The sequence below is a fragment of the Notamacropus eugenii genome, chromosome 4, assembly GCF_028372415.1.
Source record: "Notamacropus eugenii isolate mMacEug1 chromosome 4, mMacEug1.pri_v2, whole genome shotgun sequence".
Lineage (NCBI taxonomy): Eukaryota > Metazoa > Chordata > Mammalia > Diprotodontia > Macropodidae > Notamacropus > Notamacropus eugenii.
Genome location: NC_092875.1, coordinates 182,559,031 through 182,796,521, shown reverse-complemented (window position 1 = coordinate 182,796,521; position 237,491 = coordinate 182,559,031). Strand labels below are relative to the sequence as shown.

General features: G+C 39.2%; 1 protein-coding gene, 3 long non-coding RNA genes and 1 pseudogene across 6 annotated transcripts; 1 reads left to right on the top strand and 4 right to left on the bottom strand.

Annotated features, from left to right (window-relative positions):
* Positions 1-15,977: 15,977 nt before the first annotated feature.
* Positions 15,978-16,730, bottom strand: LOC140498304 (small ribosomal subunit protein uS13-like; annotated as a pseudogene).
* Positions 16,731-57,000: 40,270 nt separating this feature from the next.
* Positions 57,001-76,934, bottom strand: LOC140500836 (uncharacterized). Of its 2 annotated transcripts, XR_011965905.1 has the most exons (3): positions 76,740-76,911; positions 57,511-60,100; positions 57,001-57,386 (listed from the first exon to the last, which is right to left on the bottom strand). It is a non-coding gene; the product is annotated as an uncharacterized lncRNA (long non-coding RNA). The 2 variants fall into 2 exon arrangements; XR_011965904.1 differs by having other exon boundaries at positions 57,001-60,100; positions 76,740-76,934.
* Positions 58,641-205,010, top strand: NEDD9 (neural precursor cell expressed, developmentally down-regulated 9). 2 transcript variants are annotated; one of them, XM_072603822.1, is made up of 7 exons: positions 58,641-58,730; positions 177,250-177,696; positions 195,261-195,362; positions 196,087-196,188; positions 197,211-198,452; positions 200,511-200,600; positions 202,557-205,010. In XM_072603822.1, exons 1-7 carry the CDS (start codon positions 58,719-58,721, stop codon positions 203,064-203,066), a joined length of 2,505 nt encoding a protein of 834 aa, XP_072459923.1. In that variant the 5' UTR covers positions 58,641-58,718; the 3' UTR covers positions 203,067-205,010. The 2 variants fall into 2 exon arrangements, with proteins under 2 accessions (XP_072459923.1, XP_072459922.1); XM_072603821.1 differs by lacking the exon at positions 58,641-58,730 and adding an exon at positions 152,582-152,776.
* On the bottom strand, positions 182,356-195,288 carry LOC140500837 (uncharacterized). Its single transcript, XR_011965906.1, has 2 exons — positions 193,733-195,288; positions 182,356-191,094 (listed from the first exon to the last, which is right to left on the bottom strand). It is a non-coding gene; the product is annotated as an uncharacterized lncRNA (long non-coding RNA).
* A 12,861-nt stretch (positions 205,011-217,871) lies between the features above and the next one.
* LOC140500838 (uncharacterized) lies at positions 217,872-231,661 on the bottom strand. Its single transcript, XR_011965907.1, has 3 exons — positions 231,045-231,661; positions 229,216-229,273; positions 217,872-217,901 (listed from the first exon to the last, which is right to left on the bottom strand). It is a non-coding gene; the product is annotated as an uncharacterized lncRNA (long non-coding RNA).
* Positions 231,662-237,491: the final 5,830 nt, after the last annotated feature.

The following is a 237,491-nucleotide window of genomic DNA, read 5'->3' as shown; positions in this document are numbered from 1 at the left end:
CAAAGATAATTGTATCCTGTGTAGATTTGGTGGTAGATTGTCAGCCATGGAAATGCCCACCTGGCCCCTGATGTAGCTAACTCTACCCAAATAGCTGTCAACAAAATCACACTATCTTGTTTATGATCTGATCTAGCACATTCATTCATCAGCTATATGAGAAAGTGGATAGCAGAATCATGAGCTTAGGGAATACATTACCAAGGCAGGTCCAGGAGGGTAAAGCCTTGAACCAGAGAGGGTGATGCCCTCAAAGGCATGCATACTTTCTCATCACTCTGTATTATCTCACTATTAAAGCCAGTAATAGTCCTAGTGCATCTATGGCTGTGCAGTATCCACCTGATAATAAAAGTCTAAAATTTCTTCCTTTATTGTTTTCCTCTCAGAGGGAGTCTGCTTGTGATTGGAAGGGAGGATAAGGACCCTGTTACTCACTCCTGCGGATCTAACCACGAGATATTACCAGTTTTATTGCAAGACCAATTTAGAAATGATTGTTTGTTCATAATTATAGGCTCAGACAAAAACCACACTGCCTTTCGAGAGGCAATGGCTATGATCTGTGTTTCCATCAGGGTTGGCGCAGAGGGGGGTTGTTTTGTGTTTTGTTTTGTTTCAGTTTTAGATGGATTCCTTTGATTGGTTGAACTTCTATTTGCATTATCTTCTGTGAGAGAGGGATATAAAACAAAGAGTTTATTTCAAAAGGAGTTGGTGTTATTTGAGGTGCTTTTTTCTTTTCCATTATCTTTCCTTTTGGGGACGGCATGGGGGCAAGGATTACTGTTTCTTAATTCAAGTTACGTAAAAGTTGCAAAGCCACCAAACCAAGATCTGAATGTTCCGCCAGAATTCAGGATGGAGAACGGTCCTCTTTGGTGGCTAATAATGGTCAGTGGTTTTCTTTTCCTTTCTAACTTAGTACGGGGTGTGCCTGGTTTGGGGTCTGGCTGATGGCCATATGTGCTGTCCATAATCCAAGAAATTTTCTTGTTGGTTTGTGGATAGGTTGGAGAAACATTCCAAGGAGCCATGGCACTGCCAAAAGGGAAGGAAAATAAAGCCCATAGACTTGACAGCAAGAAGGCAAAGTGGAGATTAAGAAGCAGGTAGGAAGGCCAGGCAGACACTGAAATTGTCATCTCTATGTTTCCAGATTGAAAGGATAAATAGGTCCAGAAGAATGAAGAGTGAAATCAACCAAGAAATATCTCTGTATAAAGTTTCAGTAACTAGATTTAGAGTCTTAAAGGTGACAGTAAGCCCAGGAGAAGAATAGAAAAAGGGATGAAAAGCAAACTTTCCTGATGACACAACCTTATAAAAAACTGAAAATGAAACTGTTTTTTTTTAAAATTCTTCTTCCTTCCCTTCTCTCTGCTGCAAATGATTCTGTACCATAAGAAAGAGTATATTGGGGGTTGGCTAAAGTAGCTTCCATGATTGAATTCTGGGTTTGTCCCATTTTTTTCAGCACAAAATCAGCTAGAAAAGTAGTCTGTTATCCACACCCATGTCCTCCAAGTCCTCCTGGGTCATTATTTTATTTTTATTTTTATTTCTTTAGCCACCACATGAAAGAAATCTTACCGTGAAATTTTTGACATATTGATTGAGAAGTGACAGAGACAGGTTTGTGTTTTCTGATATTAGTATCAACATGATCATTACTGATATCAGTCAGCGGAGTTTAAGTACCACCCCCCCCCCAACTAGGTGTCCAATAACTCAGTACAATGCTTGGCAATAGTACGTACCCAATAAATGTCTGTGGAATGAATGACACCATTAATTATGTTTTAAGGGGTTCTAACAGGGAGAAAAAATATATATACTATATATTACATATATAGTATGTATATAATACATGTTATATGTGTGTGTGTGCTCCTCATCTGGAAAAGAAGAGTATTAAACTCTTTGTAAGGTCCCTTTCACCTCCAAATCTATGATCCAGTGAACCTATAATGACACAGATATGTCTTTTGACATTCCTGTTGTGTTAGGGGCAGCTAAGTAGTTCAGTGGATAGAGTACAGGGCCTGGAACCAGAAAGTTGTCCTCACTGGTGTTCAGTCATTTCAGTCACTCATTCTTTGTGACCCCATTTGGGGCTTTCTTGGCAAACAGACTAGAGTGGTTTGTCAAAGAAATGAGTTCAAATCTGTCCTCAGACCCTGTGTGACCCTGGGCAAGTTACTTAACCCTGCTTGCCTCAGGTCCTCTTCTGTAAAATGAGCTGGAGAAGGAAATGGCAAAGCACTCCAGTCTCTTTGCCAAGAAAATCCCAAAATGGGGTCATAAAGAATTAGTTGGACATAACTGAAGTGACTGAACAACAACAAATTCCAAGTTATCCAAGATCAAAACCTAAAAAAAAATTTTGATGTTCCCTCTCCCCCAATTTCCAAACCTAATTGTCACCAAGGTTTATAGTCTTCCTCCAAAATGTTTCCCATTGATCCCTTCCCTTATCTTCCCACTGTTACCGCTCAAATTCAGACCTTTAATAATTCACAGTGAAATGACTTCTATGACCTCTTAACTGGTCCCCCACCTCCAGTTTCTCCTGCATCCTATAACCCTATACTCATTCAAATTAATGTTGTTAAAACATTGTTTTTATCACAGAATCCTAGAAGTTTTAGGCCAGGAAGATACCTTGAAGATTATTGAACTTCTTTATTTTGCACACACTAAAATGAAGACCTAGAAAAGAAGTGACTTTCTTAAGGTCACACAACTCTGTCACAGTGATAAAATGAGGAATAATTTTGCTCAAAAACCTCTAAGGTTTCTCCACTGACCACAGGATAAAGTTCCAATTTCTTACTCTAGCGTCCAAAACTTTCCCCATATGGGCACCAACCCACACTCCCAGCTTTGTTTGCGCTGCCTACCTCCATAGTCCTACATTGCACTCAAACTGATCTACTAACTACCTAATACAACTAACTTGCTCACTTGCAATTGTACCATTTCTGTGCCTTTGTTCACATCAGTCCCAATGCCTGAAGTGCCCTTTGTTTGCCTGATTACCTATCCAAATCCTAAATATTTTTTAAAGCTAAATTTAAGTCCAACTTCCTCTAAGAAGCTTTCTCAAATCTATACAAGCCCAAAATGACCACACTTCATCTGAATTCATAATGTTCTTCATCCATTCCACTCATTTGACAATTAATTGTCCCCATTTTAGATTGTAGAGCTAAAAGGAGTCTTATGCAATATTCTAACCCATCTCCCTCATTTTTACACCTGAAAAATCACCTCTTGGGTTATTGTTACTTTGCTTTTCGTGTTTTTATAGTTTATGTTCCCAACTAGAGTAAAAGCTCCTTGAAGGCAAGGAATACCATGTATACATAAATTAATGCCCCACCATACCTTGCACCAGGAAGGTAATCAACAAATGTTTGCTAATTCTTGAAGTAAAATACCTTGGCTTCTTTCTCTTCCTCTGGGAATCCTTATGCAAATTAGCATTTTTTTTAAAAAGGCTTCATTTCTTTAACTTTATATATATTGTCATCCTTTTATGGCCTTGTGGTATCAAAATATATTGTCTGTCTCACTTCTAACCATACATCTAGTTTTCATTTGTAGCTTCATCCTACACCAAACACAAGAGTTTGATTAGATTTGGGACTTATATCAAGAAGCTTGATCTCATTCATTCCATGACTTCTATCATGGACAGTGAGAAGTGCAGCTCTCCCTCTGTCTTCACATGACTGAGACTTAAGTTCTTTCAACCCTGAAACATTTTAAGCAACTGTACCAAGCTATGACCCTGAGAGGTTCAAAGCCAGTCATTGGATCTATTCTATTGGGGCAGTTTCTTTTGCTGTTTCTCAGTGGATCTAGAACCAATAGTTCTTTCCCTCAGAACAAATAAAGATTTTGAGGTCCCCCCTCCCTTATAAGGAGCTTTTGGGTATTAGGGGCCAGTGACTTGGATTATCCCTATTTTTACTGCTGAATCTGCAGCCTATTATGACTCAGTCTTGTCTCGATATGCACCATAGAATAGGAATAAAGCACTTTCTTTTTTCTTCCTTCCTTTCTTCCTGTAATTCATACTCAATGCAACTTTACTTTGTTTCAACCACAACATTTCACATTAGCCTGCAAGCTTGGACACAGCTGCCTGTTTTATTCTTTTGGCCCTTTGTTAAGCCAGGGTAAAGTTATATCTTATGGCTAATTTTTAAAGTCTGTAAACCTGATACCTTGTTAAACTGAAATTTTAGATTAAATCAGCATGAAAATGCCTATTCCCCTGAGACCTCTAAATTATAGGCACCATATTGCTCGCATCTCATTCTCCCCTCCCCACATTCCTTTTAAGGAGTTCTTTCTCAGCCACTGTGGCATGTTACTTCCCCTTTCTCACTAATAAAATGATTTGGTTTTGTAAAGAAATGTTTTCCCATTTTTCATTATCTGTTGTATTTAATCCCTAAATCTTATAAGTGAATTGGTTAAAGCTTTACTATAGAAATGGTTATTTCGTGATTGGTTGATGCACTATCTGTAGGAGTTGTTGCTGGAGTTGGCGGAGGGGTAGAAAGAGTGGGCAGAGCATCCCTGTTTAGAAAAACTGGGACCAGAAAGTAAATTGACTTGAGTCAGGTTATAGTAACTGCAGAGAATTCTCAGAAAGAAGTCCATTCACTGACCAAAGTTAGGTCAGTTAGAAAACTCATGGAAGTGAGAAGCAATCTCTGAGGGGAATGTCTCTAAGCAGCCTGAAAGAATGGGGGAAAAAAAGGGAAAGGACCCTTATAAGGCCATAACACTAATAGCTGATAGTATTTGATGCTTTAAAATTTGTGAGATGTTTTTCCCACATTCTCCCATTTGATATTCATATCTCAAATTCTCTCCTAATGATGCTTTGTGAGGTGAAGGTATTCTTACACTCATTCATTTTATAGATGAAGAAATTGCAGTAGAGCTATGTAAAATGACGAATCAGTAAGTGTTGGAGGTGACATCTGAACCTTAGTGTTCCTGATTTCAAGTCCAGTATAGTATTCACTGTGGTTGACTGGCAAAGAGGAGGCTCCAGAAAAGTTCAGGAGAAGATAGAAGGACGGGTCAAGCTTCCTATTACTGAGAAATGAACAGTCGCAACCTGGTGTTGAGAAGTTGTCCCCAGGGAATCACAGTTTAATTCAATACATCTTTATTAAGTTCCTACTACAAACAAGGCACTGGAATGACAAAGAAAAACAAAACAAAAAAGCCCTCAAGAAACATTTCTGAGAAGAAGATGTGTAACAAGAAAGGGCAGAATCTTCTTAAGCCGACAATGAAGACTGAGTAGATCAGTTTTGAGATAAAACAGAAGCAACTGTAATGGATCATTATGTTAAGTCTTGGCAAGATAAACTTAGTGACCAAACTATCTGCAGTATCTGAAAAAAGCCTACTCCTATGTCTTTGAAACTCCAAGATTTTCTTTTACCGGCATAGAAGCTGTGCGTCCCAAATGGTTAAATGTGTGAATCATCCACTTTGCAGAAATTTTCAGAGAAAAATAAAAGGTAATGGGTGTGGTCTCAAGATCAAAGGAGGAAAATTCCTTTATTACCTTGGGTGGTAATTACCAAAGCCTTGGGCTAGGAAAGCTTTTGTTTGGGGTACTCCCATCTGTTGTGCTTCATTAGCCTTATAGTGTGTACACACAAACACACACACACAGGCACACATACACGTATGTATGCATGTATATATGTATATACATATGCACATATGCATCTATCTGTGTATAGATATATATGTATATATATTTACATATGTATGTATGACCACCCCCTGTAAGGGGGTGCGTTGGCCAAAAAACCCTCTGGAATTTGTAGTTCTTTCCTACTTAGAAAGAGAAAAAACTAATGTAAGATCCACTTTTGGGGGGATCTCAGAGGTTTTCTTGAACTATGGGGCCTTGAAGAAAACAAGGAGGAAAGAAGGGAGAAATGAGAGTTGTCCCACAGCAATGGGATCAGGCAACAGTTGGTGCCTAACACATCTTCATTTCCTTTCTGTAAAGAAAAGACAACCTTCTTCTAAATGAGGTCTGCACAACCTGTGGCTTACAGCCCATGGGCTGCTTGTGGACCACCAGCAGATTTCAGGCAGCCCATGAAAAATGTAGAGGATTGTTCAGGCCTGATCTAAATGGACAAGCAAGGTCAGTGGAGAAAAACAAGTGTGGCTTAGAGAGAAATGATGGACAGGCCATACCCTGCCCAAACCTTGCTTCCATTTGTGTTTTTCTTAAATATATTCTGTTAATGAATACATTTGCCAGATTTAATGTTATTTCTCATGAGCTCCTGTGGTCAGCCTTGTCCTTATGTTACTGGGTATTCTTTGGTTTGAGAGTAAGAGGGCACAATATGAGCGACCAATCAGTCAGAGTTGGACTCAATAAACATACACTAAGCACTGGAGATACAAAGGAAGTCACCAGCCAGTCCCTCCCTGCCTTCAAGGACCTCACACCTAGTGAAGAAAAGACAACACTTAAAATGTCAAAAAGCCAAGGGACACAAGAGGAGGAAAAGGTACCAGGTTGGGGGTTTGATGAAGGCCTGAAGCTGGATGGGAAATAAACTGGGCAGGTGAGAGTTATAGAGTTCATGTCCTCTTGCAGAATGAAGAGTTTCCAGAGATTAAGAAGCCCAAGAGAGTGTGAGAAATGATGGGGTGAATTCCTTAAGTGCTCTCCTTAAAAATGGTCGAGGATCTGGGAGGAGATCTCCAATGTCCACCCTCTACCCTCTCTAATCAGAGGGAGGAATCTGAGAGTGGGAGAGATGAGTTTCAGAGCTGATATAATAATAATGGTAATAATAACTAACATTTATATAGCACTTACTATGTGCCAGGCATTGTACCAATGATTTATTATATTTATCATAATAATATATATAAAACAATATATAAATAATATCATATTAAATATATATTCTAATATAAATATATTACATATTATAATTATTAACTCATTTGACCCTCACAACAACCCTAGGAGGTAGGTGCTATGGTTTTCCCCATTTTACAAATGAGGAAACTAAGGCAAACAGAGGTTAAATGACTTGCCCACGGTTACACAGTCACTTAAGTGTTTGCAGCCAGATTTGCACTCAGATTTTCCTGAGTTTCCAGTGCTCTCTTCACTGTGCCATCTAACTGCCTTAAGTTTCTGGAGATAATGAAGTCTAGGAGAACAGTTAGATGAAAATGAAGGAAATAAGACTCTTTCCTAAGGAAGGGCTATGAGTTCTCCCATGCCCCCAGCCCATTGTTAGAGAGTTTTGGACTCTAGTGAAGGATATAAGCAAGAACCATTTCATAAACACCCTTCTAAGTATAGAACACTATGAGTTTGGGTCCTATTGCATAAATCTACTTCTACAGGTGGGTTAGGTGGCACAGCAAGATAGAGCGTCAGGTCTGGGCTCAGAAAGATTCGTCTTCCTGAGTCCAGATCTGGCCTCAGACAGCTGTGTAACCCTGGGCAAGTCACTGAACTTTGTTTGCCTCAGTTTCCTCATCTGTAAAATGAGCTGGAGAAGGAAACAACAAACCACTCCAGTATCTTTGCCAAGAAAACCCCAAATGGGGTCACAGAGTCAGACACAATAGGAAAAAAAATGACAGAACAACAAAAACAAGGAAAACAACCTCTTAGACACATATCAGGTTACATATGTATTAAATATAAGCAGAGATGTTTGAAACAAAAGTGACAATTAGTCTAAGTGTACTCTGTCTAAACTTCACCAAAGTTCAAAGTGGTAAGGGGTGGAGATTGTGACAGAGAAATAGAAGGTTGGCTCCCCTTCGGGTATAAAGGAAGCAGGCTCTGCTCAGAAAAGATTCTTAGACTTTGACCAATTTTATTGTGTACGAAAAGATAAGTAGAGGCAATGAACTTGCCCTAGGGAACAAATTTCTCAGTAGTTTGTCTTAAATCATTCATTTGCCTAAGAGCCATCTGGAATTTAGGAAATGTAGGGGGGATAAGTTAGGGTGAGGTCTTTCACTAATGGAACTCAGCTCTAAACCAGAAAGAACATCTTTATCCCAGGGCCTTCTCCATCATGCCAGTAGAGGGATAGGCTTGAACGTTCTAATTAGTTACCTCCTTCAATGAACCTCTCTTCAGCAACTGATACTCTTCCTGGATAATATTCCTCTGTATTCACAAGGTCCCACCCCTAATATTCTCCATACGGATTCTGATCTGCAAGCTGCCAATATACAAATCCCATTATTCCCTATCACTAAATGTTTTTTTTTCCTTTACTCCCATCTACCTCAACCCTACCCTCATGCCTCATGTTCTACTGCAGATCTAGCTACCCTTTCTACTGTGCCCTCTGGAATTCCTCTTCCATAAGTAACAAACTTACTTAAATCTTAAATCTTAAATCTTTTCCTTTCTTACGACTTCCATCTGCTATCATTCACTGAAACCTGGTTCCTTCCTAATGACATTGCATCCCTGTCTAACCCTTCTAGTACTGGTCACTTATATCCTTAATTCACTGGTCAGGATAGGGGAATCAGAATACTCCTGCTTCTCCAATGCCACTTTCAGATTCTTCTTCTACTACCATCACTCAGCTACATCTTTTCCTTTGAAATTTGGGCTACTTAAATTTGTCACTCAATTCAAATCCTAGTGGTCATTGTCTATCAACCCCCCCCCCCATGACATTTGCCTTCTTTCCTCAATAAGTTCAGTGCCTGAGAACTTTTCTTTCCACTCTAACTCCTGCTCTCAACAAACATATTGTCACTACAATGTAAGTGCATATCAGGAATTAAATGCAGAGAGGATGCTGCATTAGAAAAGAAAAACTTTTTGCTGGGGATGGAAGTTCAATTCCATGTGGACAGTCTCGGGCGGGTAAAGGTGGGAACTTCTAAATCTTAGAGTTCTCACGAGGCCCCCCAGGAAACGGCTGGGAATCGAGGTGAACTGAGCTATCTCGTGTATTTCCGCCTCTTCCCATGAGAAACGTGATGGGAGAGAGCTCTCCCCGCCCTCGAGATTGTCCCGGATCTGGGCACACCTATTGTTATCTAACAGCACAGTATTCAGGTGCAAACTATGTGGCTGGAGAGCTTAATTAGGATCAGGAAAGCCTGAAAGCGCTCTTAGCGCAGGAGGGGCGCGGACAGGACAGAAGGCTCCGCTTTCCCTCTCTTCGCTCTTCCCTCCCCCTCTCTCCCCACTTACACTTCTACTTCCAATCTCTTATTGTAAGATCTTTGCCTCCTTGGGAGATTCTTCGCTCCCTCCTAAGGAAGAATTCCCCTGCACTTGTAACCAGAACCCTGAATAAAGCTCAACCCTTGTTCGACTCTGATAGGTCTCTTCTCTCATACGAGTATCCAGTTTGGCCAGCCGAAGACCTGCGAGGAGTAAGGTAAGAAGACTAGGGTAGCCCACAGGCCTCTAGGCCTGGCAACTTTTTAAAGAGGTCACATGTAACAGTGAAGGTATTATCAGGGAACAACTTCACATCAATATACACAGAGATATACCCTCAAGTACCTTAATTTTCCAGTTCCTCATTCTGCTCAATTCCCATGAGTTACTTCTCCATTCTACCTCAGCTATACTCATAGGTGGTCATACCCTTGACCTTGCCACCACCCACAAATGTTATGATTCCAACATTCTTGGACTCCAAATTCCTCTCTCTGATCATAATCTTATAATTCCAAACCCTTCCTTTATTCTACTGCCTTCCTCTTTCTCCAATAGCTTCTTTCTCCATCATCACTCTTCTCTCCCTTCAGTTTCTCTCTCTATCTACTGGTTCTTCCCCTATTGTTTACAAACACAGCCTTAAAAAAAAACTTTTGCCTGATTTGGCCATCCCTGCTAGCTATCAGAAATGTTTCCTCTCCTTTGCTGCAAAACTCCTTGAGAAAGTCATCTATGCTAGGTGTCTCCATTTTGTCTCTTCTCACTCCTTTCTAATAATAGCTAATATTTATATAGCATTTACTATGTTCCAGATATTGTGCTAAGCATTTTACAATTAATATCTCATTTGATCCTTACAATAGCCTTGTGAGATAGGTACTATTATCCCCATCTTACAGATGAAAAAAATGAGGCAAATAGGGGTTATATGACTTTCCCAGAGCCACACAGCTAGTAAATGTCAGATTTGAATATAGATCTTCCTGACTTTTAGCCCTATGTTCTATCCACTGTACCACCTAGGTGCCTTCTAACTTACTCCCTAGCACTCTGGCTTCTGACTTCATCCTTCAACTGAAACTGTCTTCTCCAAAGTTACTAATTATCTCTTAATTACTCAGTCTAATAGTCTTTTCCTCAATCTTCATCCTTCCTGACCTCTGCAGCTTTCAGTTCTGATGATCATCTCTTCATGGATAATCTCTCTTTAAATCTTACTGATGAACAGGACAAGCCATACCTCTCCCATCCCTGGCCTGAGAGGTAACAAATCTCAGAGCTGGAGCAACACTGGAGAAGCTGCTGCCAACCCTAGACTAAGTGGCTGCCCATTCTGAATGGACCATGATACATCCAACTGAAAGAACACAGTAATATCCAGCCTAGACTGTGGCCAGAGATAGTGGGGATGGCAGCTGACCAGCAAAAAAAAAAATGAGCCCTGAGACTTTAAGTGATTCAACTATCCAACACAGGTGCTGCGCTCTATATGTAACTGGCCCACTGATTCAAGCTATCCTCCCAGCCCTACCAGCAAATTGACCTCATTATGCCTTTTAAGAAAAGAAGCCAGTGAGCCACCTGTTCCACTGAGATGCTGTGGTCTGTGAGGAACCAGCCCAGCCTAGCAGTGGATTGACTTGTCTGTAACTAAAGCCAACATCTCATTTCACAGTCCATTTTGCAAAGACTGTCCAGAGAAAGAAAGGATGTTGAGGTCCTCCAGTTCCAGAGATGTCAATTACTTTGGCCATGTGTTCCCTACATTGTGCTTTAAATTTGTACCCACTCTTCCTCCTATAGATTGTGTGCTTTTGTAGGCAATCACATCCCAGCCAGAGTTTAGGGTGGTAATGTGTGGCAACTGTTTTTGGTAGTGCATTTGACTTGAGTAGTTACCTTCTCTGAGCATATTGGCTGATTCTTGAACTATAATTGTAGAAACAGTTTCCCACCGGGTTACCCTGACAACTTGGGGGTAACAGTCACCCCTCTAGGGACCCCAAGACATCAATGTAACTACTTCTGAGGATAGAGCCCAGAGGGGGTGCTTCATTAGAAAAGGTAGGCATTTTTTAAGAGTCAATGTTTACCTGTGAAGGTATTTTCAGGGAGCAATTTCTATCATATCCATCAGCCAACCAACTAGAATTTATTAAGTAACTGCTATGCTCCAGGCACTGTGCTAAATGCTTCAGAAACAAAATCAGAAAAGGAAACAGTCCCTATTCCCAAAAAGCTTACATGCTATCCAGGGAGAAAAAACACATATGTGTACACACATAGACATACATACTTATTTTATATATTATCTATATGTGGATATGTATATACACACACACATATATATATACATATATGCTCACCCATATATATGTAAAGATAGATATTGGGAGAGAGAGACAGAGACAGACAGAGAGAGAAAGAGATACACACAAGAGAAAGCACTGGCATCTGAGGGGATCAAGAATGACTTCATGCCAAAGTTGGTGAACACAGTTCATCTAATCAGTAGAGTGGGGGAAGTTAAGTCATCTGCAAAGCCTTGAAGAAAGAGTGTCACACTGTTGGGTTTTATGAAGTGAAAAAAAAAATGCAAGAAAGTTTGGAATAGGAGGGGAGTAACTGGGAAAAGAAGTCCTGGTAAAATGACCCAGTAGGGGCTACTGGGCAGAAAGAAGGGATCATGTGAGGAGGCAAGTAGACATTTAGGACTGGAGGAGGGCAGAGCTGGATAGAGCTCAAGGTCAACCAGAGTTTCTTCCTTCATTTATTCAAGAAGTATTTATTAAGTGTCCATGATGAGGCAGGCAATACCAAGCTAAAATGAAAAGCAGTCCTTCCTCTCAAGGAGGTAACATTATTCTGGGGGAAAGAAGTGCTTACTATGTACCAGGCACTATGCTAAGTGCTTTACAAATATTATCTCATTTGACCTTCACAACAACCCTGAGAGGTAGGTGCATCTCCATTTTGCATTTCAAGAAACTGAGGCAGAGAGTGGTTAAGTGGCTTGTCCAGAATCACAAAGCTAATAAATGTCTTCAGGTGAATTTGACCTTAGGTCTTCCTGAATCCAAGCTTTGCTATCTTACCATCCAACTGCCTAGGTACCAATAGGTATACAGGTAAGTAAGGAAACCTTCCTCTATAAAGCTAACCGCTTCTTGGGGTGGAGCTGTTCCTAATAACATTCTGTCCTCTCTGTACAATTTCCCTTTCATTTTTTGTACCGTCCGTTTAGCTGTGTAGCATAGGGCAGGAAAGAAGCTATGCTCCTAGTACTCAGAATATAATAATCAAAGCTAGGTAAGAAGGAGGAGAATGCGAAGACTGGGTTTGGAAATAGGTGGTCAGGTCTGTACTTTGTCTGGGTCGAAAGAATATGCTTTTATTTAGTTATTTTAGTTTTAATAAGTTTAATTTAATAGCTTTAGTTATGAAAATACGATTTTGATTTGCACATCTTTTCACAATAGTTAATAATAGCTAGCATTTATATAGCACTTTAAGGGTTCCACAGCACTACACACACACACACACACACACACACACACACACACACACACACACCCTCACACATATACACACAAAGTATGTGTGCATATGTATATATGTGTGTATGTGTATGTGTGTGCGTGCATATAGGCACACATATACATATATACACATATGCCTGTGTGTGTATACACACACGTATACACCTGGACAGGTGGCTCACTGGTTTCTTTTCTTGAAGGGCATAATGAGGTCAATTTGCTAGTGGGCTGGGAGGAAAATAAATTTGAAAATAAATGAAGTTTTTTACTATAATAGACTGAATGTGCATGAAAAATAGGAGAACATTTCAAATTCTTTTCCACCTCCACAAAGGAGATGGCAGGGCCTCCCTAAGTGTTTGGGTGGACTATCCATAGCAGGCCATTTCCAAACCCTGTGCTCCAGGCTTTGGGAACCACAGGATGAATGATCAAAGCCAGTCGGGGAGTCATATTGGGCTGAAGGATGATGCTCACCTGGAACCATGCATCCCTAACCATGTGAGTACAGCAGTCAGTGTGCCTCCTCTTGCCTCCTCCCCCAGAGTAGACTCCTAGAGAAGAGATAAATTCAAACAGAAACTCTTGATGATAAGGGCAGGTCAGTGCCCTGTTTCAACTCTGGCAAACCTCCTTTACACAGTAAACAACAGGAACTTTGAACTTATCAGGGTCATATCTGCTGAGCAAGATGGCACTTTGCGAATGTTCTGATGACCACCCACTAAAGTGAAAAAAATTATCCCCTAGTCTTACTTCCTCTATAAAGTTAACACTTCTTGGGGTGGAGTGTTTCTGATAGCATGCTGTCCTCTCTCTGCAATTTCCCTTTTGTTTTTTGGATGGTCCGTTTAGTTGTGTAGTATAGGACAGGAAAGAAGTTATGCTCCCAGTACTCAGAATACAATAATCAAAGTTAGGTAAGAAGGAAGAGGATGCAAAGACTTGGTTTGGAAGTGGATGATCAGGTCTGTACTTTGTCTGGGTCAAAACTATATGACTCTTTAGTTGTTAAAATATGATTTTGATTTGAAAATCTTTTCGCATTAGTTAATAATAGCTAGCATTTATACAGCACTTTAAGGTTTCCACAGCACTACACACACACACACACACACACACATACAATGTGTGTGTATATATATATGTGTGTGTGTGTGTGTGTGTGTGTATGTGTGCATAGGCATATATACATGTATATATGTGTATATGTATGTGTGTATATAGGCATATGTGTATATATGTGTATGTGTGTATATGTATGTGTACATGTATATACATACATGTGTATATGTATGTGTGTGTAAAATTTGAGCTTTTCAACAGCCTTAAGAGGTAGTTACCATTGTTACCTCTTTTTTACAGACAAGGAAACTGAGTCTGTGAGAGCTTAAGTAATGTATCCAGAGTCATATAGCTAGTAAGTGTCTGAGATAAGAGTTGAACTCAGGTCTTACTAATTACAAGTCTGTAGTACTACTGTACTACCTAGCTGTTTAGGTAAGCCATCATAGCCTGACTGTGACCAAGTAGTTCAAGACCATTTAAATCTAGGCATTCTTAACCTTTTCTGCATGATGGACCTCTTTAGCAATCTGATGAAACCTATGGGCCCCTTCTCAGAAAAAATATTTTTAAATGTATAAAATAAAATACATAGGAATACAAAGAAAACCAATTATATTGAAATATAATTATTGATTTTTAAGAACAGGTTCCTTAACCTCAAGTTAAGAAGAATCTAGTCTAAGCCATTCTTTTTATAAGAATCCATACCCTATCTGGCAAGTCATCCTCTAATGTACAATCTAGTTGCCTAGATAAAGAGTTAAATCACTTTTTAGTCTTGTATGACTCGTTGTGACCCCATCGCAGTTTTCTAGGCAAAGATATTGGAGTGGTTGGCCATTTCCTTCTCCAGCTCATTTTACAGAGGAGAAACTCAAGCAAACAGGGTTGCATGACTTGCCCAGGTTCACATAGCTAGTAAGTATCTGAGACTGGATTTGAACTCAGGTCTTCCTGACTTCCTGCCCATAGATAAAGATTATTACATACAAACATTTAGAGAGCAATATGAGAAGTCTTCTTCTCCAATCCAATCCCTTCCTTTGTTTAGGGACTTTCATATATCTGTTGAAGCACTCCTCTCTCCCAACACTGCCTCCCTATTCCTAATCTGCACTTTCACTCTACTTTAATCCCATATAAGGACAATTAATTATCCCTTTGATTGTATCATCAGCAGTGTCAATAGTAACTATAACCACTTCCATTATTCAACACTGAAATTCTCATCTTGAATTATAAGCATCTTTTTTTCCATTTCTCCTCCCGCCTTACTCCTCTTAAAACTCTTCTTTGTGTTCAATATGACATGTAGTAGTAATTTACCCCTCCCTGCTTTCCTAGGTTACCATTGGTCTTCTGGTTTCCTTTGAAATCTTGACTCCAACAAATTCAACTTTACCTCTCCCCTCCCCTGACATCCCTAATCCTAATGTCCTGTTATCTCTCATACTTTTCTAAATCCTAGGCCAGGGTTACTTCCACCATCCTTTTTCTCCATTATTAATATTGACTAGTTCAGTGCCTTTGGAGGAAATCACACACTTTGCTTACTGCATCCATTACAAGTTGATGGCTAACTTCACCTGGGCCTTCACACTCTACAGCAATTCCATGATTTCAATGATCATCTTTATATAGATGACTCCTAAAACTACATATCCAGTTCTAATCGTTCCTGAGCACCATTTGCATATTTCCACTTGACTGTGGAATATCTCCACCTGACTGTCTCATAGGTGGTTCGAACTCAAAACGTGTAAAATAGAACTCATGATCTTTCCCCAAAAATCCTGTACTTCCTTTAGACTTTCTTATTTCTACCCAAGGCACTGTCATCTTTTTGGTCAACTAGGTTAGCAACCTTGGAGACATTGTCAATTCTTCTCTCTCCATTATGTTCCCTTGTACACATGCAATCAGTTGTCAGCTCTAGTCAATTCTATCCTCACAACATCTTTCTACTCACACATCTACAACTCTAATTCAGACTTTCATCATCTTTCACCATTCTATTGTAGTAATTGGTAGTGATTAGTAGATTACTAATTGGTATCCCTGTCTCCAGTTTCTTCTTTCTCCAATCAATCCTCCATGCAGCTATCAAACTGATATTCTTGAGTCTAGCCATGTCAAAATCCTGCTCAAGAAGCTTCAGCAACTCCTTACTGTCTGTAAGATAAAATACGAATTCCTCATCTTGACATTTAAGTCTGGTTATAACCTATATCTCCAGAAGTTTCTCATTACTATATGTTCCTGCTACACTGGCTTATTTATTTCTCCCTATACACGAGTCCATCTTCCACCTCCATCTCTTTCTTTTTTTTGTCAAAACTATTTATTAGTGGACAAGGCCAGTGAATTTTTTTGCTTCTTGGACACTCCAGCAATGTGATCCCTGTGGCCTGTAGTGTTGGTGTGCTGGCCTCGAACCTGGAGTCCCCAGAAGTGCCAAAGCCCACAGCCAGTGACTTTTGCAGTCACTCAGATCTTCGCGCAACTTATTGTCCAGATAGTTGGACAGAAGCTGGCTATATTTTCCATCCTTCTGCCTATTAAGGAACCAGTCTGGAATCCTGTATTGAAAGGGATTCTGCATGAGGTTGATCACACACTCCACCTCATCTTCAGGGAGCTCACCAGCCCTCTTGGTGAGGTCAATGTCTGCTTTCCTCAGTGGTACGTGGGCATGTCTTCGACACACACCCTTCATAGCTGTGATGGCAAAAGCTATTTTCTGCCTTCCGTCAATGTTGGTGTTAAGCACTCTCAAAATGTGCTGGAACTTCTCTAGGATTGCAAGAGACATGGCTGCGATGGCAGCAGGAGAGCCTTCTCTGAAAGCCATCTCTTTCTTTTTAAAAAAATGTATTTTGTTTTTAATTTATGGATTTCCATAATGTACAAAAAAGATTATTGCACATGAAACTGCGAATCTACTATGCACAACTTGCTATTCCTTTGAAATATAGAACAAAATTATGATGTAAATTTCTTTTTTTCTTTTCTTTCTTCCCTACCTCCCCATCCTAAAGATGGCTACCATTAGACACAAATATGTGTATATATGCATGTGTATGTAAAATTATTCCACACATACATCTATTGATCAGCATGGGAGACAAGGGCAGATCAGGCATATCCAACTTCCGCCCTTGTCTCCCACACTATAGTTTTGCCCAAAGCAAATTAATTACTAATACCTTATATTTACATAAATTTTTATTAGTCACAAAATGTTTTCATATCCATTCTTTCATTTGATCATTATTAGGAAGCTAGTAATTGCTCAAGATCACACAGCCAGAAAAGGAAGATTCGGGATGAAAACTCAGGTCTTCTGATTGTACATTTACTATTCTCTCCACTACAGTGCACTGTTCATTTGAAAACCTAGTTAGTAAAAGCTGCTGGATGGAATTCTGCTGAAGGCTTTGTCACCAGATGGTGAAAGCACAGAAAATATTTTATACTGTCTGTTCTGACTACTACTCATTTTCTGTCTAAAACAGGGATCTTAATTTGGGATTTGTGAACTGTTTTCTTTTGACAACTGTTTTTTAATATAATTGCATTCCTTTGCCATCCTACACATTTTATTTTGTGCATTTAAAAACATGATTCTGAGATGGAGTCCACAGATTTCAGCAAACCACCAAAGGGGCCCATCACACAAAAAAGGTTAAGAACCTCTGGTGTAAAGAAGAAAGAGTTTTACAGGATAGATTCTCTGGAAATCCTTGTCATTGCTGATCTAAATGTTATTCTTTGGTGCCAGAACTAGGGACTACAGACTGAAAGAATACTTGAGTGCAGTTGGTCCTCTGTGTACAATTCAAGGTTACCTAGAATTGGCCCTAGATCAAGATCACCCACCATTCCCATTATGATGAAAGACATTAGCTTGCTACCCTTCCTAAATTACAAGTTAGTGTCCGCAAATGACCCTAGATCTGTGAGCACCTTGCCTATTCACCAAGTTTGAAAAATTCTCATTTGCTAACAACATTCAGGATATAATGGAAGACATTTATTTTACCTTCCTCCCCAACACACACCTGTGTGTTTATTGGAGTAGGGAAATACTAGTAAGCAAATTCCTTCTGCCAATGGAGATCTGCGATTTATAGCCATAGAGGATTGCCAAGGGCTCCTTTGAGTTTAAACAATTTACTCAGGTTGACAAATGTAGGATGTGTGAGGGGTAAAACCTGAACCCAGATTTTCCTGGCTCCAAGTCCAGGTACTTGTTTAAACTATATTTTTATTTAAAAAAAGACTCTTCTGGTGAGTGTGGCTTTCAAAAGTCAATTTAAATATACACGTGTGTGTATGTGTGAAATTTAATTTGTTGCTATTTTAATAATGTCTGGCACATGTTTTATGTAGTTAAATTGATATTTTTAGCTTGCACTGTACTCTTGAAAGTCAAGAGGTTAGTGCTCATGTTACAAAGAATAATTAGAAAGTTCATTAAGGAGGCCCTCTTCATTCTTTGGTGATGACGAGGAAGTCATTTACATTTTCATGTGTCAAATAACTGAGATCGCCTAGAAGCTGGGAATAGTGACAGAGTCACTCTGGATTCTTGAAAACTATGCCAGTAAGGTGCAAGCTCTGGCCAATTCTCTGGAGCTGAAAAATTGAGTGTGGACCCAGGGGTGGCAAATAAGTCTGTCGTGCAAAGATGTACCTGGCTAAGTAGAGAGGGGCCTGTTTACAGGGCTGTCTCAGAGTGATGAATTTTTTGGCCACAGTAATTTTTGAAAATCATCTATTAAGTTGGGGTGGAAATACCAATACCAAGAAAATCACACTTTCCTGAAGTGTGTATATATATCAAGACTCTCTCTCTCTCTCGCTTTCCCTCTCTCTCCCTCTCTGTCTCTTTCTCTCTCATACACACACATGTGCATATATATGTATATATATATATATACATATATATGTGTATATATATATATATATGAATCCCTTATATAGAGATGTAGATATAAATACGCAGACATATATATACATGTCTATATGTATACATATATATAAATGCATGTTTATGTATATATTACTAGAAGCAAAAGAGAATAGAGATTCATGGTACTTTTTGAGTAAGGGAGTAACATAGCCAGATGTGTTTTAGAAATGTTACTTTGACAGCTATAGGATAGATAGACAGACATAGATAAATAGAGTGAGTGGGTGAGTATTTATTAATTACTTCCTATGTACCAGGCACTGGGCAAAGCACAGCACAGTGGGAATACCAGCACAAGCCCACAAGACCTTCCCTACTCTCAAGAAGTTTACATTTTAATGAGGATGGCCCACAAATATATAAAAACAACTGGAAAGCCGTAGAGAGCGGGGTATTATCTCTCTGAAGAAAGGTACCTAGAAAGGAGGTGGGGAAGAAATGCAAAGAATAAGTTTAGTTGGAAATGAATTGAGTATAGCTAGAGCCTTTCCTGAAATGTTGGGTCCAACTAAGGGTCACCAATCAAGAAAGTGGAAATTCAAGGTAAAGGTTTCTCGAAGATAACAAGGCAACTGGTAAAGGGTAAAGAAGTCTAGAAAGCAAGCTGATCAGGGAGTGAAGTATACATTGGAAAAGAGAGAGACAAAGTAGGGAGACTAGTTAAGAAACTGTAGAGTCTGAATTAGAGTGGTATCCATGGGATTGAATATAGTGGTAGGAAAGGTCTAGGAAGAGTGAAGTCAAAAATTATTTTGAGATTATGTAACTGGGCAACTGGAAAGATAGTGATGCCCTTAATAGAAATAAGGAAATTAGGAAGAGATATGGGTTTGGAGAGAAAGATGAGTTCTATTTGGGACATGTGTTTGAGATGCCTCTAGGACATTCAGTTGTGAATATCCATCATATCTGCAGATTACTCCTAGATAAAGGTTCTTAGACAAGTGGTGATATGAGACTGGAGCTCAGGAGAGACACTAGGGCTGGTTGTATAAATCTAGGCCAGGGATTCATTCTTATCCTTTTTTGTGTCATAGACCCCTTTGGCAATCTGGTGAAGCTTGCTAGTACTGAGGATTATAACCTACATTCATAATTGAAGAAAATGCCAAAATTTAATTAAAGTGAAAATAAAAATGTATATCCCCCATCCAAGCTCATGAATCCCTTGAAATCTTTCCATGAGAACCTTATTAGAACTCCTGATCTGGGTGTAACCTGCTAAGAAATAATTGAACCCATGGAACTTAATGAGATCACTTAGATATTCAGTGTAGATAGAGGATAACACCCAGGAAAGAGCCTCGAGTACAGCCAAAATTAGGATAGTAATCCAACAAAGGAAAAGGAAAAGGAAACATAAGACAGATATAGGGAGAACCTAATGAAAAGAGTCACAAAAACCCAGAGAAGAGTTTCAGGTGGTTAATAGTCAGATGCTGCAGAGGGGTCAAGAAAGAGGACTTAAAAAAGAAGTTATTGTATTTGGGAATTTGGCAAGCTAATTGACTTCTTAGAAACTTCCTTTAAATCAATGTAAATTAAATCAAGAATATGAGAGTGTAAAGAGATCATTTAGTTCAAGCCTTTCATTTCATAGATGAGGAAGCTGAAATCCAGAGAGGTTCATGATCACACAGTAGCTTGCAAGAGGAACCACAATTTCCTCCCTTTCCTCACTTTGCTTTGCTGTAAGCTCAGGTCAGCTCTATTTCCTGAAATGAATCTCAGTGAACTTCAAACAAGGTTCCAGGAACATATTGAATGGCATCAGTCTCCTTGGACTCATGAGCTAAGTCAACGATTGTAATTATGATGCATTTGTTTGGAGAGTGAATGTCTACATTTGTTTCCTTTTGGTAAATGCGATTAATTCAAGGGTTATCCTCCTAGATACATGGCAGCCTTTCCTTTCTGCTCCTACAAGGGTTTGGAAAAGCAGTAAAACACTAAGTCTTTGGGATATGCCTGCAGAACAAACTCAGGTGAACTCTGTTGTCCAGATGGAATAGCTTTAAGGAAATGAATGATTGCTTACAGGCCACAGGAAAGTAATTGATATACTCCTCAAGTGCGTTTGACTAATGTCCTTTGTCTAACATTTCATCTGGTCTACAATGTGTCCAATTTATCATATTGGGTCTATTTCCATTGAAGGACAAAAGAGCAATGAAATAGGACCCTAGGAGACAAGATGGCCTGATCCATGTCATGTTAGCAATAAAACTAAGGGTGGTCAGGTTGGCCCTGGTCTTAAAGCACCATTGATGACCCTGGAGTATAAAGAGGACTTGGTCAACTGATCTCAGCGAGGAAGGGCAGAAGTCAATTAACTATTGCCTACACAACATGAGGAACATTGGGTTTTAGGAATTAATTTGGGGATTGAATGGAGCCTTTAAAGAAAAAAGCGAGAATGAGTTAAGCTGCATTCATTAAATGAAACAAGACTCAAGCCCCTCCCCTCTCTGAAGAGAGCACCTTCTCTGTGCCAATCAATCAATCAACTGGTAACATTGATAGGCAGAGATAATGGAGGCCACCTTACCCTGATTACACTGTATTGTATTGTATTGTACATATGTATTGTATTGTACATGTGCAAAGAGATGGATTTTCATAAAGGGCACCAGTTTATGAATCAAAGAAAAAGATTAGAGAATCCTGAACTGGCAAAGAAAGGACAACCTATAAACCAAATATGAAAAGGAATTATCTTTTCTAATCTGAATAGGTTTCAAGAATGAAAAGGCAGCAGTGGATGTCAACTCTTGGCATGAAATATACAAAAAGACTTAGTCTCTCTGTCTTACTTGACTTCTCAGCCTTCCAAGGACATAGGAATTGCATGGTCAGATTATTCCGACCAGTATTTTCGTGTGTGTGTGTGTGTGTGTGTGTGTGTGTGTGTGTGTGTGTGTGTGTGTGTGTGAAATAGAGTTGACTTTTTAGCTGGAACAAATAAGCAGTGATGTCATGACTATTCTTCTAGAGAAACAGTCAGAGAAAATGCTTATACTAAGGAGGAAGAAAATGAAATTCAATACAAACATTAGCAACTTCTCTACATAAGGCATCAAGGATACAAAGACAATGGAAATAGTTGCTACCCTCCAGGAACTCATATTCAACTGAGGGAGAAACAGCATGCACATAGATAAGAACAAAGTAATTTTTTTTGAGGGAGGGGTTGTTGGAGCACTGATGAAAGGGGAGGATCAGAAAAGAGCTCATGTAGGAGAAGAATCTAAGATGAGCCTTAAATGGAGTTAGAGATTCTAAGAGGCAGAGGTGAGGAGGAAGAACATTCTAGACAGAGGTGATAAAGGGAGAAGATGGAATACCACGCACAGGGCACCCTTAGGGAGCCAGCGTGGTTGGGATGTAGCATGCCTGAGACGGAAAGAAAAATCGGGTGCAATGTGACAATAAAGGCTGAGATCCCCAAAGGGAAATGTGTAGACTCAGCACTTCACAAGTACAAGCACATCTAGCACACGTATTATTATCCCCATTTCACTGATAGGGAAAGTGAAGCTCAGAAAGGAGAAGCAAATTGCCCAAAGTCAGTAAAAGTTAGAGTCAGGTCTTCTACTTTCAAGTCCAGTGAACTTTCCACTAACCTATGCTGCCTTGGGTCTGACCATTCTGGTTGCCTTAATCATTGAAGAAGATAATGGCATGATGAATCTGGCCTCAGTTGGGGGTGCAAATGATTCTAGTGCTGAGCTTGTCGGCACAGAGCCACATGCAAAAACTGCCAGAGAGCTCATTAAAGTGGATAAAGAAGACCTACACTAAAGAGTCCTCAAAGGATACGGTACATAGAACAAATGCTCTCCCAAACACAGCTGCAGGCTGTCAAAATCCCCAGCCACACTTGATGAACAATCGCAGGGAGCAGCAAGTAGAGACAGCCTTCGGGGCCACGAGGGGAAAGCTAGCCCCAGCTGCATGGCCCTGCGCCACTGCCCTGCCGCCTGCACCTGCTGCTCACTCAGCCCTGCACACTCACCTGATGTCTTCCCCACATCCTGGGAGGCTGTGTTTGCTTCAGTATGCCCCAGGAGAGGAGGAGGGCAGGTTCTTTCCAGAAAGACCATTGATACCTGGAAGGCATAGTAAGCCTTACATTGTGGTTAATAATAAATCTCTCCTCTTAAAAAAAAAACAAATTCAAAATGGACAGTCTTTGAGGAGCTATTAGGAAATGAGCTTATTAATCAATCAGGCATTTAGTTGGGGAGATTCTTATTATCTGATTCCTACTGAGAATATAAACACATTACCCAATGCAACTTTCCTGGCTTTTCTTAAGTCTCAGTCAGCAGCCAAATAAAAGCCCCTCTTTAATCTTATAGATGATGTTCAATACACCAAAGCAATCAGTTTCTTTGCTGCTGTCCAAGAACTAATCCTCACAAAGAGACCCTCTGAATGGGCCCTCCTCTTCCATCCATCCTCTAGCATCCCTTTCTTTTCTTTTTTCTGAAAACCATAGACTGTTTCCATCCCCATCCTCTCTTTTACATTAGTCTCTCTACTAAGCTTAAGAAAGTGGAATAGTTAGGGGTCACATCCATTCCCCTTAAAGATTCTTTCAAAGAAGATATGTGTTCCTTCCAGAAAGCATCCTTTACTTGGTGTAGTGGTGGGAGATTAGTAAACAAGTGAAGTGATGGAGCAGGTACCCCCATCATTATTGATCACACCAGCATTCTATATATAATTTGGAGAGCTGGAATGGGGATGTTCCAGGAGACTCCTTTTTTTAATGAGTTCTTTACAAGAATTCTGTGATTCTTGGAAAAGAGGCATGAAGAGAATGAGGGACCTGTGGCAAAGCAAGTTTGCATAAAGAATGGGGATTTTTGGTTCACAGTAATGTTTAGGATCACAGGGTCATAAAATCAGAGCTGAAGGAGACCTCAGAAGTCATCTAGTCCAACCCCCTCATTTTAAAGATGAGGAAACTGAGGTCCAGAGAGGCCAAGCAACTTGTCCAAGATTACACAGCAGAGGGAGAATTCAAAGAAACACCCTCTGATTCCAGGCTCATGGTACCTCCCCTTTTCTCTTATCTCAATAAAAAATAAAAAATATCCCTTATATATTGCTTCATGGAGATAGTATCTTTTCATTGAACATTTTTCATCTTTCATACTGAAGGTTCATGAAAGACATGTTGCTTCTGGCTCAAACTAAGGCAGAGAACAGAGCTTTGAATATTTGTTGACCCAATTATCAGCCATTATACTTAAACACTTACAGGGGATGAGTTTAAAATCAACCATCAGTACATTTGACCTATAGCCCTCCACAATGGGTCTAGGGTTGCTTCTGCTACATGTAAGCTCCCTCCTTACCCAGGTGGAGGCCTTATATTTCTCAATCTATTTGTTTTAGAAGTAAAAGCCAATTATGCTGAATGTCAAGAAATAGAAACAGAACATAATGGAAAATTGGATTTAGAATCAAGGGATTTGGATCCAAATCTCAGCTCTTACTAGATATTCAACCTTGGACAACTAGCTTCCCTCTTAAAGCCTCAGCTTTCCCATCTTTAAAATGAAGACAATGACACCTAGACTATCTATCTCATGGAGCTATTATAAGGAAAACACCTTATGAAGCTTAACACTTTAGTATCCCATTAGCTTTCTTTTTCCAAAGTAAAAACTTAAGACTTGCCATACTAGACCAGATTAAGTAAAGTTAAATTGAATCAAGATACTTAGATTGAAAAAATCAATTCCACAATTAAAAGATGGGGGAAACTCAATGACTCCTAGATTTACAGCTAAAAAGAAACTTTGAGGTCACCTGTCCAGGCCTAGAGAACAGAGGCAATAAACAGAATCTGGGGGGGCGGGAATCAATCAATCAATAAGTCTTTATTGAATGCCTAGGCACTGTGCAGAGACCTGAAAGATCAGGATGAGTCACAAAAATCTCATTATCTCAGAGTTGGAAGGGATCTCATAGGCCAATTATTCTAACCTATACTTGAGCAAGAATACCCTTCACAAACCACCTGCAAATGGTCATCCAAGCTTTGCTGGAGTACCTCCAGTGGAGAATCCACTCCCTACTAAAGCAGCCTGAATATTCCATTCTTGCATAATTCTCTTTAAGGAGAATTTTTTTTTACATTCAGTTTAAATTTAGTGCTTTGGGGCCACAAAGAACAAAATTGAATCTCTCAGTGGCATGACTTTGGCAGCTAAAAAAGCAAATGTCAATCTAGGTTGCATTAAGAAAAACATAAGGCCCAAAAGATGAGTTTGACAGCCCTACTACATCCTGCTCTTCTCCAGCCACATCTGGAGAGTTTTGGGGTACCCCATCTTGAGAAATACATAGACAAACTAGAGTATATACAGAAGGTAACTAGGATAGCGGAAGGATTGGAGAACACTCCATCACAGGATCAATTAAAGGAGATAGAGATTTTTAGCCTAGAGAAAAAAGACTGGTTAAGAGGGAAGGGGAAGAGATGAAAATTTTTTTTTCAAGTATTTGAAGGATTGTCACATGCAAGATAGATAAGTCCTGATTATTCTTTGAGAACAGACTGAAGAGCAATGAGCAGAAGTTATCAAGGGACAGCTCCAGGTTTGACATAAGGAAAAACTGCCTCATAATTCAAGCTGCCCCAGAAGTGGAACGGACTATCTGGGAAGGTAGTAAAATAAGGCAAGCACTTGCTAGGAATATTATCAAAAGGATTCTTCTTCAGATACAGGCTGTACAAGATGACTTCCAAGGTCCCTTATAATGCTAAGATTCTGTGATTCTGTGATCCAGGAGCTATCTTCAGGCCGTATTCTAGCTCTGAAATGGTAGTTCTCTGACGGAACACATTGTTTTGTATTTTCATATCCCTGGTGGTGGGGACTCCCATCTGTGACATAGTAAACATTTAAGAAGTGCTTATTGAATTAGATTTAATTGTGGAAGAAATATATACCCTCCTTGATCAAGGAGTAAGAAAGAATGACCTTTCTGGGGTGCCCCTTCTATATGCTGAGTGCTCTTAAAACAGCACAAGAATTGCTGGGTGGAATTTATAATAGAGAAATTCCTCTCTTTGTGGCTCCCTTAGCATTCAAAGGTTATGCTCCTTGAAGCTCTTAAACACTTGATCTCAAGATCAAGTTTAACCATGGAAACACTTTTGCCTTGTGTATATGATACTTGAGCCAGTGAATGAAATAATTCACCCATTTTTCTTCTTTCCTGCCTTTGTTTCATTGACCTGCAATTTTCCTTCCACTCCTATGTTGACATCTTAACTATTCAAGACCCAGTTCAAATGTCCCTCCTCTGTGAAGCCTTCCTTGATCTTTCCCAGTTTGGTGTGATGTCTCTTTCACTTATAATATAAGGTGCTCCATACTCTTTTTATATATCTACCATATTCTATTTTGTTTTTTATTTATCTGAGTATCTTATCTTCCTTTCTAGATTATAAGTACTTCAAGGGAAAGGATAGTTTTAAAGTTAGATTTTTATTAATATCTTTTTTTCACATCATCCAGATTTCCCCCTGCCTTCCTCCTCCTCCCCTCCTCTCTCATCTGTTATAACAAAGACTTTTTAATAAAAAGAAAAGAGAAAAAAATCAGCAAAACCAATCAATACATTGAAGAAATTGATATTATAAGTAGTGTTCTGGACCATGACCTCCACAAGGAATTAGAGGGAGATATCTTCTCCTATCTCATCTTTGGGGCCAAAAGTATTCTTTAAAATTTCGCAATATTCAGTTTCAATTTTCTTGTGATCTTTGTTCTTTCCATTTACATTACTGTAGTCATGGTCTACAGTATACTGTTGTCCTGGCTCTGCTGACTTCACTTTGCATCAGTTCATATAACCCTTTCACTCCTTCTTTGTAAATCCATTACATTTGTTATTTGTCATTTCAGTACAATAACATTCCATTGCCTTCATGTTCCACAATTTTGGGGGCCATTTATCAATTTATAAACATATATTTTGATTCCAGTTCTTAAAAAGTGGTCCATAAATATTTTGGTGTATATGGATCCTGTGGGGTGGTAATACATTTTTAGCAAAACAAATGATAGGGGCAATTAGAAAATATAAAATTGTTAGTTTCAATCACATGAAATTTTCATAAATTTAGGATAAGAAAGGAAGTGGTAAACTGGGGGGAATTCTTTGCATCAGTGATCTCTGATAAGAGGGCAGCTAGATGGCACAGTGGACCGAGTGCCACATCTGAAGTCAGGAAGAGCAAGTTCAAAACTGGCTTCAGGCACTTACTAATTGTGACTCTGGGCTAGTCACTTAGCCCTATCTGCCTCAGTTTCCTCATCTATAAAATGAGCTGAAGAAGGAAATGGCAAACTGCTCCAGTATCTCTGCCAAGAAAACCATTAAGGGGATCACAAAGAGTTGAACAAGACTGCAAACGCCTAAATAACAATTAACATCTAAGGAATGTAGACAACTATAGAAATTACAGCAGACCAAAAGACCTCAGGAGAGAAACAGTGAAGTCATATAAACAAACAGTCCAAAAAAAGTTTTTAAAGAATGACAAACCGTTAACAACCATATGAAAGAATGCTCCAGACCTCTATTACTACTACTACTAACAGCATTTATATAGTGCTTGACGTTTGCAAAGCATTTTACATTATCTTATGTGATCCTCATAACAATGGTGTTATTTCCCCACTTTACAGATAAGGTAATCGAAGCTGGGGAATGCCTCTGTCTTGAGAATTACAGTTAAATCTCAATAACAGGAAACAGAGGCAGAAAGGACAACAGAGAGATGTCGGATATCTGAGATTGAGGAAAGAGCATCATTGGAATGGGAAAAGAGACAAAGGGAGACTGGGCATACTAAAGAAAAAACTTTATGTTATAATATTCCCTATATATTTCCTGCTATAATTATTTTTTAAAAATCCCACTGTGGGTGATAAAAGTGTAGCAAGATCCCTGAACAATCTAAAAAAGAAGATACTTCCCAAAGGTGGCAATAAAGGGAGGCGACTTGCATCCATACGTGTAGACCTCAAGAGAAGCTGAGACAGACATAAATGGGAACCAGTACCAAATGTGATGATATGCCTGGTTTCTTCTTTCTATTCCTTCTAGCTTTGGTTTTCATGAGAGTCTGGTACCATGTAGGAACTCTGAGTAGATTCATATGTTAGCTCCTCAGGGGCAAGAACCATGTTTTGGCTCTCCTTTGTGTCTTCTTGTCTATCACAAGACCTGGAACGTAAGAAGTGACCAATAAGTATTGGTTGACTGCCCGACTAACTTGCTTCAGGAGGATGCTTATAAGTGTCCCTAACAGAGCTAGATGTAGGAAAAATTATACTATAGATAGAACTTCTCCTTCAGTAAGGATCTCCAGGCTCCCCTCTGTCTTTCCCATCCCAGTGATGTCCTTTCCTGAATCTCAGACATCCAGAACCCACCTGTGGGTTCTGCCCCTGTGAAAACCTACTCTTCATTCTCAAATCATTCTTTCTTACTAAGGTATGCATGACTAATACCAACTTAAAACCTCCTCTTTCCCAGAAGAGTTTATGTGGTACCACACATACTCGAATGGGCGGGAAAGGAGGGGAGCCAGCCCTAAGAAATCACACTAGATAAGGCCACAACTAATCCAGTTATGCGTAATGCCAGTTCTTCTCTTAGCACTGAAAAGAGATGGGAAGTAACTATGTGGGGAAATAACTATGTGAATGGACACAGATATGTGAATGAAATGGAGCTCAGATTTAGAGCAGGAAGGGACATTAGAGGTGACCTACTCTAACTCTCTCATTTTACAGAAGAGGAAAATGAAGCCCAAAGAGTGCCAACGGGAGTTATTGCTATGTGTCATTTGGGTGTGTTGCCTTAGAACACAAACTCATAGAGGTCCAGGTCTTTCTGGGGTGCTCCTTCTACATACTAGGTGCTCTTGAAACACCATAAGAATTTCTGAGTGGAATTTGTAACAGAGAAAGAGATTTCTCTCTTTGTGGTTCCCTTGGCGTTCAAAGGTTACGCTCCTAAATGTTCTTAAGTGCAGCAGTAAGAGCTATAAATACAAACTAATACAGACACAGCCATGAGGTACCGATGTTAATGCTAACGATGAATTAACTTGCTCCAAGAAAGGCAAAGGACCCCAGTTTTCTCTACAGCAGGCTTCCTGCTTGGTTTGCCAATCCTCACGTTCCCACAGAGGCTCTTTCGTCGAGTGGACATAGCTGTCTCAGCAGCTTGTCATCTACCAGCCCTTATCCCAGAAAAGTCTTCTTATCCCCTAGCAGACCAAAGGTAAAATTGAGTTTGCCCTGCCTGCCCTGGTACTAAGTTTTTGACTGGCACCTTTCAGCGAACCATTCAAACAGTCCAGTTTGGTACAGTTGTCCTGGGGAACCCAGGGCTTGTCTCTGACCGAAAGAAGGACATTTTTTGGTTTGCATTCCTCCTAAACATGATGTCATTCTTGTCCTATGCCCTGGATTTCCGAAGGGAAGCCACTGGGGTTGGGTTGCAAAGGTTGAAGGACTTAAAAGGCTTAAACAAACAAATGGTCTTCATTACTGGAGAATTTAAGGAAACCAGTTTCCGAAACTTTTATAGGTATAGCCCTCCTTTCTCAGAGGCCTGGGACTTGTTCCAGTTTATGAGGAATCTTTGGGAGATTGAGGCCACTAGTGGTCTGCTCCTCATGGCATTAATTTTTAAGCATAACTGTGCTGAGTTGAGTTTTTTTTTAGTTGACTATTTAATGAGAGCACTATGTATTGAAATGCTCCTTTTAGTTGGGAGATGGGTAGTCAATCTTCACATTTATTATGGAAAATAAAGTAGGAAGAGGGCTGTTCTTACAGAAGGAAACTTAAATTGAGCTGGGAGCATTCTCTCTGTACCCTGAATTGTTTTAGGATGATGAAGAAACCAGGTCATCAAATATAAAGGCAGTGATTCACCAGCTTAATGGATAGAAAGCGAGGAGAATAAATGAATCACAGAATATTTCTATTTTCTGTAGAATAGAACAGGGCTGGACTGCTCAGTGACTTGGGCAAAACACATCATCATTTTTCCAAAGAGAAGAGAAGTAACGTGTGATATCTAGAAACTCTGCCTAGCAGCTTGAAATTATAGAAATTAGCTTGATCCGATCAAAACAATCATCCCGCCTCTAAGCTTCATTGTTCCAAGCTTTTAACTCTAGCCTCTTATGACATTTCCTATAGAAGGACTTTTCAGCTTCTTTTCTAGTCTTCATTTATAGTTTAGCTTCATTCTCTAAGACTTGGGTTCAAGAGCATCTTTCATAATTCTGTAGAAGGGATAATTAGATAACCCTGAGTTGCCAGGAGAGTTTTTGCCTCTTGACATGACTTTTCTGATCCCTATAGGTCTCAGAATGGGAGAAGTAGTGTGATTCAAGGAGCAGAGTTTGTAATCAGAAAACCTGAGTTCCACCACTTATCAACTGTGTCATTTGGGACACGCCTCTGCACCTCAGTTTATTTATCTATAAAATGATAATAATAATGCCTTCACAAGAAAATTTCTTTGTGTGCATTGAGACACTATATAAGCTATTACTGTATGCCCCAAGAATTATTTTAGAGATTAGAGAACAGTTTGGGATCATTTCAACTTGTGTTTGGTGTCCTGGCCACTGAGAGTTCTGGGAACTTAGAGCCTTTATCAGACCCAAGGAAAGGGTTTGTTTGTATGACTTTTTGGGGGGAGAAGGGGAAGATGCTTTTCTTTTGAGTACATTATAGAATTCTGAAGTGGGTACGCTAGTTCTGAGTCCCAAAGGTTGAAAGATTCAAAGCCATGGGATATTTGGAAGAGTAAAAGCATATTCCTTTCCTCCTGCCCCGTCATCCCATAGCCTGTCTTCCTCAGCACCAAATATTCATGCCAATCCCAGCTCCAGAATGGCATTCATGGTTAGCAACAGGATTGAGCGGAAAGAGTCCCAGGACCTAAGGTCAACATCCCAGCAACATTGTATAGCTTTTGTGGTCTCACATAAGTCACTTAACCTAACAGCCTCAGTTTCCTCATCTGCAAAATGAGAGCACTGTACTAGATAACATCTAAGGTCCCTTCCAGTTTTAGAGACATGAATCTATGATCATGTCTTCCTCCTCCAGACCACTCACTGGTCTTTTCCTATCTTCTGAACCTGATTGTAGCCTACTCACTACACGCTACAAGAGGCGTGTATAATGTAAAATTTAAAATGTAATAGAGTATATAATGTATATAGACTATATACTAGTCTATAAATTACAAAGAAGTGCTCATCTACACCAATAGATAAAATTCCTCACTAAGAGCTCTCTATACAGATGATAGTCGGCCTGATTTTTTTAAAGAAATAAACAATCTGTCAATAGTGAATTTACAATATTGTCAATGTTTAAACCTTGAAGAGATTTTAGAAATAGAGGAAGGGTAGGAGGAGTGGAATGGAAGGGAATAAGCATTTTTATAGCCCCTACTATGTTGCAGGTCCTTTTTACAGATATCTCATTTGAGCCTCACAACAATGCTATCAGGTAGGTGTTATTATTAACCTCATTTTTACAGATGAGGAAACTGAGGCAGAAAATGATTAAGTGACTTGCCCAGGGTCACACATCTAGTAAATGTCTGAGCTCAGCTTTGAACTCAGATCTTCCTGTTTCTCCTCCACCCTGTCCTTTTTTCCATGTTTGCCTCTCACAATTCTCTCTCTCTTTCTTTTTTTTTTTGATTCATTTGTTTCTTAAAGACTTTCTACCCCTGAAAGCCTATTCTCTTTTCCTTGTGTTACTCTAAACTATTTTTTACTTCAGAGTCTGAAGGTAGCATCAAATAAGTCTAAAGACGGATCCATTCCCTCCTCTTATTGAGCTAAAGGCCTTCAACTCCTTAAGAGAGCTGAGGAACAAAGTTAAGTTCATGTCATAAAAGTTGTACCCTTCCCCTGACAACAGCATCACTCCTTGTAAAAATAACTTTTACCTTTCTATAGTACTTTAAAGTTTGCAAAGTGCTTTACACGTTGATCCTCACAGCAACCCTTTGATGTGGTTGCTATTTTTGCCCCATCTTACAGATGAGGAAAGAGAGGTTGGTTTGTCCAGAATCGCACAGCTAGTGTAGGAGGCAGTATTCAATAACAAGTGTTCCTGACTCCACTTCCAGTTCTCTTTCTGGTACTCCATGCTGCCTTCTATTCTAGCGATGTGCCCTTTTGTTAATATCAGTTCATTCATGTCTATAATATTTTGGGGGGTGGAAGGGAGGAGGGGAAGAATGTAATGAATTCACGTTAGACTGAAAATAGTCTAATGCACTGTGTATTGCCTTTCACCATTAGACTATAAGCACCTTGAGATCAAGGGCTGTCTTTTTTATTATTATTATTTGTATCATGAGTGCTCAGCACAGTGTCTAGAACACAGTGGACACTTAATATATGTTTACTGAGTGTGGAAAATGCATACAAATATGAAAGGTCACTGGTCAAGTGATGGAGAGTCTCAAAGACTCCACTATCTTGTTCACATTCTGCTTTGACAATCTTGGATTGTGATTCTTCAGTAAAAATGTAAGATGTCTGTGTGTATATTTGTGTGTAAGAGAGCTGATGTTTTCTGTAATACAGTAAAATCTGTTTCAGTAATTCCTTTTTACTTACCTACTCTCCCACCCCCCACGGGACTGAAATACCAGCGCCTTTATGAGCACATCAACACCACCACCAAGAATTTCTTGTATATCATAAACACCAAGAGTGATATTCGTAGAGTCACTCTGCAAGTGGTAATCACAGGATAAAAGGCCCTTGGGAGGAATGAGATTCTGCAGCTGGCTTTAACTTTTTTTTATTACATTTCATTTTCACCAGAACTAAATCTACCTGTGCAGCAAAAACTTTCTGACCATAAAGCACAGGGATGTGAGGTAGGTGCAAGGGGAGGGAAGGGAGAGACGGAGGAACAAATTGGTTAAAAACAGAATTGATCTGAAAAAAGTCAAAGAACCTTATCAGCATCTAGCCAGTCTTATTGGACATTGTGGCAGATGGGCTGTTGTGGTTAAGAAATAATATACATATTTTATATGTATATGTAACTACATATATAATATTAATATGTATATAAATTACATACATATAATATATATTTATATATATAAGGCTTTAAGAAACAAATGAACCAAAAAAAGAACAATATACATTCTTTTTCTCTATGTAAAGAGTATTCCTTTTCTTTGTGACAGCCTTAGAAAGAATCATTCACCTGTTTATTCAGGTTGAATAAACATCCTGGAAAGCTAGAAAAATCCAAGGACCTGGGTTCCAATCCCACTTTTTCCATTTACTAGCTTTGTTTAATATCACAAGGCCTGGGTCTGGGATTTCATTAATTTACTAGGGTACTTTAGGATGACAAAGCCCTCTGAGCCAGCATAGATCAGGCACCTTCTCTACAGCTGATGGAGTAGCCTAAAGCACTGAGAGGTTAAGTCACACAGCCAAATGAGTCAGAAGTGAGACTTGAACCACCCTCTTCCTTGCTCTCTAGCCAACTCTCTATCCATTATACCATACTGCCTGTCCCCAGCTTTGTGACAATGGGGAAATGTGAATCCAAATCAAACCTCTTCTGCCTACTACCTATGTGAGATTGAAGTTTCTCCTCTCTAGTCTTCCATTTCCTTGTCTCTTAAATGATAGGGTTGGATTAAATGGTGCCTACATTGTTTCTAGTAGGATTTTCTTTTGGGAGACAGGATAGTCAAAGAAAACATATATGTGTGGGATTAACATATTAACAAGTTTACTACACTAATTCTTTTTTTGGAAGAAGAGTCTTGTGGCATTGTGTGACCTGTGAGGTAAGTGAAAAACAAAACTTCAGAAAGGCTGTTTTAGATAACATTTTGCTAGACCCTTCCTTGCCAAAATGAATTGTTCAGAGGCAAGCTCCCTTATGATGGATCATCTTTCCAAGGTGCTATTCAGAATGTCTGAGTCTTATGGAAGAATTATCTAATAGTAGTTTGGGTATAACACTTCAACACCAGTTGTCTTTCCATGCTTCCCTCTAACCTCCCACAACACACTCAAGGATTCCTTGAGGACCTTTCTCAACATCTGGGTTCCCTTCACACAAGCCATTCTTAATGCATTCTGAAATCCACACTCACGTACTCATGGAAATCTCTCTAGTGCAGTGTTGGAAGTGATCTGTGATCTTTGGAAGTGTCTAGGCTCTTCTCCTCCAAAGGACTATTGCAGCAAAGTATCCTTGGCCAACAGCTCCTTCTCAACATCCACCCTCCCACCCCCAATATATGCCCCTTTTTTATCTTTTAATGACACAGAAAATACCACTTCCAGTAATGAGAAATCCTCATCCTTCCCCCATATAATCTCTCCAGATTTCCAAGGGACCTTTTCCTGACCTTACATGGCCTGGAACCAAGCAGAGCCCTTGCTAAATTGAACTTGTGACAGAGGAATGTGGTTGATAGGGGGTCTGTGGGCTCATGGGGCACCTGGGACCCTTTGCAGGTCTGAGGGACTTTGTGAACTAGCAGCAGGAGTCAGGGGCTACAGGAGGTGTTTCACCTCCCCAGGCTCAGGTCTGTCACCCATGACTAATTCTTCGGTTGTTAAGTTAGAACATGTGGATTCCTGCAGGGGAGCACTTCAGGAGAACACCACCAATCCGTATATTTTTCCTCTGCCTTCAGTGACACTTAGCTTGTGTAACTTTTATACTAGGCAATGCCTGCCTGTTTTTCCTAAAGCAGACTTGGCTTCTTTATTGCTTCCTGTTCTTTATGAAACAGCAGGCACCTACTTTCCCTGGGGTATGCATCGGGGGCTTTAGTGCATGCACAGTAAGGCAATTATATGACAATCCTTGAAGAAGGGGTAAAAAACAATGGGAGGGGTGAGACAGAATTACAACCCACAACATGTTCATGATCTTCTCATTGTTTCTGCTGGTCACAGTGCGGAGGAAGTCGTACAAGTTAACCAGTGTGGGTAAAGGATGACCATGAGGAGAATGAGAAGAAAGAATAGGGAAGAGAAAATTAGGCTGGGAGGGTAGGAAGAGGACATTATTTTCTTGTTTCCTCTAGGGTATACAGGCTAGATATTTCAGAGGGACTAGATTTTGGATGGGGAAAAAAAAAACCATCTTTATTTTCACTGACCTCTAACTGAATTTGTGTATTTTTTTCACTTATTTAAGAACATGATTCTAAGAAGAGGTCCATAGAATTCTCCAGTATTGTCAAAGTGATCCACAACATGCAAAAAAGTTTAAAGGATAAAAATCTTACTTATTATCTACATTCCTCTACTACAAAGCATGTAGATTGAAAGATACTTCCTTTCATTTGCTCTGGACCTGAGTTTCCTCATCTGTGCATGGACAGACTACTGGCTTGGAGTCAGGAGGACTTGAGTTCAAATCCCACCTCACACTACCAAATATAAGACCCCTGAGCAAGTCACTTATTCTCTGAGTCTTTTGCCTCATCTGAAAAATGGGGACAATAATAATTGTAGCACTTGTCTCACAAGGCTGTTGTGAAGCTCAAATATTAGCGTGTATTACTTTTGTCATCGTTGTTTAGTTGTTTCAGTCATGTCTGACTCTGTGTGACCTTGTTCGGGGCTTTCTTGGCAAAGATACTGGAGGGGTCTGACATTTCCTTCTTCAGCTCATTTTATAGATGAGGAAACTGAAGCAAACAAGGTTAAGTGACTTGCCCAGGGTCACACAGCTAGTGAGTGTCTGAAGTCAGATAGGCCTGGAGCTCTAGCTGCCCCTGTATTGTTACTTACTACTACTACTAAAATTAAAAAGATAGTTGATCTCTAAGGTCCCTTCCAATTTCAAATCCTATAGTCTAGTTTTCTCTAACTAGGGCTCTGGGCCCCAGGGCTAAGCAGTCATTTGGGAGGTACACTCATAAGCTTAACTTCACTGTGGTAATACAAACCAAGGGAGAACATTTCACAGTTAGTCTATAGCTTCATGGAAGAACACCTTGGCCTCCCAGAAACACTTGCCTGGAACTTTTTCTGGGACATCTGCCCACTTACCCTGAATAGGTCATCAGACACCAGTAGCTTCCTGGGGAGAATGGGATGTCTGGTCACTTTAACGATTAAGTGATTTGGCATGTTCCAGAAGGACAGGAGATCCTAGTTTGATCTGCTTCCCAGTGGAAAATATTAGCAAATATTTTGGAGGGCTCTGTTCTCATTTGGGTTCAACAAAAACTTCAACAGAAATGTTCAGGTTGAGATGAAATATAAAGGAAAACAATAAATGAGGAGGGACTGAGGTACAGATTCACATTTCTCTCAAATTTCTTCAGAGACCAGGAAGATAAACACAAATTATTGTTAATTGTACATGGCATTTATTTGCAAGCAATAGCTCAGTCTGCCTGACAAACTTTGGTTTGTGATTTTTTTAAGGTGTAATGTTTCATACCCCAAATATATCCCATATGCACAAACACATTCTGCAAGGCTCTCAGGCATTGGAGTCATCACTTCTTTGTTTCTGTGTTACTCAGATCACTAATGCCAGTGAGTAGGGTTTTTTTGGGTCAATTTCAGTCTCAGATGAAGGCTTTGCTTCCTGCTCACCTGTGACACTAACCTGTAACACAGACTCTAGCGGCTATTGGCCCTGAACCCAAAGGAACCTTTCCAAAATAGTGTTGAGGGCACTGTCCCCAAGAGCTAAGAACTGGGAACTATTCTCCCAAGGCTACGGGGCATCTACATACTTCTAACCTCAGGAGCTGGGCTACTCCAGAGAAAAGCAATCTCTTATTATGTCTCTGTGTTGTTATGCTTATTTTAATCTCAGAGCTGGCTGCACACATGGGCCTCCATTTAGCTGAAGAGTGTATTTTCTAGGAATTGACATGTATAATTCCCCCACTTTGACGGAGGGCACATAGGCAGGATTTCATACACATAATCCAGAGAAGCCCAAAAGATTGCATCTGGGTGGGAAATGAAGCCAGTGTTACCTCATCCATTTAGCACACACAATGGGTGAAGCTCCCATTACCTCCCTCTTAAGAGGTTTCTCATTGCAGGCTCTCTCCATCTTGCTTTAGGCTGTATCGTGTCCACCTTAGCTGCCAGCATAGGGTACCCAACATCTTCCTTTGCTCCTCGACCTTGTTTCCAAGAAGTCAGTAGCTTCAATTTAACATCATAGTACACAGAGTTGGAAGAAATCTTAGAAATCATCTAATCGATATCCTCCATCTTACAGAAGAACATACTGAGGCCCAGAGAGACAAAACCCAAGGTCACACAGGTAATGAATGAGTAGCAGGGCTTAGATTCAAATCAAGGACTTCTGACTCCAAAACTGGTGCTCTTTTTAGTGTACTGTTGCTTCTCTTATATAATTACTTTCATTTATGTTTAACTTAGAGGAGTGAGGTCGGGTCATGTAGCCAGTGGAATGACCTGCACATTTAGGGATATCAAAGTGGAAAACAGGAAGAAAGTAGCAGCATTTTGTTACCCCTGGAAACCACCTCATGACTTGACCTTGTGGAAATGTACTGGGCTGCTTTGGGGGGTGCCTTCAAATCTTGTTGTGGAAACTTCTTCTTTACCCTGCTAGAATGGGCACAGACAGAGGTTTGCAGCCAATGAGCAGAACTTAGTAGCAAAATCCTCCTTGCAGGCAAGTTCAGAAGACCCCCAGTTTATCTTCAGTTCCCCCATGTCATTCCTTTTCTCTAAGAAAATGTCTTTCTAGAAAAGGCTTTGTATTAGTAATTTATATTTTGGCATGAATTTAAGTCAATATGTCAGGCTCATAAGGGTGCTTGCCTTTTAAAGTTTATATTTAACTGGGGTGAACTGTTTTGTTCCCGGTAAAAGAATTCCAGTCATTAGCCAGGAAATACAGGAGGTTTTTTTGTTTGTTTGTTTTTATTTTTGGCCAGGCAGCCCTTCCTCAAAGTCCTTGAAATCCCACCAGATATTTATCCTTAATCTGACAGTCACAGGCTGCCAATCCTCCCAGAATCCTGAGGGGTCCTGATCTGACCCTCAGAATGAAAATTATTGGAGCAGAAAATCCAAACCTCTGTAGACAACGCTGAACCCAAAAACCTGGATATGAACTAATTACTTTACTTCATGACTTTTTCCTCAGAAAGGTCTCTGCATCTCATATTCTCATTTATAAATAATAATCATGACAATAATGTCATTATAATCTTGGCATTTAACTAGATGATCTCTTGAGTTCTCTTTGGTTTTAAACCGTCTAAACCTATCATCTTTATCCATGCTATCTGTTTGTTCTAGGGCAGTTAGATGGCACAGTGGATCAGGAAAGTCTGAGTTCAAATCTGACTTCAGACACTTCCTAGCTATGTGAACCTGGGCAAGTCATTTAACCTTGTTTGCCTCAGTTTCCTCTGAGCTGGAGAAAGAAATGGCAAACCACTCCAAGATCTTTGCCAAGAAAACTTCAAATGGGGTCATGGAAAGTCAGACACAACTGAAATGATTGAACAACAACAAAAATCTGTTTGTTCTAACTTGACAGTTTCATAGTGAGAGTTAACATGGCATGATGGATAGAGCAAGGGTCTTGGAATCAGGAGGTTCTGGATCTGAATCCTTCCTCTGAAATTTACTAGCTGTGTGACTGACCATACATAAATCTCCTAACCCTTCTGATCCTCCATTACCCTTTTGGGTGATATTCAATTTTAATTTTCTGAAGGATATAGTGTTCTAGTATTTGGAACCACAGAGGCAGCTAGGTGGTGCAGTGGATAGAGTGCCAGTGCAGGAGTCAGGAGGACCTGACTTCAAATCTCATCTCAGACACTTGACACTCACTAGCTGTGTGACATTGGGCAAGTCACAAGTTGCCTCATTCTGGGTCATCTCCACTCATCCTGATGAATATCTGGTCACTGGATTCAGATGGCTCTGGAGGAGAAATGAGGCTGGTGACCTGCACAGCCCTCCCTCACTCAAAACAAAGTCAAGTGCAAGTCATGTCATTATTTCTCTGATGGCATGGTCTTCTTTGGCAACAAAGGACAAACACACATTTGTAACCACAGAACCCCAGGAAAATACTGGGATTAAAAAGATAGGTTTTTGTTTTAGGAAAAATCTTGGTATCATTAAAAGAACTTTGTAATTCACTAGAAAGAATTCAACCTACTCTCCTTCTTCTGCTCAGTTCTGGCTCCACTCATTGTCCATTTGCATTGTCTGTCTCTCTACTGACGGACAAACTCTACAGGTTGCCTTTTGGAGGTAAAAAGGCATTGGTGTGTGTGAGCATGCTGCAATATATTACAGACCAGGAATTATGAAGAAGTAAAATACTTTTTACTTTATACTTGTGTGTGTATTATATCTAATCAAAGAAATGTATATGAGAAAAAGAAAATAGATAAGTCACCTGATGAGAGCAAAGGAAAACCAGTGGATAGCCTGTATGTCCCATCGGCATTCTTCTGAGGTCAAGAAAAAGCAAAAAAGGCCTATAATATCCCTTCCCTGTGTAAAATTGTGGAAGAAAATGGACAGGAGTCTTCTGAGATAAGCTAGGATGGTTGAGTTGTAATCTGCATCACTAGTGGTAATGTTGACATCAACGAAATCCCAGTTTCATTTGAGTAGTGAAACATTTTCATCAATGACTTGGATAACAGTATGAATGGTACACTCAGAGAATGTGCATTTGCCTTAAAGCTGAGAGATATAGAGGTAGCATTCTGAATGATGGAATCTGGATTTAAATCTGACAGGCTAAAACCTTGGGCTGAATCTAATAATATGAAATTTAATAAGAAAAAATGTAACATATTACACTTCAAAAACTGAACTTCACAGACACAAAATGGACAAAATATAGGATCATCAGATTTAGAGCTTTAAGGGGCCTGAGGGACCATATATTCCAATCCCTTCATTTTATAGATAAGGAACTGAGAGACTTGCCTAGGATTGGTCAGACAACAATGCATTTGGAAATATTTACAATCTGATTCAACAGTGAGATGTGGTAGCCCAGAAAACTATTGTAATTTGCATTAAGAAAGGCAAACTGTTCTGGCTGAGGGAAGGGACAGGCCCATCACATATTACCCTACCTGGTACACATTTGAGTATTATAGACATACTAGATGTTCCATTTAGAAATGACCTTTATAACTTGGAAAGCATAGAGGGAAATTAGGATAAGAAAAGTCCTCAACTTCTTGCCATATAAAAATTGATCATCGGAAATATATAAGGGAAAAGAGAACAAGGTGATAATGATGCAGAACATCATGTAACACAAATATCCTTAAAGGGAATTTTGATGTTTACTTGGAGAGGGAGGGACATTTAGGGGAGATATATGACTTCAATCATTTGAAGAACTATCTTTTAGAAGAGGGATTTTACTTGTTTAATGTACACCTAGAGAGCAGAAATAGAACCAAAGGCTTCCTAGTAACCTGAAGGCATATTTCAGCCTAATACTAGTAGAACTTCCCAATAATTTAAAGATAGTCAAGTGTATTGCCTAGAGTAACCTTAAAATATTGCCCCTAGAAAGCTACGACAGGTTCAAAGTACTACATAGATCAACATCAACTTAAAAAGGAAAAAAATAACAAAAAAATTCATATATAATTCATGAGCCCCCATCAGTGTATTTTCTTTTTCTAGGCCAACCAAAAGATGCATTAATTCAAAACAAAAGATGTTTAATTAAAGAGCATAGCAAAATGAGTAAAGAGAATGATTCTCCCATATGCACAAGGTACACTCTACCACCAGTTGCCACTCTACTACCAAAAAAGAAAAAGGATTGCACATTCATAGGATCATAGATTCAGAGCTGGATCTAGTCCAACAATTTATCTTACAAATGAGGTTTTTAGTGAACATGGAATATGTATAACCAAAGAACATAGATAGAAGGGTACATACATAGTGAATGGGCATACATGTGGCAAATGTGGAAATGGAATATACAAAGCAGGGGCAATTCCCACCTCTGACCCCAAAGAGTCACTGATACTCCCTAGTGACACTGTCACGTTGCTCTCTGTTGACCATCTCTGCTGATCTTTCTGAAGCTCTCTTCTGACAGTCTCTGCTCTCCTTGAGTTGTTGACTTCTGTGGGTTGTCATCTGTAATAGGACTTCCTTGCTAAGTTGCTGCCATATTCAAGTCTTCAACTACAATATGGCATTTTCCCCTTGGCAATGAGGGAATTTTTTAGCAATTCAGCTTGATAACATCAGGGGATACCATTAGATAGAACCACTACCTAGGCAGATATGGAAGCCCTTGGACAAATATCTGTCTTTCGAACTCCACTTTTTACTGTTAGAGTTCCTTAGCCTAAACTTTTATCTGAGTTAATTATTTCCTTGTATCACTTATCATATCCCTGAGTCACTAGAGTAGGACCCTTTCAAATGATCCTGGTAGCCTCTACTTAGCAAAACTGAAAAGAAGCTGGATGTAGCTGGAGCATGATTTCCATACCAATCAATTTAGTAGCAAGATTGAAAAGGATCAGATGGAACTAACCAATGGAGAAGGCCCTGATTCCCAGCAACAACTCAGATCTTTGTACTTCCTTCACAAAAATGGAATACATTACCTCAAAAGATTATGAGTTTCCACATCCCTGAGCGGTCTGGCTGGCCACTTGTCAAAGGTTTTGTAGAGTAGATTCATGCTTTGGGTAAAGGAGAGACTAGATGATCCCTGAGATGCCATCCAATTCTGTAATTATATAATTCTACTGGACCCTGTTCTCTGAAGATGTGGCTTCCCATAACATTCAGCAGCTGGTACTGCTACTTAATGTCTTAACATGTAAATTGTTGATCTGAATGCTGTTATAAAACAACACACAGGATGGAAGAAATATTAGGGTTATTAATAAGATAAATCTCTTTTATCTTTTCTTACATTTATTATTATAATAGTTATTTTATATAATAGCATGGAGGTAGAAGAAAATAAAACCTAACCATGAGTGTTCAACAAAGTTCTCGTTTAAATAACTACTGTGGTTTCTGAGGTTTTCACATTGTTAACATCAGAGATGAATGGAATGCTGCATCAATTCACACCTCTGCTAAATTTCTTTGCAGTAGATGATTTTCTCAAAACTGGGCTCAAAAGAGATAGCTTTGTGATAAAAAAAAGAAAGAAAGAAAAATATATTTTGTATTTTAAAGTAGAAAGCTCTCATTATAGGAAACCTTTAGGAAAGGAAAGAGGAAGAGAGGTGAGATGAAATTACAGGAGAAGAATGGAGAGGAGGAGAGGGAAGAGGAAATGAGGAGAAAGGGAAGAAAGGATGGGAGGGGAAGAAGGGAAGGAGAAAGTTAGAGATAGAAGAAAAAGATGAAAGGGAAGAAAGAGAAAGAAGAAAGGAAGGTTCTCAGGAAGAGAGGGAAAGGGGAAGACAAAAACAAAATCCCATAGGCTAATGGGCAATGTATAGGTATGTTTATATTGAAAAGTGATCTATTGAGATTTTGACCTACAGAACAAATGACTAGGCCAAAAGCAGACAAATTTCAGAGTAATTTTAGCCAGGGTATTACTGTGAGCATGCATGACTTTATGCTAGCAACAGCTTCTGGGCTACAAGAAAGCAAACCAAGCCAAGAAGCTCTTTTTACATATGATATGAAACTTTCACAAAGCAAACTATGAAAAATAATACCAATTGCTCATTATAAGTGAGTCATTGGTGTTATTAAGAGGTCATAGTCATCAGACATTTAAACCCCTTTTTCCCCATATTTAAGTAGCACTGAGACTCAGCATACTCATTCCTCCCACAAATTATTCTTTACCTTTCCTTTCTTTCACACCTGTTCTGTCGTTCTCATATTTAGGGTGATTAATTGTCCACTACCACATGTGCCTCTTATGCTGAAGTGTTTGTATATATATAGATAGATATACATATATATACATAGCATATGTACATATATATACATAGCATACGTACATATATACACACATATGTATATATGTACTGACAAATATATGTTATATGATATTTTGTTATAACTTAATTATCTTGGATCAATTGCTAATAAGTAAATTAGATGTTCTTCTCATTCTTCCAGAATAAATGAAAGGCAAGTCTGGGTGTTAGAAAGTTCAGTTAGAAAAAAGAAAAGAAAATTTTTTGATTAGTTGTTTTTGTTTTTCTTGAGCAGAAGTTCAAAAGCAGGAGAGACACGCTTGTTGGGCAGCCAAAGGACCTATGTTGGTGTCTCAGTTTGAATAGAAGGTAGGAAAAATGATTGTCAGAGGATTGATGTTTTTCTGGTAATAAGGAAAGTGAACCTTGACATGAATTAGAAATAGAAGTTGGTTGGAGCTAAAAAGAGAACACAGGTTTCTCAATGAGTCAGGTCAAAATTCCTTTTAACAAGGAATGGGCTGGATTTGTTGCTTGGACTGAGGTCTAACTCTAGACCCAAGGAAGTTCAATGCTTTCTGTCACTAAACAAAACTTGACTTGGTGTCTATTCCATGTGACTTTCAATATTCACCTTTATACATACATACATACAAATCTATATATGTGTATGTATGTATATGTTGTGTGTTTATAAAAGTGTGATTATATATATGTGTATGTGTTGCTTTCATTATTCAAGTTTATACATTATATATAAATATATATACACACATATATACATATACACATATATAAAGCCATCTGTAAAATAAGGGAGTTGGAGTAACTGGTCTCTAAGGTCTTTTCCAGTTCTGAATGCATGTATGTATATATGTACATATATATGTCTGTATGTATACATATACATGTATGTACATATATAACTTCATTTACCTTCAATACTTATAGGAAAGTAGTTTTTGCTGAATTTTGTAAGATTGGTCTGAGACTACATTACTAGCTACAACTCACAAGAACACTGAATATTAAAACTGAAAAGCACCTGAGATATCCAAAGATGTCAAATGGGATTAACAACTCTATCTTACCTAACTCAAAGGATTGTTATAGACATTTTGATTGGGCCTATAGGTTTCCTGTGCCCAGACCCTAAATTACTCAACATTAGGGAACTTCAGAAAATGTTACCATCTGAAATATAAAGTAATAAAAATTAATATAGGATGGATAAGACTAGCCATCTGTAGCAGTATTATCCTAAGAGATAATGTACTATTCAAACAAGTGAAAAGATTCTAAAATCTCAGCAATGAGGGTCCCTCTCCAAAAAAGAACAGATTAGTTTAAAACATAAGTCGTGACATCTTTATTAAGAGAAAATGTTAGAATTGGGAACTGATACAGAAATCTAGTGTAGTAGAAAGAACATTGAACTTGAAGCCTCAGGACCTAGGTTTGAATCCTTATTCATCTAGCAATTTCTGGTCCTCAGTTTCCTTATTTGTAAAATAAAGGGGTTGTAGTAACTGGTCTCTAAGATCCTTTCCAGGTTTGTATATTGAAAAAAGATAATAGGAGGAAAAAATTCATATCTATTTAGTACTATCTGTGAGAGTGTGCCTCATTGTTCATCCCAAAACAATATTACCTTTTGCTCACCCTAGAGTGGAAAAGAGTTTAAAATTTAGCCTCAAGATTTTATCTAGGGAAAATTTACTTAAGGTAACCCAAATCATTATATCTTGGTGCTGTGTATGATTGCTAAACAATTTATTATTTATTTGATTTTCCAAGTAAATTTTGCTACTGCAAAAGGAATGAACTGACCAGATTGAATGAGCAACCCAGAGACTTTAACAGTAATAATCGTCATTATAAATAAATAAATTGATCATCTCATTCATAAACCAGCTTCTGGTGATTTTGGTTCCCTTTTAGCCCAATAATCTCTGAATCAATAGGTAAAATTGATTACATAGAGCTGTGGATCAGACCCATGCCCTGAAGTGATTCTGCTGGAATATTCCTATCCTCTGAGGCCTGAGCAGCCAGAGAGACTCTCTTGAACACCATCTACTTATAAGATATGTTGTTAGTGGTCTTTTTCACATTATTATTTTTTAGTAGCACCTCCCACCAACAAAAGCTTCTCTTATAAGATTTGTTCAGTCATTTTCAGTTGCGTCAAATTCTTTTGAGATTTTCTCGGCAAAGATACTGGAGTGGTTGGTCATTTCCTTCTCTAGTTCATTTTACAGATGAAGAAACTGAGGCAAACAGTATGAAGTGACTTGTCCAGGATCACACAGCTAAGTGTTTGACACCAGATTTGAGCTCAGGAAGATGAGTCTTTCTGACTCTCAGAAAGACTGTGCCATCTAGCTATCCCATAATGGGTAATTACAAGTAAGCAAAGCAAAGACCCATAGATCATATCTGACAGCACATACCTCATTCTATACCTGTAGTCTACCACCTCTAAAGAGAAGCCAGAAACATTCTTCATCATGGATCTTCTGGAATAGGGACTGATCAGTGCCTTAATTTGAGTTCTGCTATCTTAATGTGGTTTTCCTTACAGCATATAATTTGAAATATGGTAATACCAAGCAGCTTTTGTTCCTACTTCTTTTTTCATTTCCCTTGAGATTCTTGGCCTTTTTTCCTCCCAATTGAATTTCATCTTTTTTTATCGAGTTATTTAAAGTAACTCCTTGGCAACCTGATACAGCTAAATTAATTCAGTTAATACCATTCTTTTTATTATATTGACAAAAGCAATCCAATAATAATAAATATCTCTCTTATTATTTAAATATTCTCTTGTTTCTGAAAAGATTATTTTATCTTTGGATTTATATAAGTCTTGAATGTTTCTCAGTAAGTTAACTCATAGATATTGTATGTATTTTGTAGTTATTTTGAATGAACTTTTCCTTGTTGGATTTTATAAATACACAGAAAAGTAGGTAGCTTTTGTAGTTTCATTTTGTATCCTGCTATTGATATAGCTATTAACATTTTGATTAAATTATTCATTGAATCATTGAGATTCTACAAGTAAATGATCATATTGTCTGCAAGTATAAATCATTTTTCTTGGCTTCCTGTCCCAGCCTAGTCTCCTGTATACTTATCATGTTTCTACCATTATATGATTTTTCAAACAAGTTAAGAATGAAGTTCATAAAAGTGTCTCTTTCCCCCACCCATATCTTTAAGTATGAATAATCTTCTCCTATGGCACGAGAAAATAACCTACCCCCTTCTTTTTCTCATCCCTCCCTTAAGGTAAGCCTTTTTTTGAACACTTATGCCCTTAACTTGCACCCAGTTATTTCATTACTGATCCTGAGAAGCAATGGAATTCGAAAGGGACTTTAAAATTCTCTTTTCCCACTTCAGGATATTAGCACTTGACCAACACTTTAGCCTTTCAACTTATTTAAACATGTTTACTTTTTTTTAGCTTGCTTCTGTCTGCTGTCTTTTACCTTTTTGAACAGGAATACTTGAATATCACAAATTCTATTAAAACTAAGTAAAGGCTCAAGCTCAGCATTTTGTAGGATAAGTTATCCTGGAGTATAGGTCTCCTTCCTTTGTCTTTTGGTGTGATGCTTTTCTTTCCTTTCTCAGATACATAATTCTATGGGTTACTTACTCCTTAATATATGATCTGTTCTTCCCTATTTGTCTTACAGATCTTTTTGACCTAGTAGCTTTGGAGTTTAGTGATTACATCCCTGACGATGTTAAATTTATGGTTTCTTTTTTGGGGGTGATGTGTGGGTTCTATTTTCACTTTGCCCTCTGGTTCATACTCTCAGGAAATTCCCATTTATGATTTCTGGAACTATAGTATCCAAGCTATTTTGTTTTGTCATGCTTTTCTTGAAGCCTGATGATTCTTATATAATCTCAGCAAATCCCATTTTCCAGTTCATTTGTTTTTGATAGTAGATGTTTTGTGTATTGTTTTCCAATTTTCTGACATTTCTTATTATATCATTGAATTTTTGAAATCTGTTTGCTATGTTCTTTTTTTTAATGTTTGCTACTTTACTAAGGTTTTCTAACTTCCCTTCTAACATGTTCTTTGAAGTTATTTTTTCATCAATAGTAGCCATTTCATGCTTTCTTCCTTTGTTTCTTTTATTAAACCATTCTTCATGGACAACCCACTACTAAGAGTTGTTGCAAGATAATCGGAAATCTCTTAAATCATAGTCTTTCTTCATTGTATTGGGAGATTATCTATGCTTGCTCAGTTTCTCAGTTTCTTCTCTGTTTTTTCTTCCTCCTCTACCTACTCTCAATGTAATCTTAAATTCTTAGTTTTCCCCTGTTGAAGGCTGAAGGGTTCTGATTAAATTTTGGCAGAGGGAAAAATCTAGCAGGGATGACTAGTGAAGGTTCTCCCTTCCTGCTGTGGTTACCAAACTTCTCTCTCTTCTATAATTGCTAAAGTTACAGTCATGTGAAACCCTCAGTCTTCAGACAGACCTTAGGGCCAGAAGTGGGCAGTGAATAAGGATCCAATAGATGCCATTCAGAACCCGCTATCTTCAACATGGAGTCCATATCCTTTAGAGGCTCCCAACTTTTTAGAGTCCTCCAACTTCAGCATGAACCACTGAGTTCTTAACACTCAGCTTTTAGTGTAGTAGTAGTAGGGTAGTAGGGTAGGAGTGGGGTAAATGCAATGTTATGGTCAATAATGTAGCCTTTGATGTGGAGGTGAAAAGTGGGGAGGTTTGGGGTTTTTTTATCTCTTTAGTTATTGACCTATTGCTTCATTTGGCCCATTTTTTCTATTTTGGAGGGCTATTACTAGAGAAAACTAGAACTTTTACTATACCATCTTGACCTGGATTGACACTATCTTTTGGCTACAGCATTTGTGGTAGAAAGTACTTTTAAAGTATCATGTGTTATATAGGGGAACAGTGAATATATCAACCCAGCTGGAGTGAAGGTTTTGCATAAAGGAAAGAGTTGGAGACAAAGATGGAAAAGTAAATTGGAGCCAGATTGTGAAAATCAGGTTAACAAGTTTGGACCGTATATTCTATGTACACTCTGAGACTGGTAATACCCAATGTTGCAACTCATACTGCTACTTCTTACTTTTCTCCTCCTACTCCTCCTCCTCCTTCTAGCAAAAAAAATGCAGGGAAAACTTCTGGAAGAAAGTTCACACTTAAGGAGAGACCACAAGTATTGGGTTTCTCATGAAAAAGTTAGGGTTTGAGTACCAAGGACCCTCTGCCAAGCAGAAGAGCCAAAAGGCAGCAGGCTACATCCACATCAGAAAAATAAGTCAATATCAGAGTATCATAGCATTCAAAGGACAGGCAGATCTCAATCAACAACTCTTTATTAAGTACCCACATTAACAATATGGTAGAGTTAGGCAATAAAGTTCAAAAACAAAACAATCTCACACAATAAGTTTATAATAAATGTTTGTTGACTCACTTACTGCCCTCAAAGAACTTACATTTGATCAAGGACAACAACATGTACACATATAAATTAATATAAAATTTGTTACCAAAAACAATTTTTTTGGTAAGAACAATTTTACTGTCAAAGTGAACCAATGATATCAAGGAAGTACTGTCATTTTCATTAAGAAAATTCTGTTTCTTGAAAGACCCATCCACAGGTGATCTCAGAATCTATATCAGCACCTTATCTGGAAACAGTTTATCATACCAAATATCATGGGTTTTGTCCTTCTAGTTGCTGTATTCTTGGAGAACCTGAGCCATGAAGAGTTAAATGATTCAGTTCATGTTCAGATTCATGTTAGAAGCCAAATGGCAAAGGATTCAAAAGAGCATGAAAGTGGAGGGACTGTGTAGAAGACTCTCTCAAGAAATTCAGCCACAAAGGTTTCCTCCCTAAGAGCGCCCTTGTTCTGTATGGGCCCTGGTTTGCTCTCATTGACCAGTGCTTCTCATTCACAGAGGCTTTAACAAGAATTTGTCCTAAGTTCAAACGAGATTCAACATGAACAAAAAGAATAATTGCTTGACTCTCAGGATAGTGGAGGTATTGGATAATTGTAGACTATTCATCCCTGGAAATATTTCAGGGTCACAGCAAGATCCCAAGGGATCATAAAATCATAGATTTAGAAGTGTAAGAGATGCTCAAGGCCATCAAACTCAATGCCCTTAGGAGAGTTTCAGAGGAGTTAAGTGACTTACCCAAGGTCACATAGTAAATGTTGAAGACAGAATTCAAACCCAAGTCTTATGTCCAGAGAGGGCACATATAAAATACAAAGCAGGACATCAAAGGTGACCCTAAAAAGATAGGGTCATAAAAGGGTAGATAATGAACCCATTTTAAGAGTATATAAATGCAAGCAAGGTCAAGATGGAATGTTCCAAGTCCATGCAAACATCAGGAGTCAGGAGATGCTCAGGCATTTGGGGAACTATAAACTGAATGAGCTCTCCCACTGAAAGATCCTCAAATAGCCCTAGGGAGAGCCATAAGGATAAAAGACTAACAACACACCATGCCTACCAAGAGATTTTCAAGTATAAGAATTATTTGTCATTTAGAGGAATGGGAGTCTATCTTTGGTGTTTCTTCCCCTTGCCATGTTTCTTTCCCACCAGAAACACAGCCATCCTTTTGGGTCAAGTTTTGGACAAAGTTTTGGAGAGTCTCACTGTTTATATTGAAACAAGGGTTGGTTTGTTGCTATGCCCCCAGGGAGCCTTAGGCCTGAGTACACTTTCAGGGCTGAAGTAATAAACAGTCTTTTATAGTTCCAACTCTTTCCCTGTTCTCACCTGTTTTTTCCACATAGTGAATAGAGGTTGCTTGTTAGACATGATGACTGTTCAATCTGATGAGGTCCAACTTCGAAGGAGGCCAACCCCCTCCAGGCCTCCTTCTGAAGGGACCAAGACTATTTGAAATTTTTCCCCTAAAACTTGAGCCTCTGAAATAAGCCAAGAAATTGTATTGGGTCCGTCAGCTTGAGAAATAAAATGATTCTAAATGAGTAAAGTGTCAAATCCCCAACAAAGCTTTTTTTCAGTGTGAACTGAAGCGACCAAGGGTATTTATTGTTTTCCCAAATGCTAAGAAAATCCACAACCAAGAATTAATACTCATGGGAGACCTGGATAAATTATAAGCTCCTAGAGGCGGCATCTTTTCTTCCTCCTTCAGGGTACAAAACCAAGAGTCAGCCAGCCCACGATGAAGAGGAAGGCCAACCCAGAGCTTCCCTGAGGGGGAGTTGCAAGATTTCAGGCTTTTTATTTTCCAAGCTGGTAGCTGATGGATTGTTTTGTTACGAGTTTAATTAACTCATTACTTAGGAACCTACCACAGTAAACTAGGTATATGACAAAGAGGTAGATCTCCATCACCATTTGGCAAGAGGAACATAAATTGTGTTAGCCCAGCTTGGGAAAATATGATTACCGAGGAAGATGAAAGGAATTTTCCACATGCAATTATTTAAAAGACCTCTACTTTGTTGAAGCTCAGGGCCTTGATGCTGGTAGAACTGCACCTTAAAATTATAGAATGTTAACAGGTAAGAAAGAGACTTTAAGTTAGTCGAGTCAACTAATAAACATTTATTAACATTCCTACTACACGCCAGAGAGGCAAAAGACAGCCCCTGCTTTCACAGTCCAATAGGGAAGACAACACAAAAATCATTGTGTACAAATTATGTACAGGTCAAAAGGAAATAATCAATGAAGGGAAGACAGTAGAATACAAAGGAATTGGGCAAGGCTTTTTGTAGAAGGTTGAGTTTTATCTGAGACTATATCCAAACTCATCATTTCACAGGTAAAGAAAGGAAAACTCAGGAAAGTTAGGTGAGTTCTGTGGATTGTACAGATCCATGGGAAATATTTCAACTCCCCAGCAACTCTGAGGGCTTCTACTTACAAAGAAGCATCACCCTTAGGATAGTAATATAAGTCTAAGGAACTGTATAGTTGTCTGGGCAAATTAGAACTCACTAGAGGGAGGGGGTTGGGTAATAGGAAGTGCTTTGCTTTGACCCTAAGGCAGTGCTCTAAGTCCAGAGAATTGTTGTTATTTATCCTTCATTTTCTGAAAGAGGACCATGACATTAGGGAGGTGACGCTGTGACATGCAAGTGAATTGGATTTAAGCGAGGCATAACTGTGCAAAGTCACCAGCCTCACTTTGTCCTCCCGAAGCATCTGGGTACAGTGGGAAGACATAGATCAGGACAATTGGAGATGGTCCAGGATGCAGAGGGAGACCTTGGCCTTTTTAAGCTAAGGTCTTTGGCAGGTCGCAGTGTGACTGAGGCAATGCCCATTATCAACAGGGAATATGGAAGTCTCCTGGAAAGGTAAGAAGAGTTGTTTTGACTTCTTATAGGTTTTGGTCTGAGTCCTTTATTTTTTGCAATTTTGATAGGTTAAACAAAACCTATTCTTTATTTAATGAATGATTAATCCACATGTTTGCATGAGAGTTGAGGGAAATTCTAATGTTCCCCAGAAGAAACCTTTTTTTAAAACAAATTTTGTTGGAGTCATTTTAGAACCTTAGGTGGAAACAAAATAAACCAAAATCTGATGTTCCCAGGAGAACATTAACCAAAAAAAAATTTTGTTTTTGTTTTTTGAGAAACACCCTCAAGATTGAAACTGGTTCATGCAAGTAAAATACTTTACTTCTAGGACATGGTTTATATCTAGAGAAGAGATTAGATGTAGTCTGTCTTTAGAGAACATATAAGTCTGGAATCCACACCTGGAAGGAACTTCAGACATCCTGTTTATCTGATCCTCTGTATAAGCCCACAGAAGCTCCCATGGCTTGCCCAGTGTCTTGCAGTTCATGGTAGAGCTATGGCAAGATTTTAGGTCATCATTTCTTAATTTAATGATCTTTCCAATAGCTAAGTACAGTGTATAAAGCACTAGACATGGAGTCAGGAAGACATGAGTTCAAATCTGATCTCAGACACTTACTTGTTGTGTGACTTCTGAGCAAGTCACTCTGTCTACCCCAATCACCTCAGCTGTAAATGGGAATTAAAAATACCTTCTTCCCAGGATCGTTCTGAGAATCAGATGAGATAATAATTGAAAGCAGTACAATGCCTGGCTCTTAGTAGGCATTTAGTAAATGCTTAATTCCTCGCTTTCTCCTCATCCTGCTACATTCTGACTGAGAGCTAGGTCAGTATAACTGATGGGCAGTAAAACAGTAGAATTTACATTGACTTCAAAGGTCTTTCCCCACTAAGAACCTTAAAGATTAGAGTTGGAACTTTCCCAGTCATCTGCACATCACCAAGCCTTCATTGTGCTCTCAGGCCATCATCTTCCTCTCCTTCTTCCTCCCCCGCAGAAACTTGGACTCCACCCCTGGGACCCCAGGTAAACTTTGCCTTTACCTCACTGAGTCCCAGGCTTCTGCTCTACTTTCTCAGAGAAATATCACTGGCATTTTTTGCTTGTTACCCTTACTTATTTCTCCCACCCTTTGATGTGTCGTCTTTTCCATTAGAATGCAAGATCTCTGAAGACAGACATTGTCTTACTTGCTTGAATTTGTACCCCCAGGTTGTGATCAAAGAGGACCAAGATGTCAGGGAGATGAGGACATGACTTGCAATTGACTTTGATTTGAATGAGGGAGGGCTGTGCAAGGTCACCAGCCTCATGTTCTCCTCTAGAACCATTTGGGTCCACTGGCTAGATATCAGTCAGGATGACTGGAGATGGCCCAGGATGCAAGGGAGACCTTGGCCCTTTTAAGCTTAGGTCTTTTCAAGTTCTCACTTTGAGAAAGATAACACCCATTTAGTGAATAAGCCTCTTTAAGAAGTGAGTCAAGGGATGGCCCCTTTAATCAAAAAAGAAAAAAATCAAACTGGGAGGTTACTGCTCAAAATAACCAATAAGTGGTAGTTGGACACCTATTGTGTCCAGTCCCTGAAATGGAGTGAAATGGGTTTAAGGCTTGGTCTTTGAGAAAGAAATCTAGCCAGTAAACCCAAGTTAACTAGGTAGGTCTTGGCCATTAAAATTTATCTTCCTTGGGCAGAACACCCTCAGGTAAGGGGGAAAAGACAGGACAGGAGGGAGAAGACAGGACAGGAGGGAAAAGAAGAAGAGAGGAAAAGAAGGGAGAGGAAAGGAAAGGGGAGGGGAGGGGAGGGGGGCACTGGCTGAGTTTGAATTTGTATCCCTCGTGCCTAGCTGAATGGTCAGCACATAGAAAGCCCTTAATAAATGTGCCAGCTATCTATCTGTCTATCATCTCTCTATATGTAGGTAGCTGCATATTTGAAGGAGGGAGTGTGACATGATCAGACCTGTGCTTTAGGGAAATCACTTTGGTGGCTGAATGGAAGATGGAATGGAGTCAAAAGAGACTTAAAGCAGGTAGACACACTAATAGGCTATCTGTAATAACCAGACATGGGGTGGTGAGGGCCTGCACCAGAGTTCTGGTGATGCCAGAAGAGGGAAAGTGAGCATATTCTAGAGATGTGGCAAAGGTGAAATCAGCAGGCCTTGGTTTTAACTGCAAACAGGAGTTTATGTTTGATTTTAGAGGTATTAGGGAGCCACTGAGGTTTATTGAGTATGGAGGCAGATGGCCAGACCAGCACCTTGCTTATACACTAACTTCTGAATCAAAATTTTCCAGTCTTGGCAGGACAGAAGTACAATTAACTAGTAATAGCTGTGGAATATCAAGATACTGTATTAACCAGGATACCCTCTGATGCAAGTAATAAAGATATAAATCTTATGAGTCCCTCAGAGAAATCTAATTGTGTATTCCTAGGCTCTAGGATATGAAACTCATGTGGAAACATTGGATGTGAGTGATTCATTGGGAGGCTCAGACAGAACACTGTGCTTTCTGGGGGCGGGTGAAAGGGATTGGGGGGGAAGGTAAGAATGCCTTTAGGGTACATACTTAGAGGGCCTATGTGACTGAATACCAGAACCACATAAATACCTCACTGCTGCTACCCACTGTTGGGCTCCTCTCCTCATCCATGGAGATTTTTGGGTAACCACTGGTGAGTTTAACAGGACGAATGAGTCACCAAGACAGCATTCACTTAGGTAGCCATTGTAAGTGCCTCAGAGAATTCTTGTCTTTTTTCCCTCCACCCAAAGGAATAAACACTGCTAGACAAAACAAATGACAAAAGACCGCCTGCTCCCCTTCTAGTGAGAGACAAGAGTGAAAAAGTCAGGCCTCCCCTCTATCTGGGGAGCGATTATTGGGATACCTCCCTGCTCTTCAGTGTGGCTGACTGCTCCCAGGGATCAGAGGAGAAGATTAAGATCTACACAGTGCCAGAAAGAGTGGATGGCTACACCCCAGGCTCAAACACATCCTGCTGGGTTCAGTTTGTTATTTTGCATGCCCTTGGAAAGAATACTTTTCTTTTCCAAAGGTCCAAATTCCTAGTTCTCAATAAGTTTGCCATGTGCCACACATGGTTTAAATATCAGAGCTTTTCTGACTATTTGTTTGGTGGATTTCAACAAGGGTCTGTGCCATTTCCCTCCCTACCCAACCATTCCTTCCCCCCTCCTCCTTTCCCCTCCTTCCTCTCTGACAAAAAGAAAAGAAAACCTGAAGCACAATGCTAAAGGGAAATGAAACCTTGGCCAGCACCCATCCACCAAAAGCTCCGTCAATTTTTCTTCCCCAGGAAAAAGCAACTTCTGTACTTTGCATCTAAGCTGTCTGAAGAAACTTTTGCCAAAGCATCAGTTTTACTCATTTGTAGGAAACACGGAAAGCAGACAGCCATGTGTGACCTTCACTGACTGCCGTGCAAGACAGACTGCTCAGCTGGGGCTTGGGGGCTTCAAGCCAACAGGAGCGAACACTTCAAGGCATCCCTCTAAATGAGGAAGAATGAGAAGGGAATGGGGTAAATCATCCTCGGGACTGAGTCCTCCAGTTTATAGGATGTTCAGCATATGGTGATGGAAAGAGCTCTGGACAAGAGAATCAGGAGATCTGGGTTCAAGTATGGGTGGTGCTGTTTCCTAAGCATCTAACCTTGGACCATTCGTTTCACTTACTCACCTCAATTTCCTCACTTCTAAAATAAAGGAGTTAGACTAGTTGACTTCAAAGTTCCCTTAGACCTCATATACTCTAAGACCCAATCTTTTCTAATCTGCTCTAATAAAATGAGCCATTGCAGTAGGATAGATAATAAAAACAGCTAGGTGGCTCAGTGATTAGAGCACTGAGATTACAGTCATGAGACATGAGTTCGAATGTGGCCTCAGACACTCATCAGCTATGTGATCTTGGATCAGTCACTTAGCCATGTTTGACTTAGTGAATCAAATGAGCCGAAGAAGAAAATGGCAAAGCACTGTAGTATCTTTGCCAAGAAAACCCCAAATGGGCTCACAATGCATCAGACACAATTGAAAACAACTAAGTAACAATAGAAGATAAAGGAAGAAACACTAGATTCTGTATAAACACTGATACACAGTAGGGAGATAATCAGGAAGACCTGATTAAATTCTGTCTCTGACACATAGTGTAATCCCTCTGAGGTTCCTTCCCCAATTCCAACTTGCACCTAGAGGGTGGCTGCTACTATGCTCAGAGCCCTAAGGGTAATTCTGAATGGCTGGACTTCTACTACTGTTGTTCACCCACTCCACAACTGTGTTTCCCATTGACATCAGCCATCGAAATTCAATTAGCTTTGAGGAAAGGGTATTTATAGAGGGAAGGAAGGAAGGAAGGAAGGAAGGAAGGAAGGAAGGAAGGAAGGAAGGAAGGAAGGAAGGAAGGAAGGAAGGAAGGAAGGAAGGAAGGAAGAGGAGGGCGTGAGGGAGGATTTATTAAGCACCTACTGTATGTCTGGCACTATGATAAGCACTGCAGATTTCTCATTTGATCCTCACAACATCCGTGGAAGATGTTCACTCAATGGAGTAAAGGGAAATAGAAGTGAAGGGAATTGCCTAAGGTCATACAACTAGCAAGTATCTAAGGGTGGATTTGAACTCAGGTTCTCCTGACTTCAGGTCCAGCACTCTATCCACTCTGCCACCTAACTAGTGGTACATTCTCTCACAAATACACAGAGACCAGGGGAAGAGTAGGATGATGGTAAGCCACACATGTAGAGAACACGTGGATTAAGAGCAAACTTGTAATTCTCAATTACTGGAAGTCCTTCCTTGAGTCCATAGTCAGCATTCTTCTCCAGTACAAGAGGTCATGTTCCCTGGAACTGCTTCATCCTTCTGCTGGCTGGCTAGTTCTCTATATACATGTGGCCATGTTTGCCTCCAGTGTGTGCTCTAGATGCTACTATCCCATCTAGCTATTAACATGGTCATTGAGAGAGAGAGGGAGAGGGAGGGAGAGAGAGAGAGAGAGAGAGAGAGAGAGAGAGAGAGAGAGAGAGAGAGAGTGTAGGGGATGGGGAAGAGAGAAAGAGAAGAGCCTGGCTGGAATCCTCTGAAATGAAATCCTCTACCACTAGACCAGTCCACTATTTTAATGGACAAGTGCTAAAATTTTTCCAGCTACTTAAAGACCCCCAGGGGTATGGTTAGATTGTTCTGGTTAATTACACATACTGTATACTTCTCCACCCAATTACAAAAGAGTTCTCACATGGATAAAGTAATCACACAGTGCAGACAATCCTGTTCACATGCCTTTAAAACCTAATCATGTCTCTGAGGTGGAGAGTTTCCCTTCCTTACAAGCATAACGACTATATGGCCTTGGGCATGGCACTTAACTTCATAGGTAATTTTCCATGATTACACATTTCAGAGCAGAGGCTGGCCTGTATTAGTAGAGAGGCTTTCTTTCTCTGGAGTTCATTACACTAATGAAATCACAGGTCTGATTAAAAACAAAACAAACAAACACAACATTTGATTTTGTTTCTCCAAGGAAATGAACTATGGTCCCATACAACAAATGTAAGATCCCCAAGTGTTGGAAAATGTGTCAATACAGGCAAGTATACTTTTCTCCCTGAGCTTGTTTCCTCATCTTTAAATGGATATGAGAAATCTTGCAATGACCTACTTCAATTCTACTCTACTCAACATGCATTTACTATGTTTCCCCCTGTAATGCCAATCAATGCAACACACCCGAGGGCAGGTGCTGTGAATATATTTGTATATTTATTTAGGGTTGAATTGCAAAGTAATAAGCTCTCTATTTACTCAAAACCAAATCCTATTCAAGAAACCAAAGCGTTATACAATCAGGAGATCCCAAGCCAAGGTCTTCCCTTACACAGCACATCCCCAGTGGTAGCAGAAAATATAACACCATCTACCCCTAGGTCACAATAGGTTATGATCCCCTCAATTCAGAACAAAATGTACAAGTCCTCTGGGGGGTATGTCTTTCTCTCCACACTGCTGTTGCAGGCTCCCACCTGGCATTCTCGGGTGCACACATGCTTTGATGAGCCCAGAGAGTCCAAGTCCAAATCCTAACACTGTTCCAGTCTCCGCTTCAAAGTCCTGAGGGGCAGCTGGGAGAAAGCCAACAGGGTGGGTCCCAGGGGACCACAGCACTTCCCCCATCCCACCATAGACAACTCCGCTTCCCTGGGTCCCAAGTCAACCCAGGGGCACACGGCAGGAAAGCATACTCACTGCTCCTGTCCTGTTGTAAAGTCACCATCTTGACACAGGGCTAATTTGTGAACAGAGGAGTTTCTCCTCCTTCAGGGTCCGACCACTCCTGGATCCTGCCTGGGTTCACATGCAGACAGCTCCCTGCTCCTGCTCCATATCCCACCTCATGGGAAAAAGGACTGCTCCATTCCAAGCTCTACCTGCTCTTGCCTGGGTCCAGGTACTCTGGCCTGTACCACCCCAACTCCATGACAGCTTATCTTCCTCCAGCACATGGGGAGAGGGTTACTCCAGTCTGGGCTCTGGGCACAGCAAAATAATACATTAACCAGAAAACAACAGATAACTAATCCAGTCTCACTAAGCCCACACTCTCCTTTGGTACTTTATTCCAGTCCAGTGTTTCAGTGTTCTCACAAGGGTTGGTATCAGAGGTGTCTTCTCTCTATCAGAGGTCTCCTCTTCAAGCCTTGATAAGTGATTCACATTCACAGCTGGGGGGGCTCCTTAATAATGGCTAAACATCCTTATATGAGCAAGCCCCCCCAAGGTAGTATCTTGCCTCAGAACATATATATGTGTGTGTGTGTATACATACATGTACATATACATATATATGTATAAAAGGGTGTGTATATATATATATATATATATGTATATATATACCCTTTTAACTAATAAGCTCAGAGCAAGAAGGCACCAAACCTTTGTTACTCAGCACAGCTATGAATTACCAGGGTTCAAAGGAGATTGATCCTTCAGATATTTACAATTTAGTATAAGCCTGGGAAACTGAACTCCAAGAAAAAAAGAATCCCACCTTGCTTACACTTTTCCTCCCCCTGCCCAATGTGCCAAGTATTCTACAGGTGTATCTGTGATATATTTTGGGAGTTCAAAGAAGAAAGTCTTACCTTTACGGAGCTTACATTCTATTAGAGAAAGAGGGGAGAAGGAAGCACTTTGAAAACTCCCAAATTCTATGGAAAAACAAACTATTATTTTCATTATTATTTCCCACTTTCAAGCTTTCAATCTTTCTTTTCAGGAGCCATCGATGATCATTTCTATGACCCCACACCCCAACATGAGACCTGCTTTTGGAAGCTTTTTGAGGAGCTATGAAAAAGAAGAAATCTGTAATTGAATTGAAACCCTGGAGTCACTAGCTTCCTACTCCAGAGCCCCATCATTCCCTGATTTAACAAAGAGAAGAACTGAGAAAAATGTGGGAAACAGTAAGTTGTGATTGGACAGACATATTTTATTTAAGTACTACTTATCTATGTTGACTCAACAGGTGTACTAATATCAGTGAAATGATAATGCAAACTACTTTCTCAATTCCACCAAGGCTTTTAGGTAATATTGGAATAAAAGGACTAATTTTGATCTAGGCAGTGAGACTTTGTTGTGATGAGTCTTTAACACGGACAACAAATCTGAGAATTCTCTGGATGGTCAAGGCAATGCCAGGAGAAATGCCTCTTCCATTCTAAAATCTGACAGGGAATAATCTGAAATATTTCAAGAATAATCCATGAACTAGGGCTAGTGGCTAAAAACATCTAAATATTGCAGCCTTATTCAGGGAACAATTTCCCCAGGTTGGGAATGATTTGGATCTCTGATGTCTCCCCTACTTTTTATTCTTCTATTTTTCCTTGGGGATGAACACAAGATTTCATTGCTGATCATTAAACAAAGTCCTGGAGAAGAAGGGGTCATATCTTACAAAAATCATTCTCAATCACTTTTCCTACTTAGGACAGACAGTGTTGTGTCAGTAATGCTTAATGGTTTGGTGAGAAATGAGATTGACTGACTGTGATGGGATTTGTAGACTCTTTGTTAAGGTCTGTTATATGAGCTTTCTGCCTTATGGATAATTGAAAGTTAATTGCCTTTGATGTATGGATTGGTTTTGCAGATTTTTTTCTACTCTTTTTCTTTTTATTAAAATTCTTTGGTATAAGGGATAACTCTCTAGATGGAGAAGATATACAAGAGGAAGGCTATTGCTGTTCAGTCATTTCAGCTGTGTCTGACTCTTGCTGACCCTATCTAGGGTTTGTTGGGTTTTGTTATGTTTTTTGGCAGAGATACTGGAGTAGTTTGCCATTTCCTTCTCTAATTCATTTTACAGATAAGGAAACTGAGGCAAACAGGGCGAAGGGACTTACTCTGGGTCACACAGTTAGTAAGTGTTTGAAGCCAAATTTGAAGACAAATCTTCAAACAAATCTTCCTGACTCTAGGCCTGGCACTCTATCTACTCTGTCACCTAGCTACCTAAGAGGAAGCCTAGGAGATGTAAAAAAGGAAAGATGTCAGTAAAAATTTATTTTCAAAAAAGAAAACTAACTTCCTAGTACTAAAATATATATTATACTATTCAAGCAGTAGTGGTAATGGTAGTATATGTTAGGCTGAGCTAATGGGGTGTGGGGGCAGCGTTGTCATTCCCTGTCACTGACCTTTCACCTTTGTATGAATCTGATTTCCCCTTTTCCAGCCATTCCCTGGGTTCTTCTCAGAAATTACTTTCTCAGGCTATTCCCTTGGCTTCACCCCATTGGCATGACTTGGTTTTCTTTATAAGCCATACCTACAGGGGGAAAAAACAGTGGAAAAGGAAGGAGTCAAGATATACCTCCCATACCAGAATTTTATCTTAGCCTCCCCCAACCAAAGCTGCTGACGAGTTTACCTATAATGATTCAGGTTTAAGTTTCTCTCTCTGCATCAGTTAAGTTATAAAATTGAATCAACAATTCTCTTTTGTTCATTCTGAGCCTATAGGCCAGGAAATAGCCCTGTAATTGTAAAATTTATCTCCCTCATTCTCACCTGCCTCCAACACCCCACCCCCAACCCCTGGTCTTTTGCTCTCTCTGATACATTTTAGTGAAGAAAAACAAGTCCCTAATGATATGGTTAACAATGTTGTGACAGTTTTTTTTTTTAAAAGACAATTGAAGACATGGTGAGGAGGAAGGAAAATCAGGTTTATAGAATCAAACATAAGCTTCAGGAACAGATTCCAGGTTTCCTGAAAATGGAGAGGCAGGGGAAAGGAGAAGGTTTCAATAATCCTTAAACATTTCAGAGCAGAAAACATTTTAAAATATCACAAAATGTCAATTGTAGATCAATGTCTTCTTCATTCCGCTTATTCATTACTGAAGGAGTTTCTTCAGAATAAGCAGGTCTATTTAGAATTCACTGGATTTCAGATTCAACGTGGACCTCAATTACTGCAAATGGCTCTATTGATGCCCAATTTTTCTAAGGCCAATCTTGGTGTCAGGATATTTTGAGGCATTTTGATGCCTCAAGCTCACTTGTCAGTAAAAGCGCTGTGCTGAGCTTGGCAGAAGACTTTCCTCTCACTCAAAGTCACAGTGAATGCAAGATGAACATTCCAACAGAAGACACTGGTGAGCTGGGGGGGGCCATTTAAGTCTAGTGGCAAGTAATCACCACCAGTTATGACTGCCCCTGCGGCACAGTCCAGTAAAATAGGATTTGCCTAGATCTGCTTCATGGCACCTGGATCCTGCCTTTGAGGCCTGTATTGGTGCTGGCCACTTCCCATTATTACAACCCTGGCTCCCATTTCCATGATGGTTTTTCTTCAAACCACTATTTTTCCATTCAACAACTCGTCCTCATCCTTAGGGGCAGTTTCTCTCAAGTTAGCCTCTTGCTAACTTGAAATATACTTTCTACTCCCTGGTTTCCTCTTTTCCTTTCCCTTAGTTTTAGAGGGCTGACGTCCATCAAAGCCTAGCTCTAAGTACTCACAGGGTCAAGATAGCTCCCTTGGGGAAGAAGGAGAACTTAGATTTCTACTCACCAATGGGATCCAGAATCTTGTCATTGTATATATACACAGAAAAGAGTTATGACAGCACTGATGGAGGGCTAACCTTGGAGTCAGGAAAACCTGTGTTCAAATCCTATATCTGAAACATACCAGCCATTTGACCATGGGAAATTGTTTAACCTCTTAATGACCCAGGCAGCTCAGTACAATTACAGATAAACTGTCAACCTGCGAGAGTAAAGGGAGTTTCTTCAATGGGAATTCCCTATATAGATAAAATTACAGATCCAGTTCCTTCCCCTTACTTAAAAAAAACTCTAAAACCTCAATTTAGATATTAGTTGATTCTTTTAAAGTAGAACATGGTTACCATTTTGAAAGGATCCTACTTCAATGTAGATGGAAAAATTTAAGTTAGATTAAAAAGGAAAAGTCTTACTAAAATGTGAAATGTTGTTACACACTATAAGGTATCTAAAAAAGGTAAGAATTCATATTATCTCCTTCTCTGGATATGTTTGAAAAATGAAATGAACTTTTATTTGACTCGGATGACTTAGGATACTGTTTCCCAACCTTTTGCAGTATGTTGTTGTCGTTTTTCAGTCATGTCCAACTCTTCATGACTCCATTTGAGGTTTTCTTGGCAGAGATAGTGGACTGGTTTGCCATTTCCTTCTTCAGCTCATTTTACAGATGAGGAAACTGAGGCAAACAGGGTTAAGTGATTTGCTCAGGGTCACATAGCTGGTGAGTGTCTGAAGCCAGATTTGAACTCAAGATGAATTTTTGTGACTCCAGGCCTGGCACTCTATCTACTGGGCGACCTAACACCTTTTAAGTGTGAGAACACTTTTTAATATTAAAAATAGCACCTCCTTTATCTCTTTTCCCTACACTCCTAAATATTAATTTATAAACCTTTCTAAATGTTTCTCCTTGACCCTGTCCCCCAGTTTTCTCACCTTTCTACAAGTTCAGAAGATTTCTACACCCATTCAGATGCACACATTGTTTCCTCTTCAACCCAGATGAGAATAAGCTTCTGACATCATCAACCCTCCACCCCCACCTCCTTCCTCTGTATTAGCTCTTCCTTTCACACCCCATTTTATGAGACCATTGTTCCTTTTTACCTTTTCCTACCCAGTTTTGTTTTTTAGAACCACTTCATTATACACAACTAAACCTCAACCTTTCTTTCAAACTCTCTTAGTAATGATGACAGTTTTTAAAATGCTGGTAACATTTTCATATATAATAAGTAAACCGTTTGACTTAGTAACTGCTTTATAATTAGGCTTCAATGTTTTCAAGATAAGGGATGGACTCTTAAAGGGGTGGGTAAAATAAAGAATAGGAAGTTAAGGGAAGAAGATAAGGTAACAGGAATAGGGAAAAAAGAAAGGCTGAGAAAGAAAATAGTGAGTAAAAATAAGATGGAGGAAAATTCACAAATAATAATTTTAACTTTGAATATGAATGGGATGAACACACCCATAAAACAGAAATGGATAGCAGAATGGATTTAAAATCAGAATTCAACATTATGTTGTTTACAGGAAACACATTTAAGAAGGAAAGATACACACAGAGTTAAAATGAAGGGTTAGAGTAGAATTTATTATGCTTCAGCTTAATTAAAATTTTAATTAATTTAATATGCCTGAACAAGTTGTGGTATACAATTATGATGGAATACTACTGTGCTATAAGATATGATGAACTCAGTGATCTTCGAAAAACATGGAAAGACACAAAATGAGCAAAACCAAGAGAACATTATATGTATTATTTTAAGCATGAGTTTGAATAAGTCATTTTGACTATTATAAATACCCAAATTATTTATAAAGGATATATGAGGAAAAATACTACCTGCCTCTGGAGAAAGAACTGACAAATAGAAATATGTATAGAATCATTTCACATGTATATGCCTATTTGTGTCTAATGGTAGCCATCCCTAGGGTTGGGGGGGTGAGAAAAAAGAAATTTACATGATAACTTTATTACATATTTAAAAGGAATAGCAAGTTGTACATAATATACATAATAGAAATGCAGTTTCATGTGCAATCATCTTTTTATTATATGGAAATGTTCATTTTATTCCATAAATTTAAAAAATAATAATAATAAATATTAAAAATAGAAGTAATTCGATTTTTCAAGATCTTCTTCTCCCTCCCTCCCTCACTCCCACCACCTTCCAATTGCCTTTCTCTGTCTCTGTCCCTTGCTCTCTCTCTTTCTCCCTCTCTGTCTCTTTCTATTCCTCTGCCTCATTCTGTTCTACTCTAAAGCATCAGTGAGGAATAGCTGTATCATTCCTCTTTTCTGCCTCTTGCTCCCATGTCATTACTATTGCTGATTGTAAAGGTAGAAAATGACAAGAGGTTACTGTGGATTCAGTCAGGCATCTAAATACGCTTTATTCATCATAACTATATATATATATATATTCATACATATGTATATTTGAAAAACAGTAATAGGCATATTTGCAAAATATTTTATTTACTCAGTCTAGGGAAGTCATGTTTGTTTACATTAGGATTCCTGTATGGATTTGCTGATGAGAAATGAATCCTGACCCATCCCATAACTGGTTTGTATTGTATGCATGCTTGCAGACACACACACGTTCAGACCTAAGTAATGCCTTTGTAACATCCCTTCCAGTTGTCTGATTGAATAATATCTTCCAACCCAAGGAAATTCAAACTAAATGTTTATTAAACACCTACTATGTACACTATTGTGCTATGTGCCAGGGTTTTAAAGATAGAAACTTTAAAAAGTTCTATTCACCAAGGACTAAAGCTAAATCAAACCCTAAACCCAAATTGAGGCAATCCACAATAATTCACTGAATCCCAAGCTCATTCAACCCAACTCTGAGACATGAATTAAACCCAAGTTTAGAATAGGATTGTTTTTAAACTTAGTGAACCATCTAAAATTGACCCCAAACTGTTATTGTTCAGTCATGTCTGACTCTTCATGACTCCATTTGAGGTTACCTTGGCAAAGATCCTGGAATGGTTTGCCATTTCCTTCTCCAGCTCATTTTACAGATAAGGAAACTGAGACAAACAAGTTTAAATGACTTGCCCAGGGCCACACAACTAGGAAGTGTCTGAACTCAGGTCTTCCTGACTCCAGGTGTGGTACTCCATCCACTGAGCCACCTAGCTGCCCCTTAAAACTGTTAAGACTGGAAAATTCTAGATCAGCATATTTTCTCCTTATCATAAGTATATAAAGTCACAGCCTTGGATTCAGGAAGAACTGAGTTCAGTTCCTCCTTCTAGTCACCCTAGATGTGTGGTGTGATCAATTAATTCATTTGATTTCTCTGAGTCTCAAACAGCTAAGTTGCCAAAATTGTGTTGTTCCTACCTCCACACCATCTTTGAAATCTCTCCCCTTGTCTCCATTCACAACATTTCCCTACAACAACCCTGTAAGATGGAACGTGCAAGTCCTGGTATTTTTAAGGGTCAGGATAATGAAGTTCCGAGGGATTATAACTTGCCCATACCCACACAGCTAGCAAGTCAGGGCTGGAATTTGACCCTATCTTTCCTGAGTCTACATCTCATGGTCTTCCTGCTACACTACATTGCCTCTGAAAGATGCTTCCTTTTCAGCACTTTGTGGCCTTTGGGTTTGGCCCAGGTAGTTAGCTACTCAAGAAAACTGAGTGATTGATAAAATATTTTAAATCTCTCCTTCAGTTCTCCTCTCTCCCCAGACAACGGGGCTGCAAACTTGTCTGCCGGATATTGTCCTTACTTTATATATATCTTCAGACAAAAACAAACTGAATTCATTGCCTCTTGTGGGGACAAGGAATGTTGACAGTATAAAGACTGAAATTATTTAAGGTCCTTTGTAGTTTTTCTCATCAGACAGAGACTCCCTAGAATTCCAAAGTGGTTGACCACATAGTTTATTCAAGGGCCTTTGTGGGAAGGTGCTAAATCCCCTAGGACTTGAGAATCGATGGTATGAGGTGTCTTTATCTCTCTCTCTCTCTCTCTCTCTCTCTCTCTCTCTCTCTCTCTCTCTCTCTCTCTCTCTTTCTCTCTGTTTCTCTCACTGTCTCTGTCTCTCTGTCTCTTTCTGTCTCTGTCTCTGTCTCTGTCTCTCCTTGTTTTGCAAAACCATCTTTGGTAGTATGGGTGTCCATTAGGAAACCTACTTTGAACTAATTTTCTAAACAGGTAATTACAAAGAGCTAGATTCTTCCAGAGCTCTGGCTTTCCCTCTATTTGTAACTAGGAAGCAGAGTAATACAAGGAAACGTGCTGGATTCAGAGCTAGAGCACCTGGCTTTGAATGCCAAGGCATGCACTTACCATCTATGACATGGATAAGGCATTTTGGCTTAATGAGCTTCAGTTTCCTCATTTGTAAAATGAAGAGACTAAATTACTTGATCTCCAATACACCTTCTAGCTCTAAAACTATCAGCTTACCTCTTATAGATCACTAGGTTAATATCAAGTGAAACAGAGAAAAGATAAAGCCTAAGAGATTTAGCGAACCTACCAATGGCCTAATTCTCAAGGGTCAGAGGCAGAGGGAAAATAGGGGCTTCGTACAGGGTATTTAGTATTATTTTCATCACTTAGGAGCTCTGTGACTTCTTGTTCCTTAAGAAACCAAGGTAATAAATAGACTTTATGATTTAGGTAACAGCTGGACTCAGACCTATCTCAGTGATGTACTTTCTGTGTGAGTGGGATAAATGAAAGCTTTAGTTTCCTCATTTGTAAAATGAGAGGGTTGGATTCAATGGCTTCTAAGATCCCTTCTATCTCTAAATCTTGGATCTCCTCATCCTACGAACTTTGGAGGATCCTCCAAATCTAAGAGTCTGATTCTCCAAATAGCACAAAAGATTTTGCTGACATTATATACTATGTAAAATCCTCCCCATAACTCCCTCTTGGTAGATCAGAAGGGAGAGAAGTTATTATTACCTCCTATTATCTTTCAAGCAGAGAAATAAGGAAACAGATATGCACATAGTTTTCTTAAAGTTACACAGTATTTCATGGAAACCTCATACCATAATTACAATAGCCTCCTGGTCTATCTTTCTGACTCCTGATTTTCCCTTTCTCCACCCATCCCTCATAGTCCTTCCCCTTATTTTGTCATTCCCTATCTCAAAAACCCTTACTGGATCCCTGTTTTCTTCTGGAGCAGATATAGTTCCAAAATCAGACTTCACCCCACCAATCCTATTTTCTCTTTCACTGCTTCTTAATGTGCAAATGTGCTTTGATCTCTGTGCCAAACGAGCCTTCCTTACTATCTCCCATGTACACCATACTCACAACTCACTTTCAGATCTCTGCTGGGGCTTTCTCCTCATTTTCCCCCAACCTTGGAAAGCCTTTCTTAATTTTTTCCTGTTTTATATCTGACTAATTGATCAAGTGCCATCTTTTTCCTGGTCTGGCAAAATGAACCCACATTGATCTTTCCTTTATCTTCTTACTTTTATTATTCTTATCTATACTATACAATCTGTGCCTTATCCTATATGGTCCTGTCTTCTAATATATTACATAATTTGTATAGCATAATTTATCATGTCCATATATCAGCATGTGGTTTTGTTATGTACAATGCTACCTACAATTAAATCAGGGAGCAAGAAGGGGAAGGGATCTCAGAACCAATCTAATCCAACCCTTTCATCTTATAGATGAGAAAAATGGAAGCCCAGGCAGCCTAAACTGCTAAACGTCACATAGTCCAATCAAGTCAACAAGCATTTATTAAGTACCTACTATGTGCCAGACATTGCGCAATGTGCTGGGTACACAAAGAAAAGCAAAAGGCAATCCGTCTTCCAGAAGCTCTCTATCTAATGGACAAGTAGGTGACACAGTGGATAGAGTGCCAAACCTGGAGTTAGGAAGGCCTTAGTGAAGTCAAATCTGACCTCAGACACTTGCCCAGTGATCCTAGGCAAGTCACTTGATTCTGTTTGCCTCAGTTTCCTCATCTATAAAATGGGGATAATAATAGCTCCTACCACCTAGGATTTTTTTTATAAGATCAAATGAGATATTTATAAAGTACTTAGCAAAGTATCTGATACATAGTAACTGATATAGAAATGCTAGCTATTAGTATTAACAGAGGAGACACCTTACTATATCCTCAAGGACCCCAGCATACGCAGGAGGGGCTGCTGTACAACTTCTAAGATCTGCTTTTCTAAAAGGAAAACAACTTTTGAGGGGTCAACAATCACTTTAATCAAACACATATATCATTCACTTAGTTCAGGGGGAAAAGTCAGCACCCTGAGCTTCAGAGAAAATACAAACAGAGAAATAAAAGCCAGCAGACAGAGCTTCCACCTGTCTGACTATAAGCAATACATAGATTATAGATCAACACACAGATCCAACTGTCTGACCGTTACATACATACATAGTTACCAGAGAGAGAAGCACCAACTTCTGGGTTTGTAAAGCCCGGGAGTTCTTTCGTGGCTCCCCAGAGTCTCCTCTGGCCAAACAAACACTTCCGATGAGTAAGTCTCAAAATAAAACCTCACCTCAGAATATTTATACACTTTTTTTCAGAGTAGGGTGCACAACCCTCTGACCCTGCCTCAGTAGAAATTAACAAAAGGTATTGAGGCCTATTAACGGGAGGGGAAGATCTTTAACTCTTCTTCCCACCCACCATTAAACTCACATTAACATTCCGTTTACAAGTAACTATGTACAAACAAGATAAAGGATAAATTGAAAATGATCAAGAGAGGGAAGGCACTAGCATTAAGGGGGACCAGGAAAAGCTTCTTACAGAAGGTAGGATTATAACTTGGCTTTGACGGTAGAAGGAGAGTAGGGAGAATTTCAGTCTTAGGGTTCAGCCAATGAAAACACATGTTGTCAGGAGATGGAATGTCTTATTCAAGGAACAGAAAGGAGGCCATTATCACTGGATTGCAGACATAAGAGGGAGTAAGATATAAGTAAACTAGTAAGGCAGGATAAGGCAAGTTACAAAGGCCTTTGAAGGCCAAATGGAGGATTTTATATTTGATCCTGGAGGTGCCATTGGAGAAAGCCCAAGAGAAAAGATTTGAACCTTGGTCTCCTGGGTCTAGAACTAATGCTTGATCCACTGTAGCACACCCCAACTTCATGTATATATGTGTGGTCTCCTCAGCTACATTATGTGTTCCTTTTGAACAGAGACTAGGGGCATCTTCATAACTATTTTGTAGCCCACAGAGTGAGCTCCTAGTCTTGAGTGCTCAATATAAATGCTTGAGCCTGAATAAGAACCCGGGACAGAAATCTAATCCATGACTCCTAGGTCAAGGCACTGTTCCACAAGGGTGGTCTCTATGAAATCTTTTGCCCTGTCATCTGCATAGTGGTCCTGGGCTCCACAGAAGCCCCTGATTGTTTTCCTTGTCATTGGTTCCACCATTGCAAATGCCTGTGACTTCACCAAGCCCTGCCCTATCCCCTTTGCAGAGATAAGCTTAATAACTCATCCCTGCATAAGTCATGTCAGTTATACAATTAAACACTCTCTCTCCCCATGATGGAGGTTTATGGAGGTATAAATCACCACCAAAAGGCAATTTAGTGCAGACAGGAATTTTATTGAGGGATGCAGATCCCCTGGGCTTGTCTGGAAAATGAGAAACATATTCAAAGACCAAGTGTCCTGCAGGGTGTAAGATTCGTTGGGGCTACAAAGAGGCACGTCTAGACTGAGATTTAACTTTCTCATTTAAATCAAGTAAAATGGAATTCCCTTGGATATGATTACCTAAGACTTTCTGCCTTTGATTATGGATGACAGAGCCCAGTGGCTTGAACTGCAGAAATTATACTGTTGTAAAGGACCCTGTCCAATGTCCAGGAAGTAAACAGGAGCTGAGGTATGGCAAATGACCCCTGAACTTAGCAGCATTTTCACATCCTGACCAGACACTTTCCCTGACTGGAGAACAGAGACTGTGGTTTTGCAGAGTCTTCTGTGGCTTTTTTTTTTTTCCCCTCAGAGGGCCTTTGCATTTTTCCCCCTAAAATATGAAGAAACCCTTCGGGTTTCCTTCTAATGGTACTTTCACTCAGTAAAAATGAGTCAAGCTAAAAAGGCAATTTATGGGAATTCATTCTGAAAGGAAAAGCACACATATGTATATACTTACATACATGCATATATATACACACACATATATGTGTGCATATGTGTGTGTATATATTTATGTGTATCTATATATGCCTGAATCAAAGTTATAGAAAGAAATGGGCAGGGGCAGGGAGAGGGAGGCTCAGCTGATCTAATTGGGGTTAGTTTTTGTTTTTGTTCATATCTTTTTTATTCTGCCTTTAACAAACACCAAATTTAAAAAAAAAGCATTTCCTTATACATTGTAGAAAAAGAAAGAGAATATTATACATTAAACAAAAAATCTCTATTACGTAGATCTTGCTTTTCTTTTAAAATTTACGAGGTCTGTATTCCAAAGAGATTTAATAAGCAGGGGGAGGGGGAGGACATACTTATATAAAAATATTTAAAGCAGTTCTTTTTGTGGTGGCAAAGAAATGAAAATTGAGGGGATGCCCATCAATCAGGAAAGGGCTAAATAAGTTGTGGCATATGGTTGTGGAATACTATTGTGCTATAAGAAATGATGAGCAGGATAATTTTAGAAAAAGCTGAGAAGACTTATATGAACTGATGCAAAGTGAACAGAACCAGGAGAGTATTGTACATAGTAACAGTAACATTGTTCCTTGAAGAACTGTGAATGACTTAGCTATATTCTCAGCAATATGATAATCTAAAATATTCCCAAATAACTAATGATGAAGCATACTATCCACCTCCAGAGAAAGAACTGTTATTGTTTGAATACAGATGGAGGTATGCTATTTTCACTTTCTTTCATTTCTTTTCTTTTATTGAATCTTCTTGTATAAAATGAAGAATATGGAAGTGTTTTACATGACTGCACATGTATAACCTATATCTGATTGCTTATTTTCTCAGGGAGGGAGGAGGAAAAGGAGGGTTGCATTTGGAACTCTAAACTTAAAAAAAATAAGATGTTAAAAATTGTTTAACATGAAAAATAAAATATATATTAAAAAGAAAAAAATGACAAGCAGGGTGCTTTCAGAAAAACCTGGGAAGACTTATATGAACTCACACAAAGTGAAGTGAACAGAACCAGGAGAACATTATTTATCTTTCCTTCCTAAGTTGCAAAAACAAGAATATGCTAGGTAGATTTATAGAATGCTAGAACTGGAGAGGCATCAGGGGTCATTTGGTCCAAGTGCTTCATTTTCCAGATAAGGAAACTGAAGTCTGGAAGTGACAGACATCCTGTCAACCCTAATGCCTCTGTTTAGATCCTCCCACCTGCATCCAATTCATTCATCCTTACCACATCTCTGCTAAGTCTTGGGTAGGGCAGATCCCTCTCCCAGAATTGCCGATGTCTGTTTGACTTCTGAGTCATACTTCACTGAGTTTCCTTGTGAAAGTATGGGACTTTTGCTAAGTGTTGTCATACTTTCCCATACACACACTATACATCAGCTTTGAAGATCTATTCCCTGTTCTAGTCCATAGGGAACCCTCCTCCCTTGACCAAGTTCCTGATATCTGGAATATTGTTTATAAGGAGACAGATGGGTCTCACAATGGCAGTGTGATGGTCCTTCTATTATGCTTACTTCCATGAGCATTTCCTGCCTTATGAACCTGATCTGGTGAATGCTGCAAAAATTCTGGTCCTGAGGATAGAGACTGCACCTGTGATTTCATCAATATGGAGAACTCCCAGATGAGAAAACTCTGTCTATCAAGGCTGGATGGCAACTACTTGACAACTTATAGTCTAAGAGGACTGCCGAGAGCAGGATTTTTTAAACTTTTTCCTCTAGGGAATCCCTTTTCTGTGTGGCCTGAGGGCATGTGCATTGCAAATTGTACATGCTTTGTGTTCAGAACCAAGACTGCAGTGAAGTTATGAGATGCAAAAAGGCAAGCTCTGCCAGCTTCCTCACCTATAAAATGAGGGGACTAGATTGAATGACCTCTCAGTTTCCTTCTCTCTCTAAATCTATCTCCATATCTCTGAGAACATATAGTGACAGGGTAGTGATATCACTACATCAGCTTGGGATGTCATATATCTATGCTATGTTTACATCGATGTTCTTACTGGTAAGAGTACGTGTGAGGAGATGGATAGCATGTTTGACTTGGAGTTCAATTGCCACAAATTCAAATCACACCTCTAATACTTAATAACTATATGGCCATAGCCAGATCACTTAGCCTCAGTTTACTCATTTGCAACATGGGGATAAAATCTGTACCGACAACTTTCAAGGGTTGTTATGAGGTTCATTTATAAAACTCTGTTCTCTTTGACCACATTTTTCCTAGAGTCATGGATGCTTAAGTTGGAAGAGACCTTTGACATCATTTTTGCCCAGTCCCATCATTTGAGAAATAGGGAAACTCACACAAAGAAATCATGTAACTTGTTCAGGATCACACAGGTAGTTAATAGTGAGACCAAGACACAAAGTCATGTGCTTCAAGTTAGAAAAGGTCTTATTCATTTAGTACATCCCAACCATTTTAACAGATAGGAAACTGAGGCGCAGTTAAACTCACACAGTTAATAAAGTGGCAAAATCTGGATTCAAAGCTAGGTCTCCTGACTCTAGAGACAGTGTTCTTTCCAAAACACCATGTCGTCTGCTCCAGATGTCTCTTTGTCTCTGGGGAGTAACATAAGCTCTGACATCTACCATCTGCAACGTGTCCCTGAAATGCCTCAGTCTGAGAGTTGGACTGCTCATTGCTCCAAGTGGCAACTGCCCAGCATCATGTCAATTCCTAATTAGCAGGAATAGTGCTTGGTTTCCCAGGTGAGATGAAGTTACGATGGAAAAGGTCAAGAAAAGCAGGAAAAATAGAAACAAGATACTGTATGATGTGTTATCCTGAGGCAAAGGGCCACCTGTTGAGGGTTGTGTTTTGTGTTTGCCTTTTGACATCACAACTTAGGGGTTGGAGACATTCTGCTCTGGTCTACCAGCTACTTGGGTTGAGGAATCAAGGTTGCTAGTGTGGCTTAGAACTTCAGGTTGTCTCAAGAAAGAGAAATTCTGAAAGACTGTCCTTGAAACGCAAAGCCTGGTAGGAGAAAAAACAGAACCCCTGGCTGATAAAGAGGAGACTGAAAAATAGGAGGTTATGTGCGAGGTTCTCCGGTGCAAAAGCTGTGAGCACAGTCCTAATAGGATAGGCTAGTGGAAAGAAACTGTTTCATGCATGAAAAAGACCTGGTTTCAAGTTCAGTCTATAGTACATGATGCTGAACATCTGTATGAAAAGTAATTTTAAAAGCTTGATTTTCTAGATGCTTCTAAAGCTCTAATATTTATCTAAAATAACATCTAACATAAAAACATGTCTAAATATTTCTAAAATCTGGTTGGCCTACATATTTGGATATTTGACTGAAAATTCCATTTCCAACCAGATGTTTGGCATCATGTCGGTCCAGACTAAGTGTTGGATCTGCCAGTGAATGATGTAGGAGCCTTGGACAAATCATTTAACTTTTTGTTATCCATATTTCCCCAGCTATAATATGGGAGTAGGGGACGAAGGTTTAGAAAAAGCTCCTATTTATCGAACTATCATCATCACTTCAGATTTTTTATGTCTCATGAACAACAAACGTTGATTTTAAAATTAATGAAGTATTAATACCCACCCCACCTTTATATTTCTAATTCATCTTTTTTTGAAGTACACTTTTCCCTCCCTAAACCTTACATTTGCTAAATCAGTACATCAAGAAATGGAAGTAAGATCGTACATAAATTAATCAAGTATCTATCAATGGTTCCATCTAATGACCTTTAAATTCCGTACTCCAATTCCTTTTTTTGTTTGTTTTATTCTCATAATATCCTACTAAGGTAATATCCTGGTATTACTATATCTATTTTAGTATATGAGTAGGGAAAGTGAAGGGCAGCTAGGTGGCACCAGGAAGATCTAAGTTCAAATCTGACCTCAGACACTTACCAGCTATGTGATCTTAGTCAAGTCATTTAACAGTTTGCCTGTAAAATGCGCTGGAGAAGAAAATGGCAAAGTACCCCAGTATCTTTCCCAAGAAAACCCCCAAATGACGTCATGAAGATTCAGCCACAACTGAAATAAATGAACAACAATAACCAAAAGGGGATTGAGACTAAGAAAGAATCACACTTTTAGTCAGTCTTGGAAGCAGTTTCTTGATTCCTGGCCAGAGCCACATTCAAGAAATTTTATACTACTTGAACTTCAGATCTAGTTATAGGACACATAAATATATGCATAAGTGTGTGTCTATATGTAGGTGTGAGTATCCATACCTAGGAAAAAGTAATAGCTGATTTGTTTTGTATGAGCTTTAGTGATACATGAGGTATGGGTTGAAATTATTCTGTTTTCTAGATGATGGGAAAAGTTGATATTTGTGAGAGAGATAATTAGTTAGGCAATAATTAAGTGAGAATGTAGGTGAATGCCAAATGCCTGTTAACAGTTAGGAAGCACATAAATGTTAGAGTTGGACAAGATCCTGGAGACAGTCTAAACCAATTCCTTCATTTTAAGAATAAGAAAACTACATGCCTCATCTCAAGTGACACAGGTAGTTAGCAGTGGGGCATGGTTTAGAACCTGTAGGTTTTCCCTTTAAATGCAGTATTCTTTCTTGATTGCCTGAAAGGAAGCCTGGGATTATAAAATGGGCAAATGAGATCTGTCTAGAGCACTTTGATCAGTATATCACAGATGGGGATTAGGCTGTTCTAGTGCATATGACATTATTTTTGTAGGGAGAACAGCAAACTATGATATGGGCTTTGGCCAGAAACTTTAGCTCAAAAATAAATCAGCCTTGGTAGTTTGAGAATTATTCTATCTATGCTAGAGACTCCTATTAAATATACTTTCCATAATCTGCAGCCCCATTTCTTATATTTCTGTATATTTCACTTTTCCCTTATGAATAAAGCTAAGAGAATGTTTTCTTGTGATGCAGAGATAAGAGGGAAAACATGGAACAGGTGCTCGAATCAGTCACCAAGACATGTATGGTAGCCATGAAAGAAAAAAGGAGAAAGGCAATTAAGAATCAGTTATTGGGCATCTGTGAAGCCAACTAGCCAGGGTGAGGGACAAAGGAGTTTGGGAGACTTGGGGAATCAAGTTAGTTTTTAGAAATCAATGGAGTTAAGAACATAATAAGGAGAAAAAGAGTACCCATACTTAGGCGAGTATATGTTGGATCAATTCTGAGATGAGGACCCAGGAAACCCGCACAGTCAGCACTGCCTATAGTGTCATCCGAATAAAAGCAGCTCCTTTGCCTCACCCATCTAGAACATTACTCTCTATAATCAAGGGCTTTAGTGAAATCATTTATACAAATCAGCCAGAAGCAAAAGGCATCTCAGAATTCAGTTTCTTAGAAGGGGCCTCAGAGGCCATATAATCTAATATAAACCTGAAAAAAATTCTCTTCTAAAATCCACAACTTTTTATCTGACTTTTACTTAAAGGCTTCTAGACTCATGGCTTCCTGGGATAAGACACTCTACTTTTTTCTGTCTTCATCTCTATTTTGCTGTCTCTTAAGCAACTTGGTGGCACAGTAGAAAGGCTTAGAGTCAGGAAGATGACTTCAGATCTATCCTCAGACACTAGTTGTGTGAACCTGGGAAAATAACAATCTCTGTCTACCTCAGTTTCCTTCTCTGTAAAATGGGGATAATCATAGCACCTATCTCCCAAGGCTGTTGTGAGAATAAAATATTTGGAAAGTGCATAGCACAGTACCTGGCACATAGTAGGAACTTAATAAATGTTTATTCCCTTCCCTTCCCCTCTGTGCCACTGCCTCTCTCTCTTTCCTGAATTATGATTTTATCATTGCAGGGAGCTCTTTGTGTGAAAATTCCCTGCACTCTTACAGGTTAGCAATTTGTCTATACTACATAGTTTCAGAGACTTGCCTTGGGCCATCAAAATGTTAAGAGATTTGTCCATGGTATCTAGCTAGTATATGTCAAAGGAGGAACTTGAACCCAGGTCTTTCTGATTCCAAGGATGCCCCCTGCATTCAATACTTAATGTTGCCTTTCTGCTTGTATTATGATTTGTTCCTTACATTGTGCCTAAATCAGCCTCTATGTAATTTCCACTCGTTCCTAGTTGAACGCCAATCTTCAGTAAAGAGTATACCAGGGGTGGGGAACCTACAACCTCGAGGCCACATGTGGCCCTCTAGGTCATCAAGAATGATCTTTTGACAAATCCCAAAGGATTTGTTCTGTGAAGTTCAGATTCAGTCAAAGGGCTGTACTTGAGAACCTAGAGGGCCACATGTGGCCTTGAAACCATAGGTTTCCCAACCCTGGCCTATATTATACTATATTATACTCCCTGACTCTCTCTTTACCTGTGCACATCCCATTAGGATCCTAGAACCCCAAGAAGGTCTATGCTAGGAGTGTGAACCTGAGACATAATCACCATTTCCTAAGTGACATAATCAGAGCAACATTGGGCAGCTGCTGGGAGGTAGGAGGTAACTAGGAGACTAGGAGACTAGGGAAGTAGGGCCATTTGTTTAACAGAAGCCCTTGGTTTAGAATAGCCATTGTTCAAATACCTATTGGTCAGTTTCCTGGCATTGGAGCCAACTGGAAGAAAAGAGCAGAGTTGGCTGTTTGCTCTAGTCTATACAAATGCAAGCCCTCCTCTGTAGTTTACAAGTCATTATCACGTCATACCATCGGCTTGACTCAGGCAAGCATGTAAACAAAATGACCTACTCTGAAGAAACAGTGAAAGAGAAGAGTTGTTTGGTCTGCTGTCAGGAACACATCGTTGGAATATTTTAACCCCAGTCCAAAAGGCACAACAACAACAAAGATGGTGTTAGATAAACTATTAGGCTTGCTTTTCCTTTGCCCCACATGATTTTCAAAGGAATGAGACTTTGACACAACTGTTTGTTTGGCCAGCATAGAATTCCTAACGTTGTTCAGCTACCTATGTTATAATAATAATAGCTCATATTTAGAAAGGAACTGGAGAAAGCCTATGGGTCTGTTCTCTGAGAATCAGCCTCACAGCCTACGAGGAGGCTTTATCACCAAAAGACTGGCCCCAAGATAACTAAATTGGTGATTCAAGAAATAGAGGAGATGCCTTTTCTTCAGTGACAGTGGTAGAGAATCAGAAAGAAGGGGAGAGGGCACAGTCGCTCCTGAGAATCACACAGTGCTTTAATTGTCTCCAAATGTTCACCTACCTCTTGGTCTCCTTTATTTGTCATCTTTGTCCTCTGATCAATGAACTGAGCTACACCTCATCCGTCAAGGGAGGATGAAAAAGTCCAGAGACCACGGAAGCCAGCATACGGTCAATCTCCTTCCTGAACAGAGAAATGAAAGCCAATGACAATTTGAGTACACACTCATTTCTAAAACATTACAGTAAATTTACTTTACAAAAAAGCAAAAAAAGCAGATAAAAAAATGCTGACAGGAAGCTATTCAAACCTCCAGCTAAGGGAAGCTATGCTTGGACTCCTTAGCCCAGTATATACAACTAAGAGAAATACCATTAGGTCATTTCTATGGGATGAACACCCTAGAGACGCAAGACTATTTGTTTAATAAAAACAGTTGGTTTAGAATAGTCATTATTCAAATACCCCTGGGCTATGGTATGTAGTTATGTGGGCAACCTGGTGTTTCTTTTGTTTTTAATTAGCCAATCAACAAGCATTTACTAAACACCTACTATGTACCTGGTACTAAGCTAGGTGCTGGGATACAAAGACACAAGTGAAACAGTCCCTGCCCCCAAGGAGATTATGGACAGTCTCAAATTATTCTTTTCATGAGATCAGTCAATCCTTCTACCTATCTACAAATGTGGGTGTGTACACACATACACATGCAAACGCACATATACACATACACGTTTATATTATCTAGGATTTGTAGTAGAGAGCTCCCTATGAGGAACTTCTTTTACCAATGCAAATTGTTCCCTTCTTTGTAATTTATAGCCTTGAAGGGGCGCCTGGGGCTCTGAGAGATTAAGTGCCTACAGCAGAGATTCAAGGTCAGTGTGTATTAGAGGTGAGATTAGAACTCAGGCTTTACTCACTCCAAGGCCAGCTCTCTGCATTACACAGTGCTGCCTCATACCTGTGTAAGTGTTTTAAAAAGAAAAGCAAGCTGTACATAAGAGTAATCTGAAGTTTCATGTCCAATCCTCTTTTTCTCTTATTATGTATATGGAAATGTTCATTTTATTTGTTCTCTCTTAAATTCAGAATAAAAACTAAAAGCTTTTAAATATTAGGGAGTTCCACAAACAATACATGTATTATGCATATGTATGTCTACATGTATATATAATGTGTGCATGTTTGTGTGTATATACGTACATATATAACATATGCATGTAATGTGTATGTGTATGTATTATGTATATATATACTGTATTGTGTATATGTGTATATATATAAATCATATATATATATATATATACACAATATAAAATGCATTTTTTCTCTCAGATCTACAATTTCCTAAATATATAGAACTCCTAGTAAAGAAAATAACTCCTTTTGCCAATGTAAATTGATAGATGTTCTGCAACTTACAGGCTTAAAGAATTGCTTGAAGCACTGAGTGATTACTTGTCTGGTAATTTACCTGGGTCACACATACAGTATGTGTCAGCAGTAGGATTTAAGTCCAGGTCTTTATGACACCTAGGCCAGATGTCTATCCATTATGCCATACGGTTTTTCACATATGAAAAAATGGACAATGCTTTCAGTCATCCCAAATTATTACTATAAAAGCCTTTCTTTTTAACATATTCTCCTACCGTTGCTAAATGGCTAAAAAGTAAGGACCATGATTTCAGAAGAATCAAAATTATAAATAACCCAAATGGGAGTGGAAAGAGTATTGCAGTGATGCAAAATATTATCAATGATAGCTGGCAAATGAAAAGTAGAGTAAAAGACATCCCTAAGGATGCATATTGGCCAAAAAAGGAAGTGAGCTGGTCATGTAAAGAATGGGAGACAAGTAGATAACCCCGTAATACATTGATGATTCTAGGATAGTAAAAGAACCAAAGGACAATCTCATGCTACATTGGTTATCTTCCATAAACAGTTTATGGAAATATATTGACAAAAAAATTGTACAGGATGAGAAGTTATGGGAGACAGAGAGGGTTATGTTTTGCACTGATGGAGAATTAAAAAAAGATATTGATGGAGATCTCACGCCAATGAGATCGCTGACCCATTGAAATGTCAGAGTATCTTGACTCATCTTGACCTCGCAGTTCACAGGAACCTCTAGACTCACATACTTTCTGTTTTCCATCTGATCCAATAACTCCAGATTGGTGGGCTTTTTGGTTCCTATTTTTTCTTCCTACAACTCTTCTGTCTTCTCCTACTGCATCGGGGGTCATCATCAGTCATCTTGACCTATGTCTTGCCATTGGACTTCAGTGTCTCTGGAGGATAGAATGAGGCTGACAATTTTGCACATCTCTGCCTCACTGAAATCCAGTTCACTTGCAAGTCAAGACATTGGCCTTCTGATGTCATGGTCCTCTTCAAGAGTGAAGTACAAACAATGATGTAGACAACAATCTTCTTCCTCAGTGTCATTTTTTTTTTTAACTCTTACTGTGTTCTGTTAGAAAAAGAAGCCAGTTTTGCTTTTATGCCAGGACATGTTTCTTAACAATCAGAACTGTTCAATCACGCAATTGGACTGCCAGGAATGCCCTCCCGCCTCCACTGGAGATTTTCAATAACCACTCTGAATAAGCACTTGTCAGTACAATAGAGAGTATTCTTGTCCAGCTTCAAGTTTGGCTAGATGACTTTGGAGTTCCCTTCCAGTTTAGATTCTGTGACTATTGGCCTGTATCTAGCCTACTTTCCTTCTAATTCTTTACTTCTTATCTTCACAGATCATTGATTTGGAGGTCGAAGTGATCATAGAGATCATTATTTCAAGAGCCCCACTTTATAGTTGAGGAATGCAGAAAACCATGTCTGAAACAAGAGGAAAGAAGAGGGAATGTCTAAGTAGTACTTCAGCAAGTTGGTCAGCGAGCCGGCATTTATTATGAGCTTAACTGTGTGCCAGACACTGTGTTAAGAGCTAGGGATACAAAGAAAAGCCAAACTAAAAACCAAAAAGCTATTGTATAAATAAAGTACATAAAATTTAGTTCAAGGGCATTGTGGCATTGATTTTGTCTACGCAAGAGCCTTGTTGGCTTTTCTAAGTATTTCCTAAGTATTCTAAGTATCCTAATAATCTATCCCAGTATTTTTCCAGGAACTGACATAAAGCTAAGAAACCTAAAGTTTGTGGAATCTACCTCCTTCCCCTTTATTTATTTTTATGTATTTTCCCCCCAATTCCTCCTTCCCCTTTAAAAAAATGGGGATATATTTGCTTGTGTCCAGTTGTGAAGACCCTCTCTAATTCTTCATGATTTCTCAGAAACCATCAGTACATACCCAAGTTCTTTTCTCTAAGCCCAATAAATCGCTACTGAGTCCACTGTAAGATAGCACAGTCAGAAACAACTAACTCATCCAATGTCTTCACTATACTGTGAGAGAGTTGGAGGGGACACAAATGATAATTGATGGTGGCAAATTCCAATCATAAGTTCTTCAGTGGCCTGCTATAAGTTTAAGGCATTAGAAAGTACATTCTAGGCACAAACTTTTGTCACTCCTGTTTTTTTTTTTTCCCATGTTAGAGGCTCTCTTTCTGTATTGGCCCCTAAACTTTAAGAATTCTGAATTTACCTTATTTCTAGCACATAATGCCCAGATGGAGACTGATTTCTCTTTTTCAGTCACTTAGGCCCCTAGAGAAGAAGAATCTGGGGTTTCCCCCTCCCTGTGTAAGTGCCTTGTCTGCTTCATTTAAAATTTAGGTAAACACCTTGCCTAGTTATCTAATATCCTCCAGACTGGATTCTGTCCTTTGAGATTTGATTACTAGAGTCCAACTGCAAGCCTTTGCCCAGTCTTCATCCACACAGTCTGGGTTCCATTCATCCCAGCTCTATTATTCCTGTTTTTTTTTCATATTTCTTCTCCTCCTTTTCTAGCTGGCTGCTTTCCCCCAAAGCTCCCACTCTGCATTTAGTTATTCCAAAGCCTCCTCATTGGTTTCCATTACCCAGGTCTCTCCACTCCAATCCATCCCCCACACAGTTTCCAAAGTCTTATTACTAAAGCACAGGTCTGACTGTGTCACTCCCCTGTTCAAAAAGTTCCATTTTGCCTCTGGATAAAATGCTCACTCCCCCATGTGGCATTAAAGGCCTTCATAACCTGGTTCCAGTCTCCCTTTCCAGGCTCATTACAAATTAATCCCTTGCATTCAATCTATGCTCCAGTCAAACTAATCTGTTTACTATTCTTCCCCCTAAATCCATCTCCCATCCCCATGCCTTTGTACATGCTGTGACCCCCAAGACTAGAATGCATTCCCTTCTCACTTCCATCTCTTGCAGTCTCTATTTCTCTTGAAGCTTTTCCAGATCCTTTGCTCATGCTGCCTCCCTTTAGAGGATGTAAGCTCCCCGAGGACAGATACAGTTTTGTTTTGTCTTTCTCTCCAGGGTGTGCTACACAGTAACCACTTAATACATACTTTTTAATGAATTAAGATTTCCTTTTCAGTCTCTGAACAAGGTTCATTCAAAAGCCTCTTCCTTCTCTGAAACTCTGTTCCTACCCATTGCCAACACCATAAACCCACCTGGCCCACTAGTGCAACAGGTCAATCCAGGTTGGGGTGAGGGGATGGGGATGTTTCTGTCACACACTCTTAGCACCAAACTGATATTATAAAACAGAACACTGAAACTTATCTATAAAAAATACTGATAGGTCCCTCATGCACTTTGGAACTTAATATAAAATTGTCTCCTCTACAGAATGCTCCATCTCTCCTCTCTGATATTTTTTTTTCATTGCTTAGCCCTATATCTGTTCCTTTGACTCAACTTTTCTTTGCCACATTTTCCCCAAATCCTTTGTCTGTGCAGCAGACAGCAGAATTCCTCAAGATCTACTTTTACTAACTGAAACACATTCCTGAGCCTGATTCCAAGGACTCTGGAAATATTTTCCTCCAACTCTTTCTCCCTCCCCTCCCCCCCTTATACATGAATGTTGACCTTTTCTCCAGTAAAGATGTAGACTCCAAACTCCTACTTTCTTTCTATTAGTTCATTTCAGCATCTCAGACTCTCTTGTGAAATATTGGTCACCATCACGAGATACCCACTATACAGAGGCATCAGAGAAAGCACCACCTTACTTGCCTTCTGTATGTTTATATACCAAGGATAGAAAAGGTACCCTGAGCTGTTAAATCTCTTTCCTGAGAGGTATTAGCCCTATTCAGTAGCTTCCTCCACATATTTCACCCCTACACTGGGGCTGAAAATGGAAATGCTTCTCTCTGGGATCTCTGGCGGCAGGACCACCAGACTATTTTCCTCCTGTCAAATGATTTACATGCCGATGGGTTTGGGAGATCCTGAAGTGTCATTAGTCTCCCACCCTTCATTTCCATCACTGCTGCTAATATACTTTTTCCAGATCCCATGCCTGATTCCCCTTTACTGGACATAATTCTCTCACTCTTCATTATTACTCCCTGAACGCACACCACAAGCAATTCTGGATTCGTGCCTTCTATCCTGCAGCCATGATGTTATCATTATTATAATTCAGCTGAGTTCTCTCTTCGGGGCAGAGAGGAGTGCTAGCAATCTGTTCTTCTGGTCTGAAAGTAGAGGTGAAACCTCTCTCTTCCTCTCCCTATCCTGATGCAGCTGGACATAGGCTGAAGGGGCTGGGAATGGGGGCTTAACCCAAAACCTTCACTAGGAAAGTAAGTACGGCAAGGCTTTGACTTTGTTCACCATAAGTTTGTGTACACTCTACATGTGGACTTCATCATCATCAGTATAATTACCAAGAAACACTTCTAGGATTCCAAGCGTCTACAGCTGAGTTGGGCATGATCTTTCAGGAAATGACAGTCTACTTAAGAAGATAGAATGTATTTAAATGAATTAAATTAATTATGGGTCAGGAATTGTGCTAGGTAATAAGACATAATACAAAAATGAGATAATCTTTGCTCCGAAAGAACTTATATTCTAATGGAGGAGATTATATATAACATACATGCACACATTCATATGAGCATATATATCTGTATTATATAGATGTATATATGTTGTGTGTATATATGCATATGTATGTGATACATACATATGTATATACATATATCTGTATATATGTGTACATATGTATACATATGTGTACATGTGTGCATATCTCTATCTGTCTATCTATCTGTCTATCCACATTTAGGGATAGCCAGAGGAAAAGAGTTTTGTCTGAGAGGCCACAAGGATTTTAAGTAGTTTATCAGCACACTCTTTCTAGAAGCAATGGCAGTATAGATTTGATTACTGGTCTAACGCAGTTATAATAATTACCTTGGTTAAGCCTAGGAATGGTATAATGATCCTGCAGGCCTATGAGTTCCTTCATCTGCTGTTTTAGGAAGTTTATGTTAAATGAAAAGGTACAATCACATTGCTCTGAACCCCCAGTTAGGAAAATTCTTAATATTTTAGTCAAGGGTTTGGCTCTCTCATTTATGTCTATCTCTAATTAATTTCTTTGTGGTTAAAGCAAATTTGGGTTACCAGAAGCATTGGAGTAAAGAAGCTACTATAGATAGGCACTAGGAAGGGAAGCTGGAGGAAGAACAAAACTTTTCTTGGAACCTCCCTCATCCTTGAGGAGATGAGTACAGCTGGTGGAATCAGCCCTACTTCTACCCATTGCCCCTAGGGCTGATGGCCCTCCTTGATATCTATCTCCCTTGTCTGTCACATTTGAATCCTATCTTTGTTTCACTGATTGCCCCTGGACTGCTAGATCTTTCCTTCTGGGCTCTGGATATCCCCATCTCCTGCCTCTCTGGCTACCAGACCCTGGAAATCTCTCCTCCTATAGCTTTTTTTTTTTAATGACTGGTTCTAAACTGGTCTTCTACTTTACAGATAACTCACAAGGTGTGACTCACTTTCCTAAACCAATCTGAACACTCTTCTTTTTAATATCACTATAGTTCATCCAAAGACTTTTCAAACCATCTGAAATAGTTAACTGATTGAGATTTATTTTCGCCTGATAAATGTATCAGAGCATAGCATCTCATCATTTACTTTAAGTAGAGGTAAGATAATTAAAAATCCTCCATCCTTACATTGGTAGTAGAATTAGAGATGGAAAGCAAAAGTGGGGGAGTCTGCAGATAATTAGGTGCCCACAAAAGCCCTGGTTCCATAACGGTAGATGGGTTGTAAAGTGTGTTCTGCTAGATCACAACTATACGTAATGGGTAGATGAGTTGGTACTCATTTAGTTACTAATCAGGACAGATTCTAAATATTAGGGAATTAATTCCCACAGAGAGGTAAAGCATGATCTCTAGATGTTTTGTCTGAAGGGTACTTTTGCAAGTAGACAGTGCATGTGGTAAGATGTCAGGGTAGATGCTGGCTTTCTAGTGAGAATAAATAAATATGAGAAAATAAATAGCCAGAAGGTCTTGTGAGATAAGTACCACCTGAGAACCTAAAAGTAACATATGCCAAAATGTGTGCTTCAAGACTCTAGTATTCCACCTGATGCAAATTAGGAGGTTGAAAAGAAAAAGAACAAAAATAATGCTATCAGAATTGTTCACTTTAAAGCATCAAATATTGACTTTTATACATTTAAAAAAAAAATACTTGCTGTGTGGTAATTTTTCAATATGAAAATAGGCTTAATTTATCAACTTTGCCTCCAAATTTTCCTAAGACTCCTTGCTAAACTATTGGTTGATAATCCATAACCTCAGACATCCTAAATAGCGTTCATGGATTCCATCTATATATTTCAAACCCAAAAGTATTATCTGGACAGATTCACTTCAGAAAAGCTATTTTTTAAATTTTATTTTTAATTTATGGAATAAAACAAGCATTCCCATAACATAGTATGATTGTACATAAAGCTGCGAATCTACTATTTTTTACATGTAAGTACTTATTATTTTCTATATAAGTACTTACAATATATACCTATTGTGTGCCAAGCAACGCGCTAAGTGCTGTTGATACAATAAGAGGTGAAAGACATAGATGCTTCCTAAATTGTAAGCCTTTTCATAATCAACATCTGAAGTCATTCATATCATGAGAGCTTTTGCTAAGGCCAGAGCCACTGACAAGTCTATTAGCATGTTGATCATTCAATAGTAGTAACATTATCCTATAGTTTTGCCATAAAGATTTCTGGAGTGAAGCATTTACATTTTTGCTACAGTGTAGTGGTAAAAATATGTAAAGAAAACTAGGAAAGGGTCCAGTCTGAACTCTTTATCTAATCTACAAGCGTGAGAATGCAGAACCCAGGTGGGGTAGTCCCTCTTCTAATGTCTACACAAGTTGTCTACACAATGTAGGCACTAAATATTTACTAATAAACTGATGGAGATGCCAAAAGGTACTTCTGGAACACCCTGACGACTGTATTTATGGTGTGTGTGTGTGTGTGTGTGTGTGTGTGTGTGTGTGTGTGTTTGTAGATTTATATATGTGTGTATGCATACATATACACCATATATATGGCACATATAATGTATATGACTGTAATGGAATATTTTGCAGTAAGAAACTGAATATGAGGAACTCAGAAAGGCTTGGGAAGAGTTGTACGAACTGATGCAAAGTGAAACAAGTTGAACCAAAAGATCAACAAATAAAATGATTACAACAATGTAAATGGAAAAAAAATCCCTAAAAGGAAGTCAAATTCTGAATTTTTTTTTAATGGAAGACCTCGAAAATAGATAATGAAGCATACCTCTCTCCTCACAGCAGAGAGTTGGGGGAATTCTGTTCATATGGTCATAGTCAACGTATTGGAAATTTTTGGTTTGCTTTGCATCATAGGAAGATTCAATCTAAAGATATGATTTCCTTTTTAAATTTATTTATTCCTAGAATGAGACTATGATATGAAGGCAAAAAGCATCAGTAGAGCTTTTTTTTAAAGAAAAACAAAAAGTCATATCCATTAATATGGCACTTCCTGAGGATGTTGCCAACTGTGATCCTCACAGGTATCAGTTGCTTCAGCCCCACCAAACACAATCTGCAGAGGGTAATATCAATAATTTAGCTTTCTCTGATGCTGAAACACAAAAATCACCACAGATCAATGGCATATACCACTGTTATAATATGTGCCTCAACCTTGGAGCAGCTTGAGAACACAAATATAAACATAGGAGACAATACAAGTGTGGGGAAACTCACATACCTCAGAGGCACGACCATAGGATATATAGACACTCATAGAAGAAACGATACCCAAGTACCAACCCAACCACTGAAACTATAAAGTGAAATGGCTGGGGTGGGGGGAGAATATGGCAAAGGGCAAATGAAGGGAGAGAGGCTTTTTTTAACAGCCGCAATAGTTTATTTACAATCACATTTTAATAAGATATTTACAAATAAAAGATTTTATAAATAAATTATTAATTTTTGCTAGCATAGACCAACTAACTGGGCATAATTCTAAAATGGGTATATTTTTTAAACCCTTCTTAAAAGCTACCAGGAAGGGGTCTGATTAATTCGGTCACATTGAGCTGCAGGTGACAGATAAAGTTTCATTGTATTGCCCCTCCAAAGAGTATTTGCACATTAAACAGGGTAAGATTAAGGATTTATAACTAGAAGGGCTCTTGAAAGGGAATCTAGCCCTCTTATTTCCTAGCCTTAATCCAAAGGAATGAAGTAGTAAAGGTGGAATCTCAATCACCAACGATTGCCTAGTTGGAGAGGTTGTAGAATTTGGGGGGAAAATGATTCCAGCACCTTTCACATTGTACTAGACTCCTATATATTCTGCTTAAGTTCTACAAAAGATAATACCAAACTTCTTGGAGGAGAATAATATGACCAAAGAGTAGTTTCATCAGAAGGTCCAGGGTCATCTCCTGATCCCTTATACCTTTGTAATGTGAGCTTGGGCAACACCTTTACCTCTCTGGGCCTCAGTTTCCAATCAATAAAATGAAGGAGACAGACAAAATCATCTCCTAATATCCCACCTAATTCTCTTATGTTCCTATGGATTACCTCAGAAACCTAGACCATTTTACAAGTCAACTCACCAAGTATTGATTAAATGCTAACCATGTGTGAAGTACAGAGGCAGGTACTGAGAAGGCAATCACAAAGACAGAATCTGTCTCCACCATTTTCAGAACCCTTTGTTGTTCAGTTTTGTCTTATTCTTCATGACTCTGTGGACTGTGGTTCCACATGTCAATACCATACTGGGGTTTTCTTGACAAAGATAATGGGATAATGGATTAATCTAATGGATTAAGACAGACAGGGTTAAGTGACTTACCTGGGGTCATGCACCTAGTTAGTATTGGTTTAGATTGGAGCTTAGGTCTTTTTTGCTCTAGGCCCAGCTCTCTATTCACTGAGCCACTGAACTGCCTCCTTTCACAACCCTACCTGGGTCATTTTTCTTACATTACAAAATGCTATGTAGTATTGATTTTGCAAAACTTTGTGAAGACTAAACTTATATAAATTTATTCAGAAGTAATCTCCCAAGAATCCATTGAAATTGTTCTTAGATTCAGAATCAGGGCCAGTGTCAGAGAGATTTGGTACCATAACAACTCTGAACTTTCCATAGGGAAAAATATTTTTTTAATTGTCCAAGTGTAATAGAGTCCCCTGCCTTTTCAGATTTAATTGGGGCATATGGCTGAAATCCATCATTAGAAGGAAACAAAATGTGTATTGGGAGACAGAACACAGATAATGTATTAATCATCTCTTGGCATAGCAAGGGAGAAAGGCTAATTAAGAAGGAATTCAGTCTCTAGGAGGTCATGGCACTCCAATGTCCAGAAAGTGGTAGGAAAGAATGAAGGTAGGTGCATGACGGGATTCTCCCCTCCTTTATTTCTGAGTCAGTCAGGTATTGTAGAGGCAAAGGTATTTGAGTAACACAGCATGTTTCTCCGGAAAAAAAAAGTTATTATTGGATGACGTGTCATTTTTACTACCCAAAGATACACCCCAAATTTCAGGGCTTCAAATCCTGCCTTCAGTTAAGTGAGATCAACCTATGCACAGATTGTAAAAAGATAACATTTAATCATAGCTTTAAATAAATAAGGATGTATGGAGTCATCGACAGGGTGGAGACTTTGGATAAGTAAGAAAGTTGTGGAGTATGGTCCAAAGTACAGCCCTACATACAGGACAGCACAGCATTGTGTGGATAACAGAACTGTGATCATGGAACACTCCCCCACACATACACACTTTTTGACGATGTCACAGGAAACTGACCGCTTGCAGTTTTACCTGACTTTAAGTAGACTAAGTAGGTAGGAAGTACCTGTTTTTAAACAGAAGGTAAATACAATTTGATTACTCACTTTATAGAAGAATTTTTCACATTACCAAGGCTGGAGTTTTTTGTTTTTATTTTTTACTTTGCAAAAGTATTTATTTACTATAGAGTCTATTAAATAAGAGGCTCCAGTGGTGAATTTTAAATGTGTTTTACTGACAAAAATTCCATCCACTTGTTAGCTTTTAAGAATAGATTTATTGGGAATAGCAATGTATACACTATGTAAAAATGTACTTACAAGGCTATTTATAAACTCCAAGTCAGAGTCTGGAGTTTTATGAAAGCACAGGCAGTGGTAAGGTTAAAGGTCAAGTAAGATAGGTAGTTACTTAGAGTACAACTATTGTGGCAAAGAGATGGGGTTGGGGATGGGAAATATGCAACAGTCAGGAATTCTTTACTTGTTATGAATGCACATATTTTTAAGGCCAGAGAATTTTGTTCTCTTTTCCTGGTGATATTTACTTTCTGATGACTTGTATACTGTATACTATAAAGAGTACTTTGTATTCCTGCGTGACCTTGAGAAAGGCTTTAGCTTCCCTGGGCCTCAGTTTCCTCAACTATAAAATGAAGAAGTTGAGTTAAATGATCTCTAAGGTGCTTTCCAGCTCTAAGTGTATAATTTTATAATTCCACAGGAGAGACAACTTGGCATTGTGGATAGAGACCTGGCCTTGAAATCAGGAAGACCCAAGGTCAAGTTCCACCCCTGACCCTAGCCAAATCACTTAACTTGTTGGTGTTCTAGGCATTTCTTTAAAGACTGTATGTAAGCTGTAGAGAAGGTTACCAACCTGAACTGGTAAAAAGAGACTTCCTTATCTGGGAGTTTGCATTACCAATGAAGTCAGAGATTCAGTCCCTATCTGTGTATTACATAGGAAAATAATTTTTATGCTTTATCTACAATTTGAAAATGCCTTGCCTCCAAAATGCCTTACTCCCTTTTGTTTTATTTTTATCTATCTTTCTCAGCTATCTCTCTGAATTAAATTTCTTTAAAATATAGTTAATTCAGATGGAATTCCATTTTATCAAATACCCTAATAACATATAACTGTATGCTTTTCTTTGTTAAGAAGGAGGGCTTAATTTCAGTGGGACATGGGAAGTAGGGGTAGAAGGTGGTATTTCTAGAAATAACTGATGTGGAAAAAGCATTAATAAAACACATTACTATTACTAGTACTACTACTACTAATAACAATATTAATCAATCTGTCAATAAGCAATTACGAAGTGACTACTATGTGCCAGGCTCAGTGCTAAACTCTGGGGATACAAAGAAAGGCAAAAGACAGTCCCTGACTTGAGAAGCTCACAATCTGATGGGAGAGAGACAAGAGGCAAACAACTATGTATGAATATGTTACACATAGGATAAATAGGAAATAATCAACAAAAGGAAGGCATTAGAATTAAGAGACTGGAAATGGCTTCCTGTAGAAGGTAGCATTTTAGCTGAGACTTGGAGGAAGCCAGGAGGTGAAGAGAGGAGGCATATCATTTGAGGCCAGGGGGACAACCAGAAAAAATTGTCTGAAGCTTAGAGATGGCATCAATTCTTTAAAGAATAGTAAGAAGGTCAATAACACTGGATCAAAGAGTCCTTGGGGGAGGAAGTGTAAGTGTAAAGTGTGAGAAGCGTAAGGTGTAAGAAGGCAGAAAATACAAGGGAGGAGGAGAGGGGCTAGGTTGTGAAGGATTAGTATTGAAAGCTAAGCAGAGGATTTTGGATTTGATCCTGGAGATGATACAGAGTTGCCGGAGTTTATTGAGAGGGTGAGGAGAGTAGGGGGACTCACATGGTGGGAAAATCATTTTGGCAGCTGACTGGATGGTGGGTTGGAGTGGGGAGAAGCTTGTAGCAGACACACCTACCAACTAACTATTTCGAGTCTAGGTGTGAGGATATGAAGACCAACACTAGAGTGGTGGCATGTAAGAGGAGAGAAGGGAGTGTAAGAATAATAACGATAAACAGTTGTGTCCAGTGAGGTGGTTCTATAGAATAATAACTGACATTTATGTAATGTTTTAAGATTGATGAGTATTTTAGCTAAATATCTCACTTGAGATATAGAAGGTGAACCAAAGGCAAGTATCAGATGCTGAATTTGAAGGAGTAGTCAATCCTGGGAGGACTGAATCCTGGCAGCTAAAGTTCAGAAAGGCTGAACTCTGGCATTGAAGGCTAAGGACTACAAAACAAAACACGCAACAAACAAACAAAAACATTTTGAAAGAAAATTTTTGGTAAAAATAATTTCTTAGAAAGGATGGGATGATGATAATGAAAGATGTTGAGAGGGCTGAATTACTGCAATTCTTCTTTTTTATCCTTTTTTTGTGTGTGTTCTCTTCCAAAGAGAATAATTTTCAGAATGGGAACGATGGAATAAAAACTGTTAGTAGGGAGTGGAATCCTGAGACAAGTGAGGAGACGGTCAGGTAGCATCTAATTGCTCTCAGTGAGTTCAAGTCATCAGATCTAGAGGAATTATATCCCAGGATATTAAAAGAACTGGTACATATGATTGATGAGCTGTTGTCAATGATCTTGTAAAATCTGGATAATCAAAGAGGTACCATAAGATTGGAGAAGGTTATCCCAATTTTCATAAGAAAAAAAGTGAGGTAGTTGAGTCTACAAATTATATACCAGGAAACTTGACTTTTATTTCTATCTAAATTAGGGAACATATTGTTAAAAGGATGACTTGAGAGTGCTTAGAAAGGGAAGGATCACTAAAATTCAACATAGTTTCATCAAGATGAGGTTATGCCAGATGAACTTCATTTCCATTTCTGACAGGGTTACTAAAGAATGCTACAAAAATTATCTGTCAGTCTTAATGCTTTGCTTAGATTTCAGCAAAGTATTTGAAAAAGCATACTATGCTTAAGAATATGAAAGGTAAATGTGGCCTAGTTTAATACAGTTAGGTGGATTTAAAACTGGATCCAAAGAATGGTCATTAATAGGTCAATATCAGCTTAGAAGAAGGTCTCTGGTAGAGTGCCCAAATATCTGTAATTGGCCTTTGCTATTCAATAGTTTGATCAATGAATTGACTGAAGTCAAAGACGGAATGATTGTCAACTTTCCTGATGACAAAAAAACTTGGAGGGGTATCTAATAATTTTTGAATCTGGACTCAAAAAATGATTTGGATCCAGAAATTTGGAAAACAAATTAGAATAATGGACCTAATCAAATAGGATGAAAATTAAAAGGGATAAATATTAAGCCCTACATCGGGGTTAAAAAAATAAACTTCACAAGTACAGCAAGAAGGTACAGCTAGACTCACTAATGAATATTTATTGCATCAAGTTCCAAATCCACTTAACTGTACTAAACTAGCTTGTATTTCTCTATTATGTGCATAAACACAGCATACTTTGTCAAATACTTTCTTGAAATCTAAGTAAAGCTTCTATTCTGATGAAAAAAGGACCTGAGCATTTTGGAGATCTACCATCTCAACAGGACCAGGAGTGTAGCATGGCAACCAATAAATAGATATTAAGCAACATTAAGAGAGATACAGTTTATGAAATTAGGAAGGCAAGATTTTCACTTGTCAGAGCATATCTGAAGTATTGTTTTCAAAAGTTCTGGGAATCAAATTGTAGGGAAGATCTAGAGAAGCTTCAATGCTTAGAAAAGGATGATTAGTATGACAAGGTGGGGCAGCTAGGTGGCACAGTAGATAGAGTACTGGCTCTAGAGTTAGGAGGTCCTGAGTTCAAATGTGACTTCAGACTCTTATTAGCTATGTGACCCTGGGCAAGTCACTTAACCCTATTTGCCTCATCTTTAAAAGAGTCAGAGATGGGCATGGCAAACCACTCTAGTATTTTTGCCAAGAAAACCCCAGATGGGGTCAGGGAGAGCTGAACATGACTGAAATGACACAATAATAGCCAAAGAATGACAAGAGGTCTGGAGAACCCATCATGTAAGGATTGTTGGAAGAAACTGAGGATGTAAGAAAATTTCGGGGAAGTGTGATAACTATTTTCAAGAACTGAGAAGATTGTTATGTGACGGAGGGGTTCAGTTTATGTTGCTGGCCCCAAGAGAGAAGAAATAAGGAGCCATGGGGAGAAGTTCCTTGCAGTTAATGGGCAGTTAATTAATTTTCTGTTGTTGAGTTATAGGGAGGCAGACTTAGGAAAGTTTTCTGGCAAATAGTTTCCAAACAGCAGAATAGGCTATCTCAAGAGGCTGTCTTCAGACAGAAGCTAGACAGCTCCTTGTGGATTTTATAAAAGTGATCCTTGCTCAGGTACAGATCAAGACTATATGTTCTCTGAAGCCTTTTCTAACTCTTAGCTTCAATGATTTGTGTGGTCTCCTTGACAACAATCCTATGAGGAAAATAATCATGTTATTATCACCATTATCCCCATTTTACAGACAAGGAAACTGAGGCTTAGAGATATTGAAGGATTTACCAATGATAATACAGCTAATAAGCGTCAGAGACAGGACTTGAACTCATCTTCCTTTACTCCAAGTCTGTGTATATAGTAAATGGTGTCTTTTTTTTTTTTTTAACATTTCCATGGCTTTCTACTGTGTGAGGAAAGTTGTAAAGGAATTTACCCAAGAGGAAAATAAATGCACAAATGTAGAAACACAAAGAGTCATGTATGATGAAGTCATACAAATCTGTTATTTTCTCAATGAAACTGTTTCATTTAGTATTAGTTTAGTTTAGTATTGGTTGAGAGCAAACTGTAATAGCCTGGGTATTATATGGTTAAATTAAAATACTAATGACACATCACTAGTGAGAAACAAAGCCCCCAACTCTACAAACAGATGAGCCTTCCTCTTTTGTTCACGTTTAGTTTCAAATAGGAGTTTAGTTACTGTGTACAGCAAATAACCTTGATGCCTCTGAGCATCCTAGATTTGGTGGAAAAATAACAATAACACTGGTAGACACAAATGGACAGAGCAGCATTTCCTGATCTGAATGGTCAGCCATCCCTCATGGTCTTCCTCACTGGGAGTTCGATTATCTGAGCTCTGTGTTCTGTGGTAGGGCCACCTAAGAAGGGCCTGGAAGGAATATCATCCTGATACAAGAACCAGACAGAAAAATGATGTAAAGGGATGGAACACGTGCTGTTGTTCATTATGGTTTGTGTGTGTGTGTGTGTGTGTGTGTTTTTTAATGTGAGACTGGTTTACATAGCAGCAAATTACCATTCTGTGCAATGGTGTCATGTATATGCTATGTATGTGTTTATTATTTCCTTATAAACAACAGCTGGATAAATACTAGGAAGAGTAAGGGTCTGAGGATGGGCAGGGAACATGAAGAAGGATGAATTGGAGTGGAAATGTGATAATGGTAAACCTAAAACTTCCCTTATGAATCAAACTACAGATTCTATCAGCTGAAATTGGTGTCAAAGAGTCACAGTCCGGCTTTTTTTTTCTTCAAAAACCAAAAGGATGAGAAAAGGATATAAAACAGAAATACTAAGAATCTTTCATGGGAGACTTTAAACAAATACCTTGATTATTTGTGGCCATCAGAAGTTGTATTTTCCACCTCTCTACCCTTCCTTACCTCTTTGCAGGTGCCATTTTTTGAACTGTATACAATGTGTCTGCCCTTCCCCTTTGGGAGGTAGAGGGAAAGGAGGGAAGGTATAGTTCATTTCCCACTGGGCTGCACTCCTCTGGAATTCTCTATCATACCCCGGGAGCCTCTTCATCTTGAATCATATATTCAGGACAGAGTGAGAAGGAGACCTGGGTGACCAACAATTGAATTAAAAATTAGAAAAAGAAGTGAGAACATGGAAGAAAGAATTGCAAAGGGAACTAACAGCTTTACATAAGAGAAATAAAACCGTGTCCAAACAACAAACTCCCTGAACATTGGAATGCACCAAATAGAAACTAATGACTCAATGGGGCAAGAAGAAATATTAGAACAAAGCCAAAGAAAATTTAAGGTATCTCAAAGCAAAACAACTGATTGTCAAATGGATCAAGGAGAGAAAATTTAAGGATCATTGGACTACCTGAAAGAAAAAAAAAGCCTTGACTTCTAATTGCATGGAATCATAAAAGAAAATTGCCCAGACTTCTTAGAACCAGAGGACAAAGTAAAAATGGAAAGAATCCGACTGATCTCTTTCTGAAAGAAAGCTTCAAATGGAAACAACACATAATAGCTATAAATATTTATCACCTAACCAATACTTAGCAAGACATGATTTACTGGCTAGAATTATTCATTAGAAGCTCAATTTTTCATGAACTGACAGATGACACATTCCCATACTATAAAAACAAACCTCAAAATGTCCTTGAGGACTCAATCAATAAAGTGTACTGGAACCAAACCAGACCATTATCATAGATCAAACTTTTGCCCAAAGAGAAATTAATCCCTAAAAACTCAAATAACATTTTAAATGCCACCATACAAGTAATACCACCAATGCTAAATATTCATAACCCTCAGGATGCATAAAAAATAAGGCTTTCAAAATGTAGAGACCTTGCAAAAGAAATTAAAATTATATTGCAACAGGATGATGTAGACATCATTGTTATCCTATGTGCTACTAGAGGTGTATTAAGGGTGTTTTTGGTGAGCCTACTAGAGCTGAGCTTACAGTCTAATACTTTTATCCAACTATAGAAAGTAATTATTTTATAAACCTTCATAATAGACTATAGAAGATTAATTGCTATAGAATCATTGTATGATAACTATTTATTCTAGGATTATATCTGAGTCTATCAAACAATATGAGAACAATTTTTCTACAGTAGTATTAGTCATAATCATTGTTGGTAAGAAGAAGGAGGAGGAGAAGGAAGAGGAACAGAAAAAGTGGGAGGGGAAGAAGGAGAAGAAGAGGTAACCTCTCAGCAGGCTGCAAAAATATAGCACCTAGTAAATATCTAGAAAGACAGAATTCAAGTGACACAATCCAAATGAACCAGAAGTTCATTATTTGCATAAATAAATACAAAAAAAGTTCATCACTACAAATACAAGCCCCCAAATATACTTGAGAATTAAACAAATAAATTCCAAATGTACCCAGAGCATTATCAAAGACAAAAGTGTTACCCACAATTATCTAAACCCACAAAAATTTAAGAAGAATATCTTTATAGATGTGCTATATCAAATATACAATCTCCAAATTACATGGAATAAAAAGCTCCCTAATTGTAGAGACCTGGTGGAAGAAATCAAAACCATCATGGAACAGTAACGTAATCCTTTCTATTACTAGAGTTGTCCCAAAGATGCTTTCACTGAGTCTACTCCAAATTAACCTATATCCCAACACTTTCATTCAATTGCCAAAAAAATATATATTTTTTTCTACCTGTTTAATCCTCCATCAAACATTAAACACAGAAGAGCAATCATAGAACAGTAACTTGCCTTAGGTCCATTTCTGTTTGAATCCCCACTAAATATAAAGAGACAGACTAAATTATCATAATAACTGAAAATTATATAGTGATTTAAAGTTTTCAAAGTGTTTTTCATTCATTATCTTATTGGACCCTAACATCAGCCCTATAAGACAGATCATGAGTCAACTAGGAAGTGTGTTGGACTTGGAGTCAGGAAGACCTTAATTTGATTTCTACCTCAGACATTTACTAATTGTATGACCCTGGTCAAGCAATTTAACTTCTTTCAGGCTCAGTTTCCTCATCTGTAAAATGAGGATAATTATGGCACCAACAGAGTTCTTAGAAGGATCAAATGTGATGATGTCTATAAAGCACTTGGCAACCCTTGAAGTGCTGTATAAATGCTAGCTAGCTAGCTTGGTGAGGATGGTGGTGGAAGAAGAAGGAGGAGGGGGAGAAGGAGAAAAAGGAGAAAGAGAAGAAGAAGGAAGAGAAAGAGAAGAAAGAGAAGATTTTGATGATGTATGGTAGATGTATCCAAATATTAGAGAATTTTCTTGTAAAAGTATGATGAATCAAATAGGAGTAATGGAAGGAGAATTTAAGGAATTCAAGACCCTGCACAATTTAACAAATGTAACCTATCCTTCCAGTCTGCTTTCATATCATTCCTTTTCAAATTCTGTACATTCCAGACAAAATAAACTACAGGCATGCCTCAGAGATATTGAGGGTTCAGTTCCAGATCACAACAATAAAGTGAATATTTCAACAAAGTGAGTCACATGATTTTTTGGTTTCCCAGTGCATACACAACTTACTTGTCTATTAAGTGTGCAATAGTATCATGTCCACAAAAAATCAATGTACATATCTTAATGAAAAATACATTTTTTGCTAAAAAAAAAAATGCCATCCATCATCTGAGATTTCAGTGAGTCACAATCTTTTTGTCTGTGGAAGTCTTGTCTCAATGTTGATGACTGCTGATTGAGCAGGGTAGTGGTTGTTAAAGGTTGGGGTGGTTGTGACAATTTCTTAATTTTAATTTTCTTAATTTCTTAAAATAAGAGAACATTGAAGTTTGCTACATCTTTCATGAAAAATTTCTCTGTAGCATCAATACTGTTTGATAGAATGTAATGCTAGTGAGAGTTAAAGATCTTCCCCACCTATTGATGGGCTGCCCTTTGGGGAAGCTCAATTAGTATGAGGCCCACACCTTTTCTTAATTTCTAATGAGGCACTGGTTCTCAAGGGTTGTGATGCCCTCTGGCTATGAAAAGTGTATAAATACTCTGAGGCGAGGTTTTACTGTGGAGCTTACTCACTGAAGTAAGTTTGTTTGGGGCCAGAGGAGATTCTGGGCAGCTTCTAAGAAGCCCCCCTCCCCACTTTGAAAACCAAGATGTTAGTGCTTCTCTCTCTGGTAACTATGTATGTATGTATGTATGTATGTATGTATGTATGTATGTATGTAATGGTCAGACAGTTGGATCTGTCTGTTGATCTGTGATGTATGCATTGCTTATGGTCAGACAGTTGGAAGTGCTATCTGTTGATTATTTCTTTGTATTTTCTTTGAAATTTTTCTCTGTATTTTTCCTTTTTCCCTGTACTAAGTGAATGATACATGTACTTGATTAAAGTGATTGCTGACCCCTCAAAAGCTGCTTTCCTTTTAGAAAAGCAGATCTATGAACCTGTACAGCAGGCCCTCCTCTGTATGTCAGGGTCCTTGCTAATACATAGCATTTTACTCATAAGACAATATCCTTCAGAACTGGAGTCAATCCTCTCAAACTCTGCCACTACTTTATCAATGAAGCTTATGCAATATTTTTCAATAGGAGCGAGGGGGAAGGAAGGAAGGAGGTAAACTGCTGGTTTGGTGGAACAGTCAGAATACTTGCAACATTTATTGATTAAGTTCACAGTCTTATATGGGGATGGTTTGTGGCACCCCAAAATAATTACAATGGTAACATCCAAGATCTCTATAACGGATATAATAATAATGGAAAAGTTTGAGATATTGTGAGAATTACAATGACAATGAGACATGATGTGGGCACATACTATTGGGAAAATGGTTCCAATAGACTTGTTGCACACAGGATTGACACAAACCTTCAATTAGAAAACAACAACAACACAGACAAACAAAAAAAAAACTCTTTGAAAGGTGATAAAAGTGAGGTATGCCTGTACTTTGTCTCCGATTCTTGTCCAGCCCTCTTCCACCTTTGTCCATTTTCTCAATCCATTCCCCGTGTCTGTAGTGGGTTTTCCCTCGCTTTCATTTCTTCTCTCATTCTTCACAACCTAAATCATGTGTCACTTTCTCTGCAAAGACTTCCTTGACTCTAAGTGAAAACATTTTGTCCATCCTCCAATTTCTCATAGCACTTTGCCCAGACATTTCAGTTATGTCTGCTTCTCTTGTATCACAATAATTCATGTGCAAGTGTTTCCTTTGTATTAGATTGTAAGCTATTTGTGAATACACTGCATCCTCTCTGTCTTCATATCCCCAGCTGAATTCTAAATGCCCTTGCTTATGTCCTGACTTTTCCTGACCCCCTTCAAGGCTCAGTTCAAATTCTGTCTTTTGCCCAAGGCATTCCTGGTCCCCATTGATATTAGACATTGAGGATCACAGAGATTAAGTGACTTGCCCATGATCACATAGATGGTGAGTTTACGGCCCATTTACACTGTATACATAATCTTGTAGTTACATAGTTATTTACATGTTGTCTCTTTTATCAGAATGTGAACTCAAAGATCAAAGCTTTTTTGTCTTTCTGGCTTCTCCAGTGAGCTGTGTGACCCGGGTCAAGTCACTTAACTCTGTTTGCCTCAATTTCCTCATCCGGAAAATGAACTAGAGAAGGAAATGGCAAACTACTTCAATTTGCCAAGAAACCTGCAGTCAGACACAACTAAAAATAACTGAACAACAGAATTCCCCAGTGCCTGGCACATAGTAAATTCCTAATACATGCTTGTTGACTGACTATATTTGTAGTACAGGGATTGGTTGTGTTAGTTTATGACCAAGAGTGACCTTCTGCTATGAAATTCTAGCTATTTGATTGCATCATTCTGGACATTTAATAGTACTAAGTTTTAGTAGTGCTATGTGATATGTTGTCATTTATAGCATGGTACCTTGTAAATACAAAGCACTTATTAAATTATTATTCAATTAATTATCATACATAATACACATTCACAAATGTGCATGTGCCTTTCAAGACTGAGACATGATGGAAGAATAGGTTCTGGTAAAACAAGAACAAAACAGCACCTGTCCATGAGGGCTCACATTGCACTGGGATAAAGGAATAGATACCTATCTAAACCTGGGCATTTAGGTGGCTCAGTGTAGAGAGTAGTGTGCCTGGAATCAGGAAGACTCATCTTCCTGAGTTCAAGTCCAGCTTTAGACACTTATTCTTTGTGTGATCCTGGGCAAGCTGATTAACCTTGTTTTGCCTCAGTTTCCTCACCTGTAAAAGGAGCTGGAGAAGGAAATGGCAAGCCACTCCAGTATCTCTGCCAAGAAAACCCCAATGGGGTCACAAAGTGTCTGACATGAATGAAAACGACTGAACAACACCTATCTAAATAAAGACACCCTTAGAAGTCCTCTAGTCTAATGTAGACCTTTCTATGACATACCCTATAAGTAGTCATCCAACTTCCCCTCCAAGATCTCCAGTTTGGAGGAACCCAAGGCTACAAGAAACAGTCCATTCTAACTAGGAAGTCACTGTAATTATTAGGTGATTCCTTCTTCCATCAAACCTGAATCTGTCTCACTGCCTTCTACCCTCTGCACTCTGGGGACAAAGCAGAACTAATCTTCACCATGAGATCCTTCCAGTATTGGATGACAGCTATGACCCTCATCCTAATTCTTTTCTTCATAGGCTAAACATCCCCAGTTCTTACAACCAACTTTCAGGTGGCATGATCTTGAGGCCTTTAATTACACTCTTTGTGTTCATTTGGACACTTGATGTTTTTCCTAAAATGTGATACCCAGGATTTGCCAAATACTCCAGATATGGCATGCCCGGGGTAAACTGAGTCTTCCTACCTGGGTTTTGGTTTCCCCATCTGTAAAATGGCGCAGTAAGATTAGATAATTTCTAAGGAGATTTCTTGCTCTAAAAATCAACCATTCTATGTTTGCAGGCAACACTAAAGCCATGGGATGCAATGGAAAGAATGCTAGGCTTGGGGTTCAAGTCTCTCCTCTCTTACTATCTGTGTGACTGTGGGCAAGTCATATAACCTCTGTGATCCCTGGGCCTAAAACTGGAATTATGATGCTTGCCCAATTCACTTCAAGAAGTTATTGCGAGCATCACCTATATAGTCAGCCACCCTAGCACTAGAATACAAATAAAAACAAAGACACTACCTGTCCTCAAGGAGCTTATATTCTAATGAGTGAAGGCAACCCTTAAATAGAAGCTGAAAAGGTTTGGGGTAGAGTGGGAAGCTAGGTGGTGCAGTGGGTAGAGTACCAGCCGTGGAGTCAGGAAGATGAGTTCAAATCTATCCTCCAAAGCTTACTCTCTATGTGACCCTGGGCAAGTCACTTAACCCTTTCTGTCTCAGTTTTCTCATCTGTAAGATGAACTGAAGAAGAAAATGGTGAACCACTCCAGTGTCTTTGCCAAGAAAACTCCAAATGGGGTCATGAAGAGTTGAACAAGACTGAAAATGATTGAAGAGCAGAGGGGAAAGAGGAAAGGAAAGGAGAAGGTACAGAGCCTGGAGACATGATAGAAGAGTCCAGAATGCAGCCAGTAACTAAAAAATTGTATAGCTATAGAAGCTATCATCATCATCACCATTAAAACAAGAGCAACAGAAAGCTTGCTGAGTTTGGAGTCCAAGGACCTGAGTTCAAATTCCAACTTAACTGTATAACCTTGTATGACTGGGTGAAAATCACTTCTCTTAGTTTCTTCATCTGTAAAATGCAGAGGATAGACTAAATGACCTTTGAGGTCACTTCCAGGGCTAGCTCTAACATCTTAGGATCCTAGGAACCAAATCTTTCCTTGCTTTATAAGCTACCCCTATGTCTCCAGAAATTCACCAGCTGCCACCAAGACAGTTCAAGGCCTCCCAGGGAAGGAAGTCATTGTCATCTAGGTCTTTGGAAGGGAAGTCTATCCTGGCAGGGTCTCTCTGTTTAGTTTGGGTGGATAAGGAAACCTATTATTCCTGGGTGGATAGGAAAAGCTGGGGGGCTGGAGATTAATAGGCCCTTTTCTAATTAAAACAGCGTGAAAATATGTTGGAATCTCTTGCACATTAAAAAAAAAGGAGACCACATACTCTGCGTCTGATAGTGCTGTAATTATAACTCCTCTTAATAACAGTTAATAACTACTTACTATTTTGTAATCTAAGGGTAATGAATACTGTGGAGTCTTAGCAGTTTTGTTTAAGCTGACACAACTTTAGGGAACAGCCTCAAGGCTACAACTCATGCATTAAGGGATTGTGGCCTTAGTATCTCAAGGAGGGAGTATTTGTTTATTTTTAATATTATTCTCCAGCTTAGCCTCAGGAAACATGCAGATCCCATTTTCTTCAGGGAGATCCTGAGGGAGAGACCTAGGAGATATCATGCCCCAGTGCTTTGGGAGGACACAAACTGATCAAAAGTGGACATACATTTGGTAAGAGCCAATAAAACTTTCATTTTGTGGATTACAATGCTATCCAAGCAATGGTATGGCCATTATTCTTTCTTTGAGTCTAAAATCAATATTTTCAGAATCATGGAATATTAGAACTAGAAGGAACTTTTTACATCAATTAGCTAGTCCCTTCCTCATTTTACAGAGGGAAAAACCCAGTCCCAGAAAAGGGACCTGGCTTGTCTGAGGTCACATATGACAGAGTCCAGACTTGGATTCAAGTTTTCTGTTTTAAAATAATAACAATAATAGATAACATTTATATAGCACTTACTATGTGCCAAGCTCTGCGCTAGGCACTATATTATCTCATCCGATGGAGAGAAATGATTATTTCTCTCTTATATTAATAATCAATTATTGAATTACATTGAACTGAAGGACATTGTTAATGAATGATGAGATTACCCAAATCCCCAGGATACATGCCTTTTGATCCTGGGTGGAAGACCCTTCCCAACTAGAGAACCTTACAAAGAATGAATCTAAAGTGAAATCCAGCCCATAACATAGTACTAAGGCTTGGGTAGAGGTAGATCCTTTGTCTAGATTTCTGAAGGTTGAGAATGGTCTGGGAGCAAGAGTGATCAAAGTCACATCCCCCAACCCCTCATTAAAATAGGACCACCTCTCATTATAATATTCTTCTCATTAATTGTTTTTTTTTCCACTTAGTAGTATTTTATTTTTCCAGTGACATGTAAGGATAGTTTTTAACATCCACTTTTATAAGATTTTGAGTTCCAAATTTCTTCTCCCTCTCTTCCCTCCTCCCATCCCAAGATGGCAAGCAATCTGATATGGCTATACACGTATAATCATATTAAACATATTTCCACATTAGTCAGAATCAGGACAAAAGGAAAAACCACAAGAAAGGGAAAAAAACAGAGACAAAATAGTATGCTTTGATCTACATTCAGACTCCACCATTTCTTTCCCTGGATGTAGAAAGTACTTTCCATCATAAGTCGTTTGGAATTGTCATAGATCACTATATTACTGAGAAGAACTAAGTCTATCAAAGTTGGTCATCACATAATGTTGCTGTTACTCTGTACAGTGTTCTTCTGGTTCTGCTTACTTCACTCAGAATCAGTTTATGTGTCTCCAAGTTTTTCTGAAATCTACCTTCTCATCATTTCTTATAGCACAATAGTATTCCATTACATTCATATACCACAGCTTGTTCAATCATTCCCCAGTTGATGGGCATGCTCTCCGAATCCAATTTTTTTGTCACCACAAAAAGAGCTGCCATAAATATTTTTGTACATGTGGATCCTTTTCCACTTTTTATGATTTCTATGGGATACAGACCTAGTACCACTGTATCAAAGGGTATGCACAGTTTATGCCCTTTGGATGTAGTTCCAAACTTCTCTCCAGAATGGTTGGATCAATTCACAACTCCACCAACAATGCATTAATGTTCCAATTTTCCCATACCTTCTCCAACATTTATCATTTTCCTTTTCTGTCTTATTAGCCAATTGAATGGGTATGAGATGGTACCTGAGAGTTGTTTTAATTTGCATTTCTCCAGTCAATAGTGATTTAGGGCATTTTTATATGACTATAGATAGCTTTAGTTTCTTCTTCTGAAAACTGCCTATTCATATCCTTTGACCATTTATCAATCAGGGATTCTCATTAATTGTTAACTGATCAGAGTTGATTTCCACCCACTCTTCCAAAGGCATATAAGTGTTGAATGGGTTACCATGCTTTTATTAATTATCTCCTAGCATGATTAATTACCAGAAACTATGTCTCTCAAACTTTTTATATGTCATAGATCCCCTGGGAAGTAGATTCTATCATTATCATCCCCATTTTACAGATGAGAAAATTGAAGTTAAGAGACTTGCCCAGAGTCACTTACCTAGTAAGTGTCCAAGGTCAGATTCAATTGAAGTCCTCCTAATTCCAGACCCAACATACTATTCACTGAGCTTCCCAGGTGACCTGGGACTAGTCTTCTCTCCACTACATCCACATTGCTTCGCCTCTGATCATTTTGAATTGGCTTCTAGAATCCTTCAGGGCATGTGGGAAAATAAAAATCCACAGTCAGCCATGTTCATTTCAGGGAGAAAAATATACCGACCAGAGTGGACTATGAAGAATCTCTAGGAACAGTAGAAAAAGGGGGTGTGGGAAAGAATAAGATTGATCCTGAATTCCCAGCCACTAATGTCCCTCCAAATCCTAAAACTGTAAACATATATTCATTATATAGCAAATGTATTTGATAAAGGCAATGTGGTATAGTAGATAGTGGAATTGCAATTAAGAAGACCTGGATTCAAAACATGGGTTGGACACTTACTAGCTATGTGACCCTGGCCAAGTCATTTGATTTCTATGTGCCTCTGGAATTATTTGCTAAATCCTAGACAAGTTTTCATCTTCTAAGTTCCCACACCCTGGGATGCTCACTCAGTCACAGAATCCATCCTGGTCTATTCAGTTCACTGAGTTATGGCAATACCCCAACATTCAACTTTGTCATACTTAGAAACCAATCTGATCTAATGTACTAGAGACTTCAGACCCATCGGAACCTTTTCTCTCTAACCTTACATGCCTGAGAATTAGCTGAAGCTGCTTGACAAGTAAAGTATTTGTCTCTAGTAGAATAGTGATTTTTTTGTTCATTCTCCAGGTCCTGAGCAGCTTTAATTTCCCACAAATTATCCCAAGTGACCAAGATGCCACTCCCACAATGGCTTCCACTTCTATTACTTGAAATAGGTATATTCACCTCCTTATTTTAGCACTATATAAGCCCAGCAATTTGAAGCTTATTTTCTAATTTTTTTAATTGTAAACTTATTCTTAACAAATAAAAAAATCAAGGATACAAACAAAAACATATAATAACGTAATTTTTATTAAAACCAGAACTATTTATATTACATGTTTTCCCGCAAAAAGCTTACTGTCCCCTTCCAATCATTTTTTTAATGTACGAATGAACAAATAAAGTTACATTGATGACCCTTACCAATTTATATCTTGTCCTAATTTTGCTTTCTTTGCTTTACCTAATTTCACATGCATTTTCGCATGTTTCTTTATACTTCTCATATTTGCTATTTTGGATGATGCAACATCTGGCAAGGGGTGGGGGCTGAGGAGCTGAGAGTGAAAGGCAGAGATAGTTCCCTTTGAACAGAAAGGTCTCCTTCCCAAATCTTCTAGGGTTGTTGCAAAAAGGAGAAAGTGATTGACTTCAGTTCCATGCAGAGGCTTCACAAGTGTCAGGAAGTTGCCAGAGAGGTGTTATTATGAGAGGTGGTTACTTGACTGATCTCAGTGTGTAAATGCAAAAGGATAAAAAGATGCATTGGTTGTGGTGAACAAAAGGGTGAATATGGAACTTGGGATTCTGGAGCTGCATGTTTTGAGTTGGTATCAAGCAGGGAAAATGTGTGTTGACTGGAAGCTCTCTCATGGTAGTGCCTTTGGGGGGCTTTGTGAAAATAGAGAGGAAAAAGATGTGCTTGGGAGCTAGTTTTTTTTTTTTTCAATATTATGGAGTACAGAATGAGGTGTTGAATGAGGATGGTGCCTAGGACCTCTGAGCACATATTCAGAGACTAGTATCTCCATAAGCTTCAGAATTCTCTGTAAATCAATCCACAGGCACAGCAAACTCTCTCAGTCAAAATAAGGTGGTAGAAATCTCAACGCCACAAACTGACTGTCCTCCAGAGAAGAAATCACTGTATCATTCTTTGTATGTTCAATGCAAACTCTTTCACAATGCTATTTTAAAGCAGCAAATTGTAACCACAACCCTACTACCAAGGTCCTGTTGACATTCTAGTACGAAGATTTATGACCATGCCAAGGATTTCAGATCTCTTAAGAGTTCATCTTGTCAGGATTCTGGAATCAAAAAAGAGTGAGTCCTTTGCATAATAAGATCAGATGCTTGGGTTAATCGCCAGGGCTTACATAAAATAATTGACATCAGTGGACCCTGCTCTCAAAAAAACAAAAACAAAAACAAAAACCCACTGCTGAAAGCAGCAGCAGCAACTGGCAATGCTAGTGTTTTTCATGTTTGTAACCACAGACCAGGAGGGTAATTTCAGCTCATTCAGGTTTTCTTTGGCACATTTGCTGTGAAACTATTGGTCCAACAATTTCTTAAATTTGCATCTTCTGCTCAACAGGCAGAAAACTAACTTCCAATTTGACATTATATTTGATGTCCGACTCTTCATGACCCCACTTGGGATTTTCTTGGCAAAGATATTGTAGTTGCTTGCCATTTATTTCTCTAGCTCACTTTATAGATGTGGAAACTGAGGCAAACAGGGTTAAGTGACTTGCCCAGGGTCACACAGCTAGTAAATAAGACTAGATTTGAACTCAGATCTTCCTGACTCTAGGCATGACATTCTATCCACTGAGCCACTTAGCTGCCCAGTAATGGTTCTGTATTCCTAATACAGAAGAATGGCCATGAACACTGAATAAAGGCTGCATGGTTCATTCCCTATGTAAATATGCATACATACATATATACATACATATATGTGTGTGTGCATATGTATACATATGTGTGTACCCCCACATATATGTGTGTGTATTATAAATACAAATATATATATACACAGATTAAGACTTGTCCATCAGATTGTGAACTCCTTGAGGAAAGGGACTATCTTTTGCCTCTTTTTATATCCCCAGCATTTAGCACAGCGCCTGGCACATAGTAGATGCTGAATAATTGTTTGTTGAATGATTGATCTTGCATTAAAAAGCCTGTTCCAAGGATTAAACCCAGACTATCAATTAATTTATCAGTGGATTTTAAGTAGGTCTGAGGAGATTGCCCAGGCAGTATGGACTGAAACCAGAGACAGGCTCAGTCAAGGTTATTCAACATATGTCACTGAAATTCCCATCTGTCCTTGTTTAGATGTGTAGCAGCCAATTGCATTTATCCAAGGCTTACTTTACCACACTGCGCTGTCCCTTGGTGATGAATATGAATTTATACCGCAGCTGGAAATTGACCAGAAGACAGTTCAAAGATGCTAATTTTAATGAATCAGGACATTTACTGCCTAAATAATCATGTTGTGACTTGAAATAGTTAACATAGCCTCCAAAGGGTTTACTTTACCCCCAGGTCATAGTTTATACAATGGAAGGATCTGAATCAGTGTTTATTATTATGAATTATCTATTTTATGTTTGCTTTTCAAACATGTTAAATCCTATTTAAGAAACCCCATGCCCACCCTCTTCTGCAATACACAGCCCACATCCTTAACAAGAGTTCTACAGAGCTATAGGAGTAGTTTGAACACTACATAAATTAGGACTTCTCAGTTCATCCTTCCTCCTAAACATCTCTTGTCTCTTCTCTGATTTGATAAATGTCTTTATTTATTTGTTCAAATAATAATATTGTCCTAGGCGATAGAGATAGATCTGAATTTTAGTGTGCATATAGATGACCAAGAGGGAACATAGCATAAAGGATAGAAAACCAGAAAAGCTGACCTTAAGTCCCATCTCCAACACATACTGGCTAATATGAGCCTGGATAAGTCAATTAACACTTTACTTAACCTGGTAGGTCCTCTAGGTAACTCTTAAAGAGTTGTAAGTTGCAGAGAAGGTGCTAACCTTGATATCTGGTGTGACAAATGAAAAATCCCAAGAGACAGAGTTTCTGAGTAATTAACAATCAATTTATTAATTAGACTAGCTAATAATCAATAAATTAATTTCTTTTGTTAAAACAAAGGCAAAAGACATGGAGATCCTGAAAGTTTTAAATAATTGTGCTAAAGACCTTAACTTGAAAAAGCCAAAGTCCCCCACTGCATCGTGGGCCATCTCCAGTCCTGATCTATATCTAGCCACTGAATCCAGATGACTCTGAAAGAGAAAGTGAGGCTGATGACTTTACACAGCCCTCCCTCAACTTAAATCCAATTCACTTGCATATCATGGCATCACCTCCCTGATGTCATGGTCTTCTTCAAGAACAAAGAAAAAACAGCAGCAAATAATCTTTGAAAGGGAATTCCCTTGACAACTGAAAATCAAACCTGATTGGTGAACATTTAATGAGGAGGTAGGTTAGAAGTCTTCAGCTCTTTCTTCTGAAAACATGGCTGTGATCATGAGACATAGTCACCTCCAGCAATCTGGACAAGGAAATCCATTTCCAAACAGACGACACAGATTGATTGTCTCCTTTTTGATGTGGGTCACCTTAAACTCTAATAGAGGGGTACAAGGGACAGGGACAGGGGCTCTTCTCTTGGGGGAGGGTAAGAACTAGTCTAAACTGGATTCTATTTACACTCTAAACAGAAGGTCTCCTAATTGGGTGAGGTCCCACCCAAGACTGAAGAGCATGTATGTTGAGGCCTAGGACCATATCATCAATCAGTCCTTCCTTCAGAGACTGACTTTATACAAGGGCTGAGGAAATAAAAAAGCCTGGATCCCAAATTAATAATTAGTTATTAATATAATAGTAAAATTATTTCTCTCACTGGTAGTAGTAAATTAAATTTCCTCATCCAGGAATTTGCTAAAAAGAATAAATAAAATCACAAGTCCAGGTGCTCATCAGCCCCCCAGATGACTGTATGTTGACTTCATTAAGCCTTTGATTGTCCTTTGTAGTATCCTTTTCAAGAAGCTGGAATATCCAAGTCTGATTTCAGGTATTTATTTAGCATTGGTTGAGGAACCTCACTAAAATGGTTAGTGATCAACAAGAGAGAATAAAATCGTAATCAAATTCCTAGGATTACTCCATAGCCATTGGCTCAGAGCCAATTATTACAGCTTAATATGCTGCCAATGACTTAAATCATGTCCAAGAGCATGTGTTAATAGAAGCTCGTGGATGACACTAGTTGAAACATACAAACCTGAAAAGATACAGACTTCAAACCATTCTTGTCAAGTTGGTGACATAACCTTTAGCTAACAAAATGAAAATGAATAGGTATGAGTGCAGTAGGTGCTTAGGAAGGAAGAGTAAAGTATGTATATAACTTCAAGGATGACTCTCTTTGCAAATGTTTGAGAGGAAAAGATCTGATGGTCCTAGTGGACTATAAACTGGGCATGATTAAACAGTGAACAACCGCATAGTTGGCAGGATTTGAACCCCAAGGGATTTCTAATCCATCACCTTAACCAGCCAGCCATGACTACCTGCTTTGATTAAAAGTGCTGTTGGCAGTTGATACAAAATACTTAATTCTGTAGTTGTCTTCCCCGTTAAATACACATTTATCAATCCTTTTTCTCTGTAAGTAAAAAGAAAAAGGCACAGTATTAAAGGCCTCTCCAAAAAAAACCAAACCCATTACCTTTGAACATATGTATAACATTGTGTTGCTATTTACAGCACAAAAATGCAAGGTCTTTAGCCTAGTGTTCAAGTCCATCCACAATCTAGCTCTACCCTCCCTTTGCAGCTTGACTTCATACAGCTCCCATGTTGTGATACAGTCAAATGGGCCACTCATTTCTTGGTCTTGTCCTACTCTCTTCCATAGGCTGTCCTTTATTCCATTAATGGATTCCCTACACATTGTAAAAGTGAGCACCCTGACACATCCAGGAAAGCCTGTTATCACAGGTTCCTTGATCTGCTTTTCTAAAAGGAAAGCAACTTTTGAGGGGTCAACAATCACTTTAATCAAGCACATATATCATTCACTTAGTTCAGGGGGGAAAATCAGCACCCTGAACTTCAGAGAAAATACCGAGAAACAGAGATCAACAGACAGGGCTTCTAGCTGCCTGATATAAGCAATCCATACATCACAGATCAACAGACAGATTCCACTGCCTGATCATACATACATAGTTACCAGAGAGAGAAGCACCTACATCTGGGTTTTCAAAGTGGGTTGGGGGAGGGCTGCTTAGAGGCTTCCCAGAGTCTTACCTGGCATACAGACCTCTTCCAAAAACTAAGCCCCAAAGTAAAACCTCACCTCAGAGTGTTTATACACTTTCCAGAGCCAGAGGGCATCACAGCCCTTGAGAACCAGTGCTTCATTAACAAAAGGTGTGGGTCTTCCTACAGATCTCCCCTCATCAAATTCCTCTTAAAGGGCAGGCCCATTAATGAGTGGGGAAGGTCTTTAACTCTCTGATTAGCATCACAGCATCTCTTTTCTTCCATCAAGGACTGGGTCAGATGCTACCTCTTTATGAAACCTCACATCCTCATAGCCAGTCGTTTTCATCCCCCCAACCCATCCCTCAAATTTCTCATAGCTCTTTGTCTAGACCTCTCTTTTGTACTTAATACAGTCTTTGTCATACTTGTTTAATAATAATAATACCTAGCTATACATAATATTTCAAAGTTTGAAAAGTGCTTTACAAATATCTCATTTTATTCTCACAATTAGGAAATAGTACTATTATTATCCTCATTTTACAGACAAGGAACCTGAAGCAAACAGAGGTTAAGTGACTTGACCAGGGTCATACAGCTAGTAAGTATCTGAAGTCAAATTTGAACTCAAGTCTGCTTGACACCAGATCCAGTGTTCTATGTAGTCTGTCACCTAGCTGTATATGTCTTATCTCCTTTCTCCCCCTTTAGAGTTTAAGCTTCCTGAGGGGGACTGTCCCTTTTTGCTTTATTCCTTAGTACTCAGCACTGTGCTTTACACATAGTAGGCACCTAATGCATGGACATTAAATTTAATCAAGTAGAAATTAATTGATCTGTATGGAACTCATGACTGCCAGAGACTGAAAAGCAGTAGCAGTCCTACTGACAGAACTGATAGAGACCAATTGAAATCCACAATTTCAACAGCACTGAGGAGACAAAAAGAGGCAAAACAACAACAACACAAAAAACCAAACCAGTCCCTGCCCTCAAGGAGCTCACAGTCTAATGGGGAAGACAACATGCAAATAAACATATACAATGCAAGCTATATATGGAATTAATAAGAAACTATTAAAAAGGGAAAACACAGGAATTGAGAGGTGTTAATGGGAGGCTTCCTGTGGAAGGTAGGAAGTCACAGTTAGTAGAACAGAAAAGGGAGAGTGGCCCCCAAAAAAGGGCCACTATTGTCAGGGGTGGGAACCAGGTGAACAGGGGAGGAAGGATGACTTCAGGACCATTTTACTTCTTCACCATGGAGCAAAGCCCCAGTGACCCCACTCTAGTTATGATTTTGTCTAGGCAGAGCCTAGAAGTCTAACTCAGAATACACAAAGTGGTTCTTATTTTAGATAAATTCTATTTGATGCAACAAACATTTATTTAGGATACTAGGAAGGATACAAAGGCATTTTCCCTTCTCTGAAATTAATTTGACAGAATGGGAAGATAAATATATCTAGGAATATTCAGAGTCAAAGAAATTAACCAAATTAAAGGCTAGTAAACTATCTGTTATTATGTCTAACCAGGGGTGGAGAGCCCTCGACCTCGAGACCACATGTGGCCCTCTAAGTTCTCAAGTGTGGCCCTTTGATTGAATCCAAACTTTACAGAACAAATCCCCTTTATAAAAGAATTTGTTCTATAAGACTTGGACTATCAAAAGGCCACACCCAAGGAGCTAGAAGACCACATGTAGCCTCAAGGTCGCAGATTCCCCACCCCTGGAGCAGCAAGGTGTCAGACAGGATCCAAGAAGTCATCTTCCCATGATATTATGGTGACCCCAGTAATAACTAGGAGCTTTTCCTATCCTTCAAGGACTAGCTCAGATCCCTCTTCTAAAGAACCCTTCCCTCAAACACTCTACCAACCAATAATCTCTCTTTAAACCAAGCTAATTACTTTTACAGTAGAAAGCATATTTGCCTTGAATTCAAGAAGACCTGAGTTTGAAACCGGCCTCAGAGATTGTGTAGCACTGGCAAGCCCCTTAACCTTTCTCAGTCTCAGTTTCCTCACTTGTAAAAGTAATAATGATGCCTGCCTCACGAGCTTACTATGAGAAGCAAATGAGATAGCGTTTACAAACCTTAAAGCACTATGTCTGAGTGCAAGCTATCATAATTTTTACATTTTGACTCACATAAAGGATAGACTCACCTCCATAGGTGGATATCACCTATATTGTAAGCACCTGGAATTCAGGATCTCTTCTTTTTTTTAAGTTCTTGAATTTAGCACAATGCCCTGCACTTAGGAGACATTAAAGAGGTTTATTGATTTATTGAATGTTATATTCCTTAGAAGATGTAGTATAGGTTAGTGGATAGAATGTCAGCTTTAGAGAAAGGAAGGCCTGAGTTCAGATCCTGCCTTTAAAATATGCTAGCTGTGTGACACTGGGTAAGTGACTTTACTGCTCTGTGCCACTGGCACTTCTCTAAGGCTATAATTTGCAAAGCAGGTGCCAGTCTGCATTGGTAGGAGCTCCTCAGTGGATGCTGTCAAATAACAGATTTGGTTTCTTGTTTTGTTTTGTTTTTAAATCCCTCAAGGCATTCCAGAATTTAATAGGAAACAGAGAGAATTTGGGGGACACAGAAGAATAATTCAAATACCTAAAATTTTCTAATAGAATCTGTAAATTTGTAAGGAAAAGTTTAAAAAGGGAAAAACTAACCCTGAGATTAGTCTACAAGAAGGAAGGCTAAGGGGTTCTACAGTATCTGTGAAGGTCTGTTAAAAGAAGAATTGTCATGTTTGGTTTAAATAGTCATTGAATGGTTGGAGCTAATGATAATCCACATTTATATAGCACTTTGCAGTTTAAAAATATTTTCCTTACAATAATCCTGTAAGGTAAGGATGAAGGTATTGAAACCAGTGAAAATCTCAGTCAAGAATGTCATTGAAAACCTCATCTGCCCTTGGTTTACTAGGTACCCATATTATAGATGAATAAACAGTAGCCTAATTCAAGTCTTATGATACAGTATGTAGAGTAAAAAAAATAAATAAATAAAATAAAAAACTTAGAGTAAAAAAGAACAGTGTTCAGTGTTCCACCAGTCATTTACTAACTAGTAAATCTAATCAATTCACTTAACCACTCTCTCATCCTCAATTTCCTTAACTGCAAAAATGATCAGACTGCACTCAATAGCCTGCAAAGTCCTTTTTAGCTCTAAATCGATGATCCTCTCATGCCATGACTCTAACCCTGGATGTGGTGTTAGACGTAACAAAGAATTTCCTGCCTGTGAATGTGATAAGGCCCTGGAATTGTTTGACAAGAAGGATCTTTCTTCCTTTAAAAAAAATTAAAAGTCTCAGGCAACAATAGACACCCATCTGTGTGTGTGACCTGAGACACAAAACCTCCCAGCACAATCACTTTTGTGACTCCATAACGTGGAACGCCCAGCACACGAAATATGAAAGTAAAATTAGTCACCAAATATGATTTTCCAAGCATAAAAATAGTGTCATAGGGTCATAGGCCTTTAAAAGACCTTTGCCAAGGTGAAGGTAAAAAATACAACTGCACCCAGTTCTCCAGCCAAAGGCTGCTCTCTCTCTTGACCCTCCCTCAGACTTTTAGACTTGATGCAGCTGAGTCTAGCAATTCTTTTTGCAGATTGGGAGGGTTGTAAATGTGACAGACAGATTACACACTCAGAGAATTTGATACTATCAATCCTGTGAGGGTTTTTTTTTTTCCACTACTCCCTAATCTAATGAAGTATTGACTGGCAAAGGAGGCTGAATCAGTAAGTCACTAAGTAAGTAAAGTAACAGCAGTGGTTGGTGAGGAGAGAGTCTACAAGTGAAAGGCATTTTGCCCTCAGTCTGTCTGGATTTTTAATATCTAGTATAGACTATTAATCATGCATTCTAGACCCCTGTACTATGAAGTATTTTTTAATCACAAAATCTACACCCAAAAGAAAATAAATCAATCACATTTTATTGACAGAATGACAGACACATAAAAATGCTATTTGGATAAAAGATTGAAACACTACCTGATCATAGGCAAAGCCTCTCTTCTGAGTATATCTAAAGAACTGGATTCCAGTGCTAGAGTGGCCGCTTACTAGCTCTGTGACCTGGGCCATGTGACATCCTCTTAGCCCCTCAGTTTACCCTTATAGAAAATAAGGATGTTAATATTTCCACATCTACTTTATGATGCTTTATAGGGGTGAAATGGAATAATGCATATAAAGCTCTTTGTAACCATAACAGTGAATACAGATATGAGTTTCTCCATAATAGATACTATTGAAGTTGACAACACAAATCTAAAAAAATGATTACATATCAGAGGACTTCAGGGTTCAAAAGATCTGTGATTTCAATAGTATGGAATCTCTCTTCATGCTTTAAGACATAGGATCATTGCTTTGGATCTAGAAGGGTCCTCAAAGCTCATCCAGTCTAGACTCATAATTTTGCAACTGGGTGAATATAACACTAGACTTAGAGTTAGGAAGACTTGAGTTCAGATTTTGCCTCAGACATTTCCTTAGCTGTGTGACTGTGGGTAAGTCATTTAAGCTGTCTCAGTCTCAGTTTCCTCATCTGTAAAATGAGATGGAGAAAGAAATAGCAAACCACTTCTGTACCTGTGCCATGAAAACCTCAAATGGGATTACAGCGAGTCAGACTCCACTTAAATACCTGAACAACAAAAACTTCTGACTCTATACACGATAAGCCTTTTCCACTTTACCATACTTGTACCATGACCAAAAAATGTTATCACTTCATGGCCAAGATTCTGGTAACGAACCTCTCTGAATTTACCTAGACCATACCTCAAGCCAAAAATAGATAGTACATGCACAAACCCATATTTCAATCAACCAATAAGCAATTATTTTATTTATTCCATTCCAGACACTGTGATGGACAATGAAGATACAAATGTATAAATGGCACAGTCTCTGCCATCGTGGGGGAAACAACACATATATGTAAAAGTAGAGAAAAACTGTATAGACAGACAGTAAATGAAAGGTCATTGCAGGGAAGCAGCAAAGATTCTGGCAACTAGGAAGATGAGGAGAGGCCTCATGTAGGAGGGATGTTGGTGCTGAACTTTGAAGGAGACCCAGGGAATCTACTTGAAGCTTTTCCAGCTTGACAAGACATGCCAAAACTGGTACTCCATTGGCAAAACCTCCAAGGACCCAGTGTCACCCCAGGCCATGATTGGCTTTTATGGAGGGCCTATATGTGTTAGCAGTTCTTTGTTCACTATTCCAAGCTCCCTACTAGAGAATGCAAAGCTCTAGAAGCTTATCTTTAAGAATAATACCATGGGGTCTGGCCTTGGGGAGTGAAAATGAAGGAAGAATTACTTTTATGTTGGAAAATTCCTGTTGGATGATGGAGAATCTCAATCTGGCTCAGAGTTGATACTTTCATTTATAACTTTGTATGCTGAACTGTAAGATATTTGGCCTTGAGCTTGACCACCCCTCTCTTGATTCTAAAATCTCTGCCCAGAGTTATATTCCCCCAATGCTTTAATTTTTGTTGAGTTGTTTCAGGAGTGTTGATTCTCCATGACCCTATTTGGGGTCTTCTTGGCAGAGGTACTGAAGTGGCTTGCTATTTCCTTCTCCATCTCATTTTACAGATGAGGAAACTGAGGTAAAAAGGGGGGTTTGACTTTCCCAGGGAAATGTCTAAGGCTAGATCTGAACTCAGGTCCTCCTGACTCCAGGCCCAGTGCTTTATCCACTGCATCTTTTTTTTTTTTTTTTGAATAGGGTTTTCTCTTTAATAAATTAGTATTGTGTCCCCTTTAGGCCTTTCAAGTTCAGTTTTCCCAGAGGTAGGAAGGGAAACATTTTTTCTGAGAACCTTAACTTATGCTAAATGTTTAAATTTAAATCAGTCTTTTTCCTTCATTAACTCCTGCTACTCCAACTCCATGCAAGCCAGGTTCAAGCAGAGAATCGGGGAAGCGGTCAAATGGAGTGTTTTCTCACTTCCATGTTAGGAGAGTGTGTTATTTGCACCCATCAGAGGGTAGAGAAACTGGCCCTCTTCCCCCGGAATATCCCATGATAAGGGTAGGGATAGTTACAAATAATCCTCTAGGATTACTTCAAATCCTTCCTCAGATACTTACTAGTATGTGATCCTGGGCAAATCACTTAATCTCTTATAGCCTCAGTTTTCTCATCTGTAAAGTGGGGATAATAATAGCACCTACTTCACTGGGTCCTTGCAAAGATGAAGTAAGATTATACAGTACTTTGCTTAAAGTGCCATAAAAATACTACTAATGTTGTTAGACTATAAGAAAGTATATGTCCTGCATCATACAAAAATTAGGACCTCATGAAAGTTGAGGAACCCTTTACTACACTTGTACCATAACCAAAAAATGCTATCACTTCAGAGCCGAGATTCTGGTAATGAACCTCTCTGAATTTAGCTAGACCATACCTCAGGCCAAAAATAGATAGCACATGCACAAACCCATATTTCAATCAACCAATAAGCAATTATTTTATTTATTCCAGGCCAAGATAATAGCTTACTCATTTTTGGAGTTTGCCTGACAATGTTCTATTGATCTTACCCTGCTCTCTCCGCGCCCCCTCACCAAGCAAACAGGGGCTGAACCAGTACATCTGTGTCATTGCACACCAAAGAAAACCTGTGCATCTGTCTTCAAAGCAAGAGTCTTTCTAAACTCATGTAATTCCACTTGGAGACTACTTTTGACAACAAATTTCCAAATTGGAGACTACTCTAGAAGAGTTAGAATTTCCAGTCTGCCATTAGAAAACAACAAAAACTTCAAAATAAGACTAAATTGGGGAATCTGGCACTGGATGTGTGTGGCAATGGCAGGGGTCTCCACAGACTCTCCAAATTCAAAAGGATTTCAGAATTGATCTTCAAGGTTTACAAAGCGCTTTATAAGGATTGTCTCATGTGAGTCTTATAACAGCTATGGGAGGAAAATGTTACTACTGTTATTAATGTCCACTTTACAGAGCTATAAGATATTCAATGACTTGCCCTGGGTCACAGATCTAAATAAATATCTAACATGGGATCTAAACCCAGATCTTTCTAATGCTAAGCTTTTTAGTCATTTTTTTCAATTATGTCTAACTCTCCATGACCCTATTTAGAGTTTTCTTGGCAGATTCTGGAGATATTTGCTATTTCATTCTCCAGTTCATTTTTCAGATAAGGAAACTGAGGCAAATAAGGTTGTGACTTGTCAAGGACCACACAGTTAGTAAGTGTCTGAGGTCAGATTTGTGCTCAGGTCTTCCTGACTCCAGGCATGATGCTCTAACCATTGAGCATCCTCTAATATTGCACTCTCTTATGCCACACAATTTCAAACTTGACATTTTAAAATTGTGGCAGAAGAATCTAGGATCCTGTAGCAAAAATAGTGTTATCCTATGATCTCCTAGATCAACCATCGCTTTACTGTCACCCTAGGAGATTTAGGTTCTGGTCCTAGCTCTGTCACTAGCTCTGTGACCTCAGGCAATTTGTTTCCTAATTTGTAAAATGAAAAGTTTAGATGATGTGATTTGCAAGGCTCCTTGCAGTTTGAAAAATTCAATGGCTGTGATAAAACTTCATCAGTTGTGTGATGGAGCTGCAGGGGCAAGATGTATCAGTGAAAGACAGCTCATTGGAAGCAGGATCCAATTAATGAAAAGAGTAAGTTAAGAAACTTTGCATATTATTAATATTGCTGTCAGCATTACTATTGCTACTGGATTTGATCACTAAAGATCTCCTTTCTTGCAAGACACAAAATTATTGTAAGACATCTATGAAATGACTTTCCAGGGGACTTCAGCCTACCTTTCACTGTCTTAGTTTGCCTTTGTCCGGATATGGGCATCTTTCAGAACCATCTGAAGCATTTCATAGTTGGTTCTGTGGTGTGACTTGACCAGAGCCCTATCATTTTTAGAGCCCCCACTAGTATAATACCAATACACCTAGCATGATGAAGTAGAACCTAAAATTGGAAGACCTGAATTCAAATCCCATATTTGCTCTTACTTTGTGACTTTAGGCAAGACACTTTCCCTTTCTGAAATTTCATTACCTCATGCATATATTCATTCAACAAATATTTGTTTAAAAAAATGAATGTGCCTTGAACTGTGCTAGGTACTAGGGTCCAAATAAAAAAAATGGAACAGTCTCTGACCTCTAAATACTTACATTACATTGGTGGGACTGAGGGAAATAAATGGAGAGGGTGAAACTTAATGATAGTGTGTGTGTGTGTGTGTGTGTGTGTGTGTGTGTGTGTGTGTGTGTGTGTATAGTAGGGGTTGGATTGGAATATAGTCTCTGGTATCCCAGAAGTTGCAGTCTTCACTTAGGAGGTGGTACTTGAGTTGAGTTTTAAAGGAAACTTGGGATTCTAAGAGGCAGAAGTAAATAGGGTGTGCATTGCAAACAAGGGTCACAATTGGTACAAAAGCACAGAGATAGGAGAATAGCTATCATGTATAAGGAAAAGCATGTAGGGCAGTTTAGTTTGGCTGGAATGTAGCATGTGAACAAGTGTAGTCTATGTCAAATGAAGAGGTTGCATTAAATGGTCTGTAATTCCCCTTTTTAGCTCTAAATCTATGATCCTCTATGGGAGACATTGTGTTGTAATGAAAAGTGTGTTGGACTTGAATTTAGGAGAAACTTGGAATTGACTCCTCCTCTAACATGCATTAGATCAAAAATGATAGGGCTCTGGTCAAGTCATACCACAGAACAAACTAGGAAATGCTTCAGACAGTTCTAAAAGATGCCCATATCCAGACAAAGGCAAACTAAGGTGGTGGAAGGTAGCCTGAAGATGTCCATGTGACCATGGACAAATCTCTTAATCTCTGAGTCTCATGTTCCTCATCTTTAATATGGTGAAAATACCTCTAGTACCAATCTGATGAGGATCCAATGAGATATGTTTAAAGCCCTTTGTAAACCTTAAAGTGCCTATGAATATTCATTATTCATTCTTATTATGCTTGTAAACCAGACCTTCACAAGTCTTCATATGAAGCTGATGGTCATAGGAACTCTCATTTTTTTGTGCCATTTCCCTCCTTTCTTTTCTCCTTCTCATACTACTACCATGGACACTCTTCAGAAATTCTCCAGCACCTATTTCCCAGAGGCTGAAGTTCTTCTGGTTCTAAAATCTATGAACCTGTAAATCTTAATCTAGGAATCATTTAGGATTAGGTTTGCAGAAGTGTGGAGAAATGGGAGAGAAAATATTCCCAGCCTTAGAGCCAGCCTTGGTGACTGTCTGGGCAGAGACACTGGAACCTGGGGTATACTTTCTCCCCAATATAGGTATACTCCTGATCGGGTCTTCCTGATCCCAAGTTCAGTATTCACTGTAGCATTTAACACAAGACTTGTTATATAATAAGAGACCTATATTCCAATCCCAACCCTACCTCATTTCCCCACCCCATCCCCCAAGCAGTAGGCAGTCCTTCAATCCCAGCTCAGACTTCTTTCTCCATCTCCCAATCTTTCCAGTGCCATTTGCCTGACATATCAAAATGCAGCTATGGCCCTACACAGCTGCCATGCTTTCTCTTTACTACCATCAGCACACAGAGCCATTTTGTTCTGTGTCCTCCTCTCCTCTCTCATCCCCAGCCTTGGCTGTAGCTCCTGGGAATAGCCTGCCTTAAAGAGTCTAAGGGTATTTTTCTTCCAGAAATGTGAATCAGTTTTAATTCAGTACACAAAAACTCACATTTAGCACCAATTTGCAATCCATAAAGGTTTAATGACTTACCCAACTATCCCTCAGTCATTAAACAGCAGAGTTAGATTTAACCCAGGTCTCTTTACTCCAAGTTTAGTGCTTTTCTCCTTATATCATGTTAATTCTAAATCCTGAGAATACTAATATTCAAAGAGATCAATGCTATGTTCAAAACAAACTGACATCTAAATGATCTCTTTGATCCAAACAATTTTAAAGCTGTTCCTGAGGGTAATGTGTTTGCCACCAAGGAAAACTTTCCTCTCCATCTCTAGCCATCCCGTGACCCAGGACATAGAATGATCCAAAAAGCAGTTCATATTTACAATCCAATTAACTTTGTTGCTAACTTTTAACCTTAACCTTTAGACAGGGAAGGAGAGTCAGCATGTCTTATTCCATGGACATCTGACTTGTTTGGAGATATTAGTCTTTGAATGAGGAAGAATTTTTTAGAAACCTCTTTTGTGAAAAATACAGCTTGTCTTTTTCTGTTTTACTCTTGATAACAGGGAAGGCTCACAGGATAGAAGAAGCGGAAGGAAATGATGTGATATAAAAACAAAAAGCATTATCATACTATTTAGTGGAACATTACTTGAATCAGCCAAGGAGCATTCATTAAGTGCTAATTAGGTACCAGACACTGTACTAGGCATTGGAGATACAAAGGCAACAGAAAAACTTCCTGCCCAAGTTGCTTAGAGTCCCTCTGGGGGAGACAACATATACTCATATAAGTAGAGACAAAAATAAACATATGAAAATAAATACAAGACCCATGATTTAAATTATATGACCATGAAGTATAAAAGACAATATGGCCTGCCACATAGAGAGCTGACCTGAAAGTCAGAGAGACTAAACCCAGGTGCAACTTCTGACACTCACAAGCTCGGTGACCCTAGACAAGTCACTTAACCTCTCAATGCCCATAGGTACTCTATGACTGGCTAGAAGACCTATAAGGTCCTTTCTAGTTCTCTGTGATCTATGAATCCAATACCTTTCCAGACAAAAATACGATGTTTCTGATATGTCTTCAATACTCTTATGTATATACATGTTGTCTTCCTCAATTGAGTGTAAGTTCCTTGAGGGCAGGGATTTTTCTTATTTTGGCCTTTGGATCTCTAATAATAATAGCTAGCATTAAAGTACTTCTGTTGATGTCTGACTCTTTGTGACCCCATTTGGGGTTTTCGTGGCAAAGATGCTAGAGTGGTTTGCCATTTCCTTCTCCAGCTCATTTTACAGATGAGGAAACTGAGGCAAACAGGGGTAAGTGATTTCCTGATTCCAAGTCCAGTGTTCTGTCTACTGAGGCTGCCCCAACACTAAAGTACCAAATAGCACTTTAAGGCATGTAAAGAATTTTACATATGTCATCTCCTTTCATGCTCACAACTCTGTGACATAAGCACTATTATTTTTCTCATTTTACAGATGAGGAAACTGAGGTTGAGAAGAATCAAGTGATTTGACAAGGGTCATGCAACTAAATGTGTAAAGTAGGGTTTGAATTCTGGTCTTCCTGACTCCAAGTCCAGTATCCACTTTTCCATCTAGCACAGTGCCTGTTATATAGCTGGAGATTAATAAATGCTTTGGTATAGGAAGTTTCCTCATCTCAAATTCCCTATACCAATGAAATTGCAGGTCAGATCTAAAAATAATGTATATATGGTGACTAATAAGTAAGTAGAATCTATTGTTATTCAGTCTTGTCCAATTCTTTGTGATGCCACAGACCCATAGCACGCCAATACTGTCCATGGGGTTTTCTTGGCAAAGAAAAATGGTTTGCCATTTCCTTCTCCAGTAGATTAAGGCAAACAGTGGTTAAGTGACTTGCACATAGTCACACAGCCAGTAGCTGTTTAAGGTCTGATTTGTCCTGAGTCCTGACAGTGAGCTATCCCCTGAGCCACCCTTTAAATAATACTAATAAGAGAGAAAAAGAAAAGAACACTAGTTTTAGAGCCAAAAGACCTTGTTTCAAGTCCTAGAGTAAATCTTCTATCCTGTCAGGGCCTCAGTTTTCTCATCTGTAAAAATAGATAAAAGAAAATTCCATATTCTTTCCACCTCCAAACCTCAACTAAGTCTCACCTTATAGACTAAATTCTAAACCATCTGAATTTTTTGGCATGTGATTATTATGCTTTGATAGATGCTGGTTTGGTCTGCCTGCCCTAACCTCTCCCTACTCCCTATCCATTTCCAGTTTAGCCACAGAAGTGATCGTCCTGAAGCACATATCTGATCATGTCACTGCCGTGCTACCCCACTCAGTAAACACCAGTGAGTCCCTATAGTCTGCAAGATCAAATATTTGGCTTTCAAAGCCTTTTCCAGCCTTCTTACACCTTACACCCTCATATGCTGTAATCCAGTGACACTGGTCTCACAATACACAAAAAACACCACTTTCACAGTCTGTCTCCATGCCTGGTGTACTTACCCTCACCATCTCTACCTCCTGGCTTCCATGACTTTCACATCCGGCAAGTCCCAGCTAAAGACCTGCTTTCTACAGGAAGCCTTTTCTGATTCCTCCCTTATTTCTAATTACTTCTTTCTATTTACTATATCCCATCTATCCTATACATAGCTTGTTTGGCTGTTGTCTCTGAGAGCAGGAATTTTTTTTGCTGTTCTTTGTATAATCATGCAACCAGAGTTTAGCACAGTACCTGGTACATAGTAAGTATCTAATAAAAGTTGATTGACTGACTGACCCCTCAATATATCTGAAGGCAAGTAATAATCCTCTGCTTTATAATGATGTTCTGTCATACATTCATTCTGTCATTTGGGGACACCTGCTTCTACTCATTTCCCTTATGCCTGCTGAGGTTGGCGGTGCCTCAGTGGAGCAAAGAGGGGCATACTTCCACAGGAAGGATCACCTGGAATAGGAATCCAAGTTTGCCATCCACTCTGGAATAACAGTTTGGCTTTGACAGCTAGTTCTCTTAACTTCCTACCTAGTTGGCAGTATTGACAGAGACAGCAGGTGAGAGTTCTCAGGTTGCTAGAAGCTTCCTCCTTGCATGACTACTTTATCATGCCAGGATTCACCGGGTGAAGGGTTAAAGGTGTACGTCATACAGCAGGGCACCAGAGGCCACCTACGTGCTCCTGTCCACATGGTGGCCAGAGCCTTCACCTCTGCCCAAGTGCACACCCAGCAGCTGGGCCCACTCCCCTTCACGTACAGCACTCCTCAGCACTGCCCCCAGGCAAACACTACCGCCACACCCCCAAAGTGTGCCTCCCCACTCCACCTTTGTAACCCCTAGGGCACAGAGAGAGAAGTGGACCTTCTCCCTCTGGTTTCATTTTGCATCTCTTCCAGCTTTTTTTAATCAAGGGAATGATATGCACCCTGTCAGGTTCCTAGGAGGCCATAAATAACCTTTCTCACAACAGCTAGATACCTATGCTTTGCTTTCAGACATAATCACCCATGAAAGCTATTTATGACTTCATACACTCCAGTTCAGTGAACATTATCCCTTCAGATAGCTTAATTACTTTAATCTTTGGCAGCCTGTATTCCTTCTAAGAGCAGTGCCAGGGAAGGCAACCCAAAGCTGCCTTTAGGGAACTGGGAGGCCAACAACCTCTAGATGTGTCAAAGGTAGAAGTTCAGTAAGGTTTAGAAGCCAGAAAAGGCAAGGGGAAGAGGGGGAAAAAACCCTTGTGAGATTAATAAGTGAGTGACTTGAAACTAATTTGTTTTAATGTTACAGCCCACAAACCCACTTCCCTTCAAATTCTTGGTAGACTAGGGAGCTAGGCTGCTGTGAGATTAAGGGAAACTCACTTGTAAGCAGAGCTCAGGAAATAAAATTCACACTTCTGAAGTTCAGTCAAGTCTGAAGACCTGCCTGTAGCAATGTTCTGCAATTTTTTGGCTGTAAAGGAGGGGTACCCTTATTAATAAGTGTAGGTACCTACGTGGGCTAGGAAGAGCTCTGAAAAATGCCTCCTACTCACTAGCATATACTCAAAATTCTGTTGTCAGAGCTTCCCAGGCATTGAAGGCCCTCTTCAAGCTGCCTCCTACCTCCCTTTTCAGTCTCACTCACATCCTTTTGCTTCCTTCACTCTGTGTTCCAGAGAGACTGGACAGCTCTTCATTTGCCTATTCTCCTTCTGTACTCTTCCACCTCCTTTGGCCACCCCATTTCTTACTATCTGAACTATCTACCCTCATCAATGCCTGTTGAAACCCTATTCATCTACCTGGTAATATCACCTCCTTCATGTTTCCATCTTTGACCCTGTAGTGCAGTGGAAAGCACCCTAGATTTGGAGTCAGAAGACCGGGCTTGGCTACTACTTTATTCATTGAAAAAAGCAGTGGCTCTTGTTTCAGAGGACTTAGGCTCAAATACTACCTCTTATACCTACTGTAACCCCTGCAAGATCAGGAGCAAGTCACTGGGCCCAGTTTTCCAATCGGTAAGATGAGGAGGCTGAACTAGATGATTTCTAAGGTTCCTTTCAGTTCTAACTATGTGACACATACACACTCCACAACTGGAGGGGTCCTTTTCCTTCCCTGAGCTCTTAGAGGATTTTATTTATACTAAATTATATGGCTATGTATTCCCCCCCCCCCCCATTTACCCTGATTAAAATATTAACTCTTTGAAGTACTGATTTATTTTTGTCTTCATACCCCCAGTTCCCAGCATAGTGCCTGGCACCTTGTAGACATCTAAAAAACACTTGTTGATTGACATAAGATGGAATGATTGCTGCCTGAATATTCTTGTCTAATCCTTTCCTTCTGGTTCAAACCATTCTCCTTTCTAAGTGGAGTTATATTCATGAAGGAGGTCATGTAAATATTTAAGACACTAAGATAACAGAATTTTCAAGAGCAACAGACCTCAAGGTGCCTGGGAAACATGGAAAAATGTGAAACATACATGTTATCCCTCAGGTCATTGGTCTGATGTCTGATTGTCCTCTAGGATGACTCAATCCTGCTTTAAGGATATACCATGAATAGGGAACGCGTAGTAGGAAGTACTGATGTCCTGGTGCCTAGAGGGGGCAGATTCTTAACGCTACCTAGCTCTGTTGCACTTTGGATAGCTCAAATCAGGCAGTTCCGGGCATAAAGATGTCCAGTTCCTCTCTGTGTCTGATTTTTTTTTTTCCCTCAGTGCTTTAGTCACAAATATAATCATACCTTGCTGTTTGACACTTTAGTTTTTGCCTCTCTATCTTCCTCAAGGATAATGAGGCCACAGCTATGCTGCTGCTGCATGAGTCTGAAGAAGGGAATAGAAGAGAGAGGGAAAGCCCACCACTTCCCTGCTCTCCATATGTTTTCTCCCCTTCTTTCCCAAAAGAAAGCTCCATTTTAAAACTCCTCTGAATCAGAAATTCTGTCCACGTGAACACACAATAGCTTCTGAACACACAATAGCTTCTTCTCTTCCCCAACTGGGAAAAATGCATCTCCCATGGTCTTTAGGAACTTAGACACCCCTCATAAGTCATCAGTCCAAACCTTTGCTGGAAGGACTGATACACTTGCTTCATCTGTTTATTTCTTTGTTTATTTATTATCCCCAGTCCTTAGTGCAGTTTTTGGCGCTGAGTAAACAATAAATACTATTTCATTCATTCATTCATTCATTCATTCATTCATTCATTCATTCATTCATTCATTCATTCATTCATGAATCTCATTGAAAAGGCTCTGTAGTGCTCCAGGGCTTAGTGCAATCAGTACCAGGTCATTCACAAAATAAAACATCTGGAGGACCTCACCATCTATAGAAAACATCTCTGCAATATGGATTCTGGATCTCCACCATGAAAACAGCAAATACATTTGGCGAGCCAATCTCGCCAAATGTAAGCCTCACCTCATATTAATGATAGAAGGCAGTCAAACAAGTTTCTCTCTCTTGTGATATTCTTCAAGTCACCTTATAAAATTTTTATGTCTACATAGGAGATACCTCATTAAAGAAAGCTGTTTATGTGACATTTTTGCTTTGCCAAATAAAAGGCTTGCTTTTTTTAACAAGCAATATCATTGGGATTTTCTATACCTATTCTCTGCCCCTTTTATCAACTATATGATATCAGGCAAAGATGTGGTCTATTGCAGAATACTGTTTGCAAAAATCTGCTGGTTCCCTACTAATACCTTCATCTAGGATGCCTTTAATGCCCATGTAAACGATTGTCATAAAGTCTTATGTAGATAGAAGGTATGTGAGGTAGTTTGGGATGTTCTGTTGCCTGTTTCTTTTGAGGTATACGTTGTCTAAAGTAGGAATTCTACACACACACACACACACACACACACACACACACACACACACACAAACATATACTTTTGGTGTATTCCTCTCTTTCGGATTCCTAGCAAATAGATCCCTAAATGTCCTCATAGTAGTGCTAAACCTACCATAGACCTACTTATATATATGAATATATATGTACGTGTCTATATATGTATATATGTACATGTATGTATGCATGTATGTGTGTATACATATATGTGTGTATGTGTATATGTGTGTATAGATATGTATAGATATATAAAATATACATATGTATGTATAGTCTAATCCAGATGTTTTTCTCATCTTTTCCTCTTTAGTGTCATTACTCTATAAGCATATCCAGGTCTCTTCAATTGGAATCCAAGTATTGTATCTCTACTTTCCTTGATGGTGAGAAGAAGTTGTAATAAAAAAAATCTTTGTAGATCTTTTCCATCATTTATCTCGTTGTTCTTTTACCAACTTCATCCTTAAACAGCCTGGGGATAACTTTGCTTCGTTGGATCTCTTGTCAAGTTTTATTCCTATAGGATTTACTCTTGCCTGCTTCTCTCTACTTTATGAGATGATACTATTCATAATCTTCCACCATCCTCTTCCATGAGATTTTACAGAAAAATTTATATTCTAGTCCTGTGTTACCCTTGGCTGCCCTCTCTCTTTTTGGCAAATAAGTGAAATGTTTGCATACTAAAGTGTTTGTTTCTTAGGTTTTTATCTCCCTGTTAAGACTTACAATGACTGAAATCCTATATGAAATTAAAATTGGCTTACAATTATGTTGGCTGAACTCCTATATAAAATTACAGTTGGCTGACATTTAACTTATGTTGATTGAACTCCTATGGAGAATTGTTATAATAGATGTTTATGTCATTTTTTTGTTCATTTCCAATTTTTCATCACAAGGATAGTATAGGATAGTATAGTTTTGGGTCTGGGGTAAAGAACTGTACCAGTGTGAACTTAAGCAAGTCACTCTCTCAGCCTCAATTTTCTTCTCTGTAAAATGACAGTGTTAAGCTAGATAATCTCTAAGGTCCCTCTCAATTCTCAATACATAATCCTATGAACAACATGTTTAAATAATGAGGTTTATTTTGTTTGAACTGCAAAACACATCTTTTTCTCACTTTTACTCTTTGTTCTAGCTTGACACAAAAATTTGTATCTTTGCTCTGGTAAGTTGATTGTCTAACGGTTGTTGTCTGTCCTTCATTCTCAAAGAAGACCCATGACATCAAGAGGGTATGTCTTGGCTTGCAGGTGAATTGGATTTAAGTGAGGCAGGGCTGTGCAAAGTCACCAGCCTCACTCTTTCCTCTATCTGGGTCCAGTGGTGAGATATAGATCAAAATGACTGGAGATGGCTCAGGATGCAGTGGAAGACCCTGGCCTTTTTAAGCTAAGGTCTTCCCCGGGACTCGTCTAGCTCTACACGTATGGCTGATGTAAGAATTATCCCTACATCAATAATGAGTCTTTTCCTGTCTGTAAAAATGTAACCAATTTCTTTTTTTTATGATATTCAGTTCATGCCATGTCCAGCACCTTCCAATTATTTTCTCAAAGAGAGTAATTTGTTAATTCAAATGAATTAAAATTAATTTTGTCCTGATAAACTTTTGAGCATTCCATAACACCCAGATGACTGGAGACCCTACTTGGTGCTGAAATTAATTAGTTAGGCAATTTCAGTCTTATCCTAAATAAGAGGGAACCATCCACTTGTACTTTAATCTATCCCTGAAGACAGCTTAATGCATTTGAATGTGACTGTCTTCATTTTTAGATATTACTGAAAGAATATAGGCTCACTTCCTTGTGAGTCAGCTCTTTTCTACATCTCAAACCTCTATTATTATTACCTAACAATAATAATGAGGCAGCTAGGTGGCATGGTGGCTAGAGAGCCAGACCTGGACTCAGGATGACTCATCTTCTTGAATTCAAATCCAGTCTCAGATACTTAACTAGCTGTGTTGTGACCCTGGGCACATCACTTTAACCCTGTTTGCCTCAGTTCTCTCATCTGTAAAATGAAATGGAGAAGGAAATGACAAACCACTCCAGTATATTTGCCAAGAAAATTGCAAATAGGGTCATGAAGAGTCATACATGACTGAAAAATGCCTGAACAACACACAAATGTCAATTAAACTTAGTTAATAAAATATTCTCATACACATTCTTCACAACAACATTGGGAGGCAAGCATCATCTCTGTTTTATAAATGAGCAAAATAAAGCCTGGGACTAAGAATAAAACTCAGGTTTTCTGATCCTTTGTCCAATTTTCTTTGAAGAGCTCTGGGGAAAACTTCTCTTCCTATGGTGTAATAGTGGGTATACCCACACTTAGCTTGAGTCTAGTTTTCTAATGATTAGTTTCTTTGGAAAAGTTTAGAATTTTTTTATCTTATCGGCATTAATGATTAGTCCTTCCTTTAATCTGTTATTTTTATTTAAGGAAAAGTGACCCCAGGCTACACCAAATTGCAAGTAAAATCGTGACCTCAGTTTGAGAGACAGGGGTTTCTCCAGGAAAGCAAAACTAAACTAAGGCAAGGATTCCTTCCTATTCATTATTTTCTGCCTTATTCATCTGGATGACAATCTTTCACAATGTGCACAAGCTGGAATATAATTAAGGAGCTATAAGGAATATGTAACTGAGATCCCTGCTTGCCAGCAGCTTCCTACATGACCTCTGCCTGTACTCTCAAGCTGAACTGTGCTTTCAAAAGGCCTGGGAAAAGGTCAGCGGCAACTTCCAGGGTCTTCAACGCCAATTTACAGTGAATCATGGGGGGGAAGGGGAGAGTGGGTTGTGTGTGTATGTGTGTGTATATGTGTATGTGTGTGTGTGTGTGTGTGTGTGTGTGAATGTTTTCCTCTTTTCCTCAAGGCACCACTTGTACTCAGATGAAAAAACTGACAAAGATTTTGCAGACTTAAGCAGGTGGAGAGAATTTTATGAAGATGAATAATTTACTTGCCTAAGTATTAAAGGTGAATCAGCTGACATGTAATAGTGAAAATTCTCCCCGTTTCTCACCCAGCGCTTCCATGAAGCCCTCTGTATCTCGTAAAACCCCCTCTCCCCCACCCCCTTGTTTTTCATTTTTAACATTCATCTATATTCCTGGCTTCCAGAGGGAATGAAAGTTCATGATGAAAAGGAAATAGCAGTTATCTCAGCAGAGGGCTCTATTTCATATTGCTAAGGGATACATTCGAGACTTCATATGCAGATCTAAGCTTCAATATATTTATCTAGCAGCTAGACCACTACAACGCATTGATGACCAGAGACATGAACTCTCATACCATCTCTGGTTAATAGGATCTGAGCTGAAATGAACTATTTATCTAGTTTAGTGACCTCATTTTACAACTGAGGAAACTGAGGACCAGGGAGGTCAGTGATTTGCCCAAAGTCAGCCTTCCCATACTTAGTATAGCTATACAGAAAGTGCTTTGCAAGCCTTGGTACTCTAATGCAAGCTGGTAATACTATGAGCCAGGCTTTTACTTAAGCATTACATGGTTGCAGCATGAAGAGGCCATATTCATTTCTCAAGTAACCTTCAAATAATTCTGACAGTGAGTAGCAGAGCTGAGACCTGGATCTTAGAGTTCTAAGGCCAGAATTGTTTTTATTATGCCAAAATGCCAAATTCTTTCACCCTCTTAAAACAAACAACCCTAACCACCCAAGATCTGGGACTGTCTTTTGCTTTACTTTACATCCTCAGCACTGAGTGCAGTGCTTGGCTCATAGGTAGGCTCTGATAGACTGATTATGGCAGTTGCCGGCCTTCTTAAGTTTTTAATATTTGTGTTGATTAGATAAAGAAAAATTAGTTTTTTTTCTAAGTTGGAAGATATGAAGGGATAGTTCTATATAACCAGTTTTGAAGTCATCCCCCCTCCATAAATGGAATTTATTCCTAATGTTTGTGATGGGTTTCTTTCAAAACTCAAAATAAAGAATCTCTTACATCATACCCCATATACTTTTATTCACTTCAGGAAAATCTCCACCTAATGGAAAATATGCTCATGTAACACAACAAAATCACCTAGTGGATGACTTTAAAGGTTAAAAAGCTTGTACAATAATCAGGGATGACTGACTGGCAATGTTGACTATTGAGGTAACATGAGTCTTTACTAGGTTGACTTGGATATGGATGTGGATGCAGATTCATAGACTGTTTTATCTGAAAGGATCCTTAAAATAATCTAGTCCAATTTCATCATTTTCTAGGTAAGCAAACTGAAGCTTGGCACCTAGGTGGTGCAGTACCATGGAGAACCAGGCCTGGAGTCAGGAAGACTCATCTTCCTGAATTCAAATCCAGCCTCAGACACTTAGTAGCTGCGTGACCCCATGGAAGTCATTACACCAGGTGTGCCTCAGTTTCCTCATCTCTAAAATGAGCTGGAGAAGGAAACAGCAAACGGCTCCAGTATCTTTGCCAAGGAAACCCCAGATGGGGTCACTAAGAGTCAGACACAACAGAAGGAGGATAACAACAATAAACTGAAGCCCAGAGAGGCTGGATGCTTTGTCCAAAACCACACAGTTAATGTGAACTGAGAAATGAATTAAAATCTCCTGAATCCTAGGGCTGTGCTCATTGCATTTAAACAAACTGCTTCAAATTAGGGACAATTTTGAGTATTCCACATTAAAAACAAAACCTTGTTAAGTAATGAATCCCCAAATATATAGTTTACTTAAAAAGATATAAGTAGAATTGTGTATTTTAATGTTTGACAGTTTATATTATGAGAGGCAGCATGGAATAGAGAACATAATACTAGAAAGAGTAAAAAAGATGTGAATTCAGATTCTACCTCTGATCCATACATACTAACTATGTGACTCTGACTAAGTCACTTTACCTAAGACTCAGTCAACTGTCTCTAAGATTTCTCTACATTAAATGGATTGCATTCTTTATCAATGTAGCATCACTTCCCCCATGAAATCGTAGGCCTTTAATATATCTTTGATGTTTTGATATAATAATATTATTAACTTATACTAAATAATAAGAAGAATAATATGAGAGCAAAATGTCATGGAAAAAGCGTTTGGCTAAGAGGCAGATAGCAGGTTCAAATCAGGGCTTTATCATTTAGCTAGCTGGTAAACATGGGTAAGTCACCACATCTATGTCTCTGGCTCCTCATTTATACAATGAGGGGGTTGGACTAAATCATCTTTGAGGTTCCTTTCAGTTCTAACATTCTATACATGTAGGGAAAGACATCATTGTACCAACCTTGCAGTCAGGGAAGCCTGGGTTCAAGAAATGCTTCTGACATCTACTGGCTATGTTGTCCCTGAGCAAGTCACTTAACTTAAGTTTCTAGAGTAAGAGCTGGAAAGGACCTTAAAGAGCCATCTAGTCCAAACTCTTCATTTGTTGTGGTTGTTGTGTCATTCTCAGTTGTGTCTGACTCTTTGTGACCTCATTTGGGGTTTTCTTGGCAAAGATCCTGGAGTGGTCTGCCATTTATTTCTCTGACTCCTTTTACACATGAGGAAACTGAGGCAAACAGGGTGAAGTGACTTGCCCAGGGTCACATAGCTAATAAATAACAGATCTCACATCTGAACACAGGGCCTGTGATTCTAAGTCTTGCCCATACTTCACTGTGCATTTAGTGATCAGCATTGAGGAAGGAAGTTTCCCCTCTGGGATTTCTCGCACCAATGGAAACACAAGTCTCAACACCTCTCCCTTCCCCCCTAAAAAGTAGAATTAGATGATAGACCATTGGACTGGCAGTCAAAAGCTCTGGGTTCCATGTCTGAGCTCTGACATTTATTACTAGATGGGAGACCCTAAAGAAGTCATTTTATTTCTCTGTATATTTCTCAATGTAAGGACAATAAGACTGTAGGGACCTATTTTATAGGACTATTATCATGAAGACACTGTGCAAACCTTAATGTAGAATGTAAATATATACAGGAATATAGCACTTTATGTATGATTACAATAGAGACTCATGGTATACTTTTCCATTTTTTAAAAATGACAATCTGAGAAAAATGGTATGAAAAGATGCGCCTCAAGCAGTTGTTCTGAATGACAGGTGACAAGTGTTTGGACTTCATTTCTAGGATCACTCGCTGTAGCCATTTGTGAAGAAATATGGGATCAAAGCAGCAGTTTCGATAGAGTTATTAACTGCTCAGAGAACCTTAAATAAGAAATGCTCGGTGAACTTCTGCTGATCACTGAGAGTTTCCAAGAGACTTTCCCCAAAGGGCAGAATAGGCATTGTCAAATTCAGAGACAAAGTCTGAGGTCAACTAACAGAAGCCTTTCTGGGACCTTGAGAAGAGTAATTGCTGCTAACCATATGAATGGCAGACCCAGGAGGAAAAGCAGGGCTGCCCCTTTGGGTAGAACTGGAAGCCTCCACATGGGGCCTGGTCATTAAGCCAGCTACAACAACAGCAAAAACCTATTCTCTGTCAACAGGAAGTGGTTCAGGAGATTAGCATCCCTACTCTTCCCCCTGAGAGCTAATAACTCCCAGAAATGTCTTTGCATAGTATTCATGAGACTGAGAAAATGGAGAGATGCTGAAAGCCACCCTGTGAATGAAGCTAATGGGAGGTGACGGATCTAGACTCCATCAGGGGTAGCTTGCAATTGTCTCATTTTCATGGTGTGTCAAATTAAATTTAGGCTTTTGCCACTTTGCTTGTCTTGGGGCTCGCTCGAGCTCTTAGTCAGGAGCAGTGTGTCAACATTTTACAATTTTTCACTGGCTTCGACCTCCAAGGACAATTGTCAACCCCAAGAAAGAACAAGAGGGACTCATTTCTTTGCCTGGTCATAACCTTTCCCTCTCAGTCATTCCCAAACCATTCCTTGTCTCAATGAGCCATTCCACTTTTGCCTTTGGTTGTTCCTATATATCTGCACTAGAAACTATGTCCATGCTGAAGTGTGTGATGGTGGGTAATAGGTATTCATAAGGATGCTTTCTAAGGAAAATAAATAAATACTATTAGCATCTATTTGGACAACTTTACAGGGGCACTGCTTTCATCCGTCATAATCCTCCATGACTTAGTGGCCAATCTTTCACCTAATGACCAATCTTCTGGTGATGAGCCTTTTTATACTTTGGGAAAAGCTTTGAAAACTTCAGAATTCCACATAAATGCAAGCTAGTAGTGCCATTAGCCAGACTTGTACGAAACCCTATGTGACTGCAGTGCTCATACAGGCCATATTCGTTTTCTCAAGTAATCTTCAAACTTCAAAGACAGGGAGGTAGCCCTCACCTTGCCAGACCAGTCAGTCAATTATTTACTGAAATAGTTGTTCATTCATTCATTCATTTATTTGTTAAGTGCTTACTATATACCAGGCTAGGGATTCATAGAAGAGCAAAAAACCAATCCCTGCCCTTGAAAAGCTCACATTATAATGGAGGGTTCAACAGGCAAACAACTAGTCACGTACAAGATATGTACATAGTAGAAGGAAAGTAATTTCAGAGGGGAAGGCAGTAGCAGCTGGCTGGACTAAGAAAGCTCTACAGAAGCTGGAATTTGAGCTGAATCTTGAAGAAATCTCTCAGAGAGAAACTAGGAGGGAGACATGAAGAGGGAGAACTTTTCTAGGTATGGAGGGACAGCTGGTGCAAAGGTGAGGAAACAGAAAATGGAATGATTTCTGGAAGGAACAGCAAGTAAATCATTGTAGGTGAATCATTGAGTACATAGAATAGAGACAGAATAGAAAGAAGACTGATGAATGTGCCTTTGATCCCACCTCCTCCTGTCTTTTCAGCAGATTACATCAGTCATCCCCACTCTCTCTCTAGTCTCTTCCTATAGACTAGTTCCTTCCCTAGTACCTTCAAACATGTCCCCTCCTTCCATAAAAGTCTTCACTAGATCTTTCTATGCCCCTCAAACTATCACCCTATATTTCTACTTCCTTTCTCAGTTAAACTCCCAGAAAAAGCTCTTTCTATCCACTGCCTCTGCTTTCTTCTCAGTCACTTCTCCAGAATTTGCTATCTGGTTTACAACTTTATCAATCAACTAAAACTGCTCTCTCTAAAGTTATCTCATCATTGCCAGATCTGATGGTCTTTTATCAGTCCTCATCCCTCTCAGTCTATCTGCTACATCTCACACTGTTGTTCATTTTTTCCTCTTATTCTTCCCTCTTTGGGTTTTCATGACAACGTGGTTCTCCTCTTACGTATTTAACTATTTCTTTTCAGTCTCCTTTGCTGGTTCATCTGGCTCAATAACCATGAGTGTTCACCAAGGCTCTATTTTAGATCATATCATCTCTTCCACACTTTCTTGGTAAGCTCATCAGCTCACAGATCTATAGATCCAACCCCAGTCTGTCCCCTGGATTTCAATGCTACAGCACTAATTGCCAATTGCAAATTTCAAACTAGATGTCCCAGAGACATCTCTTAAGACATGTCCAAAACTGAGCTCATTATTTTTTCCAAAACAAAAAAAAAAAAATCCCTTTTCTTAACTTCCTTATTTCTGTCGAAGGTGCAACTAGTCTTCTAATTTCCTATAGTCACAACTTTGGATCCTTGGCTTTTCCCTCTCTCCAACCGGAACTATACAACCAGTTATCAAATCTTGTCATTTCTACCTCCATAAAATCTCTGGCATTTCGGTACTCACAAAGCACTTAGATATCATCATTGTTGTTGTCATCATCATCACCATCATTGTGAACAATATGGTAATTTTTAGAGTTTAGTGACAAATTGCTTCCCACAATGACTGCACCATCCAACAGTTCCTATTTTCCATCAACCCTATTCCTAACATTTGTCATTTTTCTCTTATCATATTTACTGATCTAATGGGTCTGAAGTAGAACCTCAAAATCACTTTAATTTGCATTTTACTAATTATTACTTATTTGGAGCATTTTTTCATATGATTATTGATGATCTATATTTCTTCCTTTGGAAACTATGCATATCTTTTAGCTATCAATTGTGGAATGGCTCTTAGTCTTATAAATTTGAATCAGTTCCTTAGTTATCTTAAATATGAGACCATTCTCAGGGAAACATGTAAAAATATTTTCTTTTTTACTGATTTCCTTTATAACTTTAATTACATCAAATTTGTTTGTGAAAAAATATTTTTATTTTATACAATTAGAATTTTGCGTTTTATCTTGTACAGCCATCTTTATTGCATGTTTAGTTATGAACTCTCCCCCTACACATAGATCCTAAATGTAAATCTTTCTATCTGCTCTAATTTGTTTATATGACCTTTTATATATAGTCATGTTTACATTTGGAGCTTATCTTGATATATGATCTAAACCATTTTTTAGCTCCCTTTAACAATTCAATAATTTCAAAGGGTAAAATATACTTTTTCTTTTTCTTTGTTCAGTGTTTTTCCTCCAGTGACATGTAAAAGCAAATTTTTAACATTTGTTTGTAAAACTTTGAGTTTTAATTTCTCCCCCTTCCTCCCTTCCCACCTCCCTTCATTGAGAAGGCAAGCAATTTTATATAGGTTATACATATTTAGTCATGCAAAACATATCGATAATCATCATGTTGTGAAAGAAATCATAGACAAGGAAAAAAATTCAACAAAAATACAGAAAGTTAAAAAAAGGTGTGCTTTAATCCTTATTCAGACACCATCATTTCTTTCTCTAGGAATGGATAGCATTCTTCATCATAAGTCCTTCAGAGTTTTCTTGGATAGCTGTATTACTGAGAATAGCTAAGTCACTCACAGCTGATCACCTTACAATATCACTGTAACTTTGTACACAGTACATTATACTTTGCATCAGCCCATGCAAGCCTTCCCAGGTTCCTCTGAGAGCATCCTGCTCATCATTTCTTACAGTACAACACTATTCCATCCTAATCACATGCCACAGCTTATTCAGTCATTCCCCAGTTGATGGGCATACCTTCATGTTCTGATTCTTTGCCCCCAGAAAAGAGCTATTATAAATATTGTTGTACATATAGGTCCTTTTCCTTTTTGTTTTTTTATCTCCTTTGGGATACAGACCTAGTAATGGTATTCCTAGGTCAATAGGTATGCATGGTTTTATTGGGTATAGTTCCAAATTGCTCTAAAGAATGATTGAATCAGTTCACAACTCCACTAGCTGTGCATTAACATCTCATTTTACCCACAGCCCCTCCAAAATTTCTCATTTCCCTTTTCTGACCTATTAGCCAATCTAATAGTTATGACATAGTACCTCAGAAATGTTTTAATTTGCCTTTCTCCAATCAATGGTGAGTTTTAGAGTATTTTTCATATGCCTATATATAGTTTTGATTACTTCATCTGAAAATTGATCATATCTTTTTATCATTTATCAATTAGGGAATGACTCTTATTTTTACACATTTGACTCATTTCTCTATATGTTTGAGAAATGAGGCCTTTATCATAGAAACTTGCTTCAAATTTTTTTCAGTTACTATTGATAACTGTATTTCCCTCCATACTATTCCCTCCCCTTTTATTCTATTGTATCTCTCCTTTGCACCTTGTCCCTCCTCAAAAATATTTTACTTCAGACTATCCACTTCCCCAGTTTGCCCTCCCTTTTATCACACAACCCAACTTCTCTTATGCCCTTCTCCTCGTACTTTCCTGTAGGGTAAGATAGATTTCTATACACAATTGAGTGTGTTTGGTATTCCCTCTTTGAGCTAATTCTGATGAGAGTAAGGTTCACTCACTCCCCCTGATCTTGGCCCCCTTCCCCTCCACTGTAAAAGCTTTTTCTTGCCTCTTTTATGTAAGGTAATTTACCCCATTCTTCCTCTCCCCTTTGCTTTCTTCTAGTACATTCCACTATCACTCCTTAATTTTATTTTTTAGATGTTATCCATTCATGTTCAACTCACCCCTGTGCCCCCTGTCTACTCTTTCTAACTACCCTAACGATTAGAAAGGTCTTATGAGTAACAAATATCATCTTCACATGTAGGAATGTAAACAGTTTAATCTTAGTAAGTCCCTTACGATTTCCCTTTTCTGTTTACTCTTTGTTGGTTCTCTTGAGTCTTGTATTTGAAAGTCAAAATTTATATTCAGTTCTGGTTTCTTCATCAGGAATGCTTGAAAGTCCTCTATTTCATTGAATATCCATTTTTTTCCATTTCTCCATTTTCCATTTCTACAGCTTTGCTCAACACGGGTATAGAGGTGGTAGTAGTGGATGGTTGGAGTGATCCAAGACTGAGTTAAGATTACAATGTGATGATATTTTAGTTAAGGAGAACAGCTTGAAGTAACTGTGTTGGTACTGGTTGTGAAAAGAGGGGCATACTCTGGACAGATTGTGGCAGTGAATATCTGGGCACAGATCTTTTTTCTAGGAAGTTTATGAAACCAGGGAATGGAGTTGCCAAGGTATGAACCAGTGAGGTCCATTCCCCTCAGCAGAGCTCTGAAGTCATCCCTTGGATAACAACTTTACTCCACATAGTATCAGGGCCTTTGAAACTGTCTTTGGTGTTTGTGGGTTGAGAAATCTGGAAACCACAGCAGCTACCTGTGATTCTGAGCCTAGAAGCCTGTTCCAGTCCTGTCCGTGCCTGGCGGCCCATGCTGGGCTATGCTCTGCTCTGAGCCCAGTGCAATAGACCCTGCCTGTCAGCCTTCCAGGATGTTTTGGATTAGAAATCTGTTTCACTCTGTCATTTTGTGACTTCTGCTGCTCTAGAATTTGTTTAGAGTCATTTTTACAGGTATTTTATGGGCTATTGGGGGAGAGCTAGAACAGGTCCATCCTTCTATTCTGCCATCTTGGTTCTGCCCCGCCCCCCCCCCCCCAGTCCTTTTCTATAGGAAAAGTCAGACCATAAATCTAGGGCATTTGTTTACCAAAGGCATACTTTTAAAACTATCAATAATACAATTTTAAAAAATACATCTAAAAGCACTCTGCCAGCACAGACAGAATAGTTACCAAACTTCCTAAAATATCCTGTTTGACTCATGTATCCCATAGCTAAATAGGTCCACCATGACGTCCTTTAGGCCTTCAAATGACCCAAAAGAGAATAGCGTCTTTCTCCCCAGCGGTGATTTGACATTGACCTAGCCAGATACTCTGGCCAAACTTCATTCATTTTGGTTGCAATTCCGTGTTCTTTTAAGGCAATCAGGAACATTGTTAGTCTTTTTGTTGCTCCAGCCACACCTTTTCACTTAATCAGTATCTAACTAAGGAATCTCCATGTCCCTTCCCAAAGGAAGGGCATCAAAATTCATGTGTATGATAAAGAGTTACCTGGGCAGTGTATAATCCAAATGCTACAGAGATATCTGCACAAAAAGGTTGCAACTTTCTTATACACACTTCTCTCAACACAGAACATCATAATGAATAGAAAGAGGGAGGCAGGAATAAATGTAGTATGTGAGATTGGGGGTACATGGGCAGGAACCAAACTGTTCATGCTAGAGCAAATGGTTCACATTAGGGAACTGAGAAAAATAATTTGAGAGTTAGGGTTAGGTTATGAAATTAAATTAGTTATATTTGAGATTTAGAGGCTAGATGATGAAGGTCCTTGGAAGCCAGTGCCTGGAGTTTAGATTAGATGATGCAAGTATAGGGAACTATTTTAGGTTGTTTCCTTATTCCACCTTTAACTATCCATCTGCCTGTATGCCTATGGCCATTCATTAATCAGTCATCAATCAAAGAACTTAATACACACAGGCACTCTGAAAAATCTTCAAGTACTATATATGTCAACTGCTTTTATTATCCCTTTGGTAGATTCTAATATTTGTAGAAAACAAACGATGTAGCTTGTTGAAAATACAGAAGAGTATTGTGAGTATTGTGGGTAACGTATTTGTAACTTTTTGTTATTATCTGCAAGATTAATCTAAATTATAATAGAACAAAAGACTTCCCCTTTTTCCTGGAATAAAATACTATGTGAGGAGGGGAATTCCCTAAATATTCATCTTACTTTGTGTGGGTGTAAAATTAAAAACCTTTCATTTTTGGTAAATCAAGTAAAAACTATGTGGGATAAAAACAAAAGTGACGCACCACTCATAAAGTCATATGAACCTCTTTGAAAAGTCAAGGTGAGTTTGTTTGGCCAAACCACAGGACATGGGGCCATTTCTGCTGTCCTGAGGACTTGGTTGTCTGCAAAGTGCTCTGAGGTAGTTGCTGGGCTGCCAGTTCCAGGAAGTATAGGCCAGAGCCTAGAAGTACATGCAGAACTTGCCAGCCACCTGGAGACCATAACACAGACCTATGTTTGCTTCAAAATGGAATTGGGGACTGTGGTGGATTGGAGGAAGGAGTGGAGACTAGGAAGTGGGTCAACGGGGAGCACAATTGCCCCTCCCAACCTAAGGTGGTTTCTGCCCCTCTCCTTATTGTCCCTTACCCTGTGTAAGACCCATTTTGGAATTTATAGTCACATTGGTCCAAAAGTTACTAATGGTTGATATTTTTAGGTACAGTTTTACTGGAATATTTTGTAAGCTTCCTCTTTTGGGTGATGTCTGGGTTTATGGCATTCCTTTTTTTCTTTTTTTTTTTTTTGGTTAGCGGTGTATCATGGTATGGCTGCTATTTAAATATTTCCCAAAAAAATACAGTCTGCACTGAAAAGAAGTGAGTGGTTTGGCACAAAGTGGAGGCTTTCAAACATTCATTTTCCAGATGGATCTCTTTGTTCAATTAAAATAAAAATTGGTAAACCAAGTGGAATGCTACTAAGTGAATGTCATTGTTTACTAGGATTCTTATTACATCTTATGGTATTTTATAAAATATCACCAAGCTCCTAGCATTTTTTTAAAAGGTCCATAATCTTTCTAACAATAACAAGAGAGCAATAAATATATTGTACAATAGCATGATGGAAAAATGTTCTAAAGTATTTCCATAAATCAAATGTAACACTTTGGCATCAGCTCCAAAGCAGTAAATTTAGCAAATTAGAACCAGATGATTCTAAAATAGAAACTTACATAACTTTACAGTGTAATTTTTTTTTGTGCATACGTTTATCTTCATGAAGTTGTTTTGGCTGCTACCGTAATGGGAAGAATCATTTTTAAAGTATACTGTAGTGATTTATCATAGCTATATTAATTAGCAAGAAAATTTAGAATGAGTATTATGCAAATAGGTTTTGTTTATTCATAAATTTGCATACAAATGGACCAATCTTCCCCTTCCATCACATACACAAACACACACATGTCTTCTTTTTAGTATGAGAATCAGAATGTGTATTTCATACTTTATTTTCAATCATTACAACATAATGGTCCCATTTTCATCTTTATTTGAAAGAAAGAGATGGTTGTACTTCCTGGATGGACCACCCTGCAACCCATCACCACTCTAGAATTCTTAGTTTAGTATTGTCTGTCTGTCTATCCACTGATATCATTTCTTTAGCTCTCTTCTCTCTACATTTTCACACACGTGCACACACACACATACACACACAGAGCAACAGTGATAGAAAAGAAAGGACACTATCTCATCCTTTGTTATTCCTATCAGTTTTGTTTTTTTTTTTTGTTTTTTTTTTTTTTTATGTATCTTGAGACTGTAGGAGACAACCCCTTTGGCTGAAAAAATGAGTGACGGGGAAAGAGAAGATTTGGCCAACACCCTCCCCACTACCACTTCCAACACTCCGAATGATGATCACCTAGACAGCTAGGGATCAAACCAGGAATTAGGCAGCTGGAAGTCATTTGTGGGGCCAAAGCATATCTACTGTCCAGTGCTGACTTGAGGGATCCTAAGAAAGTAGAAAGAATGAATCAAGAGGATAGCTATTCCTCTTATCTAAAACGTATGATGCTTTCCTGATAAATGAAGTAAAAATTACTGATTTTCATTATAAACAAGAAAAAAATTCTGTGGATTTCAATCATTCTGTGTGTGTGTGTGTGTGTGTGTGTGTGTGTGTGCGTGTGTGTGTGTCTGTGAGTGTATTTGGTCTGGACCTGTGATTTGATCAGTGTAGGGAACTCCCAAAGAGAAAATTCCCTCTGCTAACACAACTCTACATCAATACTGCAGCTCACAATCTTAGAGAACCACTTGACTCACTGAAAAGTGAAGTAACTTTCCCAGGGTCATGACCTTAATCCAGGTTGTCCTAACTATGAGTCTGACTATCCAGCTGGGCCTTGCTGCCTCTCCATATATATACATATGTGTGTGTGTGTGTATGTGTATGTATATAAAATTAACAACACTGACTTCACTTTGAGGATTTTTTTTCAAATCTCACACCACATGGCATTATTGGAAAGAACTGACATCGCTGACCTACAGAGTTCTCTTTGATAGTAGAAACTGTAGGACCATATGGATAATACCTTCCTCACAGCAGGTATTTAATAATTGAATTGAATGATATCTAATTGCATTGAAGACAGAGAAAGGAGGTTAGACTTGCTTATCTTACAGGGAAAAATCTTAAAAATAAAGACCATCTCTTAAGAAACTCGATCTGCTCAAGAGGGATAAATGTGGTCTGAGAATGAGATCAATTCTATAGTTAATGTGATGAATTGGGGAGGGGAGGGACAGTGATTTTTCTTTTTCTCAAATTCCTTGTTTCATTATGTGGTATGAACAGGAAGGAAAAAGAAGACAGCTTTATTTAGGACCAATCACACGCATGTCTTTTTTTTCTCCACTCCTTCCCCATTAGCAAAATGCTCTGAAATGTACTTCATACCACCTGGAATCATTCTCCTTGGTTTTACCCCTAGTTTTCTAATTGCTCAAGGTTCTCTAGAGTTTCTGACACTCATACCCAGGAAACAAGGAGCAGAGGGGAGTCTGGACAACTGGATCTGAATCTCACCTCTGCCACTTACATTCTGGGTAACCATGGGTAGGTCCCTTCACATTCCTCATCTTTAGTTTCTTTAACAGTACAAGCATCATAGGGTCAGAGATTTAGAGCTTGGATCATCTAATCCAACCCCCTTATTTTATAGAAGAGGAAGCTGAGGTCCCGGGTGGTTAAATATTAACTTAGAGCATTTCCAAAATCTCCTACAACTCTAAATCTCATGATGTTAAGAACTAAGAGACTCTGTTGGGCCCTTGATCCATCAGTTTTCCATTTCCGATGTTACCAAGTGATGTTCTGTGGGAGAACATGGTCATTTCTATATGTCCTCAACCTCAAAAGTTGAAGGATTTATCTCAAATGCTTTTTCTAGTAATTTATGATTTATTATCCATAAAAGAATCTAGATTTTGTATCCATAGTGCCAGCCTGTATGATCTCCTAGAGTAATGTGTTCTATAAGTTTACCATTCACTCCATGGTTTTTTTTAACCCCAAAGTTTCAGCTTTCAAAACCCTAATTCTAGTATGTCACACTCTGATGACATTATACTAGTGTTTACATACCCTTTGCAGTTTCATAAGCTTTAATAGATTCCTTTCATCTCTCCAGAAAGGAGCCCTGATGCAAATATATGCAAATTAGAAGGAAAAGAAGGAAATAATATTCATTCTGGCTATACCTTGATCTGCTCGAGGTTATATTAGTTACCCCTAGAAAAAGATCCAAAAATCATTATAATAGGAACACAGAGTTCTGGAGTCAGCTTAGACACGAGCCCCTCTCCTCACAGGTTTCTGTCCCTTTCTGAGCTCAGGAACTCCAAAGCCTGCCTAGGACATGAGTCATGCTCTAACTAAACCACATGCACTGAAACTCAAGAAAACACTTGCAACATCCCCTTTACTCTGTCCTTAAGTCCTGAAATCACTGGGTACTAACACTTAAGCAACTTAGCTAAACTTATATTTAACATCTTTAAACCAAATGGCATGACTTAGTGAAACAGTAAAAAATTCTCTATGTCCTCATTAGCAAGGCCCTCCTTCATCTTTCCTTATAGAGAAGACAACAGCCTTTTATTTCTCTGCATCAGTGGGCTGAATGGCATGTGCAGTCTACACTTCTAAAGGCAAGATGACATTGGCTGTTGGTGCTACCACCACCTCCCCCCAGCCACTGCCCGAAGTTAAAGAGGCATTCTTGCCAGAGACAAAATAAAAGATTACAGATTATTGAAACTCTTTGTTTGCTTTCTAAAATGAATGGATCCCTTCAAAACTCTTAGACGCGACAGGCTGGTGCGTGCTGTGTCCCCACATGCATTCCTTTTGCTCTGGTTCCCTCTCTGTCTCTCTCAAGCACACTTGTACTGCTGTATTCACACTCCTCCTACCCTCTTATCAGTGCCAGCTGGTGGTCCAGTGGGCTGCCCAGTGAAGCCTTTGGTGACCTGGAACAACCCAAGCAAGGATGCTGACAAGGTAATGGCATCGGAATTCCTGGTAGTTAGGGTGGAAAAGGGGGAAGGGACAGAATTCTTTCTGGAGGGACCATGCATGACAGGGTCCCTTGAGGTGCAGAAGAATGTCTCTCCTTATACTGAAGTATTTGCTCACCCTGTGTCTTCAAGAAAGCTGCTTGGTAATCAGAATGTTTCACCACTGCCCTTCCAGGTTAGATTGTCTCCTAAACATTGAGTTTTTAAAAGTCTGACCTAGAGACCAGCAACATATGAGAGTAGACTAGAAACACCATCGAAAAACCTATGTAAGACTAGGGGAGATTATCCTTTGACAGACTGTTGTTGTTCAGTCATTTCAGTCACATTTGACTCTTTGTGATCACATTTGGGGTTTTCTTAGCAAAGATACTAGAGTGGTTTGCCATTTCCTTTTCCAGCTCATTTTATAGATGAGAAAACTGAGGCAAACAGGATTAAGTGACTTGCCCAGGGTCACATAGCTAGTAAGTATCTGAGGCCAGAATTTCACTCAGGAAGATGAGGCTTCCTGATTCCAATCTCATATTCTATCTACTGTGCCATCTTCTTGCCCAGGCTAGCCTTTACATATATATACTTCCTCTCATCTATTAGGAAGAGTTGTGGTAGGAGAGAGTGGAGATATAGGAATATATCTACTCAAACTTTCTATCTTAGACAAGATAGTCCACATAAAACACTTTTTAAAAAACATTATATAAATGTCAACTATCATTATCATCATCATTATCTTATCTATAGGATAAGATCCTGCAAAACCGTAAATTCATTTGAGATTTTAAAATTTAATTCAAGTTTCAAAGTTCAAGCAATGTTAAGAATAAACTAGGAATTTTGTCATTTTGTTCAATATTCATAAGACATTCACTCTGTGTGAAGCAATGTACAGAACATTCTCACAAGTGATCCTTTTCCCTTTGGCAATCTGGTTCACTCACAGGTTTAGCTCTCAGCTAATATTCCGATAACTTCCAAATGACACTTCTAGCCTTGTTTAATCTCTTCTGAGCCACGGACCTACCTCTTCAACTTTCTATATGTCATCTCTCCCTGGGTATCCTGCAAGCACCTCAGATTCAACATGAATCAAGTTTGCTTACTTTCTCTCCCCCCTCCAAAAAAAAAAATGCTTCACTTTTTTTGATGGCACCAAAAATTCACCCAACTCCCCACATTTGCAACATTGGTCTTTGTCTCTTCTCATCACTTTCACTTTTCATCAAAGTTACCGGATCCTGTCTATTAAATCTTGGCAATCTCTCTCACCCAATCCCCTCTTCTCTATGTCCATAATCACGCACCTAGTGCAGACACTCAATGGCTTGAGCTAGGGCTGTTGCAATAGTCCTCCAAAAGATCTTACTGGCACCATTTTCTGATTTTGCTTTCACATTACTTGTAATAATGTGAATATATTATTATACTATTATATACTATATTTTATATATATATATATATATACTACCTACATATAGTATATATATAAGTATGGTACACTTATAGGTAAATCTTCCTTCTCCATCAATTTCCTCATGTTATTCCTCTGCTTATAACCCTTTAGTGGTTCCCTATGCACTGGTAAAAAAATTGCATTCTTTTGTTTGACATATAAGACTCTCTCTTCTATGGTCCCACCATGCCTTTCAAATTTTATCCCACACTACTTTCCTCCATATATACCATTCCAGTCAAATTGAACTCTACCTGTACTTTCTTGTGTCAGTAACTTGAAATCTATGCCTGTTTTCCTTTGTCTCTCCCTCCCCACATCTACTGAATTTCTGTCTTTTAAAAGTCCAGCTAATTCTAGTAACTATTCTCTGATATCTCTTCCCAAGTGATAATGAATTTTACACCCTAAACTTCACATTTTGTTTTCACCTCTTTAGGAATTCCTCATGAATTATGGTTATTTGTGTGTGTACCATACTCCCTCCCCCACAACTAGATTGAAGGCTTCATGTGGATTCAGGGAGTTTATCTTAAGTTTTTTATCTCCCCTTTCCGATTCTTTATCACACAGGTGGTCAAAAAAATATTTTTAGAATAAAATTGAGAGCTGACCTCTAACTCATGTGGGAGAAGGCTTTTAGTAGGGAGCAAATATTATCTTCATTCAATATCCAATGATTATGATAGATTATCTTGGCCTTTAGGTATTCATATGGTCAAAAATTTCTACTTATGCAAGAGCTTCCCATCATAGTTTCATGTGATCAACTAGGTGGCACAATGGATAGAGTGCTGGGCCGGAAGTAAGAAGACATCTTCCTGAGTTCAAATGTGGTCTCAGGCACTTAGTAGATATGTGACCCTGGGCAAGCAAAATCAGTCCATTTGCACTTTCCTCACTTTCCTCATCTGTAAAATGAGATGGAAGAAGGAAATGGAAAGTCACTCCAGTCTCTGACAAGAAAACCCCTGATGGGGTCATGAAGAGTCCGACATGACTAAACAACAACAAAATCGTTTCGAGTAGCAAGTTCTTTATTTAGATTAACTAAAGCATGGAAGAAAAGGAAGTGGAAATTAACCATGAGAAAACATTCGTCTTCTTTTAGCATTAAGTTCCTGTTAAAATGCACCTTGCACTTTTTCCCATATGGAGGACCAGATCTAGGGACCAGATCTCTGATTCCACTGACATAGGGAACTTCCTGATGAGGAAATTTCTTCTATCAAGGCAAGTCCATGCTTTCTCTGCAACTTATAATCTTAGAGAGTTGCCTAGAGCACCACAAGTGACTTGCCCAGGGCTCTATGGTCTGTGTCAGAGACAGGACTTAAACCCAGATTTTTTTTTTTTACTTCAATGCTGGTTCTCCATCAACTATGCCTTGCTGCTTGTCTTTGCTCTCTGAGTCAGTGAAAATTCCGAAATGTAACAATCCGTCCCTCTACATATTCATACCAATCATCAATTAACCAGTTACACAAAGCATAGAAATCTAAAGGCAGCTCTGTAGATAGAGCTTTGGATTTGGAATCAGAAAGACCTGTGTTCAAATCTTGCCTCAGATACTTCTTAGCTGTGTAACCCTCCACAAGTCACTTACCCTCTATGAACTTCAGTTTCCTCACTTACAAAATGAAGGAGACTATAGGGAGGAGACTTTAAGATGACTTCCACCTCTGAATCTCTGATGCCATAAAAATCTGCTCCAGACTATGTTTTCCTACCGAACAATTTTTTTAACACATCATTTAAGTAGGAGAACATCTAAAAGGTCATCCATCACTGAGGTTTCAAACTACATTCATGATATACATTTAACTATCATTTAAGAGAACCTAGTTATCAAGTAAATTAATTTTTTGCTCTTTGGCTCAGAGAATTGAGACCAAATTCTGCAAATTTGTGCTTTTATGAAAATGAAATATGTAAATATCATATGAAATAATAAAAACATCAACAATTACAGCAACTTCCAAAAACTTGGTCAAGGTGTTACTCATGACCGTTGGTAGTGTTCAAGTCTTTTTTTTTCTTTTTTCACTCTTCCAGGATCACATATGCACAAATCGTCCTTTAAAAACAGATCTCATTTCTGACAGTCATGATGTATCAAGGAAATGTGGGACCATTGTGAGGGCAAAGCACTAAGTTTTAGAATTTCACCCTGGGGAGGTTTAAAAACTGCCTCAAAAGAAGTCATCAAATCATATAGTAGGCTCAAGAAGCATTAGCATAGCACATTGCTTAAGCTTGGCTTAGTTTAAAAGGGGAAGTACAAATCTGGACATCTCATAAAATCCTACTAACACTGGAACCCACAAGGTGCATGTACTATAGAGTAAAAATAAATCTAGAGAAAGCAAACATTTGTAGAGGGAGAGTGATGTAGTGGTTAAAGGGCAGGGCTTGGAGTCAGGAAGACCTGGGTTCAGATCCCATTTCTGATTCTTATTAGATGCATGGTCGTAGGCAGATCTCTTGAGCCCTGTGAACCTCAGTTTCCTCATATAAAACAAAATAGGATATTACATGAGGAATTTGGATTTGATGTCCTCTGAGGTTCCTTTAATTAGTCAGTAAACATTTACTAAGTGCTTGTAATGTTGCAGGCTAAGCAATGGGGATACAAAAAGAGGCAAAAAGATAGTCCCTGCCCTCAATGAGTTTACAATCTGGTAGGGAAGACAAGACTCAAACAGATATAGAAAGGAACCATTATGCAGGATATATAGAAAATTAACAGAGGGAAGGCATTAGAATTAAAAGAATTTGAGGAAGGCTTCCTATAGAAGGGATTTGAATTGGCACTTAAAGGAAGCTAGGGAGGTCAGTAGTTGGAACAGAGGAGAGAGAGCCTTTAAAGCAAAAGGACACAGGCAGAAAGAATGCCTGGAGCCAAGAGATGGAATGTTCTTATGATCCCTGGTTAGGGCAGGAAAACAAGAGCTTTGGAATGCTTGTGCATTCAGTTTGAAATTTAATAGGGATAAATGTAGAGTCTTAACACTTGGGTACAAAAAAGTAATTTCACAAGTACAAGATGGGGGCGGGGGACGATATGGTTTAGATGGCATTTGTTTGAAAAATATCTGGGCATCTTTTTTACTCAATCAACATTTTTAAGCCTCTCCTATGTATCAGGCACTGTGCTAAGTGCTAGGAATACAAGAAAGGCAAAATTCACTTCCTGCTCTCAAGGAGCTTACAATCTAATGGGAGAGACAACATGCAATAACGATGGACAGACAATACTCGGGAAGGATAAATTGGAGGCAATTAGAGGGAAGGCACTAGAATGAAGGAAAATTAGGAAAGGCCTTTTGTAGAAGGGTGGGATTTTAGATAGGAATTGAAAGAAGCCAGGGAAAAAGCCAAGAGGCAGAGATAAAGAAGGAAAGCATTCCAGACGTGAGGAACAGCCAGTGAAAATTAGTAAATTGTAACCTCAATGTGAGTCATCCGTGTGACATGGCAGCCAAAAAAGCTAATGTGATCTTGGCTGCATTAAAGCAGACATTGCTTCTAGGAATACGGAGGTCATAGTTCCATTATACTTTGCCTTGGTCAGACCACATCTGGAATATTGCATTCAGGAAGTAGCACCACAGTTTAGAAAAGACATTAATGAGTGAGAGAACAACCAGGATGGTGAAAGATCTCAAATCTATACCATGTGAACATCAGTGGAAGGAAGTAAAGATGTTTAGCCTAGAGGAGAGATCACTCTGGGGGACATGATAGCTGTCTTCAAGGATTTGAAGAGTTGTCATGTAAAAGAGGGATTTATTCTTTTATGCCCCTAAACACAGAAAAGATATGAATGGAAGTTGGAAAGAGTCATAGACTCGAAGTCAGGGGAAACTTGCTACAAAATATTTGCCCAAAAAACCTGGAGCCCACTCTCCTACAAGTGTTCACAGGGTATAGGGCAGGGGTAATTATTATTAATATTTTGTACCATGGACCTCTGACAGTCAGGTGAAGCCTATGAATAGGCCTCTCAGAATAATATGTTTAAATAATTAAAGGTAATGGTAAATTTTAGTTAGAAATTATTGAAAATAAAGTTGTAATCTTTTCTATCCTATCTTATGGTTCTTCCTGAAATTTATCCATGAATCCTGTGGAGGTCTGAAGATTCTAGGTTAAAACTTTCTCATCTAGAGAAAGAGTAGGCTTAACTTTAAGAGTATGATGATAGTAAGGAAAATGTGCAGAGGATATGTGTAGTCAAAGGGTAAACTCACAGCTCTTGGTTAGTGGAAGTCCTGTCTTGAGATCATAGCAGTAATTCTCTTCTGGCTTAGGGGTTCATGTGCCTTGAAGCTGCTTCCTTCCTCAGGTCACTATCTTTCCACATCTGTTTGCCTTCAGTATTGGCCCAATTGGATGTGTTGTGTTTCTCCATTTACATGGTCATTGTGAGTAGGAAGAGTGCAACATTCCTTTTGGGCTCCCTTCTACCTCTCTGCATCTTGCTTTCCTCTATTATAGGGGCAAAGGTCTGCTTCTTCAAGATGCTTCTAAGTGTGGAAGCCCCTGAAGCTTGACTGCTTTGCTTTTGGACCAACTTACGAAGTTCTTCTATTATTTTAAACCTCCAGGGGAATGATCAGCTTATCTAATTAGCCAATAACACTAGTCCCTTATTGACCCAATCAAAGAAATTCATACCTCACAAAGGAACTGGGGATATAAACCAAATAAAGCAAACATTTCACATTAAAGTCTTACACAGATTGCAATATATTAATTGAAGTAGGGGTATAGAGCACCATCCCTTATAATAAAATGCAATTTTCTCTATTTGACATTTAAAGTCCTTCACAATCTGTATTCAATTTTTCTTGACTAATTTTATGTTAAACAATCTGGTTGTATTTAGCCTTGAGAGAAGACTTGGTGGTTGGAGGTGAGAAGAGGGTAGACAAGAGAGTTGTTTTTAAATATTTGAAGAGTGGTTTTTATGGGAGAAGGATTGGAGTTGTCTGGCTTGGCCCCAGGGCGGAGCATGAGGAGAAATGACTGGAAGTCACAGAGAGGCAGATTTGGGGTTAATGTAAGGAACAAGTTCCTAATACTTAGAGCTTTATCAAAAAAAAAAAAAAAAAAAGGAATGGACAGTGTGGGGAAGTAATGGGCTCCCTCTCACTGAAGGTCTTCTAATAAAAGATGAATGATGAGTTGAGGATATTGTAAAAGGCAGATAGATGACTTCTGAGATCCCTGCTAGTTTGTGATTCCATGGATTGAGCTACAGGTAGAAACTGAAAGAAATAGAACAAGTTACCCTTTGGCAGCTAGGAATAAGGTCAAGTATCTTCTTAAGACAAAGTTTATCAGAACATAATAATAGCTCACACCTCCCTACAGAATTTGAAGATTTACAAAGTGTTTTCCAATCAATAGCTCTATGAGATGAGTAGTACAAATAAAATTATTCTATTTTGCATGTAAAGAAATTGAAGCTCTGAGAAGTTGTCATAGCTATATAGCTAGAAAATAGGGAGCCCACATGATTTAGTGACAAGAGTATCAGCTCTAGGGTCTTAGGACCCAGGTTCAAATCCTACCCCCTAAGGATTACTATCTGTTTGACCTTGGGCTTGTCACCTAACCAGCTTGGTTCTTAGTTCACTTATTTATAAAATGAAGAATTTGAACAAGATGGCCTCTCACTTCCCTTCCAGCTTGGTCCTGGGAAACACAAGTCAGAACTTGAATCCAAGTGCTCTCATTCAGCTTTTGATGCTCTTTCAACTACACTCATCTGCCTCTATTTGCCAATATGGCTCAGAAAAAAAATTAAGAAGAGTTGTAATCTCTTTTTAAGTTAAAAATTTTCAAGCAACAGAATTCTGCCTTCTTTGGCTTCCACCTCCCTCTCCCCTCCCTCACATAGAAAGAATAACAAAGCCTCTGTAACAAAGATGTATAGAGAAGAGAAACAAATTCCTACAATGGTTATATCCTAATAAAATGTCTCAATCTGTACCCTGAGTCCATCATCTGTCTGTCAGGAAGTAGAAAGCATCTTTCATCACTGAGGAAATCCTTTGTTTCTGAATTGTGGTCATTGGGTCAATCGATACAATTCATCCTCAGCCTTTCAGTTGTTAATCTTTAAGTATAACTTGTTTGGGTTGGGTTTTTTTGCATAAATATTTTTCCTGTTTCTGCTCACTTCAGTCTGTATCAGTACACACAAGTGTACCCAGGTTTCTCTGAAATCATTCCTTTCTTTGTTCCTTACAGTACAGTAGTCTTCTTTCATATTCATATGGAAGGGCTGTAATCTTCCAAAGCAATAATCAATCACTTACTTGTTTTCCTTTTCTATGTCAAATCAAACGGAACACTTTCCTGTTAAGGAAACCTGAAGAATATTAGTTAGCCCTCCTGTCTGCTCATCTCTAAGACTTATCTTAGAGACGAAAAGGTCAAAAACTTGTTGTCCTTTCTAATGGAGACAGACACAAAAAAATAATTTCCTGCTTATTGTCTTAGTTAACTCTCAGAATAGAAGGGTTAAGTGGTAGTGCCCTAAACAACTAAATATTACGTGTGTAATTTCTTGCAAAGAAAAAACAAAACAAAATAAAGAACTTCATAAAGTCATTTGGGCCCATTTTCCCTGTAAACTCTGGTAGGAAAAAAACAGAGTTAGGAAGAGGCTGAAGCAGCCTATTACAGGGCAGAGCTAAGGCTATAAAGTGGAAGCCTAGAGTAATGCCTAGTGGTGGGCTATGTCCAGGGAATTGGTGCTGCATTAAACTGTGAAACTGGGGTTCCACCCTGAATCTGGAAACAGCTTTTCCAGGACTGCTGCTCTTTTGCCCTTTTTGCTTACATCATTAAAAGCAGTATTTTAATCCATCTGGGACTTGGAAAATACTGATTTCAATCCAACTCGGTCAGGAAAAAAAAATAAAAGACTGATTTTCCATCCAAGTCATGTAGTCTAGTTGGAGGCCGTCCCACTCACGAATACTTATTGTCTGGATCCACCAAACCCTAATCTTGAGGCCCAGTGAAAAGGAGCAAACAGGACACTAAGATGCTGCTTCAGCTTTCTTTTTTCCCTCCTCTCTTTTCCCCTTTAGATGAATACTGAAGTGGACTAAGTCTGTCCACGGATGGGAATCTTGCCTGACAAAAATCATGAAATCAATGTTAATGTTTTATGTTTCTCCTAGGGAGAGTGAGTAACTAGGTGACTAAAAATGTTCAATTAATGAATATTCAATAAAGAGCATCATCAAGAATTCGTTCCACGGGAAAAGGAGATGTGTATTCTATATAGAAAATGAGTGACAGCAGCATAGGTAAACTCCGGGAGATACATTGGTATCCTTGGGATATTCAAAGAGCCACCGGAAGATATTGCCCATTGTACAAGATGCTTATGGAGGATTTATGGGTAGATTTGGCTATGGATCACACAGTATGAGAAAGATGCGGAAGGATCTGTTCCCATGGAGGGGTGAGGTCACCATTCCATCTAAGTACCTAACTGTGTGTAATGCAACGTCTTGTATAACACTCTTTACATCACTGAAGTCTCACACTCAGTGTCTCATCAAAGGACTGGCATTTTTGTTCTTCCCATAAAGGATTGATGGGTTAATGGGTCATCTTCAACCTGAAAGCAAGAAGGCCAGAATGTAAAAAGCACAATGTTCAAAAGCCGGAGATATAAATGGGCAGTCTTCAAAAGAAGCAATCTAGTGAAGGAAAGAAACGTAGAGGGGATGTTCAGGCCACTACCAACAGAGAGGGAAAATCTAACCTAAGGACCTGTTTTTCTCCTAACTAAGCGAAGTCAGGGAAGGTCACAGAACGCTGGTGATGCGTGAGTCAGGCACTCATGAGAATTCAGGAGAGCTCTGGTTTTTCTGCCATTGGGATTTGTGTCGGAGGCTTGCTGTAGTCTGATGCTGGGAGTACTTTGAACATTGAAAAGAACGAGAAAAGCAAACAACTCCCCCCAAAAAAGAGATATCAGCAGGGGAGGTTAGTAAAAAGAGGACTGGAGACAGAAAACCTTTTGTTCCTAGAGTTCGTTTCATGTCGAGATTGTGAGGTGAATGGCTTTGAAATGAAGCGGGTGTATGAAGGAGTTGCTAGGTCACAGGAAGCAGGACTGTCAGAACTTGCTTTGTGGGGCAGATTTCTTTTAAAATTGAGTTAATCTTAAAAAGAATTTACTCTCTTTTTCCCTTGTGGATTTCTTTTTTGGGGGGGGGGGGATGAAGTTTGGAAGAGAAGTTATTTTCTCCCCGTTTTCCCACCCCTTTTCTGAGTTAAAAAAAAAAAAGTCTCATTGCTTTAAGCCCTCTTTGTCAGTCTTTTCAGAAGAAGTGGGGGTGGCATCAGTTTTACCTTGTCTCGCTGAATCTCTCTCCTCTAGCCAATGAGGGGACCGTATGCAAATGAGTTCAGTAGTCGGTCGGCCTCAATCAAAACAATGAGCTCAGATACATTGGAAACTTAGTAGTGCCGAGAAGTCGCAGATTCAAGCTGACAAAAGCAGCCTCCACCTTGGGACTACTCTCGTTTTGCTTTAACGCAGCACTCCATGGAGAGGCAGATCCTTAAGCCTTCCATGCAGTCTCCCTAGTTCCAGAAAGCCACTGACTTTACTGCTGCAGAAATGAAGTACAAGGTAAAGAAAGCCGTCTTTTGCAGGTTTCTTGCTAAGCTTGTTGATTTGATTAGAGCCTGTCTACGCTGCCTTCTACAGTCCGCTCGGTAGGGAGGGGAGGGGAGTAGCTTGAGTTGGAACACCTCGGGCTACGTGGATCTGAGCTCTGTCACGAACCAAAGACCCGCGGGGACCTGTCCCTCTGAAAGTTGTTGGAGGAGATGACCTGCCAAGGTTTCTCGCAGAAAGTAGCGGGTAAAAGATAAATAGTAGTATTATCTGTGACTTGAAAAAGAGGAGACGTTAGCTAAAGCGTGCTCTACTTTTTCCCAGTGGAGCCTCCGGAGCTCCGGGAAGGTATCTCTCCGAAGGCGAATCAAAGCTGCCGGATCTCGAAGCTGGCTTGCCCTGGAGTTTTGTTTCAGGTTCTTAAAGTGCCTCCTTTTAGGCGGAGAAAGCAGTGTGCCATCTGTGTTTCTGTGAGAGATACCAAAACCCCAGGCATCCAGACTGGGCTGTTGGTGAAGCACTTTGAGATCCCCTCTCACCCCCACCCCCACCCCAGTCATGTGGCAAAGTCTGGGAGCATCTAACTCTTTTCTGAAATGATGACCTGAGAGCGTGCTCAGGTGTATTTCCTTTGCTTGAAAATTCAAGGCAGAAGCTTTGCTTTTGGTCCCTTGCAAGAAGGGTTATTGTTCCAGCAATTCTGCCTCTGCACTGATTCTTGGCAAAAGAATTGGAACTTGCTCTGTCTCTCCCATTTTATTTCATTCACCGGTTTTAGGATCTGAGCGTGCAAACGTAACCTAAGTGAAAAGCAGTTGTACTGGAGGTAGGGAGGGTGAGGGGAAGCAGTACACCTTGTACTGACTCCATTATCTGAGAATTGAGTGTGAATTTTTTGAATGCTGAATGTTCATATTCCAGAAGATAGAGTCATGGGAACACTCCTTAGAGGTGTTTAAAAAGCTTTGGGATTAAAAAAAGAGTTACTCTTTAAGATGAGTTGAGGCGAGATATAGAGTCACTGATACTTTATCACTGCAACTTTGTATTTATTGATTAACATTCAGGATTGTGCTTGCTTGAGAAGTTTTTCCTACCTTTTTCCTTATAATTTGAATTGCTTCTTACCCTAGGTTTTTGATTGTATAGGTGGTGAATAATCTGTTCTAATATCTGCTAGTAATAGGAATCAGTTATGGCTATAGTGTTGGTCGCTTTTTGATTGTCTGCACTAATGGGGAAAAACCAATGCAAAACAGCTAATAATGTCTGGATCATTTTTACTTTAAATGCAGTGAAAGGCATTCACTTGAGTCACAAGGCAGGAAGGTGTTCATCTATTCCAATTCCCTCAGTTTACAGATAGGGAAACAAGCCCAGAAGGACTTGCTCTCTAGTAATTAGCAAAGTTGAGACTAGAACACAGCTCTTTTGACTCCAAATCCAGGACTCTTGCCATTCCACTTTATCCTCTCTATTTTCTTGTCAGAAATTCAAGCTTCTTGTTTCTTTCTGTCTAGGTCACAAGCAGTATTTAAATTCATGTGTTAAATTCATGTCTGTATTCCATCTTCCAGTGAATAGCACCGTTTTATATAGCTAAAAGAACTCTTTTCCTGCCTGCTGAAATGTTCAATGAGATGGGTATTTCCCCTTTAGTAAAATTGTAGTTGACTACACCAGGGTAGGATTCTTGGGGTGATTTTCTCCTCTTGTGGAAATAAGCAATTCCTGAGCTATATTGCTTCCTTAAATAATTTACAAAATCAACCAATCAAAAAAAAAATTAAGGGCCTACTATGTGCCAGGAACTAGGGATACCAACTACAAAGAATGAAAAGATCCTGATTGGGGGTGGGGCGGGGGGGTGGGGAGGAGCTTCTTTTCTGAAAGTAGAGATAAGTCTGTATGAAAAGATATGCAGTATAAATATAAAGTTAATCAATACAGATATACATTGGGCTACATTTGTCTGAGGTTATGCCAAGAACCTTGTTTTAAGAAAGAGAAATTATTTCATAATCTTATACACATTATTTATTAGTGGTGAATTTTAACATTAAAATCTTTAAGCAAGGACCAAAATTACTTTGAAATCTGTGACCTCCTTACACTTACTTTACTTTTATGGAAGATAAGGGATAAATAAGTCATCTCTGTAATTAACAATGGCAATTACTATTTGATATCCATGGAGAAAACCTTACCGTTGTATTTTACTTCTGGCTGACAATCAGAATAAGAGCAGACTTTTGTGTTACAAAGTGTTTTACATACAGAGAATTTGATTTTGGATTGGGGACCTGAGTTCCAATTCCAGATCCACTTCAGATTTGGTGACTTAGCAAATCAGTCTCTCTGGCTTTCAGTTTCTTTATCTGTACATGAGGGTGTTGTACAAGAGGTCTCTTTGAGCTCTAAATCTGATGAGCTTGTGATTCTTACATGCAATCTTGTGAGGTATAAAGGGTAAGTTTTATCATTTCCATTTTACATGCCAGGAAAGTGAGGACCAGAGAGAGAGATTGATTAAGGTTAAGTCACTAGAGGCAGAATCAGGATTTGAACTTGGCTCTTCAGATTCCAAGTCACTGGATCTCTGTGTTCTGTTCACTACACTACAGTGGCTCCCTAATGAAACACCTCAATGATAATAAATCTAATCCCTCTGTGATTCCTTTCAAACTTCTCACACCAAAAAGAAAAAAAAAAGAAATGAAAAGGGGAAATAAAGTCTTCACAGTGGGATATGACCCTATGTTATGGGAACCCATCAAGTATTTTGAACATGAAACGAAATGTTATTTGGATGAAAAAATTCCCTTCTTTATACTATTCATTTGCCTCCTGTAGTTAGAAGTGGTGAGTTTTGTTTGAGGAGCTGATTATGTAACTAGAGGGAACAGACTACTAGACAAAGAGACAAGAACAAATACTGTGTTGAGAGAGTCTAGTTTGTAGCTTATATGAAGTTTCTTGCTTGACTGATGTATTTACTTCTCCCAGGAAGTTTAAACTACTTTATTTAAAAGTATTCAGGCAGGACAAATACCCATAGGCAATGCCTGGGCTATGCAAAGTGGTAGGTAGATTTGACAATTATTGGGTTAATTTTATCGGTATATAGTGTCAGACCAGATAATTACTTAACTGCAAATTCCTGGAATCAATAGTGATGTAACTGACTCTATATACAGCCCCACTCCATATTTACAAATTCAAACCCAGATAGGGCCTTTAAAGCACTCTGATAATTCAGGACCTGTGGCAAATTTAGTAGTTTAATTATTCCATATTGTCTGCAATAGAGATTATATTAACTGGACATTAGTCAAATGCCACTTCACTGGGGTCAAGGAACACACAAACACAACCTTAGGTTCATTTTCAATTTCATAGCACTCCTGAGAACTGGTTTAAGAACAAATTTCCCAGAAAAAATTGCTTTGTAGGCATACACACATTTTTTAAAAATGTGTATCCTTATTCTTTTGTGAAAAGACAATAGCCATTGTCTGTGTCCAGTTTCTCTTAGAACTAGTCCATTATTTGGTTCTATGGATAGCAGATTTAGGGGTCTCAGTTTCTTCATAGTTTTCTATGTGTTCCCATATCTGTGCTGAGAGTTCATTAACTTGGATGTAGTACCTCTGACTTATTTTCCTCACACCTGCTTAAGAAAAATATCCATCTGTTGAGCTACAGAGAGGGAGACAGTTGGTCCTAGTATATCCAGGAAGATGACTTGAGTAAGTATATGTACATCCGTGTTTGACTAAGAGTCTGAGATTTCTTCCTATATCACAAGTTTTTCTTTCAACCCTGTGGGCACTCAATAAGTGCTATTTGACTGACTTCTAAGACCTGTTCTGCCCTTGACTTCATCTGTGACCTTGCCAATTTTCTGAACTTTGTCTCCAATCCGAAATTCTGCTGGCTATTTTTTGCCATACAAGGATTTTTTAAAAAATCATCCTTGTAAATCATATGAGCATGGAAAAATAGACACCCAGTCAACAAGATGATTGAGAAATGCTACAACCTGAAATTCTTACAGAGCATCTTGCAAAGATCAGCCACAGACCAACCAGCAAACAAGTTTTAATTAGGATTTGGTATCATGAAAATTGCTTGAGGGGTCTTTCAGATACTTCCTGTATATGGAATATGCAAATCTGATAAGAAGGAATGAAGGAGAAGGATGTCTTTGCTGTCCCCTGTATTGATCATTACACTGCCATTCAGTCCCAATATGCTCTCTGGTATTTTATTTAGGATAAGACTTTAGATTTTTCCATCTTTTCTAAAGGTTTTATTGTGTGTACTCCAAATTCTCTTTAATGAGATCTTTAGGAGGATTGAAAGTCATCTTTTATTTTAAGAATCACCCTAAAACAAAAGCAATGGCTATTTATATAACATCATTATGGAAAATCATTAACATTTTGGGAGCTGAATTATTCAAGTGTCAGTGAACCAGAACACTTTCCTAGACACCAAGGTGATGGGCCCGTACAACCCAATTTAGCCGGCTGCACAGTGTGTAACATACCAAGAATTCCTTTAGCATCTTTTCATTGCTGGAATACACATCAGTCCTGGTCTCAAAATTCATCAGTGACTTCCTGTCTGCTTCATAGTCTTCTAAAGAAATCTGTCTCCTAACTCTTAAGATCCTTTGTTGTTTCTGTATCCCTCACTTCTACCCCTTGCCCACCTCATCTGACATCTTTCATCCAATTTTCTATGGTCCCCAGACACCAGCTTCCTCATGGTTTCTCTCTCTCTGTCTCTGTCTGTCTGTCTGTCTGTCTGTCTGTCTCTCTCTCTCTCTCTCTCTATCTCTCCACATACACAGTCATAGTCACATGCACACACAATTGAGCCCCTTAAGACACATTCTTGTCTTATTCTTTTCCTTTTCAGCTTTCATGGAGGATGCTTATTCTCATCACTTGACCTTGCCCCTGTCCCATTATGCCTGTATGACTCTGTTGAGGTCTAGTCACTTTCCAGAAGGAAAATCTCCTTACTCATCCACTCCATAAAAAATGGCTAAACATTTGTTTCTCTAATTTCCTTATAGTTCCTAAAACAGCCTTTTGCTCTCTTCAACTCCCTTTGAATGTAATTACTACTGCCTTACTAATTAACTCCATCCAAACCAATCACTATCTAAAATGATACCCTGTAACCTCTACTATGTGCTTGTCTGGGCTGGCCTGTGTGAAGCTTCTGTGAATGCAAGCAAAGCTAGCCTGTATTTGCAAGTAAAGGCAACCCAGCATGTGATGATGATAGCACCGAACAGTACATGGTACAAAGGGCTAATATATTGTTTTGGTGTGACAGCAAAACTTGGACGTTCTGTGGTAGTGTGTTTATGGTAACATGAAGAAAATGTTCACTTAGTACTGGTTATCCTAAGGGTGTGGATTTCTTGTTGTTAATACCTATAATTTCACTGGTATTATTCCCTTCAGTAATTCAGATGGACAACCTGGCTATAACTGCCAGGCTTCTAGAGAGAGTTACTTAGAGCACTAAACAACAGAGTGACTTGACCTCAGTCACAAGGGAATGTCAAAAGTAGGACTTGAAACTTTTATTGTCCTTAGCATCTTAGATCTAGCACTGGAAGAGATCTTTGGGTCTGATCGATTTAGTTCATTTTATAGATCAGTAAACTGAGGCTCACAGAGGTTAATTACCATGCTTAAGCCTCAGGCACAGGATTTGAACCCAAGTACTCTCACTCTGGAGCCAGTGCTTACCACTGAACCATAGTGACTCTAAGGCTTGCTTTCTCTCCACCGTGCCCTAGATTCTCCTAGATATACTTTAAAGATCCAGTCTCAGATATGAAACTGAAGGATTTAAGTGTCCATCAACTTCATACCACTCCACTGGACTAATAATATAAAGTCATATTAATGGGTTACTATAATCATCATCATAAACATAGAAGCATTTACTCCTTGGTAAAGCTCTATGCTGGGTAGGCATTGTGGAGGATACATTAGCCCCGCCATCTTGGAGTCCAGAGTCTGATTGAAAAAATAAGACAGGGACAGATAGAACTATCATCAAGTGATTCATGCCCACAACTGCCAATTGCCATATAAATTGTACAGTCCTACCTCTCAGAAAGGAGAGAAAGTTTGGTTTTTTACCCATTGAGGGAGAAAGGGGAAAGACCAGGACAGGAGACAGTTTCGAGGAAAGTTTAGGGTAGACTACAATCTTTATCCTATTTCAGCCAATTAGAGTGACGCAAATGTGAAGCTTGAGGTCTTAGTTCTTGGTTATCTATTTTTAGATAATTTTGGGGGTTAGAGAGAAATCTAAACAAATTGGCTTGAGATGCCAGCCATTAGCACTGTGGCACCACTGTGCAAGTAACATATAGACTTAATTACCAGAACTGTTTGCCAAGACAAACAAAACAGTGTCACTAGGACAAAATACTATATTTCCCAGCTTCAAATGCCCAAGAGGAGCTGCCTGTCTCCTAGGCAATGAATGACTACAAAGCATTTGGCCACAGAAGGAGAAAAAAGGGGAATGTTTGTACTTTGCCAATCCCAAACCCTCTATCTTGTTTACCCTGGACATTCCAGAGGCCTTCCCATGGTTGTTAAGGTATAGAGAGGTTTCCTGAGAGGTGGGCACTTCTGTGGACTGCATTTCAGAGGCCCAGGACCAAGCTGGGCAATTTCCCTGACCTGCCCTTAGGTGTCCCTCTTAATGGTCTCAGTCCTCAGCCCTCAGAAAGCTCGTTTGCATTCTATGGGCATAGTTAGGGAACAGCCTGAAAGTGCTTCACTCTGGTGGCACAGTATAAGGAAGGGAGTATAAGTCATGGTATTATCTGTGACTCTAGAAAAGAGTGATGGAGTAGATGAGAGAAGAAGAAAGAAAAGTATTTTCTTTTGGTTTGGTTTTTGTTGTTGCTGTTTTTTTTTTAAAGGATTTCACAATCCCTAAGTGGAAGCAAATCCTCACAGTCATATTGAAAAGGCAGGGTTTTTTTAAATTAAATATCTGGGACTTCCAGGTTTTAGCTGTTACACAGAGTGTTTCTCATGTGGTATTTTGGTGGTTGTGCTTACCAGGAAGTTAAGAGCCAGATCACTGCTTTAAAGAATGAACAAGTAAATATGTGTAGGATGCATAGATGATAAATGCCTCAGAAACTCTAGTAGGATCTAGTTTCCACTTGTGCTTTGACGTTGGTTTTTTCCACTAAGCTTAATCTTGATTTGTTTCCCACCTCTTCCTCTTCTACTGTGGTTTTTTTCATGGCTCCAGGGTATAATGGAAAGAGCGCAGGTCTTGGAGTCAAGAGATAGGAGTTTGAGTTCTGGCTTTGACACTTTATTGGTTGTGTGATACTGACCAATCCATTTAATTCCCCTGAGCCTCAGTTTCCTTTTGTATAAAAAGGATGTGATAATATTTACAGTATCTACCTAATGGGGTTGTTTTGAGTCATTATAAAACTCAAAAGACCATAAAAATGTGAAATATTATTATCTCCATTAGAATTTATGGTACCCAGAAAGTACTGGTGGGAATATGATTTGAACTAATTCTCTTATCAAGTCATAGTGTAAATACCTGTCAGTGGTTTGAATGCTGACCATGATCTATAATAGCTATGTGACCAATATGAGCTTCCATTAATGGCGTGTTTCATCATTGGTCCTCTGGAATCATGAATGACCATGATATTGACCATGATTCTTACAGCTTTCAAAGTTTTTTATTTTGACAATGTTGTTATTCATGTATAAATTGTTTTCCAGGCTCTACTCATTTCATTCTTCATCAGTTTACCAAAGTCCTCAAAAGTTCATTTTTATATTGATGTTACAGTATATTGTTCTTCTGGGTCTGCTAACTTCACTCTGCATCAGTTCATATCGGCCTTTCCATGTTTTCTCATTTCTTACAGCATAGTAGTACTCTATCACATTCATATACAACAATTTATTCAGCCATTTCTCAATTGATAGACTTCCCATTCATTTCCAGTTTTTGTGGTAGCCCAATAATTCTATTTGAAATGGACTTGCATACACACCTTGCCAGTTGCTGCGACAGTGTGAAAGTAACAGAATAATTGACAGGAAGTAGAAGTTGTCTGTTATGTCCATGAAAGTTAACATCACAAATAGATTTTGCCTTGGTCAGTTTTCAATTGATTAGCCTTTCCATGATCCATCACTTTGACAAAAGCACTTCCCCATAAAATCAGATATAATTCTTATCATCCATGTCAGGACTTTGGTGGGTCCAGTGGCACTGTGGAAAATGTGCCAGATTTGTGGTCAGAGGCTATGGATTTGAATCTGGCCTCTAATACTTACTACCTGGGTATGCTTAGGTAAACTACTTAACCTCTCTGGGCTTTACTTTCCTCATATGTAAAATGAAGGGTTTTGATTTGAACTAGATTATCAAGAAGGACCCTTGTAGATCTCAATCTCTTTCCTCACCTCTACAACTGTGCCCACCCCCATCCCTTGAAGTACTGTTGCCACTGCAATCAAATCAGGGAATGAATATGCCACCAGGGTCTCTTCCCTCTGCCCAGTAGCAGCATTTAGTGCAAAGGCTTCAGAAGGAGACCCTCTTTATTATATTTATTATGGTAATGAGTTGGCAGCCTAGTAGATTACTGAAGTACTTCCACATTCAGAGTACATTACAGTAGCTCAAAAGAAATGTGAGATGTACAAATTTAGAGACATCTCCATTCCAAATGTTCATAAGGACTATTTATGCCTGACCTGTGGTAGAGACTTCCAGAGCTATACATATATTAAAAGAAATTTGTTTTTCTTTTCTTTTTCAATTAGGTGGGGGTAGGTGTGAGAGAAAGTAGATTTGTTATTTTTTAAAACTAAAAAAGTAGAGATATGCACTATGGATGTGAAAGACTATTGGTCTGATCAGCCGTAGTCAGACATAATATATGTTGACCCCAACATCATGATGTCATTTTGGTCCCCTTTGAGTACAAAGGAGAGCAACCATTCAGAGTGTTCTGTACCCAGGGGGACATATCAGTGATCTTCCATAAAGCTGATTTTCCTGTAATATGTTTGAATTGTCACTTCTGATTTGACAGGGAACAGGCCAGTGGAGCAGGCATATATGACAGAGCTCAGAATAGGCTTGGTTTTCACTTTCATCTGTAAGATGAGTAGCCTTGAACTAAATGTTGTCAGGTCCTTTCCAGGTGCACTTTGGTGATAGATTATGTTATGGTTCTTAATTACTTTCCAGTTCATTTTATTCATAGAGTTAACCTGGATTATCATTTCCCAAAAAGGGGAGGGGGAGGGAAGAAGGAGAATGTAAACAACTCATCCGACAGATCTCTTCCCCTAAATAGCCCCCATTCACTGCGAAGTTGGAATTTCTAGCTTTTGTGAATTCTCCCTAGACAATGAATCCTACAAAGGCCAAGAGGACCTTGGGAATAAATTTTGGCGCCCAATAAATGTCATCTTGCTCACTGGGCAAAATATCTGTTTATAATAAAGAGGACTTCATCAGTACTTATCTTTTTCTCCCAAAGCCCAATGGCAACCTACCAAGATTTATTTATACATGAGGACTGTGTCTATGCTTAGTGCCCTTACTTTTGTCATGGTGTTTGTCGTGAACTTTTCAAATTTGGCTGTAGACGTCTAGGTTAAGTTAAAATGCCTTGGATCTCAATCAGCTTTCTGGTAGTTTTCATTTATAGCCATATTTTATACAGATGAGAAAATGGAAAACCAGAGAAAGCAAAGTGATTGGCCCAAGGTGGCAGATCTGGGAATCAAAGCCCTGATCTCAAATGCTAGTTGGACACATCTTTCCTTATATCTTCCCTCCCACTTGTGCATGGTGCATTTCTTTATTGCCAAAATACCCATCTTTGGAAATAAGTTTGTACATGAAAAGATCTATTTGAAATATAAGAATTGTTTGGAACACCTGAAACCTCTAAGCAAGCATCAGGATTATATTTCAGTTTTTCTCTTTTGAAACTTGGAGTAGTAATTCCGTTCTTTATAGCCGGTGGCAGCAGCAGCACCAAGCCTCCTATCCTTACTAAGATCTTAATTACAGACGCAGTTTATTTCATTGCTGCAGGGAAAGAACTTGGTTGCTCTGAACCTCCTGTGTTTTGGTGTGGCAGGTGTAATCATGATGAGGTCATTTTATTTCAGGCCAAGGATTCTCATCTGTTTTCTTCTCCCTGAGGAATATTTTTTTTCTTTTTTTAACGGGGAGTAGTTAAATACATGATCCACAATTCATGAGCTCATAGGAGTATTGTAATAATGATTATAATTTCATTTTATAGGATTATAGATTTAGAGCTGGAAGAGACCTTAAAATCTAACCCTTTCATTTTGGAGATGAGGAGAATTAGGCCCGGGGTGGTTAAATGTCTTGCCCAAAGTCAGTCACATAGTCAGTGGGTAGCAATACTAGGATTTAAAGCCCTATCATGCAACTCTCCATCTCTTTCTCAATTCATTTCAACAAATGTCTCTCAAGCCCCTATAGTGTACAATATGCAGTGCTGAACCCTAAAGACTCAAAGATAAAACAGCATACAGCCTCTGCCCTCAAGACATTTGTAATTTGTTTGGGGCACCTGGGAGAGAGGAGGACAAGTACCCAGATAAGTATAATGTAAGTTGTATAAATATGTTGAGGTCCAAACAAAATGAATGACCTGAGATTCAATGAAGAAAAGATCCCTTATGGATTTGGGGAAGGGAAATCAATTCAGTAATCATTTATTAAGCACACAGTGCTGAGAGGAGGGGGAAACATTGGGAAGAGAGCATCTTGGAAGACTTCAGGTTTTTAAAATCTTTATTTTATTAGGGGGATGGGGAGTTGCAATAAAAAAAAAAAAATAAAAGATCCTTTGGAAATCTTACCATAGTGTTTCCACAATTAAGTTGAGTTGAAAGTGTCAGGACCTAACAAAAAAGATACTTCCTCTTCATATACTAAACCCCAACTAGTTCATGTGAATACCACAAAATACTAAGTACTTGTGTCAATTCAGATTATGGTTTTCTGCCCATGAAGACAACACTTCCTTGCTACTTTTAGGTTTCTCAGTGAACTGGGTACAACTGTAGATGAAGTGTAAATTCAAGGCAGGCTCTTTAATAAAATGATGTAATAAAAATTGTGTTATATTACTACATAATATCTTTGCATTTATATATGTACATATATATGTATATACATATATATGTAAGCATGTGCAATCCTGCCCATGCACCTACTCTTTGAACAATTTCTTTTTGAAGTTTTATCCCATTTCTCCACCCACCTTCTTTCTATCCTACTTTTGAGAAACAATGCTATATAAATATGGCCCAGACCTTACTCCTTAGACACTGGAGTACTGTAACAAAATTGTTTACCTTCTAAGCCAAGCTTGTTATCCCCAAATGGGCCCTTCATTTGGACTTGACAACTTAAGTAGGATAGTGGAAAGCAGATTGTTTCTGGGAAGAAGTTTGGCTCCATGTGAAGAAAAATGTCCTTACAATTAGAGGTGTCCAACAAAGGTGATCTAAGGTAGTAAGTTCCTTGTCACTGGAAATGCTCAAGCAGGGGTTTGACTCCATAGTATTATGGAGAAATGACATTGCTGTGTGGAGTATAGAGCTTCATGACCTCAAAGTTCCCATTCCAGCTGAACTAAATACAAATGATTCCTGCACAGAAAGTCATTAAAATAAGTGGATTTTGAACTCTGAAAAGTCAGTAGTGACCTTAGAGTAGTAGCATTTAAATTTTAGGCAGAGGATAGGCGAGGATCTCATCACATTCAGGCCTCTTTATAAGTAGGTAAACTTGAAAGGAATCAGAAAATATGATGACCTGTTCCTTTATCGATTTACCATATTGGCTGTTACTCCTTATATGTGGTTGTTTTTACACAATTGCATAAAGGCAACCTTGTTCTAGTGGTATATAGATCACTACTCCTCTCTAAATTAATCTGAGCTCTCCTACACAAGTATCTACACCAGTACTACAGATGTAGAGTGCTACAGTAGTCTATCAAGACACACAAATGGAACTATTCCAATGCTACCCAATAATGTTGACTGTTTTATGCAAAATTTACCTGTTTTGCAGGTGACTGAGCCCTTATTCTTCACCACCATATGGTTCTCTAAGATTTCTCTTGACAAAATCTATGATAGTAAATTATGATTATCTCATTTTTAACCCCCTTTGTAATACTTGAATCCCTTAAAGTAGGCCAGAAGTCACCTCTGATATCAAACTAGTCAATTCTAGGAGGAGTCCTCATTGGAGATGAAAAAGCCAGGAAGCATTTAATATATGATCCTGTCTCTCCTCTCTTCTCTTTTCTCTATCTTTGTCTCTCTCTGTTTCCCTCTTTCTGCCTCTCTGTTTCTCTCTCATTAGCATTCAGTTTCATGCTTCAAAATTGCATCCAGAATTAAACATGAGATTCCCTCAACTGAGAGAATTCTTTCAGCTGATGTAGTGGTATGAAGTAAGTCATCACTCAGAAGGAAAAAACACGCATTTTTTTTTTGGTGGGGTTAAGTGTAGTATATGTCAAAAAGTTTAGTAATGCCTCTAGACCTAAGCTTGATTTTTCTGTGATAGAATCATTTCAGCATGAGGGCTTTTCCGTTTTTCCTCATTTCTAAACCAAAGTGTTAACAAATAGCTTTGGGTAGTCTTTATTCTGAGTATGGTAGAGGAAAGGAGTTGCAAAGTTTAACTTTAGTTTTGTGGATTTTTAAAATTTTTTAATAAATTTTTTCCAATTACATGTAAAGATAATATTTAACATTCTTTATTTTGAATTCCAAATTCTCTTCCTCCCTTCCCCCATTCTTGAGAAGGCAAGCAATTTGATATAGATTATACATGTGCAGTCATGCAAAACATATTTCCATATTAGCCCATGTTTCAAAACAGACCAAAAAAAAAAAAAACCAACACAAGTATGCTTCAATCTGCATTCATAGCTTGATTTTTTTGAAGTCTCTTATAAGCCCCATAACTCACTAGTTATTCTTTTGGCACTATGCCATTATAGACACAAGTATGCAAAAAAGAAATAACATTTAAAACTCTACAATGTACCCTACTTTGTTTGAAGGCTTTTAGGTAGAGAGAACTCCCTGCCACCTATTCCTCTAACAAACAAGCTAGGAAGTTAGGAAGTTTCTCCTTCCATCAAGCCAAATTTGCCAGGAGCTTCAACTCATAGGTATCCAACCTTAGGGTCATCGTCACCTTATCACTCTGACTTTCCCCACGTATCTATTCCATTGCCAAATCTTTTTGTTTCTACCTTTACAACATTTCTCACATACTTCTTCTGTCTACTCATACAGCCACCACTAATTCAGGACCTTATCATCTCTCGCCTGGACCATTGCTCCAGCCTTCTAACCAATCCTCTAATCCATCCTCCATCCAGCTGTCAAGGTGATTGTTCTAAAGCATAGGTATATCCATGTCATCTCCCTACCTGATGAGCTCTTAGTATCTCTCTATTACCTCCAGGATTAAATATAAACTCCTCTCTTTGATGTTTAAAACTCTGCCTAGCCTAGTCCCTTTCTGTCTTTCTAGCCTAGGTAAGACTACCTAGCAAAAGAAATGTATTACTCTCTACATGTTTTATGGTGCAGCTCCTCTGACCTTCTTTCTCTTTCTTGAAAAGGACACTTTTATCTCCTATCTCTGTACCTTTGCTCTGACTGTGCCCAGTGATTAGAATGCCCTGTCACCTCGTCTCTTGGTTTCTTGGCTTCCTTCATCTCAACTTACTTCCTACCTTCTACAGAAGGCCTTTTCTGGTCCCCTCTTATTTTCTCTGTATATAACACTCCACCTTAACCTACTCTCTGAGATTACCTTCTACCTATTCTGTATATGTGTGTGCAGATACACACAAATACATATGCATATACATACATATACATGTATGTATTATGTTAGTATATTCCTAGCTACATACATGTGTTTTTCATTAGGATATGAGCTCCCTGAAGAAAGGGACAATGTTTTTTTGCCTTTTTTTGTATTCCCAGTTTATTAAGGTGCCTGGCACATAGTAAATGTCTAATGAATGAGTTGTTCTCAAAGAGGACCATAACATCAAGATGGTGACATGACTTGCAGTGGACTTTGACTTGAATGAGGGAGGGCTGTGCAAGGTCACCAACCTCACTTTCTTCTCCTGAGCCATCTGGGTCCAATGGCCAGATATTCATCAGGATGACTGGAGATGGCCCAGGATGCAATGTGAGACCCTGGCTCTTTCAGGCTAAGGTCTTATCATATTCTCACTTTGAGTGAGATACACCCATTCAATGAATAGGCTTCTTTAAGTTACTCAAGAGATGGCCCCTTTAACAAAAAAAAAAAAAATCAAACTGGGAGAGGAAGACCCTCAGGGTTCCTGGGTAAAAGAGAACCAATTACTATGGAGCTCAATGAATGAGTAATTGTGGACTGACTAAAATATCTCTGAGGTGCTGTCATAGGGGAATACTGTGGTCCATGCTTAAGCATCACAGGGGCTTGAAGATCTACAGGAAGGCATCTGTCTCTTGGTGTAGAACTAGTGTGACCTAGAGGTATGGCACATGACATAAAATTTCAGACATGGCAAATGTTTTGATTTACTTTGCTCTACTGTACCTGTTTGTTAGCAGAGAAGGCTCTGTAAGGGTTAGGGAGATTAGTTTGGGAATGAAGATGATATTAAAAGAAAAAGTAAAGAGCATCGATAAAACATTTTTAAAGACTTAAGGAAAAGCAGCGATCTTGGACTCAGTGAAGAGAATCAGAAAACAGAATAGATAGTCATAAAAGCATCCACTGAAGTAGCATTAAGGGTATAGGGAGAAAGCATGGTTCAGAAACTGAAAACATTTGTTCAAAATTAGTCAAGATCACAAAGGAACATTGCTAAGAAAATATTGACTGATAATGCCTGCTGGTCAAGTTCAGTAAATAATACTGGGACTTAAATTCAAAAAGGCAGGCGGATGTCCTTTTAGATGGGGTATGTTTGTTGAATGTTGTGTGAATGAATGAATGGATGAATGAATGAGTGAATGAATGAATGAATGAATGAATGAATGAATGGAACTGTGTCTTTATTTTTGCTCCTCTATCCCAATTAATCTAAACCCCAACTTCCTAATTTGGAGTTGTACATAAGAAAGTCAAGAAATGTGCCAGCACTGAAGCCTTGGCAAGGATTCCTGGGTTGCAAAAATAGATCAAAAATAGGAAGAGGAAGAGGTCTTGTCACAAAGCCTGGTCACTGGTGATGACATCAAGTAAGTGGCTCCAGCTGACATAGGGAGACGCCTCATTCCTTTGTTTTTCAGTTCTCTCAAAAGAGAAGCTTATTTGGTCATGGAAATTACAAGAAACCCTTTTCCTTGCTGCTTAGAAGAACACATGACTCTCCTGGCTGGAGACCTCAAAACTCTCCCTGCTTTTTGATAGCTAGGTAGGGAAGGACAAAAAAAGATAATCACATGACATAGTGTTATAGCTCCCTATGAGAAACAGGCGTTTTCCTGGTTCCCTATGAGAGGCATTTTCTTCCTCCTTGCCTCTGGTAGCTTGGGAACCAGGAAAATTGCAAAATCTAAACACCTCCCTGCTGCAGATTGCTACTCTGAAGGAAAGGAGTGAGATCTTCTTAAAGGGACCATTGTATTTAATCTCTGAGTTGGCTAGCTCCTTTTTTTTCTTGCTTTCCTGTTTGCTCTGTGATTGTATACATTTAGTGCAGTCTTCTTACCTACGTCATTCTCAGTTTATTTTATTAGGAAGGGTTGGGCACTTTCCTGCCTGACCTCCCTGCATTTTGCCTTCTCCACGTTTAAGACCTCGGGGACTTTGGCATTCACAATGGCTCAGTTATCTCATCATTACCAAAGAGCTCCCTGCTCAGGCTGGTTATCTGTGTAAAGAATGGGGGAGAAGACTCTTAATTTTCTCTAGTCTATTACTTCAAACAAATTCTTCACTGACCTCTGGAATTCTTCACTGAACTCAGCTGAAACAAAATCTCCCTATCTCTTCTGTGCTAGAAAATTAGACTTAAGAATCCTTATGAAGAAAACTCATGATCTTAAAGACTATTTTCCAAACCTGAGGACCTACTTTGCTAACTTTAGCGTTTGTCCTGAAATATCTTTAAATCACTCATTAAAGCTGATTTTTATGGGCATGTCCTACTTTATCATAATAACAATCTCCATTTCTGTGCCTCATAGTAGTAGCTCTGATAGGTCTTGCCAAACTGGAAAGGTTTCAGGTATGGCCTAGGCAATGGACTGAGGACTGTTTGTATGCCTTTGCACACTGATCTAGCTAAGTTCAAATAGGCTTACCACCAGGTTGGCCACAGAATAATCAATTTTGGGGGTATAACAATTCTTCAAAACTTTCACCAAGGCCAAATCAGTGAAGGGAAAAGACTTACCACTGAAATCATGCATTCTCTTGTAGTATTTTAATGGTTCTAGGTAATGGCATTAGGTTAATCTAAGTTAATCATTGGATGGGAACATTTCTGAAATTCAGTCATACAACAAGGCATTTATTAAGCACTTACTGTGTGCCAGTAAGCTAAGCAATGGGAAATACAAGCAGAAAGATAGTCTTACCTCAAAGAGCTTACATTTTAATGGGAAGACTATACATAAAGGAAATTGAAAGGATTGGGGGCAGGGAAACAAAGTTACCCTTTGTAACCTTTGGGGTGGGGGAGACCAAGAAATGGTAGAGGAAGTTTGGAGAGCAGCCAGAAGAGAAATATAATGTATCTGGAGAGAAATATGATGTATCTGGCCTGGGGTGCCTATATGGAGATTTTGGATGAAGCCATCCAATCTAAGGTACAGGCATCAGGGACAGAAGATACTTTCCATCTACGAATTCAAGGGATAGAATGAGTTAATAGGATGAAGTTTGGGGGGGCATGGTAGAGAAAGTATGGAATGCAGCCTGGAGAGGAATAAGATGATTTGGAGGCAGATTTTCTTTAGAAAATATGATATAATCTCTCCATTTTCCAGTGTTCTCAGAACATTGGGCCTTGATCATGGAGAATTCCTTTGACCATATCACATTCCACCTTGTATCACAGTTACTTGGATATATCTTTCTTCCTCCCTATAGAGAGATCCAAAGCTTCTTGAGAAGAGTGATGGTCATTTTTATCTGTCTTTGTCTCTCTAGTGCCTAGCACCGTGCCTTGTACCAAATAGGCACCTAGGAACTCATCAACATGCAGAACTGGAAGAGACATTTAAGGTCACCTAATCCTTCATTCTACTCATGAGGAAACTGAGGCCTAGAGTAGCAAAGTGTCCTGCCTAAAGTCCAAGGTCAAGAAGAAGTGAAGATTTGAGTTTTAATAAATGTTTATTGAATCAAATTGTGACATATTGGAAAGAACCTAGCCTGATTTCTGACTTCTCAGTGACAAGTCACACTTCAGCTGTCCCAGCTGCCACTTGGAATTATCTCTAATTCTGGGGTTTTAGATCTGAGTGTATGTGGGCCATTTCCTTCTGTTGCTTAATTTCTGGTCACCTACCCTCTCTCCCTCCACCCCGGACTAATGATCTAATTGGTTATAGAATTCCCATTGTCCTCCTATCTAATAATTATTTGTTCTGTACTTTGGCCTTCCCAACCCTAGAGATAAGTTCCATCTTTCAGGAGAATGAGCTTAAATAAACAAGCCCCCATTGCTTTGGGATTGCTTTGAGATGCTCAGATTGACTACTTTCAGAAGTAGCAGAATCACACCTTTAAACCAAAGGGGAGAGTGCAAGGTTATGACCATAGGAATGAACTCTAGCTAAGTATTCCTTGATGTTCTCCTTGAAGCTTTGAGTGAAAGTAGTTTCTTATATGCCACCTTGGATTCTCTGAAGAAGTTGATTTGGTTATGAATTCACTTAACCTTACCTATAAGTGACACATGACTCTTTTGATGTCTGATTGTATGACACATAACCTTCTCCAGTTACTGAAGGATTAGAACGTATGAGCACGAGCAAGGCATTTCTCCTCTGTAGGACTTAGTTTCCTTATCTTCACTATGGGAGAGGCCAGGATTTAGCTACAACCTCCCCATCTCAGAGGGGCCCTTGAGTGTCATTGGTGGAATGTCACTTTCCTTATTTCCTTGTTGGGGTTTACATGACAAATCTTTGCTTGCAGTTGTTAGGGTGGGGCCCAGGGATTTCAAGAAATAGTCTGCGTACAGTTGAATTCTAGTGTTAGATGAGAAATCTCAGTGATTGATAAATGGATATGGTAAACTGGACAAAATGGGCCAGTAGCCAGAGGCTGCTAGAAAAGTATACAGTAAGGTAGGGAAGCTAGGTCTTAGGATTTAAGATTTGGAATTTGAAGACATTATCTAATATAACCCTCTTATTTTACAAATAAATAAACTGAATCTCAGATAAATAAAGTGACCTGCCCAAGGTCACACAGTAGATAGTGATAGTAATAGTAATGACAACTAACATATAACATTTGCTATTATGCCAGACCCGATGCTAAGTATTTTACAACATTTATCGTTTGTCAGTGACATGTTGTCAAATGACAACAACGTCTCATTTGATCCTCACAAGAACCCTGGGAGCTAGGTGCTATTATTATCTCCATTATACAGATAAGGAAACTGAGGCAACAAAGGTTAGGTGATTTGCACCAGGTCACACAGCTTGTAGATGTCTGAGGCTGGATTACAACTTAAGTCTTCCTGACTCCAGGTCCAGCGGTCTATCCACTGTCCACTTAGCTGCTTCATAGGTTTGAGGCTGACTCTACCACTAACTAGTGGTGTGACTCTTGGGCAAATCTTTTCTTCTGTTTAGATTCCCTATCTGCATCTAAAAAAATTAGGTTAGTGTTGGGATGATTAAAGGAGATTTTTTTGTGAAATATGCTTTGAACCACAAAGCATTATGTGAATTGAAACTTTTATGAATACCTAACAACTTGAAGACTTTGTTTATTATGTAGGTCATTATTAGAACTATATTATACAATGGCATTATTTCATAATGGAGTCCTAGCCAGGAAGAACCCTAGTAGGTCTCAAAGTCAGTAAAGACCAGACCATTTGTTTTTGTTAACATCAATCAAACTTGCAGCTAAAAATGTCCCAGCACTAATATAGAAAGTTGGACTGATTACAGAGGAATCTACATTCAATGGAGCAAAGGGAAATCCCAGATTTAGAAAGTTTAACAACTTTGTTCTGACTTCTGTGCCTTCCCACCCCACCCTCAAAAAAATAAAATAAAAGGAAAGGAAATGGACAAAGGGGCTCTTTCAGTGGGAGGTTTTAAGTGGGTTTGGCTTTTAGGTTTGATTTGATAAATATCGTCCCTCTCTGCTCACTGCTTTCCAGAAAGTGACTTGAGCAACCTTGGACATTTCAATCTCCTTGTCTTTGTTCAATTTCTGTAGTCATCCTTGGAGCCTCGGTTCCAATCCTACCACCCAAGCGAGGCCTTCCCCAAACACTCTGGCCTGCATTGCCTTTTCCGGTACCACAGCATGTTGAGTTCCAGTAGTTAACTCTTCTGCTTGCTATCTGTGTGACCTTGGACAAAGAGCCTCAGTTTCTTCATCTGTAAAATGATGGGATTGGACTTTATCTCTGAGGCTTCTTCTGGTCTTAAATCTGTAATCCCTTGACCTTTGGGATGTTCAACGATGGACTAGAACAGGGGTGGGGAACCTGCGGCCTCGAGGTCACATGTGGCCCTCAGGGTCCTCAAGTGTGGCCCTTGGATTGACCCAAACTTCACAGAACAAATCTTCTTAATAAAAGGATGTGTTCTGTAAAACTTGGACTCAAAGGGCCACAGTGGTCACCAATAATAATAAAAATACACGGCATATAACATATATGAGCAAAAATGGCTTATATATGTATATATATATGTATATATATATTTATATATGTATATATATATGTATATATATATATATATATATATGGAGAGAGAGAGAGAGACAGAGAGAGAGACAGAGAGAGAGAGAGAGAATTTAATACATGCGAGGCACTATGCTAAGCACTTTACAATTATTATGTCATTTGATCCCCCACACCAACCCTTGGAGTGAGGTGCTATTATTATCACCATTTTACAGATGAGGAAACTGAGGCAGAGGTTAAGTGACTTGTAACAACTAGTAAGTATCTAAAGTGGGATCTGAATTTCAGGTCTTCCTGACTCCAGGCCTGACACTTTATCCACTATGCCACCTAATAATAAAACGTTTATTTGGTGCTTGCTATATGCAGGTCATCGTACTAAGCATTACTAGGTTCTCTGGGTCTGTGACATTTACCATTGAACAGTACCGGCATTTTCCTTAGTAACATTCAGTGATGGCCATAGGCATTATACACTGGCTTTTCTGTTCTTTCTTAACTAAGAATATTCATTAGTGTGTGAATAGGTGTCATGCTGTTGCAGAAGTCCCTGGTGCTAACAGCCCCATCAGGCATCACTTTCTAAATGCTAATCTCTGCGGGCAGTGGGGAAGACTGCTGTGAAATAATGGACAACTAATTAGGATAACTCACCCGATGGTGCCTTAGTTAGCATTGATAATGGGAATGGGAAAGTAGTTTGCAATGAAGCTGCATTTGAGGCAGGTCCAGGAAGCAAGCATTCACATGCTGTTTACCAGGTGGTGAGGTTACTGGGACAGAGACAATCAGCCACCAAGAATGACTTTCACATGGGAATTTCTATCTGCTTCGAATCTCTCATGCTTCAGTGCTTCATTCAATTCTGTGTGCTGCTCCATTGAATTGACCCAACTCTAAAACGCATTTCATTTATTTAATCTGAATTGTGCTGTTGTCTCTGGCCTTCCTACTGTCTTGAGTTTCTCTCCTTTCTAGCCTTTAGAGCCAATAGAATTGCCCAACTCTTATCCTCCGGTCCTGGAAGAACTAGAAAGGGGTTCCATTACCCTTACTGACCATTCACAATTGTTGAATAACCAAGGAGAAGAGAACAGAAACAGACTCCTGTGTATGCAAGGTGGAGCTTTTAAGGCCACATGTACTACGAAATCAAAGGACCATGGTTTCATCTTGAGTAATTAATTACAAGCAATTCTTTTTTGCATATCCATCATCGTGTATCCAAGAAGCTAAGGGAGGGAGGAAGAAGGGAAAGTGGGAGTTATGATACTTTCAAGACTCTCTTTAAACACGGATAGGATTCTCCATAATTTTCTCCTTATGTAGCCTTTAACTATTGGAAGGGGGAGGCTGAAACTTCCTCTCAGAGTCGCTGTATATACTACATGAAGTCTTCACATAAAACACAATCTCGTCACTCTCTTTTAAACTCCTTCTACAGATCATATTGGGGCAGCTATGTGGCATAATGGATAGATGGACTTGGAGTGAGGATGACCTAAGTTCAAATTCTACTTCACATGTTTATTAGCTTTGTGACTCTGGACAAGTCACTTAACCTCTTTCTATCTCAATCTCCTCATCTATTAAATAGGGATAAAAAACACTGCCTAATTCAAATTAAATAGTATATGTAAACAGTTTTGTAAAGCATAAAGTCCTATAGTAGATGGTAGTAATAGTAGGTAGTAGTCATAGTAGTCATAGTAGTAGAAGCAGTCGTAGTAGTAGTAGTAGTAGTAGTAGTAGTAGTAGTAGTAGTAGTAGTAGTAGTAGTAGTAGCAGCAGCAAATGACCTAAGAGGCTTATCTGAATTTTCATAATCAGAACCATTCTGCCTCATTCTTGGCCCCTACCAAGGTACCTGTGGATCTAATTCTTTTCATGTCCAGATAATTCCACTGATTAGGAGGAACTGGATTAGCAACCATGGCATTTGGGCTTTGCATGGTAATCATCTCTCCATATCACTTGGAGAAGAGTCCCCCCACATAGGTACCACTGATACTTCAGATCAGAATCAATATGGAGCATTGAAAATGACTCCAGTTTGTGACTTGACAAGAAAAAAGAAAAAAATGGCTAGGGTAGAACAACTACAAAAGGATAAAAATTATGGGATATTATATTAAAATTTTATATGGGCAATTACAGTGAAAAGAATGCCAGATTTGGAGTCAAATGGCCTGACTCTGAACTTAATTTTTCTATCTGTGTGATATTTGAACAGGTTACTGTTCTCTGAAAAGAGTATCTTTTTGTAATAAGTTCTAAATGAATAAAAACAAATAAAAAGGGAGAGTTGGACAACATGACTGCTGAAGTTCCATTTAGCTCTACATATATCATTCTAAAAGGTATATATATGAACAGCAACAGCCAGAAAACTATCCAGAAGTTATCATGGATAGCTTCTAATACAATCTTATCTAACAAGTATTTACTAAAAGCATATTCTATATAAAACTAAAAATAATTTCTGTCCTTGATAAGCTTATATTCTACACTTCAGCAATTGAAGAGGGAAAAGTCAATTCACTTGCTCTAGCAAATCAACAACCTTTTCCCCAACCAATAATCATCATTACAATGATATTAATTCCATCCAAGTGTTTTAGCTTAAGTAGTCAAAATATTACTTTTCATTTTCAAGTGCATGCAATAAATATATGGCTGATCCTGCCTTCCTTGTCCACTGGGAAGTAGGCAGGCATGTGGTAATAGCTGCCAGCATGCTGGGAAACATCACCAGAGCCAAGAAATGAAATGTTTGGAGCCTTTGAAAGGATTCCAAGAATGTCAGCACAACGTTCCTGCCTCCTTTCTGTTGAATGCCCACTGTGGCTGTCTGTACTGAATGTGCCAGACAGGCCATCATACAGAGAGAGAGCAAGTGTTTATTGGTTCAATGAAAGGAGAAGCCACAGACTTCCAAGCATCAATGGAGAGATTCAAGTCATAGGCAAAAAAAAAAAAAAAGGCAGAAGGATTACTTCATTCTAGTAGGTTTGAGCAAGAATTGGGAAGAAAAATCATTTTCTATAAAGCATGATATGGGGAAAAGAATATTGGATTTGGGGTCAGAGGGCCTATGTCCAAATTCTAACTATGCTATTTACTACTCTGCCATTTGGGCAAATGACTTGGCCTCTCTCGGCCTTCTTTTCTATCTGTAGAATGAGGGGGTTGGATATTATGGTCACTAAGGCCTCTTCCAATTCTCCATCTATTGTCCTATGTTACATAAAATGACTTCTCCACAACCCAGTGAAGATTAGGCTGCTAGGCCAAGGAGTAGATAAGAATGCTGGTCCCAGAGTCAGATAGGCCAAGGAGCAGATAGAGTGCTGATCCTATAGTCAGATAGATAAGTTCAGAAGGAACTTTGGACCCTTACTAGTTATGTGGCCCTGCGCAAGTCACTTAACCTCTGTCTGCCTCAGTTTCTTCCTCATCTGAAATGAGGATAATAGTTATAAGAATAAAATGAGATATTTGTAAAATGCTTTGCAAAACTTAAAGTGCCATACCAATGTTAGTTGTTATTTGCAGAGTCACACAGTACTTAATTCTTAATTACCTATGAGTGAATTGTAGATTTTATGGGTGGTCTGTGGTTCTTAGATGTCTTCAATAATAATGAATAGGAAAGCCTCAGGGTGGTGAGTCACTTGAATATTTGTATATTGATTGATAATTGCATTCCAATATCCAATAGAAATTACATTTGCATTTATATTATCTTTTGATTTGGATTATCCATGCCACTTCTACCCACAAGAACTGACAGTGCAGTATGTCTAATAACAGTCTAAGGTTCTTTTTCTTGACTGATTTTAAGAAAGCATTTCATGTTATAGTCTATCATCTTTCACTAAAGTCTACTCCATTGCCTCATTCTGGTATAAAAGTAACCTTGGGATCTCAAAGAATTATCAGCTGAGTACAAGCTCTAACAGGCCCTACCTACCAACTTAGACAAGTCTCTGATTACAGGCTCAATAATCAATTGTATGTACTCCCTCTGAGGACCAGCTGGGCTAAATTGAGGAGGTTTATCACTAGAAGATTGTTTACTGGGTAATGAATGAGTTTATAAAGTGATTCAGACAGATTTCAGCTAAGACATAATAGGATTGTGATTGGTATTACTGAATGGAGAACCCATACCAATGAGATCATAGGTCCTATGGTATTGGAATAAGTATAACCTACTAGTCCAAGAATCATCCAGCTTTCTGAGACTTGGCAAGCAGGCAGGCTAATGTCAATTGTGGGAACAATATCTCTTTGTGTGACTGTTTATTATCTATTGTTCTAACTCTTCTTTCCAGGAAGGCTCCCCTTCCACAAGTGAATGAGCTTCAAGTGTTAAAGGAATTAAAGTTATGTTCTAACATATATTTATTTTTGTTTTTGCCTCCTTTCCTTCCTTCCTTCTACACAGAATCTTATGGCAAGGGCATTGTATGACAATGTTCCAGAGTGTGCAGAAGAGTTGGCATTCCGCAAAGGAGATATATTGACTGTGATCGAGCAGAATACTGGCGGGCTGGAAGGATGGTGGCTCTGTTCTTTACATGGAAGGCAAGGCATTGTTCCAGGCAACCGTGTGAAGCTTCTGATTGGTCCACTGCAGGAGGGTTCCTCCAATCAAGACCAGTCCTCATCTGGACTAATGCACCAGAGTTTTGGCCCACAGAAAGTCTATCAAGTGCCACACTCACAGGCTTCATCTCGGGATGCTGTCTACCAAGTACCACCTTCCTATCAGAATCAGGGAATTTACCAAGTACCTACAGGCCATGGTGCTGTAGAGCAAGATGTGTACCAGGTGCCACCATCAGTACAAAGAGGCATTGGTGGGACTAATGGTTCCCATTTAAGTAAAAAGGTGAGTACTTTCCTTTCCCATTATTTACTTTTGGAATATGGGATATGAAAACTTGATCCCACAGAGGCAGTAACCAGTCCAGAACTGTAGCTCCGATATTCCTGTTATGGCTTATTCACTAATATTAAGCATCTCTTCATCTTCTTAGTAAACCAGTGCCAAGTTTCATAGCATGAGGAGCTGTCAGACCTCTCTTACTCTTTCTCTTCCTCTGATACTAGAAGGCACTAGATGCTGTGAGTTGCATCGTGATACCAAAAGATCTGCCTAGGAAAATAATAACATACTAGAAGGAACACTGGACTTAGAGCCAGAAGAAGCTCAACTCTTTTGCTTACTACCTGTGTGACCCTGTGCAACTGATATTAACCTCTATAGACCTCAGTTTCTTCATCTTCAAAATAAATGAATGAATAACTGAACTAATAATGAATAAATAAGGGTTTGACCTATACCATTTCTAAGATATTTTCTGTGTTTCAAACCCAAGTGAGGAAGATGGTTATCAGTTATCTGTACTATCTCTTTCTGAAAGGTAGCCAATTTAAAACTTGAAACAATTGAAACTCAGCAGAAACTACTAAATTTTGAAAGAGATTCCTTCTGAAAAGAAAAAATATCCTATAAATGCTTAAGGTGAATATGGTAGAATCTTGGAATATAGATTCCTGAGGTATTTAACTTAAAATAAGAATTTTCAATGTCTCATATTTCAATTCCACTTACATTCGTTAAATGCCTACTATATGCAGTGCAATGTTTCAGTTAGATGATTTCCAAAGTCAAGGGATTTGGATTCAGTCAAAGGACCACATGAGGATCTAGAGAGCCACATGACCTCAAGGCTGCAGGTTCTCCACCCCTGTCCAAAGTTTAGTTAAGATTCCTGCCTTCAAGAAGGTTATACTCACACAGGGTTATAAAATACAAAATAGTAACAGTAATATTAAATTATAGTAATATTAAATGATAAGTGAACCATAGAGGTGCCCAAAGAAGTGCTATTTGAGTGTGGGGTAGTTGGGAGGGAATCATTACTGACCATGGGATCAGAGATGGTTTTGTAAAGGACAGTGAATATGAACTGGGTCTTAAAGAATGTGAAGGAATTCAGCAGGCAGTGGAGTGGGGAAAGACTTGAAAAACTTCAAAAACCATTCATAAACGTTTTGGGCAAACGAGTCAAAATAGAAATTAAGTTATGGCAAATAACACTACCAAATGAGGTCATCATGACCCTGGAGGACAGTAATTAGGGACAGAACAATTAACAAAGAAGAAATATCTGAATATACTAACATCGGTAGGGATGCATCATAGAGGTTAGAAGGATTTTCCTGACGTAACACTAAACACAAACATAGCCTACTTTGAGAAAAGCCGTGTGTAAAAATCTCAGATGAATTCAGAAATGACTATTCAAGATGGGGTGGGTGGCAAGAAAGGTTACTGTGAGGTTTTCTTTAAATATCAGTCTCTACTTACGAAGATTTCAAGAATTGAAAAGAACTGTTATTTCATGAATGCCTGTATTACTATCACCAACTCTGACCACAATCAATCTGTTCCCTTTTGGTGTGGGGGAGAGGGGGAGCTGAACTCAGTGCTCCTTCTAGGTGTTTCCCTCACCTGAAAACCTAGAAAGTAATGGGCAGAGGTGATGGTGCTTAACCTGTGGAGTTCATGGACTTGGATGGAAAAAAATTGTTATAATTTAATTAATTTAATGATTTCTAAAAAACATTGTATTATAATTGGTTTCCTTTGCATTTAAAAACATGATTCTGACAAGGGATCTATAGATTTCACTAGACACCCCAAGGGATCCATGGTCCACAAAAGGTAAAGAAGCCCTGATCTTGAAAGAATCCATGACTAAAGCCAAATCTGGCTTCTGTTTCTAATGGGAAATGGTACAGTGGAAAGGTGTTCTTAAAATTAAATGAATCTTCTCTTTCTTAGCCCCATTTTAATAGATTTCAGGGACCAGAGCTGGTGTGGAGCAGACAGGGAGGTTGAAACAGAAACACTTGCTAGAAGGTGTGAGTTTAACTCTCATCACAGTTTATGTTGGCAGGAAGGTCAATGTTTTCCCTTTTTAGACCCAAGCTTTTCAGTTTCCAGACTTTTGAAAAATGTAAAACTTTAGTGAAATTCCTTCCTGTTTGTTCTGCATTCATTCATTACATAATGCTAGGGGAGGTGGAGCTAGGGAAAAAGGGTCTTGGTCTAACTTCCTTTGCTATCCCTTTCTCTAACAACGTAGGCTTGGAATGATCATATTAATTTTCTTCCCCTTTATATGTGTTGTCTCTCTCTATGAGGATATGAGCTCCTTGAGAGCAGCCACTGTCTCACTTTTTCTGTTTGCATCCTCAGAGTGTGGCACATATTATGTTCTTAATAAATACTTATTCATTCATTCATTCATTTGTTCCTTGATTCTAAAAGCCTGGTGTTTTCTTGTGTTCATCACAAGACAGGGATCTCTTTTCCAAAGTGGCATGCTGGGTGGCTAAGGTAGCTCCCTTGTGAAGGAGGTGACAGTCTGACTAGCTCCACCATTAGAAAAGAAGCAGGGTCACCACAGAGGAACATCCACTCTCCCCTAGTCTTGAGATTCTGCCACTCCAGGTTGCAAGGGCTCTAGGTTAGGAGGATGGGAAGGCCAAGTAAAACAAGCTGTCATCTCAGGCCTGCACCCAAGCCTGCCATTGTATCAGTAAGAATCTTCTTTTGTGACTCAAGGTCCACTGGTCTGAGACTTTCCAGCCTCCTCCCACCATCCCACTCCACCCCACACACATGCACACAGGAGGAGCTACCTTCCCTTGGGGAGAATTTAGGATTGTTCAGTTGCTTAAAATCTCTTGTAGCTTTCATTAGGCCTGCAGCTGTTCTGAAACTCTTGTCATCATCTCCTTATGTGCCGGCTTATGACTCAGTATCTTTCTAATGGGTGGGGAACCATACAAATGACTTAAGGAGAAGCACTAAGGAGGCAAACCCAGTGCACAGGGAATCAGAAGGTTTGGAGTTTTGGTTTTGTGTTTTGTTTTTTTTTTTTTCCCAGAATCGTCAATATCTTTTTGGGGTGGTTTCAGGCAAGCCTTTCACATTCTATACTTCAGTATTCTCATCTGTAGAATCCTGTTATGGCATGACATGGTCCATAAGAGTTCTTTTGAGGCAAAGGTCAGGAAAAAATGGGATCTTGCCTTAGAAGAAAAACAAAAAACCTCAATGTTGAGAAGCAGGTTAAGCCTGTGTATGTCAACTGAGGGTGTTTGTTTTGGAATTTTCTAGAGTTAAAGAACTCTACTGTATTTCTAACCTTCAGAACTTTTAGCTAGCCTATTTTTTTTCTGTTAATGAGTCACTTTTTTAATAGACAGTGTTTGCAGTCTGCTTATTATCAATCCTTTATTTAGTTTTAACAGGGGAACTCCAGCCCTGAACCCCACCCTTTACAGACACATCAGCTCCCATTCATGGCTTATTAAATCAGCATTTAGAAAAACAAATAACTTTCCACCACAAAGAAAAGCAGCAATTTTTTTCTCCCTCCCTAAAGTCAGTTTTGAGCCTGCTCCCCTTACTCCACAATAATCTATAGATATGTATGTCATCATTACTGAGCCTGTAGAGTGTGTCTGATGAGTGCATGGTTCTACTGTAAGTATTATAATGATTTTATGTGGAGAATCATAGACTGTTGTAGTCATTAAAAATATTAAGGGTCCCCTATTCCAACATCATCATTTTACAGATTATAACTATAAGAGCAGATTGTAAATGACTTGCTTATCCAATGGGCTGGATATAGAACATAAGTCTCCTAACTCTCAGTCTAGAGCTATTTCCTATTATGCTATACGGCCTTAAAGACCCTTTTGCAGTTATCTGGGATCCACTGGGCCTGGATAATGCTGGAAGCCTTACCTTTTATTGATCTTTCCCTCTTCTTTTTCCTTCTGACCATCCTTTGCTGCAAAGATCAGATTCTTTAAGCTATGACTGGATCCCAGGAGGCAAGATCAAGTATATGTTTGTTCATTTTTCTACCACATCACTTTCATTGTCACTGATGAAACTGTATTGCAACTGGCTTTGGTTTATACCAGACCCATAGGGATAGAGGCAGCCATTCAATAAACAAGCATTTAGCAAATATGTCCTATGTTCTAGGCACTGTGTTAAGCACTAGGGGTACAGGGAAAAAGCAAAAGCAGTCTCTGTCCTAGAGGAGCTTACATTTTAATGGGGGTAGGAGTGGGGAGTAGACTTATATAAATCAGAACATACTAAGTAAATACGGAGTAGAGGGAATATACTTCTAGAGTAAATATGATGACCTTAGATAAATCCTAAAATTCCATCAGGAGCTATCCTGCTCACATTACCTAACATCCATCATATATTTGACTCTCATAGCATAACCTATTCTGCCTTGATTCAGAATTGTGCATGCAGCTTCGACAGTTCAAAGTGCCTTTAAATGTCCCTGCTCATATTCTATGCCCTATGGGTGTGGACAGCAAATAAATTTCAGAGGATGAGGAGGTGTATCATAAAACCTATCCATCAACCCATTTGATCAGTAGAGTTGGTAGGTTTTCTGACATGTGGGATGATCATGAGGGGGCAGGAGTCTAAGTGTTTCCTCTGAAGATCCACAATTCAACTGCCAGCATCTTTTCAGGAAAAGAAAGGATTAATGGGGCAAATTGAAATCGTGGCACCTATTTAATTCTGGGACCATTAAGACTGTTTATACGCTGCATTTTTTCACTTATATTTAAGAAGCCTATTTTATTAAAGCATTTGTAGCTATAAAATCATATAGATATCCCTTCTTGCACCTCAAATCCCTTGTACAAAGGTGAGGTAGGTTCTGTTTTGGGGTGGGCATTCAAGAAAAGGCCCAGCTACATTCCTTAGGATCACATTACATCATCACTAAGGCCCTCTTCCAATTGCCCAAAGTTGGAAAGAGTCTGAGATTAGCAGGATGTGATTCATGGATTGTAATCATGTTTTTCTCTGCTCCATACCTGAAAGGTAATCTTTGGTTCCAAAAAAGCAGATTAGCTAGGAATGTCTGCACCTTCTTGGACACTGAGTCATTATGAATTACGCTCAGAAAAAGGAACCCCCAGCAAACCTTGCCAAACTTAGTGTCTGGCTGATGGAGGGAGGGCTTCCCTGATTGGATCTTGTGATCATTGAGAAATCAGATTCTCTATTTAACTCCTTGTACCTTTTCTTTAAGGAAATCAAAATGAGTTCCTAACCTAAAAGATGAACCAGGGTACAAAAACTACCTCCCACTAGCACGAGAGATTTTTTCCAAGGCATCTTCGGCAAGGTGAAACAGGAAACTTAATAAAAAACATAATCCTAACTTAAGTGAGAAATTTTTCTACTCACGTTTCCTTAAAGTAGATGTGGAAGTGGTCCTTCATCCAAAACCTTAAACTCAAACAAATTTGGAAAGTTACCCGCAAATGGAGGTTGTGACCCCTCCCAGACTTCATTTCTTGGCATTTTTTTAATGGGGAGTATCGTTTCTTAGCCTTGAGTCACCCATCCCAACAGAAGTGAACTATAACACCTCCTGTCTTTAACAAAGCAGCTTTTTGTCTGACCAGAATCAGTGCCAAAGACTTCAAACCCAGTTTGTTACAAATCCCTTAGACTGTAGATAATACACACTTTCAAGACTTTGTTAATAACTAACATCTCATAAACCCACACCGAAGCAAAGGAAGGTCATTCTCTTTTTCATATAATTATCTGCTAAATATTGATTCTTCTAGAGTGTTTATAATATAGTAACCATAATACATAACTCACACAGTGTTTATGGCTCATATGACATTGTATGTACATTTTCTCATTTGATTCTCACAACTCACATTAGGTGGTTAGTTCGAATGTTACCATCATTTTACACACTTGGAAACTGGTTCAGAGAGATTAAGAGACTTGCCTAAAGCCACACAGCAGAATTAGGAGCTAAGTTTAGGACTTCCAAAGGGTGTAAAGCAGAGGGACTAGAGAAGTTTCCAACTCTTGAGATTCATATAAGCCAGATACTGGGTTCTTCCTTCGAGAACATTTAATGATTGAAAGCGGAAGATAAAATTAGATTTAGTCAAGGGGGTGTTAAATATTCAGTGTGAGCAAATTAGGGCTCACTTGATTGTTTTGTTGATTGTAGAGACTTAAGAAAATGAGGAAGATAATATTAACAATGCAGATTAAAATTTGAAGTGTCGTGCACTTTTATTTTGAGAGCTGGTTGTTAAACATCTATTTGCTAGCACTCAACTAGATTCAGCGATTAAACAAATCTAACTAGCAGCAGGGGAATACAGTAATCAAATACATTTCTAAATGAGCATGCTGGCCATCCCTCACTTGGAGTGTTGTCTGTTGATTTACACACACAGTAAGGGTTCCCAAAAAGTCATGTGTAAATCAAATCTTTGTAAACCAAATTGGATCTTAACTATTTAAAGGATTCCTGTGGTGACTTCATTTGTAAAGTAAAAAATCCTTTTGTAAGGAGCACAGTTTAGCTGTTTAGTTTTTTCTATAGCTGGCTTCCTCAAATCAGGCACCCCTAAATGGCACCTTTTGCCAGAAGATAGTTTGTTTTCAAACCCTGCACTAATTGATTGTGTAATCTTTCAGATACCTCTTGGTTGCTGGGAGCCCTTTATTCTTCCTTCACAACCTTATGTGTATATATGCCTTTTACAGAGTCCATGCTCAGTAAATATTTGTTGAATTTCATTGAATATCAGAAATAATATGGGAATGACATAAATGTTTTTGAGCTACCTTGTATTTTTTAGTAATAGCAGTAGTGATAATAATAGTAACAAAACTAGATAATAATACAGCACCTACTATGTGCCAAGGACTGTGCTAAGTGCCTTACAAATATCCTCGCAGCAGCCCTGGTAGGTAGGTAGTGTTATGACCCCCATTTTACAAACTTGGAAATTGAAGCAAATAGAAGTTAACTGACTTGCCCAGGGTCACTCAGCTAGTTGGAATTTAAACTCGGCTTTTCCTAGCTCCAGGCCCAGTGTTCTATCTACTCTACTACCTAGCTTCCCCTAAAAAGAATGATGTGGAATCTGGAGATACTGGATATGTCCCTTCAGATGTAAAACATTTATTCATTGTCTCTTGTGGGAGATTTCTGTTCAAGCCACTGTGGGGAATAACACAAGGATATATCTGAGGGCCTCCTCTGCCTTCAGAGAGCTGATGGTGAATCTCAGAATCAGAATTTGCCCCAATTTCCCTAGTTCCAGGAATAAGATCTTTCTCCTTATATTATATGGTTAATAGAAGCAAGGACATGTTGAAATGCTGCCATAGCAACTCGTTTCATTCAATGAAGTGATCAGAAAGCCTCTCTGAAGCCCAAAGTGATAGAATGGTGCTCATTTTGGAAACTTCAGCCCAGTACAGTATTGCTACATTGGCTTTTTCTATAACATAGAAGTACCTCTTTTTTTAAAAAAAAATTGTAAATTACCCTAAATCATGACACATGACTTTACGTAGCCTTCAGAGGCAGAATGCAGCGTGGTGAGATCTCGTGAAATCATCTTGTTGCCAGGGAGTGCCTAACAAATGATGGGAAGCTCTCTCTAAGTCTGGTTATGTTAAGGCATGTTCATGGGGCCACTTTTTATGGGATAGAATTCATAGGATCATAGACCTAAAACCTCAGAGGCCACCTAATCCAGCCCCTTCCTTTTATGAAGGAGGAATCTGAGACTCAGATTAGCTGATTGACATGTTCATAGTCACACAGGTAATAAATAGCTGAGATGGATGTGAGCACAGGTTTTCCAAAGCCAGTGTTTTTGCCACTGTCCTCTCATATAGGGAAATCAAAGAGAAAAAAAAAACCTAAAAAGACTAACAATTATACAATGAATGAGGGAATCTGCTAGTATTGTTAGGATATTTCTACGGGGATTTGAGCTGAGAGGGTCTTGGTTCCCACTTGGCTACTAAGTAGGCATATGACTCTGGCCCCCTCACTTTGCCTATCTATTCCAGTTTTAAAAAACTGGAATTGTAGCATGCATTCTCATTCCAGGAGTAACATGACTTCACCAGAACAGTGAGAAGAATCAAAGATGTTTCCATAAAAATAAAAAGTGACCCACTAAACAGGCACTCCTGACCAACCTTCCTCAGCTTTTCTTTCTACTGGTTCTTTCCCTTCTCTGGTTTTTCTTTCCAAAGGCAGAACAATTGCAAGAGAAAGACTTAGGTTAGAGTAAAGTATCAAATGCCATAGAGAATTAAAATTTGTCAGACCTGGGCTGGGTATAATTTAGAAAAAGTCTCTTAAGAAGGAGAGTTCTAATCCCTGCTTAGTCACTGAGAGCTAAGAAGGGCTGGCTGTCACACTGGGATCTAAAGGTGGTGGGGAGAAGAGATGGAGGGGGAAGGAGATTTTTTTCTTTTTTTTTTTTGCTGAGCTTCCTCCATTAATGCCCATGTCCTTGGAATGTCTGACCCTCACTGCTGATCCGTTTCCTCAGAGAGGAGCAACATGATGGTGAGGGCAGTTGCAGAAGCATCCTGCAAGGTCTGACACAGCCGCTGGTGATGTCAGTCAGTTCCCCATGTGAATCCTTGTATTTGCTCCCTATGGAATCCTTGTATTTGCTCCTATTTAGATGGAAAATGGCATTAGAAAGCATTGAGTTCCAGAAATCCTCAACCTCTCACACCCTTCCCCTTCCATGGGTCTGCATTTGAGGGAGGAGTATTGCATACTTTTCATCTGAGATTAAAACAAACAAAAAAAAATTAAACCTACTTTAGGTATCTGCTAAAAGAGGATTCCTAATATGTTAAACTTATTTTGACATCAAAAGAACCCAAATATCTGTGTCTTTTAATGTTCTCTCAAAGTACATCCAGGAGAAATGGGACTTTGGCTCTGCCTACCCTCTCTGTCACAGGAATGACAGAATCCCATGCTCCTTGTCTCAGAAAAAGGCAAAAGGCCTTTTTTTTTTTTTTTTTGCTTAAGTGAAAATGACTGCCCAAGCTGTCCTTTCTCATTCTTTCTCTGAAGGGTTTCAGCCTGCTCTTTGGAGTCTGGTCACCCCATAACTAAATATTGCTTTAGCTCAGATCATACAAAGAGCTTGCTGAAAGCAAGGGAGAGCCATGGTGGAAGCTCAACAATCAAGCCACTGTTTCCAAAGAGTTTTCCCCACCATGGATGGGAATACGGCAAACACTGTGTCAGGCGAAAGAATGATACCCTCAGCTTCCCAGCGCTCAGTTGTGACTTGTGCCTCATTGGGGACAAGAAAGAGACTGAGATTTCGACGTGGTCAGCATAAGGTTGAGTTGTAGCTTTCATTCAATCTTCAAAGAGTCTTTGAAGGGGGGTAAACCCTTGCCCCTCTCCTTTCTAAAAGAAAAAAATGTCACCCCAAGGACAAAGCAGAGCATTCGAGAGAAGTTAACCGTGGCTGTGGTGCATGGGGGTGTATTTTTGAAGGCCAGGCCCACTTTTCATTAGATTGTTGCTAAGTGAGTAAATAAATGAGCTCACTGCTACACCCCAACTGGGCAGGAAGAATTTATAGAGAATTAATAAATCCAGCAGAGGCAACATGTGGCTTTCTCTTCTGGCCAGAGAAAAGTAACTAGTAATCTTGGACTTTTCAACATGAAAACCTCTGAAACTCTGCAGTTTCAGGAGAGTAACTTTTAAGTTCCAGTGGGCAGGTCACGGCATGGTTTGCAGGGTTTTAGTTAAAGGGATAGCATCTGATATTTCACGGGTATAAAGACAAAGAAGTGACTATAAGACATAATAAAGATGGCCAGGGGTTCAGTCTGACTTCACTAAAGGATCTTAAAATGAAAATAAAGCCCTTCACAAAGGCATTCTGGGAAATCTGAAAATCCGAACGCAATCCAGTGGATGCATAAAACCCTACAAGTGACATTATAAGTCGATCATGAGGAAACAATCTAATTTTACATTATATGCATTCTGAAAAAAGTGCCAATAGAACAGTATCTGTTAACGAAGATTATCATTTGAGATTGGGATAATCTGTACTAGCATTTGTAGTAAGAGACTGTAGTATGAAAATTAGCCTTGGAGTTAAGAAGACCCGAGTTTAAATTCTGCTTCTGACATACACTCAAATTTTCAAATACTCCTCACCAATAACAGAGAGAGACAGAGACAGAGACAGAGAGAGAGAGAGAGAGAGAGAGAGAGAGAGAGAGAGAGAGAGAGAGAGAGAGAGAGAGAGAATTTCAAGAAAATATCAACCATGTCTCTATCTAATCTTGAAGAGGCTTAGTAAGTATTCAGGAGGTTGGGAAAAGTATAACAGTTGGCTTGCTTTATGACCTTGGAGTAAATGCCTTAATCTTTCTGTCCCAATTTTCCCATCTGTAAGTGGGAACTGTGCTCAGAGAACAGTCTTGAGATGAGTAGTCCTGCTTCTGGGCATCTCAGATACAAAACACACACACGTATCTTGCTAAAGACTTGAAAATCCACTACTTTATTTAATTAGGATATCTTGAGTCCTCATACAACAGAGTTGCTAAGTTATTAAGTATACTGATTTCTGGGTACCAGTGGCTTTCTCCCTTTTCTTCATGATCACATCCATTACCAACTCAAAAAAAACAAATTTTCTACTGCTTATCCCTTTTGGTGTGGTTGGTTGTCATAGTGATGGTGATGATAATAACATGAATATTAGCATGTAACCTTAAAACAAAATTACCCCCAAGTGCCTGTAGGGCCACACCCTGTTTTCAGTCATTATTTTTACTTGTAACTCTCACTGCCTTCTAGGCCTCCTTGGAATAAATCAGTGAAAGGAGAGTCTAATCTGGTTTAATTTTGAGGGAGTTCAAGTTTGATTTTTTTGTCTTCATCAAATAACAAGCATTTGGAAGCAAATAGCTTTGAGATCTCTGGTCAGTAATACATACACTTAACGGCATCACTTTCGAGAGAAAGGTTGAACAGGAGTGACCGTCTCCAGACATCTTCTAAGACTTGTTGTCCTGTCCTTTCAGTCTGCCGAATACATTAGTGGGGTGAGTGGCCACCAGTCTAGTGCTTCCTTTGGTGATGCACCTGTTGCTATCTGTTAACAGCCGGAGCAGAGGTGAAGGGAGAGTCAACCCACTTGGTTGTTGGAGCTGAAGCATATTTTGTCCTTCAGATGTCAAGAATGAGTGTTTTTAAAAGGAAGGGAGGGTTTTGTTTCCATTTCCTTTTCTTAAAAAAATTTTTTTCACATATTAGATCTGTGAAGCTTAAAAGAGTCCAGGTGTTTGTGACAAAATCTCCATAGAGGGAAAAAGGAAACAGTGTTACTCCCAGGCTTGGCCTTGGTACCCTCCAACAAAGGAGAGGGCCTTGTCTCACAAATATAGCAAGCTGGAATTCTCCCATGGTTTCTAACTTAGGCTCTCTTGTGTTTCTCACCCAATGATTCATTCTTTCTACAAGCTTTTAATTAAATGCCTATTATGAGCAAACAATTGCCCTAGGTGCTGGGGATACGAAGACAAAAAAAAAAAATCCAGCTCCTGACCTCAGGGAGTTTACCTTCTACTAGGGGATGGGGGAAAGTATCTAGAAAGATAAGGAAATTCAATGTAAATCACTAAGTAAATACAAAATAATAAGGTAGGGTAGTAGGGTGCTAATTGGGGGCATCAAAAAAGAGCTCTTCTAGCAGGTGGCTGTTGAACTGAGGTGTAAAGGAAACTAGGGATTCTAAAAAGAAGTGCCTTCCTGTCACAAGGAACAACCTGTGTAAATGGATTAGAGATAGAATTTTGGGTCCACACAACACCAATTTGGGCCAATTTTAGGGTGCAGGTCAGCTAGCATTTATTTGGCACCTACTTAGTGCCAAGGACTACGTTAAACCTTACATGTGCTACGTTGCAATATAAAATTGAGTAGCAAAAAATTTGCGAAAAGTTTACCCACGATTCAGGGCTCTCCACAGTGGCAGAGAAGGGAGAAAAACATAGAGACCAGCTTAGAAAGACACAAACAGGTGGTGTAGTGGATAGTCAGATTGTGAAGGACTTTAAATGATACACAAAGGAGTTGATAGTTTATTCTAAAAGCAAAATGGAGACCCAGGAGCTAGAATGGCACAGGGCTCTATTTTAGAAATAGCACTTTGGAAACAGCATGAAGGATAAACTGAATAGGGGACAGATCAGTTGGAAGACTGTATACCTCACTTTCCTCATTTGAAAAACTAGAGGCTTGGACTTGATGGTTTCTAAGGTCCCTTCTAACTCTAAATCTGTGATTCTGTAACCATTCTCCTGGCTCCATCATCAACCCCTCACTGACATACATGAGTTATGTTCTTCAACCGTATTCTCATCTCATAGGTTCTATTCACCTAGAACCAGCTCAGTTTGAAATTTGAAGTCAACCTGAGGGAATTAAGGAAAGCCTCCTTAGACACTATACTTGGATTCGGAGTATAGGTAGAATGACCTTTCTGGTTCTCTGTGTTGGCACCAATGGATCTCAGATGGACATAGACTTTATTTTGAATAGCTCTTTAGTTGTTTTGTGTATTTCACAACTAGATAGAAAACGCCTTGGGAGTATGGACCTTTTCTTTTTCTCTCAATTCCTAGCGTAAAACTTGCTGAACATATAGTCAACTCAGTAACCTATGCTTACTAAATTGAAGATTACCCTCTCTGACCCTGCTTTCACATCATTTACCTTCATCCTTGAATTTTTCTAGTCCAGTCCCTACTCCTCATGAAAATACTTTAAGAGGTAGATACCCTATAAGGCACACTCTCAAGAACTGCTTATGGAAAGAAATGGAAGGGTAGCTGGGTGGCCCAGTGGATAGAGCAAAGGCCTTGGAATCAGGAGGACCTAAGTTCAAATCTGGCCTTAACCATTTGACACTTACTGGCTGTGTGACCCTGGGCAAGTCACTTAATCCCAACTGCCTCACAAAGAAAAGAAAAAAAAGACTAGGTTAGTTTTCATTTCATTAACATCTAAGACTAAGTCACATTTGAATTTTGCTAGGTTAGTTTTGCTACTTGTTGGGGGACCCCACCATGTATCTTATATTTTAGCTGCTTTGGGAAATTAACAAAAAAAGAAAAAAATCTCGATTCTTACCTTTATGGGACTTTACCCTTTCATTCTATCTGCCCTTGCTCCACAGCTCAGAGAGAGAATGAACTAGATAATCTCTCAAGGTTTTCTTCCAGTCCTTTGATCCTCTAATTCTTTCACACGCTGAACATTCTTTGCCCAGAGTCGTCTTTGTGTTTCCATGTCACACACTCTCTTCCCTGAAATGTCAGTATATATGGCATTTAGAGAACAGAGGGTTCTACTGTCATTTCAAAAAAGTATCAAATTGTCTTTGAAACAGTACGTTACCCACGATTCAGGGCTCTCCACAGTGGCAGAGAAGAGAGATAAACCTAGAGACCAGCTTAGAAAGACACAAACAGGTGGTGTAGTGGATAGAGTGGTAGAGCTTGATAGAGTTAGAAAGACCTGAGTTCAAAGCCTGCCTCAGACACTTACCAGTCCTGTGACCTTGAGCAAGCTACTTGACCTCTCTGGCCCCTTAGTTTGAATAACTAGTCTTTGAATTAACAGTATCTCTTACTCTCCTGAAAGAAGAGTCTAGGACATTTAATATTTTAGAATCAATTAAGATTTGGGGGGGAGGTGCAGGGGAGGACAGCTAGGTGGTGCGGTGGATAGAGCAGGAGTCAGGAGGACTCACCTCAGACACCCAACACTCACTAGCTGTGTGACCTTGGGCAAATCATTTAACCCCTATTGCCTCATCCTGAGCCATCTCCAGTCATCCTGATGAATATCTGGTCACTGGATTCAGATGGCTCTGGAGGAGAAGGGAGGCTGGTGACCTGCACAGCCCTCTCTCACTCAAAACAAAGTCAAGTGCAAGTCATGTCATCATTTCTCCGATGTCATGGTCTTTTTCAAAAACGAAGGATGAATACAACAATAATGGAAACAAGATTATCTCAGGAGAACTCCAAAGATTCCTTTTGTGGAGACTCTCTGTACCTTGGTCCTTAATAAGCACTATAAATACTTTATTAAGCTGTGACTTCATACAAGTGAGTGCCCCATTAATGAGATTGCAAGTGCTCCTCTCCTTTCCTATGTTATAATAGTTTAATGGGTTACTACGGCTAAAAAGAAATGTTCTATCACCTGTTGACCAACTCTGTAGGGATAAGCCTCACTGAATTTTAGCTAACCTGGTCTACAGCTGGGCTTAGACACAGAACTTTTCCAGCATGGCAGAACCTGGCAGAATTTGTGCTCCACCACTGATGGAGCCTTCACAATCCCAAGGCCATCTTCATGCCACAAAGAGGCATCCTTCTTTAATGAATGATTTAGTAAATATCCAAGAGAAAAGGAACCCAGGAAGAAAAATAGAGGAAAAACCAAGGAGACCAACAGGCAGCTTTTAAGATGCATTTTACATTAAAGAATGACTTCAGTAAGCATGCCCTGAACTTTCTTTTATGAGAATCGATCTCATTTATACTTAGCTTTTTGTCATTGAAAGTCCCCTCCCCCATTCTAAAGGTCGGTGTTTACTGGCTCAGCAAGAACTGGATAGAACACTGAGACTGGAATCCGGAAGACCTGCCTCAGATATGCATGAGCTGTACGGCCATGGGCAAGTTACTTAACGTGTCTGCCTCAGTTTCCTCAACTATAAAATGGGGTTAAAAACAATGCGTATCTTGCAGGGTTGTTGTAAAGATCAAATTAAATAAAAACTGTAAAGTGCTTAACACAGTGCCTGGCGCATAGTAAGTGATATATAAATGTTTATTCCCTTCCTTTCTCTTGGGAGCAGAGAAGAGCAAAAAGGTTTTGTATGTAAGTGAGGCAGGGAGAAAGATGCAATGATCCACAAAACTGGATACATTGCAAGGTACTACCCAGTCAGCATTTTCCTCTGGGTAAGAAAACAAAACAAAAACAAAAAACTTTTAATTGGCATGGAAATGACCCAAGCAACAGGTCAGAAGGGAGCACATCTTTAAGTAGGCTAGAATACACTTTTATCTCAAGTTCTTGCAGACGTGGAAAAATTAATACATGTTGTACATGCATCTGTCCAGAGGAAAAAAGCTGGTCCTAGTGAAATTGTCATTTGTGGACCAAGATTAAATGGCCACAACACTGGAGAATACTGTAATTGGGGAGATGGGGGTGGGGGCTGGGGAGAAGAAGTCAGGCAGCAGTGTAGTATGTTGTGTTGTGTGTATGTATTTTTTTCCCTATGGGTTTTGCCATCTGTTTCTTTTAAAGCACAAACAAGGAAAATGATGAGTTTGGAATGCAGGCGTTTTCAAAAACCAGATGACCACAAGCATTCTTTAAATGGGGGAAGCTAAGGGGAGAGCTTGCAGTTCTGTGACATTTGTCAGGAAGTGATTTTTTAAATACCGGGAACAACAAATGCCCTCTGCCAGGGAAAGGCCGCAAAGGCGGGGAAAATCAATCCCCCCTTTTTTGTGTCTCCTCCCTTCTGAAGCCATTTCTGTAGGTTAACATTTCACCAAATGCTATTTTAGGTCTTTTTTTTTCTTAAAGCCAAATACAAAACAGTTAAAGCCGGACTTGAGGATAACAAACGTTGGATCTCTAGTTGCATTACTGAGTTGGCAGCTTTGGGTGTAGTCCACTCTTAGAAACTTTTAGAGACTGAACAAAAGCCTCTCTGTGAGCAGAACATACTTTTTTTTTAAAACTAAAGATCAGAAAAACTATAAATAGAGCAAGTAGGAAAGAAAAGCAGGAAGATACCTTAGTACCCCAGTGAATGACAGTGCCTGGCAGGCGTTTTTTATGAAGGCATGAAACAGGGCAGCAACTTGGGCTTTGTTTTTGCAAAAGGCATGTTCTTAAAAGGGAAATACATACTGTGTGGTGGCCATTCAGTAAATTATTTCTTCATCTCCCATACCAGTAGGTCCAAGGAATACAATGGAAATCTCAGGTAAGGCCAGCATTTCCTTTTGGAAAATCCTGAGCAAGAGAGATTATATGAAAACATTAGCTTGTGTATTAAATCCTTTTCACCTTAATTGCAAGAAGTAGTTGACTTGGAGTGTGAGGGACTTAACACCAGACCAAGTTCCAGCCCTTCAGGGTTTAGGGTCCCTGCTGAGAGGAGGATTGGGACGTTTGGCCAAGTTCCACCCATTTGAGCCCTACCATGGTGGAACATTTTTCACATAGTTTTGTGAGCAGCCTGACGCCAGAGTTTTCACATTAGAGAAAAGGATAAAAGATGATGGTTGCTGAGGGAACCACCTCTTGTTTCTAATTTGTGAGGCCCGCTTTCCTCAAGGATAGTTTGCAATACTTGAGGGTGCTGTTACTGATGCAAGAAAAGAAAGCACAGCAGTTTAGAAGCCCTTGGAGAATTAGTGAGTAAATACACTTCAAAATGAGTTGACTTCAAAAAAAAAAAAATCTGTTAGAGGTCTTTCTCAACCCATGTTTAAGGCCCCCAAAGAATTATATAGAAACAAGAGCTTGTCAGGTAAGATCCATTTCATTTACATTAATTCCAGATGCCAGAAGTCATGATGGGGTATTTGACCTTTGACTTACTTGGAAGGATGTCCTGCTTAGACTGTGGCTACCCTAATGGAAATGGGAAAATGATTAGTACAACGAGCCAGGGTCAGGAGACCTGAACTCTGCTCCCTGTCACAATTACGCAGATGTAACTCATTATTGATACCTTACCCTGGACTACTAACTACTTCAGGTCTCCAAGGGTGGCATTATTTGAACTGGTAGATTTGTAAAAATGCTACGTTCAACAACAGCCCTTTAGCTCTATTCACAATAATAAAGTTTGGCAAGGAGGGGCAGGGGAAATGCTGTATCCAGTTGAAGCTATGAGGGGAATTTTAAGTGGTTGGACTCGACTCCCATTATTCACTTTGCACATAGTTTTAGAGTCATTAAAACCAATTCAGTACATAGCGATTTTGATTCAAGGAAGAAAAAAAATCTTTACGACGCCAAAGGTATAATCTAGGACTTTTCATGCTTACAATTGTCAGATAAAATTCCAGAAAAAAGTCTTTTATTAAGGGAGAAGCATTTTTAGTGCTGTTTGCGTTACCTAGGGCAGGAGGAAGTAGGAAAAAAGGATTTGGGGTTTTTTAATCACTCATTTGCCCAAAAAGCAACAGGAATTTCATATGACTACTGATCTGTAATGCCTTCCCTTCTTCTCATCCTCTCTTTGCCTCTATCTTTTCATTTTTATTTATCGATTTATTTATTGGTTTGTTAAAGGAAAAAAAAAAAAACCAAAGAGCTTGGAGGTGTTCACTCAGCCAGGAGCCAGAAAGGAACTTGATCCATTGCTAAGAATATAGGCTCATAATTTGACATTTCCTTCATTTCCTTCTTCTCTTCTAACCATCAGGTAATCACCCCAGTGAGAACAGGCCATGGCTATGTGTATGAGTTCCCATCCAAGTACCAGAAGGATACCTACGATATACCTCCATCTCATCCAATCCAAGGAGTAAGTAACAATAATGTAGCAGAAATAAAATATTAATGTATAGTTTATCTTCAGGTATCAGCTGAAGGTTAGAGGAAGGGTATTTTGTGACAACACTATTTTCATTTGATGTGGATCAACTTAATGAAAAGAATCATGGGGTCAGAAAATCCGGGTTTGAGTCCTGGCCCCAAATCTTACTAGTTAACTGTGTGACCCTAGACAAGTCTCTCAGTGTTTCTGAGTCAACATGGAAACAATAATACAGGTTGTCCTAAGGAAACTCTTTGTAAATCCTTATAAAATAAACTCCTTACAAAATAAGGTTTTATATACATAACATAAATATATATGTAATTTTATATGAAATTATTATTACCAGTGGTCATTTTTCACATATAACAACTCAACCTAGAAATTTGAGATTTTCTTTATCTGAAAATTCAAATCCTTTAACTGAGAAGAAAATACCTTTCTTTCTTTGGTTTATTGTATTTTGGTCTATATGTGTGGTTACACTGTCAAAAAATTAAATGCAAACTATTGTTTCTAGGGTTCCTCAAAAAGAAAAAAAACAATTTAAAATGAAAAAATAACATTGCCCTAGCTCACCTGGACCCTTACAAAAGATTAAATTTTCAAATCACTTTATTAAAAACACTTGGAACCAAAAACTCAGAACTACTTCAAAAGTGACTTGTATGAGGCATTTACATTTTTCATGACCCAGATTTTTCTTTTCCAGGTTTATGACATCCCTCCAACATCACTGAAGGCCACAGCATTCTCAGCTCCAATGGCAGAGATGAAACCTGCTGGGGTATATGATATACCTCCCATGAAAGGAGTAAGTCAAATTACCCTAGCTAGTTGGGGGATTTGGAGTAGAAGGAGGTATTTTTTTTTAACTTGTTGAGAGACTGTATGGAATCTTTCAAAGGGGAAAAAGTTTTAGACACCCACTTGTTGAACCAATGGAATAGTCACATCCCATGTGACTAAAAAATATGACTAATTTCTTCCCAGATGTACCATAATTTAAGCATCCAGATTGTCCTTCAGCGTGGCTACCTTGGAAGACAAAAATACTTTTTCCAAATGTACTCCCATTGCTCAAGAGTTTTCTTAGGAAGTCTTCATTACAAGTCTATCCTGGAGCCACGCTGAGCAATCTGTTTCCTTACTAAACTTTCTTCTTCACCCCAAAATGGTGCTACCTATCTTGATCACTCACCCTATTCACCCAGTATAGCTCGAAGTAAAGTTTTGGTTATTTCCAAAAACCAAATCTACCTTCAAAGGACAAAGATTTTCCCCCATTAAGAAGATTCAAAAGAATGTGCCCCAGGCTTAATTCCAAAAGAGACATTTCAGAAATGTGAGCCATTGTTTACCATCTAAATGTGGCTAGCCTCCCAATTGGTTATATCCCAAACAGAAATGAAGTGTTTGGATTAGGAAAATAATGAATCCAGTTTGGGACCCATTGAGGGGTTGGTAGAACCAACTCTGGGACCCCTTGAGGGGTTGATAGAGCCAAGTAGAGCTGGAAATACCTAGATCTTGGAAGAGAAGTTAGGACAGAAGATACAGATCTCACCATAATCCACGTAAATATATAATAGTTGAATCTATGGGATGGGATGACTCACTGAAGGACTAAATATATAGTAGCTAAAGCAAAAGTAGCTGATAAAATATTGCAGGTGATTTGAGGTTTGGGCACAAGAGGAGAAAAACACTCACTAGGAAGGCAATCTATGTTTACTTTTCTATTATACTTAGTTATCATCTTCTTTGCACTCACTAGGTTGGCTGAATAAATCACAGTCTGGTACATCTTTGACTGATTTTTTCCTTGTGTTTCAGGTTTATGCCATTCCACCTGCTTCCCGAGATGAAGTAGGATTAAGAGAAAAGGAATATGATTTCCCGCCTCCTATGAGACAACATATGAGACCAGAAGTCAGACCTGAGGGGGTTTATGACATTCCTCCAACAAGTTCCAAGGCAGTAGGGAAGGACCTTAATGTAAAATACAACTGTGATGCTTCAGGAGCTGCTGAGCAGGTATCCCAGAGACACCAAAGCATTCTTCAAAATCACCAGCCTTCACACCTTGGACAACCTGCAACCTCTCAGAGTGATGCATATGACATCCCGAGAGGAGTTCAGTTTCTTGAGTCACAGGCAGTGACCAATGAAAGATTAAATGCTGAAGAAAAAGATGGAGTATATGATGTCCCACCACAGACCACGCAAGAGACTAAAGGGTGCCAAGATGTGACAGATGGCATGAATAGGCTCTCTTTCTCCAGTACGGGTAGTACCAGGAGCAACATGTCCACCTCTTCTACAACATCAAAGGAGTCCTCATTGTCAGCCTCACCATCTCAGGACAAAAGGTTGTTACTGCTAGATCCAGACACAGCCATCGAGAGACTTTATCGGCTTCAGCAGGCATTAGAGATGGTTGTATCTAATCTCACCTCACTGGTCATCACTGATTGGAGGTGTTACGGCTACATGGAAAGACATATCAATGAGATCCGCACAGCAGTAGAAAAGGTGGAGCTGTCCTTGAGGGAGTACCTCCATTTTGCCAAGGGGGCTGTAGCAAATGCTTCAGGTCTCCCTGAACTCACTCTGCACAACAAAATGAAGCGTGAACTGCAAAGGGTTGAAGACTCCCACCAGATTCTAACCCAGACCAGCCAGGACTTGAATGGCTGCAATTGGTCCTTGAACATTCTAGCTGTCAATAAGCCTCAAAGCAAGTGTGATGACCTTGATCGATTTGTGATGGTGGCAAAGACAGTGCCAGATGACACCAAACAGCTCACAACCACCATCAACACCAATGCAGAAATGCTCTTCCGATCAGCCCCAGGCAGTGTGCGGTTAAAGAATGGGTCTGACAATGTGACTGGTGCAGCTGACTATCTGCACACAGGTCCACAGACCCAGCTGCTCCAACCCAGTGACCACAAGGCCCAGCCCTATTGCAAGCCACTGCCCCCAAGCCTAACCAAGGACCAGCATCCTGACTGCAATAGCAACGGTAGCTCAGAGAGGAGCTGGATGGACGACTATGATTATGTCCACCTGCAGGTAAGGACATCAGGTCAATTAAGCACTTGTATCTTTTAGAACTGAAGGAAACTTTCAAGATCATCTGGTCCAAACTCCTCATTTTAGAGATGAGAATACTAAAGCCCATAGAAAAGATATCCTAAAGGCAGTGGTGTTAATAAGATTCCTAAATCTGGAGCCTACTCATCTGTATTGGGATCTTGGCTCTGACTAGTCTGACTTTGGGCAAGTCACCTAAACCCTCTGGGCCTCTGTTTCTTTACCCATAGAATGAAAGGGCTGAAATGAACCTCAAAGGATCTGAAGAGTTAGTGGCTCAGTGGATAGCGCTCTGGGCCTGGAGTTAGGAAGACCTGAGCTCAAATCCAACTGACCTCACAGACACTACATAGCCATGTGACCCTGGGCAACCCCTATCTCTGTTTCTTCAGCTGTAAAATGGGAGTAATAATAGCACCCACCTCACAAGGTTGTTGTGAGGATGAAATATATATATAATATATATACACATAGATGTATGTATACACATATATACATACACATACATGTATATGAGATAATATTTGTAAAGTGATTAGTACAATACCTTACACATAAAAGAGAAGAGAATAATGTAGGTATATAGTGCCTACTGGTAGGAACTAAATAAATGCTTGTTTCCTACCTTCCTGTGCTTGATGTGACTTGCCCAAGGTTACATAACTAGTAAGTAGCCATGCTAGGATTTGAACCCAGGTGCTTTGACTCTAAATACATTGCTGTCTTTATTAGAGGCAGCTGGGTAGCACAGTGGTAAAGTGCCAGGCCTAGAGTTAGGAAGACTCCTCATCCTGAGTTCAGATCTGGCCTCAGATACTTGCTAGCTGTGTGACCCTGAGCAAGTCACTTCACCCTGTTTACCTCAGTTTCCTCACCTCTAAAATGAGCTGGAGAAAGAAATGGCAAACAACTCCAATATCTTTGCCAAGGAAACTCCAAACAAGGTCACAAAGAGTCAGACACAGCTAAATAATAACAGTTTTCTAATTGGACTGTACTGCTTCCTTTCCAAGAAGACCTATACAATGTCTACTAAAAGAAAGATAGTACTAATAATGCTAGTCTAAGTAGTTTAGCTATAATCATGTAATGGAGGTCTGCAGTTGAAGTCAGCAGTCTTGGGTTCAAACCCCAGCTCTGTACCCTTGAGCAAACCACTTACTCATCATTTTTCTCATATTTCTAAAAACAAAGAGGGAGCTGGATCTCTTTGTTGTTTGCATTCTGCCATTGCCTTTGGTCTCACTCCCTACCTCAGGCTTCTCCAGAAGGCAGCTGGGTGCCCACCCAGTGACCCAAAGGATTGCCTCTTCTAATTGCTCTTTTCCATGGAGGTATATTTTCATCAGAAGGGGAAAGAACAGCAATATCCCAATGGCCTTGGAAAGTTTGCTTAGTTTTCTGGCCTGTTCTGTTCTGTTCTGTTCTGTAGAGGTCACTGAACCCTGACTCCACTCAATGTGAATTAGGTTTACTGTGTTATTTTGGCACTTTTCATCCCTGGCTTACAGCCATCTCGAGAGCAGAGCCAGATGAGGAACTTCAAGGGCCCAGAAGCAAGTTTTATTGGCCAGATTTAAACTTGGCCTCAGAGGTCATAGAGTCATAGGGTTTTAAAACTTGAAGGGACCTTAGAAATCATCTCATCCACCTCCCTCATGTTACAGATGGTGGAACTAAGGTTTATGAGGCCAACTTGAATCCATTAGAGAAGAATATTGGAAATGGTGCTTCTAAGAGAGGTTTGAAGGGAGTCCAATCTGTCTATCAAAAAGGCTTGTTAGGGGTCAGAGAGCAGAGTACAGTGTATGGAAACTGGTTTGTCTCCTCAGTATTAAGAGGGATTAGTGCCTCGGGAAGACTGTGGCTGAGGGCCAGGTTGACATTATACTGTACCTATGTGCATAGGTGGGTGTGTGTGGCAAGCAGCCACAGCAGTGGAAAACAAGGCAATATTTACCCATTTGTCAACTGAATTGTTAGCACAAGTGAATCACGGCAGTGATGTAATGGGTCTTTTCTCTTGTAAAATAACAGGGGAAAGAAGAGTTTGAAAGGCAGCAGAAAGAGCTCTTGGAAAAGGAGAATATCATCAAGCAAAGCAAGATGCAGCTGGAACATCATCAGGTACGTTGAGTCAAGACGAAAAGCCAGGAAGCTTTCCTGGAGACCAGCAAAGATGGGACTTGGAACAGGGAACATTTCCATCTTTCCACAGGGATCTCAGGATAAGTTTCCTGGCCCATGAAACAAATAAATAGATGTTAGTCCTGGCAAGTCAGCGCTGCTCTCAAGGCTGAGGATACTTTGGGAGAGCCCAACCAATTGCTCCTGGTTTGGGAGTTAAACCAGAACACTCTAAGGCAGCAGGAACTAGTGACTAATTACCTTCTGGTATTAGTTACACACATGCACTAGGTTAGTGTTTCTCATACTGTGCTGCAGGGAAGCCTGAAACACCCCAAGTTTTTTGTTTTGTTTTTTTTAAACAAACCTTACGTTTGTTTGTTTATTTATTTGTCCATTTACTTATTTTAAACAAACCTTATGGTGTTTATTAGGGCAGGGAGGTGGTACAGTGAATAAACTTGCTGGGCCTAGAGTGAGGAAGACTCATCTTCCTGAGTTCACATCTGGCCTCAAACATTTACTAGCTGTGTGACCCTGGGCAAGTCACTTAACCCTGTTTGCCTTAGTTTCTTCATCTGTAAAATGAGCTAGAGAAGGAAATGGCAAATCACTCCAATATCTTTGCCAAGAAAAATCCAAACTGGGGTCATGAAGAATCAGACACAACGGAAAAATGACTTAACAACAAAAATGTTGTTTATTAACAAGCGTTAAAAAATAAAAATTTTAGGGGGTTTTGTTACAAGATTTCTGCCAAAGTTTTGTTTAAACTGAGGTTTCCACCACTGAAAAAGTTTGAGAACCACTGCACTAGGAACTGTGTGCCAATCCCAGTTCAGTCAGTTACTAGAGGTGGGCAGTTAGACAAATCACTTAACTTTTATTAGCCTTAGTTTCATGATGCTTAATAATACTCTGGCTTTGCCTACCTCTTTTAAGTTGTTCTGAGGCACAGATGAGATGCTCGTAAGCCTTAAAGCTACAGACATGTAGATTATTTTTATCTTCACAACTTTCAGTTATTTTTGATTACTTGACTATAGCTCTGGAGCCTTCCTGGCCTTGTGAAGCAAGTCTGCTTAGGGAATCCAAGTGACAGATATCCTATGGCTATTAGCTCTGTATCTCCTGGGGAGAGGTTGTGTGGTCTCCTCCCTCTGCCACCATTTCCTGCTGTGGGAACTTGAACAAGTCCTGTAGCTTCAGCTAATGACTTCAGTTTCCTTACCTACACACAGAGGGGTGTACACGTGGGTTTGGACATGTGCATGTACAAAGGGTCACCAAGAGATGTGGTAGAACCATTAGAAGTTACTGCAAAACAAAAGGGGTAAAAATGATTCTCATGTTAAGCAGCTCTCTGGTACCTTTTGTTAACAAAAAGTGTTTGTTTTCTGTGTATTGACTCATGGTAAAATGGTGAATGACTCCAGATCTGTAGATAGGTTGGTTAGAAGACATGTAGAAATTAAACAGGGGCTTTTATCAGAGCATTTTTAATGGCTGTTATAAAGGCATTTCCCAAAGGTGGAAAAACAGTTGACTCAACTGACACCATCACTGGCTTCATTAGAGGTTCATAGTCATAGTTCATAGTCAGAACATGAGTTCTTAATTCAGTCCAACATTTATTAAGCATCTGCTGTATCCCAAGGTACTGTTCTCTACCCATTCTACCCCCTTACTTTTTCTTTTAAGAACTGCGTTATCATATCAGAGAATATTTGCAGCCTAACAGCCAAAAAACAGAATGATAAAATTTTAGAAATGCAGATTGACCTAAGAGATCATTTAGTCCAAGCCATCCATTTTATAGATAGGGAAACTGAGGTCCAGAGAACTGAAGTGACTTGCTAAAGACCAAAGATTGGAACTCAGATCTCCAGTGCCATGGTTTTTCCATTCTACTACATAATATTATTCTAAATAAAGATTTATTTTTTTCCTCCTCAGATCAGTCAGTTCCAGCTGTTGGAACAAGAAATTACCAAGCCAGTGGAGAATGACATCTCCAAGTGGAAACCCTCTCAGACCCTCCCAGCTACAAACAGTAGTGTGGGCGCCCAGGACAGACAGCTACTTTTCTTCTACTATGACCAATGTGATACTCATTACATCTCCCTTCTCAATGCCATCGATGCCCTTTTCAGCTGTGTAAGCTCAGCCCAGCCCCCGAGGATCTTTGTGGCACACAGCAAGTTTGTCATCCTAAGCGCACACAAGCTGGTGTTCATTGGCGACACACTAACAAGGCAAGTGGCCGCCCAGGAGATCCGTAACAAGGTGATGAACTCTAGCAACCAGCTGTGTGAGCAACTAAAGAACATCGTGATGGCCACCAAGATGGCAGCCCTACATTACCCTAGCACACCTGCTCTGCAAGAAATGGTGCACCAAGTAACAGACTTGTCCCGAAATGCACAGCTATTCAAGCGTTCACTGCTAGAGATGGCGACATTCTGAGGGGAAAGGGGAAAAGAGACTGAGGGGGCCATAGAATCAAACTGGAAATACTGTGTGGTTCATGTAAATGTTATCTATTTTTGTAGATATTTTATATGAAATATTTTAAATATGTTTTATGAGTTAGAGAACATTCAGACATTCAGGGAGTTGGAGAGCTAAAATTGTTATCACTGTTTTGTTCTATATATACATTTGTGTATCTAAGATAGTTATATATGTAAACTGTACATATTGATCACGTTCTTATATGTGACTATGGGAGCATGTGTGTATGTAGATATGTATGTAACACATTCCATTTAAAAGACCATGAATTAAGAAGCACCTTATTATGCATCTCCAAAGTGCTACGTCTTCACAGATGACCTACCAGATGGTTCTAATGATATTCTGCTATGTGCTGTAGGGGTTATACTGGACATTTTCACTCAAGAGTTTGGGAACCAGACTATACCCTTATAGTTACGAGGACAGTAGTAACTTGCTCTTTCAGCTGAACCCTTTCCAGAATTTCCCTCATTCCCCAATCCTTATACCAAAATGCACTGGGTCCTCTGAGCAGGCAGATTTGGTAAACAACATTTTTATAAAATGTGTGTCAGTACACAAGCTATTATTTAGGGTGCTAAGGAAGAAAAGCGGCTTAGTCATTAGAGGAGGTAGGAAAAGTGCACTTAGGTAATTTCTGGCTAAGAGTGGGAGTATTTCTAAGCTGAGAGGAAGCCACATTAAAGACAAGTCACATGTTTGCCCATGGTTGTTTCATCGTTTGTATTTGTGAAAGAGTCAGCTATGAGGTTTTCCAAAGGTCTTGTTTAAATTGAAAAACTCCTCTTTGCAGAAGAGACACATACTGCGTGAATAGCTCAAGTTGTAAATATCCATGAAAATATAAATGGTTTCACATGTCTTATGGCAATGGGGAAGTGTTGACACGTAGATTGCAAAGTAATGCTTTTGCTGGCTGTCACTCATTGCCTAGGTGCTACTATGTATCAAAAGGACTTTGGGACACTAGTTAATTTCTGGGCCTGATGACCACAGAGGTTCACACCACCTTTGACAATGGAAGACCTTGCTAACCTCCCCCAATGCTCACACACCACCACCAACTCAAACCTAGAACCAAGTTCAGCCTTACACCTCTCTCTGTCTTCCTTCACTATATCTCTGCTGACTAACCTCAGTCAGACCAGTTCCGATAAGACAAGACACTGAGTCACAGCTTTTATGCCATAGACGGACTATAAAATTTAAATACTGCCATTACGACTTTTAGCCATAACGCGTCACAAGTTTTAACAGATTCACAGGGAAGTGGAGTAGAAAAAACGGGGGCAGGCAATGGTTTTATAAGAGTTTACTGTTATGTACACTCATTTTCTAAAGTCAAGGGGCATTTATCTAGGGTATTTCTTATCCAGTGCCTTGTTCGTTCTTTTTATTCTAGCCTTTGTCAGAACATGCTCTTACCTTGTAACATATGCTTTACTGAATTAAATTTGCTTGTTTGGAGCAACCAAAATGTTGGAAGAGCAAATGGAATTAGGAAAGACTGAACATGGTTAGAAAGAGATAAGGTGAATTGTGGAGCTTATCACAAAAGTACTTTTAAAAATAGCATCTATTGTGACATTCACAGTTGTGCTCCATCAAAAGAAGAGATGGGATATTGAATGGCCATCCTACAGATGAAACAGAGAGACTGACATCATCAACAACTTGAAAATAATCATGATACAAGTATGCCCTTGTGGACTTTGTTGCTATTGATATGTTGTATATTTTTTAGGAGGTAACAGATTTGTACTAAGCTACATGGTGATATCACAAGTTTTCAAAAGGAAAGCCAAGTTGTTAAATCAGCATCCTTGTTTTTGCTGTCCTGTATCTAGAGACTATTTTTAAATCATTAAATTTTTTAATCTTTTTTTATACCAACTAGATTTTCCTTTGTGTGCTTTCTCTGCCATCGAAGTAGCTATTGACTTGGATTGACATTTCTAAGGAGGAAATTTAACTTGAGGTACTTTTTGTCTATATTAAAGACCTCAGTGTTCCAGGGGGAAAAAAACAGGGTGTTTTGTTTTGTTTTGTTTTGTTTTGTTTTACTACTTCAAAGTAGATTTACATCTGAAAAAAAAATCCATGTCTCTTAGTTGGGAGGCATAATAAAACATCTGGAAAAATTCTTCAACTTAATTCCAGAAATATCTATTAAGTTCTACCATGTGTAAGGCACTGTGCTGGTCACTGGGCTTGGAGTCAGGAAGACTCATCTTCCTGAGTTCAGATCTGACCTCAGACACTTACTAGTTGTGTGACCATGGGCTACCAAGAGACAAGGTGGAACCATTCAAAGTTACAGCAAAACAAAAGGTGTAACAATAATTCTCATGTTAGAGGCTATAAAGACAAAAAAATGGAATAGTTCTTACTCTGAAGGAAATTATATTCAAGTAGGGTTTTACAACATATGCATGTATAAGTAAGTAAAAAGCACACAGAGGCAGCTAGGTGGTACAGCAGACTGAGTGCTGACTCACCTTCTTGAGCTCAAATCTGGTTTCAGACACTTACTAACTGTGTGACCCTGAGTAAGCCACCTTCCCCTCTTTGCCTCAGTTTCCTTATCTATAAAATGAGCCAGAGAAGGAAGTGGCAAAGTACTCCAGTATCTTAGCCAAGAAAACCCCAAATGGGGTCACGAAGAGTCAGACGTGACTGAAACAACTGAACCACAAAAAAGCAGACTACTTGGATAGGAACAGAGTGAATAAGAGTATGAAATAAGATGAGAAAGGTAGGCAGAAGCCAGATAGTGAAAGGGAAAAAATTATTTTAGAAATTCTGACAGACTTGTTCCATTTCCATCTGTTCTTCTAGTTGTCATATGTTCCGGAATGATTTGGCTTCATTGGGTCTTGCACTAAGCTTTTGCGTATGTCCAGATTCCAAACGAGTGTCGTCCTTAACCTCTGAGGTCTCTCAACTTAATAAGATCTCTGTCCTCTTCACTGTGATGACTGCTTTATATTAGTTGACCCTCGGTAGGAAATGCTAATAAGACAGTGTTGATGACTTTTCCTTTCCATTTCCCATTTCACCATATTAACATCTTGATTGAATAGTTCAGGTTGAAGTTACAGTAATTGAATGCAGTATTTTCCTCTCATCCTTTCTTCTAATTTGCTGTCAGCTTTGTTCTTTGTTCCTCTAGCAAGTAGATAGTTTAACTGTATAGAGACGTCTGATTCAAAATTGATAGCCACATCAATAATCAGTCATTTCCTGTCAAGATATGATCAACATAACTCTAGATATGCACAATCATTTGTGTAGTATAGCTCAGTAGTCAGCCAGCTTTAATGATCAGCAAGTTTTCGAGCATCACCCCTAATACAGACATCACTTATGTTATATGCATGTACAACTATACTAACAATTATACATACATATATGAGAAATAAGCTTACAGAAAAATAAAAATTAATATGAAGATCAGACAAAGATAAAATAATATTTGATTGAAGAGTAAATACTAAAGTCCTGAACTTTTTGAGGGGAGTGTATATGAACAGACTTATGCATTAGGAAAATCATTTTGGTAGCTATGTGGAGGATTCACTAGATAGAGGAAAGATACTGGAGTGGTAGCCCCTATCTTTTCCAGCTCTTTGCAGATAAGAAACCGAGGCAAACAGGGCTACGTGACTTGCCCAAGGTCACTGAGTTAGTAAGCATCTGAGGTCAGATTTGAACTCAGGAAGATGAGTCTTCCTGAATCCAAGCCCAATGCTCTATCTGCAGTGCCACCTTCTTACTCACCAGTAACTGCATTCTCCCTTCTTACCAGTTACTGCCTTGGAGCACAGAAACTGTAGCCACAAGATGATCTGGGGGACAAGGTGGAGATATGCTTGGGGAAAGGAGAATTTTCCCAAAGGCATCTGTACAATGCTGGTGCAAAACCTCAAGCTGAATTTAGGTTATAACTTCCCTGAGGATTCCCCTCCAAGACAAAAAGGCAGAGAATAAAAACTTGTACCACCATGGAGGGGACAGGGATGGAGAGGGCTGGGGGGTAATAGGTGAAGGGAATGGTTGTGTTGGAGACCAGACCCATGAATGGTTTGGCAGGAAGGGTGGGATGCCACCTATCTTCCCATTTTCTTCTTGGTTGATCAAGAACCCCTTGGAGTCATGTTGACTCCCAGGGTTCTAGGCTCCCATTTTGGAAACCACTGGTATAATTACATCTGAATCCCAAACGATTTGCAATCCAGACTGCTATAGTCATGCCCATTTCTCTTATTCATGTGAATTTCAATTTCAATTCATATGATATTCCCCTAATAATTGCTGCTTTTTTCATTCCTGAGTATATTGTAAGAAAAATAAAATGCAAAAAGTAAAATCAAATTAAATCAAAATGTAAAAAATCTTGGTGCTGATCCTAGCTTTGTGAACTTAAGCAAATTATTTTCCTTTTCTCAACTCAACATCTTTATCTGTAAAATGAAGGGGCTAGACTACTTAAATCTCTGAGGTCCCTTCCATCTCTCATTCTACAAGTACTGATCTTTAATTTGATTCAACAAACAAAAAGCTGAGTATGCACAGTACTCTTCTAGATGCCAGATGAGAAACAAAGCATAGACATGACATGGTTTCTTCCTCCTTTATGAAGGTCTATATGTGGTCTGTTGTTCAGTCATGTCTGCGTGCTCTTTATTACCCCATGGACCATACTGTCCATGGGGTTTTCTTGGCAAAGATACTGGAGTGGTTTACCATTTCCTTCTCTAGTGGATTAAGGCAAACAGAGATTAAATGACTTGCCCAAGGTCATATAGTTAGTAAGTGGCTGAGACTGGATTTGACCTCAGGTCTTCCTGACTCTAAGTCCAGCCGTCTATCCACTGAACCATCTAGCTGCCTCCTTATGCATGATCTACTAACACAGCATGTCAGAATATAATTCTAATTATAAGTGCATCAGAAAAGTACCAAAAAGGTCTGGAGAGAGAAACAGACTAGAAGAATCAGGGAAGTTTTCATGGGATTGTCTTTAAGGAGAAAGATAATATAATTCAAAGTGCTCATACTGGGTGACTTAATTCTGTTTCACATTCTTACTCACCAGTCATTGTCCTGGAGCAGTGGACTTCATGGATGAGGAATCTTTTGGGTTGAGTTGAATTTTGGAAGATAGAAAGGAATTAGACAAGCATGGGGGAACTGGGACAAGAGTATTCCAGGCACATAAAATTATGAGTAAAGAAATGGAGGAGGGGAAACTCAGGCTTGAACTTGATTTGGTAGGCAGTGGAAAGCATTGCCTATTGAACAGTGGAGTGACCTGATCAGACCTGGCAATACTGAAAGGATAAATTGGAGGTTAGAGAAGAGGGAAGCAAGAAGGTTAGGAAACTTTTGCTATAAGCCAGGTGGGTGGAAAGGAGGATCTGTGTTAGCTTGGTAGCAGTGGGAAGAGAGGAGAGGGCAGATGTGAGAGATATCACAATGGTAATCTTGAAGGGTTTTGGTAACCTATTGTGTGAAAGATGCAGAAAAAGAAAGTCAGAGCCAAAGATAACACCAGTATTTTGAATAGCAGAGACTGGGTGGATAAAGGTTATATAGATAAAACAATGAAATCCAAAGGAAGAGCAAGTCTGAGAGGAAAGAGAATATCCATGATCTTGGTTGGACATGTTGAGTTGGAGGTGTCAGCAGAGCCTTCAATTCAATTCAGTTCTATCCAACAACATTTACTAAATGCCTATTACATAATGCTGTCAGACACTATGATAAACCCTGGGAATACAGAGGCAAAATCAGAACAGCTCCTGCCTTCAAGAATCTTATAATCTATTATGGAAAACTATATGTACACTGAAAAGGAAATAAAAGGTCCCCTCTTAGTTCTCCCCCAATTCAGACTTCAGAGTTGGGTCCCTCAACAGCAATTTCCCTAGGTTCAAGGTACTCTGTGGGTCCATACTCCTAAAACCATAGTTCATAAATCCCAACTGGTACATAATAATAATAAATAAATAGTCAATTGACATAATTAGCTCAAAGCAAAGGCATTTACTGTAATGGTATTGAGTGAACAGCAGTGATGGGGAACCTGTGACCTCAAGACCATGTGCGGCCCTCTAGGTCCTCAAGCTCAGCCCTTTAACTGCACTTGAGGACTTAGAGGGTCACATGTGGTCTCGAGGCCATAGGTTCCCTATCCCTGAATAAAACCTTCCCCTCCCCCCACCATTAACTTGAGACACACAATTCCACAAATATTGGGTTAGTAGGAAGAGTGAGGACCCACAGGGAGTATAGTAATAAAGAGGTCCCCACATACAGGGACCCCACACACACCCTACATGTGACCACAGCAGTTCAGCCCTCTGCACTTCAGGTCCCAATCGCTTTCCCATGGTGTCCTTCTCATGCTGCTTCCACCTTCATGCTGGACAGGTCACTCAGCTGGGCTCCCTCGGCCTGCTTCACTCCTCAGCCCAATTCCTGACCTGCAAGGATGGCCCTCTCAACTCATGCAGAGCAAACTAGGTCGGTTTAATTGTTCCTCTTAGCAAATCACTGGATGCTTCCTGTGTGGTATCAGTTGCCTCCATAAAAGACTCTTCTTTACACCAGTTTCCCAGAATCTGAAAGGGATAGCATCTTTATGAGGTAATGAATAGGCCACTACCAGTTTCTTACCCTTCATAATCTTCAAATTGGTCACTCAGGGTGTGAGCCTCTCACTGTCATGCCCTTTACAAGTTGTGAAGGCAACCATTAAAAGTCTTAAAGGGGAAAAACCTTAACACCTCTGTTACCTGCCTGTTACATTCTAATATTTTATCAATTGGGTTAGGAGAATACCCCTCCCCCATAAAAATTCAAAATACATACAAAGGAAAGTAAATAGGAAGCAACAGGGGAGGGGGAATTAGCAAGGAGGGGAAAGAGGATCAGGGCGAGCATCATGTAAAAGGCTACACTTGACATCCATCGGAACATCCATTTAGGAATAACCAGTGTGCAGTTCGGAAGTAGGAAATAGTGGGAAAGCTAGGTGGATGGAGCCCGGCCTGGAGTCAGAAGGACCTGAATTCAAATCTGACCTTAGACACCAACTGTTTGACCCTGGGAAAGTCACTCAACCTTTCCTCACCCTTATTTCCTCATCTGTAAAATGAGGATAATAACAGCACCTGCCTCCCAAAGCTGTTGTGAGGATCCGATGAGATGATACTTGTTAAGTACTTGAGGCACAGTGCCTGACATGGAGTAAGCACTATAGAAATGTTCGTTATTATCACCATTATTATTATTGGTTATTATTATTATTACATAGATGATGCTTTTGCAAAGGAGACAAAAAAGGCATGGCCAGCCAAGTAAAAGGACAGGTAGATGTTACAGTGGAAAGTACCCAGCCTGGAGTCAGGAGGCTGTGAGTTCAAATCTGACCTCAGACACTTACTAGCCATGTGACCCTGGGCAAATCACTTAACCCTATTTGCCTCAGTTTCCTCCTCTGAAAAATGAGCTGGAGAAGGAAATGGCAAACCACTGCAGTATCTTTGCCAAGAAAACCCCAGATGGGGTCATGAAGAATCGGGCATGACAGAAAGGACAGAATAACAAGACAAGTAAGAGAACCAGCATCCCCAATAATATGCAGCAAAAGGGAGTAGTCACCAGTGCTAAATGCTACAGATACCTCAATCAAGAAGACTAGAAAAAGCCATCAAAGTTGCAAATTAGAAGCACATCCAGGAACTCTGCCTGGGCAGTCTCACTTGAGTGTGAAATCACTTGGGTTGCAAGAGGTCAAGAAGTAAGTCAGAGAAGAGGAAGCAGGAATGACAGCATCATGTCCTTCAGACTTCTGCCCATGATTTTCAATCTGTCCATATGTCCACAGAGGAGGAAAACCAGCCTCCTAAGAATTTAAAATTCAAACTGTGTTACTGCTATTCTGCTTCTCATTCATCATCACTGACACTAATCTTCCACATCAGACCCACTGGGAAGCTGTACAAAGACAGGACTTGCCATGCCTAGTGGGTGGGATAATTAGGACAAAGCCCAGGTCTAGGTCTCCTCTCAGTCAGCCATCATATAATGCCTCTGGATCCTCCAAAGACCACACAATCTTTTAAAGGGAAGGAGTCGTAATATGTAGGATACTGAATATTGTTTTTGTTCAGTCCTTTCATTTGTGTCTGACTCTTCATGACCACATTTGGAGTTTTCTTGGCAAAGATCCTGGAGTGGTTTGCCATTTCTTTCTCTGCCTCATTTGATAGGTAAGGAAACTGAGGCAAACAGGGTGAAGTGACCTGCCCAGGGTCACAAGCTAGTACTGAATATAGAGATAGGTAAAGACCAAGAGGGAGATAAATCTAGTAATGAACTACAGGGTCTAAAAGGCTGCTTTCAAGTCACCTCAATTCCTCAGAAGCTCATAACATGTGGGCACAAGCTTCATCTTGTTGTTAGATGAAAGAGAAAGAATTGCAGTAATTAGAGACTAGTCTACAATGGAAAGAAGGCCTCTGACAGGGCAACTAAAACAACTGCAACCTATGGATTTCATCATCCTTCATCTTGCCTTTCCCCATTATCACCCTCTAAAACAAGCTCCTAAATTCAGCCTATGAAAAACTTGACCTTACAAGATGACTTAGGCACTTCTGAACAGCTGTATTTAAGTGAACTGTGCATTTGCTGAAGCATTTGCTTCTTTGTGGACAATTTTCCAAAGGATAGCCAATAACAACATTACATAAAAATTTACATTCAGTTTTCTCTGGTATGACTAATAGCCAGGTTACAAACATCAAACATCACACAGAATTAACTAACCTAAACCATTTTCTAAGTCTCCTTTATGATAGAAGGAATCCTATGATGGTTTCTTTAGAAAATCACTAGCTGTCACGACCTAATTGAAGGAATTTAACGTTTCCTTGGACAATGGTCAGAAATGGAATCTTGTAAACACTGAGGACAACACCACCACCAATTTTCCCCATTTTTAAGAGGTCCATCTGAGCTGATCTCCCAATCTTAAAAGCCAAGGCAAATGGACACTGGGTATACGGAATGATGTAAAAATAGAAATGGATGGCTTGCTAGCCCCCTGGCAGTGCATTCTAACTGTTCGTCTAGACACCAAATCGACACACCAGAGAGAAGTCTAAGGTTTGACAAAGGAAGGTTTTACAGGAGCTCCGTAATTGTGTTTGCAAAAGGAAAACCAACAAGGCAAGGAAACAGAACACAGGATCTGCTATTGTCTCTGAGAAACGGTAAGAATAAACTTCACGGAGGGGGAGGGGGCATGTTTTGAAGGAGAATTCATGTCTTTCTTTACTAGGGAAGTGAATGAAATGACTGCGAGTATTTGCAGTTCCCAGGCCCTCCTGAATCTTAGACAAGCTCCAAAACGTATTTTATTTTCCTGCCAGGCAGATGTCCTGAGGGGCAGAAAAGGCTACTCCCGGACACCAGTGACTATGTGTAGGTGATCCCTAGAATGTTCTGATGGTTTTCATGTATAACTCTGTGACAACGTGCAATGTGTAGGGAGTAAAACAGAGTTCTTTAGAATGGGAACAGGAAAGCCTTCATGGTCATCCCCAATCTACCTCCCCTTCTCCCTGAACTGTAATCTGGTAGAAAAACAAAAGGGATAGAAATCAAGAAGCTTGAGTTTTGGTCTCAAATCTGCCACTAATTTGCTGAGCGATCACATAAATACAGAATGCGAAAGAAAAAAGGGAGGAGGGAGAGGGAAGGAGGAGAAAGACAGATTATTTAATAATAATAACATTAATATACACTTTCAGGTTTATGAGGCAATTTAAAAACATCTCATTTTATCTTTAGAACAATCCTGGATGGTAGGTGCCATTACTAGTATTCCCATTTCAGAGATGAGGAAACTGAGACACAGAGGTTAAGTGACTTGCCCTGAGTCATACATCTAATATAGGAGGTAATATTGGTACTCAGGTTTTCCTGACTCCAAGTCTACTATTCTAAACACTGTGTCACTTTGTTGTAACAATGAAGTACTTAGTATGTACTAAATACTATGCTAAACTCTAGGGAAACAAATATAGGTAATCAAGGCAGTCTCTGCTCTGAAGAAATGTATATTCTACTGAGGGACACAACATACACATATGTGTATGCATATATACACATGTGTGCGTATGTATATAAAGCATATATGTGTATGCAATAAAGTATGTATACATATACACACATAGATATGTATTGAGAGAAATTAATATTTCTCTCATATTAATAAGCAATTATTAAATTAGAACTAAAGTTTATCTCCTTTCTATTCCTCATTCAGAAATCAGCACCTTGTAGGTTACTCAGACAGCAAGTGAAGGGCATTGCTGATAGTGAGATTGGCTCAACTTCATCCTCAATCTTGTTCAAACCCCACCCACGTGAGAAAAATTAGTTCTGATGAAACAGAAAAAGAATTGAATCGAAGTGAATTCCTGCCCACTGTATTCTACTCAGGCTTGGAGGGAGGGGAGGAGGAAGGGCTAGGCACAGGTAAGATTCTTAGTCTAGATTGCCCCTAGGGTTGGGGAGGGTCTGGGAGTAAGAAAGATGTAATCAAAGCCACATTTCCTCAGTCCCTCAATAGAATATTATAATATTTATTCTCTCATTAATTGTTAGCCAATCAGAGTTGATTGCCACCTGTGACAAACACCCATTCTTCCAAGGACATAATAGCATCAAAGGAACCACCCTGATGGGTCTTTGGTTCATGAGACATGGCCAAATGACAAATCCTTTTCTTAATTATTTTCTAGCCATAATGGATAAAATCAATAATTATCCAGAAATTATGGCTCTCAAACTTTCCATTCATCACAATATGTGTATAAAAGTAAAAAAAAAAAAGCCTTCATATCTCTTTTGGCTCTGTTCCTGACTCTCTGGACTTTCCCACCATACTACAGTAGCTTTCTCAGCCTAGAATTTCATACTGTCCCTGTTGTCTCCTTTGCAGCTTTGGCCTTCTCACACTGGGAGTACCCTCTGCTCCTGGGTTCCCTTCCTCTGATTGGTCATCTCCTTTCACTCTCCTTTTTAAGGAAAGTGTCCAGGGTAGCCATGTCTTAATTTGTCTCTGGGTTCCACTCCCAACTCCCTTCCTACTTCTTTCAGTTTCCTGTTATGTATTGTTTATCCCCACTAGAATGTAAGTTCCTTAAGATCAGGAACCATCCTTTCTGCTTGCATTTTATATTCCCGTAACTTAGCACAGTGCTGTTAAGCATGTTTAGTGTTCAGTCGTTTTCAGTTGTGTCCAACTCTTCATGGCCCCGTTTGGGGATTTTCATGGCAAAGATATTGCAGTAGTTGGTCACTTCCTTCTCCAGTTCATTTTACAGATGAGAAAACTGAGGCAAACAAGGTGTAGTGACTTGTCCAGGGTCACACAGCTAAGTGTCTGAGCCTAGATCTTCCTGACTGCAGCCCTGCCATTCTATCCACTGCTCCACCTAGCTGCCCAGTAGGCACACAATAAACTTCTAATAAGTTCTTCTTGACTTGGTATGGAATTTCACATGGGAAAGAGCACTGATGGCTGTGGGGGAAGGAGGACGATTGAAGAAGGCTTCATGGAGGAAATGACATTGGAGCTGAGCCTTGAAGGAAGATAAGAATTCTGAAAGCAGAGCTGAGAAGAGAATACATTCCAGGCATGGGGGGAGAGATTACGTGACTGCAGAGATGGCAGATACTATGTTAAATTCAGGGAACAGACAGTAAATCCAATTAAGCCTGAGCATAGAATCCATGAAAGGAAGTGATATGAGATAAGACCACAGGGTGGGTTGGTGTACGACTTTAAAGGACCATAAATTCGAGGTTAAGTGGTTTTTATCTTTTCCTAGAGGCAAAAAAGAGCCATTAAAGATTTCTGAGTCAAGGGGTATTTAGGTAGCTTCATGAAATAGTGCAGGCAATATGTGTCTATGTATATGTGTAGGTATATATGTGAGTGTGACTGTGTGTGTGTGTGTGTGTGCATTGTGTGTGTGTGAGAGAGAAAGAGAGAGAGACTAATTATCAGAAGATTGGTCAGATGGATAGGTAGAGAGAGAAAGAGAGAGAGAGAGAGAGAGAGAGAGAGAGAGAGAGAAAGAAAGATAATAGATAAAGTGACCAGTTATCTGGTAATAAGCTTCTCTGAATTTAGTAAGACTGGCCTTCAAACAACATAATTCATTTTCAAGCCTACTTTGTACTTAGGCAGCTGAGTAGCAGTGTAGGTAGAACTATGAGTCTGTGGTCAGGAAGACCTGAGTTCAAATCTAGCCTCATACTTACTAGCTATGTAACTCTGGGCAAGTCTCTTAACACAAACACTGTTTGTTTCAGTTTCCTCATCTGAAAATGAACTAAAGGAAGAAACATCAAACCACTCCAATATCCTTGCCAAGACAACCCCAAAGAAGAGTAGGACACAATTAAAAATGACTAAACAATAACAACATACTTGAAGATTTCCCAGCCTGATCGAGCTACTCCAGTCTAGAAGGAGAGTTTTCAAGGACTCAGGGTCCCCATCTTGCTACTGTGAGGCCTTGGAGGATGCTTTCAGTGGATGATAAAGATCCTTAAAATAATGTTTTAAATATAATAGAAATTGTCAACAATTTAAACTAGAAAAAAGACTATGTTCCTATGCACTTCTATCCTATGAAAGCATTCTTTCACAAGAATAGAGCACAAAAATAACGAAGGATAGGTGTGCTATGTTGTTCAGTCGTTTCCTACTCTTCAAGACCCCATTGGGATATTCTTGGCAAAGATACTAGAGTGGTTTGCCATTTCCTTCTCCAGCTCATTTTACATATGAGGAAACTGAGGCAAACAGGATGAAGTGATTTGCTGAGGTTCACACAAGCGAGGAAGTGTCTGGGGCTACACTTGAACTCAGGTCTTCCTGACTGCAGGCCCAGCGTGCTGTCCACCGGTACTACCTAGCTGCCCTTGTGCTATGGAAATGACTACTAAATAGTTTCCTTATAACTTCTTTGCTTTTGGTAGTTTCTAAAGAATCACCTCAAAATCTGGACTTTCTTGTCTTAGTTCAATTTAAAAGGGGTAGTGGAAAGAAGTATTTTCAACCAGATCCATTCTCTATGGACTTTGGGACTTTCTCTTCAGTAATTTTCTCACCCTGGAAATGTCTCTGCTCTGTGGCCCTCTCCTTTGATTGGTGAGCCCATGGCCTGAACCACAATTTCGTGAGGGACCCAGGCCATCCATGATCACTTTACTCCTGTCTCTTCTCACAACTCTCCAAGCTTTTCCACTTTGTTGTCAGCAGTCTGAGGAATTCCCCTCTCCTACCTTTCCAATCTCCTTTTATACATTGTCTTCCTCCATTAGACTATAAGCTTCTGGAGGACAGAGAAGGTCTATTGCTGGAATTTGTATTCTCAACACTTAGCACCAGATAGTGCTAAGCAGATAGTGAGCACTTAATAAATGCTTTCACTATCTGTTCAACTATTTACGAGAAACAGAGTGTAGAAAATGAGTTTTTCCATTTAAAGAGCCATTAAAACGGTTTCAGGGAGCATCGGGGTTTTTTGGATGGAATGAGAACAAGAGATTTTGGATACTCCACTACTTGAACTTTCTAACATTTTCATGTTTAAAGAAGGACCCTTTTGGATTTACAAGAGCCCTGGCTACAATCATTTTTTTCATCTCTTCTCACTAAGGAAAACTGAAAAGGCATCTTATACTACAGAATGAACGAATGAATGAATACATAAAGGCTAGCATTTACATAGCAAGCACGCTAAGGTTTACAAAGCACTTTACAAATATTATCTCATTTTAGCCTCATATCAACTCTGGAAGGTAGGAGCTATTATAATCCCCATTTTCCAGATGTAGGGCTATGTGTATGTATGTGAGTGTGTGTGCGTGTGTGTGTGTTGTATGTAGTTTGTCCTTTGTTCTCGAAGAGGACCATGACACAGGAAGATGATGCTATGACTTGCAAATCAACTGGATTTAAGAGATTTGTTTTACTTTTCAATCTGACACCGAGAATGTGAAAGATGGGACGTAGGTTTGTTTTTGTTTTAATCCCATAGTATTTGAATTTTATCTAAACTTAATGAAATGCTCTGGAAAGAAAGTTCTCCCCACTGTCCCTGATAAGAACTAACTTGTCAAGATTTACAAAGCACTTTCCCTGTAATAACTCTGTGAAGTGGCCAGTGTAAGCATCCACATCCTAATTTTACAGATGAGAAAACTGTGACTTGGAAAAGTTAAGGCTCACACCGAGCAAGTTTCAGTGCTAGGATTTGGACCAAGACCTTCTTAATCCATGTCCAATGTTTCCTTTCCTACCAGAAGGGGTGAACCTGTGAGGCCTTGAGGCCACATGTGGCTTTCAATGTCCTTGGATGTGGCCTTTTGCCTGAGTCCAAATTTTACAGAACATATCCTTTTATTAAGAGGACTTGCTCTATGAAGTTTGGAGTCAAAGGGCTGCACTTGAAGACCTAGAGGGTCACATGTGGCCTCAAGGCTGCAGGTTCCTTACCTAAACCTATACTACATTGCCTTACTTCACTCCTTCATCCCCTAAATTAAAGATAAAATCAAAACCAGTTTCCTAAAGCATAAACAATACCTCCCTCCAACCAAAATTTACCAGATGAACCAAAATTCACTACCTTACCTCTTCTCCATCCCTGACAGGAAGAAAAATTATCCAAAGAAACCACTGACTTTCTGGTCATGAAAAACAAAAGGAAAAATAAGGAAGATCATTAAACTTTGGTTAAATATTTGAAGTTTCTTTTAAATTTCAATTATTTTAAAGCAATTATTCCTTAATAAGGACACATTAAAGTCAGGCAAAGTGGCTCACTCTTAGATAAAGCTATTTTTAAATTCCATTTTCATGTACGTCTTTTTGCACAAACAGGCCCTACCAGACCAGAGATTATACTAACTCAGTAAAGAAACTAATTCCGTGGGGCACCAACAATAGAATCTTGGTTCATCACCTTATACTTATTCCTCTACAGTCATGCCTCACCCTATATCCTTGAAAACTCCTCTTCTGGCCCAGAAGATTTTACTCCTCTCCCCAGAAATCATTCAGGCATTCTGTAATTATAGTGCATTGCCTTTCAACGTATCATCAGAGGACCTTTCCTTATAGCCATATTTTTGGGTTTTTTAAAAACAATTTAAGAGTTTTCTAAGTTTCTAAAGCACAAATGAAAATTCTTAGCACCCTTCTTTCTCTCCCCAAGTATTGCCACCTGCTCCTATAACCAAAGTACTCCCTCTCTCCTTTTCCTCTACCCAGAATGTCATATAAACTAGGGAGATTTTATCACTCTGGTATCTCAGCCCAACCTCTTTCCCATATACTGAGGGTACAGACTTAATCTGGACCTCATAGGTTTGCCAAAGCATGGCATTAAGAAATTGGGTTTACTATTCTTGTTCCAATTAAGAAGTTCCAAATTGTTTTTTCTTTTCTTTGGGGGGGGAGGGTGTTACAAAGGAAGATTCTCTGAGCATGGGAGAAGGGCTTAATATATTCAGAAATGAAGATGATGTAGAACTAAAGATAGTAAGAAATATGTTAAAATTAAAAAGCAACAAGCAGAAGATTGTAAAGCCCTCAGACGGGATCTTTGTGACAGGGCCTGATGCTTAGTATAGCTTGGCTATCCTGAGACAGACCAGAGTGGGTATACTTCAGAGGTATTGTTAGATAGTTATTATCTTATTTTGGCTTGCTTTTGTTTTAATTTGGAAAGCATTTTGGTTAATGTATTAATAATACTCTAAATTTAGTTTTGCTAAGTTTCCAGGTCACAAAACTGGTCAAATCCAAGCTCCATTTTTTCCAGTTGTGTTCGACTCTGTGATCCCATGGGGTTTTCTTGGCAAAGATACTGAAGTGTTTTGCCATTTCCTTTTCTAGCTCGTTTTGCAGATGAATAAACTGAGGCAAACAGGGTTAAGTGACTTGCCCAGGGTCACACAACTGAGACCAGTTTTGAACTGAGGTCTTCCTGACTCCAAGGCTAGCAATCTATCCACTATATCACCAACTGTCTCAATGACATTGTACAAGAGGTCTTATAAAACACAGAGCAAAGCATGTGGCACCGTCTGTTAGAGCTGGAAGCAACCAAACCCCTCATTTTATAAAATGAGAAAATGGGGTTTCAGAGAGGTTTAAAGCCTCCTGGCTTCCTTCAAGTCCCCACTAAAATCTTATCTTCTACAGGAAGTTTTTCACAACCCCTCTTAATTCTAGTATCTTCCCTCCATAAATTATTTTCTCTTTTTCTGTATATAGTTTGTTTGTACATATTTCTTTGCTGTCTCTCTCATTAGATTGTGAGCTCCTTGAAGGCAGGAACTATATTTTGCCTCTCTTTGTATTCCGAGTATTTAGCACAGTGCCTGGCACATAGTAAGTGCTTAAAAAATGCTTACTGGCTGACCAATGCCTTTATCTGGTCATAATCTGTTATTTTTCTCCCTCTTCTCCTAATCCAGCTCATCCTTCCTGTGACCTTCAATCCCTTCACCCCTCCATTCTTTCCCAAGCCAGAGTATTCTCTTTACCTCTGCCAGAGTATTCTCTCCTCCCTTCACCATCTTGACCCTTTGGTGAACCAGTTCAACTCAACACCATCCTCTTCTCTTGAGTCCCTCGCCTCCTTATCCTATCAAAGATTTCATCTTGCCAAGCCTCAGCCTTGATTTACTCCCACCAGGCCCAGTCTTTGCTCCTACTCATGTGAAGTTAAATGAAACTGGAGAAAATGACAAAACCCTGCTGCCTGAGTCCACTAGAAATTTATACTGCATAATCTCAACTGGGCCCTCACTGCAGCAAGGTTATCCCTTTATATTTCCCTAAACTATTTATTGGCACACTCACCACAATGTCTTTTCTTTGTATTTATTTATTTATTTTTAATGTATGGAATAAAACAAGCATTTTTTGGAGAGGGGAAGGCAAGGCAATTGGAGTTAAGTGACTTGCCCAAGATCACACAGCTAGCAAGTGTCAAGTGTCCGAGGTCAGATTGGAAGTCAGGTCATCTAGCTGCCCCCATTTTTATAACATAGTATAATAAAAAGATGATTGCACATGAAACTGCAAATTCACTGTGTATGACTTGTCATTCCTTTTAAATATTTAATAAAGTTATCATGTAAATTTCTTTTTCTTTTTTTTTCCTTCCCCCTCCCCACCCTGGAGATAGTTACCACTAGATACAAATATGTATATGTATATAATATATATATATATGTGTGTGTGTGTCTATACATATATATATAATATCATTCTATATATACTTCCATTAGTTCTTTCTCTGGATGCAAATGTCTTTTCCAAACCTTTTCATTCCTCCTTAAATCTCTCATGGCTTTCTATCCTTCCACCCTCATAGCTAAGAACCTTGCTTCACAGTTTACCAAAAAACAATTTGAGGCCATTCACTGAGAGATCCCTCTTATCCCCTCCATATCTCACTTCACTCAAATGCCTTTTGCCACTATCTTCTCCTTGACCTCTGTCTTACATGAAGAGATGGCCTTGCTAAGGCAACAGATCCCATTCCATCTTGTCTTCTCCGGCAGATTGTTTCCTCTATCTCCACAATGCCTTATTCTTCTTCAATCTCTCCCCATCTAGCCTCACTTTCCAGTCTTCTTACACCCTACTTTCCTCCATATCCTCTATGATCAAGTGATTCTGGCCTCTTTGCTACTCTATTCATGTATTAGCAGTCAGTTTCCTTACTTGATCCATCCATTCCCTCTATTTTACCTATCACCCAATCTCTCTCCTCCCTTTTGTGGGTAAACTTCTTGAGGAGGCCATCTATAACCAGTGGTTATTCTTTTTTTCTCTTCCTTTCTTATTAACTCATTGTAGTCTTTTCCCAGTCTCCTCAATTAACTGCAACTGCTTTCTCTGAAGTTACTAATGCTCTCTTTACTGACAAATCAAATAGCCTTTTCTCAGTCTTTATCCTTCTTGACTTCTGTGAAGCCTTTCACAATATTGATCACTGTCTTCTTGATACTCTCTTTTCTCTTTTAGTTTTCATGATACTAATCTCTCCTAGTTCTCCCCATTACCTGTCTGAGGACTCTTTCTCAGACTCCTTTGCTGGATCTTCTTCCAGGGCATGCTCATTACCTGTGGATGTTCCCCCAAGGTTCCATCCCGGGCCTTCTCTTCTCCCTCTAAATTATCTTGCTTGGTGAACTCCTCACTTCTCATGGATTTGATTATCATCTCTATGCAGATGATTCTCAGATCTATTTATCCAGGTCTAACCTATCTCCAAATCTCCAGATTTTTATCTCCATCTACCTACTGGACATCTCAAGCTGGATTCCCATAGACTTCTTAAACTCAGCATGTTCAAAATTGAACTCGTTATCTTTGGGCACCATCATCTCCCAGTGATCCAGGCTGGAAATTTACATGTCATTCTCACCTCTTTATTCTCTCCACACCCCCCCACCCCACCACCTGTCCAAGTTGCCAAGTCCTGTTATTTCTATTTTCGTAACATCTCTTATAGTTTCTCTCCTCTGACACTGCTACCACCCTCTTGAAGGTACTCATCACCTCAGGCCTGGACTATTGAAAGTGCCTTCTGCCTTGAGTCTCTCCCCACTCCAATCCATCTTCCACTCAGCTGTCAACTCAGGCTTCCTAAAGTGCAAGTCTGACATGTCAGTTCCCATTCACCCCTTCATTCCATAAACTCCAATGACTATTACCTCCAGAATCAAATACCAAATCCTCATTTTGGCTTTTAAATTCCTTCACAACCTGACCCACAGTCTTCTTATACTTTACTCTCCTCTTATGTTTTCCATGTGCTGGTGATACGGGTCTTCTTGCTGTCCCTTGAACAAGACACTATCACCTGACTCCGGCTATTCTCCATACCCAGAATTATCCCCTTTTCCATCTCTGACTCCCAGCTTCCCTGGCTTCCTTCAAGTCTCCTCTAAAGTCCCACCTTCTAAAAAAGTGTATCAGTCCTCTAATCTCAGTGCCGACCCTCTTCTACAATCTTCCCTTTATCCTGTATATATCATATCTGTACAAATATGCTTATGGGTTGTCTCTTCCATTAGACTATGAACCCCTTGAGAGCAGGGACTTTTTTTTTTTTTGAGCCTTCTTTGTATCCTCCCTGCTTAGCACAGTAGCAAGCACATGGTAAGTGTTTAATAAGATGCCATCTGACTTGATCTGAACCAGTAGAGTGTTTGATTACTTGAAGGAAGAAGCTTTTCTTCATTTCTTTTTCTTCCTTCCTTCCTTTATTTTTTTCTGTTGTACTATAATTTATTTTGTAAACATTTCCCAATTTTATTTTAATTTCCAACCTTCATTTTTATAAGATTTTGAGTTCTAAATTCCACCCACTCCCCTTCCCATTCTCTAAGACAGCAAGCAATCTGAAGTAGATTTCACAAGTAGAGCCATGTTGAACATCTTTCCACATTAGTCATGTTGTGAAAGAAGAATCAGAACAAAAGGGGAAAATCACAAGAGAGAAAAAAACAAACCAAAAAAAAGGAGAAAATAGTCTGCTTCAATCTTCATTCAGACTCCATAGTTCTTTCTCTGGATATGAATAGCATTTTCCATCATGAATCTTTTGGAATTGTCTTAGATCACTGTATTACAGAGAAGAGCTAAGTTTATCATAGTTGATTATTATACAATGTTGCTGTTACTGTGTGCAGTGTTCTCCTGGTTCTGCTCACTTCACTAAGATCAGTTCAGGGAAGTCCAGGTTTTTCTGAAATATGCCTGCTCATCATTTCTTATAGTGTAATAGTATTCCATTAAATTCATATACAACTTGTTCAGCCATTCCCCAGTTGATGGGCACTCCCTCAATTTCCTATTCTTTGCCACCACAAAAAGAGCTTTTATAAATATTTTGGTGAATATGGGTCAATTTTCCTTTTTTTATGATTCTTTCTCCTTCCTTCCTTCCTTCCTTCCTTCCTTCCTTCCTTCCTTCCTTCCTTCCTTCCTTCCTTCCTTCCTTCCTTCCTTCCTTCCTTTCATCCTGAACAGGCATTTAGGTGGTACAGTGGGTAGAGTGCTGGGCCTAAAGTCAGGAAGATTCACATTTTGCATTTCAAATCTGGTCTCAGACACTTACAAGCTGTGTGACCCCAGGCAAGTGACTTTACTCATCTGTAAAACAATCTGGAGAAGGAAACAGCACACTAACTTCAATGTCTTTGCCAAAAACCGCGTCCCCCCACAAAAAAAAAAATCACAAAAAATCAGACACAACTAAAAAAAATTACTCAAAAAGTGCCTAGCACAGTGCCTGCACTTAGAAGACACATAATAAATGCTTGTTGAATTGGATTGTTAAAAATGTTTGCCGGGTACACAAGATGCATTTTTAGATATGGCCAAGTTTATTTTGTTTGACTATGCATATTTATTGCAAGAGTTTTCTTTTTGGCGAGGAGGGGGTATGGAAGGAAGAGAAAATAAATGCCTATTAGTTGAAAAAAATAAAATTTCAAGCCACATAAAACCAAAACAATGTTTTCCTGATATAGTAGAAAGAGACCAGAAAGAGTCAAGAGACTTGGGCTTGAATTCTGGCTCTTACAATTATTAACTGTGTTACCAGGGCCCTTAATCTCTGAAAGCCTTGGTTTCCTTGTCTATAAAATGGGATAATGGTTATACTACATATCTCATGAGAAGGACGTTGTGCAGAGTTCCTTGTAAACCGTACACTGTTATAGGAAGAGAAGTTACAGATTCAGTGAAAGAGTAAGCTAGTGTATAACATCTGGAAACTTCCATCTGTGAATCTCACTGAATCTCAGTCTTACCTTGGAATGAGTACCATTATTTCTCTTAGACAGATGGAGTAATTATGAAACAAATAAATTTATCTAAGTTCTCTCACCCATTGCAGACATGACTGGAACTAAGAACCCCTGGCTCTGACCTTTCCAGATACAGCTTCCTAGGAGCATTAATGAATAAATCTCAGTTCCTGGAAGAGGGAGGTCAGGAATGTAACTGCATAATTCTTCAATAATTGAAACCTCCTCTCTCTCCCTCCTGGCCTTTCACCATCCTCCACACCCACAGCTCCAGACATCTCAGCTTTGGCAGAGTAGGCTGCAAGGGTACCAGCCTGACACAATTCACTGCCTGTAAGGTTAATTTTTGGCCTGGGATATTTTTGCTTTCTGGAAACAATGAAAGCATTATAATTTCTGTGGCTCACAACAGTCAGTTTTCCAGATTTTCCATCCTTTCCATCCATTTAAAGAAGCTCCACATGAGAACTTGAATATAAAATAAAGGTCATTTCATGAAATCCAGAGACTCTCATGATGCCAAAACGTCTTCTTTTTTTAAAAAAAAATTATCGTGGAGTTGTACAAAGTGTCTGTCCTCTGTGTTATTCAGGATAGAGAAATCCAACTTAATTAAACTAAGGTTTAGTCTTCATAATAATAATGGCTTACACTTATGTAGTATACTTACCAAGTCACCCCACCACCCCACCCCAATAATCATGTGAAACTGGCAGCATGTTTTTTTAACCAGGCTTGTAATTTCATTAGTTTAGAAGGGGTGGAATAAACAGATTTGTTCAGTGAAGTTTGGATTCAAAGGGCTACACTTAAGGACCTAGAGGGCCACAGGTTCCCCACCCCTGGTAAGGAGAGTCCAGTGAAGAATTTGCTCTACCAGTGAGCACTGAAGATAAGTATCCTGAGGCACTGAAGGTTAAGTGACTTACACAGAGTCACTAGGTCAGTGTGTGTCAAAGGCAGATTAGGACTAAGATCCTACAGATCATTGCAACTCTGCTTTTTGGAAGCATTTTTTGCTGAGTCATTTTCAGTCATGTCTGACTCTCCATGATCCCATTTGGAGTTTTCTTGGCAGAGATACTGGAGTGGTTTCTCATTTCATTCTTCAGCTCATTTTTACAGATAAGGAAACTGAGGCAAACAGGGTTAAGTGACTTTCCCAGGGTCACACAGCTAGTAAATGTCTGAGGCCAGATTTGAACTCAGGGAGATGAGTCTTCCTGACACTAGGCCCAGCACTTTATCCACAGCGCCACCTAGCTGCCCTTTATTGTATTATTATTCTTGCTTTATAGATGAGGAAACCAGAGTGAAAGACGTTAGCAAATGCTCCACTCTGTATCTGCTGCCCAGCCTGGTCTTTTCAACTCCACAGAACAAGACGCCCCTCCCAGGCTAAGCACATCACCTCTAATCTCAGCACCCTGCTGCTAACTCCAGCCTCCTGTGATTAGAGGGCTAGAGGGAGGCTTACCAAACTCCTCCCAATGTCTTCCTTTATGAAGGGCAGAGACTGAACTAAGCCCACTAAACTGTGTACTTGGCTTTTTCAACTCCACAGAATAAGATGCCCCTAGATGCATACGACCTGGTACACACACACACACACACACACACACACACACACACACACTTTCCTGCCTTCTTTTGTGTGTTCTCTCTCTCCTCCCCCCTTAGATTGTAAACTCCTTGAGGATAGGGACTGTTTTTTTATTCATTGCACCCTCAGGGCTCATCACAATACCTGGCACATAGTAGGCTTAATAAATTGTTAATTGGATTAGATTGGATTAGTCATTTGTAGAAATAATGGATCTAGAAAATTGATCTAGAGAGATTGAGAGGAATTCTGACTTCTGTCGAGAGACTAGGATAATGATGATGATGATGATGATAGCTAGTATTTACAGAATACTTTGCTAAGTACTACACATATGTTATCTCATTAATACATATATTATCTCATTATATCCTCACAAAAAGCCTGGGAAATAGATGCTATTATTAGTCTCATTTTGCAACTGAGGATGAGAAAGGCTGAGGGATTTGCTTAGAGGCACGCAGCTAGTAAAGGTTTGAGGCTAGATCTGAACTCAGCTATCCCTTTTTCATTATAACACCCAATTGCCATGGAGCAGGAATAGAAAAGAATATCACACAGAGGCAGAAGGGAAGAAGAAGAAGGAATACTCTGCTAAGCACATAGATATGAAGCTTTTCCTAAGGGAAAGTGGGCAGGTAGGTAGTACAATGAATAGAGGGCTAGGCCTGGAGTCAGGAAGACACATCTTCCTGAGTTCATCTGGCCTCAGACATTTACTAGCTGTGTGACTCTGGGCAAGTCACTTAATCCTGTTTGCCTCAGTTTCCTCATCTGTAAAATGAACTGAAGAAGGAAATGGCAAACCACTCCAGTATCTTTGACAAGAAAATCCTAAATGGAGTCATGAAGAGCAACTGAAACAACTGAACTTTAAGAGGAGGGAGCTGAGCCCTCTGAGAACATAATAATGTGAAACCATCAATGTTTCTGGAAGAGAAATTATTTAATAAGTAGAAAAAAAAGTGAGTGCTTAGTGACTACCTGCTGAGGAGTACGGAAACAACCATTTGTTGACTTGAAAGTATATCTGGAAAGGTCAGCTGTCTTTCCTGGGCTTGTATCCTGGACATGATTAGAAACCCCTCAGGATTTGTCCAACTTGCTGACTACTACTCATTTTTGGTGATTCATGTGAGTACAAATAATACCGACTCAATTGATCTCTAATTTATAGTTAATGACAATGAACTAAAGGAGCAAGGAACTAAAGATTTCAGGGTTACAGTTAATTTTTATTTCTGCTGTCAGTGAAAATCAAAGACTTCAGAAGAAGAAGGTAGAGCTCAGAAGTCAACTGGTTAACAAGATGGCACCTGAGAATGGAATTTGTATTTAGGAACCATAACTTAAAGTATAGCAGTCGTTGATTTCTGGCCGGAGATGGAGTAAAAGTCAATATGAATGAAATCCCATGAGACCAAGCACAGTTCCAAGGAACTGACGATGAAGCATGCTAACCAGCTCCTTTGACAAAGCTCTATCTGCCAACATAAGTTAGCAGTGTGAGTGTTGTTGTTCAGTAGTGTTTGACTACTCATGACCCCACGGGCCATTGCATGCTAATAATGGCCAGGAGGTTCCTTAGCAAAGATATTGGAGTGGTTTGCCAATTCCTTCTTCAGTTTATTTTATGGATGAGGTAAACAAAGCTTAAATGACTTCCCTAGGGTCACATAGCTAGTAAGTATGTGAGGCTAGATTTGAACTCAGGTCTTCCTAACTCCAGGCCCAGCATTCTATTCACTGACTCACCGATCAGTATGATACAACACCCCCCAAAAGTTAATGTGATCTTAGGCTACCTTAGGAGAAAAAAAGGTGTCTGACAATAGGTATGTGAGATAATCCCAATGTACTCTGCCCAGATGAGACCACATCTGTGGACACATTCTGTAAAAATCCTGACGTAGGACAGTGTCACCAGGACAGGGAAAGGCAAAGATGATCTAGTGATGAGGCCATATGAGTACTGGGTGAAGGAGCTGTGGATATTTGACTTGGAATGAAAGAGCCTCTGGGAAGGAGTATGAGTGTCTTTAAGAAATTAAAGAGCTTTTCCTTGGAAGAGGACTAGATTTGTTCCCTTCAGAGGCAGAAGTAGGAACAACAGGTGAATGTTAGCAAAAAAAATAAAAAGCAGAAGAAAAATTTAGCCCTGACCTAAAGAAATACATCTTAACTAAAGCTACTCTGAAACACAACGGTCTGCCTAATGAGGGAGGACCTCTCCTCAGTGATGCCCGAGAGAGGAGATCTTTGTTCAGGGACAGGTTCTGACATCCCTTCCAATGCTCAGACTCTGAACACGTGACTTGCCCATGGACAATAAAAATGGACGATAAAATGAGGGGGCATTTCAGAGTCAGAATTAGAACTGAGGCCTCATGACTCCAACATCATTCCCTTTTCTGCTATGCTAAGAGGAGATCATTACCTTACACACAAGAAATGAAGCCCTTAATAAGTTACTCAGTCTGTAAATAAGCATTTATTTATCAATAAGGTATGTGCCAGGCACTGTGCTAAGCACTGGGGATACGAATAAAGGCAAAAGATAATCCCTGCTCTCAAAAAGATTACAGTCTAATAGAGACATACAAATCCCAGGTACCACCCACAAGAATTCCTCTCCCCTTTGGATGACCTGCTGTGGTAGAACAGAAAGAATACTGGATCTGGAATCAAACCACCTGGATTTCAGTCTTGGCTTTATCACTTGGATAAATGCCTCAGTCATCTCATTTATAAAATGGGGATATGCTTTTGTCACAGCGTTTTTATGAAGATGAAATGAAATAGTTTACATTAAACACTTTATAAAGCTATTATAAGTATGATGTATAATAATAATAATATATAATATAAGGACAGCAAGGTGGCACAGTAGATAGAGTGATGGGCCTGGACTCTGGAAGACCTGAGTTCAAATTCGACCTCAGACACTTCTTAGCTGTGTGATGCTGGGCAAGTTACTTTACCCTGTTTGCCTCATTTTCCTCATTTGTAAAATGAGCTGGAGAAGGAAATAGCAAACCACTCCAGTATCTTTTCCAAAAAACAAAACAAAATCCAAAAAAGGCATCATGAAGGGTCAGGAATGGCTGAAAATGACTAAACAACAAAAAACGTTATGTAAAATAATTATATATTGTATGATATATTATCATATGTTATTATTAACTAATAATGATAATTTTCCACCCCATTTATTGGGGGCTGAGCATTGTATCTCATGATGTAATAGGATGTTAACACCTTAAACAAAAAGAAAAATGGCACCTCCCCCCTACAAGGTATAAAGAAGATGGTACAATTTTTTTATCTCCCTCCTCCTCCCTTACTTGGAAGTAATTCTCAAATTTCTTCATCCTAGGAACCTGCCTCTAGCCCTGAATATATGAAAGGCAAAGTAAAGAGAAATAAAACCTGTTAAATCCCCTGTGCGTCATCTTATAGACCTCCCCTTCACCAGCTGTTCGGAATCTTTCAACACTTGTCCCTGTGACCTCCCAGAAGTCACTAGGGCTGGTTCCATGTCCTCATTTAGAAACTTACTTCCTTATAGTCAATGCCTTTTGGAGAGAAATGAGCACAAAGTCCATTGCCATCCAACCTGCAGAAACAAAAGAAAAGTCCAGGTCACAAGAAGCCCTACTCCTAAAACTCAACCTCTGGACCTGTTGGACAAATTTTTTGTCATTTGTTTTTTGGAACAGATTCAAGTCCTAGCTTGGGAGATGAAGTTAAGAGTCACATAATGACAAGATATCAGAGCAGAAAGGAACCTTAGAGATCATCCAGTCTATCTCCCTCCTTTTATAGATAAAACTTTCAAAATCTGCATGTAAATATTTTTACAAATCCAAATGAGGCACTGTGGTGTAGTGAGGAAACTTATTTGATTTGTAATCTGGGGATCTAGTCTGAATTCTAGTTCTACTTAGTAGCTCTATGGCCTCCATTTCTCTGTGCCTCTGTTTTTTCTCAACCATAAAAAGTACTAGCTTGAGAAGACCTGAGCTCAGTTCTTACCTTTATCACTTAACGTTTCTGGACCTCATTTTCCTCATCCATATAACGAAGAGGTTGGACAAAGTGACCTCTAAGATTCCGTTCAGTTTTAAAACTATGCTCTTGGGATGCTTTTGAACTCTAAATCCCGTGATCCTATAAATGGAGATGATTTGCTCAATCTCACATAAATGTTGTTCATCCTTCATTTTCAAAGTCCAGTGACATCACGGGTGATGTCTTGACTTGCACATGAACTGGATTTAAGTGAGGTAGAGTTGCCCAAAGTCATCAGCCTCACTCCCCTTTCTTCCAGACTCATCAAAGTACAGCAGCAAAACAAAAGTCAGGCTGATTGTTAATGGACAGGGATACGTTGGATGACCTTGGTGTCTTTGAAGTCTGACCAAGCTCTAAGCACTCCACAGCCCATCAAGGGGGGTGGGGAGAGGGAAGGGAGGAAGTCTTCACAGGCTTGGGATAGACATCCCTTAACTTACCCACAAATTCAAGGTCTACCCTCAATCTGGTCTAGCCTGTCTTACTGGGGTGTGGCTGCTGCACTTGCTAAGGCTTCTTGGGGCCACAGGTGAGAGTTGGACACCAAAGGCAGATGCATAGCCCTGAAAAGGACTTGGCAAGGCCTCATACCAGAGGTACTAGTGCTCCCTGAACAGTTCATATACCCCAATGGAAAGTGGCAGAGCCAGCACCTCTACTCAAGTCTGACTATAAGTCCAGCGGTCTATTATACCATGCTGCAAATACTATTTATGAGAGATCTCTAGGTGTAACTCCCAAATTTGACTTAGTCCAGGTGACCTGAAACTTAGATTTCTCCTCATTAAAATATCGCCATCAAAAAGCTAGTTTTACAATTGAATTTGCAACCCACTGTAACAATAGTTGCAATCATTGGAGCTAGAAATGCTATCTTTTGGCTCCATTTCTTTAAATTCTGGAATAAAGGAATAGTTAAAACTACTAATGATGTCAAGTAAAACAGAGCAACCCACCCACAACTTCTAATACAATATGTCAAAGTACCTGTCCTTGCTAAACTCTTGAAACCGGATGCCACCTAGTGGTCAAAAGTCACTGTCCCACAGAATGGTGAATAAACAAATGACAGGAAAACAGAACATTCAGATAATGTGATGGACTTGCTTTAAAGGATTTAGTGAACTTGTTCCTGTTCACTCAAGCATTGACCAGAAGCACAAAGAGAGAGGAATCTACCTGCAACACCCCGTCTCACACACACACCCCATTTGATTTCCCTTTTTCAGATTATTAAAGACCCCAAATAGCTCTGAGTTTCTAACTGTCTACATTCAAGACATTTCAAAAAATATGGTCCATACTCTACATACCTTTCACTGCAGTGTGCCAACACAAGCAATTTACATGTAGAGATTAAATCTCCTAGAAGAGCCATGCAGAAGAAACAATTGATCCATAATTATCCCTTTTATTATTAGGTAGAATTAAAGTCAGGACAAGAAACAGAAAAAAAGAATCGCCCTACTCCCAGAACAATTCTTCTGACTCAGACTGATGACAATATATTTATCACAGGAAATAAGGAGGGGGCAAGTGAAGTGGCTATTTTTATTTTATGTGCTGTGTAGGGAGGTGGCAAAAATAACTCTGGGCTTTTTCTGTGGCTGGCATTAGGAACCATCTCTGCACACGCTTGTTTTGCCAAGGTATTCATTAGATTTTTGGTGACTTCAGCACACCCAAGTTCTCCTTTATCTAGTGGCCTACAGAAAATTCAACTTCCATCACTATGCCTTTGGATAAACCCTCATGACTGGAATGCTTTCTTTCCTCATCTCTACATTGTGGAACCCCTATCTCCTTCCAAGGCTTTACTCAAGTTCCACCTGGTACAAGGGAACTTTCCCATTTTCCCAACTGCTTAGAGCTCCTGATAAAGGGGCTTTGTATTTACTTTCAATATATTTACTTTTTTGTTAGCGCCCCCCCCCCCATCTACACATACAGCAGACTATACACAATAATAGCTCATTCAGGTCAGGAATGTTTTTTCTTTTGCATTCCCATTGTTCAATCATGTACAATTCTTCACGGCCCCATTTGATATTTTCTTGGCAAAGATGCTGGAGTGGTTTGCCATTTCCTTCTCCAATTCATTTTACATAAGAGGAAACTGAGGCAAACAGTATTAAGTGACTTGCCCAGGGTCACACAGTTAGTAAATGTCTGAGGTCAGATTTGAACTCAGGAAGATGAGTCTTCTTGACTCCAGACTTAGTGCTTTATCCACTGCACCATGTAGTTGCTCTGTATTCCTATTATTTAGTGATATATGTCCACTGCCTAGATTATAATGAGCATTTGGATGGACAAAGATGGATAAGTGGATTTTGGGAAATAGCAAAATTCCTTAAATGACACTAACTTCCAATGAAAACAAGGATTCATTTTTTTAATATGAAACTTCTACTAGTATTACTGTATAACAACAAAACATGAAATACAACTGTTTCCAAGGGATTTAGAATTAATATCAGATGGAGAGCAATGGAAATGTGAGTGGTGGATATATATAGGTCATAAAATAAAACCAGTGAAGAATAGGAGTAAAGGATGTGACTGAAGAATTTTATGGTAGGGAGAAGGGGAGGGGGAGAGAAGCATTACATGTAGCACCTGCTATATGCCAGGTACTGTGCTAAGTGCTTCACAAATCATATCTCATTTGATCCTCACAACAACCCTGTGAGGAAGATGCTATTATCCCCATTTTTATACTTAGGAAGCTCAAGTAAACAAAGATTTGTGACTTACCCAAAGTCACACAGCTAATAAGTGTCTAAGTCCAGTTTTGAACTCAGGTCTTCCTAACTCCAGGCCTAGCATGCTATCCGCTGTCCACCAGTTGCCTCAAGGGTAGACAGAGAAGTTGGGCTAGTCATATGGCAAGGGAGAAGGCTGACAAGTGACTATTAGAATGCTCCCCTGATACTCTCTCAATGTTAGGAGAAAGTAAAGCCTCCAGCACATTGGATGGAATCCCTATGGAGAATCGAAGCAAGGATATGGATAAGAATTACACAGGTTTGGCAAGATTGATGAGTAATGATGGCTACCATTGACTTGGGAACCATAGATTCACTTGAATATTTGAGGATCCTGAATACTGTCTAGAACAAAGTCACTACTCAATAAATACCTGTTGAATTGAACTGATTTTTTAAAAATTTTAATTTTTTTTAATTTTTAGAAATTTTCTGTGGAGTCATGGATGAGAATCATACAGAATGAGGAGTTATAGCACAGTGAAGGAAATGATCACAAAGATGAAACCACTGATCCAATGAAGTTTTAAAGTATAATTATTTATGTAAGAACCTACTTACATGTTGCATATTCATATAATTATATCAAATCACAGAATATTTTTTCTGGAGCAGAATATTTATGCTCAGAAGTAATAGAAGATAAGTGGGGACAAAAACTTATTCATTCATCTTTTCATCAAATATTTATCGAACACTCCCCCATACACACACCCCATATGCACTGGGCAAGGTACTGTGAGAAGGATGCACAACTATACAAGACACAGATAGCCACTGCCTTGAAGAGTGACTAGGCAAAGTAGAGCCAAATTGTGTGGAGTCTTAATGACCAATTAAGAAATTTGGAGGTAATCTTATAATTAACAATGATGAAAGTAGTGTTTCTGGAAGATTAATTTAACAGTGTACGTAGGACAACCTCATCCTATTCAACTCACAGCCTTGTCCATTGTTCTTCTCTAGTACCTATACAAGAGATATATGCTGGAAGTAACAAAATAGGTGGCCTCTCCAACTACAAATCATGATTGGACAATGTGTTTTTCATTCATTTTGTGGGTGTCAAGGCTGTTCTATTTTGTAATCACAGAGGGATCAACAAGATGGAAGACTAGACATTACTCTGATCCCCATGATATCTCAAACCTCTCCAAAACAGAAATTATGCAGCAAATATGAAGAGACTTTAGCTGTCTAAATAGTAAAGGAAGGAAAGGAAGGAAGAAAGGAAGAAAGAAAGAAAAAGAGAGAGAGAGAGAGAAAAAAAGGATACCTGAGCTAATTCAGGTCCCACTTCCCCACTATCCACATGAATGGCAGGGAGGCTGCACTAAGTCAACACAAGGACCTGATACACAGGCTTACAACAAAATCCATTTTCATACCCTTGTCCCCCCTCCTTCTTTCCAGTGCCATGGAGATCCAGGCTCCAGTCTGTGGAAGCTTGCTGGTGCCATGATAGTCTGATAGCACCTTAGCAGCAGTATTCAGTATAGCAAAAGATCTCTGTAGGAGAGCAGCAGATCTGAGGGAAAAGGGCAGGACACATGCCTGATTTCAGAACTGAACTCTGCTTCATCCCCTACTACATTCCCTCCTCCCAGAGCCTCAGAGACTCAAATTACAGAAATCAACCCTGTAGCACCAGCATGGCAGCTCTAGGCCAGAGAAGTGAGGAACACGAGTCAAGACAGGACTCTAAGTGAGGCAGAGATGGGGGCGAATATTTAGCACTCCCTTAAGCTTGAGGAAAGAGCTCAGCATCTGGCTGGGGCCAGTTTGTCACTTGGGAGAGATACTTAGCATGGTAAATGATTAATATACAGATGAAGAGGGAGGTCTGGGGCATTATGGACAGAACCTGATGACATCCTGGTGTGGAAGGAGGCTGACATGCTCTGAGATTCAGCTCCCAAGGAAACCACCATCAGAGAAGAGATAATCAAAAGGACAGCAATAAGGGAAAACAAAGTTGAAATTACCAAAGATCTCAAAGAGAAGAAAATTCAAAGACTTTGAACCTAAGCAGAGAAATTATTAGCAGGAGAAACATTAATAGAAGAAGCAAATATGATCTTCAGATCTAGTAAAAGGGTTTGGACTTCCATGACTAAATACTATAAAACAAAGGAAAACAATGCAATACTTTAAAAGGCAAAGGACCCTGTGGAAACTGAGAAGAATATGAAACCAAACGCTATTCTTAAGTGGTTTAAAAGAGAAATAAGGGGGCAAAGCCAAGATGGTGGAGTAGAAAGACTCACATACACTAGCTCTTATCCCACAGCCCATAAAATACCTGTAAAGAAGAACTCTCAACAAATTCTAGAGCAGCATAAGCCACAGAACAAAAGAGCGGAGGAGATTTCTAGCCCAGAGTGACCTGAAAGACTGACGGGAAAGGTCTGTCGCACCAGACTTGGAGCAGAGCCCAGCCTAGCCTTGGCCACTCAGCACCAAGAGAAGCAGGACTGAGAAGGCTTCAGGGACAGAATCTCCAGCAGCAGCGCAGATCCCTCAACCCATAGGAGCCAAAGGTCAGTGAGAGGGTCTTTTTGACTGACTGGGAAGGGAACAGGGTGTCCCCATAACTCGGACCTCCTCAGGTGGCAGCAGTGGAGGCAGCAGAGGACAAGGGCTCCCAAGGCAGGCAGCAGCCCGCATCCATTGTTGAAGGTCTCATAGTAAACCCCCTGAGAGAACTGAGCCCTGTGTGGTGGCCTTGCTCTCACCTGAGCAGCTGAACTTAATCTCACACTGAATAGCAGCCCTGTCCCTAACTAAAGCCCCTGAGGGTTTGGAGCAGCTCATCTGAATCTCAGCCTCCAATGCCGGCTTAGCAGAACTGGAGGCAAGGTGGTTGTGGAGAGGAAACTCAGAAGTCAAGTAACTGGCTGGAAAAATGCCCAAAAAAGGGGAAAAAATAAGACCATAGAAGGTTACTTTCTTGGGGAACAGATGTCTCCCCCCATCCTTTCAGATGAAGAAGAACAAGGCATACTGTCAGAGGAAGTCAAGGCCTCTGCCTCCACGGCCTCCAAAGGAAACTTAAACTGAACTCAGGCAGTAGAAGACCTTAAAAAACAAGTTAGCAGCTTACTAAAGGAGAACCAAAAAATGCTGAGGAAAATAACAGCTTTAAAAAGAGGCTAACTCAATTGGAAAAAGAGGTCCAAAAAGCCAATGAGGAGAAGGAGGCTTTAAAAAGCAGAATTAGCCAAATGGAGGAGAAGGTTCAAAAGCTCACTGAACAAAATAATTCATTGAAAGAGAGAATTGAGTTCAGAGAAATGAATGACTATGAGATAAACCAAGCAGTGAGTAAACAAAACCAAAAGTTTGAAAAAATAGAAGATAATGTGAAACATCTCATTGGAAAAACAACTGACCTGGAAAATAGATCCAGGAGAAACAATTTAAAAATTATGGGACTACCTGAAATTCATGATCAAAAAAAGAGCCTAGACATTATCTTCCATGAAATTATCAAGGAAAACTGCCCTGATATTCTAGAACCAGAGAGCAAAATAAATATTGAAATTTACTACTCCTGAAGTGGTACTTTGTAAAGCAGATCAAATCTGAGCCCAACTCCACCTTCAGGTCCAATTCAGAAGTACAGCTAGGTACCATTAGTGTACATAATGAACCTCCTGAACTGGTTGCAATTATTCAAATCTGAACTGTATATTTCCACTGAGCTGGAAGAAATAACCATATTTCACAGGTATGACTTTGAATAGTGTACTTGTGGATAAATAGTATAAATCAATATAAGTAATAGTATAAATCAATACAAACATGTGCCCACTTTGGAAGGTTCATTATTCTCACTCTTTGGGACCTTGCTGTAATGTCCAATTTGGTAGATATGTTTTTAAAACTACCATTCCAATAAGGCACTGCTCTGAAAACACAAAAACATACCTGGCTTGGTAATCCAAGCACTGACTTCCTAGCTGACTGAGGTGTTTTCTAATTATATAATCTCAGTCCGAAGGGACTTCAGAGGATATCATACTTAAGCAGAAGTGACCTGTTCCCCACCTTTAAGTGGTTATCTCATTGAAGACACCATTTTCTTTTTTTTAAAGGCAGCCTATTCTACTTTTAGTCTTAGATCATTTAGATAATCCTTAGGAAGGTTTTTCTCATATACAGCCTCAATCTGTCTCCCAAACTTCCACATATTACCAAAAGTTCTGTGCTCTGTGACCTACTACAAGTCCTTTTTCCTCATTTCATATGAAGATAATGTGGATAGGAAAAAAATTTTTAAAAGACTTCATCCTAAAGGAGATCACTGGATACCTTGAAAAGAAATGTTTCTCGAGAGGTGAGGGCAGAAGCCAGAGTGAAAAGACTTGCAAAGAGAGTATGCAGAGAGCAAATATTTGAAGACTGTCTGGTCCCAACTACATTTTCTCTTCTCCTCCCTAAATTTACCTAGTTCCTTCAGTCAAACCTTTTGTGGTGGTATGATTTGGAGTTGCCTCACCATGCTTGTTACCGCCTTCTGTATGTATTCCAGATTGCCAATGTCCTTCCTATAAAGTAGTACCCTGAACTGACACAATGCTCCCAGTGTGTTCTTTCCAAGGCAGAGTACAGTGAGATTATAATCTTCCTCACTCCGTACACTTCCCACTTTTATTAATGCAGTCTAAAATTGCCATTAGCATTTTTGACTATAAGAAGGCAGAAGATGACACAGTCAGGAAGACCTGAATTTAAATCCAGCCTCAAGCACTTACTAGCTGCGTGACCCTGGCCAAGTCATTTTTCTAACTTCTCTCTGCTTTAGTTTCCTCAGGTGTAAAATAGGAATAATAACAGCACTTACCTCCCAGAGGGCTTGTGAAGATAAAATGAGATATTTGCAAAACACTTTGTAAACCTTATAGCACTATACAAAAGCTAGCTATCATTATTAAGATTAGACTGCTGAACCAAGAAAGTAGCTCACATTTATATAGCAGACAATCAACA

Excerpts from the sequence above, each read along its gene's own strand:
- NEDD9 (XM_072603822.1), top strand. Across the intron at positions 195,363-196,086 it reads CATCTCATCCAATCCAAGGA|GTTTATGACATCCCTCCAAC; the intron begins GTAAGTAACAAT and ends TTTCTTTTCCAG. Across the intron at positions 196,189-197,210 it reads ATATACCTCCCATGAAAGGA|GTTTATGCCATTCCACCTGC; the intron begins GTAAGTCAAATT and ends CTTGTGTTTCAG.